General features: G+C 43.0%; 2 protein-coding genes across 3 annotated transcripts in view; both read left to right on the forward strand.

Moving 5' to 3' along the window:
• Positions 1 to 664: 664 nt before the first annotated feature.
• On the forward strand, positions 665 to 212,932 carry DMXL1 (Dmx like 1). Of its 2 annotated transcripts, XM_040343979.1 has the most exons (44): positions 665 to 998; positions 51,684 to 51,809; positions 60,667 to 60,744; positions 63,041 to 63,119; positions 69,962 to 70,094; positions 70,573 to 70,639; positions 71,180 to 71,358; positions 74,661 to 74,847; positions 77,870 to 78,038; positions 80,128 to 80,340; positions 82,995 to 83,251; positions 83,377 to 84,055; positions 85,369 to 85,490; positions 88,748 to 88,837; positions 88,908 to 89,010; positions 92,166 to 92,285; positions 93,456 to 93,674; positions 95,369 to 97,063; positions 105,463 to 105,573; positions 110,976 to 111,145; positions 116,339 to 116,436; positions 119,962 to 120,127; positions 120,600 to 120,855; positions 128,369 to 129,435; positions 139,149 to 139,334; positions 140,787 to 140,863; positions 141,233 to 141,363; positions 147,046 to 147,294; positions 148,896 to 149,009; positions 161,060 to 161,241; positions 164,701 to 164,834; positions 170,735 to 170,820; positions 171,609 to 171,810; positions 174,708 to 174,825; positions 175,079 to 175,165; positions 176,674 to 176,795; positions 185,788 to 185,929; positions 191,210 to 191,270; positions 193,678 to 193,805; positions 199,169 to 199,261; positions 199,350 to 199,441; positions 203,612 to 203,664; positions 205,452 to 205,669; positions 210,739 to 212,932. In XM_040343979.1, exons 1-44 carry the CDS (start codon positions 912 to 914, stop codon positions 210,961 to 210,963), a joined length of 9,171 nt encoding a protein of 3,056 aa, XP_040199913.1. In that variant the 5' UTR covers positions 665 to 911; the 3' UTR covers positions 210,964 to 212,932. The 2 variants fall into 2 exon arrangements, with proteins under 2 accessions (XP_040199913.1, XP_040199921.1); XM_040343987.1 differs by lacking the exon at positions 148,896 to 149,009 and having other exon boundaries at positions 666 to 998.
• Positions 212,933 to 250,018: 37,086 nt separating this feature from the next.
• TNFAIP8 (TNF alpha induced protein 8) overlaps positions 250,019 to 288,358 on the forward strand; it is a 141,197-nt gene continuing 102,857 nt past the window's right edge. Inside the window, exon 1 of the mRNA XM_040343998.1 lies at positions 250,019 to 250,236. Coding sequence (XP_040199932.1) covers positions 250,056 to 250,236 — 181 coding nt within the window. The 5' untranslated portion in view covers positions 250,019 to 250,055. The remainder of the gene's footprint in view (positions 250,237 to 288,358) is intronic.

Raw genomic sequence — 288,358 nt, forward strand, 5'->3', positions numbered from 1 at the left:
CCTTTTGTTACCTAATCTGACGGGTCGCTGATTCTGATGGAACACCAGCACAAGCGGCACGTTGTTTACTTTATCCAGCCCCATAGCACAAGTTGTGTACCTCTGTATGGACACAGCAGCCTGTACAATCCACCGGGGACGCACTGACACATTGCAATACTCTGCAAGCTTCAATGCAAAAATAAAATAAATGCACATGACTTTTATTTTAGTACTGTATTTATTTATTTTTGCAATATAAAAAAGTGAACTCTGCCTTAAATGCCCTAGAAAGAATTGCGTCTTGGGGCCCACAGCCATTAATTGAATCCAATCCCTCAGGTTCTCACTCTTACATTGGCAACAACGAAGGCTGTGTGGGAAAACTTTCCTTCAGCTGATCTAGCACAATAAACTGTCACCGTGAACTATGTGTACAACATCCGCAACTGGATCTTCCTGTTCCACATACTGTTGACTAAACATGTGACTATCGCGTGGCTGCACATGCGTACACTGTCTGCGACAGTTCTAACGTGAGCATGAAACCCCTCCCCTTGTAGCAGTTCGTCCAACCTATGTTCGCCATCTGGGGCACGCCCTCATTTTCCCTAGCTGCGCCTATAGCTTGTCAATGAGGAAGAAGTGGGCGGGGCTAGCAGTAGTGCGGTTCGCACTCTGATGACGGCAGCGAAAGGTTGGCACATGCGCAGTGTGGGTTGAGTGGGTTACCTCAGTGGCCGGAGTCTGCTCTGTACCAGTGCGCGTCACTCTCTGCTCTGTTTTTCCTTCACCCCGTCCTCTGCCAACCGGCAAGTGTCCCCCTCCCGCTGTTACCGCACTCACCCCGGACCGGCTGATCTGTCATCCTAATGTCACCCTGAGAGATTGTCACCCCCGCCTTGTGCCGGGCTCTATGCTCCTGCTGGACCATGAATCTGCACCAGGTGCTGCCCGGAGCCGTCAACCCGGGGGATCATTGCTTCTCTGTGGGGAGCCTGCTGGAGCAGCCCATTACGGTAAGAGCCTGACACCCGGGCCTGTGTAGACACTCCATAATCTAATCTATGTACTCTACACCCCATATTGTGTGTGCACCTCATAATCTGTATACTCTACACCCCATATTGTGTGTGCACCTCAAAATCTGTATACTCTACACCCCATATTGTGTGTGCACCTCAAAATCTGTATACTCTACACCCCATATAGTGTGTGCACCCCATAATCTGTATACACTACACCCCATATAGTGTGTGCACCCCATAATCTGTATACACTACACCCCATATAGTGTGTGCACCCCATAATCTGTATACACTACACCCCATATAGTGTGTGCACCCCATAATCTGTATACACTACACCCCATATAGTGTGTGCACCCCATAATCTGTATACACTACACCCCATATAGTGTGTGCACCCCATAATCTGTATACACTACACCCCATATAGTGTGTGCACCCCATAATCTGTATACACTACACCCCATATTGTCTGTGTGCACCCCATAATCTGTATACACTACACCCCATATAGTGTGTGCACCCCATAATCTGTATACTCTACACCCCATATTGTCTGTGCACCTCATAATCTGTATACTCTACACCCCATATTGTGTGTGCACCTCATAATCTGTATACTCTACACCCCATATTGTGTGTGCACCTCAAAATCTGTATACTCTACACCCCATATAGTGTGTGCACCTCATAATCTGTATACGCTACACCCCATATAGTGTGTGCACCTCATAATCTGTATACGCTACACCCCATATAGTGTGTGCACCTCATAATCTGTATACGCTACACCCCATATAGTGTGTGCACCCCATAATCTGTATACACTACACCCCATATTGTGTGTGCACCCCATAATCTGTATACTCTACACCCCATATTGTGTGTGCACCCCATAATCTGTATACACTACACCCCATATAGTGTGTGCACCTCATAATCTGTATACTCTACACCCCATATTGTGTTTGCACCCCATAATCTGTATACTCTGCACCCCATAATCTGTATACTCTACACCCCATATTGTGTGTGTGTGTGTGCACCCCATAATCTGTGTATACCCTATAGTCTGTATATATTATATACCCCTATAGTTTGTATATACTGTGCACCCCATAATTATATACGGTACACCCCATTAGCTGTGTTATAGCCTGTAGATGCTAGTCTATGATCATTATACACCTGTACATCCCAAATACAGAGTACACGTGCACAGCCTGTATATTCCTGTACACCAGATGCGTGTCCTGCTGCATGGAATGTATGCAGACTTTCCACTCTGACTCCAATTGTATTTCTACACACTGTGTTATATTTTATAAGAAAACAGAAGTGTGGACGTCCTTGCTGTGAGTAATATCTCCACCTTAGTCCAGTTCTGAGTGTCTGTGGGCTGTGTACTCTACAAACAGAGAGTCGTGTTGGTTTTACTCTGTATGACTACTGTAAGGTGTGGATGCATCCAGTGTTCTCCTCCCAGGGGAAGAATACTGTGTATACAGATGGACTTCATCCATTTATAAAGACGCTGATAACACCCCCTGCACAGAGCAGATAAATGTACAATCTCTGTGTGCCTGCGGCTGGGGAAGTTATCTCCATCTGCTTTCAGTCTTTGCAGGTATAGAGGGCTCTGTCAGGACCTTGCTTCATGTCGGCACTTTAACACACATGGCCTCTGACACTCCTACAAGTGTCAGAGGGACTTTCATTAGAAAGGTTTTGTTTCTGCACAGCATCAAATGGCGAAATAACGAAACAGTGACTTACTAGTGTGCAAGTAAAGGTACCTACCTGTTATGTCTAGCCTGATGTGCTGCCTGTCGCTGGGTGCAGTCTACCTTCATCTGGGTTATGGCATTTCTAAACACTGCATTAATCTTCAGTACCTAGCAACTCCAGATTAAATTATTACTGAGCAGTGTGCATTTACCTTTGCTTGGGTTTAGATACCACTGGGCACCTCTATACAATGTTGGGAACCCCCTTATTCTGGATAAACCGCAGAGCCCAGCAGCCAACGCATCTCATCACTACTGAGACCTATGATCACGTGTCTTCCTGGTCATTTAAAGTATTTTATTGCTTTCTAGGATTGTCTCAGTGTGTTAATTGCTCTGTCTTTATGTTTTCATCAGTTAAACGATATCAATAAACAAGGAATTTTCCTTGTTTGATGTAAAATTACCCAGAATGATGGCTTGTTACCCAGCAAGCTCCTCAGCTTACTGTGTGAACGAGGAAGGTTTTTTTTCTTTAGTGTGGTAGCTGGAATCCATTAAGCCGATTAAAAAAAAAAATGGAATTAAGAAGAATGGGGCTGTTGGCCAAAGCAACCCTTTATGCTGCGTACAGACTGTCGTTTTTTGTGATGAAAAAAAAAAACGTTTAAAATCATGAAATAAAACGTTTTTGAAACTTCATTTTCAAAAACGACGTTGCCTACACACCATCGTTTTTCCAAAATGCTCTAGCAAAGCGAGGTTACGTTCACCACTCTTTTCCATTGAAGCTCGCTTCAAAACTAGTTTCTGAGCATGCGCGGGTTTAAAAACGTCATTTTAAACGTCGTTTTGCTCACACACGGTCATTTTTTGTGAAACAAAAAACGACGTTTTGAATAACGACACCAAAAATTTGAGCATGTTCGAATTTTTTTTTTGTCGTTTTTCAGAAGACATAAAACCACGTTTTCCTCACACACGGTCATTTTAAATTACGTTTTCAAAAACGTCTTTTTTTTTTTTTCAGCACAAAAAACGACCGTCTGTACGCGGCATTACATTCTTCTTCAGTTTTCATGTGAAGTAAAATGAGACTTATTGCTTTGCTATGGATGACCGATCCATTTTTCTTTGCAGTTTTTTGTTTGCTGGTTCCATGTGTAAAAAGACTTGTATTTTACAAGCTGCATAGACTATATACCGTACTTTAGGATATTGGTATTTTACCAGCCACGGTGCATGTCACCTTCACTGTGACCCGGGTCTGATCATTTATTTCTGGTTGTCTGGACTTATTATGGTTAAAAAAAACGTGTTTGAATAACAAATCAGTGTTTTGATGAATAGTGTGTTCCTTTTTATTTTTGGCTTTACAATATACTTTAATATTTAGGCTCCATGCACATTGAAGCTGATAAACTGCAGTTTATTGGCGTTTTTTTTTTAAAAGCCCATAAACTGCACTCTATGTTAGTCTATGTGTCCATGCACACAGAAGCTAAAAAACACCAGTAGCTTTTCAGGGAGCCTTTCAACATTTTTTAGCATTTTTGCAATAGCGTTTTTCAGTAAAGTGTGTTTGTTTTTTTTGTTTTTTTTTTCAATGGATAATTAAAACACCAAAAAAAGCTGGCGCCGGAGTTTTTGAGCGTTTTTTTTTGTGTTTTTTTTCCCGCCGAAAAACTGCACTTTGATGCAAATTTTGGGCGTTCAGGAAAAAGCCAATAAACTCCAAAGCTCATTAACACTTAAAAAATGCCCATGTGTGCATGGGCACATAGGCTAACATAGAGTTCAGTTTGTGGGCTTTTGAAAAAACGCCCAAAACGCCAATAAACTGCAGTTTATCAGCTCCAGTGTGCATGGAGCCTTAGTGTTAATGAGCAGTGGAGATTATGGGCTTTTTTTGCAGCAGATCTTAATAAACCAGCTCTCCTTTGTAGATCTTTTAGGCCCCTTTAACACGGATGGATAGAATGGTGATTTTAGCTGTGGATTTTCTAGTTTTCTACTGTAGCTAGAAGCACACAATGCTTACTCATGGCCCCATTCACACACAGCGTTTAGCTGCGATTTCGTTACATGCGGCTTGGTGCAGATAGAAAAAATAGAATTGAATGCGTCCAGGTGCGATTTAGCGCAGCTATACAGGAACATGGGTAGATTCAAGGGACTTAAAAATAAAAAGGGTTTCTATGGGAATGACTACCGCAGCTAAACGCGCCTGCATGTAACCGCACATAAACGCAGATAATCGCAGTGACTGGAGCCTTGAATTTCACTGAACATTTACATGCTTTTAACTGCGGCAAAACAGCCGTCCGTGTGAAAGGGGCCTTATTGTGTATAAAGTTATTAATGTATAAAGGCAGGGAACATCACACTTTAATAAACCTACACCTCAAGATGTAAAAAACAAAAAATGTATGTATTACAGCAGGGTTTGACAAATTTGCTTGGAATCTAGGAGCCAGCTAAAAAAGTTAGGATCCAGAAAACACGCCCCGTCCCACCAAGCTTGCACGCAGAAGCGAACGCATTCGTGAGTAGCGCCCGCAAATGTAAACGGTATTTAAACCACACATGTGAGGTATCGCCGCGATTGATAGAGCGAGAGCAATAATTCTAGCCCTAGACCTCCTCTGTAACTCAAAACATGCAACCTGTAGAATTCTTTAAACGTCACCTATGGAGATTTTAAAGGGTAAAAGTTTGTCGCCATTCCACGAGCGAACACAATTTTAAAGCGTGACATGTTGGGTATCAATTTACTCGGCGTAACATTATCTTTTTTTTTTTTTAATTCAATACTTTTTTTTATTGTTTCCATACATATATAGCAGAGAAGGAGAAAATACAAATCCATATTCTATACTCAGTGCATTATATGTGCATACAAAAAATTAGTTGCATAGTTTAAAAATTTCCTTCAATCCCATTCCCAACCCTCCCTCCCTCCTATCTTACTTTTAAAGTGCATACACGTTTTTTGGTTCTGTTCTTTTCCTTAACTTATTCTTTACCTATCGTTCCCTAACTAAAGTGAGCGGCCTATTTTACATAACCAGTGCTCCCATATTGCATTAAATTTTTTGATGTTACCACGTCTGATCCATGTTCCCCTTTCCTTCCCAATTGTGCTGTTCATTACGTTAAACCATTCCTCTACTGTGGGTGGATTTTGTGCTTGCCATTTTAGTGCGATCAATTTCCTCGCCTGAAACAGGCATCTTATAACTGCTACTAATATATCCCTCTGCCCCATTCTCTCTTCAATGCATCCTAATAGACAAACCCTGGCTTCAAGTTTCAGAGTGATTCCAAAGGTTGCATTTATAATGTCCAGAATCTTAGCCCAATATCTATGCAGTTTTGGGCATTTCCACATCATGTGGATGAGGTCCCCTGTATTTTGACATCTGGGACATTTGTCATCTGACTTCCATCCAAATCCATATAATTTCTTGGGGGTATAGTAGACCCTGTGGAGGAGAAACAAATGAGAAACCCGTTGTGAGGGGGCTAATGAAACCACTGTCCCTAGTTCCAGTATCCTGTCCCATTGGTCATTTGTTATGAGTCCAATATCCTCCTCCCACCTCTGTTTATTCTTGCTCAGCTTCTCTTTTCCTATTAACTGATCCGTTCGTACAATTCTGAGATAAGACCTTTCAAGACCCCCGTCTTGATTAGTCTTTGGAGATGCGTGAGCTTTTGCCATCTTACCGGCTGTAATTTAAATTGGGCTTGTAGTGCGTGTCTAACCTGCAAATAGGCAAAAAACATAGAATTTGGGATGCCATATTCCCGACTTAGCTCTGAGAAGGGTTTTAATGTGCAGTCTGTATAGAGTTGTGCCACTCTGGTTATCCCACGTTTATCCCATTCTTTTAATTTTCCCATGGCCAAAATTTCTTTTAAGTTATTATTTTCCCATAGTGGGGAGTATTCTGTTAATCATTTATAGCCCAAGGCAAGTTTTCCCACTTGCCATATTCTTACCATCATCTTTACTGTTGGACTTTTTACCGAGAAAGAGTTGGCCTCTAAGGTCTCTATTACCGATCTATGAGGAGACCCTCTTAGTATCATTTTCCCACTTGCATTGCCTCCCCCCTCTATGCTACACCCCCCCAAATGCTGCAACTGCGCCGCCAAAAAATAGCTATACGGATGCGGGACCGATAGCCCTCCTCTATCTGTTGGCAGTTGCAGTGTTCGGAGACTGATCCTTGCCTTTCCCTTTTTCCAGATTAGGGTCCTAAAGAGGGTCTCTATCTTTTTAAACCATCGGTTATCAATCCACACTGGGGCGTTGTGAAGTATATACAGCAATTGTGGCATCCAGATCATTTTAATAAGGTTGCTACGTCCGGCCACCGACAGTGGCAAGTGTCCCCATACATCCGCTTTGCGTTTAAGTTTGCCCAAAAGTGGCACTAAATTATTATTTATAAATTGTTACGTGTTACCACGATGCACAAATACTTCATCTTCTCCCCAATTTTTAATTGCGGGATTCCTATCCCATCCATATTGCTTACCGGATCCACTGGTAAGAGTGTAGATTTTTCCCAGTTTATCACTAGGCCGGAGAATCGTCCAAACGCTTCTACTGTTTGAACTGCGGTTTTAAGGGAGGTTGTAGAGTTGCCCAAGAAAAGGAGGATATCGTCCGCATACAGCGCGACTTTTTCCTCCTCTGCTCCTCTCTGGAACCCCTGTATTTCCTGTCTAGCTCTAATAGCAGTCGCCAAGGGCTCAATTGCCAGGGCGAAAAGGAGAGGGGACAATGGACATCCCTGTCTCGTTCCCCTCTCCAATTCAAACGACTGTGAAACTTCATTATTTATTTTTATTTTAGCCCTTGGGGAATTATACAGTAGCTTTATCCATTTAATAAAGGATGGGCCAAACCCAAACTTCTCCAGAGTGTACCAGAGATAGTCCCACTCCAGACTATCAAAGGCCTTGGTGGCATCTAATGATAGGATAGATCTATCTCCCGCATTCTCCGTCGGGGTCTGTAGGTTTAGGTACAGCCTTCTTATGTTTATACTTGTGGACCGATTTGGAATAAATCCAGACTGGTCTGGGTGTATTAATTTCTGAATGAATTTGTTTATTCTCGTTGCCAGTACCTTAGCCAAGATTTTTACATCTGAGCAAAGCAAAGATATCGGTCTATAAGATGATGTATCTAGTTGGTCCTTTCCTTCCTTCTGGAGCACTATAATAGTTGCTTCTAGCATTGAGGTGGGTAGCCTTCCTCCTTCTATCGCCCAGTTCAGCGTTTTTAGCAATTCCGGGAGCAGCACCTCACCGTATTGTTAATAAATCTCTGCTGGCGTAACATTATTTTTAACAATATAAAAAAAAACTGGGCTGACTTTACTGTTGTCTTATTTTTTAATTTAAAAAAGTGTATTTTTTTCCCCCAAAAAAAGTGTGCTTGTAGGACCGCTGCGCAAATATGGTGTGACAAAGTATTGCAACGACCGCCTTTTTATTCTCTAGGGTGTTAGAATAAAAAATATATATAATGTTTGGGGGCTCTATTTAGAGGGAAGGAGATGGCAGTGAAAACACAGTGAAAAACGCACTAGAATTGCTGGATTGGTGTTTTACTTGTAATGCCAACGGCCACCACAAGATGGCGCCAGATCACAGAAAGAAGCTTAGGCCAGCAGAAGGCCGCAAAGCCGCGGCCTCAATTACCGGCCGGCGCGGGCCCGCTGCGATCGTTTCGGCGGGGGAGGTGGCGCACGGAGACACAGAATCCTGTGTCTCCATGCGCCCCCGCCGCGCCGACCAGTAATTGAGGCTGCGGCCTTCTGCAGGCCTTACGATTCCCCGGGCGCCAGGTCACTATTTCTTGTCGCAATGGCGACCGGATTTTGTCGAGCCCTGTATTACAGTTTATCAATTCTTTAAAGTGATTGTAAAGCTTTGTTTTTATTTTTTAATAACTAACATGTCATAGTTATCTGCTCTGTGCAAGGTATTTGCACAGTTTGGCACTGATCCTCCTTTTCTAGGGTCCACCAGCGGTGCCATTGACACAGACAGCAGGACTCAGCCCCGCCCCCCAGCTCACGTCACAGAATTTGATTGACCGCAACGGGAGCCAATGGCTCCTGCTGCTATCAATTTATACAATGAGGACTGGGGCTGCTGTGCTCGTCCCTGTAACGATCAGGCTCAGGTAAGAAAACGGGGGGGGGGGGGGTTCTCTGAAAAGCGAACAACAGCGGAATGTCTTTAGAAGGGCGACAGTGTACCTTATTGTTCATCAGTGTTGCGGGCATCAAGCTGTGTCTAAACCTTTCAGTGTTAAGTTGTATTTATATTACTGAAAAATAATGTACTACAATGTACTTTTTAATAAGTGTTGCATTGTGCATTCTGATATTTTGTAGCCATTGTACAGTAAATAAGTTATATCTGTTCATTTACCGATGCATCTAAATCTTACAGAAATTTTTCTGTTGCGTTTTTTTTTTGTGGGCTTGTCTGTGTATTATCCTCAGGGTGACCTGCTATAGTACCTGATTCAACCAACAAGAATACTGGTAGACTGGCACAGCACTGCATTATCTTCTGGGCAGCTTGCACTGATCGCTCCCATGGCTAAAAAGCTGAAAGAAGCTTGTTCTTTCCCCTAACTTGGTGACCCAAGATGGCGCGCGGACACAGCTCTCGTCAAAAGACAAGTACAAGGAGGCCACAAATATTTTTTTTTTTTTTAGGTCCTTCCTGAGGGAACCACATGCCTCTTACATCTCAGGCGCTCAATCTGAGGCAAATGACACAGTGCCGCTGGAGGATCAGACCGGCCTGCTGGCAGAGTGGGACACAGTAAGTGCACAGACTATCTCCCCTACTGTGCCATCCCTATCCCCAGGGGAAAGCCTGGAGCAGCTCACTCTTAGAGACATCATGGTGGCGGTTACTAATTACACCACCTCCATTACCGTTCTAACAGTTGAGATAAAGGGGGTAAGAGAGGAAGCATCTTTGATCAGGCATGATGTCCAAAAACTGTGGGAAAGAATATCAAACCTGGAGGGATGGGTCAGTACAGTGGAGGATGACTTGGAGCCATTAATGTGTGATTTAAAAAAAGTGATATGACTGTCCCTTCTCGCTCGCCTGGATGATTTGGAGAACAGAATGAGGCTCAATAATGTGCAGGCTATCGGTATACCGAGAGAGCAGAGGGGAAAAATCACATTGCCTTTATTGATTCTTGGCTGATCAGTGTTTGGAAAGGAGTCATTTACTCCTATGTTCTTTGTAGAGAGGGCACACAGAGTGCCCATGTGCCCCCTACCTCCGGGCCACCAAACCTCTCACCTTCCTGTTTAAACTATTAAATTACAAAGACAGAGATGTGATTCTGGCTAAGGCACGAGGTATGATTGGTGCATTGGCTATGGATAATAATAAAATCTCCTTATTCCCTGATTACTCTGCAAAAGTGCAGAAGCAGAGGGCGAAATTTACGGATGTTAAATGACGCCTCAGAGACCTCAATCTTCAATACTCCATGTTCTACCCAGCTAAACTGCGAGTGGTGGCCAATGGGGAGGCACATTTCTTTGAAAAACCTTCTGCTGCAACACAGTGGCTTGACAGGGAAGAATGATCATTTCGTGGACGTACACCTCTGAGGCCTGTTGTTCCTTGATGCATTTTTGAGTGCTTTTCTTTTGATGAATAAGATGAGGTCACCTCTCCAACACCTGTATGTTCTTCTATAACATCTTTGACCTTCCACTGCCCCCCCCCCCCATGGAAGTCTCAAGCGGACAGTTGGATTCGCAAGTTTTGTTTTGGTGGTCTAGGTTGGATCACTTGGTTTTCTGATGTTCATATATATATATTTTTTGCTGACCTTTTTATACGCTTGCCCTCCTGGTTTATATTTACCCTCCTGAATGCCTATACCTCTGCCTTCCCTTTCATGACCAATTGTCACTTCCGGTATTGGTGTGTGAGGGCCATAATAGTGACAATTCAGATGACTTCACCACTGGTCGTATACAAGGAAAACTCCTATGCTACAAGCCTGTCTGATAGCTGCCTATTGCTTGTTTTCTTATTTTATGGCTAATACCATACACATCTTGTCCTGGAATATTCAAGGCCTCTGTAATGTTTGGCTGTCTATCGAACGGTTGAATGTCTGAAGGAGGACATTGTGTGCCTTCAAGAAACTCATTTGTCACCTGATACAACTCCTTGTCTGTCACCACGGTTGTCTAGTTGCCATGATCATGCAACTTATTCGATCATTTCTAGAGGTGTAAGCATATTTGTTTGGCAAGGGACTTAATTTTGCATGAAATCAAGTGCTCACTGACCCCAATGGTTGTTATGTGTTTATTTTATGCAAGCTGCATGGGGTGTCTTGTATAATCGCAGGTGTCTACATCCCTCCACTGTTTTCGGCTGAGGTTCTAAAAACATTGGCGTGTTTTATGGCCCGTTATTCTGATGCACCACTGCTAGCAGTTGGAGACTACAACAATTTGCTAGATTGGGATAAATTATCCCCTACTACTCAAAATTCCTCCTCTACTGGGAGACCCACTACCCTTTCTCGCCTGGTGGGAGAGCTTGGTCTGATAGACAAGTGGATGCTGCAACACCCAGATACTAAAATGTTCTCATGTAACTCTGCTACTTATGGTGGATAATCTAGGATAAATCTGGGCCTAGGCAATCGCTCTATTCTCTCTTCTAGCTGCCTCCCAATATGAACCCAGGCATATTTCGGATCACTCCCTTTTTGGGTGGAACTAGTGCTCTCTACAGTCCCGTGGCACTTTAGCTGGAAAATAAATCCATTGTGGTTAACTGTTTCCTGATCCAGACCCTATCCCTGAATTAACATCTTTCATCTTTCTTCCACTCTAATATGGATTCAGCAGATATTGGGGTGGTGTGGTATACAGCTAGGGCCTTTTTAAGAGGTCAATTCATATACCATATTAAAACTTCTACAAAAGCTTGGGACACATTTATTTTGGCGGAAGCAGGGAGAGAGGACGACGCCGCCCATGTTGACAATCCCTCGGGTGACACTAAGCGGGCTTGGCTGGCTGCACAGTCAACGTTGAGACAGGTAGAACTTCAGTTAGCGGAGAATGCTAGGGGTATTGAAAGTGTTGGGCACATTGATGCATCACGATGCTGCCCTTCACGATTCGGCATTGATGCGGTTTCCAGCATAATCAATTGAGCATGATGTCATTCCGGCTCCTCCTCATCCCCCCCCTGCACAGCAGCGTTGTCTGGAAAGACAAGCCGCTGAGCGGGATTTGTAAATCTGGACAGTGACACCTGTCATCTCCCCAATGGGTGGGTGCAGAATCGCACAGAGCTGTGACACATGGATCATTGCAGCTCTCTTAAAATACGTGGGATGAGGCATGGAGTTGGCTTCAGAAAACAAGCTGAGATGGGTTGTAGGATTGCTCCAGAGGTGAGAGATCAGCCTGTCATGCTTGATATATGTGCGGGGTGAGTGTATAGAAGTGGCACATTCCCCACTTGCTGCACCTATCCAGCGTGTGTGTACTGTGTGCCTAACACATTGGGGGCTGTCTAATTTCTTCCTGAGATTTCCCTATTATCTCTTCCCTCTGGAAACATCCACTGATCTGCAAGCAGTACATTTCTTGCTGATTGGAATGTCTTCCTTTTTTATTTTTGTAGTGATGTTTGACCTGTTTGCTATCCAAGTTGCTGCCAAAAGACTCAATGATTTGTTAAAGTGATATTAAAGGGTATTTTTTTTCTTTAAAATATAAAAAGATACACTTGCCTGCTGGACCCTCTCCTGTATCGCGTGCGCAGTCTCTGACCCTCTCCTGTATCGCGTGCACAGTCTCTGACCCTCTCCTGTATCGCGTGCGCAGTCTCTGACCCTCTCCTCTAGTATTTTGGGGCAGGGCCTGGAGCTCTTGTCTGCTGTGTTTAGACTTTTCTACATGCAGAGAGCTGTGTGTGTGTGTGGTGTTTTTTTTTTTAATGTGCACTTGCTCTGTAATCATGATGCACTGTGGAATAGAGTTGAATCATTGACATAATCGTAATCGAATCGTGAAGATGCGTATCTCTAGAGAACAAAATTTTTTATATATATATATAACATTTTTTTTTTTTTTTTTTCTACAACAAAAGCATTATGATTAGGGAGAAAACACAGGACATATGCTAGCGATGTTGATTACGTACGTATCAGCAATGTTCAACACCTATTGATAAATTGCACGTTTCTCAGGGCCGTCTTAGGAATTCAACACAAGACATTTTGCAGTTGTTTTGTTCATTGTAAAATAATCTATAGTACTCGTCCTAAAGTACACCCTTCTGGGAGCGAAATAGCCTCTTTCTTGGACGAATGTTCCCTAATTTTCCTTTCAGCCCAGGAGGAATCTGACTATTTTTCTTTTGCTCATTTAAAGGAAGGCTTCCTTCATCTGTCATCACATCTTTAGACAGTTACTCTACTAAAAACTTTGTGGAAATATACCCAGACTAATTTGAATGTGAATGGCTTTCTGTCATGTACCCCACTTTAGTGTAATTCCCAAGACAGGGAGATATTGACGTTGGAAGGGTTTTGTGAATGGGTGAGCTTGGGGATTAAATGTTACTGAAATGTATCGGGGGACTACATTTAAAGCCTTTATAGAGATACAGCAGGATTACAATTTCCCTACAAAACAATTTTATAAATATCTGAGACATGCCTTGAATGCCCAAGCTCGGTCCTCAAGACTCAAATTGACAGACAACCCTATCGTAGAGGAGGTATTCATGCTTTCAAACAAGAAGGGCATGATTTCACTGGTTTATTCCATGCTCCTAAGTGCATTACAGGAGGCCACTGATCTGCCTTGCAGGAGGTGATGGGAGAGAGATGTGAGCACTATAGATGGAGATATATAGGAAGCTTGCCTATCGGCTGCTCCTTTGGTGTCCGTGTCAGCTACGCAGAAACTATTATCTTTCTGCTTCACAGAGCATATAGGACACCTTGACAACTGCATAGATGGGGTTGTGGAGGTACTCCTCTGTGTCCGAAGTGCGAACAAGAACATGGGGACCTCATACACATGTTGTGGCAATGCCCCAAGCTTTTTCATCATTGGGCAGAGGTTATATCCATGATATCCCAGGTTTACAACTACAAAATAAAGAGTGGCCCTGTTGCCTGTCTGTTGGGCTCTCTGGAGGAGGGTAAACTAACTCCAAATGAATATGTGGCAATATTACTTTTTTATTTTACGTTGTGCGCAAATTAATTGCTAGGTTTTGGATCTCTCCCAGGATGCCCACCAGGAGACAATGGATATAACAGGTCAATTCAATGATTATTGGAGATAAAATAACATACCTACATAGAAAAGCTCCTAGAAAAAAAAAAAAGGTCTTGATCCACATCAATTAGTGCAGAACAGATTATTGGGGGGTTGAGGTATATATGGCAAGGAATTATCCAGATAGCGAGAGGTTAGTACGTGAAGATGTTTCCCAATCTTTCAAATGTTATTTTGTTAGCTTTAGATGTTTGTTTGTAGAGATTTATTTTTTCAATTAATAACTTTATACAGCTGCAAGATATGTCTTGAGGATAAGCATGTATGTTTGTTTCTTTTATGCTGCATCCAAAAAGCATAGTTTCACTTATGGTTCAAAGTCATTTAGGCTACTTTCACACTGAGGCGCTTTACAGGCGTTTTTAGCGCTAAAAATTGCATCTTTGAATGTGGCAGATTTTCCCCATTCAGAGTTCATGTTACTTGCAGTATAGAATATGCACTGGCTTTTTTGAATAGATGAGCAGGGAAGAGGGGATTGGACCTTATCTGGTCAGGGTCCCCGATGGGAGCGTCTTCTAGCGAGTTTGGCTCGGAAAACCAGACCAGTGCCAGGAAGAGCATTTCCACAGGATCTAGCAGCCTGAATGAAGGACATCCTTTCTTAAAAGGTAAAATAGGTCACTTAGACTAGATTCACACCTATGCAGGTTGCAGTTGATGCATTTTTCTAGTGCAGTTTTTGTTTTGCGTTTTTGGGATGTGTTAATGTTGCTTGGGGGAGATTGTCATGTAGAAAACGCACATACATGCGTTTCCATTGACACCTATGCCAGGGTTTGACAAATTTGCTTGGAATCTTGGAGCCAGCTAAAAAAGTTAGGAGCCAGAAACCCACACATGTGAGGTATCGCCATGATTGGTAGAGCGAGAGCAATATTTCTAGCCCTAGACCTCCTCTGTAACTCAAAACATGCAACCTGTAGAATTTTTTAAACGTTGCGTATGGAGATTTTAAAGGGTAAAAGTTTGTCGCCATTCCACGAGCGGACGCAATTTTGAAGCGTGACATGTTGGGTATAAATTTACTCGGCGTAATATTATCTTTCACAATATAAAAAAAAATTGGGCTCACTTTACTGTTTTATTTTTTTTAATTTAAAAAAGCTGTCCCCCCCCCCCCCCCAAAAAAAAAGTGTGTTTCTATGACCGCTGCGCAAATACGGTGGGACAGAAAGTATTGCAACCACCGCCATTTTATGCACTAGGGTGTTGGAATAAAAAATATATATAATGTTTGGGGTTTCTAATTAGAGGGAAGGAGATGGCAGTAAAACAAGGGAAAAAAGCATTAGAACTGCTTTTACTTGTAATGCCAACGGCCACCACAAGATGGCGCCAGATCACAGAAGGAAGCTTAGGCCTGCAGAAGGCCGCAAAGCCGCGGCCTCAATTGCCCGCGCCGGCCGGTAATTGAGGCCGCGGCTTTTCGGCCTTCTGCAGGCCTAAGCTTCATTCTGTGAAGGCCGTAAAGTTGCGACCTTAACCACTTGCTTACTGGGCACTTAAACCACCTTCGTTCCCGGAGCAATTTTCAGCTTTCAGCACTCTCACACTTTGAATGTTAATTACTCAGTCATACAACATTGTATCCAAATGAATTTTTTGTCCTTTTTTTCATAGAAACAGAGCTTTCTTTTGGTGGTATTTGATCACCTCTGGACTTTTTATTTTTTGCGCTATAAATGAAAAAAGGCGGAAAATTTTGAAAAAAAATGAATTTTTCTTAGTTTATGCGATAAAATTTAGCAAAATATTAATTTTTCTTCATAAATTTTGGCCACAATTTATACTGCTACATGTCTTTGGTAAAAATAACCCAAATTAGTGGATATTATTTGCTCTTTGTGAAAGTTAGAGTCTACAAGCTATGGTGCAAATCATAAAAAAAATATCACACCTGTTGTACCGGTGCCTATCTCATTTCTTGGGGCCCTGAACACGCCAGGAAAGTACAAATACCCCCCAAATGACCCCTTTTTAGAAAGTAGACATTCCAAGGTATTTAGTAAGATGCATGATGAGGTTTTTGATGTTGTAATTTTTTCCCACAATTCTTTGCAAAATGAATATTTTTTTTATTTATTTTTCTCCCCCTCACAAAATTGTCATTGTAATAGGTTATTTCTCTCACATGGCATGTGTATACCACAAATGACACCCAAAAATACATTCTGCTACTCCTCCTGAGTATGGCGATACCACATGTGTGAGACTTTTTTACAGCCTGACCACATACAGAGCCCCAATATGCAGGGAGCACCATCAGGTGTTCTAGGAGCATAAATTACACATCTAACTTGTTGACTACCTATTACACTTTTGAAGGCCCTGGAGCACCTGGACAATGGAAATGCCCACAAAGTGACCCCATTTTGGAAAGCTAACACCCCAACGTATAATCTATGAGGCATAATGAGTCTTTTGAACGATTCATTTTTTTCCAAACGTTTTTGGAAAATGTGGGAAAAAAATGAAAACGCATTTTTTTTACGCAAAGTTGTCCATTTATAAGATATTGCCAACACATAGCCTGTACATAGCAAAAATTACACCCCAAAATACATTCTGCTACTCCTCCTGAGTATGGCGATACCACATGTGTGGGACTTTTTCACAGCCTGACCACATACAGAGGCCCAACATGCAAGGAAGACCAACCGGTGTTCTAGGGACACATAGCATACACATGACAAGAATTACACACCAAAATACATTATGCTAAGCAAAGGGTAAACAAAAAATGTACCTGTGGTTTTAGTAGCGCAGTTGTCCACGGGACGATAGCACTGGTCCAGGCAGCAGGCAGGGACTTGGTCAGCAAAAGAAAATGCAATTGTCCAGGCAACAGGCATGATGGCATAGGTCCTACAGGCAGCAGGCAGAAGTAGGGCCTCGTTCAGGACAGAATGGGGACAGGGGTAGAGGCTTCTCCCACCCAATTCTCTTTGAAGCCTCCGGGCAACCAGACCCTAATCTAAAATGAGAAAACAAAAACAATAGTTTTCTTCATCCAGAAAAACAATTCTGGAGCCCCTCACATGTGAGACCCCTGTGCTTTGAATCCCACTAGTCCACTGGCAGGGTAAAAGATCAGTCCAAGAGGCAGGCAAAAAGAATGGTCAAACGGTCCAGGGTCAGTTCCAGATCAGGCAGAGGTATAAACAGAATCGGTAGGCATAAGCGTGGTCAAATAACAGTCCAGGGTCAGTTCCATATCAGGCAGAGGTATAAACAAAATCGGTAGGCAGAATCGTGGTCAAATAACAAGCCAGGGTCAAATACAGAGCAAGCAGAGGCATAAGGGGTGTAAAGGTAAATGGCAGGAAGTGACTAATAATTTAGTAAGGAATGATAACGGCGGAAACAGCCGTCTATGCAGAGGCCTGGTTGGGAAGGGCATTGGGCACAATAAAAACGGGTGTCTCTTCTCACTCCATCTTTGGAGCACACCCGGCATTTTTTTGGGGAATTTCGGCCTGTTGGTCCGGGAGGGATTTTATCTGGGAAGTGGCGCTCGTAGAGTCGGCTTACCACATCGGATCGAATGGTTGCTGGTGTATAAAAGGGCAGTGGTGATTTCCTCCTGGAAGTAAAGGTAGGATTTGGGTCTTGGAGTGGATTTTCGATATAATACGTACGTGTTGTATATGGCCAAATTGAATAAGTAAATTGAAACTTTTTTATACCACTGGTATGATCGTCTTGTGGAAAGGTAGGGCTCGATCATTTGATCATTGAAATCGACCCCCCCCATGAACTTATTGTATTCGTGGATACATTTAGGTTTCTGGATTTGCCCATTCCTCCTTCTGATGGTAACGCATGTATTGTTGTGGATGGTAGAAAGCACGTACACATCCCTTTTGTCCCTCCATTTCACGGCCAGAACTTCCTCATTGCGTGCACTCGCCGTCTCCCCTTTTCTTAGCTTCTTGGTGACGAGGCTTTGAGGAAAGCCCTTCCGGTTCGACCGTACGGTGCCGCATGCGGGTGTCTTCTTTCTATACAGGTTTCGGAAAAGGGGCAAACTTGTGTAGAAATTGTCCACATACAAGTGGTAGCCTTTCTCCATGAGCGGGTTTAGGAGTTGCCAAACAATTTTCCCGCTGGTTCCTATGTAGTCTGGGCAATTAGGGGGGTGTAGCTGGCTGTCCTTTCCTTCATATATGTTGAAGGCATAGGTATATCCGGTGGCACGGTCACATAATTTGTAGAGCTTCACTCCATAGCGGGCCCTTTTGGAGGGCATAAATTGCTTTATGCCGAGCCTGCCAGAAAATTTGACAAGTGACTCGTCAACACAGATGTTTTGGTCCGGGGTAAACAACTGGGGGAAAATTTGGGAAAAATAATCTAGTAGTGGCCGAATCTTATAAAGTTTGTCAAAATTTGGGTCATCTCGGGGAGGGCACTGGGTATTGTCACTATAGTGTAGGAATCGCATGATCATTTGATATCTGGACCTGGGCATTTTTGAGGAAAAGACGGGCATGTGGTATATGGGGCGTTTTGACCAATATGAACGTACTTCGTTTTTGTGGTTTAGTCCCATACAGAATACGAGGCCCAAAAATGTTTTAAACTCTTCCACTGTAAGGGGTCTCCATTGGAAGGGACGGGCATAATAGGATGTGGGGTGACTGGAAATAAATTGTTGGGCATAGAGATTGGACTGGGAAACAATTGAGGAAAGCAAGTCCTCAGTAAAAATTAAACTGAAAAAATCTATTGGGGCAAAATTTTCTGTGTCAACTTGGACTCCTGGCTGGGCAGTGAAAGGGGGAATGTTGGCTTCTCCTGAATTAGGAGGAAGCCACAAGGGGTACTGAAGGGAATAGGGAAGGCTGGCATGGGACCTACTGGTACGTGACCTTGCTTGACGAGGTGTTGCGGTTCTGGTGGATGGCACAGCGGTGCTGGTGGATGGCACAGCAGTGCTGGTGGATGGCACAGCAGTGCTGGTGGATGGCACAGCAGTGCTGGTGGATGGCACAGCAGTGCTGGTGGATGGCACTGCCTCCTTAGCAATACGCCTTCGTCTGGCGGGCGGACCCTCTTCCTCCTCTTCTTCCTCTTCTTCCTCTTCTTCCTCTTCTTCCTCTTCTTCCTCTTTCTCCTCTTCTTCCTCTTCTTCCTCCTCTTCCTCATCTTCCCCCTCTTCCCCCTCTTCCTCATCTTCCCCCTCTTCCTCCTCTTCCTCCTCTTCCTCTTCACTGCTAACTATCGGCTCATAGTCAACATCAGATCCGGCGTCTGACCTTGCGGAGGAATCCGAATCGCAGAGCTCCCCGTTGCTCTCGTCGGCCGCAATAATTTCGTATGCCTCCGTAAGTGAAAAAGATCTTTTAGCCATGACAAAAGATGGCACGTGGCACTGATGACACTGACAGGTGGCACTGACGGCAAATGGGACTGGCAGATGGCACGGGCAGATGGCAGATGGCACTGATGGCAGGTGGCACTGATGGCAGGTGGCACTGATGGCACTGATGGCAGATGGCACGGGCAGATGGCACGGGCAGATGGCACGGGCAGATGGCACTGATGGCAGGTGGCACTGATGGCAGGTGGCACTGATGGCAGGTGGCACTGATGGCAGGTGGCACTGATGGCACGGGCAGATGGCACGGGCAGATGGCACGGGCAGATGGCACGGGCAGGTGGCACGGGCGGCTGACGGCACAGATGGCACGGGCAGGTGGCACGGGCAGGTGGCACTGGCAGGTGGCACTGGCAGGTGGCACTGGCAGGTGGCACTTTTGGCAGATTGCACTTTTGGCAGATTGCACTTTTGTCAGATTGCACTTTTGGCAGGTGGCACTGATGGCAGGGGCAGGTGGCACTGATGGCAGGTGGCACTGATGGCAGGGGCAGGTGGCACTGATGGCAGGTGGCACTGATGGCAGGGGCAGGTGGCACTGATGGCAGGGGCAGGTGGCTCTGATAAATGCACTGGCTGGTGGCACTGGAAGGTGGCACTGGAAGGTGGCACTGGAAGGTGGCACTGGCAGGGACTGTGGGTAGTGTTTGTGTCACTCACTGTTTTTTTTTTTTTTTGACTGTAACGATGGATGCACTGTAAAAGGCTTTCTCTCCTCACACGCGGTCTGTGTGTAAGGAGAGAAAGCCGGCGATGAGAGATGATCTCATTTGTTTACATTCGAGATCATCTCTCATTGGACGGCTAGATCGAATGCTGAATGGCCGCTGTGATTGGCCATTCAGCACGATCTGTGATTGGCTGTGTCCGAGGGACACGGCCAACACAGTTTTCTGCAGAAGCGCGCTCGCGGGGACGCGCTTCCAGCAGAGAAACGACAGGCCGTTTAAAAACGGCCACTTGGCACTTCAGGTCCGCGCTGCAGACGTATTTTTACTATAGCGCGGATCTGAAGTGGTTAATTACAGGATCCTGTGTCTCCGTGTGACCCCCACCTCCCCCGCCCGCCGGTAATTGAGGCCGCGGCCTTCTGCAGGCCTAAGCTTCCCCGGGCGCCAGGTCACAATTTCTTGTCGCAATTACGATCGGGCGCCCGGCTTTTGTTGAGCCCTGACCTATGCAACCAAAAGCAATCTGCTACTAGCAAATAAGTCCTTTTGCCTAGGCTTATGACATCATGCACAGCTCTCAACCGCTCTCCTGAGAGTTTGTCAGGAAGGGAGGGGGGATGTGTCATAAGAGGACTAATGAGAGCTGCAGAGCTGGAGCTCCTGTGTGTCTGTAAATCTAAGAAGTGACCAGGCAGCAGCATTGCTCGATCCTTGTTCGGACCGCGGTCCACCATTTGATGACGGCTGCTTTATAAGAATAGCTGGAGTTTTACTTTGAAGAAATTTCCTTTGGCTATTGATATAATCTTGTGAATGAATGACTTGTATAGCGCTACATATGCGAACTGAATCGCCTCTAGGTGCTTTTTCCAGCCAGTGTCTGCTTGGCTGGTGCGGTCATTTTACCCCCTAGGATCTCGACATGCTTGGGACACACAGTCATACACACAGATGTCCTGGGCCAATTTGGACAAGTTCCAATTTACCTACCAGCATGTCTTTGGAGTGTGGGAGGAAACCGGAGTACCCGTAGGAAACCCACGCAGGCACTGGGAGAACATGCAAACTCCAGGCAGATGGTGTCGTGGTCGGGATTCGAACCAGCGACCCTTTTGCTGCTAGGTGAAAGTGCTACTCACTGCACCAATGTGCTGTATGCTGGAATATTAGTACTTTTAAAGGTTGAGGTATCTTCAGTTTTTCTAATGTAGCTAAAAATCTTCAAAACCCTGAGGGCTTTGAATGTTGTAGGGAAGAGACCTACCCCTTCTAATTTGCATTACAAAAATCTGAAAACTGGCAAGATCCAAAGCTGAACTTATTTGAAGTACAATTTATCAGCAGGCTATGTTTTATGACTTCCTTAAAGGGGTGTTCCACTCATCTTTAATGTTTATTAAAAGTCAGCAGCTACAAAAAGTGTAGCTGCTGGCTTTTAATAAACATACACTCACCTGCTCCACGTTCCAGCGACGCGCCAGCGAGGGGGTCCGCTCCTCTCCCCCCCTCTCCGGCTGGCGTCTTCATTCTAAGTGTGGGCACCCGGCCGTGACAGCTTTCGGCTTCACCGCCGGGCACCCACTGCGCATGCGCGAGCGGCGCTGCGCCATCCGATTGGACAGGCGATCGCCTGGGACACGTGATCGCCTACAGGGAGGGGCTGCCAAAAGGCGATTAGATTATTCGCCTTTGCAGCCCCTCGGCGGAAGAAGGAAGTGGGACAGGAAGTCCCACTCCTCCTGAAGCCCCCACCCCCCCCCCCCCTAAAAAAATGACATGCCAATTGTGGCATGTAAGGGGCAAGGAGTGGATTAAGCGGAAGTTCAATTTTTGGGTGGAACTCTGCTTTATAACTAGGTCTTTGTAAAAGAACGCTCAGTCTATACCTAAGAAATACTTTTATAATATAAAGATTACATTGAAAGCTGATTTGTATATGTTTAAATGGAACATCTGCTGCCTAGCATTGACGTTGTTACCTTCCTGTTGGTAAATTGTATTTTGCAAATTGCATTTTCTCTTGAGCGAAATGGTTCCCCACTTTACTTTGCAGGCGTTGAGAAGCTTCCTGGATTGCCGTTTGACATTTGCTTTTGTACAATAGCACTAATGAAATTATTTCAAAGTAACCCGAGGTGTGAGGCTAGAACAAATGCTATTCAGATTGATTTAAAGCTGTCTATTTAAAGGAGAATCTAATATTCTGACTAGAATGCATTCTTCTTCCTTTGCCACAGGTATAATATGGTTTGTTATGGAATAGCAGGAGGTGCCAACATGGCAGCCATCAACTTTCCCTGCCTTAGGATTCTCACATAATGACATTTTTATTGCTTACTGTATTTGAACAGAACCAAAATGCAGAAGTGTACCTACCTGCTGTATGTCTGAATGTCTGTGCTACAGTGTTGTATGCTCACAAAATAAAGTGTTATTAAATTGCCTCCTGCAACAGGAAATTATTTAACATATCATCTCGCGTATCACTAACTGATATATCAGTCTGGATGTCGCACCACTACTTCAAACTCAATCTATCCAAAACCGAACTTGTAATTTTTCCTCCACCACCTAGTTCCCTTTCCCCCGATCTCTGTCAAAATCGATGGCACAACTAGAAGCCCATCCCCGCATGCCAAGGTTCTAGGTGTAGTCCTATGCCATGTACACACAAGTTGAATTTCAGACTGAAAAAGTCAGATGGAAGCTTTTCTGGATATTCCGTCCGTGTGTACGCACCATCTGTCTTTTTCCGTCAGAATTTGATAGAGAACATGTTCTCAAATTTTCCGATGAGAAAAATTTCTATCGGAATTTCCGTTCGTCTGGATGCAATTTCCAACGAACTAAAAACCATGCATGCTCAGAAGCATTGAACTTCATTTTTCTTGGCTCGTGGTAGTGTTGTACGTCTAAATAAACATTTAATACGGGGAGCAATAGTGTGATAGGAGTTGCAGAAACACTACGAGGTTGTTTTACTAAAGGCAAATAAGCTGTTTCCTTTTCAAGGGAAGATGCACTTTGCAGGGAGGTTTCCTCAGAGAATACCCAATCATGTGCAAGGTGAGGAGGGAAAAAAGGCACATGATCGGATAATGGAAGTTGGAGAGCTTCACCTCGTGTACTAAGCTCTGGGGAACATTTCTGTCAAAGTGCAGCTTCCATTACAAAGTTAATAGTCTATTTGCCACTCGTTATCTCTAGCATGGTCCTATAGGGACAGGAGAGGGGAGAGAAGTCACTCTTGTGACCAGTTTTTCATATAAATTTAGCTATAGATATTGAGCCCTGTAAGGGCCTTATTTTTTATTTATTTTTTATCTAGCAGAGTAGATAGTGGCAATTAGCCTTGTAAACCGTTAACTGGAGTCTGTTGAATGAATTATGGAGAGAATACAAAATATGTAATAGTTACCTGACTTTTCTTGTCAATTAAATTTCTAAGTATTTGTAATACCATTTAGTCTGATCTGTTGTACACTGTAACGCACTACTATGCGCTGTGGTCACTTGTGAATGGCCAAAAAAAGCAAGCGTGTGACTATGAGATGCTTAATTTAAGGCTATTTTATTCCGATATTCTGAGAGGAGATTGATTTCATTAAGTGTTGTAGCTAAGGCAGCTCATACATACCAGGGAGCCTTGGGGATCACCCTGGGAAAAATTCAGATGTTTAGAAACAAAGTAAGGCTTCATGTACACGGGAAGTTTTTACAACCTCTCCTGAACGATTTAACTTGACAGATAGTAACTCGCGTTTAAAACGTCTCTTTAGTGCCACACCAATTGTAGAGCCAAAAAATATTTACATTTAAGTTTATATTAGTCCTTAAAGCTAAGGGGGCGACTCGGTAAGGCGTCCTGAAGACGACTTCAGAGGCGACTTGCAAAATGACTTCTGTATAGAAGTCAATGCAAGTCTCCCCCCAAAGTCGTACAAGAACGTTTTCTTGCGTCGCTCCTATTAGAACGGTTCTATTGAATAGAATGGGACCTGTCTTGTCAGGCGGCTGAGTTGCCTGACGAGTCGCCCCAGTGTGAACTGGCTCTAAGCCTCTAAACCTGTAGTCCTGATTCTCAAACTTAAACAGATTTTAAAACCCTGATGAAGCGGGACTTTAGCAACCGATAAAAGCATTGGCTGTAACATCTTGTAATCCCAACCAAAAACTGGTCCATTTGAATTTCTGGGCTCTACAACAATTTGCGAGACCCTTACTTTGTGTTTCTGAATATTTAAGGTAAAAAGGATCAGGCCTGATTTACAGTGTGTTGGGGTAAGTTAAATACTAATGGGCTGCCTTTAAGGCAAAAATTTACCTTTTTAGGGAAAAACAAAATAGATTCACATATTTTTGCAGAAGAATGTGCATTTATATTTTACTGAAGGAGCCTGGAAAGAATTGCACTCATGATCAGGGGTGTGCAATGTCAGGATCCTGCTAGCAAGCCCATACCTTTGCATGGGCTGTCAGTTTGAAAGCTGCAGGGCTTGTGTATGAAGTACAAATGCACAGTGGCAGACAGGACTCGTTCTCTCATTCCCAGATTCCTGCATATGAACGAATGAACAAAGTAGCTCTGTGGGGGAAGCCCCTCACAACCAGGGCTGTGGAGTCGGAGTCGGAGTCGGGGGAAATTTTGGGTACCTGGAGTCGGCAAACAATGCACCGACTCCGACTCTGACTCCTACTAAATTTAGATTGGAATTAAAAAAGCAAGTTTAAATGTCCCAATTCACAAAAAGTTATAATTAATGACTTCTCTACTGTAAGAATAAAGACCAATGCATGCAGTGCCTCACGTAACCGTCGCATAAGCGTTAGAGAACCAGTAAGTGTCCAAATAAAAAAATTCCAACAGGAGTTTTATAAAGCACTAAAAGAAGTTGAAAAGTATGATCGCTCATCAAAACTTACTGTTGAAGAAGCCATCCTTGTTTATCCAGAGATCGTTAGTGATGTGGCCAGAATAGTTACTGCAATGCCACCCACCCAAGTCAGTGTCGAAAGATTTTTTTCAGCCCTAAAAATAATAAAGTCTGACTTAAGAGCCTCTATGAAAGAGGATCTGGCAGAGGCAATTCTCTTCCTTAGAACTCTACATTGAATTGATTTGCATTTGCTAAGCCTAGAACTACATTTCAAGATTAATATAAACCATTTCTAGGTTTTACAGATTTTGTTTTTGGTTCATTATAGATAAGCTTTGTTTTTGTTCTAAAACAACCAAATAATGTGGTTTGTATTTTTGAACTGGTAAAGATCCTGGGCCAAATCTTCAAAGGAGATACGCAGGCGGAACTGCTGTTCAGCCTGCGTATCCCTGTGGCTATCTTTGGAAACGATCCTCGGAAGGATTTTTTCAAAGATAGTCAGTCAGAAGATCCAACATCTGTAAGACACTTACACTGTCGGATCTTAGGATGCAGTACCGCATCCGCCGCTGGGGGCATTTCGAGTCAAAATGCCGGCTAGCGTATGCAAATGAGTACTTAAGCAGATCAAAAAAGCTTTTAAGCTTTGTGTTTTCTGCGTAAGTTACGATTTGCACGCGTTAAATTAGGGCTGGTTTTACAATGTGTAAAGTTAGTGTACACCATGTAAAACCAGACCTTTTTTTCGATCTCCGCGATTTTTTTTTAAATTTGAATTTTTTTTCCCGGCGCGTATTTTTTTTTTCACCCGTCGCAACTTTATTGTCCCGTCGCAATCCACAAAGCCCGGCGTAAATTACGTTCGCGTGCTGCACGTCGGGAAAAATGACGTCACACGCATGCGCAGTACGTCCGGCGCGGGAGCGCGCCTCATTTGAATAGGAATCGCCCCCTCGAGGAGACGACCGCCTTGCGACGGAGGCACTTGGGTTACACGGCGTGTAATTTCTAGGTAAGTGCTTTTTGGATCGGGCACTTAGGTAGAAATTTAACGCCTGTGTAACTTAACTGCTGAAAGTTAAGTTAGGCAGCGTTTTTGAGAATTTGGCCCCCTGTTCCTGATGTTTATGCCTGCTGCTACTATCCAGCCACTTGATTGTTTTCATTGTGTTTACTGTATTGCACAGTTTAAGCAAAAGACAGACTGTTGGCTTCCCAGCCAGTAGTCCTGTGGTAGGTTGCGTTTCTTTCCCTCAAGGAATGTATAAAATACATTCGCATATTAATACAGAGGAGTCGGAGTCGGGGAGTCGGAGTCGGAAGTTCATAAAACTGAGGAGTCGGAACATTTATCTACCGACTCCACAGCCCTGCTCACAGCCATGCTGTTTTCAAAATGTGACAACAGGGGCAGGGATCGGATTCTTTTGCCCATTCATATGGAGTGAGGAGGATGTTCTGGAGCATGTTACCTTAACCACTTAATGACCGGACCAATATGCTGCTAAATGACCCAAGGGGTTTTTACAATTCGGCACTGCGCCGCTTTAACAGACAATTGCGCGGTCGTGCGACGTGGCTCCCAAACAAAATTGGCGTCCTTTTTTTCCCACAAATAGAGCTTTCTTTTGGTGGTATTTGATCACCTCTGCGGTTTTTATTTTTTGCGCTATAAACAAAAATAGAGCGAATTTTGAAAAAAATTCAATATTTTTTACTTTTTGCTATAATAAATATCCCCCAAAAACATATATACATTTTTTTTTTCCCTCAGTTTAGGCCGATACGTATTCTTCCTATTTTTGGTAAAAAAAAATTGCAATAAGCGTTTATCGATTTGTTTGCGCAAAATTTATAGCGTTTACAAAACAGGGGATAGTTTTTATTTTTTTTACTACTAATGGCGGTGATCAGTGATTTTTTTTTTTTTTCGTGACTGCGACATTATGGCGGACACTTCGGACAATTTTGACACATTTTTGGGACCATTGTGATTTTCACAGCAAAAAATGCATTTAAATTGCATTGTTTATTGTGAAAATGACAGTTGCAGTTTGGGAGTTACCCACAGGGGGCGCTGTAGGAGTTAGGGTTCACCTAGTGTGTGTTTACAACTGTAGGGGGGTGTGGCTGTAGGTCTGTCGTCATCGATCGAGTCTCCCTATAAAAGGGATCACTCGAAAGATGCAGCCGCCATAGTGAAGCACGGGGAAGCTGTGTTTTACATACGGCTCTCCCCGTTCTTCAGCTCCGGGGAGCGATCGCGAGGGGGCGGCTAGAAACGAATAGCAACGCCCTCGTCCCGAATCGCTCCCCGCGGGAATCCGACCGCCACATGTAGCGGGGGGGGTCCCGATCGGACCCCCGACCCATGTCTAGGCAGGGACGTACAGGTACGCCAATGTGCCTGTACGTGCCGTTCTGCCGATGTACATATACATGCGGCGGTCCGGAAGTGGTTAAAGCGTAGCTCCATCTACAACATTTTCATGTCCTTATATTAAGGTTTCTTTCACACTTGGGTGGTGCCGGTGTTGGCAGTATAGCTCCACTAGTTTTAGCGGCGCTTCACCGCTGTTATAGTGGTGCTTTTCGTGCACTAGCGGAGCGCTGTTAACTCCCGCTAGCGGCCGAAACGCTTTTGCTGACGCTTCAGCAGCGCTGCCCATTTATTTCAATGGGCAGGGCGTTTTGTAAACGGTGTATACACCGCTCCCGTACCTCCCCATAGATGCTACTTGCAGGGCTTTTTTTTCCTGTCCCCTGCAAGTGCACTGCCCCAGAGTAAAAGGGCTTTCACACTGGGGAGGCATGAGGCTCTTTTCAGGCAAGGGGTCTAAAAGTCATCAGTATTTGTATCTGCTGACTTTATTTTTTATTTTTGTTTATTACATTTTTGTAACAAACTGGAGCTCCTCTTTATGTATGCGTGTAACATGCTCCAGAAGGTGAACTTATTCTTTAACACAACACGTTATAGCACACAATCTCTGCCTATATTGTAAACATTCTTTCTCTGGAATTTCACTCCTTGGTTCTAAAAGGATTTAATGCTAACCTTAGCATTTGATCGAAGCTAAATTTTATGTTAACGTGAAGGTATTTAAAAAAAAAAAAAAATTTTAATCCAACAAAGAGTTGTTTTTTATTGAACACCCTGCATCAAACATTGCCAATAGACATAACTGCTTAGATTATGGAGCCGATTATCTTCAGAAATGTCTTTTGATTTGACCTCTTCTAGACTAGTTGACCTAGCAGAACCAGTTGTAGCAGTGGACCAAACAAAACAGCCTATACCAGTGGGGAAGATTTACTAAAATGTGTGCACACAGAATCTGGTGCAGCTGTGCATAGTAACCAGTCAGCTTCTAACTTCAGCTTGTTCAATTAAGCTTTAACAAAAAGCCCTCGTTCACAGTGAACACAGCTTTGAAACTGAACTTGCACAAATTTCAAAAGCTGTATTTCAGTCCGACTTTGGGGGCGACTTGAAAGACATCTGTGCGTGGTAATGCACAGATGTCTATTGAAATCGCCCCTGAAGTCACCATAAGTAGTGTAGGAGCTACTTTTGGAAATCTGTGTGGCGTCGCAAAGTCTGCGTCCCACCCATTGGGACGCTCCTTGTGCCATCAATGGGCTTTGATTAAATTGCGCCGATGTGAACCAGGGCTAAAACCTAGAAGCTGATTAGTTACTATGCACAGCTGTACAAGAGTCCGTGTGTACCAGTTTTAGTAAATCTTCCCCCCAGTATGACCTTGTGAATTCTTCTTCTGATTTTAGACTAAGGCAAAGCCCTACATGGGTTGAATTTCGAAAGAATTTTATTTAGAAAATCTTATCTAAGAATTTTCGTTTGAATTTTGCACCACTAGTGGGCTGCAGCAACAGCCAATTTTCGTGCGGCAATGGAATTTGAGTAATCGGGCATGTTGGGAAATTTTTTGAAAAACAAACGATTTTGTAATTGAATCGTGCAAAAAGTGTAATTAAAAAAGAAATGTGCAAGAAAAGAAAATTCCCAGAAAGAAAAGCAGATTCCAAGCTTCGAAAATTCTTTCCTGTAGCAACGGGAGGTGGAATTGAAGGCTTGGTTGGCCGAATTTCAAAATCAATGATGGCATCATCGGACCACAAAACGCACATCATTTCTGTTTTTCAAAAGAAAATTCTTGAAATTCGACCATGTATGGCCAGCCTTGGTGACTGTATCATGACTTGATGACAATACTGGCTCCACTCTGGCAAATGCTGTGCAAACAGCTGTTTGGTGTAACATTGCAAGAGACAGGACCACACTAGAAGGAGGGTAGCACATTACTACAAATCCTGATCCATTATAAAAAAACTTTTCCATCCAGTTATGTAATATATTTACCCACAGCTTTAAACAAAGAAAACCAGAAACATTTTCATGGCCTTCCAAGCCACAAGAGACCGATGTGTTTCTTTTCAAGGAGAGGACAAAACGCTTGTCCAGAGAGCTAACCTTTAAACGCCCAAGTTGAGACATCCTTGGTGGTTGGTGTTAGCAGGGATCAGGCCCGACTCTAACACTGCAGTTTTGTGTGCTGTGTTTGTAAAGTGGAAGTTAACTACTAATCTTGCAATTTGAGTGGGCTGGGTGGAGGGGCTAAACGCAGGTGTCTGGGCTGATCCTGCTAATGCCGCATTTTTGGAAACGCTATACTACTGGAGACACTAGTATAAATATATTGATCCATTCAGACACTACAGCTGTCTCTTCTGCCCACCCCTAGTGCCGGCCCTGCTTGGGTGGGCTAAAGTCATAAAATGTAGCTGATTTTTCTTAAAGTGATTATTTGTTTATAAAAAAAAAAAAATAGACATGTTATACTTGCCTGCTCTGTTGCAGTGGATTTGCACAGAGCAGCCCGGGTCCTCTTCTCGGGTCCCTCTTCTGTGCTCCTGGCCCCTGTCTTCTGTTGAGTCCCCCACAGCAAGCAGCTTGCTATGTCAAGTCAGTTCCCTGTGTCCATTCAGACATAGAGCTGCGGTTTGGCCCCGTGCCCACCCTCTCCTGATTGGCTGACTGACTTTGATTAACAGCAGCGGTAGCCAATGGCACTGCTGCTGTTTCTCAGCCAATCAGGAGGGAGAGTCTCAGACGGCCGAGACACTCGTGGCTATTGTTGGACAGAGATAAGGCTCAGGTAAGTATGAGGGGAGACTGCAGCACACAGAAGGCTTTTTATCTTAATGCATTAAGCTAAAAAAAATAATATACTGTACAACCCTTTTAACGCTTTTTTTTATTTTTTTTTATTTTTTTTTTTACCATAACTTATTGCCATTTGAAATCGAAATTCTTAAATAGACCGAGAAAACAATTCTAACTGAATACCCCTTGCTACCATGTAAATTATAATTTTCGTAGCATTCTTTAACAAGTTGGCCTTTCAGAATGGATGTTTCTATTCATAAATAAAATTGTTTAAACCCATAACAAGCCTAAAATATTTTGACAGGCTTAAAATAGCATGGAGAAGTAAAGAAGGGCAATTTGTTCCACACAGAGGTTTTGTATGGCTTTACCTGGTACACTGACTCATTAAAGGTCTGACTGTGCTGGAACAGGAAGTCCAGGTCCTGCTGGAGACTTTTGTGTACTGTATACAGTATGAACTGACAGGGGACTATTGTCAGAAAATAACTCTTCATCTGCGTGACTTTCCTCTGTTTACAATTACAGAAACAAACTCTGGACTATGTGCCCGTTTTATTCACTGATTTTAGTCTAACCTTTTTATAAAATTACAATTGGTTAACGGATATCCATCCAAAAAATTCACTTCTCAATGCTGTTGCTAAAAATAAACCTTGAACAGTTTTTATGGACTATATTTTCTACAGATATTAATGTAGAAAATTTGAAGCATAAAGGTGTTCACAAATTACAGTCTGTGCATTGCTGCTGCAGGCATTTACAGTGAGTGAAAATATTTTGATCCACTGCTGATTTTAAACGTTTGCCCGCTGACAAATTAACCAATTGTAATTTTAATGTTGGAGTTATTTTAACAGCAAGAGATGGAATCGCAACAAAAATATCCAGAAAAACACTTTTTTCAAAAAATGTATAAATTGATTTGCATTTTAATGAGCAAAATAAGTATTTGATCCCCAATCAGCAGGATTTCTGTCTCGCAGGTGTCTTCTATACAGGTACCGAGCTGAGATTAGGAGCACTCCCTTAAAGGGTGTGCTCCTAATCTCAGCTTGTTGCCTGTATAAATAAGACACCTGTTCACAGAAGCAATCAATCAATTTAGATTTCAATCTCTCTACCATGGCCAAGACCAAAGAGCTGTCCAAGGATGTCAGGGACAAGATTGTAGACCTACACAAGACTTGAATGGGCTACAAGACCATCGCCAAGCAGCTTGGTGAAATGTTGACAACAGTCAGTGTGATTATTTGCAAATGGGGGAAAAAACCCCAAATAACTGTCAATCTCCCTTGTTGTGGCTGGGGCTCCATGCAAGATCTCGCCTCGTGGAGTTTAAATGATCATGAGAACGGTGTGGAATCAGCCCAGAACTACACGGGAGAATCTTGTCAATGGTCTCAAGGCAGCTGGGACCATAGTCACCAAGAAAACAATTGGTAACGCACTACGCCGTGAAGGACTGAAGTCCTGCAGCGCCCACAAGGCCCTCCTGCTTAAAGCGGTGGTTCCCCCTTAAAAACAACTTTTCTTTATCGTACATCACGGGACACAGAGCGGCATATTCATTACTATATGGGTTATATGGAGTACCTTCAGGTGATGGACACTGGCAATCTCAAAAACAGGAAGTGCCCCTCCCTATATAACCCCCTCCCATAGGAGGAGTACCTCAGTTTTTACGCCAGTGTCTTAGGTGTTGGTCATGGTTTAGCTTGCCTCCACATCCTTGGGATTAAGGTGGGCTAACCGGTTCTGTCCAAAGGCCTCAGTGCTAAAGTGGTCAGCAACCGGACCCCAAACCATTGGGGTATAGCCCATAATGCTTTCTGTCACAGAGAGCTGGACTCTGGGCCCAGAACTTAGAAACCTTTGGGGGCCTAATGTTTCTGTTGCCAGGGTGCTATATGGGCCCAGGACAGTGGATCCTTCATAGGAACCCAGGGCCTGAAGGTCTAGACGCCCCACGGAGATGGGGGAAGATTGGACCTCTTGCTGTGCAAAGTCCTGCGGCATGGAGCAGGTAAGTGAAGGGGAAACTTGCGGAACTTGGTTCGCAGCAGGTATTTTCTGGGGGAAGGTCACAGTGGGACATGCCTATGGTTTATGCGCTGCATCTGGCAAGGTGAGTCACATATCTTAGGATAGGACGACTCTATATGTGTATATTCCCCATAATTGTGACCTCCCTGGTAGTATTGCAACTGGTGCTAGTAGCATTGAAAAGGGCCTGTGTGTATAGTGACAATTCTCTTTAAGAGAAGCCCCTGGGAATCTATTGAGGTTTCTTATGTAGAGAGTGAATGCTCTTACCTGCAAGCCTGCTCAGAGAGGTCCAGGCGGTTGCTGCAGAGAAATAAATGCCGCTCTGTGGATCCTGGCCTGGACGGCAGGATCAGCCTCTGACCTCCTCGTGTGGGCCTCTGCCCCCCCCCCCCCGCCGGCGGGCGCGCGCGTCCCCGTGATATCGGCGCAATTTTGCGCCGTTTTTCTGAAGGGGAAGGGCGGGCCCGTAGGTAAAAGGAAGGGGCGGCCCTTCCAAAAAGTTCCCAGCTCAGTGATGTGTTGGAACTGAGAGAGGAAGACCAGAGCGGCAGAGTGGGGCGCCGAGGACACACAGTGGCCAAAGAAGAGTATTACAGTCTTCAAAAAGACTGTCTTTCACCCTAAAGATAGGGTTTCTTTTTCTTTTCAGCAGTTTTTATTGGCAAATACTACTAAAGGGGGACAGAATGGTTTTTCTTTCTTTGGTTTAAAAAAAAAAAAAAAAAAGAAACAAACCAAGATTAATAAGGAAAGGCATTTTTTTTCCCCAGAAAGGGTTTTTGGGCAACAACTATTTATTTTCCCAAACACCATTAAGTAGCGGGCGTACCTCGGTATTGTACCATGGCATCTGGTTCGGAGGGTACAAAAGGTGGGGATTCCCCCAGAGGGTCCGGGGTCTCGGACAAAGTCTTACCGCTACTTTCCCCAGAAGGAGCCTTGGTGAGACCATCGGGATCTGGGGCTGGAGCTGGCACGGGTCAGTCCAACCCTAGGGTGGTCACGGACGAGGTACTGTCCACCTCTCTAAAGGAGATGGAAAAAAGAATGGAAAAAATGATAGCCAAGGCTATGCGGGGCAGAAAACGGAATAGATCTCCGTCGCCCGAGCGTGAACCCTCAGATGAGGAGGTCCCTTCCGCAGAGGAGTGGGAAGACCTCTTGGACAAGGACCAAGTAGGTTCAGGGATCGAGGATCCGGGTACGGAGGAGTCTGGCGCAGCCTCCCAAGGGGAGAGCTGGTGGGTTCAAGTTTTAACAGACTTGGTCCATAGGACGTTCAACTTGCCAGTACCAGATCTCCAAGTATCAACGGTCTCAGCTTTGGGCTCACTAAGAGCGCCTCAAACCAATGCGGTTTTTCCGATCCATCCTCTACTAGAGGAAGTTATGTTCCAAGATTGGGCCAAGCCAGATAGAATCTTTGTACCACCAAAGAGATTCTCTGCCTTATATCCTATGGAAGAGAAATTTTCCAAGAGATGGGCAGCCCCGGCTGTAGACGCAGCCATCTCATGTGTTAACAAATCTTTAACATGCCCTGTAGAAAACATACAGGTGTTCAAGGATCCGGTTGATAAACGCTTGGAAACGCTACTTAAAACCTCCTTCACTACTGCAAGGGCAGTAGTGCAGCCAGCTGTGGCTGCAATTGGGGTTGCGCAAGCATTATCGGATCAAGCTAAGCAGATGCTTAAACTTATTCCTGCCCAGCAGGCAGAAGAATTTTCGGACGTCCCTAGGGCCATACGATTTACGGTAGATGCGATTAAGGATTCGATCCAGCAAGCGTCACGCCTATCATTATCCCTTATCCATATGAGAAGACTCTTATGGTTAAAGAGCTGGGAGGCAGAGCCCCCATACAAGAAGCTCCTGGTAGGGTTTCCCTTCCATGGAGGACGACTCTTCGGAGAAGACCTGGACAAATACATCCAGACCATTTCAAGCGGAAAAAGTACTCTTTTGCCCACCAAGAGGAAGTTTCGGGGGCCTGCGTTTAAACGACAGTACTCCCCTGGGCAGGGGCCCTCCAATACCAAACAGTATCGACGGCCTCCTGCGAAAGCAAATTTTAACAAGTCGCAGGGACAGGCCGGCGCAGGCAAGAAGCAGTGGTTTCGCAAGCCAGCAAAGCCAGCCCCCAAGCCGGCCTTATGAAGGGGCGCCCCCACCCTCGAAGGTGGGGGGAAGACTGCGTCTCTTTACAGAGGTTTGGGAGGCCAGCATTCCCGACAAATGGGTACGGTCCTCCGTGGCTACAGGCTACAAACTAGACTTCCTAAAGTTTCCTCCTCCTCATTTTCAGGAGTCAAGAGTACCAAACGATCCGAAGAAGGGAGCCGCATTAATAGCGGCATTGAATCATCTACTCTCTCAGGAGGTAATAGTAGAGGTACCAGTCCAAGAACAGGGGCTAGGTTTCTACTCCAACCTATTCATTATCCCAAAGCTCAACGGCGATGTCAGGCCAATTTTGGACTTAAAAATGGTAAATGCATACCTAAAGGTCCGCTCATTTCGGATGGAATCCGTGCGGTCAACAGTTGCCGCACTTCAGAAGGACGATTTTATGGCATCCATAGACATAAAGGATGCTTACCTTCATGTTCCAGTTTACCAGCCACATCAAAGATTTCTACGCTTCTCGGTGGCTCTACGTCATTTCCAATTCATGGCGCTTCCCTTCGGGTTGGCTACGGCCCCCCGGGTGTTCACGAAGGTCCTAGCTCCAATCCTAGCCAATCTAAGGATTCAAGGGGTCACAATCCTAGCATACCTGGACGACCTCCTAGTCATAGATCACTCGTCTCCTGGCTTGAAACAAGCAGTGGCCCTCACAGTTCAGTACCTCGAGAGGTTCGGCTGGGTCCTAAATCGAGAAAAATCAGCATTCCAGCCCACAAGGCAGTTGGAATATCTCGGCATGAGATTAGACACAGAACAACAGAGGGTGTTTCTGCCTCTGATAAAAGTCAAAGCCATCAAGGAATTAATTCTACTGGTTCTAAGCAAGAAGGAACCAACTGTTCGCCTATGTATGCGGTTACTAGGCAAGATGGTGGCCACATTCGAGGCGGTACCGTACGCCCAGAGCCACACTCGCATCCTCCAGGCAGCCATCCTGTCAGCCTGGAGCAGGAGGCCACAGGCCTTAGATATCCCTTTGCCGCTCTCATCAAGAGTCCGACAAAGTCTGTGTTGGTGGTTAGACCCTCAGAATCTACTGAAGGGGAAGTCTTTCAGCCCAGTGGCTTGGAAGATAGTAACCACAGATGCCAGCCTAACAGGCTGGGGAGCAATTTTGGATGGTTGCACTAGCCAAGGCACTTGGGCAAAGCCAGAGAAGCAATTGCCCATCAACATGTTGGAGCTCAGAGCTGCTCGACTAGCCCTCAGGGCTTGGACGTCCAAGTTGCAGGGGTTCCCGGTGAGAATTCAATCGGACAATGCCACGGCAGTGGCATACATAAATCACCAAGGGGGAACCAAGAGTCAAGCCGCTCAGAGAGGTGAGCTTGATTCTCCTATGGGCAGAAGCTCATGTGCCCTGCATATCGGCGATATTCATTCCAGGAGTGGACAACCTTCAGGCGGACTTTTTAAGTCGCCAGACTCTGTTGCCGGGGGAATGGTCTCTACATCCACAGGTCTTTCAGACACTCTGCCAGAGATGGGGAGTGCCGGACGTGGACGTCATGGCATCAAGACTCAACAAGAAACTAGACAGGTTCATATCCCGCTCAAGGGATCCGATGGCCTGCGGAACCGATGCGCTGGTTTGCCCTTGGCATCAGTTCAGACTACTTTATGTATTTCCCCCGCTCCAGTTACTACCCCGCCTGCTGCGCAGGATCAGGGTGGAGCACATACCAGTCATCCTGGTAGCTCCAGCATGGCCCAGAAGGGCATGGTATTCACTAATCCTAAAGATGGTAGTGGGAGACCCTTGGACTCTTCCTCTACGGCCAGACCTGCTATCGCAAGGTCCGATCCTCCACCCTGCCTTACGGCATCTAAATTTGACGGCCTGGAAGCTGAATCCCTGATTCTCAGGGGTAGAGGTCTGTCTCAAAGTAATCTACCCTAATCAGAGCCAGGAAACCGGTCTCTAGGGTGATTTATTACAGGGTCTGGAAGGCCTATGTAGGCTGGTGTGAGTCCAAGCGATGGCTTTCTCGCAAGTTTACCATCGATAGAGTATTACGTTTTCTCCAGCTAGGAGTGGATAAAGGACTGGCATTAAGCACAATCAAAGGACAGATTTCAGCTTTGTCAGTGTGGTTTCAGCGGCCGCTGGCCACCCACTCGCTAGTTAAGACCTTCCTTCAAGGGGTCTTACGTATTAATCCTCCAGTTAAATCCCCGCTTTGTCCGTGGGATCTAAATATTGTTCTGTCAAGTTTACAGAAACAACCTTTTGAGCCGTTGGCTGAAATTCCTTTGGTTTTACTGACAAGGAAGTTAGTATTTTTGGTCGCCATAGTTTCCGCCAGAAGAGTATCGGAACTGGCAGCCTTATCCTGTAAGGAACCATATCTTATTTTGCATAAGGACAGGGTCGTTCTCCGCCCTCATCCTTCCTTCCTACCGAAGGTTATATCCAGTTTTCATCTAAACCAGGATTTGGTATTACCATCCTTCTTTCCTAAACCTACTTCCAGAAAGGAAGGGTTGCTGCATACCTTGGATATTGTCAGGGCCATGAAGGCCTATCTTAAAGCTACAGAGAAGATCCGGAAAACAGATGTGGTGTTCATTTTACCGGATGGGCCCAAGAAGGGGCAGGCAGCTGCAAAGTCCACCATCTCGAGGTGGATTAAACAGTTAATCACTCAGGCCTACGGCTTGAAAGGGTTGCCTCCTCCGTTATCATTAAAGGCTCATTCTACTAGGGCCGTGGGCGCCTCCTGGGCAGCACACCACCAGATCTCTATGGCTCAAGTTTGCAAGGCGGCAACCTGGTCTTCTGTCCACACGTTTACAAAATTCTACCAGTTGGACGTAAGAAGGAATACGGATACAGCCTTTGGGCAGGCAGTGCTGCAGGCTGCAGTTTGAGACCCTCGGATTCCGGGGGGCTCCCTTTTGAGTTAAATTAAAAAAAAAAAAATTCTCAACTAAGTTGGATTTATTATGATTTGAGTATATCTCTAAATTAAATCCTTTTGTCTTAGGAAGATGTTCTCCCTCCCCTCATTGTAAGCATTGCTTTGGGACATCCCATATAGTAATGAATATGCCGCTCTGTGTCCCGTGATGTACGATAAAGAAAAAAGAGATTTTTAATACAGCTTACCTGTAAAATCTTTTTCTTGGAGTACATCACGGGACACAGAGCTCCCACCCCTCTTTTGGGGACCATTTTGGGAGGCATACTGCTTGCTACAAAACTGAGGTACTCCTCCTATGGGAGGGGGTTATATAGGGAGGGGCACTTCCTGTTTTTGAGATTGCCAGTGTCCATCACCTGAAGGTACTCCATATAACCCATATAGTAATGAATATGCCGCTCTGTGTCCCGTGATGTACTCCAAAAAAAGATTTTACAGGTAAGCTGTATTAAAAATCTCTTTTTTCTTATTCCACTGCCCCCCCACATTCCATCACGATTAAGGCTCTTATTTTTTTCCTGCTGTACATACCTTAGTACAGCATATTCACCCGTGCATCCGGGTTGCGAGTCCCGCGGGAGTGGGCGTTCCTCACATGCTGTTGATTGACGTTTTGCCCAAAAACGAGCTCACCCCCCCGTCGCGTAAGCCGCGTCACGATTGGCGAAAGGAGCCGAACGGCGATGCGCATGCGCAGTATAGCGCCGACTCGCCGTTCGGCTCCTTTCGCCAACCGTGACGCGGCTTACGCGACAGGGGGGAGCTCGTTTTTAAGAGCCTTAATCGTGATGGAATGTGGGGGGGCAGTGGAATAAGAAAAAGTCGTTTTTAAGGGGGAACCACCGCTTTAAGTAAGCACATGTACAGGCCCGTCTGAAGTTTCCTAATGGACATCTTAATGATTTAGAGAAGAACTGGGTGAAAGTGTTGTGGTCGGATGAGATCTTTGGCATAAACTCAATTCGCCGTGTTTGGAGGAGGAATGCTGCCTTATAACCCCAAGAACACCATCAAACACAGAGGTGGAAACATGCTTGTGGGGTGTTTTTTCTGCCAAGGGGACAAGACGACTTAACTACACATCAAAGGGACGATGGAAGGGGCCATGTGCAGTCAAATCCTGGATGAAAACCTCCTTCCCTCAGCCAGCCGCTGCAAAAATTAAAAGACAGAAGCTACACATACCGCAGCGGCTGGCTTTTAATAGGCCACTAACCTGTCCTGGAGTCCAGCAATGTCGGCATCGCAGCTGATGTTTCCATGGCGGAAACACTGCTCTGCTCCTCTCTCCTACTGGCCCGTCGACCAGGAGAAAAGGAGGGAGCCGAGTGGTGACGTCACTATCCGCAGCTGTGGCTCCCAGAAGTGGGAACAGGATACCTGTCAAAGTGGCCTAGCCAGTCTCCAGACTTTAATCCCATAAAAATATGTGGTTGGAGCTGAAGGTTCGAGTTGCCAAACGCCAGCCTCAACCTTTAATGACTTGGAGAGGATCTGCAAAGAGGAGTGGGACAAAATCCCTCCCGAGATGTGTGCAAACCTGGCAAACATGACCTCTGATTTCCAACAAGGGTTTTGCCACCAAATATTAAAGCGGAGCTCCACCCTAAAGTGGAACTCCCGCTGATCGGAACCCTCCCCCCCTCCGGTGTCGCATTTAAAAACTTTTCAGGGGGAGGGGGGTGCAGATACCTGTCTAAAGACAGGTATTTGCACCCACTTCCGGCCACACAGTCTTGGGTAAACTGCGGGCATGACGTCACTTCCCCCCCCCCCCCCCCCCCCCGCTGTGTTCTGGTAACACTCGGCTCCCAGTACACAGTGGGAGCCCATCGGCAGGTGTAGCGCGACTCGCGCATGAGCCGTATGGAACTGGGCAGTGAAGCCGGAGTGCTTCACTTCTTGGTTCCCTCACCGAGGATGGTGGGGGGAGCAGCAGAGAGACGAGCGATCGCTCATCCTCTGCTGCGGACGGCGCTGGACTCCAGGACAGGTAAGTGTCCTAATATTAAAAGTCAGCAGCTGCAGTATTTGTAGCTGCTGGCTTTTAATGTTTTTTTTTTCAGCGGACATCCGCTTTAAGTCATGTTTTGTGAAGGGGTCAAATACTTATTTCACTCATAACTTTTTTTAAATCTGTTTTTCCATTTTTTTTTTTTTTTTTTTGTTCCTCACTGTTAAAATAAACCTACCATTAAAATTTATAGACTGATCATTTTTTTTGTCAGTGGGCAAACTTACAAAATCAGCAGGGGATCAAATACTTTTTCCCCCTCACTATGTGACCCATGTCCTGTTATCTTGAATGGAGGCTGCATGAGCTGTACGCGTTCATGTGGTGCTAAATGCTGCCTACACTAGTAAATTTCATGACCTATTTTTAGTATACTCGGCACGTGGTATCGCATAAAACTGTAGGGCTAATAAAAATCATTAGGATGTCATTCACAAAATGCCACATAGAAAATCTATTTCAGTGCTACTGTACAGAGAAGGTTTAAAGATCTGTGGAGTTCATTTTAATTTAATTGTCATTCAAGTTCTTTGATTAATTTTCTATTACTTTTTTTTTGTTTTGTTTTTTTAAGTATTTTAAAGTTCACTTTAAAAAAAAAAAAAAAAATGCTTATTTTTGTGCAGGTAAAAAAATGTGCATTTATTATTTTTTGTTGCAGGAGCCTATAAAGCATTGCACTGGTAATCGGCAGATCGCCTTTGCCATGCAGATCTGTCAGTGTACCTGCTTGCTTGTACCTTGTAAGAGGAAGCCGATGCGTTCCGACAGGAAGAATCGATGAACTACCACAGAACTCGCAGCGCCGTGGTAATTTGTTGAAAACTACAAGCTGACAGCCGCAAAGGATGTTGGGACTTGTAGTTCATTCATACACAGAGCTCTGTCGCTTTCAAAAAGCGACCAAGTACTTCACTCGTACTGCTGTCGCAGGAAGAAAGAGCAGTGGGCGGCCTTAAAAACTCCCAAAGGTGAACTTCTCCTCTAAAGAGCCCCCATAGTGTGTAACCTGAAAGGTGTGAAGTCACAACTGCCTCCATCAGTGTGTCTTATGATTTTTTTTTTTTTTGCATTTTTTTTTTCTGATGGATTAAAAACCACTGCAATGATGATAATTTTGGTTTATAAACACTTTTGAACGTTTTTCAGCAAAGCATTTGCTGAGCAGCTTCCTTGAAGTCCTTAAAGTGGTTGTAAAGCTCAGTCATGATATCCGAACGAAGGACATTTTTATCTGTAATGTTTGTCTCTCTCCAAAGCTTTGAGTGTCACCCCACCAGAGATAAAATGGAATAGCTTGTCTGTTCACAACACCGATCTGCATCGTAAATTTTGTTCCTGTGCCGCGTTGGAAGGGTCGGGGGTTTACCTTTCCTCCAATCGGCTCTCACACACTGTACAAGAGCTCTAACTTCAGCTCCCCGCAACCTCCTCTGTGCTCCTGACAGACGGAGGAGTTTATCTAAATTAGCAAATTTTAAAGGTATGTAAGAGAGAAACTGCAGATAAACAAGTAAACCTTATGTGGGCGGATTTATTTCATTTTTCTGTATCATCTATCAGGCTTTTCACTTCACTGGGTATATGAGTGTTTACAACCACTTTAAAGCACCCTTTGACTTAATTCTGAGAGCATCAATACAGATCTGTATGAGAAAGAGAGTCACCGCTCCAGGTGGGTTTACTATATGGTCACACGTGTAGAACAGGATACCAAGGGTGCTGGCAGTGCACTAGGCAAGCATAAAAGGTAGATGAAAGATGGATAGTCAAACTCTAAAAAAAACGTCCAGGTTGTCTTTTATTCAAATAAACAGCAAATACATCACCAAATCATAAAAACAGGAAAAGGGGAACAGCCGACGTTTGGCACAAGGTCAGTGCTTATTCATGGCTTTGGCCATAAGGTGTTCAAATTGTCTAAACATGGCAAGTAGTGACAAATCATTACCGGTGTTGAGAGGCAACGAAGCTTGAACTCCCGCTCTGAATGGGTTCTCTGCTGAGGTTTTCAAAGTCCTGCTAAAACCCTGTTCCGATGTGATCGGTGTGAGTATGCTGTTATCCACGAAAGACTGGTAATCCTGAAGAAAGCACTGACCTTGTGCCAAACGTCGGCTGTTCCCCTGTTCCTGTTTTTATGATTTGGTGATGTATTTGCTGTTTATTTGAATAAAAGACAACCTGGACGTTTTTTTTGGAGTGCGACTATCCATCTTTCATCTACCTTTTATACAGATCTGTATGAATTGCTGGCTGCCTCCTTATCATACTTGTTCAGTGTAGTTTAGCAGGGAATGATTGTTTAGGCTCTTCCTTTTTATTCTTTTTACTTTCTTTTAAACGTTGCACAAAATATTACGCAGATTACATGCACGGGCGCGCGGCGATCGGTGATGCGGGGTGTCGGTCTGACACCCTGCATCTTCGATTTCGGTAAAGAGCCTCCAGCGAGGCTCTTTACCACGTGATCCGCCGTGTCTAATCACGGCTGATCGCGATGTAAACGGGAAGAGCCATTGATCGGCTCTCCTGACGGGGGGTTCGCACTGATTGTTTATCAGCGTAGCCCCCCCCCCCCCTCGGATGCCCACACTGGACCACCAGGGAGTGCCCCCCGTGCTCAATAGAGATAAATAGGCAAAACAAAATCACACAATCGATGCCAATCAGTGCCCACAAATGGGCACTGACTGGCAACATGGGCACTGACTGAAATGATGCCCAGCAATGCCATTAGTGTCCATCAGTGCCCATCTATGCCCAGTGCCCATCTGTGCCGCCCATGAGTGCCCATCTGTGCCGCCCATGAGTGCCCATCTGTGCCGCCCATGAGTGCCCATCTGTGCCGCCCATGAGTGCAGCATACCAGTGCGCCCATGAGTGCAGCATACCAGTGCCGCCCATGAGTGCAGCATACCAGTGCCGCCCATGAGTGCAGCATACCAGTGCCGCCCATGAGTGCAGCATACCAGTGCCGCCCATGAGTGCAGCATACCAGTGCCGCCCATGAGTGCAGCATACCAGTGCCGCCCATGAGTGCAGCATACCAGTGCCGCCTATCGGTGCCCGTAATTGAAGAAGAAAACGTACTTATTTACAAAAACAATTAACAGAAAACAATTAACAGAAAAAAATCAAAACTTTAATTTTTTTTTTTTTTAATTTCTGTCTATTTTAAGTAGTTGCACAAAAAATAAAAATCGCAGAGGTGATCAAATACCACCAAAAGAAAGCTCTTTGTGGGAACAAAATGTAAAAATTTCATTTGGGTACAGTGTAGCATGACCGCGCAATTGTCATTCAAATAGCGACAGCGCTGAAAGCTGAAAATTGGCTCGGGCAGGAAGGTGCGTAAGTGCCTGGTATGGAAGTGGTTAAAGCTTGGAAATAGCAGTAGCTTGATTTTCTGCTTTGATCAAAAACAGGGCGCCCAGGTGGCTTTCATAACATTATAATTTCCACATGTTAATGTAGTGCCATCATTACCATGCCCTATAATTTTGATCATGTATGCTCTGGTAGTAATTGTACTAGAATCAACTCTTCGCAGATTTGAAATCCTAGTTTTGTCTCATTTGTGGCTATTGTAATCCCTAATGAGACACACGGCTTTAAAACATTTGGCTGACCACAGGAGCTGCAACCAAAAACAAAGAATAAAAATTACACAAATTCTTTTTCCCCACAGCAATTGTTTAAGGGCAGCAAAAAGATCAGGTAAATCCTTGTCGGGGTGCATTTGGCTGGTTCTGTCTCCTCTGCTGGAGGTTTATGTATAAATGCACTCAAAGGAATTATTTAGCCAACATTCTAAGAAAGAAGTGGCAGAAGAATGTTTGTTTGTGGCACAGCTAATAGCTGGTTTAAAAATATTTTTTTCCATCCTCATACTTTGATAAATAAGATAAAGTTCACAATGGAACATCTCTCTTTTTTTCTTTCTATAATGGTAGCAAGGCTAAATCTGGTTGTTGTGGCCAGCAAAAAAAAAAAAAAAAAAAAAATCAGATCTTGAAAGTATTGGACTCCAAAAACAAAAATGTATTGTATTATATTGCAACTTACCATTTCTTAGATGTGGTGGATGCATTTGCTTTACTTTAAATTTTAAAGATTTTTATTGAATTTTTCAAAAGTAAAACAAGAATATTCAGGAGTTCACCCGAATTTTTTTTTTTTTTTTAACATTAGATTGGGCCTAATTACGGGAAGCAGAATCAGGTGTTTTGTTTAAAATCAATGCAGTACTTACCGTTTTACAGATAGATGTTCTCTGCCGCTTCCGGGTATGGTCTTCGGGACTGGGCGTTCCTACTTGATTGACAGCCTTCTGACGGTTGCATACAGCGCGCCACGAGTTGCCGAACGTCGGTGCGGCTCTATACGGCGCCTGCGCACCGACGTTCGGCTACTTTCGGAAACTGACGCGCTGTATGCGACGGTCGGAAGGCTGTCAATCAAATAGGAACGCCCAGTCCCGCAGCCCATACCCGTAAGCCACAGAGAACATCTATCTGTAAAACGGTAAGTACTGCATTGATTTTAAACAAAACACCCGATTCTGCTTCCCATAATTAGGCCCAATCTAATGTTACAAATTGATTTTTTTTGGGTGAACCTCCACTTTAACATATTAAAACGTTGTTGTCATAGATATGCCTAGGTAGGCTTTCAAAATAACACATTGCTTAAAGTAAATTACTATAAAATAATATAGTCAAACTAAAAACTAAAAAAAGTTGTTTAAACATTTATATAATCCCTGTTTGCCCCAACGGGATCCAACTGTAAACAAGGTATTGTGGCTTAGGCTCCATTCACACCTGAGCGTAGCGTTTTTGAGCGCGTATTCGCACATTTGCATACAGCGTTGTCCAACGTTTTTGAACTTCGTTGTTTTTTTGTTTGCCAATAGGAAAAATAATCATCTTTTTCATCATTTGTTGCTATGTTTGTAGATTTTTTTTTTTATCTTCTTCCTGGGTGAATATTCTATTTCACAGAACAGATTAAAGCGACAAAACGCCCGTAGAAACGCTTGTTGTCGTGCTAGACGCTTGAATCGAGCGTTTCCATGGGAATACAAACGTTTAAAAACGCCCAAATTGGCCCAATTCGAGCAACAAAAAGGGTCGAGAACTTATTTGAGCTTCAGGCGTTTTGGAGTGGAGATTCGAACCATCTCCATTGAGAATAATGGATTTTTTCCCCTCTAGCGTTTTGTAGCTTCAGGCTACAAAACACTCAGGTGTGAATGGGCCCTTAGTGTAGTAAGGGAAGGTATGAAAAAAAAAAAAAAAGTATGGTTGGAAGTTACCTTTATTCAATAGCATGCCTTAGAGAAGATAGTGGTTCAGACACACGTTTTAGTAATTCATAGAATTTTTCAGAAACTTTGAAGCCCTAGGATTTTTGATCCATTCTTTCCAGTTTTCAAGGAATTTAGCTGTGGAAAGTTAACATTATTTCATAATGAGCCTTAAAATAACATCTGATAGTTTAGGTGCTATGGTAGATTTCCATAGTTTGTTTTCAACATTTGTTTTCTTTTTACCAGCTCAAGCTGTCCAGCAAGTACCTGAAACAAGCCATTTAACACTGACTGACAGGGGGGCTTACAATGGTCAACTTTTATTCATTTATGTAAAACCTTTATCCCAAAAAGGATTTTTTTTTTTTGTAAATTTAAGACCATCCAAATCTGCCAGTGGATCTAATGCTATCCCATCCCTGTACTGACAATGCTACTGTCTAATAGTGTTTCTGTTGCTCTTCCATCCAGAGATGACAGTATAAAACAGCAGGCGTGTTACTGGTTGGGTCACATCACATTTAAGGATTAGAAAGCTGCAATACCGTGTTTCCCCGAACATAAGCCTGGGTCTTATTAATTTTGGCAACAAAAGACCAAGTAGGGCTAATTTTCGGGGTAGGTCTTAACATATTCAGGAATCCCCAGTTTGAACAAACTTAAAATGCCCAAATCCTTTCTTTTACAGTAGCACAACATACAGAATGTGTGTGCCCCTGCAATTTAACAGTGCCAAACACCTCAGCTCTCCTTCACCTCTCCCAGCCACCAGCGAGGGGCCCTGGCCCCCCTCTCTCTGCAATGCTCGAAGCACACCAGCATGTGAAGAAAACTAATCTGTAAATACCTTGTGGAGTAGCCATGCTGCATACCGCACCCAGTACTGTATGGAATGTTGATTGCAGAGGCTCTCCACTGTACCTTCAGGGATCCCCCACAGACAGGCGGGAGAAGAGGAGACCAGGGGGGAAATTAGCTGAGTACCTCCTGTAGTTTAGAAGGCAGGCTCTGTGAATTCTGTGGCACAGCATTTCCAATACATGGGGCATATTAAATTCAAGTTGCAGGATTCAAGAAAGTAAATGTGTGGGGATACTCTCAAAACATTTTTTATTTTAATGTAGTCCCTATAAGGCCTAATGCACACTGGCTGTTATAAAAAAAGAAAAAAAAGCCAGTAGCGTTTGCTTTTCATAGAGAAGGTAAGTATAACATGCTTTTTATTTTAAGAAAGAAATGTGCCTTTAGAACCAGTAGTAGTGGGCTAGAAACAATTGAAATACAATGAGGAAATAAAGTGATTTAAATGTGCATTAACAAACGTTGCTGCAGATTCTTATCTTTTTAAAGCCGTAGTCTTTTGTTCTTCTCTCTCAAATATTCTTACAATTATGCTATGTTAAGGGTTACGCTGATGGGCACATTTCATTGAGGATTTATAAAATGAGCACATCAGCAGGCCCCTTATTTTATGTTAAAGGGGTTGTTAAAGGTACAATTTTTTTTCTCCTAAAAAATTGCTTCCTTTACCTTAGTGCTGTCCTCATCACTTACCTCATTCTTTTGATTTTGTTTTTAAATGTCCTTATTTCTTCTATAAAATCCTCACTTCCTGATCTTCTGTCTGTAACTCCACACAGTAATGCAAGGCCAGGGAGGTGTGGAGTGTTGTGCTCGCCCCCTCCTTTGGACTACATGAGAGTCAGGACGCCCACTAGCACACAGCTCCTTTTCTCTGTCTGCAACATAGAGAGCGTCCTAACTCTCCTGTAGTCCAAGGGAGGGGGCGAGCACTCCACACCAGGGAGAAAGCCTTGCATTACTGTGTGGAGTTAGACAGAAGAACAGGAAGTGAGGATTTCTCAGAAGAAATAAGGACATTTTAAAAGCAAAATAAAAGGATGAGGTAAGTGAAGGAGGACTGCACTAAGGTAAAGGAAGCTATTTAGGAAAGAAAAAAAATTGTACTATTTACATCCCTCTCTCCCTCTCCCTCTCCCTCTCCCTCTCTCTCCCCCCCCTCCCCTGCCGGTCACAAGCTTTGGCACGCCCGCTATTCCACTTAAGGGGACCGACGTAAAGCTACGACGGTTTGCCGGATCCTTCAGTCGTATAACCACTTGCCAGCTGCCGTCAAGTGCTTAAGGGTGCACTCTGATGGGGACAACGGTGGCAACTGATTTATGGGGGTAGTCTGATGGGGGCACCTACATAAATAAATACTCTGGTAGGGACTACTGATGTAAGGGGGAAAACTATTGGGGAAATTTATATTGAAATTTACCAGAGTACATGGAGGAAACGGTAAGAAAATTGCGCCAAAAAAAAGGAAAGTAGACACATACAATCGTTCATGGCACAGAGTTGTAAATCGTATGAACTTCGTAAAATGTATTTTTTTTAGTTACCGGACCTCCTTGAATTTTAATTCATTACCCCTGACATATAGGTTCTCTTAAAGTACAATGCTCCTACATGGCTATCAATGTCTGATAAGTATCAATGAACGCAATCATTAAAATGTCTTTGGAGTCTTGTCAGTTCTTCCATTCAAGAATGGAAGTTTTATAATTGACACTCATGCAGTAAAGAAAAGCAAGAAAATAAAAATGTAATAAAACAACAATAATACAATAGGAAAGAAACAAACAACTCCCTAACGAGTTTCAGGTAGCAATATAGTGTACATTGAAGTACCACATCAGAGTGTACCTTGGATTGTTCTCACAATTTTTATGCAGCAATGAGTTCGTTATTATAGAAAGTCAGACATTGTTATGATTAAAGCTAATGGCATCAGTCTTTAATCTCCTAGTAATAGTACATCCAGCCCGCCCATACATCTCTGAATTGCTCTTGTTTGTTTTTGAATGTGCAAATCCCCCTCTCAACTTCTGTGATGTTCTTGACCTCCTCCTTCTTTTTTTTTTTTTTTTTATCTAAAATACGTGGTATTGGGCTTGAGAACAAACAGGCAGTCCCAGAGTTAAAAACATCTGACTTGCATACAACTCGTACTTGCACAGAGGGAGACCATAGGAAATTGGAAAAATAATCTATCCCTAAAAAGGGAAATTCACTCCTGTAACATGGGGGTAAAAAATTGTCTCCACTGTTTTATCGGCAATCCTTGTTTTCACAATAACCCCACATTTTCAAAAATCCAATTGTCATAGGGACAGAAAGTGAGGTGAAATCTTCTGAACAGGGACACAGACAGCAAAACAAGCATTAGAGTTGTTAACTCTTCCCTATGCTATCCAAAAAAACACTTAAAAATGCATGTTTTGGCTGGAGTTATATCTGTTCCAACTTGCATAAAAATTCAACTTAAGAACAAACCTACAATACCTATTTTGATTGTAAGCCGTGGACCGCCTGTACTTTTATGATTGTCGAAAAAAAAAAAAGAAGCTAACCTTTTGTTTTATACTGTATGCACTTTATGGGTCTTTCCAGTATCTTAAAAGTTCCTTACTTATTTTTTTTATTTTTTTCTCCTATATAGGTGTCCGTTTATGAAGCAGTGAAGAGCGGTTATCCCAAGGATCACCACTGATCACAGCCCATACACAGTTTATGAAACAGAGATAATCGGGGGGAGAAGTGTTTGAATTTGTTCTCCCGCCGATTATCTCTACACACAGAGAATCCTCATAGACTGACACAGAAACGGCCAGTTTATGAAGCTGTGATCTGAGCTCTTCACTGGTGATCTGAGTCAGAATTCAAACTACCCAATTCACCAGCTCAGAGGTGGTGAAGCGGAGAGGGAATCCCAGGGGGTTCTGAGGAGGAAGGAGGAAGATTTTTAACTTCCTTCTACCTCGTTCTGACCCCCCAACACTGTAACCATGTCCCCCTGTATTTATGTGTGTGTATATATATATATATATATATATATATATATATATATATATATATATATATATATATATATATATATATATATATATATATATATATATATATACATATATATAATGTGTGTGTGTGTGTGTGTGTGTGTGTGTGTGTGTATATATATACATGTATATATAATGTGTGTGTGTGTGTATACATATATTATGCAGAGGGACTCGTTATTTTAATTACATTAACCACGCCGTCTTTCAGTGAACTGAGCGGTGATAATTTATCACTGCTAAATAAACTGACATCTCCGTATTTCTGTGAATTTCTGGCCCGTTCTTCAATGTTTGAAGCGTTGGTAGATCACTTCACTCCTCCAAGGGTGAAGCGATCTTCTCGGCTTCATAAACAGGCACACAGAGGAGAAAAATCTTCACTGTGAAAGCCAGAGAAAGAAGCAGTGAATAGATTTCACTGCTTCATAAACGGACATTATATTGTTTATACTTGTTGGTACCACTAAACACATTGAATAATCCCAGGTCCATATACACTGTTTTTGGTCAAACAGTGCAAAAATGTGAGTGTACCCAAAAGTCCTCAAATATACTGTAAGTTGCCAAACTGCCAAATATAAGTTATTAAGGCTGATCAACTCCGCCCGTAGGGTACCTTGGCTCAAGACTTTGGCAGCATATAACTCATCAAAGAGCTGTCGTTGCTGTATACCATTTGATGGTAAGCTTTTGTTTGAAGCAGAGCTACGAATACTAAAAGGAAGGAAGCAGTTTACTTTTTAAGATGACGACGACGACGACGACGACGACGACGACGACGACGACGACGACGACGACGACGACGACGACGACGACGACGACGACGACGACGACGACGACGACGACGACGACGACGACGACGACGACGACGACGACGACGACGACGACGACGACGACGACGACGACGACGACGACGACGACGACGACGACGACGACGACGACGACGACGACGACTTGAAAAAACCCGAACAGCAAAATAAAATAATGATAGCCTCAAGATTGGAGGGGAAAAGCTAGAAATGCCATAGATGATTCAAAAAGGGTAATGAACACTTTGCCAAATGGTAGGATAATATTAACTACGCAAGTTTAATATAATGTATGGTCTCATCAGTTAAACAGACAGTTGGTCGATAACAGCAGTACTAAAACCCTGTATACACGAGCTGAATGCCGGACGATATTGGCCGGTTTAATCAAAACAGACCAGCATTTGGCCCGTGTGTATGCCAGCTGGTCCGACAGAAGCAAGGTGGCATCCGCATGTCAGAACACAACAGCTCAGCGGGGGAGATTGCTGTACCAATGCCAGATCTATAGCAACTCTGACCGCGGGGTTGAACTCAGGGTGGATTTGATTTAAATCATAATTTTTAAAGGTCAACTATCATCCCTGTCCCGCAGCAGCTCCTCCTCTGACCCGCTGTTGAATCACCGACATGGCACGGTTGGTAATTCGGCAGTGACGCAACAGGGGGAGGGACGTGGCAGCAGCATGTGAGTAGATGCCCGCACTAACAGGCGCTGCCATGGTGGATCTGAAATGACAGGTGCTATTTGAATGTAAGGACTTATTCTTGCTGGTAGTTAGAATCTTCAATATTTGCAAACAAAATGAAGGTTTCCCATTTAGAGTAATAGGCTGTCAGATTAGTAAAACTGCGATATCTGAACCGATTCAATCAAGCAAAACAATGGGATAAAGGAATATTCCTGAACTTTTGTTTTATATCTTGGTGACTGCGAAATTGTGTGAATGCATCAATGCAGTGCATGTCAGTTTGCAGAGCTTGAATTCGTTGAATGAGTTTACGAAAAATGTAAATATTGCAGAATATACAGCCTCGTGCTACATAACTAAGCTCCATTTCATACTGAATAAACTCAATTAATAAGGTATATTTAATTCAAAACGATCTCTTAGATTTTTACTCAAATCTTTAAGTTCATTTTTTATCAAATGTATTTTATTTTTTTTAATTTTTTTATCAAAAAAATCTTTTTTTTTATTTTTTATTTTTTTTATATTATTGATTTATATCCACGCTGGTTGAACAGAAAAAGCTGCCTACAAAATGGGGCTCTAAAAGGTCTAATTTAAAGTAGAAACTGTGGCGTTATCAGTATATCTAGATCAATTGCACCCATTCATTAAATGCTTTTTTTTATACTGTTGTCCAGGATTAGGCCATGTAATATTGCTTCAGTTCCACCATGTTATTTGTTTACAGTTTTATTAGCCCCTAATGAAGTTTACCTTGTTTGGCTTCTTGGAGAAGTTTCACTACAATTCCTCACATTGGCTTCCTTGGTGGGTATTGTTACGGGAAGGTGTGTTTTAAACCCTTTTTAATCCTGTTCCCAGACACCATCTTGCAAGCAGCCAACTGTTTTAGCTCCCACACCTTACCAGGGCAGGTTCCTTGCCCTATAATACTTGTTTGCTGTGCAGGTCTTTTGGTACATCTTTGATAACTGAGGGGCTGGAATCACTGAGTGAAGGGGGGGGGGGGCAATTTCTCTGCATCTGTGCTTTCTGATGTTGGATCAAGCTTCTCTCTCATGTGACTGTTCTGGAGGATTCTGGGAAACTGCTACCATGTACTATCTCGGATATACTCAAAGGTAAAATGCCAAATGCAGAAGCCAACACTTATTCTTGGCTGTACAGTCTTTATTGAATCACAGGATAATGTCCTCAAACAGGACAGTGTCTTATGCATCCTTCACTTCCTCTTTGAGAATGTTGGCACAAATAATAATGGACATAATCCTGGTTGTCAAAGAGTTGGTGCCAGGCTTCAAAACGTTCTCAGCACATGTCGAATAGTCCTAAACTTGCTGAAACATTAGCTTGTGTAACGCGATGGCCAGCACTCCTATCCACTGGCTCTAGGAAACGTGCTTTGCAAATGCTTAGCAGCATCTTGCTGTGCACACTAACCTTGAAAGCAATGTATGCCAACTCGCTAAAAAAACAAATGGCTTAATTAAATTTGTGAAATAAAATGTATTTATCTTCTCCACAGGCTTACGCATCTGGATGTGATGTGGTGATTCTGGGAAGTGATTTTGAAAGGCTACAAGTGATCCCTGGAGTTCAACATGGAAATGTTCTGGTTGGCTGCGTGGACTGTTCTATGCAACAGGGCAGGGTAGGAATGATTCATATTGGTGTTTGTCTGTTGCTTGACTTTTTATTTATTTTTACGTTCTTTAACACAATTGGGTCAATTCAGGCTATGCCACATCGCAGAAGCAGTAACTAGTATTCTTTGTGGAAAAGGATAAACTAATTGGTACAGTCTGTTTTGGAATAGTAGATCATTTTGAGTAGGTGTGTTTATTTACTACTACCGATGCTGTTTCTGCATATTTTGAAAAAGGTAGAGCGATTGGACTGCTGAGGATTGGTGCAAAGTAATTTTCTCTGATGAATCCCCATTTCAATTGGGGCATCTGGAATAAGACCCCTTTAACACTGAGGCGCTTGAAAACTGCCTATAGAACGGTAAGCACTTTTCAGGAGCTTTTGAGGAGTTAGCGGTGCGCTTTTTCAAAAGTCGCGTGACAAACTGCTGCAAGAACCATTTTGAGGTGCTCCTAAAGAGCTTTTCAGGTGTTTCTCATTGATATCAATGCAGAGGGGCACTTTTGAGGTGCTTTTTTTATTAGCTCTTCAAACATGCTTCAAAGATGCTGCTTGCAGAAGTTTTTTTTCACCTCCCCGCCAGTGCACGGCCCCAGTGTGAAAGCATCCATTGATTTTAATGGAAAGCAGTTTTCGTGAGCTTTTCAAGTGCTTTTTTAATGCAAAAGCACTTAAAAAAAACTCCTCAGTGTAAAAGGGGTCTAAACCTTGTCCGGAGAAGAAAAGGTGAGCGCCACCATCAGCCCTGTGTCATGCCAACAGTAAAACATCCTGAGACCATTTATGTGTGGGGGTGACTTCTTAGCCAAGGGAGTGTGCTCACTCCATTTTGCCTAATGCTGCGTACACACGATCGGAAATTCCGACAAGAAAACCGTGGATTTTTTTTCGACAGAATGTTGGCACAATCTTGTGTTGCATACACACGGTCACAGAACGCCGTGACGAGAAAAATGAAGTTCAATGATTCCGAGCATGCGTGTTTTTTTCCCGTGTCGGAATTGCATACAGACAAATTTTTGACAAGAACTTTTTGTCGGAAAAATTGAGAACCAGCTCAAATTTTTTTTGTTGTAAATTCCAACAGAAAAAGTCACATGGAGTCTACACACGGTTGGAATTTCTGACCAAAAGCTCATATAGAACTTTTCTTGACGGAAATTCCGACTGTGTGTACGCGGCATTGGAACACAGCCATGAATAAAGAATGGTACAAAAGCATCCTCCAAGAGCAGCTTCTTTCAACCATCCCCATATGCACACTCCCCAGACGTTAATCCCATTGAGAAGTGAGACTTTGTAGTGGGTGAACAAAAAACCCCCCACAAATTCCGACAAACTCCAAGCATTAATAATGCAAGAATGGGCTGCCTTTAATCAGGATGTGGCCCAGAAGTTGATTGACCACATGCCAGGGGGAAATTGCTGAGGTCTGGAAAAGGAAAAGTCAACACTGCAAATATTTACTCTTTTACAAAAACTTCATGTAATTGTCAAAAGCCTTTGACACTTGGAGCCGGTTCACACAGGGGCGACCTGGGATCAGACTTCAGGCTCCCCAAGTCGCGCTGCATGAAGAAATTAATGTAAGTGAATGGAGCCGTCTTAATGTACGCTACTGCAGTCGCTCCGACTTGAAAAAAGGTTCCTGTACTACTTCAATCCGACTTGTAGGCAACTTGTACCCATTGATTTCAATGAAAGTCGCCTCTAAGTCGGATCCCCGTTCACAGCGAGGCAACTTTACAGAAAGTCGCCCCAGTGTGAACCTGTTCTAAGGCAAGCCCCTCCCTCCCACAGGGTATCTCCACGCCAAATTTTATAAATAAAAAAAACGGCGTGGGTTCCCCCCTTCAAGGACATAACAGGCCCTTAGGTCTGGTATGTATTTCAAGGGGAACCCCCTACGCCAAAAAAAGCGGTGTGGCCCCCCCCAAATCCATACCAGACCCTTATCCGAACACGCAGACTGGCCAGTCAGGAAAGGGGACAAGCTAAGCCCCCCCCCCTGAACCGTACCAGGCAGCATGCCATCCCGCCACCCCAAAGCACCTTGCCCCCATGTTTATGGGGACGAGGGCCTCTTCCCGACAACCCTGGCCGTTAGTTGTCGGGGGTCTGCAGGCGGGGGGGCTCATTGGAATCTGGGAGCCCTCCCAACCTATGTGAATGAGTATGGGGTACATTGTACCCCTACAATTCACCTGGTGGAAGAAAAATGTCAATAAAAAAACACTACACAGGTTTTAAAAGTAGTTCATTAGGCAGCTCCGGGGGTCTTCTTCTGACTTCGGGGGTCTTCTAAATTCTCCCTTCTGCCGGGCACCACAGCTGTCTTCTTTCAGCTCTTTTACCTGCGGGGGTCCGGTCGTCTTCCGACTTCGGGGGGGGGGGGTCTTCTTCCGACTTCGGGGGGGGGGTCTTCTTCCGACTTCGGGGGGGGGGTCTTCTTCCGACTTCGGGGGGGGGGGGGTCTTCTTCCGACTTCGGGGGGGGGGGTCGTCTTCCGACTTCGGGGGGGGGGGTCGTCTTCCGACTTCAGGGGGGGTCTTCTTCCGACTTCGGGGGGGGGGGTCTTCTGACTTCGGGGGGTGGGGGGGTCTTCCGACTTCGGGGGGTCATCTTCCAACTTCGGGGGAGGTCTTCTCCTGCTCTGTTTCCTTTTCTGTTCTGCCGGGCACCACCGCTGTCGTCTTTTAGCTCTTTTACCAGCGGGGGCCTGGTCTTCTGCGTCACCTTATTCTCTTCTTCGATGTTGGCTCGACGCTCCCTTCCACTGTAATGCCGGGTGTGGGGTGCGCTGCGATTTCATATAGGCCTCTTATGACGTCACAGTCCCAGCATGCTCTGGGTGGTGACGACATAAGGGGGCGGGGTAATTATGTCGTTACCAGCCGGTGCATGCTGGCACTGTGACGTCATAAGAGGCCTATATAAATCGCTGTACACCCCACACCCGGCATTACAGCGGGAGGGAGCGTTGAGTCAACATCGAAGAAGAGAAGACGACCGGGCCCTGCTGGTGAATGAAGACAGCGGTGGTGCCCGGCAGAAGGGGAGAAGTCGAAAGACCCCTGAAGTCGGAAGAAGACCCCCGGAGCTGCCTAATAAACTACTTTTAAAACCTGTGTAGTGTTTTTTTATTGACATTTCTCTTCCACCAGGTGAATGGGTAGGGGTACGGTGTACCCCATACTCATTCACACAGGGTGGGGGGCCGGGATCTGGGGGCCCCCTTATTAAAGGGGGCTCCCCGATTCCGATAAGCCCCCCCACCCGCAGACCCCGACAACCAACGGTCAGGGTTGTCGGGAAGAGGCCCTTGTCCCCATCAACATGGGGGCAAGGTGCTTTGGAGTGGGGGGGGGGCCGCAAAGCACCCATCCCCCCATGTTAAGGGCATGCCGCCTGTTGCGGTTCAGGAGGAGGGGGCGCTCGCTCGTCCCCACCCCTTTCCTGACCAGCCGGTCTGTGTTTGGGTAAGGGTCTGGTATGGATTTTGGTGGGGGGGGGGGGACCCACGCTGTTTTTTTTTTCGACGTAGGGGGTTCCCCTTGGAATCCATACCAGACCGAAGGGCCTGGTATGCCCCTGGAGGGGGAACCCATGCCGTTTTTTTATTTATAATTTGGCATCGAGTTCCTCTTCCTGGAGGCAACTTCAAGTCCTGTGTAAGTCGCTTTGTGATTCATACTCAAGTCTTGTTCAAGTTGCCTCCCAAAGTCGCGCTGAAAGTCATGTTGCCCCTGTGTGAACCGGCTCTAATGAAATGCTTGTGATAATACTTCAGTATACCATAGTAACATCTGCCAAAAATATTTAAAAACCCTGAAGCAGCAGACTGTGAAAATTATCCACTTAAGGACCAGGCCTATTTCTGACATTTTGTTGTTGGCAAGTTAAAATCAGTATTTTTAGCTCAAACTATTTGGAAGCCGTATGAGCTACATGTTTGACATGTAGCTCATACGGCTTGGTTGGATCTGCATAGGCCAGGACTGGAGCAGTTGTTAGGCTCCACTACACACTGAGTAGTCCACTATTCCTGAATGGACTCTCAAGGTTTTCTGGGCCCCCCTGCTGGTCTGACAGGCTTGGCTAGATCTGGCTTGTCTTCTTCGCTTTTCATTAGCTCATTTAGTGGCCGAGCTTTTTTAGTGAATCCCTCGACTAATCTTCGTGTTATAGAAACAGAATCCCAGAAATTATTTGAGCTTGGTCACATTGGTAGGCCTAAACCAGGAGGTGACGGCTTTTAGATTCTGGGGGTCTGTGGCCACTCGGTTGGCAGACACAATGTGACTAAGGTAGTTGATTGACTGAAGGTTGATAAAACTGGCACTTCTCCAGAGACAATTTCCCTTATCATGGAGTCTCTTCAGAACCTTCTCCAAACACTCTTTGTCTTCTTCCAAGGTCCTGCCATAGATGATGTCGTCTAGGTACACCAACACCTCGATCTGGTTCATATCATCCACTGTCTTATCCATTGGCCTTCGGAAGGTGGCTGGGGTGCCAGACAGGCCCTGAGGCATGCAGTAGAATTCAAAAGAACCTCACTGTGGTAATAAAAGAGGTCTTCTCTCGATCCTCAGGATGCATGGAGATTTGGTAGTATCCGCTCTTCAAGTCCAGCACGCTGAACCATTTTGCTACTGACAGGCTCTGCAAGGCATCTTCTCTCCTTGGGGTGGTATTTTGGTCAGGAATGGTCCTTTGGTTCAGCGTCTGGTCGTCGATGCACAGCCTCAGCGACCCGTTCTTCTTTCGTAGCACCACTATTGGAGAAACGTATGGCCCATAAGACTCTCGGATGATGCCTGCCCACGCAGGTCTTCCAAGTCCCCTAAAGGAGTTAGTCGGACTCGTTCTCTGAACGTCTTCTCTTCTTGGAGACGGATCCTGTGTTGGCCATTTTGTGCAAAACCCACATCGAACTCTTCGATAATGCAGCCTGCCATCTCAGGAGCTGAGTCTTGGCCCTTTCTTTCCATTCAGGCGAGCAAGGAGTATTCTTCAGATATAAATATTTGACTTCGATCCCATCCTTTGCTCCTCCCACCAAATCACATGGTGATTCTGGGGTCGATTGACTTTTCCCACAACATCCGAGCCGGCATTGTCTCTGCTGAGGAGGTTATGTTGCAGACATTAACCGGGATCTTCCTGTGACGTCTTTGCAACGCTTTGGTTGAAACTACGCAAATACCATGCAAGATAAAGTTTCATTGACCACCATTGTATTCTCTAGGGTCTTTGCTAAAAAAATTATATAGTGTTTGGGGGTTCTATGTAATTTTCAAGCAAACAAATTATGATTTTTACATGTAGGAGCGAAGTGTCGGAATTGGCTCGTGCCTGAAGTGGTAAATATATTTGAAGAATTTTTGGGGTGGTATTTTGGTCAGGAATGGTCCTTTGGTTCAGCGTCTGGTCGTCGATGCACAGCCTCAGCGACCCGTTCTTCTTTCGTAGCACCACTATTGGAGAAACGTATGGCCCATAAGACTCTCGGATGATGCCTGCCCACGCAGGTCTTCCAAGTCCCCTAAAGGAGTTAGTCGGACTCGTTCTCTGAAGAATTTTTGGGGGTTTGTCCTACCATCTCTTGCAATCTGTCGTTCGTTTTGAGTTTTTACATCCTTGATATCCTTTTTACATATCCTGTTATATTCTTTGTAACATTTATACGACACTAGTGTTCCTTCATTTTTATATTTTATAAAAGCTCTTTTCTTATAGTTTTTATAGCTTTTTTAACTTTGGCCATGAGGTTTTATTTTTAGCCTTTTAAACTTATTGTTCATGGGAATATACTTTGCAGTCTTTTTGAAGAATTCCCATTTCTGTTCTATGCCCATTGATGTCAATATTCTCTCCCAGTCCTGGAGAGCAGCCCTCATCCTTGAAAAATTTGCTCTCTTGAAATTAAGTGTTTTTTTATCTTTCCCGTATGTGGTTTTTGCTTATAACGAACATCCAATGAAATCATGTTTTGATCACTGCTACCCAGGTGTTCCTTTATCTGAACATTAGTAATACGCTCTGCATGGTTTGAGATTACCAGGTCCAAGCATCATCATTGAGCATCATTCCTAGTTGGGGCCTCAATAAACTGGACCATAGAGTAGGTTTTTAAATGTTTGCCCTTTAACTGTTCCAGCAGTGCCATTACTCAAGTAAATTTCTAGGTAGTTAAAATCCCCCATTATTATCACCGTCCCAGCCCTTGCACCCTTTTCCATCTGTGCAAGGAGCTGACTCTCCACCTCCTCATTAACATTGGGTGGTCTATAACAAACTCCAATGATTAACTTTAAACTACGCACATCTGTATGCAGTACCACCCATAATGCTTGAGACTCGTCACACTCTCCATCCACCGTGTCCTCTTTCACACTCGCTTGAGATCACTTCTCACATAGAGGCAGACCCCTCCACCTTTCCTTTTTACCCTGTCTTTCCGAAAGAGTGCATAGCCAGGAATATTAGTAGCACAGTCATGTGAGGAATGAAGCCAAGTTTCAGCAATACCGATTTACATCATGGCTCTCCTAATGCACCAGAGCTTCCAACTCAACTATTTTGCTTGGCAGACTTCTGGCATGGGCGAACAAACACTTTAATGCATTAATATATTTTGACTAGCCACATACTATCCTCTTGGGTGTTCCTGAGATTGCAACTAGGACTTGCTACTATACTTACTTTGGGTTTAAGTGCTTTGGTTACCCTATCACTAATACTACCCTCTGGAATATGTTCTATGCTGACTATCTCTATCTCTGGACCCTCCCCCCGTTGCCTAGTTTAAAAACCCCTCTAACTCTTTGGCCATCCTTATTCCCAGCTGATCTGCACCCTCCTCATTTAGGTGCAGTCTGTTCCTTCTATAGTACTGGTTATCGAATGAGAAGTCGGAACAGTCCTCCAAGAACCCAAACCCCTCCTTACTACACCAGCTCTTCAGCCACTTGTTTACTTCCCTAATCTCCCTCTGCCTTTCTGGTGTGGCTCGATGTTCCGGTCATATTCCTGAGAATACTACCTTGGAGGTCCTTTTCCTCAATTTAGCTCCCAAGTCCCTAAAATCGTTGTTTGGGACACTCCATCTGCCTCTGACTTTGTCATTGGTGCCAACGTGCACCATGACATCTGGGTCTTCCGCCAACCCCTCCCAGTAATCTGTCCACCAGATCCATGATGTGCCGAACCTGAGTGCCCGGTAGACAACATACAGTTCGGCGATTCAGGTCTTTGTTAGATTGCCCTCTGTATTTCTAAGAAATGATTCCCCTACCACCAGAATCTGTCTCCCCCCCCCCCCCCCTCTCACTGGAGGAGTTCTTCACCCAGCAGCTAGGAGAGTCCCTCAGCTCCAGCAGTGCAGGTCCCTGACTGGTTTCACCAATGTCACTCAATGGAGCATACTTATTGGGATGCTCCAGCCCTGGATCGGCCTCCCTGGCACTTTCCCCTCTACCCTTCCTGACTGTCACCCATCTACTATTTCTAGTGCCTGTAACTCTTTGTCTCCGCCCACCTCTGTGCTAGCCCCTGCCATCACCTGCTGGGTACCTTTCCGGCTCTCCTTTAGTGTGGAGGGTCTTCCCAGTGCTGACAGCTGCTTCCCCAGATTCAGAACCTGGGCTTCCAGGGAAACAATGTGCTTTCATTTTGCACAGCAGTAATCGCCTTCGATCAGATCAAGGAACGCATACATGCCGCAAGATGTACACCGAGTCACCTCACCCGCCAGGCATCCTACCTATTAATTTAATGAGGATTAATTACCTAACAACTAGCTTCCTGACACTACTACTCAACAAGACAATACATAGGCGCTCGCAGACCAGCGGGCCAGCGTGCACCCAAAATACACACGTACTAATGATCCACACACTACTCGGACAACACTCAGGTACTCAAACTACACCGGTACTATGACCCCTGTTTTTTAACCTCCTGTTTTCAACTCTTGATTTTAACTCGCCACATAATCCAGTTCCATTCGGAGTTCCAGCAAACTCAAGATGAGCAGATTTAAAATTAGTTCTGCAGAAATGTATATAGGCCTCAAGCACCTGTGACCAATTAACCACTCCCCTTAATTAGTAGGCTGAAGGAAAAAAGGAAATAAAAGTGCCAGAAAAAGGTGTTAAAAAACTGCAAGGAAAAAGACCCAAAAAGAACCTAAAATGCAACCCAGCTGTCAAAAGCAAAACTTGTTCACACTCTCCACTCAAGGTCTCCACTGTCTAGCCTCTAACCAACAAGACTGGCCATTTCATATAAAAAAAAAAAAAAAGTTTAATATTCTCCCCTTATTTGTGTTTGGTTTGCCATGGCATGCACAATGCTGCATGTGACCTTCTGGAACTAATGCGTTTTGGGTTTTCCACTATTGTCCGACCTGAGCATAACATGCATTAAAAATCTACATTCCTATGCTTACAGTAAGAAGATACATGTGGAAGAAAATCTTATGTAAACTGGCGTGTTTTGTTTAGCTAATAAAACCACTGTAAGCTAGCCATAGACAATTCTAAATTCTGCCAGTTCAGCAGGGATAATCCGTATGTGGGCCATCCCTGCTCAACAGAAGTCGATCAGACTACACTACATGATAGAAAACTTTTGTTGATGATTGGCTGCAGCCGCTGATCAATGTATTCTGACAGCATTGAGACCCACTGTCAGAGTAATATGTCCCAGTAGGGGCAAATCCTCCATCCACCATAGGTATTGTTTTCTGATCAGATTTTTCTATCTATGGCCAGCTTAACAGAAAAATTGTCTGTCTTGTTAAATGTTAACCGAAAACACTTGAGTGACCACGTACTGGCTTTTTTTTTTTCTAGATTGCGGCTTCGTATGGCAATGTGATTTGCATCTTTGAACCTGTGAATCTGTTAAAACAAAAAAGTTCACCGTCACAAGTAAGCATTTCTTACTCCTTGTTTCTGAATTGATTGTCTTTATGATCTTGTAAATGAATATCAATATTTCTGATTATTCCAGAAGCGATCCCCTTTTACATAGGTAGAACAACAATAGTACTACTACTACTACAGGGAAAGTAGTTTTGTTAAGTGATATGCTATAAGCGAGTAATAACTGCTCTTGCAGTGGGTGTATATGATTAACCAACTTAAAGTGGTTGTAAAATCAGAAGGTTATTTATCCTAATGCATGAAAGAGGCGCTGCAGTCTGCTCACATAATTTGTAATAAAAACAACTTTGCCATTCTGAAGCTTTCCTCCAACTACTTTGCATATTATTTATATATACTGTGACCCTGTACTTGCCAAATATGCTGCAGATATCTCCCTCCACCGAGTCTGGCTGCAACCATTTTAACTTTGGGCAGATGAAGCTGCTATCTGTTCGCTTGCTGGATTTACACTGACACACAGAGGCACACCTCCAGCTCTGCAGCTCTCATTGGCCCTCCTTATGACTAATCCCCCCCCCCCATTGTTCCTGCCAAACTCTCACAAGAGTTGGAGAGAGAACTGTGCATAATGTCATAATGTTCTATGCCTAGGCTAATGACCAGAAACCAGAAGTGGGCTGTATAAGGTATTTACTGGCATAAAAAATATGTTTTACTAGACAAAGTTAAAACAACAAGGGCAGAGAAAAACATTTTATGTGCAGAAGCCCCACCCCTCTAATATTTACCTGAGCCCCATCTTTATCCAGCGATGTTGCATGAGTGTCTCTGCTGTCCGGGACGCCCCTCCTGATTTGCTGAGACACAGCAGTGGAGCCATTGGCTCCTGCTGCTGTCAATCGATCTCAGTTGGCCAATAAGGAGAGAGGTAACAGGGCCGAACCACAGCTCCGTGTCTGAATATATATACAGAGCTGCAGCTCGGCTCGGGTACCCCCATAGAAAGCTGCTTGCTGTGGGGGCACTCGACAGGGGGAAGGTACCCGAGAAGAGGAGAATCTGGGCTGCCCTGTGCAAAACCACTTCTCAGGGCAGGCAGGTGTAACATATTTGTTATTTTAATACATATATATATATATATATATATATATATATATATATATATATATATATATATATATATATATATATATATATATATATATATATATATATATATATATATAATATATATATACGAACAGAAGCAGGCGGTTTTTACGTAGTTTACGTTGGACGTGTGTCTGGATGGGCGTAGATTACGTTCATGGTGTAGGCAGTGATCCGGCGTATGTTAGGTAGTTGTTCCGACGTGGTTATGAGCATGCGCACGGAGATGCGTCCACGACACGACCCATGCGCAGTTCGTTCAACGTACTTGTCTGGCTCCCAAACCATCATTTGCATGGGGTCACGCCTCCTTTGCATGGCTCACGCCCACTTCCACCTACGCTGACTTGTGCCTTCGAAACCCAACGCAGTTTAGGCAGCATTGGCTTTGTGAATTCCATGCATGCCTCTCTGCGCTGCGTCGGTGTAGCGTACAGGAGATACGCTACGACGGCATAAATGTGCGCCGCTGTCTGTGAATCTGGGCCATAATGATCATCATTTCAAAGCAGGGAGAGCATGTAGGGAATTTTAGCAGGGAATTTTAGCACTTCTTTTATGTTTTTATGTTCTATTATGTTAATGGAAACATGTAACAAACATAAAGTGTTATACCAATTTGGCTGCAAAAGTGGAATTTTAGTTTTAAACTTTTCAAATTGCAAATGCAAAAGTCCTACGGTGCAAAGTCCTATTGTGTGTACAGGAATCCATCGGACTTTAGTCCGAAGTACAAACACGCATTCCCAGAACCAATGTTAAAATCAACCAACAATAGCAGAAGTTGACCAAAGGGTGGTGGTAAAGTGCAGAAAAGAGCAGAAAAAACACGTGATGTTGGGAAAGTTTGCAGAAAAGTCCTGCCGTGTGTATGCTATGGGTGTGCCCGGCCAACGCCCTTCAAACAAAAATCCACAGAAACGTTTGTTTGAAGTTCGATTGTGTGTATGAGGCTTTAGACCGCTTTGACACTGATGAAAGGCACTAGAGAGCGGGTCTGTTTACTGACTAACATAAATGAAAAATCTGAAGTGCAACATCTGCCATATTCTTTGTTCTTTTTCCTACTTTCCTGAAATTACAGAGCTTTTTGATGGGTGCTCCACTGCAGATACAAAGAAATGGGCAAGATACCTGTTTGTTTTTACTTTGTGTTACAGCCTTAATAAATCTACATTTACTCTTTTAGGGAAGTCGTACACAGTGGCAGAAGAGTGGCCACATAGTATTGGATTCTGTTGCACATGATTTAACTTGGGACCCAACAGGTAAATAACAATATTTTCTAGCTTTGCTTGCCTACCATATAAAGGACCAGGGATGGACTGGCCATTGGGACTACAGGGAGTTTCCCGGTGGGCCAATGGCTCAGCGGGCCGGCTTCAGTGACAGCGGACCGCCGCCCCCCTCCGCTCCTCTGTCTCACCCTTCCCGCAGCACTCACCTCCTCTCCCTCAACGCAGCGCTCACCTGGGGGGAACAAAGAAGCAGGGGGGGACCAGAGGAGCAGGGGGTACGACAGAGGAGCATGGGGGAGGGGACAGACAGCTGACTCAACAGATACGGCCTGGGAGTTTCTCACTTCTGCCTAATCTTGTCCCATAGGGGGGCACCGAACCGATTCTTTGCCCCGGGTGAAATAATGTCTAGCTTCCCCACTGGTACTGCCTATAAGAGGACCAGTACCAGCCGTTCTACTCTAATAAAGTAGAATGGCTAGTGAAGTGGGAGAGGGGGCTTGGGTGGCCGGGGGGGGGGGGGGTATGGCTTGCGGGAGTCCGGCCGCCATGGGAGAGACCTGTCAAGGTGGGCCAGTCTGGATGAATTCCAGGGCCAAATTTCTGTCCCAGTCCAGCCCTGTAAAGGACTCTGTAATTGCATTATTGCTTGCTTTATAGCGGTAACCTCTTTTAGTTTGTGCTCATGATTGGTAATTGTAGAAACTTTTGTAATTGTGTTAGTACTGTTGAAACCCTTTTTAATTCTGTAATATTTAATGTATTTATTAAATGATGTTGGCATTTCCAAAGGTTACTCCTGTGTTAAAAAAAAATTGTCTCAACTAAGATACTGTACTGTTCATGATGCATGTATGGCAGTATACAGTATAGTGCACCTAGCTTTGAATACACATCTATGTATATTCTAGTTATTCAGTATACACCTGAAACCTGTGTTTTGCCCTGGTCACTACGCAGCTTAGATTACAGGCTACCATTGGGAAACATTAAAGTGGAAGTCCACCCTAACTAAAATTAAAACTTAAATTCTCCCCTGCAATCATTAATGTGAGATAAGTTCAGCCTTATGTCTCAAAATGGGGAAAAAAATCCCAGTTTTTCTACTTATTTCGCAGAATACAGTGCCGTCACATGACTTCGAATCTACTTCCTTCTGAGGCTAAAATCATCCAGTAGGTGTGGTTCCTGAAAGCTAGTGACCGACATCACTTCCTGGGAGGGACACTGTTCTGTGTAGCCAGTGGGCGTATACAGGATGGGAGGAGCTGATCATAGGTTCCTGCCCAGTCTTCTCTCATTGTACATCTTAATTCAAGAGAAAATTAGGAAATAAAAAGCCTCATCCACACAGGACGGGGGGTTGCAGGGTACATATACAGTATTGCTGTGCACAGGAGAAGGGAGGTGGACGGGAGGCTCTCAGTTTAGCTGGAAGTGCTGTGGGGTAGCAGGCAACCACACTAAAGCTATGTTTTCCACTAGTGCCACTTGTAATGCGACTTTGGACACATAAAGTCACATAAAAAGTCACATCCCGTTGATTTAAAGGTCACCGTTCCCATCTATTTGATCCCTAGAGTGTAAAGTTGCAATAAAACTGCATCAAAGTCACACTCCAAAGTCACACTTCTTTAGTCAATTATTTATGCCATTAAATAGTTTTGTTATACTACGTTAGTGTGAACCTAGGCTTGGTGCTACTTTGTCTGGATACCTTCATCTGCTAAGTTAAGTTGAAAAATTAAGACTTCTGGCCTGATCACCAGGTGAAAAAAATGAAAATGAATGCAGCGACCATATCTAAGACGCTATATCAATTTTTAGGATTGTTTTCATTGTTACTCAAACCAAAAATAGTTGAGCTTTCTTTTTCATAAACATGTACTGTGAAAATATAGAGGCTACTATTCCTAATCTCTTCATAAAAATGATCTGCTGTCATATAGAGTGAGTGGCTATGTACCTGGAAGGAGGAAGAAGAGGAAATCTTTGTCATGCAATAATATTTAGCAGCACAATTGTACTCTGAATAATGGCAAAAAAAACTGGCCATGAGCTGAGCGAGTTTTAGACAGTTATGCTCAATTGGTGGTCCAGTCAGGTGGAGAAGAGAGCTGGGTGTACACTGCTCCAGGTGGGCTTAAGTCGCCAAGATAATGTGCTGCTGTATCTCTGGGTGCCAGCATGGTCTATAGTATATGGGGGTAGGGGTATACGTGAGAGGATTATAACTGTACGGAGTCACCATCCCTGCAGAATATAAACATTCAAAAAAGTACCATGGGACTTTAAATGTGACTCGGTGGGGTTTAAGACACATGAATGAGCTTTACCATAGTTTAAAACAATGTAGAAAAAAAGTTTATTTACCATCCTTGGATGGAAATCTTTTTTACAATTTGAAACAAGTTAGTGTTACCATTTCTTTGGTCCAGAGTGTGTAGATCCTGGTCAGAAATATCAAAAGTATTTCTTCCGCGTTTCAGGGGTGACCCCGCTTCGTCAGGGCCTTTTTAAAGTAGCACTCGAAGAAAACAGCACTTGAGATAGTGTTAGTGTTAGAACCAAGTTTTGAAAATACATTACTAGCGTTACCATATCGTTTAAACCAATTATGCGCAGCTACATAAAGTTTTGTATGGTGTGTGTGTGTGTGTGTGTGTGTGTGTGTGTGTGTGTGTGTGTGTGTGTGTATATATATATATAGTACAGACCAAAAGTTTGGACACACCTTCTCATTCAAAGAGTTTTCTTTATTTTCATGACTATGAAAATTGTAGATTCCCACTGAAGGCATCAAAACTATGAATTAACACATGTGGAATTATACATAACAAAAAAGTGTGAAACAACTGAAAATATATTTCATATTCTAGGTTCTTCAAAGTAGCCACCTTTTGCAGCAGACACATCTCTAGAACTGCTAAGATGAGACTGTGTGAATCAGGTCTTCATGGTAGAATATCTGCTAGGAAACCACTGCTAAAGAAAGGCAACAAGCAGAAGAGACTTGTTTGGGCTAAAGAACACAAGGAATGGACATTAGACCAGTGGAAATCTGTGCTTTGGTCTGATGAGTCCAAACTTGAGATCTTTGATTCCAACCCCTGTGTCTTTGTGCGACGCAGAAAAGGTGAACAGATGGACTCTACTTGTCTGGTTCCCACCGGGAAGCATGGAGGAGGAGGTGTGATGGTGTGGGGGTGCTTTGCTGGTGACACTGTTGGGGATTTATTCAAAATTGAAGGCATACTGAACCAGCATGGCTACCACAGCATCTTGCAGCGCCATGCTATTCCATCCGGTTTGCGTTTAGTTGGACCATCATTTATTTTTCAACAGGACAATGACCCCAAACACACCTCCAGGCTGTGTAAGGGCTATTTGACCACGAAGGAGAGTGATGGGGTGCTGCGCCAGGTGACTACCTCTTGAATCTCATCAAGAGAATGCCAAGAGTGTGCAAAGCAGTAATCAAAGCAAAAGGTGGCTACTTTGAAGATCCTAGAATATGAAATATATTTTCAGTTTTTACACTTTTTTGTTATGTATAATTCCACATGTGTTAGTTCATAGTTTTGATGCCTTCAGTGTGAATCTGCAACTTTCATAGTCATGAAAATAAAGAAAACTCTTTGAATGACAAGGTGTGTCCAAACTTTTGGTCTGTTCTATCTATCTATCTATCTATCTATCTATCTATCTATCTATCTATCTATCTATCTATCTATCTTTATCTTCATCTCAGCGTCTAAGCCATTCAAGGAAATGTAATCGTTTTTTATCTTAAAATTGTGCGGTTAAAGTTCCGGTCCAGGAGGAACGGAGGAAGCCCGGGGTTGGGGTTGGACTTTCGGGTCTTCTCATCCCTGGTGCTCAGTGATCTGCCGTCTTGGAACGCAGCATACCTGACGCACAACCAATGTGTGTTCACGCCCCCTCTCCTCTCCCCTCCTCCCTCCCCATTTGCTTGAATTGGCTGGGGGATCGAGGCGGGCCGTCTTCCCCACATGATCGGGCTCTGTGGGATCAGGGAATGGAGCTCAGGGCTGCACACGTAGGATTCCCCGCGTGTGCTTCCCTGTGGATCATCAGTAGATAGATGAGCCCGCCCCCATCCCTCCGTTTCCTTTGGATCCATTCTGGATTCACGACCTGGGCGACGCACAACTCCTCTCATGGAAACAATGGGGCACAATTTTTTACCAATGACCCCAATGATGGAGCAGAGTTCCTGCCAATGACACCAACAATGAGGCCCTAGGACACCAAGGATGGGGCATTTACTACTCCCAATGCCCCCTACAGTCTGAAGGACAGTAAACCCTTTTGTTTTGAAAGTTTGGAGACTGCTGGGATGTAGTAACAAAAAGACGATCATAGCTTCAACTGGAAAACCATTGACTTGTTTTGCGCATTCAGTGCTTTGTCATACCAGTTACTTTTGTGTGAAATATGTCAACAATTTTCCTGATGGAGCGGTGTTGGTGTCTTTTTGTTACTATATCCAATAAAGCATTCAAGATTTTTACTGCTGAACAGGACCAGTGCTTCCTCTTCTATTTCTGGTGGTCCTGTCAGCCCAGGACATTACACAAAAGTTAATTGGGCTTGCTGAAAATTTTGGACCACACAGTGGTTGCATACAGTCAAATGCCGCCACTGCTTGGGAATTCTGACAGCCCCCACTGGCAGCTGTCAGAATACAATAGCCTATCATAGGGATTCGTTCATCCGCACTGTTTAGAGAAAAAAAATCTGACCATGTACAGCGTTCAAAGGCCAACTCAATATTGGTATCGTTGCTATGGCAGTAGAATCAGGCATTCGTCTGTGTATTGTCTGTAAACAGCAAATGGATTGGGTTTGCCTCAAACTCATGTTTGGCCTAAACCTTGTCCCTGTTTGCCGACTTGAGATATGGCTTTTTCATTTAAACTATCCCTCTAAGGCCAAGTTGTCTTTTATTGCTTTCTTTTTTCAATGTTTGCCACATTCTGTTTTAGTCATTCATTCCGTATAAACCAAAAGCTTGTCTCATTCTGATCTCTTCAAAATATAGTATCTCTCTTGTTTTTTTTTTTAAACTTTAGTTTCTATGCTTTTTTTTTTTTTTTTTTTTTTTTTTTTTTCTAGCAACACCAAACGTGCGTTGTGTATTCCTTTGTATTGGAAACACAATTATATGGGCTGTCTTAACTAAAGATGAGCTCAAGCGTGTTCGCAGCTCCACTTGCCTGAGCCCACCAGGAAACATTACACTGCGCGGCTCTAATCACAGGCAGTGAGACTTTTCCCGATCCGCGGCTGCACAGCTGCGAACACACCTGAGCCCATCCTTAGTCTTAACGCAGTGCAAATTAATGCAACACACTGCAATGGAGAACTGTTAACCCAGTCCAGGTCACCCAACAAGCTCCTGTGGTTTAACCTGTTGCTGAAAGGATTAAATCTGTTTAAAGGTGTTGTAAAGGAAACATTTTTTTCCCTAAATAGCTTCCTTTACCTTGGTACAGTCCTCCTTCACTTACCTCATTCTTCGATTTTGCTTTTAAATGCCCTTATTTCTTCTGAGAAATCCTCACTTCCTGTTCTTCTGTCTGTAACTCCACACAGTAATGCAAGGCTCTCTCCCTGGTGTGGAGAAAGCCTCTTGAGGTGGCGAGCAGGAGTGTCAGGACGCTCACTAACACACAGCTCCTTTCTCTATCTGCAAAGTAGAGAGTGTCCTGACCCTCCTGCTTGCCCCCTCCCCCCTCAAGAGGCTTTCTCCACACCAGGGAGAAAGTCTTGCATTACTGTGTGGAGTTACAGACAGAAGAACAGGAAGTGAGGATTTCTCAGAAGAAATAAGGACATTTAAAAGCAAAATAGAAGGATGGGGTAAGTGAAGGAAGACTGCACTAAGGTAAAGGAAGCTATTTAGGGATTTTTTTGTTTTTTTGTTTTATCTTTACAACCCCTTTAAGTACTATCATGTATGGTATGCTCATGATGTATGTTTGGTTGTTTAGCAGTGGCACCTATGAATCCTTTCTACAATTACAGCATGGCTTTGTAGTATTGCTCACCGTGCACTAGATATCTAAGATTGTGGCACACATTTTGAACTTCGTTAAAGTGATTGTAAACCTTTTATTTATTTTTATTATTAAAATAAAACAAGATTAAGACTAAACTTACCTGCTCTGTGCTCCTATTCTGGGGTTCCCCCCCCCCCCCCATTCCCTCTGCTCCTTCGCTTTTGCGTTTCCTCCCATAGCAAGCCACTTGATATGGGGGCACATGTGCAGGAGTGCTCCCGAGCCAGGCTGTGTGCATCCATAGGATTGGCCATGCCCCATTCTCCCTCCTCTCAGCATTTGATTGACAGCAGCAAGAGTCAATGGCTCTCACTGCTATCGGTGCAGCCTGTGAGAGCAAGGTGAGGGGGCGATGAGAACTGCAGCCGCGCACAACACTGGGGATACATGAAGTACATGAAAATAAAGTTGGCTTTTTTATTTGCACTTTACTAGACTCATGAAATAGCTCAAGCACTGATCAGCAGTTTGTTAAGCCTAATTAATATTTTCAGGTATTTCAAAAAGATGTACATTGATTGTACCTTGCCAAGGTATGGTGTTTCCAATTGCAAGATTTTTTATTTATTTTTTGTAACAGGAATTGTGATGTTGTTCATTGAGACGTAGGATGTACACAATTGTACACTGCCAGGTATTTTCTACCTCGGCAACATCATCACTCTTAACTAGTTTGCAGTGAGGCGATCTGGGGAGTAGTAATTCTGAACACAAAAACAGATTACTGATTTATCTTTTTTTCCGCCTAAGTACAGTGTATATATAATCGTTTCACTATTATTTTAGGTACACGCCTACTAACTGGATCAAGCAGCCTACAGCTATGGTCTAGTACTTCTTTGGACAAACGATCCAATGAGGACGGTCAGGAAAACACAGATGCAGACTTTGCAAACTGGAAATGTGTCTGGCAGTGCAGGTAAAATGTAATAAGTTTTTAGTATAACCTGCATGTGTGTTATGTACAGTGGAGCATCCCATGAAATTGCTATTGCTGATTTTTGCCAATTGTTATTTGTGCATGCCTCTTTTCTCAGCTGGACCACTTGAATCAGTATTGCTAGGTGGCTTATAAGTAAATACAGTATGTATTCTCATCCAAATGATGAAGTTACATTGTGACAGAATGTACCAACAAATATGAACATGTAGATGTTTACCAACCTAGCTGGTTAATAGCTACATATTGCCGGTCTCGTATTTAGTTGAGTGTTTTTTTCATTGCTAACATGTACTCTTCTCCAGTTTGGTCGTAGAATTGTCTTTGGCTCTGTATGTCAATTTGTTTGATTACTTGTTCTGAACTGATGGGTTTGCTCCAGGGATATAATATTAAAACACAATTGGTAGGTTTACATTTGTCACATACTTAATCTTTTCAACATTTCGCCTTTCAGAACAGCGTTTTCTGTGCATTTAATGAAATTTTCCCCTGATGGAGAATTTTTTGCTACTGCTGGCAAGGTAATTGGCTCATTATGTGCTTTTCTATTTATTTTTAAAAAATTTTTAAGGAGGTATACTTGTCCTGTTTACTATGTAAGAAGAGTAAACCACTCCACTTTTATATTGTACTTTTTATTTGCCCACTAAATCCACAAGTTGGCTCAGTTACAAAAATGTTTTTTCTTTTCAGCCAATTAAATCTTATTTTGTCATGCTAGTATTGTATCACTACAGCTATCAGTAGAATACTAGTCACTATGCACTGATCAGATTTTTTGGACACTGCTCATAAGGCATCATGCGCACAGGGCATGTGCCCATCTCTCTCTTCCTTCTGGCAACGGTGTTTTGGCAGAAGAAAGGTTTGACTCTCCTCTAAATGCCTATGTGTGCATGGATACATTGGCTAACATGCAGGGGCATTTAGAGGCAGAATAAAAAAAAAAACACCAGATGCCCCTAGGGGCAGTGTAAAAGAACGCCCAGTGTGCATGTGGCCTAAGTCTCAATATTTTTTCTTTTCTTCACCTGCACGCTGTTCTCAATTTCTTCCTACAGGATGACTGCCTGGTTAAGGTTTGGTACAATACCGAAAGCTGGCATTCTGCAGTTACATCTCCTCTTACAAGTCCAGAGAAAGAAGGTCAAGGAGAAGTAGACTTTTCTTTCATCTATCTTGCTCACCCTAGAGCAGTAAATGGATTTTCTTGGCGAAAAACAAGTAAATTCATGCCTCGGTCAGTATATTCTGTAAAGCATATTTTTTGGTTAATATATCTGAATTTTACCGTGTATCATCTGGATTGTGTATCGGTCTAGCTGTAGGGTAGATAATTATGAGATTGTAATAGCCCCATCAGAATTCCACTGCAAAAAAGTGTCAAAAAGTGTAATTAGATGATGACCATACTTTATTTATCTTAAAGTGGTTGGGCAAAAGTTTTCATCTTGTTGCATTATCTTCATTAAGATAAACCCCCCCCCCCCCCCAACACTTATGAGGTCCCTCTCTATCCACAAGTGTATTTGCCGTCTGAGCTAATCCCTCCTGGTTGGCTGAGAAACAGCAGTGGTGCCATTGGCTCCCGCTGCTGTAAAAGTCGGCTAGCCAATCAGGAAAGAGAGGGGATGGGGCCTGGTCAGGTCTCCTTGTTTGAATGGACACAGGAAACTTTGACTCAGCTTGGGTGCCCCCCATAGCAAGCCGCTTGCTGTGGGGGCACTCAACAGGAGGGTGGGGCCCGTATCACAGAAGAGGGACCCGAGAAGAGGAGGATACGGGCTACTATGTGTAAATCCACTACAACGGAGCAGGCAAGTATAACATTTTAGTTGTTTTTAAAGGGGGGGGGGGGGAACGAGACTTTACTTTTCGATATTAGTGGACCTTTTCTGAAATGGCATTTTGGATTCCAGCATTTATGACTGTATAACTAGATACATATTTCCACAGATAACAATACTATGAAAAAGTGTTCATCCTCCCAGAAATTTTCCACATTTTGTCATGTTACAACCAAAAATGTAAATGTATTTTTTTTTTATTTTTTTTTATGATGGACCAATACAAAGTGGCACATAATTATGAAGTAGAAGGAAAATGATAAATGTTTTTACAAATAAATATCTGAATAGTGTGGCGTACATTTGTATTTGGCCCCCTTTACTCCGATACTCCTAATGAAAATCTAGTGGAACCAATTGCCTTCAGAAGTCACATAATTAGTAAATAGAGTTGACGTGTGTAATTAAATCTCAGTATAAATGCAGCTGTTCTGTGAAGCCCTCAGATGTTTGCTAGAGAACCTTGGTGAACAAACAGCATTGTGAAAACCAAGAAACACACCAGACAGGTCAGGGATAAATCTGTGGAGAAGTTTAAAGCGGGGTTAGGTTATTAAAAAAAAAATCCCAAGCTTTGAACATCTCCCGGAGCACTGTTCAATCCATCATCCGAAAATGGAAAGAGTATGGCACAACTTCAAACCTACCAAGACATGGCCGTCCACCTAAACTGACAGGCTGAGGAAGGACAGCATTAACCGGAGAAGCCGCCAAGAGGACCATGGTAACTCTGGAAGAGCTGCAGAGATCCACATCTCAGGTGGGAGAATCTGTCCACAGGACAACGATTGGTTGTGAGCTCCACAAATCTGGCCTTTTATGGCAAAGGCAAAGAACACACACACGCACGCACTATTTTAACAAAAATATTGTGACGCCTGCCTTTACGCGCACATGAACTTTTAATGACGTTCAAGTCCATGGCGTTCAATATTGAGTTGGCCCATCCTTTGCAGCTATAACAGCTTCAAGTCTTCTGGGAAGGCTGTCCACAAGGTTCTGGAGTGTGTCTATGGGAATGTTTGATCATTCTTCCAGAAGCGCATTTGTGAGGTCAGGCACTGATGTGGACGAGAAGGCCTGGCTCGCAGTCTCTGCTCTTATTCATCCCAAAGGCATTCTGTTGGGTTGAGGTCAGGACTCTTTACAGGCCAGTCAAGTTCCTCCACCCCAAACTCGCTCATACATGTCTTTATGGACAAAGACTGGGATGCTATTAAAGTTCATGTACGTCTAAAGGCAGATATCCCAATACTTTTGGTAATATAGTGTATTTTATAGCAGAAAGTAAACAATATTAGTGACCCTGTCAGCAAAGAGTTGAGTTTGTATGTAAAAGAATACCTGTATAAGAGGAGAGAAAATTGTATACTTGCCTTTCAGATGGCTTGTTGGGATATGCTGCCTCTTCACTGTTCCCCCTACCAGTCATTTGTATGGAATACCTACTCCCTATACTGTGTTTTCTCATCCACAACTTTTACATCACTACAAGGATGCATGAGGAGCTGGGAGGAACCATAGTGTTTGGCAGGGGAAACAGGTATGACTAATCAATTGTTTACTGCAGCTGGGGAGCAGTGAAGTGGTCTTTTGACAAAACTGCTGCTGGAAAGGCAAGTTTATTCCCTCTGTTTTTGCAAATATGTTTTTTACAGTCATGTGACCGGTGCACACAGGATCAGTGAAGGCTGAACTGGGCAGTAAATGATCATCCGGGCAATGATCAAAGCTTTTACTCTTCTTTCATATATTCCTTCCAGCACTTATGATGTTAGTTTGTTAATGTTTTGTTGGCTTTGGGTTCAGAAATTAATTAATTAAATTGGCTTTACAGCACAATAGTACTTTTTGTTCTGACTGTAATAGAACACAAGTAAGTAAAAGTATAACAAAGTAATGGTGCAAATCCGGTTTATTACAAGTGCTCATTAGTAAATAAGCATGTCACTTTGTTATAATCATAGATATTTTTCTATAGAAATCTACCGTATTTATCGGCGTATAACGCGCACTTTTTTCCCCTGAAAATAGGGGGAAAATCACGGGTGCGCACTATACGCCGATAGCATACCTCGGAGTGGAAGGAGGGGGACGAGCGCCCGCCGGAAATCACCGAGCCATCATCTCCTCTCGGCTGTCACGTCACATACGCATTGAACCAGTGTTCTGTCTGTCACAGGAGATGGTTCAATGCCGATGGCGGAGGCGTGTGCGTGTGTGACGTGAGAGCCGAGTGGAGATGGCGGCTCTGTGATTTCTGGCAGTGTTTTCCGGCGGGCGCTCGTTCCCCTCCGAGGTATGCCATAGGTACGCGCTACAGTCTCGGACAGTGCTACAGTCTCGGCCAGCGCTGCTGCTCTGCCTGCGTTTAGGTTTCCTCACCCTCCCCTTCACCACAGAATGAGAATGCTGAAGCCCCAAGCCGCGCTACAGGTGTCGGGTAAAATAAATTCTGCTTATTTTTTGTGACATCATGAAAGTCTAGAGGGGAGGATAAGAAGTAATTTTAAGAATTCATAAAAAGTTTGTGATTATAAATAACTGTAGTTTTTCCAGAAAATTCCCTCCTAAAATTGGGGTGCGCGTTATACGCCGATAAACACTGTAATAATACTTGATTTGTACTGCAGTGCTTGGTTAATGTGTTTTTTTTTTTTTTTGTTTTGTTTTGTGTTAATTTTTTATTATACAGAGGATCTGTGTGTAACGTTCTTCTGACATGCTGCAAGGACAACATTTGCCGTTTGTGGACAGAGACACTACTGCCCAATGATAGCCTGTTATGTGGAGATGGGTTCAATCAAAAGGTTGAGCCAGATGGCTTAAATAATTTCAAAAGAAACCCTTCAAATAAAGAGCGAGTACAGAGTGCAATAGAGGTATGCACATTAAGGAACTTCTTATTTTAAGTATTCAAGTGACTGAGTGTATAAGTCTAAGGATGCACACTGAGCCTGTGGGTGTGCCCCTATAGCAAGTGGCTTGGAATTTCTGTACAATACCATTGCACAGAGCAGGAACAAATAACAACATGTTTATTATTTTATTAAAACAAAATGTATCCTTTACAACTGCTTTAAATGACACCAACAAAATGTATAAAAATAATACAGTGCTAATTATCTGTAAGCATTATAATGCTTACAGATATCTCTTTAAACTAAAGTGCTATAATTAGTGCTCATAAGGTTTCCTAAAACATCTTGTATACATACATATAATAATGTACAAATACCAACAGTCCTGTGCAAAATACAATAAATATTTTTGTGTAAAATTGTTGATGCAAAACTCTGCCGACACCAAATCCTTAACACATAGAAATATGCAAATACAAATAATTCTTTGAAAAATACAAAATATCTTTGTGCAAAACTCCTTGGTGCAAAACTCTGTTGGAAGCAGTGCATACACCAACAGTCAATGCATTGCTAGGTACAATTCTCCAGTGCAATCTTCAGTCACCTCAAAAGTTCAACCTTCAACAACGTCCCAGCATACCACCTTCAATCCATCTTGTGTAAATCCTTCCCCAATTCTCAGAGAACTCACCCTGAACCACTTCAATGTCAGGCACTTACACCCCCTTCCTGCCCAAGCCAATTTTCAGCTTTCAGCGCTGTCGCGGTTTAAATTACAATTGCGTGGTCATGCTACACTGTACCCAAACCAATTTATCATTTTGTGCCAACAAATAGAGCTTTAAAAAAAATAAAAAAAGACCAAAAATGTTGAAAAACATTTTTTGCCTTTTTTTTCGATTATAACATTTTTGTAAATAAGTATGTTTTCTCCTTTGCTGACAGGCACTCATAAGGCGTCACCAATGAGGTGGCACTGAAATGCAGCACTGGGCATTGATAGGTGGCACTGAAAGGCTGCAATGATGGGTACTTATGGATGGCACTGATAGGCACTTATGGGCATTGATACTGGGCACTGATATACATCCCCGGTGGCACTGGTAGGAATTTTTGGTGGGCACTGGTTGGCAGCTGCCTTGGCACAGATTGACATTTCGCTGGTGGTCTAGGGGGCATACCTGGTGGTCCAGTGTGGATGCCCATCCCTGGTGGTCCTGGGCGGCATACTGGTGGTCCTGGGCGGGCATCCGAGGGGGGGCTGCGCTGATGAACTATCGGCACAGACGGGCATCCGAGGGGGGGCTGCGCTGATGAACTATCGGCACAGACGGGCATCCGAGGGGGGGCTGCGCTGATGAACTATCGGCACAGACCCCCCCATCAGGAGAGTTGCCGATCTACTCTACGTTATTCACGTCTGTCAGACGTGAGTGAGGAGAAGCCGATCAACAGCTCTTCCTGTTTACATTATGATCAGCCGTGATTGGACACACTTGATCATGTGGTAAAGAGCCTCCATCGGGGGCTCTTTACCGAGATTGGTGTAGCGGTGTGTCAGACTGACACACGGCACCACCGATAGCCGCGATGCGTGCTCCCACAGGCGTGCGGCGGCTGTTATCCTGCTGGACGTCATGTGACGTCCAGTCAGGATAACTGAACCACCACCCGGCCGTTATTTGGCTATAGGCCTGGCAGGAAGTGGTTAAAGAAGAACTGCCCCATGCAGTGCTAGATTTCTTCTTTTAAGACTTATGGATCATACTTGCTTGTGAATATCCAGTTCTCCAAAACCATAATTTGCCCATATGTACTATACATGAAATCAAGAAAAGATGAAGGGAAAACATTGTAAAATGTTGATTATTCAAATATATTAAAAGCAGATAAAACCAATCCATTCAAATTTGGCAGTGCTGTTCCAGAACCAACATTTACAGTTTAAGTGATTTTATAAGAACACGGCTCCATCGGCACTCTTCTGTGTATGAGTGACACTTCTCAATGTGGGTTTAGCTATGAGACATGATTATAGCACTTTTGTTTAAAAAAGAGAGTGTACATTATAATGCTTACACATATTTAATTCGCACTGCACTGTTTTAGATTTTCTACAAAAAATCAGGGGATATTTATTGATACAGCAGCTGGGGTTTGTTATTGAAAGAGAAGTATGGGGTTGGGAAAAACAATCCGATACTGCAGCTGTGCCCCGCTGGCTCTACACCAAGAACTAAGCAATCAAAGACCTCTCATTGCTCAGTTCTCAAACTTTAGTGAGCAGAGAGTTGGTGACAATCAGTCACTGGCTTTCTGCTCTGCCCCTCCAGAGTTCACTGGAATGCGGGGCTATGAAGGGGACAGGGGCAGATGTCTCCCTCTCCCAGAGGCTGAGCCTACTGCCGAGCCAGATATCTGGTTGGACCCCTACTGAAGTTGGGATCGATCCAGAACCTGGACCGGCTGAGTGACGTCGTCCAACGATCTTTTAGCCTGCTGAAGACAGGTCACATAAGTGCTGAACTAAGTGCACTTCTGTGATCAATAGGAGAAGTAGAGCCAAAATAGCTTCTGCCCTACTTCTCCTTTTAAAGGTGTCGCACAGACATAATGCACCTAAAATGCACATGTGCCTTAAATATGTGCACAAAACAAGCTCTCCCTAACCTAAGTCCATCATGTTTCAGTTGGTTTATAACCGCTTAGAAACCTGCCCTGCTGTTACATTAGAGGGCTGGCAGGCTGCAAAGATTCTGCTGATTCTCCGATTTGAGTGTCCCTTTTGTAAAAACAAATTTTTCAATACCTATGGCTATAGAGGTGAATAAGGGCTTGTTTTGGAGTGCTTTTAGTGCTTGTTTAAAATATGCAAATATAAATGCAAGTCGTGGTTCAGGTTTACGCAAACAATCCAAATACTGTAGCACATCTTATTTCTGTAATCAATACAGAACATGCCTTTGCCCTTTCCCTATATTTTTTTTAAATCCACTGCATTTTTGAAGTATTAGTGAGCCATATTTTGTTTTCCAAACAGTTGAACTTGAGGCATTTTCGTAGAGGCAGGAAGAGATCATTATGCTTGGTGGCACACACAGGATATCCACCTCATCAACATGACGCTCACGATGTACATCGGAACACCCCCCATAATGGCAACGCACTTTGTCACTTTCACATTGCAGCTAGCATCAACCCTGCTACAGGTGAGGCAAAATTGTACCCTAACAGAAGAAAATTTGTGCTAGACAAGAGCTGTAGGAAACCTGTGGCCTCTTATGTTTTATGGTTGCAAACTCTTTAGGGCAGTTAATATCTGTGCTTTTCTAGAAGATATGTCTTTACCTTAAATCTATTAATGTTTTTGCATAGTTACGTTGGTCCAGCTTTGACCAATGCAAATATGCATATGCTGTACCTAAGGCGCTGCTTAGAAGCAGATAATCCCTGTAATAGTCTTTCCTACTTCAGTGATCGCCACTGTCTTTTGGGCCCAGTGCCAAGCAGCTGCCTAGTGTAAACAGGGAGTCATACGCCAGTGCCAGACTGTCTTAAGCTGGGATGCAGTAAGAAATGTCGGGGGGGTGGGCAGAAGTTGGGAGCTCAGCAGCGCAGTGTACAAAGGATCAGTAAGGCATAGAATGAGGTTAGCAGTTTGTATGGTAGTGTACAGAGGCTGTTTGTTTGCAGGGCAGTGTAGAGGGGGTCAGCAGGACGAAGGATGGGATGTCAGCAGGAGAGTGTACAGTAATTGATAGGGAAGAAGACAGGGGTCAAAAGTGTGAAAGACAGGGGTCACTGCTAGCAGGGTACTCTGCAGAGCTTTTTCCATATGGGCACAGCAGCTGGGTTGGAGGGGAGAGGTGAGGAAAGGGGCGCTTTGGCTTCTACAAATGTCAGTGGGGAAGAGCAGGCAAGATCACAACTATACCAATACACGGGGGTGGCAGGACCAGTATGGGCAGCGGTCTTAGAAATGTCAGTGATCTTTACCAAAAGTGACCCTGTGCCAAAAAATGCATCAGCATTTTGGGGGGGGGGGCTGAGGGCTGAGATGAGGGACAGGTATGTACAGTTTTCTAGTCTCTAAAAATATGGCAGAAGAAAGTGCAGAGGACTTTTAATGGAGTTAAATGGGGCAGAACCGCCTCAGAAAAAGTGAAACCTTGAGGTGGAGTGTGGCAGTTCAGCAGCATATGCAGGAAAGTGGCATTGATAGTTCTTCACCTGGGCTGTTCAGCTCAGGAGAGCCGGATGAGTCCGGAGAGCAGGCCAGATGTGCCGGCAGCTAAAGCGATTGGGTGAGAGCAAGGAATATTCGCTGGACCTTGCTGGAGAGCACACAGCTGTGAGAGGGAGAGGATTTCCTAACGGAACACCAGTGAATATCCAACAAAGAGATGGCAGAGACTGTTTCCTTGCAGAGTTTGCAAATTAGATATCTACTCCATTGGGGGGGGGGGAGTTTCGGGGGCCTCAACTGAAATCGGGGGGTGGGGGTGGACTTGGCCCACCCGAGCACCCCCCTAGATCCGGCCATTTCGTATGCTCGGCATAGTCGGCATTCACAGAATTACCTGCATTTTTCTCAATAAATGAAAGCCATTCTTTGATTGTACCCTTGTGATCATTGAGAAAAATGCAAGGTGGTCTGTGAAGTGTGTCTGTGCCCAACAGGCAGCCCACTGTGGTTACTATGCAGCAGGGAAGCTGATCAGCCCCAGACCCAGCAGATGGCAGCAATCACTGTAGAATCAGAGATTGCTAGAGTGATTCTCCGCTTTCACAGTGGTCCCTTGGGTATGGCATGTGCATACTTACATTGGTCCAAGCTGGACCAATGTAACTATGCAATAAAAATCCTGTCAGGTTTTTCTTGGGCAACAATTCCTATCTTATAGCCACAACAGAAAGTGAGAGGGAAATCCATGGTAGTCATTAGAACTAGTGTCCCCCATTGGTTGATTTCCCTTTTATTCCCATTCTGCTGACCAACTTGTACATTTTAAATTCCCCTTTTGTGATAATGGTCAACAAGACAAATATAGGGAAAATCTCCCTAACAGCAACACAGACGGCTATAAAACCCTGACGGGGTGTTGTAATCCCTCTCCATTCTCTCTAAAATAAAAAATAAAGTTTTGCCTGTAGTTTATATTACGTTAAGTAAAATTTAGCTTCATGAAAAGTGCTCAGGAGATTTTTATTTCATTTTATAGCTGTGTGGTGTTTTTTTTTTTTCTTTGTTCTGTTTTATATTAGTTTGGAATCATTTTTCCTGTATATCCCCTTTAGACATTCCTCTTCTTCCATCTATTTCATCAATGAGCCTCAGTGAGACAGAAGAAAAAAGTGGACCATTCGTAGTGCATTGGCTGAATAACAAAGAGTTACATTTTTCTCTGTCTATGGAGGTCTTTCTTCAGCAGCTCAGGAAGAGTTGGGAACAGCAGTCGTCAGAGGCTTGTATAGATGAAGCAAACCAGGAAGAAGGGAACTCAGAAGAAGGTGTGTAGCCTTATCACATAAAACACTGGGCATAAATATGATAAGCATATTTACTTGACATAGTCGGGTTAATTCATTATATGCTTTGATTCAGGTCACATAAACAGATAATACATGTTTTCTCTTTCCCTCCTTAGAAACAGCCTTGTCTTATTGAATCTACGTTTTCTGAATTAAAATGAGCATGTACAGATTAGGGTTGCGCCAATACTGGTATCGGTGCCGATACGAGCATTTTCACGAGTACTTGTACTCGTGCAAATGCGCCAACGCTTGACCCGATACCTGGGTAGTCAGGGATAATCAGTGCGGCGGTGGGGGGAGTCACAAGCACCGATCTCCCTGACAGCCGCTTATCCTCCTTTTCGGCTGCTTTATTTAATCTTGTAACTCGCCGCACCAATCATCCCTGATTGCCCTCTGGCCCTCCTCTCTGGCCCCCCCTCTGGCCCTCTCTCCCCTTCCTCGTCGTCCTCTGGCCCTCTCTCCCCTTCCTCTGGCCCTCTCTCCCCTTCCTCGTCCTCCTCTGGCCCTCTATCCCCTTCCTCGTCCGGCCCTCTCTCCCCTTCCTCGTCCTCCTCTGGCCCTCTCTCCCCTCCCTCCCGTCCCCCCCGTCCCCCTCTTGTCCTCCCCCCCCCCCCTCTGGTCCTCTTCCCCCCTCTGGCCCTCCCCCGTCCCCCTCTTGCCCACTCCCCCGTCCCCCTCTGGCCCTCGCCCCCCCCCCCCCCCCGGCACCTTCCTTTTCTGAATGCACAGAGTCTGTGATCTCTGACTCTGTCTATTCATAACTGAGCATTGTAAACTGTGTTTATGATGCCTTAAGCCCCATACACACGACCGGTTTTCCTGCCAGGAAAACTGCCAAGAGAGCTTTTGGCCGGGAAAACCGGACGTGTGTATGCTCCCTCGCCCTTTTGCCGGGAATCCTGGCAGAAAAATGGAGAACCTGCTCTCTATTTTCCCGTCGGGATTCCCGTCGGTTTTAAACCCGGCAGTTTTTTTTTATGGGGAAACACTGCAAGGGAGCATACACACGGCCGAGATTCCCGGACAAAGCTCTCTCCGCAGTTTTCCAGACGGGAAAACCTCCTGTGTGTACACGGGGAAAGTAACCGAGCAGGACTTTAAACCGCCCGGAATCCCGGTCGTGTGTACAGGGCTTCAGTTTATGAATGAACGGGAGCCTCTGTTTCCTGTCCATTCATCTTCGGTGCAGCTGAGGCGGCAGAAAAAGGAGCTAGGGAATGTGTGTCCTCGGTCCCTTTTTCTGTCTCAAAGGGGAGATGTCAGACAGACCCCATAATTATCACCAAAGCCCCCCCCCCCCCCCCAACAGGGCTAATAAAAAAAAGATATAATACGTTTTCAAAGGTTAAAATTGTAAAAAAAAATTGAATTGCAATAAAAATTAAAAACTGACGCAGTCCACGCATCATCAGTGCTGCATGTTGGTGCCACTGTCACATGACATTAAAAAAAAGTGTCAGTAATTGGTATCGGGAGGTACAGGCGGTCCCCAGGTTACAAACTATATGGGGTCTGTAGGTTCATTCTTAAAGGGGTGGTTCACCCTAAAAACTACTTTTTTCTTATTCCACTGCCCCCCCACATTACAATCCGATTAAGGCTCTTATTATTTTTTTCATGCTGTGCATACCTTAGTACAGCATATTCACCCGTGCATCCGGGTTGCGAGTTCCGCGGGAGTGGGCGTTCCTCACATGCTGGTGATTGACGTTTTGCCCAAAAACGAGCTCCCCCCCCGTCGCGTAAGCCACGTCACGGTTGGCGAAAGGAGCCGAACGGCGAGTCGGGGCTATACTGCGCATGCGCATCGCCGTTCGGCTCCTTTCGCCAATCGTGACGCCGCTTACGCGACGGGGGGGAGCTCGTTTTTGGGCAAAACGTCAATCACACACATGTGAGGAACGCCCACTCCCGCGGGACTCGCAACCCGGATGCACGGGTGAATATGCTGTACTAAGGTATGTACAGCATGAAAAAAATAAGAGCCTTAATCGGATTGTAATGTGGGGGGGCAGTGGAATAAGAAAAAGTAGTTTTTAGGGTGAACCACCGCTTTAAGTTTGTTCGTAAGTCGCAACAGGTACATCATTTTTTTTTTTTTTTTTTTTTTTTATCTCTAACTTTATCTGTAAAAAATATTTTATATATTTTTTTTTTGGATAGCATAGGGAAGGCTTTACACCCCCTGTAACATTTGTTTTGCTGTCTGTTCCCCTGTTTTGAAGATTTCACCTCACTTTCTGTCCCTATGACAATTGAATGCAGCTCTGTACCTGAAAAAAACATTTGTCCTGGCTTTGCAGGAACACAACTGAACTCTGCTTTGTTTACAAATCCCCATCAAGTGCCCGGCACCCACAGATTAGCTTCTGCTATGAAAAATCACAGCAGAAGCTGCCCATCGCTGGCCCACGCCCACCCCTGCAGGCAAACGTGCAGAATGACGTAGATAAAACGTGATACGTGGCAGAGCTGCCACCCTGTAGTAGTAAAACTACTATAGGCTGGCCAGCAAGTGGTTAAATAGACTTTGCCTTGAAAATATGTACTGCCATTGTTTCAAGAAAGGTTGCACATCCATACTGGCATGTATAAATGCTAATAGTTGATAATTTTTTTTTTTTTAGATGAAGATAATGAAGAAGCCGATTCAAAATTGCCAAATGAGAAAAAGGAAGTGAATGGGGTAAAACCTGTTGTACATTCTTCCAGTAGTGTGTCCTTCCCATCATCTGTTATTGATCATGAAATTGAAATCTTGCTTTCTGAATGGAACAAGAATCCAGACATGCTTTTTAGTATCCATCCTGTGGATGGCTCTTTGCTTGTATGGCATGTTGACTGGTTGGATGAGTATCAGCCTGGAATGTTTCGCCAAGTGCAGGTAATTATTGCCAAGCAAAACCAGAAGCTAAGTTTTGGAGCCCAAGTTATTATTTTTTTTTAAATAAAAAAATATTCAAAGAGCATATTATTTGGTGGTTCATTAGCATTTGTTTTATTTTTCAGGTATCCTTTTCCTGTAGAATTCCTGTAGCATTTCCTACCGGAGACGCAAACTCCCTCTGTCGAAGTATTGTGATGTACGCAAGCACTAAAAATGTAGATTTAGCTATTCAGCAGGGCAAACAAAAGCCTGCATCTATGGCACGATCCACCTCTATGCTCATTTCTGCTGGGCAAAGTAAATCGAGCAGTCTAAAGCTGAGCATCTTTACTCCCAATGTGTTAATGATATCCAAGCATGCAGATGGTTCCCTGAATCAGTGGCAGGTGAGCTTTGCTGAAGAATCTGCCTTTTCCACTGTGCTCAGCATTTCCCACAAGTCTCGGTACTGTGGCCATCGTTTTCACCTGAATAACCTTGCCTGCCATTCTGTTCTACCACTACTGCTGACTACTTCTCGTCACAATGCACTGCACTTGACAAAGGTAAATGGCGATACTGGGACACCTAACTCTTTACAAGATGGAGATAGTTCTATAAACGACAATGGAGAGGAAGCATCAGAAAGTTACCAGGATCCTAATGCAGTGTACAGTGAATTAATCCTTTGGCGCGTTGATCCTGTTGGACCGCTTTCTTTTTCTGGTGGAGTTTCTGAGCTGGCTCGTATCAATTCCCTTCATGGTTCTGCCTTCTCCAATGTAGCTTGGTTACCCACACTTATACCAAGTTATTGTTTAGGTAAGTCTGTGTCTAGGCGTGTCTTTATTTCTTTAAGTATCCATGTGTAACAGTGGTCCACAACCAGTAGATCGTAAACCTTATGTAACTCGCTTCCTTTTTATGATGCTCAGGGCAGACGCAAAGCATGTTCTGAGTCCCTTTCTTACTGTATTTTCTTTTTATTCCATTATAATGAAGTTGAGTACTATTGTCCAATTTATATTTATAGCCTTTATTAACCATTTTTAATATCCAATTTGAAATTGGTTCAAGATCACTGACAATAGTAAATGTAACACTTGGCACATCTCCTGATCATTTTAAACTGTAATGTCTTTTTTTCTTTCTTTTTTTTTTCTAACATTCCACAATAGATGGCCATCATGAGCATTTTAAAAGGGTTTGAGGATTGTCTTAACATGGGCACTACATTAAACTAAAGGCAAAACGTTTTTTTTTTTTTCTTAGTTTTGGACAGAGTGGTGATGGATTAGAACGCCTGTCCTTTTTTATTGCCGTTTGTGCCCCCATTGGAGAGATTCACCTTTTCTATTTGTCCAGTTTACTATAGTCATTGAAAGTAAATGAAAATCCCCAATTTTGGGTTGTCCCCAGAAAAGTAATACAGGGGATATCTTCCAATGGGGACACTAGTTCTGGTGACCTGGGGGTCCCAAAGATATTCCCTTAATTTGCAGGGATTTCCTCTCGCTTCCTGTTGTGGATATGGGACAGGAACTGAAGGGCAATCTCCCCAATGGGACGCAGATGGCAAAAAAATAACACCTAGGGTTATGACCTTACTTACTTTATCCAAAATGAATAAAAATCTGCCTTTAGTTTTACTTTACTTTTTTTGTAAAGTGGAGAGGGATTAGAACATTTTGTCAGATTTTATTGCTGTCTGTGCCACATTAGAGGGAATCACCCTCTTTATTTGTCCTATCTGCTTTAATAGTCAAGAGTAAAAGTAAAAGACAATCCCAAGTTTTAGGTTGTCCCCAGAACAGTAATAGTTCTGGTGATAGAAATATTCTCTCCTTTTCATGTTTTGGTTATGGGACAGAAAGTGAAGAGAATTGTCCCCAATGGGACAAATATGGCGAAAAAACTGGTAAGGGTTATAACCTTCCCATAATCATATACAAAATGAAAAATAGTTTTGCCCATATTTTTGCTTTAAAATTGCTGTTATATGCCAAAGAAATAAATCTTACCATAGCCACCTACTTAAATGTTATATTTTTTATTGTGAATATTTTTGTTTGTCTTTGTAGTGTTTTTTCAGGGCACTTTCTTGATAGGTAACTGAACTATTTGTACTTTTACAGGTACATACTGCAATTCTCCAAGTGCATGTTTTGTTGCCAGCAATGGGCAGAATTTAAGGCTGTATCAGGCTGTAATAGATGCTAAAAAGCTCTTGTGTGAGCTGTCCAATCCTGATATATCAGTAAGTGTGTTTTTATTTCTGCCTGTATACCCACAATGAAATCATTCATTCAAACGTGTGGTTTATATGTTGGACAGGATTTTTAAATCTGCCTTTCAAAAAAATGAATGCTTTATTTCAGTAGGGCACATTTTATCATTATTATTTTAAAGTTCAGTTGCATTATTATTATTAAAAAAAAAAAATATTTTGAGTGGAAACGAATTGGAACCTTTTTTTTCTTTACTGCTCTTACATCTGTTTAACCACTTTCTTCTCAGGTATGTACATACGGTAGGTAGGTGCATGCCTCATCCTGGTATTGATCTTTTCAGCTGGCGATTCTGGCTAAGACAGGTGATCTGAGTGGCTAATCAATTCTACGGTTGGTGGAAGGGGGTCCCACCTCTCCGATGCTTCCAGCAGTGATGGCTGCCCAGTACAGAGAGAAAGGAACTGATGTTGTTCCCCTTTTTCTGTAACCCTGTAAAGCGGGAGCGACGAGTATTTCGTCACTTCCGATTACGCACCTTTTGTTAACCTGGCCATCAGCGGCCAGGGACACAGCTGATCGGACCGATCTGTGTCTGATCGGCTGCATGGGGGGCCAGAGGAGAGATCTTGGGTCTAATAGAGCCCAGATCTCTCCATAAAGTGGACCTGTCACAACCCATTCTGTCACAAGGCTTGTTATAGCAATAAAGTACAAAAAAAAACGAAAAATTAAAGCTCCCCGTCCCACCGTGCTAGCGCGTAAATGCAAACGCATAAGTTACTCCCGCACGCATATGTAAACTGTGAACGCCCCACACGTGAGGTATTGTCATGAACGTCAGGGCGAGAGCAATAGTTTTAGCGACTTGAAATAGTAACCTGTAGAGGGGTTTAAATTGGTAACCTGTAGAGATGCAATTTTAAAGCGTGACATGGTATCTATTTACTCGGTGTAACATCATCTTTCATATTATACACAAAAATTGGGATAACTTCAATGTGTTTGTACAGTCACTACTTTACATTGTAGCAAAGTGTAATTTCTTCAGTGTTGTCACATGAAAAGATATAATAAAATATTTACACAAATGTGAGAGGTGGACTCACTTTTGTAAGATAATGTCCATTATAAATGAGCAAAAAAATACATGATTGTAGAAGACAGGCAGGATATTGTTTTTGATAAGCAAATAATGTGCTTTTGTTGAAAAACTTATGCAAACCACAATTCACCATAATTAAAACATGGCAGTGTCAATACCACTTTAACTTTTAATAAATGTAATCCTATAATAATGCCTCATTCTCTAGTATGTGGACGGATACGTTATTTTCTACCCTAAGGCACATCTGTGAAATTGGAGTTACAATGTCCAGTTGACATGGGGCATTATAATAAGCTTTTCCATTGATGGGCAGATTTAATTACACAAACCGTGTCCATAGTAAACCCTGTACAGTCATGTAAGGCTGTTTGTAATATTGCAGATCATTCAAAGTAAATTTGTATCCTAGTATATCTTCAGCCAGTATAGAAGGCTTAACATGGAACTGAACTCAAAAGTGAGGATTTGCTTTGGTATAGGGAACTTTTAGAAAATGTAGGGGTGCCTTAGTAACCTGAAAATGTGCACTTTCTGGTATGTCAATGTGCCTGCGCACTATTCTGTTTACAGTGGCAGGCTCTGACATGAGGAAGCAAAGTCCGGCCTCCGACAAGGTGTCCTCCTCCATACTAAAACCATGTGCACGGCATATCGGTAGTTGGAAAGAGATCAATTGCAGAAAGACCATAGGCAGTAGTGTTTGTTAGCCTTTTTTTTACTGCTTGTGTTTTTTTGTGCATATTCTTAGCATTTAGTTGCACATTAAGGCCTAAAAAATGCTTGTTTAAAGTGGTTGTTAAGCCACTGCTATAAAATCCTCCCATCCAGTCTGTAACATAACAATATGTGTCCCTGTGCCATAGAAAAAAGATGCCGATCTGCACCTATATCAGAGCAGCTTCCGGCGCTCATGTGACTCCTAGTCTCTCTCCTCTGCCCAGCTGACAACTCCAGCGTGCAGGGCCAAGCACTCCTGATGACGTCAGCTGGGGAGGGGAGAGAGAGAGATTGGGAGCCGCTCTGATATAGGTACAGATCAGCATCTTTTTTATATAACGCAGGCACAGGGGCACATATCGTTATGTTACAGAGGGGATGGGAGGTTTTTATAGTAATTATGAGAGCAGCAGGAGGGGCGGGCACTGTCACAAGTAGACAGGCAGGGAGGGGGAGAGAAGAGAGGACAGAACAGGGCTGAGGATAATGGAGGCACCACGTGTTAGGCTCAGCAGCCAAGATAACCCATGGTCTGCTTACAGGGTGGAGGGTATAGCCAGGCAGGAACGAAACATTAAAAAAAAAATATATATATACAGCACAAGCACTCTGCTGCATAACATGCATTAAGTGAACAGAATCATTTTTTTTAGGTCAACAAACACTTTAAAGGATAAGTTCACTTTGGGAAAATGTAACATCAGTGTTTCTCAACTCCAGTCCTCAAGGCACCCCAACAGGTCATGTTTTCAGGCTTTCTATTATTTTGCACAGGTGATTTGATCAGTTTCACTGCCTTGGTAATTACCACAGCTGTTTCATCCAAGGGAAATCCTGAGAACATGACCTGTTGGGGCACCTTGAGGACTGGAGTTGAGAAACGCTGCATTACATGTTCCACCCGGTTTTAGGGTTGAACATGTTACTTACTTTTTCCCAATGCTGCAGCCACTGCCCTATTCGAACAGCCGTGGTAGTTCATTGATTCTTCCCATCAGTGTATCTGCTTGCTTGTACAGGATGTACTGGCACACATACAGTGACAGATCTTCAGAAGACCTGCCTGGCACCAGCAATCTGCTGATCACTGGTGCAATGTTTTACATGCTCCAAAAAAAATGGGTTTGAATCCCAACCATGACACTACCTGCCTGGAGTCTGCATGTTCTCCCTGTCCCTGCGTGGGTTTCCTTCCACACTCCAAAGACATGCCGGTAGGTTAATTGGATCCTGTCTAAATTGGCCTTAGTATGTGAATGTATAACTGTGAGTCAGGAAACTTGGATTGTAAGCTCCTTCAGGGTAGAGACTGATGTGAATGTACGATGTATATGTAAAGCGCTGCGTAAATTGACAACACTATACAATTACCTGAAATAAATAAAAATAATGAAATACTGCATTAACAATAGTTGTCATGTGGCTCTTTCATTAAAAAGTAATGTTTGCATTCATTTACAGACATACGTTGGGGAAGTTTTTAACATTATTAGTCAGCAGTCCACTGCTAGACCAGGATGTATTATAGAACTGGATGCCATTACTAACCTGGTAAGTATCAGTGTTGTCTTCAGATGTGTGCCTGCACTTCCTTGTACTAATCACGTTGTCTTGTGTTCAGGATGGCAGAAAAACACAACTGTTGCATGTCTTTCAAGAAGACTTTATAATGGCAAACCAGGAGAATGAAACAACAGGAACCAGCGGCATTTCGTCTAATTCTGGCAAGGCTTTTTTTACTTTAATTTTGAGTTCCCTTTTGATCAGTTTTTTCAAGCATTCACTTACATTCTTAAAACTTCATATGATTTTCGTTTATAACATTTCAAGGTCTTGCAAGTAAAGTACCTTTGGAACATTTGCCCTATTAATCACATGCAGGTTACAAACACAAATTCAGGGTGTCTGGTAACACTTATTAAAATGTGATTTGTCTTTGGGTCCTCCAAGATGTTGTCAGCTGACCACTGTCAGTAGGTTAAATTGACCCCTTACCTCCTCTTCTGGAGTCCCCCGCTGACACCCTTCGCTCCTCCTCATCTGCATGTGCTCCCAAGCCACACACATTGCGGCTCAGTCTGTCCTCCATTTTCTCATTCACAGGATTTGAATGGCAGCAGCAGCAGCCGGATAGGTCAGCTCTAACTTAATAGTAATAAGTAGAAGGCTGCTTGCCTTCTAAATATAACAGTAATAAAGGTGCAGCACCTTAATATAGCAGCAGCAAATGAAACATCCTCAATAAATTGTGTGTAAAAACTTGAAGCTCAGACAAAAATAATGCATAAATAAACAAAAAAGTTCTTAACTCCCGCGTATTTCTTCCACCATCCAAATCTCCCTCAATGGTTGGCTGCTGCTGCTAAGTCAGAGGACCTCCGATCTATGAATGGAGCTGGATGTCCATAGAGTAGAAGCAGAGATTGTCAATTCCCAGTGTGTGACTGAGCTATTGAGTGTGGTGTCACTTTTTTGGATGGTGGAATCAATACAAAGACATTTCTGAAGTTAAATTACTTTTTTCTTCGGTGTTTTTTTTTTGTGCGTAGTTTTCACTTTCACGTTTCTATGCACATTATTTATCGTTTGTTTTATTTGCTGCTGCTTTATTATTAAGGCACTGCCCCTTTTATTATTGGTGGCAGCAAGAGCCAATGGCTTTCACTGATATTGGTGAATCCTGTGAGAAGAGGGGAGAGTGAGATCTGTAGATGGGCACAGTGCTTTATTGATGGAGGACTCGGGTAAGTGTTTGGGCGGGGGGTGTTATGAGGAGCAGCTATTAAATGTGTGTTTTTTTTTGTTTTTTTTTTGTGGTAAAAAAAAAAAAAAATTTAACTTTAAAACCTCTTTAAAGAGAAATTAAATAAATGAATTAAACTATAGTTTGTCATTTCAATCACAGGAAAGTGAAAATACCAGAACTCAAAACTGTGTAAATTGTCTGGGTGGGTGACATGACAATAAAAGGCAGCTACTGTCTGGACATTGAGATCGTGAAATTGTATAGAGGTCTGTGTCTGCAAACCACAGCAATGGTTTAATCTATAAAACAGTGTGTGAAAACCATTAGATAAGCCGGGCATGTGACACACTTGTGGGGGAAAAAAAAGAGCATGTGATAAACACTTGAAAGACAGTTATTTTAGTGATTTTCCCCCCCCCCCCCCCCCAAGGACTGATTTTGGGCTTCGGGAAGACCTTTTTTAAAGCTGAACTTCAGGGAAAACATTTCGTCAGTGCCCCCCCTCCCCCTCACCACATTGCAAAGGTTTATTGATCGTGTTTAGGGCACCAGTAAAAGTTTTTCTTTTAAGTAATCTCTTTGCTCTTTTGGCAGGTGTTGCTTAACATTTCCCCTCCTGCTCTGGGATGTGGATGGCCCTTCAGCATCCTCACATACAGTGCATAACCCTCAAAGTGCTAGGGGAACACCACTGCGAGTTCAGCTTTAAAGCGGTATTGAACCCAACACAAAAAATGAAATGTATTGCAGCTTACCAATCATTAGATGTGGTGGCTTATATTCGTTTTTTGTTTTTTTCCGGCATTTTACCCTCTGTTTTAATCTAGTAATCTGGCCAATAACACTGAATTAGCGTGCCCCAACTCTGAACGAGGGAGCAGAGCAGACAACAGCAATGTCAGTTTGGGGTGAGGGGAGTTCTAGATGTATTACCAGATTCAGATACACAAACAAATTAATGCCAAACTTCAGCTCATGCTGCAGTTGCACAACTAATTACAGCAACAGTTTTTTTAATTACATTTTTTTATTTTGGGTTAAAGTTTTTACATGAATGAAATGAAATAAAACATAATCATTGTGGCACCCCTGTCAGTGGTAATTGTTTTGTCTCAACACTCGAAGAGATACATTTGCAGGAGAGCTTGTTTTGTTGAAAAAACATCCGACTTAGGCAATCCATAGATTATGCAAGTTAAATTGCTAGATTCCCTCCTGGAGAACTATTGTGTTCTGCTAGCTGGGAGCCTTCCTTGCCAGCAGAACACAATGATTATTGTTGCCAGCTATAGCCAGCGGCACTAATCGTTGGAGAATAATCTCAAGCTTTTTGTACACAAGTCAATCAATAGATAGACTTGTGTACAACTAGGGAAGCACATACATGAATCAAAATGTCCCTGCTGGACTGGCTGAATTTTGGCCAAATTTCAATCTATGTATGACTGGCTTTACTGGCTGGATCACCAGGTGAAAATAAAAGAAGGGAAGCTTAAAAAAATAAACAAATGCAGTCACCACATCTAAAAATTCGTAACCTGCAATATAATGTATCAAACTCTGCTCTTTTGATGTCAAGAGACAGGAACAACAAGCGCCCAGAGGCGATTCAGTTCGCATGTGCCGCGCTATATAAGTTTTTCATTCATTCATTCATTCAATGTTTGCTTTTGGGTTTAATACCACTTACAAGCCCTGTTCACACAGGCCTTTGCCAGTTTAATAAAAAAACGTCCAATATTCGGCCCATGTGTATGGCAGCCATTCAGCCAGCTTCTTTTGGACACACACACAGTGTGTGTGTGTGTGTCCCTGCGCATCCCACTACCAGAACACAACAGCTTAGCGTCCACTCTTTAGTACAGCGGCTCCAACCGAAGGGAAAAAAACTGTGTGTACCAGGCTTACGTCTGCCTTTTTTTCTTACTTTGAATACTAAAATTAGATATTCACCATTTGAGAAGACTGGTGCCCAGCAAAAAAAAATGTAAGTGAACTTTTCACAGTTAAATCAAGGAATTCAACTAGTAGCAACTTTGTTTTGCTCAGTATTCTTTTTTCAAGATTTCATGTTTTTGCCTTTTGAGACAAATTGGTGGCAGGAGACTAACAACTTTGACTTTTTCCCAATAGAACGCTCCCACAATGATTTTTCTGAGAAATTTTTCCTGGTGGTAATTGAATGTACCAAAGAAAAACGTTCAATCTTACACATGTGGAAGTTACATCTAAAGTCTGTTCCTGTCTCCGTGGGTATGGTTTTGTATATTGCTATGCATGGGCATCATTTCATGTGAATCATTCCTTATGCTTTTTTTATTACATTGTCATCAGCTGGCGTAGTGTGAGGTATACTATTGTAGTATAAAAGCTATTTCAGGGTTCAGTGCTTCCCAATCAATAGGAATCAGTTCTTGCATGTCATATGAAACAGAGTAAGGCTGGGTTCACACTAATGCGGCCACGGGTCCCAGCAAGGGGTCTGTGCATCCTTGTACACTGATTCAAGTGCGAATCAGGTCAGAATTTTTGCCTGAATTCGTACCTGAAACCGAGCCAAAGACTCGCAGGACCCTTTTTTCGTGCAGACCACAGCCGCCCCGGAGCTGTGTGAACCTGTTCCATTGAAAGCCTGTCAGTCTCCTGTCATGCGAATTGCATGTGGAGAAAACGGCAATTCAATTTGCAGTGTGAACCAAGCCTAAAAGTTTGCGGTTTTGGATTAGTTAATTTAAAGAGTTTGCATAAATGCATTTTAGCAGTATTTGCCACCCATGTATGCATTATTATGGGTGCCTGTGTTTCTGTGGCTTTTGCACATATGCTTGTGTCGCTTTGCAATATTGACAACATCACTGACCACCAAAGGCAAAGCACGTTGTGCAAAGTCACTATGACACGACTGAGAAAAACATACATCTGTACTTGAACAATAATTGTACTCTTGTTCAATAATGAGAAAGAAGCTGTGTGTTAGTAGGCATCCTGACACTTCTGCTCGCCCCCTCCCCCCTCAAGAGGCTTTCTCCACACCAGGAAGAAAGCCTTGCATTACGGTGTGTAGTTACAGACAGAAGAACAGGAAGTGAGGATTTCTCAGAAGAAATAAGGACATTTTAAAAGCAAAATGGAAGGATGAGGTAAGTGAAGGAGGACTGCACTAAGGTAAAGGAAGCTATTTAGGGGGAAAAAAAAATTCCTTTACAACCCCTTCAGCTCTATTTATAAAATCCCATTACATTCAGGGCATGTCATGTCTGATGACTGTCATGGTTGCTTGTGCTCTCGACAGCACTGTCAAGCTATTAAATGGCTGGTGTCATAACTTATTATACATGTGTAGCACCATGCAATTGCAGATCAAATAAAGTCTAAGATTGCAGCTTCTTTGTTTTACTGAAACTTCATCCTTTCTTATTACAGAGGATAGGTCCAACACATCTGATAATGTTCCACCCAAAGAAGACTCCTTTAGTTCTGCTTCAGGAGAGAAGGTGCAGTCACCTCTTACACAAAGATATCAAACATGTAAAGCAAATCTTCAGAGTACCAGCAAGATGACCCTTTCATCAGAGCTTGTATACAGCCAAGAGTTGAGTTTGCCGGATGCTGTTGAAGTCATTAGTGTTAAACCATCTGCAGGTAACAGTTGTTTTTTGTTTGCAAAGAATCATCTAACTGTGTTCACACTGATGCAGTCTCGAAGCTGGTTTCAAATTAATAATGGGTAGACGTGCAACCAAACAAGTGGATGGTAGGCATGTACAGGAAATTTCTTCTGCAAGGGTAGTGGGCCTAGTGGTTTGCAGAGTAGTTATTAAACTGAAGTAATTGTTGAATGTATGAAAGAATTGGAACCTTTTAGACTTAAACATTTATACATCTTTGCTAGGAAAGCTTATAGAATTAGCTTTACCTCCTTGTTTAGCTTTATTTACTTTCTATTACGATGACTCGAAGGCCGGCCATAGATGATGCAATTTAAGAAAATTGCGTGATTCCTCTAACAACCGTCAATGTTGATGGGGGGGGGGGGGGGGATCCCTTCAATTGAGCCATTTTGTTCTCCTGTTAGGGGGGTGTGGGGGGGCCGTCCCTGCCGGGAGAATACGGTTATTCCTAATGGCTATAGCCACTGGCAATAATAGCATGCTAAAAATCCAACATGCTGGTTGTACCCAAGTTGACTTGGGTACAATCGGTCTGCCAATAGCTGGATCAAATCTCAGCTGGTCCTTGTTGAACTGGCTGATATTCAGTCATCTATGGCCAGCTTAAGATTGAAAGGTATGAAGTTCTCTGTTGTATGTGCAGTTGCTGCCCACTCAACTCCATGTATTCATGCTGATGAGGTATTTTGTACACCATTGTGTCCTAAAAATGAATTTCTAATACTTTTTACTTTTTTTTTTTTGTGCACTGCGTTAAAATTTAACACAAAGCATGATGCATTTGTTCTGCTTTTTTCCTGTGCCAGTCCTGCCCCCCCCCCTCTGCACTGGCCATGCCCCTACCACTTGGCTCTGTTTTTTGTGTACTCTGGGTGATGTACTTCTCATCCTCTGGCTCCACTGCAGGCGGCTACTGGGTGACTGATCTGCCTAGTGAGTAGTGTGTCCTGCACTGAGTCAGGCTTTGCTTCCCCCCTCCATCTCAGTTGCTGCAGAACTTCTTGGAGAGGAGGGCAGGTCTGCCGGGTGTTGAAGTGCAGAGATTGGCAGCTGTATGGTTCCCAAATAACCCCCTTCCCCTCCCCCCTCCCTTCCTGCATATATGAACGACAACCCCCTCCCCATCCTAAACGACAACCCCCCTCCTCAACTCTCCAACCTAAATAATCCACCTCTCCACCAAAAAAAGTTAAATGTACAGTGTTTAAATATAAAAAAAAATGGTAATTTGTATCGGTGAGTATTTCAGGAAAAGTATTTGTACTTGTACTCGGTCTTAAACTGGTATCAGTGCAACCCTAATGTCAAACCTTTGTCCCAAAAGGAATAAAACAGTTTGATGTAACTGCTTGTAAAGTGTTATATAGAGTTTGACTTCAATTTTTTTGGTGTGTCTAAATCTGTTAGTACATCAAACACTAACCCCCCAATAGACTGCCACTGCTGCTGTCCAAAGGTGTCATTGTGCTCCTTCATCCAGAGTGGAGGCACTCTAATATAGGAGGTGTGTTCCTGCAGGGTTTGACAAATTTTCTTTGAATCTAGGAGCCAGCTAGAAAAGTTAGGAGACAGTATTTTTTTTTTTTTTCAGTGTATAGGATTTACTTAAAGACCCTAACCACAGTAGTTTGTTTTTGTCTTAATTGGTCTTTATTTCTTTCTTAGGTCACCTGAGTAGTTCTTCCCTTTACCCAGTGAGTAATGCACCCTATCTACTAGCAACTTCTTGCTCTGATGATAAAGTCAGGTTTTGGAGGTGCCGAGTGGAATCGGAGCTTTCACTTTCTCCCACTGACATAGAGAATTGTGTAGCATATATTTGGGAGGAATGGCCTTTATTGATTGAAGATGGTCTGCAAAATGGAGCTGTGAGTGTTCCAGGTAGGCCCATAGAAGTCAGCTGTGCCCATACGAACTGTCTGGCTGTAGCATTCAAACAAGCACCAAGTAAACACAACGCTTCTCAAGAATTTTTAATGCATGTTAGCATCTTTGAATGTGAATCTACTGGTGGCTCCTGTTGGATTCTGGAACAAACCATTCACTTGGATGAACTAAGCACAATGTTGGAGCCTGGCATTAGCGTTGACAATAATCTCGTAGCTTACAATAAACAGGATTTGTTCTCATCTTCCAACAAACAACTCCAACATAGTACAAAACATTTGGTCCATTTGGACTGGATGTCCAGGGAGGATGGCTCTCATATGTTGACAATAGGGATTGGTACAAAGCTTCTTATGTATGGGCAGGTTGCTAGAAAAGCCCAAGAATCCTCATGTAAAGAGAGTTTTGCCTTGCAGCTCTGGGATACTGCCAAAACCACAGCTCAGCCAAGGTTTGTATTGCTTCGATGTGTGGATCTTGTGTCTTCTGTGGAAGGCTCTCTTCCTTTACCAGTGTCTTTATCTTGGGTTCGGGATGGGATTCTCGTTGTTGGAATGGACTGTGAAATGCATGTCTACTCTCAATGGCAGCCTTTTTCTAAACAAGACTCTGCAAGCACAGAGTCCTACAATGGAAGCACCCCATCCCTCACAAACTTGGTTAAGCAGAGCCATTCAGTTCCATCTGGTCTGAATCCACCAAAGAAAACTATGACAAGGTCAATGACTAGCTTAGCTCAAAAGCTTATGGGGAAGAAAACCGCATTTGATCTTCCTGTGGAGATGGAGGACTATGGACTTTTTGAAGCTGCTCATGCTTTATTTCCAACTTTGCCACAATATCATCCGTTGCAACTGATGGAATTGATGGATCTAGGAAAAGTACGCAGAGCAAAGGCTATATTATCTCATCTTGTAAAATGTATTGCAGGAGAGGTTGTTGCAATTAATGATAATGAACCCAACCATGAACGCAGGCTCCGTTCACTTTCAATCAGTGCCAGTGGAAGTACTTCTCGAGACCCCAAAACTTTCAGCAAACCAGAAAGCGCTGACTACACAGAAATTGATTCTGTGCCTCCTCTACCATTGTATGCACTTCTTGCTGCAGATGAGGATACATCTTTCGTTTCCACAGTGGAAATGACCAGCAATCAAAACAATTCCAACAAACAAAGAGACAACAGTAAAAATGCAGAAAACTATGATGAGCTTTTCCAAGTTCCAACAATTGGCTCCGAAGAGCTAACAACTTTAGAGTCTGAAGAAGATAACACAAAACCACAAGTTATAGACTTGTCACAGTACAGCCCCACTTATTTTGGTCCTGAACATTCAAAAGTGCTATCTAAGCATTTGCTTCATTCTAGCTTACCTGGCATGACCCGCATAGAACAGATGTCTTTGATGGCTTTGGCCGATACAATCGCCACAACTAGTACAGATATTGGTGAAAGCAGAGATCGCAGCCAAGGTAAATAAGCTTTTTTTATATAGTATATTCATTTTTTTTTTATTATTTCTATTAAGCTTTGCTTTCTTTTCTAAAACAACGTATATGTTGGTATTCTAGTAAAAATTTATTCCAGTCTGATAACTACAGTTGAAATTCATATGTTCTGTGTCTTGCCGTGAAATATTTAATTCTCTTTAACAAGCCTTGTAACATCCCTTTCTCTTGGTTTAAATTCTTAGCCAATATTATCGCCATTTAAAGCGGAGGTCCACCCTGAACAAAAAAAAAAAAAGTTGTCAAAAAGGCTCCAAAAAATTATGTGTTCTCCTCCTCTCATTGTCTTCTGGGACATTTGGATACAATGTCTTCTGGGACCTATGTGTCCTAGAAGACAGCCGGCCATTCACAAAGCGCTGTGCGACTCGCGCATGCGCAGTAAGAAACGGGCAGTGAAGCCGCAAGGCTCCACTGCCAGTTTCCCTTACTTCAAATGGCTGCGCCGGGACCCAACTCGATCGACTGATCGGCCGACATCGCGGGCCGGGCACCCTGGTCAGGTACGTGTGCTTATTAAAAGTCAGCAGCTACAGTGTTTAATCTTTAATCTACTGATTGCACTTTTTTTTCTGGTGTAAGCAGAGGTGTTCCAGTAAGCTATAAAGCAGAGCCAGGAAATAGTTAAGTGTTGGCTGTGCAGTGTGGTAGAGGTTTGTAAATTAGAAGGTAAAATGGTTAAAGGATAAGTTCACCTTAAAGTTGATGTTACACGTTTCACCGTATTCTCAGGAATTCGCTGCCTCTGTGTGACAGCAATATGAAGTGAAGTTCTTTGTAGCAGCTGTCCCTTTTTTGAAGAGTGTGGTCATGTAGGCCTCCGCCCACACGGCATGGTCATTCAATCACAGATTGAATGGACTACAAGTGCTGACAGCCTGTGCGGCTTTCGGCTTGTAGTTCTCAAACTACCATGGCACTGTTAAGCTCTATGGTAGTTAATTTAGTCTTCATGTTAATGTGAAACTGCCTGCCTATGTGATGTATGGGCAGACGGCTTACACTAACAGTCTGCAGGAGTCCTGCATTGCACCTGTGATCTGCTGATTGCTGGTTCAATGCTTTCCAGGATCCTAAAAAAAATGGTAAAAAAGCAGATTTTTTTTTTAAGGTGAACTTATACTTTAACATACATTTTCTCTTGCGTTCATTGCGAGGCACAGCTCTTCTGATTCATGACTATTAGGGTTTTATAGCACCACCTACAAGAGTAGGACACTAGGCAGAAAATAACTCTGCACTTTCTATGAGCAGTCCTCTGGTATAAAATCTACTCTCTGCTATAGGTAAGCCAATTTTTCTGCCTAGTGTTAAGGATTTAAGACCCTGGTTCCTTCCTGGGACTTATTTTCAGTTTTTTTCCTGCAGAGATCTTCTATCAACAACCAGGCTGGGCTATCTAGATCCAGTGGTCTTCTCAGTCTGGCCAATGAGCTCACATGGGCCTTTAGCTATGTGCTGGGTCGGCTGTGATAGCTCCATCCTGGATCAAGGTGGCTAGCAAGTTAAAACGTATCACGGCGACGCACATGACCCGGCGCCCTCAGTCCGTGTTGGTGTTACCCTGGCCGACAGCCCCCACTTTGATGGCGAAGAAGATCTGTCTTGGGAGACTTACCTGGTGTTCTTGGCGGCCATGTTCCGGGAGATTTGCTGCTATTTGCAGTGGACCTTCACTATGTACTGTATGGGAGCCGGCTAGGTATGTTCCTGGCGGCCATTTTTCTGTTTCGATACGGCGGCAGCCATCTTGTTTTTCCTCTAAGACAGCTTCTAGGGCAGCTTTTGGGACTCTTTGGCGTGCTTTTCTTAGGCACAGCTATCGGCAGGAGCACATTGGGTGACATCCAGCTTCCTTTTGGCAGTCACCTGAATTGGGTAATTTCCATGAAACCTCAGGAGCATGCTTCCCTCCGAATCACCACCTGGAGGCGACTGGTCCCTTGTTCCCTTCTGTCCCTCTAGACTCATGGTCTGTGGTCCTGGAGTCATTAGTCTTCCAGGTGGTGGTGGCGTTTAGGCGCAAAGCAAACCAGAAGCGCCCTCCCTCCATTGCCCTTGTACTCAGACGCTTCTGAGCCTGAGTTAGGCTCCACCGCTGCAGGCTCTGTGCATTCTAAGGGTCCCGATGACGGATCCCTTGAGTCCTTAGATAGTGAGGACAAGTTCTCTGCTTTTGTAGCCACCCAGGAGAAGGAGCTAGTCACCACAGTGATTACTTCTTGATGCTTAAAATTAAGTAGTCCACTGGGGCAGCTGATGTGTTGCCTGTTACATTTGTACGCACAAATAGCTAGATCTATTAAGGTTCTCCCTTACCCTGCACACTTAGACACATTGTGGTGGCAAAATAGGCCGTACGCAGAGCACAGCACCATTTTGCCCTGTGCTATTAAGCACAGAATCCATCTTAATGAAATGATGCATATTTAAACTAAATAGATTCACTCACCATCATTCTCTGCCATTCATACAAAGAGACACCATCACCAGCCTGTTCTCATATCATTCTGCCAGCATCACTGCCCCAAAGGCTCAGCCAAGCACCTTTTATTTACCCAAAACAGGAAGTGCTCACTGCACCCATTAAACACCTCCCTCATGGGAGTGGTTAACACATGATGTTCCACTGACACAGCTAACACCATATAAGGACGTTCCTTCTAACAGGAAGTCCCATAGAATACATGAATAGAATATAATACAATGGATACAATACAACGCATAGAAATAAATACAATACTGCTAAAGGCTTATGGGCGTGGCAGGGAGTGCCCCCCCTGCCTCTAACCGATCATAAGCTCTCATATTAATCGCCTGATAGAATTCTGAAACTGCGCCATTCCATAGAATAATGCATATCCAGATTATACCCTTATTAAGGTGGAAAGGAAGCTATCTACAGGCGTACGCTACGAATCCCAAGCCCTGCTGATCAGACAAGACCCAGATAAGAGCGCACATCTGTCCATAACCACTAGTGTGCTTGCGAAGTGAGCGCATCCCCTCCCCAACGATCGTCTGTGCTAAATGCACAGAGGGCCCCTTGTGGGGGCGGACATATGCCCACGCCGCAAACATCACATTCCAACCTCAAGACATTTTCTACTACCAGACGAGATTCAACCAGCCTCAGACTGCCCCAGTCAGTTCTATTTAGAGCGGGTTGTGGCAGTACTAAAACTGGGTGCCATTATGACAATACATATTAAATACATCTTCAAATTTCCACCACAACATTTATTTACAATGATTGGAAATGTCAGAAGTGGCCTTTTGTGATTCCTAAATGCTTTGCTGTATGTGGCGACAATGAAAGGGCCTACCAGGTCTATCTTCCAAGGCCCTTTGGAAGAAGCAGACTCTCCTACTTTTGGTAACCCCCCCCCCCCCCCCGTTTTTAGGCTAAGCAAAGCCACCATGATACTGGTAGAGGAGTCCCCCTCTTTTAAGGATCCTGAAAACCACAGGACAGAATCGGTGATAAAAAATCACTGCGTCATCACCTCAGCTGGAGATATAGAGGAGACTATCCTATAAGGGATCTGATGCCTCAAACTCGATCTCATAAACCATCGCTCCGTACAAAGTTAAATTCCCCCCGTACAGTTAATGGTAGCGGAGTGGATGGTAGCATGATTCTCTTGATTAGGGGCCTCAAACTGGTGGCCCTCCAGCTGTTGCGTAACTACAAGTCCCATCATGCCTCTGCCTGTGGGAGTCATGCTTGTAACATTCAGCCTTGCAATGACTCGTGGGTAGTTTGGCAACAGCTGGAGAGCCGCCAGTTTGAGACCCTTGCTCTAGATATATACGCATATATTTAAGGAGGACTAAAGGTCCACAAAAATCTTCAATGATGATCAACCGGTCAATTTTAAGCCGCTTTATTAAGGTATGTTGGATAAAGATAAAAAATGAAAAATTGCAAAAACCTCCGACATAACAAAAAGTTAAAATGACAATGTTGTCAAAACCAAACAAGAAAACGGCTGCAGACAGCCACACACTGATTCCATCCGATGGTTTAATGAGAAAGGCACTAGTGCAAATGGCTGCAGATGGTGTATAATGTGATTTTTAACCCCAGTTGGCCAGCCTATCACTTCAAAGGTAGTACAGGGCCAGACGTGATGTGGGGTATACAAGGGATAGATGGATGGTTGGATCTGCTGAAACATTGTCAATCCTTGGTGCATTTGCATAATTCAGCCATAGGTGCAGGTAAGGCCTGAATGGTGTCTACTCACCAATGTACTGAATCGTAGCCCAACAGCTTAACCTGGCTGTGTAAAGCTGGGCTGTAAACAGGTGGACGGGTGCAGATAGGAGTGGTGTGCGTGTGGTATCTTGTTAGGAAGCCGGCTACTTGTGGGTGAGTCGGTGTCCTATGGACAGTATACACACAGTAAGTCTGTGCGATCTCGCCACTCCCCAGCCGTGCTGATGGCTCTTGGTGCCTCATAGACAAAATCCACCAAGGGGTAGTCCACCAAAGCAGTCTTCGTTCATGCTGCTCCGTGTGTGCTGTATCGATCCAAGGGTTGATGACATGGGTGTGGGGGTCTGCAGGGTCTGGTGTAGGAATAGACGTCACAAGGGTAATGACGCCGTGCTGACATGTTTTGCTTGTAAACACAAACTTCTTCAGCACGTGGGGGGTAGGGTGCCCATGTGTCCCGGATTGCCCGGGACTGTCCCTTAATTGGCATCTGTGTCCCTGTTCCCGGGTGCCTTCATTGTGGGACAATACAGTGTCCCGGAATGAAGCACTGGGTAAAGTCATGATGAATTCAGCAGAGTCTGAGCCGCGGTAGCGCTGTCTGCGGCATGCAGAACCACCTCCACCTGACTTTCATTGTGCTCACTGGTTGCTAGAGCCGCTTGGCGTGTAGCAACCAGTGACATCACGGCTGCAGTGCACCCCCTCTGTGTTCTGCTCTGCCTCCTGGGACCCAAAGCAGCTGAGCTCCGAGGCTGCCCCTTGACATACCAGAGAGGGACAGTTTCACAGCATCTGATGTGAGAGGGAGAGCAGCAGCAGCATCTGAGAACAACAGAGAGTGGCGGCCCCGGGGAGCAGCAGGAGGCTGACTGGAAGGAACAGCGCGAGAGGGAGTGAGAGAAGACCTGACCTGAGCAGCAGTGACATCCTCCCAGTCCCATAGCCTGCACACCTTCCCCCAACGTCTGCTCCAGCTGTGCCTGTCATCAAGAAGAAACATAGGCTGACAGAGAGGACAGAGGACAAGGATGGTCTGGAGGTAAGTGCATCACACACACCTACCCACAGACCAGGGCTGGGACAAGGGTGTACAGGAAGGACAGCAGGCCAGCTTAGGGGGTCAATTTCACTCACCCCCCCCCCCCTCTCTCTCCCATCCCCCTCTCTCTCCCATCCCTCTCCCACCCCCCTCTCTCTCCCACCCCCCTCTCTCTCCCACCCCCCCCCTCTCTCTCTCTCTCTCTCTCTCTCTCTCTCTCTCTCTCTCTCTCTCTCTCTCTCTCTCTCTCAGCAAGTGAGAGTTAGTGATCCCATCCCTTCCCAAGCACTGCCACTTAACCCATGCCCCCAGCACTGCCAGTCTGCCACTGACCTCATCCTCCTAATGGACTACAGGTCCCAGCATTAGTCCCTTAGAGCTGAGGATCTGACATGCTCCCCCAATGGACGGGGTAGGAATCGGGTAGGTCAGTGTAATGATCAGGTAGGTCAGTGTATGAATCAGGTTAGTATAGTGGTCAGGTATTTCAATGCAGCAATCAATTAGGTCAGTGTAGGGATCAGGAAGGTCAGTGTAGTGGTCAGGTAGGTCAGTGTAGGGATCAGGTACAGTAGGTCAGTGTAGTAGTCGGGTAGGTCAGTGTATGTGCAGTTTTTACCCCAGATCCCTTTTGTGGTATAAAGTACAGGGTTTTATATACAACTTTAGTGCCTTGGATATAAACAGCATTTGTTTCATGTATGTTAGCCCAACATCGCAAGAACAATTACACTCTGTGAATCTAAGTGGCTGCCTGCAGCTGCAATGTTGGGCTTCCATACATGAAACAAATGCTTAAATAGGTAAGGGGCGGGGCCTCTCGGCCACGTCATATGACGGCACTGCCTCCTTGTGATGTCACCGACCGCTGCTTGCTGGGGGGGGCTTTTGCTTGGTGTCCCTGAATGGCTGTATGGAAATGTGGTCACCCTAGTGGGGGGGGGGTTCAGCTGAGAGGCCTTTAAATAGGATAATTAGTAGTTGCACCATTAAATTTTCAACAGTAGGGGTCCTCAGCGAGCACTCATCCATCCATTCATCCATCCAGCATTCATTACAACAAATATGTAAAGGGAAGCCCTGAGTGCACCATTAAACAGCATATTTTTTTTAACACAAAAACAACAAACTACTTTCTTGGAGGGGATAGATCAATGTAGGAGAGACAGGAAGCCCTGAGTGTAAAATTCATCCGAATATTTTTTTAATAAAAATGGCAGTAATCGGAAGACCTCTTTTTAGGAGGAAATGGCTAAGTATGCAAGAGAACCGATAACTGGAGGAGACACTTTAAAGTACATATAGTGTCTGTTGGTACTATAGAAAAGTCATAGTAAGCAACTGCCTTTCACATAGCTGAAAGTACACTGTGTGGCTGTCTGAAGCTGCTTTCTTGTTTGGTTCTGACAGCATTGTAATTATAACTTTTTTTTATATGGGAGGCATAATGAGCTAGTATGAATAGCATACTAGCTCATTATGTAATACTCACCTGAGATCGAAGCCCCCGCTGTTGTACCTGTACACAGCACTGGCCAGTGACATCGCTCCCGGAGTTACTTCCAGGTATGGCAGGCTCCGGCGCTGTGATTGGCTGGAGCTGCAATTATGTCACTCGCGCGCATTTGCGCAGGAGCCGCCGGTAATGGTGCACAGACTGAAGCAACGGTATGCGCTATTGCTTCAGTGCGCATGTGCCGATGATATCGGCAGATGGAGATACACGGGGATATTTCCTAAACGGTGCAGGTTTAGGAGATATGCAAGGTAGATACAGGCAAGCCTTATTATAGGCTTACCTATAGCAAAAAGTGGATTGTAAAGCAACAAGCGCTCTTGTTAATCCCTTATGTATACGCCAAAGGCCGCCTCCTTTAGGAAATGGATTCCCTTTTTGTGCTTCCTGAAGGTTTTTGTAAAGGTTCTTTGCCTCTCACTCTACTTCTGCAGAGTGCACCAGACACGTTATCATTAATAGTCTTAGGGATAGGGTTCCCCCCTTCCCTTTTATGGAAAATTGTACCAGATCTGTTAGTACTTCATGGGCATTTCAGCATCCGTTTCTGAGGCTGCCATCTGAGCTTTTTGTTAACATGTTTAAGTTCTACCAGGTGGATGTTCAAGCTTCCTCTAATGCAAGTTTCAGGCATAAGGTGCTACAAGTTTCTCTCTGAATCAGCTGAGCCCTTTTTGACCTGTTAGGGCTTTTTGACCTTGTTTGCTGTGTTGCCCACTTTTCAGTTGGCCAACTTTTAGACATACCAGCTGTAATGATATGCTGTAAATAAGTCTGTGTTCTGTAGTGTGTGATCAGGAAAATAAGATATTTGACTTGCCAGTAAAAATTGGTTTCCTGGAGACCAGTACAGGACCCATCCTCTGGTTCTTATGTTCTCCCTGTTGCTTGCTTCAAAACTAAGACCCCTTTCACACTGGGGTGCTTTGCAGGCGCTATAACACTAAAAATAGCGGCTGCAAAGCGCCCTGAAACAACCGCTGCTGTCTCTTTAGCCCTCTGGGCTTTCACACTGGAGCGGTGCGCTAGCAGGATGGTAAAAAAAAGTCCTGCTAGCAGCATCTTTTAAACGGTGTCTTTACCGCTCCTGCTTATTGAAAAAAAGCAATGGGCACCTCAGCTATACCACCTGCAAAGCGACTCTGCAGAGGCACTTTGCGGTGGTTTTAAACCTTTCTCGGCCGCTAGCAGGGGGTGAAAGCGAGCGCCCTGCTAGCGGCCGAATAGCTCTGCGAAATTAACGTAAATCGCTGCTAAAAATAGTGGCGCTTTACCGCCGACGCACCCACCGCCCCAGTTTGAAAGGGGCCTTGGGCTGAGTGGGAGAGGGTATATAGAGGAATGTCCCTGTAGCTTTTTTTTGTGCCAGTGTCCAATCACGTGAAGGTAGCTATACATTACCCAGTTGTAATAATCTAAAGAACACTGTCTTGTACTTTGCTTCTGTACTCCAGGAAACTTTTTTGGCAAGTCAACAATCCTATTTTACCTTTTTATTGGTTTAATAATGCCTGATAAAATAGTTTAATGACGGTCATAATGTTTTACACATTTCAAGCTGTTTTTTTTTCTTTTTTTAATAGGTGGCGAGACCCTTGATGAATGTGGACTGAAGTTCTTCCTAGCTGTTCGACTTCATACCTTTCTCGCTACATCCCTTCCACCAGCATATCGAATTCAGCTTTCTCATCAAGGTAACTAAGCTCTGTAGTTTAAGCATGATTTAAATGACTCATTGTTTATGATCTTTGATTTCGAGGCACTGAATCTGGCTAACAAAGGCTGATGCAATATCACTGGAGAAAAGATAATAAGGGTTTGCTGGTAACATCTAGCCAGTATTGATAAATGCACTCTAAGGTGTTTGGTATAAACCTCCCTCTGCAGTTTTCGACCAGACTGGATTAGGTAACCTTGAATGCTGGGTTCTTAATAATTTGAGAGTAAATTGTCTTTGTGTGTGTCCTATGCCATTCAGTCTGCTGATGTTGTGTTTATGTCCAAAAAAAAAAAATGCAGTGGTTTTTGATTCTTTATTGGTAAGTCGGCACACTGTGCTTAAAAGGTTGTCTACCCCTGCTTTAGAGAATCTGATGTGTAGCAAGTAACATAATAATGAGAAGCGTTCTATTATTAGTCTTGAAGCTCACCTAATCAGTCACCAACAATAGTATAAGGCCTAAACGGACGTTGGGCATTTTTATCAACTGCTCCTGAACTCTCCTCTGTTATCTTATTAGTACAGGTAGTTTCTAGGCAGTTGAGTTTTTAGAGGCTTTTTTTGGAAAGCAAAAAAATGTGTTCAGATGCTAAGTTTAGAGGCATTTCAAGCGCCAAACGCTTTTTTTTTATTATTATTATTTGTTTATTTTTTTAGAAATGCTACTAAAGGCAAATGCATCAAAACGCCGCTAAACGGGGCATGTAAACGTGACAAAACTGACGTTTTAAACATGGGTTACTATCTGTCAAGTTAACTGGTTCAGGAGAGGTTGTAAAAACGTCCCGTGTACATTAAGCCTTACAGTATGTCATAGTTTAACCTAGACAGAGGATTTCTCAGTTGCTGCGAAGGATAAGAGAGAGGAGAAAAGGAGAGAGATAAAAATAAGTAATTATATGGAAATCCCCAAAAATCCCCAAAACAAGGCGAAAACTAGGACAAAGATGTAGACCTCTTAGGAGGAGATAAGCTTGGTGTCTGCATAGTAACTGGGGTTAAGGACAAAGGTACGGTATATATATGATGCCCAAGTTCATTCAAATAGAGCACTTTAGTCATTCATAATACTAGCAATTTTTTCATGCATCATAGTTCATAATATTTTGTCATCTAAAAGATATTAAAGGTGTCCTCCATTCTCCCACTATAGTGATTTTCGCCTCGAGTAAATCAGACGTTTCAATGGACGCGGCCAATTGGTAGGCAAAACATTAAGCAGGGCACGGGTTAAATTTAATGGTGCCCTCCCTAAACCCTTAAGTGGATGGGTGTGCTGCTACTCCATCGTTCAATCACAAGATGGGCAAGTTGGTGACCTAGCTGCATTGCTTAAGATAGTTGTAAATGCTTACCCTTTAAAAATACATTCAGGTTGACTTCAATCCAAGGCATGATGCATTAAATAATTCTGGAAACTTTTTTTTTTTTTTTTATCAGAGTACAGAACACAGGTTTCCTTTTTAAATTGATGCTAAGCTCTAATCTAGTATGTATGTATGTATTTTTTTTTTCTATATTCAAACAATCTTTATTTGAGATATTTTCAGTTTACAATTCGGCATAGTGACAAACAGGTACACACATCTATCAGAGTTCGAACCATGTGGAAAAGACAAAAACCAGGAGCCATAATCTGTGACTCTGACCAATACAAAACTAATATCAAGTTTTCTGGCAGTGACATGCGTAACCAGCAAAGAAACTGAAGTATATGTGGTAACATATATTTTGAGAGCAATATCTGAGCTGAATGAAGTGGTGCAGGAGATTGAGGGAGTAGACTGGCAGAGTTTTTTCCCCGGACAGGGAAGGTGGCGGAGGGTTCGATGTAATTTTATTCCATACATTTCAAAAGTCACACAAAGGCCAAAGTGTCCTAATTTAGTGATCTGTTTCAGCTAGTATGTATTCCTAACACCTTCTAATGTACTCTAAGGCTGGTTCCAACAGTCTATACCAAATGCACGACACACAATACTGGACTAATCCTATCAGATTCCTCTATGTTCAGGTTGGCGTTCTCCCTATGCCTTCCCAATTCAACACCAATGTGGATAAGTTCATGGCTAGGATCAGGATTCATAAGCCTAAATGGCCATACACACGGGCTGAATATTGGGTGACATCGGCCAGTTTAATAGAAACTGGGCAAAATTTGGCCCTAGTGTACAGCAGCCTGTCTAGCTTCTATCAAAGAGGCATGATCGAAAAAGAGCACTGACCAATGATGTGTTCTCTGTTATAACACAATAGCTCAGCAGAGAGATCGCTGTACTAACATTGCATAGTTAGTATAGCGGCTCCTCCTGAGCGCTTCTTTATTTTATTTTTGGAAGGCATCCTGGTGATCTTGGTGAGCCAAGCTGGCACACCCAAAAGAGCCAAAGAGAACTCTGATGACAGAATAGACTTTAGGAGCAAAAGGCAACAGCTATTTAGTCTGCACCATCAGGACTACACTGCAAGCAGCCCTGGAGCAGTTAGTAGGTTGTAGCTGGGGGCACCCATTATATTATATTGGGTATAGTTGTATTATACAAAATCTCAAAGGGTATAGTAGGCACTCTCAGATTTTCCACAAGAGTATAATAGTCCAGATCTGATGTGTGTGTGTGTGTGTGTGTGTGTGTGTGTGTGTGTGTGTGTGTGTGTGTGTGTGTGTGTGTGTGTGTATATATACGTACACACACATGCATATTATTTTCATCTGCTTTAAAAATGTGGCATTTTGTATGAAAGAACCTTTTGTTAAAACTAACTTAAATTTCTTATTGTAAATGTCAATTTGTTCATGCTGATCCAGTCGGAAAACTGTTTGCTGGCAAGTTTATTTTGGTGTACACATGGAATAACCATGTGCTATATTTGTGTGGTAGTGTGGTAGTGTGTGTGTGTGTGTGTGTGTACTAGATTTTAAATTTTTATGTTTTCTTTATGTTAATGCCCTGAAAATAAGAATTATCTTGCATTACCATAACACAACTTTTGAATTGGTTGTGTTTTATTTTACTCGAATATATACAGGCTTATTTAATATACCAAAATGTAAAAAACTATAGCAGCTAAGCAGATTTTTTTTATAAAGTTATATCTGGTGGCCGTTACTGTACTTTGCACATAGTTTTAAACCTTTGTGCTTTTTTTTATTGAATAAACCCAATAGTCTGTATATATTATATAGACAGTTCTCAGAAATCAGGCTGCCACTATGTCCAATAGGTCTTGGGGAACCCCATACTTTCATTAATTTCCATTGATGAAAATGGATGCTCAAGTTGCCTAGTTCATAGATATTGTAGTTTGCTTTGAGTTTGGCAGGCTCCTGAATTCTGCAAAATCTGTGTTTTGAAGTATGTGTGTGTGTTTATGTGTATACAATCATGGAATCTGTTATCCTGCACCATGCATTTCATGTTTTCCTAAATTTTGTTTCAGTATTGTACTCATAATTGTGCAACGGTGCTCTGTACAGTGTCCTGAAGGAAAGTGCCGGGTTCTATTGACAGGCCACCACCTTCACCACCCACCGTCTGATACTTCTACTCTACATCAGTAACCTTGTTCTTATTCCTGCGTAAGGTCCCAGTCAGTCAGTGTCAGAGCTTGCACATTTAAAGTGTAACTAAAGGCAATAAAAATGTTTTTCTCCATTTTGGATAGAGTAACAGTTGTCCAAGGAAGAATCGTATGATTTTCGCATCGTGTGTAACTACTTTTAAGAGCCGATCACGACACTTCATCCGATATTATTCGATCGGACAAGCACGAAAATTTTCCTCGTACGATACCAGATCGTGCGATTTTCATTTAGTCAGTGTAGTTGTAAATCGAAAATACAATACAAATACATTTCAACACATGACATCATCTGTTTTCTGTTGTACGAGAATTATCGTGACTTTATTACCCTATTCAATTTCTACTTGCGACTATTAAGCGAAAAAAGTCATACGATCTGGATCTGTCATACTATATTCAGATCGTGTGTACGGTCCATAAGAGAGCCTTACTCTAAGCCCCGTCAGTTTTTTAAAATTTATTTTTCGCTTCCTGTCCCATAGCCAAAACAGGAAGTTGGGGAGAAAAAGTGAGGGAATCTATTGTCCCCATTGGAAGATTTCCCTTCTATTAGCATTTTGATGTCAACCCAAAATTTGGAATTTTCTTTTGCTTTCACCTTTTGATAATGGTAAACAAAACAAATCGAGAAAGTGACTCTCCGTAACTGAGGCACAGACAGTGATAAAGACTTGACAGGCGTTCTAATCTCTCTCCGTTCTATACAAAACTTGCAAAAGAAAAAGTTACACTTTAATGGCCTAGCAATTGTCAGTTCAAGCCCAAGCGCTGCATCCTGAGTAGGGCTCCATTCACACATGACCGATAGCGGAATCGCCATAATTTCACCCAGAATATCAAATGGCTGCAAAATGCGGGATGCGTTTGCGATGTCATTACATCTAATGGCACCCCAATCGCTCTGTTTATAATGCTGCACAAACAAATTGGGGGATGCGTGTCGCCCAAAAGAAGTTTCAGAACCTCTTTGGGGTGACGCGCGTCCCATGATTTTCTTTACGTGATTTTGCTGCCATTTGTCTTGCGTCAAAATCGCACTGTGATTGGGGTGCCATAAGAAGTAATGGCATCACAAACGCTGCCCACATTCTGCAGCCATTTGACATTGTTTGGCCGAATCCCAGCGATTTCCCCCTGCGATCATGTGTGAATGGAGCCTTAGGGGACACACACACTTCAATACCTGAAAGTACTGCTGCACATGAGCGACGTAATGGGGATGATCATTGGGGAGGGGTGGTGGCCTGTCTAGAGGACTAGTCACTTGCCCTGACAAAATAATAGCACTGTGACTAAATCCCATGTAATTTCTGGATAGCATAGTTTTGGACAAAAGTGTTTTTATGGAAAATTATGGTTCTGGATAAAAGATCTTATATGTGTATACTTATGTAGTGTGTTCAAGCATTATAGAAGTGATGTATTGTTTCATACTTCATTCCTATTTTTTTTTTTTTTTTTTTTTTGGTCGGAGCTGTGCTGATCTCTAAAAAAAAAAAAAAAAAAAAAAATTAAATTCCTGAGTAAGAGTGCATTATTCCTTATAATGCTTGCTTAATTTGAACAGATATGGAATCCTGTGTGAAATTATCCTTATATTGTGATGTAGGTCACATTCAAGAGCAGTTATGAATTCCATCTTGGAACAGGCTTGCAAATATGTAACTGTGACACATGACAGTATGCTACACCAATGATAAGGATTGGCTTGTTGCATGTTATAGATATATTATCCTGTTTCCTTTTACCAAGTGAGTGGATTTGTTTTCCAACCTTCTGCTCTGTTCTTTAAAGGCCTGTCTACTAGCCATTTCGCTTGGGCCTTTCATTCTGTGGCAGAGGAAGAGCTGCTTGCCACACTGCCTCCTATGCAGAAAGGAGACCCCTCTTGGGCAGAGTTGAGAGCGATGGGAGTGGGCTGGTGGGTAAGAAACGCAAACAGCTTGCGCAAATGTATTGAGAAGGTAAGTTGCTGTTGTATTTGATGACATTTTAAAGGGTTTGTTTCTGAGACCCATGCTTTAGTTTGTAATATCAGTGTAGTGTTTTAATATGAGACATTAATGTGGAAAATGTTACTGCTAGCTAGACTGTATAGTAAAGCAAAACAAGCTAGAACCCATGGTTCACTTCAAGATGAGTCGTTTTACCACCCCAATTCCAAAAAAGTTGGGACACTGTAAAATCTACATTAAAACAGAATGCAATGATTTGCAAATCTCATAAACCCATAGTTTATTTATAATAAAAAATAGAAAACATATCAAATGTTTAAACTGGGAAAATTTACCATTTTTAAGAAAATGGGTAATTTTCTCAGTTTAACTTCTTCCCACCCGGCCACTGCACATAAACGTCTGCAGCCGCAGTGAAATTGGGCTGTCAGTACATCAGAATTGATACATTTTCAATGATGCGTAGCATAGTTCATAGACTTTTTTTTTTACCAAAGACATGTAGCAGAATACATTCTGGTCGAACTAAATTTTAATGCCGAAACTTGATATTTTTAACCACTTGTTGACAGCCACACACAGATGTACGTTGACACACTGGCACGGGCAGGCACATTGGCGTACCTGTACGTCCCTTTTAAATTTGCCGCCCACGGGTCCCTGGAATTCGATGTTCCGGGGCGACCCGTGATTGCGGTCGGCAAAGGCAGAACAGGGGGATACCTTTGTAAACAAGGCATTCCCCTATTCTGCCTAGTGACACTGTCATTGATGGCTGTTCCCCCGTGATCGGGAGCGGTCATCAGTGATGCGTCACGTGTAGCTACGCCCCCTAACAGTAAAAATCGCTCACTAGTACTGACTTAACCCCTGCAGCGCTACCTAGTGGTTAACCCCTTCACTGCCAGTGTAATTTTTACAGTAATCGGTGCAATTTTTGAGCAAACCAATCAATTAACGCTTATTGCGATTTATTTATTTTTTTTATAGACACAAAATATGTAGAGGAATACGTATCCGTCTAAACTGAGGGGGGGGGGGGGGGGGGGAACCTTTTTTTTATATATTTTTGGCAGGATATTTATTATAGCTAAAAGTAAAAAATATAGAATTTTTTTGTAAATTGTGGCTTTATTTTTGTTTATAGCGCAAAAAATAACCACAGAGGTAAACAAATACCACAAAAAGAAAGCTCTTTTTATGGGAAAAAAAGGATGTCAATTTTGTTTGGGAGCCACGCAATTGTCTGTTAAAGCGACGCCTGCGCCGAATTGCAAAAAGTTTCCTGGTCTTTGACCAACAACATGGTCCGGGCTGAAGTGGTTAAAAAAGGGAATAAATATTGTCTTTTTTCAAAATGTTTACTCTTTTCTTTGCTTATATTGCTAAAATAAAAAAAATAAAACTGTGCTGAATAATTACCACCAAAAGAGAGCTGTATTTGTGTAAACTAAATGATAAAAATTTAATTTGGGTACAATTTAGCATGACTGAGTAATTGTCATTTAAAGAGCACTGAAAGCTAAAAATTGGTCGGCGCAGGAAGGAGGTGAAAGTGGCCAGCATTGAGGTGGTTAAACATTTAATGTTTTTTATTGTGCGTGAAATTTTTATTTATTAGATTTGCAAATTATAGCTTTCTGTTTTTATGTGGATTTTACATCCCAACTCTTTTGCAATTGGGGCTGTAAAAACGTAAGGAGTATTTTATAGTTTTTATCATGTGTTGTCCCTTGTAACCAATCGAATCGCTTAAAAAAATAAATAAATAAGTTTTCAGAGTTATGCATCAAACTTCCTATAGTTCTGCGCTTTTAACTTGGATACAGCGAGTAAAATAAGTATTGAGCATGTCACCATTTTTCTAGGTAAATATATTTCTAAATGTGCTATTGACATTTTCACCACATTTTTGTAACTACCCATGCAATCAATACATACAAAGAAACCAAAATGTATATGTTCAGAAATAGTTATGTGTAATAAAATGGAATGACACAGGGAAAAAGTATTGAACACACTAACTAAAATGTATTTAATACTTGGTACACAATCCTTTGGGCCAGATCCACAAAGCAGTTACGCTGGCGTATCTATTGATACGCCGCGTAACTTCTAGGTTGCTCCGGCGTATCTTTTGTTTTGTATCCACAAAACAAGATACGCCTGAAGCTGGGCTAGATCCGACTGGCGTACGTCTTAGTACGCCGTCGGATCTAAGGTGCATATTTACGCTGGCCGCTAGGTGGCGCTTCCGTCGATTTCCGCGTTGAGTATGCAAATTAGCTAGATACGCCAATCCACAAACGTACGTCCGGCCGGCGCATTTTTTTACATTGTTTCCGTAAGCCTTTTTCCAGCGTAAAGTTACCCCTGCTATATGAGGCGTAGCCAATGTTAAGTATGAGCGTCGGGCCAGCGTTAAATTTTCCGTCGTTTGCGTAAAACGCTTGCGAATAGGGCTTTGCGTGGAATTGCGTTCACGTCGAAAGCATTGGCTTGTTGCGGGTTAATTTGGAACATGCACACTGTGATACCCCCACAGACGGCGCATGCGCCGTTAACAAAAAAACGTCATTTACGTGGGGTCAGGACGTATTACCATTAAACCCGCCCACAACTTAGTGATTTTAATAGCGCGCCTTCACGCCGACACAGTTACACTACGCCGCCGTAACTTACGGCGCAAATTCTTTGTGGATACGGGAAATACGCTGTAAGTTACGACGACGTAGTGTATCTGATATACACTACGCCGGACTTACAAATGCGCTGCGCTACGTGGATCTGGTCCTTTGTTGATAATGACATCTTCAAGATGCCTCCCTTAAGGAGAAACTAGTTGCATGCATTGCTCAGGTGGGCTTTTGGCCCATTCTTCCTTGATCTTCAAATCCTTGAAGGTTCTGTGGACCTCTTCTCTCAACTCTGATCTTTTAGTTCTTTCTTTAGATTTTCTATTGCATTCAAGTCAGGGGATTGGCTGGGCCAATCATTCTAGCAGCTCTATTTTCTTTCTTTGAAACCACTTGAGAGTTTCCTTGGCTTTGTGTTTGGGATCATTGTCTTGCTGAAATGTCCACCCTCGTCTCATCTTCATCATCCTGGTAGATGGCAGCAGATTTTGTATCAAGAATTTCTTGGTACATTTCTTCATTTATCCTTCCTGCAAAGAACAGAAGTTTGCCAGTACCGTATGCTGAAAAACAGCCCCACACCATGATGTTCCCACCTCCAAACTTCACTTTTAGTATGGTGTTTTTGGGTGATGTGCAATTTGACCTCTAAACATGGTGTATATTATGGCATCCAAAGTATTTCACAGGCTTGTCTAAATGTTGTGCAGAAAACTTTAAACAAGCTTCAACATGCTTTTTCTTCAGCAATGGAGTCTTGTGTGGTGAGTGTGTATACAGGCAATGGCGATTGAGTGCATTATTTTCTTTGAAGAAATTGTACCTGCTAATTCCAGGTCTTCCTGAAGCTCTCCACAAGTGGTCCTTGGCTCTTGGACAACTCTTCTGATGATAATTTTCACTTCTCTGAAATCTTGCGAGAAGCACCTGGTCGTAGCCAGTTTATGGTGAAATTATGTTATTTCCACTTCCTGGATTATGGCCCCAACAGTGCTCACTGAAACATTCAGAAGTTTAAAAATCCTTCTGTAACCAATGCCATCAGTATAGAAAAAAAAAATCTGTAACCTTCTGTAAACCATCAGTATGTTTTGCAACCATGGGTTTGCAAGGGTCTTGAGAGAGCTCTTTGATTTTACCCATCATAAGATATTTCTTGTGTGACACCTTGGTATGGAGACACATTTTTTATAGGCCATCAGTTGAGACTGAACCAGCTGATATTAATTTGCACTCACAAGGAGCAGGATTGCCTTCTCATAACTTACAGATTTTAGCTAGTGTCCTGGTTTTTCATGCCTTTTGTTTTTTGTACCTCCCTTTTTTCATGTGTTCAATACTTTTTCCCTATGTGATTCTATTTTATTACACGGAGCTTAATTTCTTTGGTTTGTATGGGTTGTTACCGACATATTGTGAACATTTCATGTAAATTGCACCTCTAGAAATATATTTACCTAGAAAAAAGGTAATGTGTTTAATACTTATTTTATGTATGTTTGCTTTTAACTTCCGCTGTGAAAGCTGGGCTACAGAGAATGTGCAAGAAGGAGAATAGCAAATGTCCACAGCTGAGCTTAATAATAATGTTGGCTTTGCTGTGTTTAATCGCTTGCCGACCAGCCGCTGTCATTATACTGCGGCAGGTTGGCTCCCCTGCACAAATTGATCACTTTAAGAGCAATAGTGTGTGTGTGCGCGATGCCGGAGCTGATGCCCGTGGCCGCGATGTGTAAACAAACAGACAGACAGATCCCCGTTCTGACAGGGGAGTAGAGAGATCTGCTGTTCCTAGTGACCAGGAACAGTGATCTTTCTCCTCCAGTCCGTACACTGTTAGAAACACCTCCCTAGGGAACACTTAACCCCTTGCTCGCCCTTTTGTGTTAATCACTTTTCTGCCAGTGACATTTATACAGTAATCCGTGGCTATTTTTTTAGCTCCGATCGCTGTATAAATGTCACTGGTCCCCAAAAAGTGTCAGATCTGTGTGTTGCTACGTCGCAGTCCTGCCAAAAATACAGATTGCTGCCATTACTAGTAAAAAAAATAATAATATTGCCATAATTCTATCCCCTATTTTGTAGACGCCATAACTTTTACGCAAACCAATATATACTATTATTGAGGTTTTTTTTTTTTTTTACCGAATATATGTAGAAGAATACATATTGGCCTAAACTTATGAAACTTATGAAGAAATTTGTTTTTATAATTTTTTTGAGATATTTATTATTATTTATTGTTTTTCAAAATTGCCTTTTTTTTTTTTATATATAAAAAAATAAAAATGGCCAAAGTGATCTCCTCCAAAAAAAAAAAAGAAAGCTTCTATTTGTGGGGGAGGGGATGTTTTGTTTGGGTACAATGTCGAATGACAGCGCAGTTGTCCGTTAAAGTGAGGGGGCAAATCCTTACGGTCCTTAAGTGGTTAAAGAACACACAGCACTTTTAGTATGTGTTTTAAAGCCAGTAAATGTCACTTCTAGGTCTATGTAGTGTCATGAAAATTGTAATGAAAGTACTAGATGGAGAAACCTTATTGTGTGATTGTTGCCTTTCCAGGTTGCAAAGGCTGCTTTTCAGCGAAATAATGATCCCTTAGATGCAGCAATTTATTACTTGGCAATGAAGAAGAAAGCTGTAATATGGGGGTTGTATAGGTGAGAAATGTATGATTTCTTTTTTATTAATAGTGGTACTAGCTTTTCAGCATCTTCTATCTGATATTGCTGTGTTTTTTGTTTTCTGATATCCTCCTTGTAGTAGAATAACACTGTACGTTGGCATTTATTAGATATTATTTTGTACTTTTACTAATGTAGCCTAAAGCATAGTTACATAGTCAGTAACGTTGAATAAAGACCACCAGTCTTCCAGCAGTTTGCTTTTAAAGTGGTTGTAAATGTTCTGTTTAAAAATAAAATAAAAATAACAAACATGTCATACTTGCCTCCGCTGGGCAGTTGGTTTTACACAGAGTGGCCCCAATCCTCCTATTCTGGGGTCCCTCCGGCGCTCCTGGCTCCTTCGCTTCTCAAGTTCCCTTTCGCAGAATGGCTCTCCTTCCTGGACAACCATGCGGGCATGCTCCCGTGTCCTGCTGCTGTGTCCTTAGACATAGACAGCAGGACTCGGCTCTGCCCCCCGACACCCGCGTCATTGGATTTGATTGACAGCAGCGGGAGCCAATGACTGTGTTTCCATCAATCTATCCAATCAGGACACGAGACACTGGCCACAGCTGGTGTGCTCGTTCCTGTCGTGAGAATTACAGGGCTCAGGGGCGCTGCTGCAGCACAGGAGGTTTTTCACCTTAATGCACTTTACCTGCTCAAACCCTCCAGCACCATGCATGTCTGCAGCTCTTTTCCCTCACTTCCTGGTCTCGCTGGCTTTGCTGCGCCATTGGCTCCCTGTGTTGTGAATCGAAGCCAATGGAGAAGGTGCGAACCCGCACCAGGGCCCTCTTTTGAGTATGAGAGGAAGGTTACACAGCATAATTTGTGTACATGTACCCTAGAACATGGTTTGACAAACCCCGGGCGCCAGGTCGCAGTTGCAACTAGAATTAGCGACCTGGGGGGGCACAACTGGGGTATCCTGTGTCTCTGTGCTCCCCCGCCGCGTGATTGCTTTGGGTCGCACTGGTAATTGAGGCTGCGGCTTTGCAGCCTTCTGCAGGCCTATGCTTTCTTCTGTGATCTGGCGCCATCTTGTGAGTGAGTGAGTGAGTAACTTGTATAGCGCAACAAATGCGAACTTAATCGCCTCAAGGCGCTTGGCATCCAGTGTCGTACAGGTCTTTCAGAAGAGGTGGGTCTTTAGTTTTTTCCTAAAAACCCGATGGTTTTCTTCCAAGCGGATGGTCGTGGGTAGAGCATTCCAGAGCCGTTGTCATTGGACCGAAAATCTACCTTCTCCCTTCGATTTGTAGCGAGATTTGGGGATTTGGAGAAGGTTTTGGTTGGTTGACCGGAGCACGTGCTCGGTGACGTATTGGGGAGCGTTACCCTGTATACATTTGTGGGTGAGGCAGAGTGTCTTGAATGTCACCCGGTCCTGTACGGGCAGCCAGTGGAGGGACCTCAAGACCGGGGAGATTGGTTCCCACGGCTTTTTACCAGTTACCAGTCTGGCTGCCGTGTTCTGGACGACTTGTAGACGTGAAATCTGGTATTTTGGTAGTCCTAAGTAGAGGGAGTTTGCGTAGTCGAGTCGTGAGTTGATGATCGTTCCCACCACTACTGCTGTGTCCTCTTCTGGGATGAAGGGGATGAGTCTATGTAGCATGCATCTTCACAATAAAGTGAATGCTCTTAAGAGTCGGGGACATCTGTTAGTTTGTCTCACTTTGGGTCACAAACAGCCCAGGCTTGTGGGTTCCATCATGGATTCTTAGATTTACAAAATGCCATGAATGCCCTTTTGTTCCAAGCAGTCATTTTGACAGTACCTCCATGCCAGACAGATTCAAAGGATCCTACTAAAACCCATTCACGGTACAAAGCCCAACAGGGGTAGTCATACTATTCTAGATTTAAAATACATCAACACATTCCTGTGGATTCCAAAATTTTGCACGGAATCTGCAAGGTTAGTGTTTGACTCTCTGTAATGCGTGGATAGCCAAGATGTCTCTGCAAATTCCTATTTACCCACCTCATCAATGTTTTCTGTGCCAATTCCAGTTTATCGCACTGCTCTTTGGCCTATCGACTGTTCCCAGAGTGCTTTGCGGTAGCAGAAAACCAATTTCAGTTTGCCGCACTGCCCTTTTGCCTATCCTCTGCACCCAGAGTACTTACAAAGGCACCTCTACTTGCCCTTCTCAAGGCTTCTTGTCACATGATATCTAGACAACCTTCATCCCAATGACTCTTCCTCCTTGCAGCTATCTGAAAATGTCCACAGGGCAATTAAGATGCTCACATCCTTTGGGTGATTAATTTCAATAAATCTGCTCTCCCGCCTTCCCTTCACCTGGAGTACTTGGGTGTGGTTCTGGACATATTCCAAGCTGAAAAAGATCTTTCTCAAAGAGCACATGCTTGAGAATTGATATCCAGAAGACATCCCTTATTGAGATTTGTTGAGCCAAAGCGTTTTTGTTCAAACTTCAGTTGTGGGTCACAGGAGTCCACTTATTTGTGTACTTATTTGACCCAGAGTCAGCTGATAGTGGGCCTGTTATCGGCTAAAGTCACAGAGCTGCTTCAGGCTGTGGAAGGAACTCAACCATATTGTCGGGGACCCACCGAGCTGCCTGATTGACAGCCAGCTGCACCAGCACCTCCTCCTGCCCAGGTGTTCGAGTGAGCACTGAAAGGGCACAGTGCAGAGCAATGGCTGACAGTCGCTGCTCTCCAACCCGAGTAGGTCTTAGAGCCGGTGTGGGACAGCTGCAGCATCACATCGATGCTGCGGATAAGAGATGAATTTGAAGGTTTGTTCTTTTCTATACCTCAAACTTCTCCTTTAATCTTATGTTTTAACAGTGTGAAATGTAAGCAAGCTGTGCTTGGTGGTAATAAGATTCTCTCCCTCTTTATATTGTGGAATCATTGTTTCCTGGAAATTCCTGATATTTTTCATAAACCCTCAGTACACCACAAGCATTCATTGTTTTCTTATAGTCCAATATATTTTCATGCTCGCCAACTGCATTATATTCATATGTCTGACAAGTCTACTAGCAAAATGTTAAACATTTACATGTCCGTAGTGTATATAAATGGACATATAGGGGGAGATTTACTAAAACTGGTGCAGCTGTGCATATCGGTTTCTAACTTGAGCTTGTTCAATTAAGCTTTGAAAATGAAACCTGGAAGCTGATTGGTCTTTGTGCAGAGCTGCACCAGCTTTTGCACTGTCCAGTTTTAGTAAATAACCCCCATAGTGACAGTATGGGGTAAATTGAGATGGTTAGATGAGAGCTATAGAAGCAGGGTGGTTGCTGATTTGCTTTATACACCAGAGCTTGGAAAGGGTCTGTACTTTAATCCAGGAACTGGCCATAGCTTTGCATGTGTTAGGATATTTATGCTGTGACTGTCCCTCAAGAAACCGATTTAAGGTTTCTTCTCTTGTAATGCCTTTTTTTTATATTCAAGACACATTGGGATACTTTATTTACTTGGGATTTCTAATTACATTTCTTTGTTCTGTGTCTATTTTTGTTAAAGATCTCAAAAAGATACTAAGATGACTCAGTTTTTTGGGCATAACTTTAGTGAAGAAAGATGGAGGACAGCAGCCCTGAAGAATGCTTTTTCTCTACTTGGAAAACAGCGTTTTGTGCATTCCGCAGCATTTTTCCTTCTAGCTGGATCTCTGAAGGATGCAGTGGAGGTATGAGCAGTCTGTACATTTTCATCCATAACTCTATATGTCTAAGGTGTGTTAGAATGGAGTTTAGTATGTATTGCTCTTCTTTATAAGAGACACACACAATGCATATAATTTTCCAGTTGGAGATGGTGTGGATTCAAAACCACATTAGGTACAAATGTTTCATAATTACCAAAATATGTTATGCCAGCCTGTACTGCAAGCCCTTGGACTGCCTTAGGATATCTAGTATTTCTGTAAAGGCTTTGGGGGTTAAGAGCAGTACTATGTTTAATGAGTTACTTCTGCCATTTCATGATGTCTGAGTTTGTTGTCTTGTGAATGTTTTATATTATTGGGGACCCAATCCTATTCCTTCTGTGCATTCCAGTCCAGAGATGGCTACAGGCATGTCAAGGAAAAGTCAAAAGGAATAAAAATGCAAAGGAAGCAATGGTGTTTTTATTTTATGTTCTAAATCATTATATTGCAGGTTTGCCTTGAAAAGCTACATGACATTCAGCTTGCACTGGTGATATCAAGGCTGTATGAGTCTGAATTTGAAAAATCTTCAACATATAAATCTATTCTTCAAAAAAGAGTGTTGGGAATAGCGTCACATGGCCGAGAACCAAGTCTCTCCAACATGCACGCAGACCCTTTTGTGAGGAGTATGGCTTACTGGATCCTGGAGGAATACAAGCACGCTTTGGATACCTTACTTAAGCAGCTAGTTAGGAATAAAGAAGGTAAGCACAATATTAACAGCAGAGCATATTATTTGGTGTTTATGTTTTCATAAAAAAAAAAATCCATAGTCCTTAAAAATTGCAAATGAACCGTACAGAATAGACGTAGGCATTATGAAAAATAATATAGACGTTATGTTCTTTAAGGGAAACCTGAATGTCAATATAAATTAAGAATGCAGTAAATTACCCTTTAGCAACCAGTTGAGTTTCAGGAGTGTAGTTAGACTAAGGGCTTGTTCACACAAGCAAATATTTTATTGCTTCATTGGAACGTTCCTTGTTTATCCATGGAAAACAAGGCAGTGCTTTGTCCTGTCAGCGGGGATGTGCTGGATTTTGTTTCCCTGTAAAGCAGGGGATAAAATCCAGCACATCCCTTAGTAAAAGCACCACGTGAGTTAGGCACACATTTAACTCTTTATTTATTTTATTTATAAAAATGCTTATTGGGAGCGCAGTCATTACCCAAAGGCCTCGATGCGCTCATAGAACCGACATATACAAATACAACCAAAATCTCTTATTACTGTACGATAATGATATAAAACCACATACTAAACATTTAAAAACTGAAGTACTAATATCTTACCCTAATTAGGGCCATACACTTGAGAAAATAAAAAAGTTTTTAAAAACTTCCTAAATTTTAATAAATCCTTCTCACATCTTATGTATAGAGGTAGAGAATTCCAAAATATTGATCCCTGCGCATCCAGTGTCCTCCCCCCACATCTAGTTCTTCTAAACCTGGGGACAGTCAAATTAGCCTGATTAGCAGATCTCAACACTGGGAACATAACGGGTACATTTTTCTTGTAGATACCCTGGGCCTATCTTATGGATAGCTTTGATCTTCCTAGATGTTTAACCCCTTTCCAGCCAGTGTCGGTACAGTGACAGTGCATATTTTTAGCACTGATCACTGTATTGGCGTCGCTGGTTCCCCTCAAAGTGTTAGGTTTTCCACCGCAATATGCAGTACCACTACAAGTCGCTAATCGCTGCCATTACTAGTATAAAAAAAATTACAGTATACAGTACCTCACAAAAGTTAGTACACACCTCACATTTTTGTAAATATTTTATTATATATTTTCATGTGACAACACTGAAGAAATTACTTTGCTGCAATATAAAGAAGTGTAGAGCTTTTATAACAGTGTAAATTTGCTGTCCACTCAAAATAACTCAACACACAGCCATTAATATCTAAACCGCTGGCAACAAGTGAGTACACCCCTAAGTGAAAATTGGTGTCAGCGGGGGGAGTATGGATATTTTTAAGTTTCTTGGATGTGCATCTTAAACAACACAACATACAGGGATATGGGAAATGATTATAGACACTGACACACATCCACCGACGCAGGTTGAACTGGATGGACTATTGTCTTTATTCAATCTTACCTACTATGTAACTATGGTTGTTAAGGATGCCGACAGCTGCTGTTTTCTTAAATATTTAATGATGGGACCACTACTTTATTTACCAAAAAATATTTTAAAAGTCGATGCTAAACACTTAAAAGAGCCACTAGCGAAGAAAGGTAATATACTCTCCCTTAATTTCAGATAATTATACAAATTGCAGCGCTCTATATAATAGAAATTTCTGTGATAAATTACTTAAATAAAAATGTCAAAGTTAATGACCTGAGTATTCAAAACCATGATTGTATTATGTGTAGATCCGATTGATTACATACAAACACATTCAACCAGCAAAATGTAGTGAATAAATGAAATACAATACAAGAAAGTTCATGAAGATTGCTAACTTTAAGTGCAGCATAAACACATGTAGGATATTGGCACTGGAGACAACTTCCACTGATTCAAACCAGTTGCATAATCCAAAAGTTTCTTGGGAGCTGGAACGCAGGAAAACAGCACATGTGATACTGCTAAATAATATCAACTTAAAAGGTAGCTACGTGAATGACGTGCCACTCTGTGCAAACAAGTGTTAAAACACCAGCCTTCACCTGCAGGCAATGCACGCTCACTGCCGTTATTGCTGCAAAATCAATTTGCAGCAGAAGTAGCCTAAATGATGGTAATAAATGCAGACATCAATCTGAGGAAATATCCGGTATCTTATCTACATCCTCCAGGGGGCAGTACTAATAAAGTTGCTCGATATACACCATAGGCAATAAACGGAGAAAGTGCCATATAGTCTAGTATTACTTTAACAAGGAACAGCAGCAAGAGTATAACATATAAAATCCAGATACATCCAGACACACAAAAGCATGAAAAAATTGAGCCATTGACCCATCAATTGTTGCCACACGAAGCTCAGATGTGGTTGTGTGATGTCCCTCTACAAGCTCCACCCGATGCTTTCGCCCCTGAAAAAATGCTTCTTATAATAAATAGCTTGGACTATCTATTTTCCAAAAAGGGGTTATTTGGGGCATATTTGTATTTTCCTGGCATTGTGGGGCATCTAGAAATGACATACATCAGGATTGATCAGTTTCAAATACATACCTTATGGAATATCTGTGTTTTTTTATTTTGAAAAAAAAACAGTGGTGATCAAATACCACCAAAAGGAAGCGCTATTTGTCTAAAAAAAATTATTTAAATTTAATTTACGTACAGTGTTGCATGACCACGTAATTACCAGTTAACCACGCTCCGGACCATTTTGTTGCTTAATGACCAGGTCACTTTTTGCGATTTGGCACTCCGTCGCTTTAACTGACAATTGCGCTCCCAAACAAAATTGATCTTTTTTTTCCCCACAAATGGAGCTTTCTTTTGGTGGTATTTTATCACATCTGCGGTTTTAATTTTTTGCACTATAAACAAAAATAGAGCGATAATAGATATCCCCCAAAAAGATATTAAAAAAACGTTTTTTTCCCCTCAGTTTAGGCCCATACGTATTATTCTACATATTGTAAAAAAAACGCAATAAGCGTTTATTGATCGATTTGCGCAAAAGTTATAGTGTCTACAAAATAGGGGATGGTTGTATAGCATTTTAATTAATATATTTTGTTTTACTAGTAATGGGGGCGATCTGCGATTTTTGTCGTGACTGTGACATTATGGCGAACACATCGGACACTTTTGACACATTTTTGGGACCATTGTCATTTTTACAGCGATCAGTGCTAAAAAATGCACTGGTTACTGTGAAAATTACACTGGCAGTGAAGGGGTTAACCACTAGGTGGTGCTGTAGGGGTTAAGTGTCCCCTTAGGTGTGATTCTTAATGTAGGGGGTGTGGCTTGCTGTGACACGTCACTGATCGTGTTCCCGATGACCATGATCAGTGACAGTGTCACTAGGCAGAACGGGGAGATGTTGTGTTTACACTTACATCTCCCCGTTCTATCTCTCTGTGAGACAATCGCGGGTATGCCCGCGGTGATTAAGTCACTCACGAAGACTCCCTCACGGAGATCGCAGCAGGCGCGCGCGGCTGCAATAACTGCTTCTTAAAGGGGACAAACAGGTACGTCCTTTTTACCTGCCTGTGCCATGCTGCAGACGTATATATGCGTGCGGCAAGCGGTTAAAGAGGAAGTAAACCCTGATGGGTTTTACTTCCTTTTTGTGTCACTGCAAAGGTAAAGCATAATGGGCTACTATGCATCGCATAGTAGCCCATTATGTGACACTTCCCTGGAGGAGAAGCCTGCAATGTCCCCGTCTTCCTCACTAGCAGTGAGCGTCCATTCTTCACCCCTCTTCATTCCGTTAACTGCACATGGTCCCCCGAGGGGGGGGGGGGGTTCTTTACTGTGACGCACACATGGATGATCCCCTAGTTAACATTCGGTCAGTGCTTGCAGCTGTCTCTCCCACTGCACCGATTATCCCCCACTGTCCCTGTGTGCTCCACCTTCCCTTCTCTCCTTTTCCGCCGGCTGTTGTGGGGGATGTGTCAGGATGGAGAGCAGAGGAAGCGGCTGGTAAATATGTAATTTACTGACCCCATCTTTTTCTGAATTGGACACAGTGAGCGATCGGTACCGAACGCTCTTGTGTCCTTTGAAAACTGAGCATAGTAAACTGTTTACTCTGCTTCAGTTTATGAATGAACAGGAGCCTCTGTCTCCTGTTCATTCATCTGCAATGTTGAGACTGCTGAGAAAAGGACTGTGGAGTCTCTGTCCTCAGTCCCTTTCTCTGTCTCAAAGGGGATGTGTAAGGGGTCTGTTTAGGCCACTGATATCTCGCCAAAGCCCACCAATAGAGCTATTTAAAAAATAAAATAAAAAAGACTACTGACACCATTTCCCTATGCCCTACCTGTCCACTGCCCCCCCTCCCCTAAAAAATGAAGAACGAATTAAGTTGTAAAAAAAAATGCGTAAGACTAAAAAACTATTGACACCATCCACTGCCCCATAACCCCCCACCCTCTATCAGGGACTGTACTTAACGAGGCCGAGATGCTGAGGACAGCTCACCTTTGCGACCCCCCTTGCAGTCCGCCCTCTGGAGTTGAGACAGAGGGGGGAAGGCACAAGGGGGCACCGGTGCCGGAAGCGGGGTGGTAGACTTGGTGCGTTGGTGGTAGCTGAGCAGACGTGGTACACTGATGACAGCTGAGGGTCAGGCAACTACTGACAGGAAGTTCAGGGTTTGTAAACAGGAACCAAAGACAAGTCCAGGGCACAGGCCGTGGGTCAAGGGCTGGAGAAGGCAGGGAAAGTCCGAAGATACAGGCCAGGGTCAAAAGGCAGGAGACAGCAGCAATCCAAGGTACGTAAGCCAAAGGGTCAGAAGTTCTGGGTGAGAGGAGAGTGGTCAGGAAGTCCGGGTCAAGACAAGGAGATGTGGCAACAGGTAAACACACTTAAGCTGATACAAACCAGCAACCTGTCCAGGGGAAGCTGCTGGTTTAAATAGGGGCGTCAGGCCTCTGATTGGCTCCAGGGCTGCCGCCCCTGGGGCAATTCGCGCACAGGCATGTGCCGTAGCGCAATTCTACCGTGCATGTGCGCGAATCTGTTTGAAGTAGAACTGGTACCCTGACACCCTCTTCCCCAAAAGCACTGTGAAATAAAATATAAAAAAAAAAAAAATTGTGAAAAATAGATCTCCCTACTGACACCATCCACTGCCCTATTGACACCATTCACCAGCCCCCAAAAAGCATTTAAAAAAAAAAAAAAAAATTACATTCTAAAAACATAATTAAATAAAAATGTAATTATAAAAATAAAGAACCACTGACACCATCCACTTCCCTACTGACACCATCCTGCACATACTACGCACTGCTGTACACTCCGCATTCCTCACTCCTCACCTGCACATACTACGCACAGCCATACACTCCTCACCTGCACATACTACGCACAGCCATACACTCCTCACCTGCACATACTACGCACAGCCATACACTCCTCACCTGCACATACTACGCACAGCCATACACTCCTCACCTGCACATACTACGCACAGCCATACACTCCTCACCTGCACATACTACGCACAGCCATACTCTCCTCACTTGCACATACTACGCACAGCCATACTCTCCTCACCTGCACATACTACGCACAGCCATACACTCCTCACCTGCACATACTACGCACAGCCATACACTCCCAGTGGCGTCTCCAGCTTTCATATTTAGGGGGGGCACATGGGGGGACAGGGACAAAAGTAGGGCGGCCAACTATAAAATGCAATTATATATATATATATATATATATATATATATATATATATATATATATATATATATATATATATATATATATATCTCCTGGGGCCCTTTACTACGATCCCACTATGGTCCCTTTCACATGTTCTGCAGTGAGCTCCCTTCCTACTATACTGGGGCCCCCCAGGGTGGCAGAAAACAAGAGAGATGTCACCAGCGCACCAAGAAAATATAAGGGCCCAAAGCAGTGGGAGAACTATCAGGGTTGCAAAGGTTGTCTTGCCACCGGGCCCTGGTGTTCTGTCACTCTAGGGTTCCCCAGCTGTCCTGTCCCTGCTATTTACAGAGCTGGTCTGGCGTCTGTCTCCTTGGCAGCGGCGGCAGTCTATTAGGATCTAGTGCTGGTGACATTATGGGTGCATGCAGGGGAAGGCTGGCACTATTGGTTATAGAGAGCCGAGCCCCCAGCTGGTCACCTAGCAGCAGTAATGCTGTATAACCTTCTCTGTTGACATGCTGATTGGCATGTGATCCAGGTGATGCTCCCAGTCAGATCTAATAAACACAGTATTTATTAGCATCAAGAGTACAGCCACATAAATATAATCAACCGTATGATCAGCAGCCATGTGGGCTCTATGCCTGTAAAGTGTGGGCTTTGATCAATAAAATCACTGATATTTATGACTAGGATTTGACTAAGAGCATCACCTGGATTGCATCCCGATCAGCATGTCAGAGAAGGGTCCACTGCTGCTAAGCAACCTGCAGGGAGCTCAACTGTCTACAACCAATAGAGATGGGCTCGGGTGTGTTTGAAATCCCACATGCCCAATCCCGCCAGAAAGCCGACACTCCACAGTGCTAATCAATGTATGGGCTGCCTAAGAGCTAAGACCAGCCATAGACAGTTTAAATCTCAGCTGGTTCAGCAGAAACTGGCTGAGATTTGAACCATTAATGAGCAGATTCTCTTATAATTATCACTAGTGGTTGCTGTATAGCCACTGGTGATAATCACTGTTTGTCGGGAGAATATAATTGCTGGGCAGGAGAGATATTCCCCTGTCACCAGTCTGTTGATGGGGGAATCATGCAAGTTTCTTTGCTGCAATCTGTGGATGCAGGAAAGAAATTTGCACCGTATATTATCTGCCTAACTGAAAGTGAAAGTAAATTGTGAATGTTTTGAAAGAACAGAAGAGGGGGAGGGAGACAGATCGGGGGGGACAGAAGGGATGGAGATAATGTAGTTCAGTGATTACAGTGTACTGCAGTCTGCAGTGCACACACTTAAACACGGCCCAGGCCTAGAATATCTGGTTGTGTGAGCGCTCGCATACAATACAATACAAAAATTGCAAAAAAAAAATAATTTTTTTTTTTTTTTTGGGGGGGCACATGGTGGGGCACAGCATGATGTTGGGGGGGTCAGGGCCCCCTCTGGCCCCCCCCCTAGGGACGCCTCTGTACACTCCTCAGCTGCACATACTACGCACAGCCATACACTCCTCACCTGCACATACTACGCACAGCCATACACTCCACACTATTAAACCACGCCTACATTTAGTCACTGCACTTCTTTTTCATTTTTTTGACATGCCTAGGGTCCACTTTTGATTTTGCACACAGGACCACTCATTTCATGATACACACCTGGGTTTACTATTTGCCAAAATGAACACCGCATCCCATTCGTTGGGAGTTAAGGTGAAGTATGTGTTTATACTTGGGATTCAGGCTATCATAAGAAAGATGTTTCTAATAATTTTGTATAATGTACATATAATTGTATGGTATTGGTACCATATTGCTAGGCACAATTACATTTGCTTACAATGTTCCTATCAACATTATTTGTCTTGCAGACGATTCTTGGAGCCTGTCTTCAAGTTGTGATCCATCAGTCTTCAATTTCTATAATTTTTTAAGAACGCATCCCATGTTATTGAGACATAATTTTGGTTCTTCAGAATCGCCCTCTACCAAAGTGTGCCTATCTATGGAAAATGCTTTGGCTGACAAAATTAACCTAAGTGAAAGAAGGTTATTTTTCACCACTGCCCATGCTCATTTAAAAGCTGGATGTCCAATGCTAGCCCTCGAGGTATTATCCAAAATGCCTAAAGTGGTGAAAAAATCAAAGCCTCTACTTCGAACATCAAGTCTGGCAGATACTAGTAAAGTATCCACTCCTGTATCTCCCTTACATGAAGAAAAGAAAGACTCCGCTTGTGACTTTGACTGGTCAAGCTCCATGGTCAATGGTTTATCTGACTTATCCTCTACGAAGCAAACACATTCTGTCAGTTCATTAGATTGGAGCCAACCATCAATAATAATCGAAGATGAGCCCTTAGAATTAGAGTGGGATAGTGAGACAGAATCTGAGGCATCTGGATTATCAATGAAGCATGTAAAACCTTCACAAAGCACAGAAAGCAATAAACAAGTAATGACTGGTGAAAGTTACTCGGATTCCTGTAGCATTGATGAGAATGATTTTCTTAGTCCCACAGAAGATGTGATCGCTGCCCAGCTTAAGTTTAGAGCTTGCCTAAAGATTCTTACTGGGGAGCTGCGTACATTATCCACGGGTTATGAAGTTGATGGTGGAAAACTGAGATATCAGCTGTATAGCTGGCTGGAAAGAGCAGTTGTTGCTCTTCAAAAGATTTGTAAATATTGTGTTAATGTGGATGATCTGAGTTCTGTGGGAGCTGATGAATATTCTTACAATGATAGCTTGGATGACTCTTTGGATCAAGCAACATCAAAGCAGAGAAAAGAACTCCTTGAGAGACGTCAGTGGCTGTTAAAATTTCAATCACTGTTAAGAATGTTCCTGAGTTTTTGTGTACTTCATGGCTCTCATGGTGGTGGTTTGGCCTCTGTACGTATGGAATTAATACTACTTTTGCAGGAGTCACAGCAGGTATTTTCCTTCTGATTTTATGCATGTTCAACCTCCTCATTCTTTATTTCCATATAGTTGATTTTGTCCTTTTGTGTAGCAAATCCATTTCTAGAACACAAATATCAAATTTCAGGTTCATAAGCTACTGTAAAATCCCGTGTTGAGGCGTTGGCTTAAAAGAAAATTGCAATACCCAAAATACAAAAAACAAAACTTGGAAAAACAAAATGTCCATCAAATCTGTGCATAAAATAAATAACCAAAAAGTCCTAAGATTGATTACACAAATACAGACTTCCAATCGATAAGACTAATAATTTTTATCTGATTACATCACAGCAGAGACTGAAAAAGAAGGCTCTCCCTCTGATAGTAGCAACAGCAACTCAATATTATGATACCTTCTACTCTTTATTCAGTAATTCCAGCACTAGCTGATGAGGACCTGTATCATGTCAGCCCATGCTTTGGCACCAAGGCCATATGTTCTCATAAAGGACACAGACGAGTGCATTACCATATGACTTGCAATGGTTTTCTGAAATGTAAATCCCATGAATGGCCCATTCTTACATGTGCACTCTGCTGTATTGCATTAACACCGGCATGCTGGCGAGTGCTGTGTTAAAGAAGTTCATACTGTATACTGTATTTTCAATGCAACATAGCAAACAAAATAAACTCTGCACCCTTTTATTTAAATGCAGCACACCACAACACAGTTATGTCGTAACATGCACTGATGCAAAGGTGCGTTTTGCAGGTGTTTTGAAGTACTATTTAAATTGAATGACAACACAATGCACCACCTGAAATACCACAGTGCAGTGCTGTGAATACAGGCCTAATTAGGTTGAAGTCATGGTAAATTTGGATGGACAGGAAACATAATTAAAATATATCTGAACCTTAGAACAAAAATGCAATACGTTGTAAATTACTAATATGTAGATGTGGTGGATGCACGCTAAGTATATTTTCTGCAACAACCGAAAAATAAACGTTAATCCTGCCACATTAATCCAATGACTTCCTGTGCTCTGAACTTAAAGGGTTTGTAAAGGTACAATTATTTTTTTTTTTTCTAAATAGCTTTCTTTACCTTAGTGCAGTTCTCCTTTACTTACCCCATCCTTCGATTTTGCTTTTAAATGTCCTTATTTCTTCTGAGAAATCCTCACTTCCTGTTCTGTCTGTAACTCTACACAGTAATGCAAGGCTTTCTCCCTGGTGTGGAGTGTCGTGCTCGCCCCCCTCCCTTGGACTACAGGAGAGTCAGGACGTCCACTAACACACAGCTCCTTTCTCTATCTGCAACGTAGAGAGCGTCCTAACTCTCCTGTAGTCCAAGTGAAGGGGCGAGCACGAAACTCCACACCAGGGAGAAAGTGTTGCATTACTGTGTTGAGTTACAGAAGAACCGGAAGCGAGGATTTCTCAGAAGAAATGAGGACATTTAACAGCAAAATGGAAGGATGAGGTAAGGGAAGGAGGACTGCACTAAGGTAAAGGAAGCCATTTAGGAAAAATAGATTGTACTTTTACAACCCCTTTAAATCTCCAACAATGTTATTAGATTTTCCATCTGTGTTTTACAAACTACAGATTACTTCCAGCCTATGTTATTGAAATGAGTAGGGGAGGTGTTTCTAGTTAAAATTAGAAGAGCATTGTTATTGCCTTAGACATGTGTTACCAGCAGGATCGCCAAGTCAGAATAAAGGAAAATAAAGCACCCACCACTTCTAGTGTGGGAGAAGTGTGGCACACACAGGTGTGCATTCTGAATATTTTATTGTGATTTCTGAGTTGTTGCATGGTGACGCACAGTTTTACCACTTCTACAAGAACTTTTGAAGCTGGTTTATTTTTTTATAATATATATATTGCAATGCCCTAAATTTCTTGAACACACGAATATTTTAATGGGTTGCGCCTTTGTAATTGCTTTTACTAAATTACTTTATTTGTATTTTATATTAAGAAAATAATAATGTGGCACTTACTCAAATTAGTGTGATAAATCTACAAATATTAGAAATGTATCACCTAAAATACTATAAGTGAACAAATAAAGTATAAATTATCCTTCATAAGCAATACTGTGCACTAATCCAAAAACGATACTTGAAGACAACGGGGTAGAAATAACAATAATAAAATGTGATAAACTTTTCCTTCAATAATATAGTGCAATAATTCCAAAGTGACAGTACAGTGAATCAATGTGTACGTTCCTCATCATAAAGTTCATATAAAGTGCTTGTGCAAAATGGCAAGGAAATCCAATTTGTCCAAATGCTTCCATCATCCGCTGTGCGCTAGTGGTTTGCCCAAGCCTCTCAGCTTGGACATAGACCCCTACAAGTCGAGTCAAGCCTCTGTATAAATGTAACTCCTGGTTTCACGGTGGTCTAATTCTTTTTCAAGGGACACCCAGCCAGATGGATTACAACGGCTTGCACTAGCGATGTAAATTCCTTTTGCAAGCTCTTCTTTCCCATCATATGCAGTTTACATGCAATAAAAAAGAGGTCTCCATGGTGTAGTATTCAAATAAACTTTATTACAACGTAGTAACTTACAGTGAAAATTGGTGCTGTTCAGTTTCACAAACAATGGAATTTCCGGAAGTGACATCACCTGGATCTTCCCAACGCGTTGTCACTGATCACGTGACTTCATCATGGGCATGGAGTCGGGTGTCCGATGTCGGTCTTATATAACACAATCCTCTGTCATGGTAACCACAACGGTCTAAACGGCTCCTATTCTGACATATATTCTAAAGCTTGACACAGCGTAGTATGGATATAATGAAAAATCTAACACAAATTTCACATAATAGTAAAAAAGATACCTAATAATAAAAAGTTGGTGACATTCCTATATATTGCAATAGTCTAGTCAATGGGTGGCGCTGCTTCATTAACAAACATAAAATAACACCCATCAGATAAAATAAACCCATAAATTGAATGAGTAGCCGCATCTAGTGGATAATTAGGAGAAGACCATGAAATCTAGAAGAAATATCTACAAAAATCTATAAAATCAGAAAATATAATTAATTTGATGTAAAACCATTAGATCAAATGCTACATTATGTCCTAAATGTGTCAATGTGAGTAACTCGTGGATCCACCTAGTTTCAGACTGACTTAATTTAATAATTTTGTTATCACCACTCCAGTGTGGTTTGTATTTCTCTTCCGTTTATAGACGGACACAGCCTTCTTTGACATTAGGGTTATATCCGCTTTCACTAGGAGAGTTTAGGCAGAAAAAAGAACTTAAAGTGTTAACAAACACAAACCTCAGTGCAGCTCCTCCCAGGGGGCGTGGCCCCCCCGGGTATAACCCACACCCTGCTCTAGCAGCCTCAGTTTTTTCCTGCCTAACGACAGGAGACAGGAGAGTCAGGCACTCTGGTGATTTTCTCGCTTTTTATTATTTTGTTCCTGCATTTTTGAATCCTGTGATTCTTCTATCAACAGCCGACTGGGTGACAGGCTGGGTCCTCGACTCTTGTAGTCCCCCCATGTTCGGTCATCGAGCGTGTGCCAGCCCTCAGCTCAGCTTTGGGACGTCCCCGACAGGCTTCGTTGCTCCAGGGGCGGCCGGGGAACATTTTGTTCTAGGGCACACATATGACCGGTCTTTTATGGCTTTGTCACAGTGTGTCTGGCCGACAGCCATGCCGTTTAGCGGACGTTGGATCTGTCTGGGATACCTCCAGCCGGTGGTCGCAGGACGGGTAAGTTTTGGCCTCTTGCTCAGGTAAGTGGTCTGGCTGGAATTTTCCCCTGGGGAGGTCGACTGAGGGTTTGCCCTGCTTTCCTATCTCCCTTTTTTCCTCTCCCTCCTTCCAGTTTCTGGGTGATGGCCGTGAGGTGGGGGGTCCGCTTGGGGGGCTCAGTCTGACCTGGGGGCTGCTACTGCTGTGGGTGCTGTGTTTTTCTGTGCTGCCATATGTGCGGGGGGGGGGGGGGGGTCCTGTGGGCCTATATACTGCGTGTGTCACTGGGGCTTAGCTGTGTGTTTTTTTGAAAAAAAACACAGTTTTCGGGCGCCATTTTGCCGCTGACGGCGGTGTTATATGGTGCAGTTGTATTTGCGAAGGCCATTTTCTCGGAGCCCGCAGACAAGTCGGCGGCCATCTTGATACAGCTCTTGTGCCTAGGATGACGGCGCGTACGGCTCTGCACATTTTCCTTTGGATGGCGCGGCACAGGCATCGTTTTTGGCTCTCGGCAGCGGCGGTCTGGTCGCACGGTGAGTCCTCTGGGGGGGGGGTTTCCCTGTTCTCTGTAGCGGCTGGGGGGATGTCCTGTGGAGCCTGCCAGTACTAGGGGATGTTAACCCTTGGTGTCCCTATTCCTGCGGCCTCCAGGGATGCTGTGCTGGCAGTCCCTGAGGCGTTTGGGTCAGGATGGGAGTGTTGGAGGAATGTGGGGACTTGCTATTTGTTCCCCCCTCTGCCTCCCTCTGGGATGTTATTATTTTATTATTTATTTTTTCTGACTGGGAATCAGGCCTCGCTGAGGCGTCAGGCTCTGGTTCTGTTTTTTTTGTCAGTAGCTTCTGGCTGAAGTCCACACGGACTGTGAGGATGGCCCTGTTTCAGGGTCAGCACTTGATGGTGCTGTTGTTGGGGCTCTTGACACTGCGGTGCGGTTTACCATAGCTATGGTGGATTCGGCGGTGGCATCAGTGGTGTCAGTCCCTTTTGGGTTCCGTGCCGCCACGCACTGCAATATGTGTTTTCCTTGTGTTCCATGTCTGGAATATGTTGTGCAAGGATTGGGATCAGTCGCAGGGTACAAAATACTTTGCGGTCTGTCCCCTCTTTTTTGTGGATGATTCCTGTATCAGGGTGTGTCCCCCCCCCCCCCTGTGTTCAGCTGGGTAGCTTGTTTTGGAACAAGGCTGCCACATTACCTGTGGAAGGGGCTCCTGCTTTTGGGGACTCCGCTGATAGGGGTGCTGTGGATGTGGTCGCTCCATATTCACAGCGGGGGGGGGGGGGGGGGGGGTGAGTCCGGTTTTGGCCGGGACTCGGGTGTCGCAGACATTTCCCGGACGGGGAGCTGGAGGCGCAGAATGCTTCTGTGACCTGCGTGGTCCTGACCGACCAGTTGGTACTAGGTCAGATATTTGTCTGCGTGTCGACCCTGGATATGCTCCCCTTGCTCTCCAGGGCCTCCGCCTGCGTGGTGTTTTCTGCCCTGCCATGTATGGCTAGGGGTTGGTCTGCGGACGGTCTTTTCAGTAGTCCCTGGTGGTATTACCCTGTGGGGGTGTACGGCTTTTTGGGGTGTCTCTGAATGTCATCATAAAAGATGCCACGGGCGGTGTGAGCACTCTGCTCCCGCAATCTAAAAAAGGGTAGGTGCCTCACTGTAGTCAAGGGCCCTCATTTACTATTCCCCATGCGGTTTTGTTTTCGCCCACCAAGTGCGGCAGGAAAACGTTTTCAGGGGGCTAGGACGTCCACTGAGGCCACAGACGCCCCTGGTGCCGCAAGCCCAGCAAGCCTGTTTCCGCTTGGAGGTTTGCCTCTGCTCATATCTCGGGTGGGGGGCTGGCTCCGCGGATTCGCGGCTCGGTGGAGGTCTCTCCTCTCCGACCGTTGGTGTTGCGAAGTAGTTTCCTTGGGGTACGAGATCGGATTTCTCTCTTGTCTACCAAACAGGTTTTTTCCCTCCATCCTCTGGCTTCCTCCGGCTCGCCGGTTGGCTCTGTCAGGGGCTGTCCAGGATCTTCTGGTCAGGGCAGTGATTGTGCCAGTTCCCTCGGAACAGGCTCAGGGGTTTTTCTCCAATCTGTTTGTAGTCCCCAAAGGAGGACGGGGTCTGTCCAATCCTGGGCCTCAAGGCCCTTGTTTGTTTTTTGTCAATGTGCAAAATTTCAGGATGGGGATTTTCTGGCGTCCTTGGATGTCATGAACGCGTACCTGCATGTTCCCATATGCTCAAAGCACCAGAGATTCTGGGCTTTGCGGTCAGGGAGGACCATTTTCTTTTTGTGGCCCTCCCGCTCGGCTTGGTGTCGACACCACAGGTTTTCACCGAGGTGCTCATCCCGATACTGGCCCGGCTGTGACGGCGGGGGTTTGTTATCGTGGGATGTCTGGACGACATTCTCCTACAAGCTTCTTCTAGCTCTGAATTAGTGGAGCCGTGTCTATCACGTGTCAGACTCTCCAAGAGTTTGGCTGGCTTCTGTATTGTCCAGAAGTCAGTGTTGATTCCGTCTCAGGGACTGGAATTCCTGGGACTAGTCCTGGATTCCGCCGGGGCGGGAGTTTTTTTCTCCTAACGGAAAAGATTCAGACTCTGCAATCTGCTGGACAGCAGTTGTCGACCTAGTAGTGGTCATCTCTGCGATTCTGCATGAGGGTTCTGGGTCTGACGGTGGCCTCTTTCGAGGCGGTTCCGTATGCCCAATTCCACGCCAGGGTGCTACAGAGGGCACTGCTGTCACGTTGGGACAAGCTTCCATCATCTCTGGATTCCCAGATTCAGTTGAGTCAACTGGTCCCTGGTGTGGTGGCTGACGTTTCCGGTGCTTCGGGCCGGGAAGTCGTTTCTGCCATGTCACTGGACAGTGGTCGCGACGGATGCCAGCCTCTCCGGTTGGGGAGGGGCTTTTGGGGCACCCAGTCAGCCCAGGGGCGCTGGACTCGGGTGGAGTCCCACCTACCGATCGATGTTCTGGATCAAGCTTTGCCTTGCCTGGTGGTCCCTGGATCTACAGGGCCGACCGGTCAGGACCCTGTCCGACAACGCCGTGGCGTACGTCGATCATCAGGGAGGCACACGGAGTTCTGTTGCAGCGACGAGGGTCGCGCACATCTTTCGGTGGGCCGAAAGGTTCGTTCCGGCTCTATCGGCCGTGTACATTCCGGGAGTATGGAATTGGCGAGCCGACTCTTAAGTTGGACTGCGCTAGACCAAGGAGAGTGGTCTCTCTACCCGCAGGGGTTTCAGTGTCTGTGCCGAAAGTGGGGCACTCCAGGCGTGGACCTTCTAGCGTCCCGCCTCAACCGTAAGGTGCCATGATTGTGGCCAGGTCAAGGGACCCGCGGGCAGACACGTCAGGCGCGTTGGTGGCTCCTTGGGGTCACTATGGCCTAATTTACACCTTCCCTCCTCGGTAGCTTCTTCCTCGCCTGCTGCGCAGAGTGGAAGCCGAAGGGATTCTATCAATCCTGATTGCCCCAGATTGGCTGCGTCTCTCCTGGTACACGGACCTGGTGCGTCTGGTGGCAGACGCCCCCTAGCGTCTTCCCCTGGGTGTTGATCTTCTGTTACAGGGTCCGATCTTCCACCCTGTTTTACAGCCACTGGCTTTAGCAGCGTGGCTGTTGAGAGCCTGGGGCTGAAGGTCCGAGGCCTATTGGGCTCGGTGGTCTCTACCATGCTGCTTGCACGGAAGTCTACCTCACGTAGGATTTACATCGTACGTGGAAGGCCTGCATCTCTGTGTGTGAGGAGATGAAATGGCACCCTCGTACATACGTGGTGTCCAGGATTCTGCTGTTTTTTACAGCAGGGAGTGGATCAGGCTCTCGCCTTAAGTACAGTTAGGAGTCAGTTTTCTGCTCTGGCTGTTACTTTCAATGAGCCTTGGCGTCGCACTCCTTGGTGCGTACGTCTGTTCTGGGGGTCTGGCATGTGGCCCCTCCAGTGCGCCCTCCACTACCCCCATGGGACTTGAATTTAGTCCTTTCGGTTCTTCTGGATGCTCCCTTTGAGGACATTCGGGAGGTTTTTTTGTTGACTGTCACAAAAGGTGATTTTTTTCTGGTAGCAATTACCTCGATCAGACGAGTGTTTGTCTGAACTGGTGGCCTTGTCTTGCAAGGCTCCCTACTTGGTCATCCATAAGGATGAGGTGGTGCTGCGGCCGCAGCCGTCTTTTCTCCCCAAGGTCGTTTCGGCTTTTCACGTTGATGTGGACATTGTTCTTCCATCCTTATGTCCTCGGCCGAAATGCAAGGAAGCGGCCACTTTACATCATGGATGTGATTCGTGCCCTACGAGTGTACTTATCTGCTACGATTCCATTCCGGAAGTCGGACTTACTGTTCGTGTCGGTGACTGGTCCTACAAGGGGGCCTGGTAGTCTCGTCGGCCACCATTTCTGGGTGGATCCGGCGGATTGTGCTTCAGGCCTATGCCCTGAAGGGGCAGGCGCCTCCCTTTCGGGTTACGGCGCATTCGACCAGGGCGATCGGTGCCTCTTGTGCTTTCTGGCAGCATGCCTCTGTGTTACAGGGGTGTTAGGCTGCGACCTGGTCGTCGATCCACACTTTTTCAAAGTCTTACAAGGTGGATGTGTGTGCATCTTCTGATGCCTCCTTCGGCCGCAGATGTTACAGGCGGCGGTTTATGGTTGGAGTTCCTCCGTTGAGCAACTCCGGTTTTGTTTGGGGTGTAACCTGTTTTGCTGTGTTATTTTCCCACCCCTCAAATTTTTTGACACTGCTTTGGGACGTCCCTAATGTCTATGAACGGAAGAGAAAATAGGATTTTTGTACTCGCCGTAAAATCCATTTCTCTGAGTTCATAGACGGACACAGCACCCACCCCTCTCTTGTTTGTACTGCTTGTTACGAACTGAGGCTGCTAGAGCAGGGTGTGGGTTATACCCGGGGGGGCCACGCCCCCTGGGAGGAGCTGCACTGAGGTTTGTGTTAACACTTTAAGTGCTTTTTTCTGCCTAAACTCTCCTAGTGAAAGCGGATATAACCCTAATGTCAAAGAAGGCTGTGTCCGTCTATGAACTCAGAGAAATGGATTTTACGGTGAGTACAAAAATCCTATTTTTTCTATACCACATACCACTTTTTAATATTTTGTGTATGTTCTGTTAATCTTTTCCATAGTGGTCTTTTGGTCATTCGTACATATTGGATCCGACAAGGGCATTCTAAAAGCGAGACAACCCCCCTCAGTCCTACATTATATAAAATCCTCAAATACTCTTTAGCATTTACTGTAGATTTAAAATTGAATGTCGTTTTTTATTTTTTTCTTATGTATGTTTGAATGTAAGCAAATTTTACATGGATAATACCCTTTCCCCTCAAAGAAGGAACAATGATTTCTAGATGGAGGATTCAGCACATTTTTGGAGAGGGATTTATACAAAAGGGCTAGCAACATGGATTTATGCAACAGAAGATACAAGAGGTAACACAAATGGACAGAGAAATTTGATTCAAGACTCAATTAAAAATACTGAACAAAAAACAACATTCCATTGGTGATGGATTATAATATTCAGCATAAACAGATTGAGAGAATATGCAAGAAATATTGGAACATCATAAGGGCAAATTGACATCTGGGAACAATTCTGCCTGTGAAACCTAAATTCACATACTGAAGAGCACTTGAGATCACATTGATAAAAATGTGCTGGATCCTCCATCTAGAAATATTTTTTTTTTCTATCGCATTTTATTATTATTTGCACTGCATTGTCTTCAAGTATCGTTTTTGGATTATTGCACAGTATTGCTTATGAAGGATTATGTATACTTTTATTTGTTCACTTATCTTGGGTGATACATTTTAATTAGCACTGTGTGAGAACACCATTGATGTTGGCAGCTACTTAGCTGTTTATTTGCACATTAGTACTTATATTTCTTATATTCTATATTGCTTGTGATTTTGCACTATTATCATTTACTCAATTTTGTTTCCTTTCTTATTTAGGATAGCTCACTCCTTTCCAATCCTCAGACAGAGCAGACTTCAATTCCACTTCTTTTTGCTTGCACAGCAAGTGCCAAAACTGTTGTAGCCAATCCTTTGCAACACCTGAGCAACTTAACTCATGATATCTTACATGCCATAATAAATCTTGATTCACCGCCTCATCCGGATATACAAAACAACAAGGTATGTATTATATATTTTTTTTAATTGAGCTATTTTTATTGGGAATAGTTGTAATTTCTTAACAAACATAAAAAGGTGCAAAAAATATCCTTTTGATCCCACCCACTCAACATTTTCCCACACAGTTTGTAAAGAATACAATATATAATATTACAGTTGGTACAGATATGCAGTACACTTGGTTTAAAGGGGTTGTAAAGGTAATGTTTTTTCACCTTAATGCATCCTATGTACCGCCCCCCGAACCCACGTTTTACTTACCTGACCCCTCGTAAGTCCCTCGTGCGTCTACGTGATCCTCTTCGGTTCCCAGCCTGGCCGTTGATTGGCTAGGCTGGACAGATTGATAGTAGCGCAGCCATTGGCTGGTGCTGCTGTCAATCACAGCGGATGGCCCGCCGCTGTATCAAGGGAGCGCGCTCGCAAAAGCTTTCCACCATGCGAGCTCGCTCGCATTAAGGTGGAAAGCTTTTGCGAGGAGGAGCCGAGACAGCCGCCGAGGGACCCCAGAAGACCGGGTTAGGGGACACTCTGTGCAAAAACGATTTTCACAGTGGAGGTGAGTATAACATGTTTGTTATTTAAAAAAAAAAAAAAGTTTGCCTTTAGTGACCCTTTAATATTGCACAGCCTTTTACAAAATATAATTTACAACACAAGAGGCTAATGAGGGTCCTGCTCTTGAAAACTTGCAAATTAATAGTTAAAGGGGTTGTAAAGGTTCGTTTTTTATTTTCTAAATATGTTACTTTAAGCTAGTGCATTGTTGGTTCACTTACCTTTTCCTTCGATTTCCCTTCTAAATGTTTTTTTTTCTTTGTTTTCTTTGTCTGCATTTCTCACTTCCTGTTCCTCCTCAGTAAGCTGTTCTAAATGACTTTCCATCGCTCGGATGATGGTGGAAAGCTTACTGAGGAGAACAGGAAGTGATAAATTCAAACAAAGAAAAAAAACATTTAGAAGAGAAATCGAAGGAAAAGGTAAGTGAACCAACAATGCACTAGCTTAAAGGAACCAATTTTGAAAATAAAAGACGAACCTTTACAACCCTTATAAGTAATGTAGATTACCTTTTGTTTCTTTGGCTGCAAAGTAAGTAGAGTAGTACAATTTTTACAGTGTCTGGTCATTACTCTTTTTATAATAAGGTAATGTTTGAAATTCTTCTGTAACCATTTCTTCTGGTTGAATACCTAGTCCTAGAATACATACTTTGGTGTCTAAAGGTACTATGATAAATAAAGTTAATTCATCGTTTTAAATATTGAGTCCTAGTGCTTGAAACTTTTTGAGCACCTCCATAACACATGCAATTCCCAGCCTACATCTTGCAAGGTACTCATCAATGTATTATTTAGTACCTGTATAAACTGCTATTTATTTTTTGATGAAAGAGTTTTACATTTTATCTAGAGAATATTTACAGACATGTTTTTATTTTTTGTTCTCCAGATTTATGTAATGCATACTCTAGCTGCATCCCTTTCTGCCTGCATATATCAGTGCCTTTGTGGAGGACAAGCCAACAGGTACAGTAGATTTATATTTCTGCTTATGTTGTATAAGCCAACATGCATTTTAAAACAAAGGCCCTGGAAATGGGATATATTCAGTAACTCGAGAGCAAAATTTTAAAATAGAAGTTGGTTACTGTCACTTCAAACATCCTCTAAAATACATGTATATGCGTGGGCATACACAGGCATTGTTGTGCTTTTGGGTGTGTTCAGTGCTGTGCAAACTAAAGTGAATGGGGTTTATTGAGCTCTGTAAGCTGCAACCTTGGTTCTGCAATATACAAGTCAGACCAGGAGGTTTCGGCTGCACAATGCTAATGTAACATATGTGAAACCCTGTGTTAGATTAAAAACATCAGCAATATGTCTTTTTTATTTCAGTGCCTCCATGCAGACCAATCCATTCACAGGTATGGCGTATCAGAGTGTTCTGCTTATTCACAGACAACCAATAAGAACAACAAGTCTGGATGAAGCAGTGATACCAAACACATCTCCCACTCATTGGCCAGGTACTCTAAGCAAAACTTTGAATGGTTTCTAAGAGCTGTAAAGATTTCTATTAATAACCTGTTAATAATTGTGACTCAGTTGTGCTTCATTTGAAGCTGGAAGGGCTGCCCTTATGCAGCTTGGCAGATCTCGTAAATCCGACACCTAGAATAATATATCTGTTATCTCTATGATCCATGCTGGCTACACAGCTGTTAACACTTTTTCTCTTAACACATTTTATCTGCCACGTTTGTCCATAGGGGACTTTTTTTTTTTTTAACTAAAAATTGTGTTTTGTGGATTTTACACTGTGACTGTGTCATGAGTTAATATGTGTATCCTGCTTGGCACCCCTTTTCATTCATTATGATACACATCGGTCTTAAGACATGTACTACATCCCACAGAAAGTGTTTGAAAACTTAATTACGCAGGACTGTTATTCATAGATCATGGGGTTGCGTACTGCTACATTTAGGTGATTCGATCCTAGCATTTGGTAAGGCTGATCCTTGAGCATACCCATATTAAAAAAGGGGGGAACGAATGCGCATTCCAAAGGGAAATAATCTAAAACCTAAAATAAATAGCAGCAGCCACCTAAAAATGTTTGCACATAAATAATAATATTAAAAAGAAGGTAGGGGGCACTTGCTGACTGAAAAACTATGTAACTAAATGGGTGAACAGAAGGATAATTGATGAGATAAAAACCGATTAGTTAATAAAATGTCCAAACAAATCCAAAACATGCAATTCCAGTGCAAAAATAAACCCCACTGCATGGCTTCGTTCACTATACAGTTTAGTGGGCAGAGGATTTTGGGAAGTGGTTAATTTATGGTGCACTCCATGCCATTTTATCCCTAATGCTTTTCAGCAAGTAATTTTAACATTTCCATTTTTTTTGTCTCCTATCTGGACATAGTCTAAGAAGGAACGGGTTACTGCATCACACTTCCCAGATGACATTTTTTCACCAGACTTGCTGCATTCCAGTGGCTGTCTTCTACAGAAACAAAGCCACAAGAACTTGATCAGTGCCTGGTTACTGCACCTTCTACAAACATGCAAAACCCCATCCATTCCACACTCCTCATGGTGAGGACCCCACTGGGAATCCTATCACTAATGGTGGATTACAGGTGCAAGGAAACACAGAATATTGCTCAGGTTGATATCTTTTCCCTTTCCCTGGGAGACCAAGCAGATTTCTATGCCACTATGTCTGCATTCTTTGATAAACTTTATGCTTCTAGAACCTCCCCTGAAGCTTATGAGGTACCCTGGTTTTGTGCCATTGCTGTCCACTTTGGACAAGTGAAGCAGTTCGCTGTCTAACCACACTTGATTTTCCTCAACCAAAACAGATCCCTATGCGTAGTAACACTGTCAGAATTTTTATACTGAAATAATAAAATAGTATTGTATTTATGGAAATATGCAAATCTTTGATTTGGGAGATTTACACATTTCTTACAATACAAACAAGAAATTTAAGTTTATCGGTGCTATTTTGAAGACAAGTGATACAAATGTTTATACTACTTTAAAATATATACCATATTTATCGGCGTATAACACGCACCCAATTTAAGAGGGAAGTTTCAGGAATTTTTTTTTTTTTTTTTTTAAATGAACCACTTGGAAGCAAAATAATGGTATCTGAGCATCAATGCAGCCAGATCTGTGCTCATCTGCAGAATTGATCTTCAATGCAGTTTGATTAGTGCCCATCTGCAGCCTATACATTTATCAAAATGCTCTCCCTGTTCAGTGCCAATGTGCAGTTTTTACCTTTCAGCGTCAGATCATCTCTGTTGTCACCGAGGGTAGAGGGGGAGCGAGATCGCCGCTGAATTACATCTGAGGGAAGGGGAGCGAGCGCCGCTAAATTACATAGAGCCGAGATCTTCTTCCTGTGTATCCAGCGCTCCGTCACTCACAGCCACACCTCCTGTCCCTGCTCATATGATAGACAGTACACTAGTCCAATGCAGGGCCAGGAGGCATGGCTGTGTGTGACGGAGCGCTGGATTCACAGGAAGAAGATCTCGGCTCTATGTAATTTAGCGGCGCTCGCTCCTCTTCCCTCAGACAGCGGGGATCGGCGTATAAAACGCACCTACGATTTCCCCCTGATTTTAAGGGGGGAAAAAAGTGTGTGTTATACGCCGACGGTATTTATTAAAGATACAGTGCAAATTAAAATCAGCTATAGTTTGTGATAACACAAATAATTAGATATACTTCTATATATCAGGGATAAATGGTGATTAATGTTCAGATAATATGCAAGCTCTATTACAAGATATATTCACAGTTCAATACTTAAATGATACTTGTATATTTTAGACCTGGTAACTTGTAAAATAACCTTCCGTGACTTCACGGACTTAGGTAAACACATTTTGTTTACTTTAGTACGGTGATATGATCTCTGCTCAAAACAAACGGACCTTCTCACTTACACTCCTAAATGCATAAACAAAAATCTTATATTATGCACAGCTTGATAATTTGATCAAAGCTTATGTTAAATTTAGACCTCTGGACTAATGCCACCACTCACTTGTCTAGGGCATGGACCTCAGCACTCGCAGGTAATTACTGAGGGTATTTAACTAGGGCATTCCCCCATGGGCTCATCATCCATCGTAGACTCTGAATCGGTCCCTAGGTGCCAGACTTTTTCATATTTTTTGGGGCATCCTCTGGACAAATATGTTGCTTTGTAGAGAGGGGTATCATTGTATTCATTTTTTTCCATGATGGCAGGGGGATTTGCCGACTTCATCTTGGTACTATGGTTTTCCTTGCGTAAAATAGGATGCTTATTAGAGTGCGGGTTTCTTTAGCTAACGCCAATTGTTCCACAAGGCCAAGGAGACGGACTCTGATTGTAAGAGGAATAGGTATGGTAGTTAACCCATGGATACATTGAGTTACCTCCCTCCAATAATCTTGAGCCTGTGGGCAATCTCAGAATATATGTAGGAAGCCTGCAGGGGTATCAGAGTATCTCCAGCAAGCAGGTGATGAGGTTGGGTATATGTGGTAATGGCGTTGGCGTTGGGGCATCTAGTATATACTGTGCAGGATTTTGAATTGGATTAACTTGTCCCTAGTTGCAACTAGTTGCAACTAGCGGGTAATCTCGCATATCTTCACTGTCCAGCTTCTGCACTTCCGTTTGCCACAGATCACACAACCCATCCATTCCAACCTGAATGGATGGCAGCAGTGCTTGGTATATTTGAGATGATGGCTTTGAGAGTTCAGCATCTTTTAGCAGAGTTTAGAGATCGTCATTCTCCATCCGGAGCTGAACCGATTTAAATTGTGAGTCAAAGGCGTGACTGAGCTGCTGGAACCTGAAGAAGAAAGAATTCGTACATTGTAATTTTTTTTTCAATCTGTGAAATGTGAACAACCCAGAACCATCGCAGATTTCCTTCAAGTATTTGATGCCCCTGCCGCCCCAAAGTCTGTATATACATTGTATATATTTATTTTTCATTCTAACACCCTAGAGAATAAAATGGCGGTCATTGCAATAATTTCTGTCGCACTGTATTTGCGCAGCGATCTTGCAAGCACACTTTTTTTGGGAAAAAATACACTTTTTTTAATAAAAAAATAAGACAACAGTAAAGTTAGCCCAATTTTTTTTTTTTTTATATATTGTGAAAGATAATGCACGCCGAGTAAATTGATACCCAACTTGCTTCGAAATTGCGTCCGCTCGTGGAATGGCGACAAACTTTTACCCTTTAAAATCTCCATAGGCGACATTTAAAATATTCTACAGGTTGCATGTTTTGAGTTAGAGAAGGTCTAGGGCTAGAATTATTGCTCTCGCTCTACCAATCGCGGCGATACCTCACAAGTGTGGTTTGGACATTGTTTACATATACGGCACTACTCACGTATGCGTTCGCTTCTGCGCGCAAGCTCGGCGGGACGGGCGCGTTTTCTGGCTCCTAACTTTTTTTTTTAGCTGGCTCCTAGATTCCAAACAAATTTGTCACTTTTGGTCCAGCCATGCAACCAGTAATTGCTGCTATGTCCATTTGCCAGTCTATCACTAACTGGTCAAGACACATGAACAGAGGCTAACAGTATGTCGTTGAAAGCCCTGCTCTTCTGATGCCTTCAGCCCTATTGTTTTGTCGTGATGCTCTTTGAGAATAGCATTTAATCAGTGTCAATCTCTCATGCACAGGATTTTGTGGCTAAAAGCTTGGTCTGCTGAACATGCTTGTAAGATTTTACTTCTATGCATGCCTTTTGATACCTTAGCTCTGCACTTTTTTTTTTTCTAATAGGCCCTTCACAGGCTGTTAGAGCTGGTACCAGGCTCACGGCAGCAGCTGTGTGTGTGCTTTAACCACTTGCTACATGCCGTTTATAGACTTACCTTGGTGGATAGCTGGTTAAGGCTTTTTTTTTTTTTTTTGTCATGTTACAGGGAAAAAATCAAGTGCCATATGAGATCATATTTTGTTTTAAATACAGTATTGCTGGGACAGTACATTTTAGTTTTATAATTTTAGAAAGTAATTGTCCCGGTTAATCTTACTAAAGTTTACCAGACTGAAGATTTTCTGAGACTAAATCACAAGTATATTTGGCCATGTAGACAAGAAATACTATTTATTAGAATTCATCTGGTAGAAACTGTATATAAATCGCTTGTGTTCTAGTTTTGTTTGCCTATGTTGTTGCATCCTATTTTACTAAGGCTCTATTCACACCGCATGACAAGGTAAAATGCCTCGTCTCCTGTGTGTGCGATTCACACCACTGCATTGCGGTTTTGTGCGGGCACAGTGTGCTGAAAAATACTAGTGCATGGACTACGTTTTTCACCGCACAGCAGCACAACTTTATGAAATTTCTGTGTGACATTTCAATAAAGTTTTGTTTAAAAAAAAAAAAATATGCTGGCTTGTGTGAATAGACCCTAATTTTCATTTTGTACTAGCAGGTATATTGTCTATTTTTAGATAATGTTTTTCTTCTTTTGAAAGGGTATGTATTGTTTTGTTACATTGTAGCAGACCCTAAAATAGTTTTAATCCTTAGACATAATACTGTATATGAACAAGGCATATCTCTCTAAAGTGTGTACTCGAACCCGTAAGGAAGACCGGGGGAAGATGGAGGCCTTAGAACAAAGCCACCACTGGAGGGCTTTGTTCTTACGTAGGTCTTTCATAATATGTTAGTATGTGGTATGTACTTGCACATACTAGCACAAACCTTGCAGGCTTTGTTTTTGCTTTTTAAATGTTTTTACTACCGATTTAAACTATTTTAAACCATTGTTCTATGTATAAAAAATCAATAGGTGACAAAGTATAAGCACAGCCAAATCGGCCTTCTTGGTTTCATGGGTCTCATGGAAATGGACTAAACTGTGTGTGTAAATTTGCTGCTTGAGTTGTTGATCTCTGTAAACAGGCTATTCCCAGCAGATAGTAAATTTGAAGAGAAGTGAAGGGGAGCCTAAAGCTCCACCTGCTGACTATGCAGAAGGCAACATAATATTTATATGCCGTATACTGTATTTCATATTTGCCTGACTATATATTTGTGTTGTGTCCCTCATAAAAGATAATCTGTAAAAAGAAAAAATACATGCATTCCCTTTATAATGAATGCTGAAAATAAATTGTGTTTGCTCACATTTTTAGGAATTACTTCATTAATTCGCTTGCTGAATTCTGCTGGAGAGGAAGCTCAACCAGGGCTCACTATTCTGCTTTGTGAAATTCTGACTGCTGTCTACTTGAGTTTGTTCAGTCATGGACTAGCCACTCACTCCAGCCAGGAATTATTCTGTGTCGTTGCTCATCCTCTGAATGACAAGATGTGGTCTGCGGTCTATGGAGGAGGAGCACGAATCCCATGCAGGGGGCAGATGCCTGTTAAACCTGTCACAGGTTGGTCTTCTTTTAAATTCATCTGTTTATCATTGTGTCAGAAATGTTTAATGAAGAATGTCTTCTGTCTTTCTTATTGTGTATTTATGCACATCAGTATTAACTAGCATAATAACCTACTTGCTTCCTTTTCCTTAATAAATGTAATCTCTCTCTTCTAACCCCTTTAGTAAACCCTTTGAGGTTTACATATGTAAGGAGGATTTTGCTAGAATTTTTTAATCAAAAAGCACAATCCAGTTTTATTAATTATCTCCAATCTAATAATTATTTTGAGGGTAAATGTACTTAGTGTTTGAAATCATATGCCGTAAAAGATTTTGCTCCATTAAAACACTTTGGGGATAATATGATTGGCTGTAGGATTTAACAGGGAACCTGTCGGGACAGCTGTTAAATTGTATTATATCTGAAGCTTCCTTCAAAACCTAGAGTCTCCCATTGCCCGAGATTGGTGTTTGTTCATGGCATAGCTTGTGTAACAACTTGTCTATTAACCTGTCCACCTCAGATTTAGCATTTCCAGGATTCCGCAGTGGGAGGCATGCCTATAATAAATAATGACCGGTTCCCTTTTATAATACAATTAAGATAAAATCAGAAGTGTGATATACAGATCTGGACTTGTAAAAGTTAGCTTGGCCAAGTCTTTACTCATATCACAAACATTTCAAAGAACCAACAGGGATACTGACTGGGGAAGCCAATCTCAACTTTTGTTACAGATTTATGGCAAAGCCCTTCCACTGTGAAATGCATGTTTGAATCACCTAAAATTAGCTTTTGTTCACAATGAACTTTCTAAACAGTGCAAGTACAGCAATCCTCACACTTTCCTGCATAGATCATCATACACTTTGTTGGATCACCCAGGGCTTTCTGTTGTAGGAATTTTTAAACCCGCTTCTGTGGTTGAGAGCATGGGTCTGTCCGCTCTTATTTTCTGTACCTCACTATCCGCCCATAACTGTGTGCGTTTGTGCGGTAGATGAGGGCTATTCAGAGCATTTGACTACTGGAGTTGAATGAATTGTGTGTAATAGAGCAATCCTGGGGGGCTCCGCAAAATGTGTGATTATTAAAGCAAGCCCTTCTGGGCGCTGCTCTGAGTCTGCTTACCAGGTAAACACTCATTCACTATATTCTTGCGCTTAAAATGATTAAGAACGAGAGCGAACAGTTTTTAAATTATGGTTATTTAACAGATATTTTGCCTAAACTAAGGTTGAGCTTTCAGTACATGTATAATATAAATGTATACAGCTTAGTACATTGAGAATATGGGTTTAGGAGTACCTTAGTTATTTACGCACAAAGCAACTGAATGGAGGCCTTCATCTTTATTCTGCAGTGTTCTACTGAGTGATGCAGCTTCCTGGTAGTCTGAATATCATTTTTCTAAAGTATGAAGATGCGTTAGTGTATTGTGACAAATTAACTGGTTGGTATCAAGGGTAGCAAACCAACAACTTTATTAAAATGAGGTGGTCAGACTGAATACCCAGACTTCTTATAAGTACCACTCCCTAATGTGTTTTGTTAGAACCCTTGATAGCCCATCACATGCTCTGAACTCTTTTCTCTCTTTTTTGTTTTGGCAGGGAAATACTTTTCTATTCCCAGCCCTCATCAGGTAGTTGTGTTCTCCATGGAATGTGTTGGCTTTACCAAAGCCCTTACTGCCATCAGTACTCATAGTCCTCCCAGCCCTGCAGGCAAGGACTTAGATTTTAGCTGGGGCCTTAACCTGATTTTGCTTACTAAGAAAACAGACCAGCATTGGAGTGGTTTTACATTATATTTTACGTTTTTTTACTTTTTTTTTTTTTTTTTATTTGTCATAAGGCTGCATTTTTGTAATCTTTCCATGGATTTCTAATTGTTGATTTAAACTAAGTGCCTTCAGTTGTGATATTGAATAATGTTGGGTACTCAATACCAGTGTGGCTTAGTAAGTTTATTTTACATTTTATACTGTATTTCGTTGTTAAAATCCAAGTTAATCTTACTATGTATACCTCAGCTGGACTTTCCTGAGGTTGAAACAGAAATTTATTTGTTGAGTACTAAAAGAGATTAGTGTTCAGTAATTCTATACATTAAAACGTATTTGGCAGAAACTGTTAGAAATCCATGGACTCTTGCTTGATGTGCTCTTTATTAAATCCTTTTTTACTAACATTCAGTTTGAAAAGCTTTATGCTTGGGATATTGTGTGTATTTTTGATATTGCATTTTTTTTTCTTAAGTGTAAGTTTTGCTTGGAGTTGCAGTATGACAGAGCTTCTCCCTCCTCTAAAAGTGTTCTTGCTAATGTCTTTGTCCTAATTTTAGTACAGATAATAGAAATTATATGGACATAAATCACTGGCTTTCTGCTGAGGCCTCAGGGTTTATTGACCCACTCGCTGATCTGAACATGTTGCATACATAAGCAGTAGTGTACAACATACATCAACAGAATATTCATACTAGCATTGGTATTGGTGTACCTGCTGTAGTTGTACTAAATTTAGTTTTCATTTATTTTACAATATTAAACACATATGCAAACATTCAAAAGTGAAGGAATTCGAGATTCTGTAATGTGTAAAGTTTGGTGGGAAGAATATTTCAAAAGTAGTTTAGCCAACTAGGGTGCAATGATAACTAGTTTCAGATGGTCTGGCCATTTTGTGAAACCAGTGTAGGAATGAAAGAAAATGTTGGTACAGTAAGTTTCTTAAATGTTCTTTGAAAATCCAAGTAATACCATTTAAGAAAATGAATGTGTAACTGATGCGAAGAGCCTGACTCAAAGGCTCTAATCCAGAGGTGTCTTTACTCAAGCTGATTTTTCAATCGGCTGTTGGTCTTGCGTTTTCTCAGCCAGTTCCCTACTGCGCAAAGCGTGCTGCGTTCTCTGATTAGGTTGATTGTGGGGGAAGGAGGAGGGGTGTTGAACTGTCAAAACCAGGGTTACCGGCTCCCCTCTGCCCACCAAAAGGTGCAAATGTGGAGGGGGGGAGGAGGCAGACAAGCAGAGCTTCCTCTTTTGCGTAAAGCTTTGCTTTAAGTTATAAAATGCTGTCAACTTAAACCTAAACTAAAGTTATAGTCTAAAATCGGCACACCTACCCTAATTTCTATTTTAAAAGCTGAAACCTAAAGTATGAGGAGTACTGCTACTGATACTCTGTCACATGTTGTGTAGTTGTATGACATTTGCAGGAAATTTGTGCTGGCAAATATTCTTTAGGCACGATAGATTACGTTTCTGTACTGTCAGTTTCTATGGGTAGGGGGCATACATTTCACTTGCAAAACCACAGTGGCACCAGAGGTGAAACAATTACTGCCAAGTTATTGTGTGGTGCTGTCACTACAGCACATATGAACAGTTACCTAGTTTGAGGCAAGGTTTACCACTTAATTATATCAGTAATTCTGCATTCCTAGCAATAATGCGAAATGAGAGGGTTAGGGTTTCTACAGCTGAACATTTTGCATTGACTTTCACTTTTCACTTAAAGTGTGAAATAAGTTCAAGTGATGTGCACTCCTGGGATTCAACAACATGAACATCTACTTTGTATTTATGTTCAACACTGTAGGACATTCACATTTTAAACTGGTGAAGAATGGAAAGGTAATATCTTGTAAACATAGATAAATCATGAGGAAAATTTATCATTTAAGGCAAAACCCCTTTCTCAAGGTAACAGCACAGACTAATTAAAATCACATAAATATATACACTTCCTTTTTAGCTAAAATTCACAGTGTCTGTGCATTTTGAGAGTCACATGCTTCAAACAATAGTAACCAACATATGGATACCACATACCTGTTGTATAGCCAAAACACACATACCATTGCAGCAGAGACCTGTATGCTGGATGCCAGTCAAGTAGGACACTGTTGTGAAGGTGTGCATTTCAGAAGTTGAAGCCGTCCTGGGCTCCAAGAACAGAAAGTCTGCACCACCCCTTGTGATCTGACCGGTGAATCGACCTAGTGCATTACAAAGATAACAATTAGGAATATGAAAGCAATGTATTCTACTTACAAACTTCATATTCCTAATAAATTGTTACTTGGTAATGCACTAGGTCGGTGCACGCTCTTTTTTTTTTTTTTTTTTTTTTGTTATAGTACAGAACACCCATGGTCCTGTGAGGGCAGCAAGACCATCGGCACTATTTCTACTTAGCCAGCCAAGCAGAAAAGTGTTACACATTGCCATCACCACACACACCTGAGTGCAGGAGGTTATTACTACAATTTAAACATTTCCACTCAGCCGGGCCTCTTATGTCATAGGAACATGCTGGCAAACCTGGCGAAATATGTTCAAGTAATATATGGGGCAAAATAGTGCTTTTTAGTGCATATAGTTTCTCATATTGGCCAGAAACATTGGTATATTATGTCAGGGCTCAAAATTTCAAGCCCTGAGCTAATAGCCAGGCCTCAAGAGTTACTCGCCACCAGTTGTCCCACCTAATTCATACATTGCTCCACGCCTAATTGCGCCCCTAAACACGCCCTCGTAGATTATCTCATGGAATGTCACTGTTAAATGTTTTATGCAGAATCAAGTTACACAATTTAATATTACCAAAAACGACTTTAACAAAATGGGACAGGGCACTGGGGGCAGACCAGAGGGACAGGGCACTGGGGGCAGACCAGAGGGACAGGGCACTGGGGGCAGACCAGAGGGACAGGGCACTAGAACTGGATCTCTTCCCCATTCTCTTGCTGTCTCCTCTGCAACTCCCATCCATCCATCCTCTCTCTCCCTCTCCTATTCATCTCATCATCGGGAGCCTGTGTGTGCGGCTCCACGCTTGCATGTCCCCACATCCCCCTTTTATTCAGGCTGGCAGTGAGAAGAGGAACTGCAGCACAGTGGGAGGGAGTACAATCCAGCGCCGAGATCCACACAACTGCACAGCCGTTGACACCATAGCACAGCGCACACTGACAGCGCACAGCACACATTGAGACCAGTCTGTTCACAGTGCTCAGGCTGAACTCCTGGACACTTACATAGAGCACAAGGAGAAGAAAACTGCACAAACTAGAAGGCTGCCGCTTTCATGTCAGGGTAACTTTCAGTGAGCGCTGCACTGCCTACCTGGGACACCCAGAGTGGTAATTTTCGCAATCCTCCACCGGACTCATTAATTCCTGCTCCCTACTCTCTTCTCTCCAGCTACATTGGTCGGGGGGGAGGGGGGCAGGCTCAGAGAGGTCATACTGTTAGGTCCCATGGCTTAATGAGAATTGTAAGGAGAGCACCTGTGTACTGCTCTGCCTGTGTGCGGCTCACCAGACTACTTTTCCCAAGCATGCACCTTTCCTCTTCGACCGCCAATCGCATCGGGGCTCTAAGTGTAGGCACAGATTGAAGGGACATTGGTCATGCAGCCCTGTCATCACTCGCCCCCAGCTTAAATCCACTCGCCAAATGCTAGCAGGCGAGTGGAAATTTTGAGGGCTGTATTATGTGGTAGATGGGTTGAGAGCTGTATGTGCACCCTTTATGGAGATTCACCCTCTCTATATTTCCTGCTTGCTGTTATCAGAAGCAAAAGGGCCCATTCACACCGGAGCGTTTTCAGCTCGGGAAAACGCTCATCTCAAAAGTTCCAAAACGCCCAACAAGCAAAATTCCATTCATTTAAATGAACCCTGTTCACATCTGAGCGTTCTGTCACATGAAGCAAAACACCTGAAGCTCAAAAAAAGCACATGAGCTTCTTTTTACATTGGTGACCTTTTGATCTGTACGAAATCGCAGCAAAAATTGCATGACTTTCCGCCTGAAATGATGCACTCAGGTGTGAATGCAGCCTAAGTAAAAAAGAGAAAAAAATCCCTAATTTTGGGTTGTACAAAGAACAGTGATAAAGGGGAATGGGGCACTAGTTCTGGTGACAACCAGGGATTCCCTCCCTTTTGGAGGGATTTCGTCTCGCTTCCTATTTTGGCTATACCCAATGGGACACAGATGGCAAAACAACTGATAGTGGTAAGAGTGGTATAAACCTTTTACTCATCCAAACTATCCAAAATGGAAACAACTTTTTTGCCTATAGTTCTACTTTAACCACTTGCTGTCTCTGTTATTTTTTTTTATATTTCACATAATGTTAAAATCCGCATTTTATGCTAGAAAATTACTTGGGACCATCAAACAATACATATTTGTCTTTTCGTTCATGGACGGGGACAGCTCCTTAAATCTTGACATTTGGGTTATGTTTTTGTTTATAGGAGAGCACTAGGCAGAACATGTTGGTTATCTTAAAACATGTAACTTTAACAGAGTTGAACAGCCCCGCTCAGGGGGCAGTCCCTCTGGTCATAACCCCTCACCCTGCAGCTCAGTTTTTTTCTGCCTAGTAGAGGAGATGGACCTGGCTCCCCCTTAGGCCCAGAGTCCTACAGAAATTTTTGCTTTTTTTTTTATTTTTTGATCCTGAGATCTTCTATCAAGTGCCGGCTGGGTGACAAGCTGGATATTATAGATCCTGGTAGTCTCCCCAGTCCGGCCTTCGAGCGTGAGCTGACCTTAGCCGAGCGCTGGGTCGGCCACAACATGCCCCGTTTGCTCCAGGGGTGGCCGGTGAGTTTTTTACTCCGGGGCCCACATATGACTGACCTACTTGGGGTTCAGTCACAGTGGGCCATGGCCGGTAGCCACTCCGTATGTCCGGCGGTGAGTCTGTCTAGAACGCACCAGCAATGTCCACGCATGAACGGGCAAGTACAGTTCCTCCTGTTTTGTCAGTTTGGAACAACTGGGCTTCCTGGGGGGTCATTAGGGGGTCCCCTGTCCCCCTTCCCTCTCTGTCTCCCCCCCCCTCTTTTCTCCTCCCCATGGCAGGGCCTGCTGTGTAGGCGGGTTGTACCTGTAAGGGTCTCTGTATCCCGGTTGGGGGCTGTGGAGGTGTCGGGGTCCGCTCTCTTTGGTGCTCGGCGTCCCTGCAGCCTTCTCGTCCACCTCAGTGTGCTCGGGTGCCATTTTCTAGTCGTTTTTTCTGCAGGTCTTCATTGTGGGCGGCCATTTTCCTGTAGCACGCGTCTTTTTTTTTTTTTTTTTTTTTTTTTTTTTTTACTATATGGCTTGGCCTCTAGCGCTGGAAGCTTCCTGAACAGCACGAATAGCACTAATCACCTCACAGAAAACCTCAGTCATACACTGTGTGTGAGGCAGAGCGGACAACGGTGCTGGGCAGTCTCTGGCTGGTGGTGAGTCCCTGGGTAATCCCCACCCCCCCAGTCAGCGCAGCTAGGAGAGTGGACATTTTTTGTCACAAGTGTCTTGACTTAGTCCCTAGGGACTGTCAGTGGGTTGGAATGTAGTCTGAAGCTGGTATTTTTTCCCAAGACATTTCAGAGGCAGCAGCTGGTGCCCCTGCACCTGCGGTTACCATGGCCATTTGTCGGCAGTCCTGGAGTCATTTGTTGCCAGGTTGTAAGTGGCATGCAGGCATAAGGGGGGTAAAAAGCGCCCCTCCTCCCGCCATCTCCTGGCAAATGCTCCGACTCTGACTCCGGCCTGGCTTCAACACAGGACCCCTGTTCTGAGGTGTCGGAGGATGCAGACCAGGACCGTCGGGGCACTGAGGACTCCTCGTCCAGGTCAGTGCAGGACAGAGCACCTGTGGGAGCACTTATCAATGCAGTAAGGGACACCCTTAAGCTTGAAGATACTGCTGGGACATCCACTGGGCTGTCGGTCCCTTTTGGGTTGCACAAACCGACCTGCTCTGTATAGGTTTTTCCTTATGTTGATTTCTTTGACAGATTCATAGATAAGGAATGGGAACGGCCACAGAGGTTCTTTTGTGGTCCCTCACCGTATGGCGGTCCATTACCCCTTTGAAGAGAGCCTTTTGAAAAAATGAGCTTCTCCTCCCCCTGTAGTTGACCCCCCGGTATCAAGGTTGAACAAGGTAACCACTATCCCGGTAGAGGGGACCCCTGCTTTTAAGGACCCTACTGATGGGAGATCCGAAGCGGTTACTCGAACCGTGTTTGCCATGCTGGGGTCAGCGTTGCAGTTGTTAGTGGCTGCGACTTTGGTATCTTAGACGCTCACTGAATGGGCTAAACTTTTGCACCAGGCAGTGGAGGAGCATCAGCTTCCACAAGAAATTGGGACACTGGCCGACCAGCAGGGTTTGGTGTACGTATTTGATGCAATCCTGGATGTGACCCCTTTAATCTCCAGGGCCTCTGTATCAGTGGTGGTCTTGCGCTGCCTGATGTGGCTAAAATGCTGGTCCGCTGACCAAGCTTCTAAGAAAGCTCTGACAGATTTGCCTTTCAAAGGTGGGAGGCTCTTTAGTGCCTCACTGGACGACATTATTAAGGATGTCACTGGTGGTATGGGCACACTTCTACCTCAGTCCACCAAGGGTAAAGGGCCGCCCCGTAAGCCGGGGGCCTTCCTTTCCCGCACAAAAGCGATATTTTCGTTCGTCAGGACCTGCTAGCAGACCCTCCCAAGCCGATAAAGGCCCAACTGGGGAACAGAAGCGTCCCTGGGTGCGTAAGCAATCCAAGCCCGCAAACAAATCTGCTTCCGCATGAAGTTTTGCCCCCACCCGATACTTGGGTGGGGGGACGTCTTGCAGGTTCACAGCTCGCTGGACCTCCCTGCTTTCTGACCAGTGGGTTTGCGAAGTGGTCTCTTCAGGGTACAAGATCGAGTTTGTTTCTTGTCCACCAAACAGATTCTTTCCCTCAAATCTTCCTCTCCTACCGTCTCGTCGGACTGCCCTGACTGGGGCAGTTCAAGACTTGTTGAGGTGCGGGGTAATCATACCCATACCACCGCAGGACAGGTTTCAGGGATTCTACTTGAATCTGTTCGTGGTCCCAAAGAAGGACGAAGTTTGTCCAATCCTAGACCTCAAGGACCTCGATGCCTTTGTAAAGGTTCGGACATTCAGGATGGAATCGATTCGCTCGGTGGTAGCTGCGCTCCATCCCGGGGACTTTCTGAGATCCCTGGACATCAAGGACGCTAATTGCATGTCCCCATATGCGACAGGCACCAGAGGTTCTTGCGTTTCGCAGTTGGGGAGGACCACTATCAATTTGTGGCTCTCCCCTTTGGCCTAGCGTCAGCACCAAGAGTTTTCACCAAGGTGCTCGCCCCGATTCTAGCTTTGCTGAGACAGCGAGGCATTGCCGTCGTAGGTTACTTAGACGATCTTCTTCTGAGCGCTGCTTCCAGCTCAGAATTAGAGAAGGACGTGTCTATAGCCAGTCAGACTCTCCAAGACTTTGGATGGATTCTGAACCTCCAGAAGTCTGTGTTCCGACTCGGAGCCTAGAATACCTGGGGCTGATTCGAGACGCAAGTTTTTCTCCCTCCGGAGAAGTTGCAGGCGCTCCAGGCTGCAGTGAGGTCGTTGACATCCCGCAAATGGTCATCTCTCCGTTTCTGTATGAGAGTCCTGGGCCTAATGGTAGCCTCCTTTGAGGCAGTACTGTATGCCCAATCCCATACTCAGGTGCTGCAGAGGGAGATTCTGTCCAAATGGAACACATCCCCATTGTCTCTGGATCGTTCGATTCAGGTAAGTCGCCTAGTCAGAGCCTCTCTGACTTGGTGGCTGACATCCCCGGCACTTCACTCCGGGAAGTCTTTCCTTCCTTTCCACTGGACTGTGATCACAACGGACGCTAGCCTGACCGGTTGGGGGGAGTCTGGGGGGTTCAGTCAGCCCAGGGCCGCTGGACTTTGGAAGAATCTCTCCTACCAATAAATGTCCTCGAACTTTGAGCGATCAGACTGTGCCTCTCCAAGTGGTCGCAGAAACTTCAGAGGCATCCGGTCATGATCCAGTCGAACAAAACCACAGCAGTTCCTTATGTCAACCATCAGGAGAGGAACAAGGAGCTCGGCCGCAGCGTCGGAGTTCGCTCACATCCTAAGATGGGCTGAAAGGAACGTGCCGGCTCTATCGGCTTTTTACATTCCGGGCATAGAAAACTGGCAGGCAGACTATCTGAGTTTCCAGATGCTGGACCAAGGGGAATGGTCGTTGCGCCCAGAGGTTTTTCAACTCCTTTGTCGGAAATGGGGCACACCAGATGTGGACAAAGGTGTCGGTTTGTGGCCAGGTCCAGGGATCCTTGGGGTCAGTATCTGCTAATTTATGCCCTTCCCCCAATGAAATTGCTTCCTCGTCTACTCCGCAGACTGGAGGCCGAGGGGATTCCGGTTATTCTAATCGCCCCAGACTAGCCCCGGCGTCCCTGGTATGCCGACCTCATGAGGCTGGTAGCAGATGCTCCCTGGCGTCTGCCAATGCGGCAGGACCTTCTGTCTCAAGGTCCCATACTTCATCCTGCTTTACAGTCGATGGCTTTAACGGCATTGCTATTGAAACCAGGTACTAAGGGACCGTGGTCTGTTGGATTCAGTAATCTTCACCATGTTGAGGGCCCAGAAATCTTCTTCCCGGAATATCGGGTATCGTACCTGGAAGATATACATCTCTGTGTGAAGAGATGGCTTGGCGCATATGGGACGATTTGGTTTCTCGGATCCTGCTGTTATTACAGCGCGGAGTTGATCCGAAACTTGCCTAAAGTACTTTTAAAAGGCAGATTTCAGCCTTGGCTGTCTTCTTCCAACGGCCCCTGGTGGCTCACTTACTGGCAAGTACGTTTGTACAGGGGGTCCGAAGCGTGATTCCCCCGATTAGACCACTGCTTCCTCCGTGGGACTCTCGGTGCTTCAGGAACCTCCCTTTGAGAATATCAGGGAGATTCCCCTCAACTCTTTCTTAGAAAGTTGCTTTTCTAGTTGCCATTGCATCGGTCAGAAGGGTTTCTGAATTGGCAGCCCTCTCTTGCAAGTCTCCTTACTTAGTCCTCTAAGGATAAAGCGGTATTGCGTCCGCAGCCCTTTTTCCTTCCTAAGGTAGTTTTGGCTTTTCACCTAAACTAGGACATTGTTCTTCCATCCTTGAGTCCTCGGCCATTGCATCACAAGGAGGTTGCGCTACATACTTTGGACGTGGTACGTGCCCTACGGGTGTACCTGTCTGCTACGGCTCCGTTCCGGAGATCTGACTGTTCGTGTCGGTGTGTGGTCCACAGAAGGGCCTGGTGGTCTTGTCAGCCACCATTTCTAGGTGGATCCCTTTCCTGTTGCGGCGCATTCGACCAGGACAATTGGTGCCTCCTGGGCTTTCCGACATCAAGCATCTGTCTCTCAGGTGTGTAAGGCGGCGACATGGTCGTCTGTTAAAACTTTTTCTCAAAGTTTTACAAGGTTGATGTGAGTGTATCTTCGGATGCTTTCTGTGGCCGCAAGTTTTTGCATGCGGCTGTTTGAGGTTGCAACTCCTCCGCTAAGGAGCTGTTTGTTTGGGATGAAGTTAAGTCTAATTTGATTGCTGTTCCCACCCCTCATTCATTTTTTTTCTGACACTGCTTGGGGACGTCCCACATGTCAATATTTAAGGAGCTGTGTCCGTCCATGGACCAAACGAGAAAATATGATTTTTTTTTTTTGTACTCACCGTAAAATCCCTTTCTCTGTCATCCATGGACAGTTTGTACTGCTTTTTGATTAACTGAGCTGCATGCTGCAGGGTGAGGGGTTATTCCCGACCCCTGGGCGGGGCTGTTTAACTCTTAAAGTTTTACATGTTTTACGATCACTACCATGTTCTGCCTAGTCCTCACCCACATGTCAAGATTTAAGGAGCTGTGTCCGTCCATGGACGACAGAGAAAAGGATTTTACGTTGAGTACAAAAAATCCTATTTTTTCTGAAAGCCAAGGCCCTGGAGAATGAAATGGTCACTGTTTTTATGTTGCACAATACTTGACCGTTCAAGAAATGTAACTTTTAAGGAAAAATATCCTAAATTTAATTTTAGTGCATGCAAACTTAATGTAATACAATTTTTTTGGAAATAAACAAAAGATGACATTGCGTCAAGTAAATGGACTCAAAATGTGCACATGCTCGTGGAATGGCAACAAACTACAATATCCCAAATTTTTCATAGTTAAAGTGGATGTAAATGAGAACCTCTGACATGTTCTCCGACACACAAGATAAAAGCAGCTGGAAATTGTTTCAGGGAGGGAACTTGACGTGTCTTTCTGTGATAGGATATTTACACTAATAATCAGGGCACTACTAATCAGGGTTACTTCTTACTCCTAACTAGGACAGCAGCTTCCTTGTTGGTATTAATGAGGTGTTAATATACAGATACTCTATCTACCGTACTGGTAACGTGAAAAAACAGGGCTTTATGTGGTGGTATGTGCACATTACCAATATTGTACAATCATATGTTTACCATGAAAACAACATACAAATGCATAATGATTCTTAATATGGAGACTTCTGCATGTCCTGAACACAGAACTCCCTGAAACATATACATTTCTTTTGGTCACCATGTAAGAAACAAGATGTGTCTGTATGAAGGTATAATGTATGTGCATGTTAATGTACATGTACACTCATATTTTGTTTTTTTCTTATACCTCCAGAGCCATGCAGATGATTAGATTCCAACCAGAGCTTTTTATTTTTTATTTGTAATTATGTTTGTAGTTCATTAAATTTACAAGTGTATGTGCCTTTACCATTAATTTACATTACTCAATATTTTGTTTACTTTTGCTGATTTAATGAAAATTTAAGATGAACTCCGGGCAGAAATAAAAACACTTTGCAAATTTCTGCAGTTTAATAAAAAAGAAGTACTTTTTAAATACACCTAGTATAAGTAAGTAAACGTGTCTTGATATCCATATCCACCAGGTGCATATTTTTAAATATGTAGACTGGAGCAGAGGGACGTTTTGTTTTTTTCCTGAGTAAGGTAGGGGTGTGTCAGAGTCCTTCCACAGTGTAGATTCACAACTAGCTGTGCTGTCCAGAGTAATGAAGGGTTAAACCCTGGCAGTTTTATTTTATTTTTGGTGATCTGTGTGCCACGGAGTTGATTTCCCTTAACTTTCTGTCCTGAAGACATAACAGAAAATTAAGGGAAACCTCACCAGTGAGGTAAGTTCTCATTGGGTGATTTGCCCTCACCTCTTGCTCTGGTGACCACCTAAAATTTATTTTGGTTATTATGTCAAATGGAGAGGACGAATCTTCACAGCAGCAATAGACCGCAATAAAACCTGACCGAGGGTCTAAATCAAGTTTTGCCTTTACATACATTTTAGTATCTTTCTTACCAAGGTTGTCTTCAAAGTAATAACACTTTTCTGTTTTGAATATGTATGTCAAGGAATTGCTTACATTTTATTTAATCTATTTAACAGGTCAGCCTGCACTCTACAGCACACACCATCACAGTTTCATCTGTAGTCTGTGACTTATAATAGCATAACATAGATGTTTTGGCGTTTTTTACCTTTATTATAGTTAATGACTTTAACTGACCGAAACACGTTTTACGTTTGGCATGTGCATGCAGTTTGCGCATGTTTTAAATTGATTTTAAAGTTATTTAAATGCAAAATCTGTTTTGTATGTGTTCACCAAGGTGAGTTGCTTCCAGTTGGCATATTTCAAATGGAACATTGATCAAGACTGTGTTTTGCAGTGTGTTTTTTGTTGTCCTTTTGTATTCTTATCTAATTAATTTGAAACACAATTCTTAAATATCAGATACACAGCCTTTAGGCAATGTTTGTTTGCTGTTCTGAGTGTTGTCAGTTTTATTATAGCATTTGCTTCCCATATCCATATATGTCTCATTCATTGCAGTTGTGGTATCCCCTTCTATAGAAGAAAGTGACCAGATTAAGCGCATCAAATCTTCTACAATACTTCAGTCCAAAGAAAGTCCATCTACCTTTGCTTCACCGGTGTTGGAGCAGGGGTCGTCTATTTTCCGGGAAAAATTCATCCCTCCTGAGCTCAGCATCTGGGATTACTTTATAGCCAAGGTACCTGTAAAGAAGGTGGTGGTCCAATAATGTTTTGTGTAATTTCAGTGTTTTAGTAGAGGCATTTGCCACCAGAGCACCCAGGACAAAAAATAAGCCAGTGTTTATTTGCACTTGGCCTTTATTTTGGTTTTGTGAAAAGTACTGTCCGCTATCTAGTACATCCTAGAATGAAATGGGGAAACATGTTAAAAAAAAAAAAAAAAAAGAAAAATGGTGTACACAAATTTTTTACTATTTTGCATCTGAGCATAAATATGTCTGCCACTTTTCAAAAAGTCAAAGGTTGGCTCCTGCTTTTTGTACAGAATTATATACCCCTTTGAATGCTGGCACTGTTAATTTGGTGGTGGAACACTGTCTTTTTATAGCCTGCCAACTCGGCACAATCATGCCTTGCTTCATAGAAAATTAATAGGGCTGTTACTGATCAAAGTTTCTGTTCGATTAATCGTTTTTTTTTTAAAATCGATTAATCGACTAATTTCGATTAATTAGAACGCACATACAGATCCAACTACTTTTAGCTGATCTCCTTGGAGATAAAATCGATGTAGCTACATAAACTGTAAAAATGGTGCGAGTAATACCAAACGGTACCAAATCAGTCATAAAAACATGTAGCCAAGTATGATACTGGTATAAAAATGTGTACAACGATTCCACTGCTGAATCCAGATGAGGAGAGGTTAACATCAGTCCTTCGGCATGTAGATGTCCCATGAAGGGAACTATCACAACTCCCAGGGGATGGTTGTAGAATCCCAGGTTGATAGAGGGAAGTGATGGAGGGAAGTGTAACAGCCCTTGTGTGTGGCAGATAGTAAGGTCCCGCCGGCATGCAGATATGAAGGCACAGCAAAGGAGCCCTTCAGATGGACACCGCAAGCCCCGCCGGTGTCCGTGACATCACCGGATCTCCGACGGAACTCCCTGAAGGCCCAGAAGCCGGCGGAGAGGTGAGTACCAATCAAAAGAATTTTAATCGATTAAAAAAATTCAAGATTAATCGATTAATTAAAAGTTAATTTGTACAGCCCTAAAAATTAACATACATGTGAGCTTCAGCATCTCTGTGCGGTTACTTCAGTCTTCATTCATATCCTTTGTCTTCAATGGCAACTAAAAAATCAAGTCTTATAGGAAGCTACAATGTTTTTGATCAACATTTTAAAGTGTTTGTAAAAGCAGAACAGAAGTTTTTATCTTAATGCATTTTATGCAGCAGCCCCCCTAATACTTACCTGAACCCCATCCAATTTCAACGATGTTGAACGAGAGGCTCAGCTGTCCATGACTCCCCCTCCTCTCATTGGCTGAGACGGCAGCATAGCGCCATTGGCTCCTGCTGCTGTCAAAGTGAGCCAATAAGGAGAGAGGGGCCGTGGCTTTGTGTCTGAATTGACACAGGGAGCTTCAGCTTGGTTCAAATGCCCCGTAGCAAGCTGCTTGCTGTGGGGGCACTCAACAGGAGGAAGGGCCAGGAGCACCAAAGAGGGACCCAAGAAGAGGAGGATCTGGGCTGCTCGGCAAAACCACTGCACAGAGCCGGTAAGTATAACATGTTTGTTTTTTTGAACTAAAAATAAATGAGACTTTAATATCATGTCATAAAGATATTAGTGCAATGGTGTGTCAATCACAAATTTTCAGTAAAACCTATACCACAGTTAATTTTAGGACATGCAGGTGCAATAAATGACCCAATTTTTATGTAAAATATGAAAGATATTTTTTTGCATCGCATACAAGGAAATTTTGTGAAGCCTTCCATCTCCGCACTCTAACTTGTGAAGGGGCTTCCATTTTCACACAGTCTTCCTTCTGGGTTTGCAGACTCCAGCTGTATGGTTGGTCGGAGCCGCAATGACGCCACTCCCACGCATGCATGTGGGAGCCGCCGTTTACAGCACAGGACTCTGAAGAGCGCATGTGCCATTGACATCACTGGCTGCATGTACAGTAAATATCTCCTAAACAGTGCACGTTTAGGAGATATTCAAAGTACCTATAGGTAAGCCTTATCTCATAGGCTTACCTACAGGTAAAAATTGTGCATGGGAGTTTGCTCCCACTTTAAAATTGTGCATGCCCGTGAAACAATGACTAACTTTGATAGCCAAAATTTTCCATAGGCAACACTTTAAAAGCACATACAGGTCATTTGTTTAGAGTTGGCAGTGATTGATAGCCCTACAATTCTTGCTGTCACTCCGGCATGGGTAGTGATATGTAACATGTTAAGAACAATCAACCTAATAATTCAAAACACCTAAAATGTATGAAAACCCCAATCATTAAAAACTCATGTATGTTTTATTGTTGGTGGAAAAAACTTTTGAATTTAAAATAATTTTAAAATCTGCAGCTTTACCTAAAATATATATATAAATATATATTAAACCTGCTATGAAGATCTTTATTCAGGCACTGAACTTGTTATAGGGCTTTAGATGAAGAAATTAAGATTTTTTTTTTTCGCAGGCATAGTCCATGCATGCATAAAGACAAGTAGTGGCTTCAAACAAAGCTATACATGGGCAACATAGAGAATTTTTTTTTGATGTTTTTGATACACCAAGATTTAGCAAACTAAATGTTATTTAGTTAGGATTTGCATCAACTTTAAAGTTGGAGTAAGTTTTTACCACTAAAATGTAACCCTTTACACATTACCTGTTCAAAATGATACTGTATAACCTTAAGTTATAAACTCCTAACACATAGCTCTAATAATTGGGCTCTATCCCTAACCTTGGCCCTTAAATAGCCAGATTTACTTTTATCAGGCGTCAAAAGTAAAAATGCCACATTTATGCAGCGCTGCACTTTTAAGCTACATACACACTGGCAATTTAGGCTGGTGTAGTGGCAGGAATCTGAACAAAATGCGCCCACCAGCAATCACTGTAGGTAATTACTGGATGTGCAGGAATAGCTGTGGCTGCTGACGAACTGTCATAGTGAATTGGGCTGGTGGCTGCATTTCGCCAGTCGGAGCAGGAATCAGAGGTTTCCTGCCGCTACAATTCACACTGGACTAAATCAGCATTGTGAATGTTGTCTTGTGTGGTGAAAATATACATAGAATCAAGTTTGCATTTGCACATATTTATAAGACTTTTACTAAGCTCATCTTTCGCTTGTATACAAAAAACGAGTTCCCATTTTTGTGGTGCCAGATGTGCATTATCAAAGTTCTGCCGCCTTCGATGGTATTTTCAGTGTGAACAATTGTAGTTCTTGCTGCCATATTCTGTGTTGTTTCTCCTCAGAGTGAATATCAGGTGTGTATTGCTGGTTGTGATATATATATATATATATATATATATATATATATATATATTTCTGTAAACCAATTGATATACACTGACTGTAACATAGTATTTCAATGTTTAAAAAAATTTGAATAACAATTGTACAGACTGTTTATAATTTTTTTTTTTTTTCCCCTTTTAGCCTTTTATTCCTCTTTTACAAAACAGGCTTGAGTACGATTCAGAGGATAGTCAAGGAAGCAATGATGAGGATGATGATGATGTCTCATTATCAGAAGTCCAGGTCCAGGAACACTCCAATCCTAACTCATATAGGTATACCACGGCAATGCAAGGTGGTGATCAGAAATGCAACAGTGTATTTCTTTATCGTACATCATGGGCCTTAAGTATTTACTTAATGGGTAATAGGCCACCTCCAGGTGTTGAAACCCTAATTATGGAATTTTACTCCCTATATAACCCCTCCTCCTTCCAGGAGCACATCAGTTTTTTTGCCAGTGTTTAAAGGTGTTGGTCACGAGTGAAGAAGTGCTCTGAAGAGCTCCAGGAGGTATCCATGCTGGATTACATTTTTTTCCTTACAAAGGGGGACCTCGTATACGAAGCACAAAATTTTGCCTGTAATGCCTCTTTGTAGGGCTGGACCCCATAATTCCAGGGTTTAGGTCTTTGTAAAATTACCTAAAACTCCTGAGGGGGTGCTATACATGGCCCAAGGTCCCGTCCTTGAAGGTTTGGCTAAACACGGCCCACGGTGATGAGTGAAAACTGGATTTTTTTTTCTGTTAATTCAGTAAAATCCTGCGGCGACAATAAGGTAAGCAAGAGACTTGGTTATTTTTAAATGTCTATGTATTTCTTCCCTTAAAAAGGAAGTTCACCCTATAAAAAATTTCTAACACTACATCCAGCACAGTGCTGCATATAAAATGACACTGACCTTTTTTTTCGCCGTAGATATCGTTTACCCATGGAATTCACCACGGCTTCCGGGTAGGGAATCCCGCGAGAGTGGGCGTTCCTATTGTCATGCCAATGAAATGCCAAGTGCACAGGCGCCGAATAGAGCCGACCCGAGCTTCCTTCGGGAAGTCGTGACGCGCTGTGTGCGCCGTCGTTTAGCACGTCAATCAATTGGCATGACAATAGGAACGCCCACTCCCGCGGGTTTCCCTACCCGGAAGCCGCGGTGAATTCCACGGGTAAACGATATCTACGGCAAAAATAAATAAAGGTCAGTGTCATTTTATATGCAGCACGGTGCTGGATGTAGTGTTAGAAATTTTTTATAGGGTGAACCTCCACTTTAAGGAAAAGAGATTGTCATGCCTTAAAATCTCCACTAGAGGGAGTCTATGCACTTACCATGCTCTGTCGTCTTTACCAGAGCTCAGTCCGTACTTGGCTTGTACAGCAGGTGGAGAAGAGATTCTTACAAGGTAAAAATATCCTTGAAAAAAGGTATTTTTTTTCTCTCCCTCTGATGGGAGCAACCACCCCACCCCCCTCCGCCGTGGGGGACACGGAGGTCCCGCTTTGTACCGCTGCTATGATTGACTGGCTGTTTGTTTTTTCTCTGTGCCTCACTGCAGTCTCTGCTCTCCTCCCCCCCCCCTTTATGTTCTGGTCTGGAACACTTTAAAAAAAAAGGGACTGGGTTTTCCAGAGGGGGCAGGGCCTAAACGCAATGCAACGAAAACGTCCATGAGACACACGCAGGCTGGAAACAAACAAAAGGAAAGGGACACGTATGGGTTGCACTGGCATTCCTGATTCAGGAAGGACACTCTTTTCCAGCACTAGGCTCAATTGTATAACGACTTGATATAGGTCATGACTATTTCAGCGATTTAGTGCAAATTGTATAGCACCTCAAAAACCAAGAAGGCTAAAATTTCACCCCCAGGCATTGGGATCTCAAGCTGTATTTCCACGCTATCATCCTCGCCTGAATCACCAAGTATGGCAACTCAGGGTGAGCTATTGGAACAAATTGATGGTGCAGCTGCCCCTCACATATCAGCACCTGTATACATGACTGAAGATGCAGTTTCCTCCTCCCTCCAGGGTTTGGAAGAAAGATTAGCAGCTTTAATCGCATTCTCTATTCCAGTGTTTCCCAACTCCAGTCCTCAAGGCACACCAACAGGTCATGTTTTCAGGCTTTCCATTATTTTGCACAGGTGATTTGATCAGTTTCACTGCCTTAGTAATTACCACAGCCGTTTCATCTGAGGGAAATCCTGAAAACATGACCTGTTGGTGTGCCTTGAGGACTGGAGTTGGGCAACACTGCTCTATTCAGATTAAACGTACTAGGTCCCCGTCCCCCACTCCAGCTTTGCTAGGGGAACAGTGGACTCACAATGAGGTGTTAGCCTCAATCGATCAGGAAGAAAAACAAACCGATGATTCCTCAATAGAGGAGACAACGGTAGATGAACCTTTTTCCGCATTCCCAAACTGAGAAATTGCTGATACAATCTCTTACAGAAATTGTTTGTTCCACCTTCATGCTTCCTCGAACAGAGACTCATGAAAACCCAGCCTCTTCCTTAGGTTCTTTAAAACCTTCCCACGCTTTGCATGCGTTTCCAGCACATGCATTGCTAGAACAGCTTGTATTTCAGGAAATAGGATCATCCGGATAAGCACTTTCTCCCTCCTAAGAGATTAGTAAATTGCTATCTTCTGGAGGAAAAATTCTCCAAAAGATAGAAAGTACCAGCAATTGACGCTGCGATTTCCAATGTGAATAATAACTTAACTTGTCCTGTAGACAATGCACAGATGCTTAAGGATCCAACAGATAAGAAGTTGGAATTCCTGCTAAAATCTGCCATTTTCATAGCAGGTGCCGTCACTCAGCTCGCAGTCGCCACGATAGGCACCTGCCAATCCCTAAAGGACCAATTTAAATTGGCCCTTAGAGAACTCCCTACACAACCAAGCTCAGGGTTTGGCTGAACTACCAAAGACATTATGTTTTTCCATAGATGCCATTAAAGATTCTATTCACCAGGCATCCCGCCTTACGCTTATGCTTGTACATACGCGCAGGATCCTGTAGCTAAAAAATTGGTCAGCTGAAACACCATGTAAGAACCTCCTAACTGGGTTCCCCTTCCATTGGGAGCGACTTTTCGGACAAGACTTGGATAAATATATCAAGACAATTTCTAGTGGGAAAAGCACTCTTTTAACCGTCAAAAAAATTACAAACGCCCTGCATTTAAACTGGCTCTTTCCCCGGTGCCAAGGGCTTCCGCCTCTAAGCAGGGGCAATGGCCTCCGCCATCAGACTCTAGAGGAAGACCTCAGGGTCAAACCCAGGCTCAAAAGAAGCCCTGGGGTAGGAAATCTGCAAAACAGAAGCCTAAAGCCTCGTCATGAAGAGGCAACCCCCCTCACCAAGGTGGGGGAAGACTTCTGCACTTTTCAGAAGTCTGGAAAAAGGAAATTCAGGACACATGGGTCATCTCCACGGTAACGCTGGGATACAAGCTGGAATTCCAGAACTCCAAGAACTTTCCACCGTCTCGTTTCCTAAGATCAAGCATGCCCAAAGTTCCAGAGAAAAGACCATCTCTGCCAATGCGGATGTCCCCAAGAGTGGCCCAAAGCCTCACTTGGTGGTTACTAACCCAGAATCTGCTGAAAGGATAACCCTTCAGACCAGTTATCTGGAAAGTGGTAATGACGGATACCAGGTTCTCAGACTGGGGAACAGTACTAGAAGGGACAACCATCCAAGGACAATGGTCAAGAACTGAAAGAAGCTTGCCCATCAATATCCTAGAGATTTGGGCAGTACGTCTGGCTCTAAAGACCTGGACCTCCAGGCTACAGAATTGCCCTGTCAGGATTCAATCTGACAATGCCACAGCTGTGGCCTATATCAATCACCAAGGGGGCACCAAGAGTCTCTCAGCACAGAGAGAGGTGAACCATATTCTAACTTGGGCAGAAAGGAATGTTTCTGGTCTTTCTGCAATCTTCATTCCAGGAGTAGAGAATTGGCAGGCGGACTACTTAAGTCGCCAGCAGTCGCTTCACCCCGACATATTTTGGGCTGTTTGCCAAAGATTGGGGATTCCGGATGTAAATCTCCTAGCATCCATATTTAACACGAAGTTGGTCAACTTTGTGGCCAGAACAAGGGATCCACTCGCATGTGGAACGGATGCGTTGGTGACCCCATGGGATCAGTTCTCACTGATATATGCATTTCCCCCCATCCAGTTGCTGCCTCCTTGCAGAATCAAGCTGGAAAGGAAGCCGATAATTTTGGTGGCACCAGCATGGCCCAGAAGGTCATGGTATGCAGAAATCATAAAGATGGTAGTGGAGGGCCCATGGTCCCTCCCACTACGGCCAGATCTGCTCTTTCAGGGACCGATATTCCATCCTTCCGGTCTCTAAATTTAACGGATTGGCTATTGAAACCCACATTCTAAAGAAACATTGGCTTTCCGGGTCAGTTATTTCCACCCTGATCCATGCCAGAAAACCAGCTTCCAGATCTATATATTGTTTCCTGGTGTGAATCCAAGGGTTGGCACCCTCGGAGATGTATCATAGGCAGAATTCTTGTCTTTCTACAATTGGGGGAAGAGATGAAGTTGGCCTTAAGTACTATTAAAGGCCAAGTCTCTGCTTTATCGGTCTAATTTCAAAGACCACTTGCTACTCATTCTTTAGTCCGAGGCTTTATACAAGGGGTAATGCGGCTTAATCCGCCCGTCAAACCTCTTGTATCCTTGGGACTTAAACTTAGTTTTGTCTGTGTTACAAAAACAGCCATTTGAACCGATACAACATATTCCTCTAGTCCTGCTGACAATGAAGTTGGTATTTTTGGTTGCTATATCCTCAGCAAGGAGGGTTTCAGAGTTGGCTGCTCTTTCTTGTAAAGAGCCGTATTTAATTTTTCGTGAGGACAGAGTGGTGCTGCGCCCTCGTCCAGGATTTTTGCCAAAAGTAATTTCAGGCATACATTCACAAAATGTTATCAGGTGGATGTAAGGAGGTATGAGGATATCGCCTTTGGGTGCAGTGTGCTGCAAGCAGCTGTATAGATCCTCAAGTCTGGGTGTACCTTGCGGGTTATTTCTCCCACCCCTCAAGTGGCATTGCTATGGGACGTCCCATTAAGTAAATTCTTAAGCCTCTGTGTCCCATGATGTACGATGAAGAAAATATGATTTTTATTACAGCTTACCTGTAAAATCCTTTTCTTGGAGTACATCATGCGACAGAGGTCCTTCCCCTCTTTTGGGATTTAGACATATTACTTTGCTACAAAAACTGATGTGCTCCTGGAAGGAGGAGGGGTTATATAGGGAGTAAACTTCCTTAATTAGGGTTTACTAGTGTCAACACCTGAAGGTGGCCTATTACCCATGATGTACTCCAATAAAAGGATTTTACAGGTAAGCTGTAATAAAAATCCTCTTTTGCACGACCCTTTCAGCATAATTTACATTATAAACCGACTAATGTTTAGAATAGCAACTAAGATTTCTTGTAGTGGTGTTGACCTTAAACCAGTTAAGGATTAGGGACACCTTAAGATTTGGCTGAACTCAGTAGTTTAACATCTGGGCTAAGCTGAGGCCACATGTGATACTACTGAGACCTGCTGTCAGCCTAGGTCTCAACCCATCAAGCCGTTAATTGTAATTTGAGTGTGCGTTTGGGGAAAAAAAAATGGTATTGGCATATAACACTCACTTTTTTACCCTAAATATAGGAAGGCAAACTGTGCCTGCGTGTTATACGCAGGGGGTTGTGGAAAGTTTTTTTTTCCCCTGAAACTTCTCTCATAAAGTTAGGGTGCGTGTTATATGCCTGTGCGTGTTATACGCCGATAAATACGGTGTGTGTATGTATGTGTATGTATATGTATATATACTGTGTGTGTGTGTGTGTGTGTGTGTGTATATAATTGTTTTATTTTTGTATTCTTGGTTGATTTTTAAAGGCCATTTCATTTATAAATAATTTGTGTATCAGAAATGTGGTGTTTCGTGCCATCTCACTCATGGGGTGTCTGGGGTTATTAAAATTTGTAACTCTTAAAACCGTTCAATAAGCATTCTGATGTATAATGCCTCATAAATGGACATTAGCAAGTTTATTGCTCCGCTTGTGGCCCATACCATATTGTGAACAATTAACATTTTTACATTTGTATATGTTTTACCTTCTAGCTGGGCTCTGATGCGTCTTGCAATGGTACAATTTGTCCTTCAGAATTTGAAAGGCTTTTACCCATTGGCTGGACATGACCTTTCAGGTAATTTTAAGAAATAATGTACTACATTAAAATGAAACTATCAGTGTGTGTTCCTGCTCGGCCATAATAGGAAATGTTATATTGTTTTTATCTTAGTGTGTAATTGGTAAGTGATGGTTAGCCTGTTGATGAGTTTAGTTGTTGGAATCTTCTTACTGTTGACTATCATTCAAATACTTTAAAAAGTGTTAGCCTTTTTTTTTTGTATGTTGTACAGATACCAAGGTTCTTAAGGAAATCTGTTTTGCTAAAGGTTCATCGGCCATGTTAAGAGTATGTACTACCTGTGATTCTCATAGACTTTATAGGCACTATTGTAGCAGAAGGAAGGTTCAGCTTTTGAGTTTCAGATCCGTGATAAAGCATAAAAAAGAAGCAAGGCCATATCTCCAGGCACACTCAAAAAGCTGGCAGCTCAGTGAACTCTTCATTGTAGCATCTTTATTGGCTACATATCGATGCACAGTGTCTAAAAGCCTAATGCATTTCGGCCACAACAGCCTACCTCATAGCATAGACTTTTTTTTCATGCTATGAAAAAGACTGTTGTAGAAACGCCTTGGCATTTTAGATACTGTATGGATTGATATTTAGGTAATAAAGATTCTGCAATGAACAGTTCACTGAACTACCGACTTCTTCTTGAGTGTGAATATGCCATATTGGGGGGTGGAACTTGCCAGCCTAAGTACTGGTTACAGCCACTAAAGTCTGATTAAACCGTTGAGGTAGGGTATGCGATTTTTCAAGTCATTTTTAAAGCCTGAATTTCCTTTTGATTCTTACAGATCTTCCTGTAGCCTCACCCCTCTGTCATGCCACTCTTAAGACTTTGCAGAGGTGGGAACAGGTGCTCCTGCGAAGACTTGAAATATATGGAGGTCCACCACAGGATTTTATTACCATGCCAAGCACAGACGAGGTTCCGTCTGCTGGACCTGCAATCTTGAGGCACAAAGCATTGTTGGAGCCAACAAATTCACCTTTTAAGTTGGTATTTTTGCAGCTAATGCAAATTTTCCTAATTTTCTGTAAAATGCAAAAACTTAGTGATAGGTAAATGATTGGCATACAACTGTTGAAAATCCTTACTGATATATTGCATACATCATAATTTGAATAATGTTTAATTATTTTATTGTATATATGTAAAAGAAAAAAAACATTCAGGCCTTAAACTGTTCTTAAACCCAAAACCGAAAATGTCATATATTTATTGGACCTTACCAGTCAGTTGTGGTGACAACATTATTTTTATTTTTTTAGGGGTTTTCCCTCTATTTTCACTTGGTGATCTGACCAGTAACACACTACCTGTATTGGAGTAATTCAACTCTGGATGAAGGAGTTGGACAGCAGCATTGTTAATCTGGAGTAGAGCTGTGTTGGATGTACTAGCAGGTTTAGATTCACTAACAAATTGAAGCCAGACTCCAGCTAACACTTTATATACAGTCACAGCAAACCCTTTTTTTTTTTTTTTTTTTTTTTTGGGGGGGGGGGGGGGGTAGGCTTTATATAAATAAAAAGCTGGTCATTGTAGTAAATGGTTTGTCTCAACTCTGTAACTGCTGCATCTGTGGGACAACTTGTTGTTTTGCTGAAAAACAGCAGCTTTTTCTGGCAAGATGACCAGGTGAAAATAAAGGAAAGAGAGCCTAAAAAAGAAAACTGATGCAGCTATCACATCTAAGAATTGGTAAGTGGCAGTATAATGTTTGCTTTGGGGTTTATTGCCACTTTAACTGGGTTATCTAGTTCCACATGAAGGCTGTATTTTGGAGAAAGGCATATACTTGCACAAACCTGATGTATACCCTAGATCAGTAGTTCTCAACCACGAGGCCTCGGTAGATAGTTACATATTCAGGTTGAAAAAAGACACAAGTCCATCCAGTTCAACCACAAAAAATAAAAAAAACAAAATAAAAAACACAGTAAAATCCTATACACCCAACTCCATACCCACAGTTGATCCAGAGGAAGGCAAAAAACCCCAGCAGAGCATGATCCAATTTGCTACAGCAGGGGAAAAAATTCCTTCCTGATCCCCCGAGAGGCAATCGGATTTACCCTGGATCAACTTTACCTACAAATCTTAGTACTCAGTTATATTATGTACATTTAGGAAAGAATCCAGGCCTTTCTTAAAGCAATCTACTGAGCTTACCAGAACCACGTCTGGAGGGAGTCTGTTCCACATTTTCACAGCTCTTACTGTGAAAAAACCTTTCCGTATTTGGAGGTGAAATCTCTTTTCCTCTAGACGTAAAGAGTGCCCCCTTGTCCTCAGTGTTGACCGTAAAGTGAATGATCAAGTCTTTTGTATTTTTTCTACACCTTAGTATAAAAATCATTTTAATTTGGCTTTTTAGAATCCATTCACACTTTTTTTCAGTGAGGTGCGTTGAATTAACGTGCGTTGGCAGTTTGTGAAGCCATTTGTTTTTAATGGCACCCCAGCACAGCTCCAACACTTTTGCATTACAGTGCACAGCATTGCAACCATTGTGTATTTTGGTGTGGTGTGTTGCGTTGCCAAAAATTTAGCTTTTTTTGGTGCATTCAGAGCACATTTACATTAACGTGAAAAAACACTTTAATGCAACTCACCAAGGCATCAAGTTCCGAATGGGCCCCCGAATACACAGCATGCAACTTTCCACTAGCTAGTTAAAGGGGTTGTAAAGCTTTGTGTTTTTTTTCACCTTAATGCATCTATGCATTAAAGTGGAGGTTCCGTAGTCCAACCTTTTTTTTTTCAGATAACTTGGTTTTCGCGATTAAAACCATCCCCCGTTTGTTTTAGTTTAAAAGATTGACTTTTAAAAAACGATCCTGGCATGTTCCATTTTGCATGTGGGCATTCTGAAGCCCACAAGCACGGACTTCCGGGAAGCTGTGAATGCTCGTCTCCCGGCATTCACCTCTCTATCTCACGCATGGGCAGTGTTGACGGCGAGCAGCGCCGTCAACACTTCCTGGTTGCCATCACAACGGGCGGCGTCATTTAAAGTACATGCCCTGTCGTGACGGCGTTCACCTTTGTGCCCTTATTTAAAATGGCGGAAATAGAACCCTTCTCATCACGTGACCGGCTTGATGAGTCACGCGACGAGTGAAAGCTTGAAAGATTTCGATGGACGGCGTTCAGCATTGTCTCCTGGGAAGCATGACACTGTGCTCCCAGGAGACATTGCGGAGACATCCCAGCAAACAATGCGGTGCCGGGGAAAAGAAGAGATACGCCTACTCCCGCGAGAGGAATACCCGGAAAGTCCACCTTTACAGAGATTATTAAAGGTATATAAATCATCACAAAAAAAAAACATTAGGCATATGTGTATGGTGCACTGATCAGGATAAGCTAATGTTAATATTATGGGTGAACCTCCGCTTTAAGGTGAAAAACACCTTGCACTCTCGGGCCCCCCCAACCCCCCGTTTTATGTACCTGAGCCACGAAACTCCGTGGGCACGACCCTGCGATGGTTTCCCCTAGCTTGAGGCGCTCTTCATTGGAGATTAATAGCAGTGCAGCCATTGGTTACTGCTGCTGTCAATCAAATCAATGACGCGGTGCGCCGGGGTGGGGTTGAGTGATACAATTGGTGGCTATGGCCGCCACTGTATCACACGGGAGCGCGCCCGCAAGCTTAACCCCCTTGGAAGAGCGCTTCCCAGAAGGCGGTTAGCTCTTGTGGGGATAAGCCAAGACAGCCGCTGAGGGACCCCGGAAGATGAGGATTGTACAAAATGAACTGCACAGTGGAGGTACGTATGGTAGTTTTTTTTTTTAAAAATACCTTTACAACCGTGTTGGTAACACCTTACTTTAACATTTTAAGTCTTTTTAATTACATATTTTCTGCCATTTCGCTGTTTAGATCCAAGCACTCAAGTACCTTGCCAGTAAAGAGGCTTTGGCAATATCTAGTAAAACAAGAGGGAATCCAGGAAACCTTTATAAGGAATATTTTTACAAAGAAAAGATCTTTGAATGAGGTATGTCTTTAAGCTTTTGTAAAATATTTATTTTATAAATAACAAACATGTTCTACTTACCTGCTCTGTGCAGTGATTTTTGCACCGAGCAGCCCCAACCCTCTGCTTCTCCGGTCCTCCTGCCGGCCTTCTGGCTCCTCTTCTCAGGGTACCGCTATAGGAAGCCACTTATGGTGTCACACCTTCAGAATAGAGACAGACAACGAGGCTATTCTGGTTATTTTCATATGGCTTTCAAATTTCTAATTTTCAGACGGAAACAGATCAGGGTTCTTCAGGCGGAAGAGCAAGAATAATCCACAAAGAGTCTGACATAATTACTGCATTTTCAGTAAATAAGGTATGTTCAGTGCATTAATCTTCTCTTCTTGACAATGTTATTAACTATTTGCTAATCTATTTTTTTAAATTTAACACTTTTTTTCTTTTTGTGCGCTGCAAAGAATATTGGTATAATGAGTAAAAAAAATAATAATATATAATTGTACATTACAGGACAGACTATGGCTTATGCAGGCTGTCTGAATCACATCCAGGTGATTTGACACTGGCAAAGTTGTAAAGATAGCCTTAATATAACTCTGTGCCCACTCCCAGCAAGCTTCAGTTTTTTTGCTAGTGTTCTTGGTTGAGTGGACATCGTGTCTCTTTTCCGAGAGAAGCAAACCATTTCCTTTTAATAGTTTTATTTTTCCATTATTATTTTTTTCATCAAAACTCTTCTAGCAAGTTTACTAGCTGCTATTGCTGCTGTTTTTCACATTACACCTTTCCAGATCGGTTGACTTCCCTGCTGCGTTTTGTGGAATCGTACTTGGGGCCCCTCCTAGCGGAAGATGCAGGGTCTGCCTGTAAAGTTGCACAGGCACTGAATCCTATTTTAGTCAGTCCCAGTTTACACCTGTGCGATTTGTTGCGCTTCGGCCATCATGTGAAAATGCACGACAAGAGGAATCATATTATAGTCTATGGAGCATATTCCCACGTTACTCATTTAATTTTAGCCCTGTAGACTTCAATGGGAGTGCATAAAAAAAGCATGAGAAAAATTCAGAAAAAAAAGCAGAAAAAATGCATTAAGCACACTCGCTCCGATCCACCAAAGTGTGACGGATGGAAACCCTATTTTCCATCCGTCTATCGGATCGGATGAAAAAGGACTCTACTGTCTTCATCTGATCCCCCATAGGGGAGAGCGGCGCTCTGACAGGTCAGTCCCTGTACAGTGTTCAGAGACAGACCTGTTATCTGCCTGTTCAGCAGGGATCGACGGAGCGTTCCCTGCTGAGCAAAACAGAGCCCGTACATGGGCATGTCTGTATGAAAGGGCCCTTTGGCTGTGTCCTGTAGGGTACAATTAAGATGGCCTATTTTTTTTTGTATGTCGTTTGCATTTCTTTGATAGGCTTAGGCAAATATTAAGATTAAGGTCGAGGCAAAAGTGTCTCAATTAGCTAGACTTTTTGTAGTACTTGCCTTTAGCTGCCTGCATAAATAACTAGATCTGTTTTATAGCGCCTGAAATTTGAGGTCCTCCATTATGCAAAAATGGGCTTCCTGCTACTAAGTTGCCACTTTGACCCATTTTTTTATTTTTAAGGTGCTGGAGGGGTAAATCGCAGTAGTTTTCCTCTGTGCTAGTGCTGTCTGAACTCTCCATGAAGTTTAAGTCTAATATTTGATTATGCACATAAGTAAAAATGTTTAACAAAAAAAATTAAATGTGATTTATCCATTTTCAGGTGTATTTCTATTGTGCTCATGTTTCCTGAGCTATAATACATTTGTTTCCTGGAATGAGCAGTTTACTTCTTAATCTTAACATGTGTGCAATTTCTTTACTTCAAGGCCAACAGAAACTGCATTGCTATTGCTTCTAGCCATGATATCCAGGAACTTGATGTCTCTGCAATTCTGGCTACCCAGATTTACTCCTGGATTGATGAGGACTTTGAAACTGAAAATAAAGGGTATACATTTCTTAATTTTTTATATTGGTCTTCTGAATTGCTGCAAGTTGTTAAAGTGGTTGTAAAGGTACAATTTTCCCCCCCCCCCTAAATAGCTTCCTTTACCTTAGTGCAGTCCTCCTTCACTTACATCATCCTTCAATTTTGCTTTTAAATGTCCTTATTTCTTCTTAGAAATCATCACTTCCTGTTCTTCTGTCTGTAACTACATACAGTAATGCAAGGCTTTCTCCCTGGTGTGGAGTGTCGTGCTCGCCTCCTCCTTTGGACTACAGGAGAGTCAGGACGCCCCACTAACGCACATCTCCTTTCTCTATCTGCAACGTAGAGAGCGTCCTGACTCTCCTGTAGTCCAGGGGGGGCGCACGACACGCCACACCAGGGAGAAAGCCTTGCATTACTGTGTGGAGTTAGACAGAAGAACAGAAAGAAATGATTTCTCAGAAGAAATAAGGACATTTAAAAGCAAAATCGAAGTATGAGTTAAGTGAAAGAGGACTGCACTAAGGTAAAGAAAGCTATTTAGGAAAAAAAAATTGTACCTTTAAAACCCCTTTAAAGTGTTAGTAAAGTCCACTTTTTAACTTGTACCTACAGATAAGCCTATGTTGAGGCCTATCTGTAGGTACAGTGAATATCTCCTAAACTTGTACTGTTTAGGAGATATTTACACAGCATGCAGCCAGTGACGTCACCGGCGCATGCCATTCATACAGCCTGAGTCTGCAAACTCAGAAGAAAGACAGGTGAAGATGAAACCTGCACGGGGACACAATTTTTTTTTTTATTTATTTTTTACGGTTTACTACCGCTTTAAGTACATATGATTGATTTGTATAGTGTTTGTACCTGACACATAATAAAGCAGGAATAACCATTACTTTAATTGCAAAACACTATGCACCAGTCTAGGGTTGGCACAACTGTAGTCATATTTATATATGTAAAACAAAGTATCAAGCTAGTAGAACCAATGTCCAATTGATAAAACAGCGCTAGTTATTGGATGAAGTCCAACTCCTCATAAAATAGAAGTCCAGAAAAACAGGTACAGTTCTAATGTGATATGTGCTTCTAGGATAGGCTTTGTAGTGCACCCTACACCAATTCCCAGTCTTCACCTCGAAAGTGGGTCACACTCCCCTTCTGGGGTTCACACTCACCAGAAGGTATATAAATTATAGCCTTGTATACCAATTTCTCTTAATCAGTCTTCCATCATCTCTCCAGGGTCAGCAGGGGTTAATGTCATTCAGGGCACATAAAAAACAAAGGCACTATATAGTGTAATCCCATTTTAATAAATGCCCCCCTGCAAACACAGCCCTGCGTCCAATATACGTACAATGTAAACACTTGTAATGAACATTAAAAAGAGAATGAAAAGGGTTCACCGCTGTCCTCTGAACACAGGGGCCGTGCGTGTGCTAGAAAACACTGTGCTGATGAGACCTTTCCTGGTTAGTCTGGTTGGCGGTGGAACGTACTTCTCTTCCTGGTTACGCCGCTGTAGCCACAACTTGACGCGTTTCGTCACGTCCGACTTCAACAGAGGGCGTGGCTACTCCACGCTAACACTGTCTATTTATTATCTCTCCTCCACGGCCATTGGGTAAGACAGACCTGCCTACCTGATCCTGATTGGTGCATCATGGGACGGAAGTAGAGCAGGGCGTCGGCTGTGTCAAGTCACTGGGATATCGAAACATTGTGATATATAAACTGCACGAGAATAAGTATAAAAAAGTTTAAAAAATGCAGTACGTCCGCAAAGTGTGACACGTGATCATAGATTAATCATGTCTAGCTGACATAATTTCTGTTTTTATGCAATAAAATTTAACAATGTAACCTAACTATAAAAGTCACGTATTTTATTAAAAGATGCAACTCTTCACGGCTACTCGAAGCAGCTGTTAATAGGGAGGTACAGATCGATATGTAAAGGAATATATATATATGTATAGGTACAGAAAAAGTGTAGCGCTTATACAATATAAATCATGACCATAAACATTGTATATGTGATATATGATGAATCACTGAATATACAATAAAGTGCAACACAATAATATATATGAATAAAGTCCATGTAAATGGATTCCACCAAGTGAATGATGAATTAATGAAAACATGGAATAAATGACAAGTGCAACACAATAAAGTCCAGGATGGATGGATTCCACCAAGTGAATGAATGAAAGTTGATCAAAACATGGAATGCTGATTTCCTCCTTATGTGATAACGACCACCAGTAGAAATGAAGGCTTACCGGAGCTGGTAGACTTATGGTGACATATGTCGCCAGAAGTCTAATCAGGCTTGTAAATTATGTTTCTCAATCATGGAAGCAGAAAGTATGTTGATATACACATCCTGTTCTCTGATGGATATTGCTTCAAAGGATAGGAAGGTATACGGTGGAAGGAATGTTCCTGAATAATATCTCTCCAATGGTATCGGTGGTAAAAAGAGATAGGAGAGAAAAGTGGCCACATAGCGTAATCTTGTTTAGTTCAAAAAATAATTTATTAAAACAGCTGGTACACTCACATGTAGGCTGTAAAATCACGTGTGTATACACAGGTAAGGCGGCAGTGTGGGTCGTCTCTATCTCTTTTTACCACCGATACCATTGGAGAGATATTATTCAGGAACATTCCTTCCACCGTATACCTTCCTATCCTTTGAAGCAATATCCATCAGAGAACAGGATGTGTACATGGACTTTATTGTGTTGCACTTGTCATTTATTCCATGTTTTGATTAATTCATCATTCACTTGGTGGAATGCATTTACATGGACTTTATTCATATATATTATTGTGTTGCACTTTATTTTATATTCAGTGATTCATCATATATCACATATACAATGTTTATGGTCATGATTTATATTGTATAAGCGCTACACTTTTTCTGTACATTTTTGCTTTGTTATTCATAAATAGCCGTGTTAGCAGCTGCATTCTTATTGGCAGCGCAGTGTTTACCACATTTTCCACTTTCCTTTATATGTATAGGTAAAAAAGGCTATATGATAGCTGAACATAAATATTAATCGCTGAAAATAGGTAAATTAATTAAATGAACCCAATAACAGTGTGAGTAAATTGCAATAGTCAAAGGTCAATTAAATTGAATAAAAATTCATAAAATATTCTTAGAGATATAGAATATGAAATATAGCCAGACCATGATTAAACCTATACAGAAATTAGAATTAATAATAAATGTAACATTTCAGAGTTAAGAGACAAGAGGAGGTCACATATGTATGTAAAATATCTAAATACCTAAAATGATATATATATATATATATATATATATATATATAAATACATAATATAAATATGAGTACATGTATGTGGGATGAGAGTAAAATTATGGGATGAGAATACAATTAAAAGCAAAAATAAATGAGTTCAGACTGATAGTAAAATGGGGGAGGATAATCAGTAATCACTAATGAAGCAGTTAATGTCAAGATCTACGTTCAATCCTTTCGGCAATAAAGTATCAGTTGTATATATCCACTGTGTTTCAAGTTTGGATAGTTCTCTAACACAGTTGAATCCTCTCCATGTTGGTTTTATGTGATCAACCCCCCAAAATTTGAGGCCTGCAGGGTTGCGGTCATGAAATAACTTGAAGTGTAGTGATACGTTGTGATCTTTGTAACCTAGTTTGATATTGGCAACATGTTCTGCTATCCTCACTTTGAATACTCTTTTTGTACGGCCCATGTACATGAGTTTGCAAGGGCATTCAAGAATGTATACTACAAAGGAAGTATTGCAAGTTATGAATTCCTTTATAAGGAACTCGATCCCATTAGATGTAGATGTAGAGGTAAAGGTTTCATCAGCTTTCATTGGTCTATTAGCTTCCCTGCATGGGAGACATTTCCGACCGGGTAAGAAGCCATCTTTGTCCCAGATGGACGGGAGTTTTTTAGGGGGATCTTTTTAACAATTTTGTTTCCATAGTTGGGAGCTTTCCTATAAATGAAGCCTGGTTTGGCCGGAATGACTGTTTTAAGTATTCTATCCAAGAAAGGAATATGCCAATGAAGATCTTCTCCACTTCTTTATATTGACTGTGGTAGCCTGAAATAAAGCTCCATTCGTGCATATTTCTATTTTGGAGGTGTTTTATTCTAGGTACTTCTAGAAGGTCTTCTATGATCTTCACGAGGCGATCTTCTTGGCAACCTTTCTCCTTAAATTTCTCTTTAAGTATCAGAGCTTGTAACTTAAAGTCTTCATCATTAGAGCAATTACGCCTAACGTGCATCAGTTGACCCATCGGAATGTTTCTCAGCCACATCGGGTGATGTCCACTTTGCATAGGGAGGTAGCTGTTGGAATCCGTTGGTTTAAAATAAACTCTTGTACCTAATTTGTTACCATTCCTATAGATGTTCAAATCCAGAAAGTGTATACTTTGTTGGTTATACTCACTTGTTGGGTGAATATTGCATGTGTTAATATTTAGCTCTTCTAGGAATTTTTCCAGAGACAGTAGAGACCCTGCCCATATAAAAACCTTAATCGTCTATGTACCTCCGATATAAAACCAATTCATTTCTCTTAACATTAAAAATAGTTTTATCTTCCCATTCAGCCATAAAAAGGTTAGCTATGCTTGGGGCAAATTTAGCTCCCATTGCTAAACCTTTCTTTTGAGAGTAAAAACATCCATCGTACCAAAAATAATTGTGCCCCAAACAGAAATCTAAGGCGTTTCGTAAAAACACTTTTTGAGCATATGTGATATCATTCCTCTGAGACAATGCCCAATTGAGGGCAAGCAGAGCGTCATTGTGTTGGATTACTGTATAAAGGGACGCTACATCTGCTGTTACTAAGAAAACATCACTTCTTCCGGTTAGGTCAATGTCTTATAACAGGATAAGTAGGTCTTTTGTATCCTTTAGATATGCTCGTGTTTGGGTGACACTTTTTTGTAGATAGTGGTCCAGGAACTGTCCTAGGCGAGATGTAATAGAGCCTATCCCATTTACTATGAGTCTTGCTGGATTTTGGGAAGAGTATAGATTGTAGGTATCCTACTGCTGCTTGGTACTAGGTATTTCCTCTCTTTATTGGAAATGGCTCTTGTTCGATACCCTGTTTCAACTAAAACCTTCAGGTTTTCTTCATACTGTGAAGTGGGATCTTTATTCAGCTTGGAGTAGGTATCTACGTCTATCAACATATCCATCATCTGTGATAGAATTCTTTCGTTAAAATGACCACTCCACCTCCTTTATCTGCCGTCCTTATTACAATGTCTTTTCTTTTTTCCAGTAGTTCTATACCCTCTCTTATGTGTCTTGGATTAACATTTTTTTTAGGTTTCAAGTGTTCTAGATCACGGAGCACCAGACCTTTAAAAACATCAAGAGGTTGGTTTGTTCCTAAAAGTTAAAAATAGATTTGTTCCTCAGACCACTGTCTGTAGGAACTAAGGGCGCACTGGCCACTGGATTTTAGTTCAAAAAATATTTTTTCATGTTCAGCTTCCTAATGTATTTGTGAACATCAATGAACACATTGAACTTATTTATCGGGCGATGTGTAGCAATGGGGGCTAAAGTTAGCTAAATTTGCCCCAAGCATAGCTAACCTTTTTATGGCTGAATGGGAGGATAAAACTATTTTTAATGTTAATGTTAAGAGAAATGAATTGGTTTTATATCGGAGGTACATAGACGATTTATTTTTTATATGTGCAGGGTCTCTACTGTCTTTGGAAATAGTCCTAAAAGAGCTAAATATTAACACATGCAATATTCACCTAACAAGCGAGCATAACCAACAAAGTATACACTTCCTGGATTTGAACATCCTATAGGAATGGTAACAAATTGGGTACAAGAGTTTATTTTAAACCAACGGATTCCAACAGCTACCTCCCTATGCAAAGTGGACATCACCCGATGTGGCTGAGAAACATTCCGAAGGGTCAACTGATGCGCGTTAGGCGTAATTGCTCTAATGATGAAGACTTTAAGTTACAAGCTCTGATACTTAAAGAGAAATTTATGGAGAAAGGTTACCAAGAAGATCGCCTCGTGAAGATCATAGAAGACCTTCTAGAATCTATACCTAGAATAAATTGCTTAGAAGAGCCCGTACACCTCCAAAATAGAAATATGCACGAATGGAGCTTTATTTCAGGCTACCACAGTCAATATAAAGAAGTGGTGAAGATCTTCATTGGCATATTCTTTTCTTGGATAGAATACTTAAAACAGTCATTCCGACCAAACCAGGCTTCATTTATAGGAAAGCTCCCAACTATGGAGACAAAATTGTTAAAAAAATAGTTCTAGATCCCCCTAAAAAACTCCCATCCATCTGGGACAAAGATGGCTTCTTCCCCTGTCGGAAATGTCTCCCATGCAGGGAAGCTAATAGACCAATGAAAGCTGTTGAAACCTTTACTTCTACATCTAATGGGATCGAGTTCCCTATAAAGGAATTCATAACTTGCAATACTTTATTTGTAGTATACATTCTTGAATGCCCTTGCAAACTCATGTACATGGGCCGTACAAAAAGAGTATTAAAAGTGAGGATAGCAGAACATGTTGCTAATATCAAACTTGGTTAGAAAGATCACAATGTATCACTACACTTCAAGTTATTTCATGACCTCAAATTTTGGGGGGTTGATCACATAAAACCAACATGGAGAGGATCCAACTGTGTTACAGAACTATCCAGACTTGAAACACAGTGGATATATACAACTGATACTTTATTGCCGAAAGGATTGAACGTAGATCTTGAAATCAACTGCTTCATTAGTGATTACTGATTATCCTCCCCCATTTTACTATCAGTCTGATCTCATTTATCTTTGCTTTTAATTTTATTCTCATCCCATAATTTTACTTTCATCCCATATATGTACTCATATTTATATTATGTATGTGTATATGTGTGTATATATATATATATATATATATATATATATATATATATATATATATATATATATATATATATATATATATATATATATATATATATATATATATATATATATATATATTTTAGGTATTTAGATATTTTACATACATATGTGACATCCTCTTGTCTCTCTTTTAACTCTGAAATGTTACATTTATTATTAATTCTAATTTCTGTATAAGTTTAATCATGGTCTGGCTATATTTCATATTCTATATCTCTTTAAGAATATTTTATGAATTTTTATTCAATTTAATTGACTATTGCTATTTACTCACACTATTATTGGGTTCATTTACCTATTTTCAATGATTAATATTTATGTTCAGCTATCATATAGCCTTATTTACCTATACATATAGATCTATATTCCTTTACATATCGATCTGTACCTCCCTATTAACAGCTGCTTCGAGTAGCTGTGATGAGTCACGTCTTTTTAATAAAAAGACGTCTCCTTTTATAGTTGGGTTACATCGTTACATTTTATTGCATAAAAACAGAAATTATGTCAGCTAGACATGATTAATCTATGATCATGTGTCACACTTTGCGGACGTACTGTATTTTTTAAACTTTTTTATACTTATTCCCATGCAGTTTATATATCACAATGTTTCAATATCCCAGTGACATGACACGGCTGACGTCCTGCTCTACTTCCGTCCCATGATGCACCAACCCGGATCAGGTAGGCAGGTCTGTCTTACCCAATGGCCGTGGAGGAGGGATAATAGACAGTGTTAGCGCCGAGTAGCCACGCCCTCTGTTGAAGTCGGAAGTAACGAAACGCGTCAGGGCGTGGCTACAACGGCGTATCCAGGAAGAGAAGTGCTTTCCACCGCCAACCGGACTGTAACCAGGAAAGGTCTTATCAGCACAGTGCTTTCTAGCAAACACGCGGCCCATGTGTTCGGAGGACAGCGGTGAACCCTTTTCATTTTCTTTTTAATGTTCATTACAAGTGTTTACATTGTACGTATTTTGGAAGCGGGGCTGTGTTTGCAGGGGGGCATTTATTAAATCGGGATTACACTATATAGTGCCTTTTTGTTATTTATGTGCCCTGAATGACATTAACCCCTGCTGACCCTGGAGAGGTGATGGAAGACTGATTAAGAGAAATTGGTATACAAGGCTATAATTTATATACCTTCTGGTGAGTGTGACCCACTTTCGAGGTGAAGACTGGGAATTGGTGTAGAGTGCACTACAAAGCCTATCCTAGAAGCACATATCACCTTAGAACTGTACCTGTTTTTCTGGACTTCTATTTTATGAGGAGTTGGACTTAATCCAATAACTAGCACTGTTTTATCAATTGGACTTTGGTTCTACTAGTTTGATACTTTGTTTTATGTTTTATAAATGTTTTTTCATTTATTTTAAACAGCTGCTGCTATAGGTAAATTCACTTCATCTTGAGGATTTATCTATTGAGTATTTACTCAATTTATTCATCTTTTTAATTCGCTGTGTGATATTTTCCTACCAGTTGTCACTCAGACAGTTGATACATATTTTCCTTGGCGCCGGGAAGTGCACTGTGGGTCCCCTTTTTGTGCACCTCTGTCTGATATTTATATATGTGTAGTAAGTTTGATTTCAGGCAGGGGTCAAAATGAGACATTTGACCATTCAGAACAGTGTTACTGCACACATCAGAACAGCAGAATGGCAAAAACTAACAGATCTGTGGTGTTTAACCAAATCATTCCGCTCAGTTTGATATGCTATAGAAGAACGCCATGACATGACACCCTTCTCACTGCTGCAAAAAAGTATGAACTCCATATGAGCTCCTAACGGATAAGGCAGTCTCAGAGACATTTGGCATAAGATAAAAATTATTGTAGGTTTCAGTTATATAAAAAAATTTGATTTTGTTCATTAGACTTTTTTTTTTTTTTTTTTTAAGTAAACCTATTCTTGTGTTCAAGAATACTTCATGCCAAGACTGGCTGCTTGATTTTCATTCATTGTACTATCTGCTGTTGTCTTTTTACAGATCAGATGACTTCTTGGTTGTACACACACGTGATGATATCTCACCTGCGCAGGCATCCACTCCTTACACCCACAGTAACCCAGGCACCCCTATAAACATGCCTTGGCTAGGAGGATTTCAGACTGGAAGGGGTGCGTCTGTGGTAAGTATCGATGTCCTTTTTACTGCATGCAAATACAATATTAAATTAGTACTTTTAAATATAATAGAAGAGTTGGGTACCAGAGGTCTGGTTTTGTACATCAAAAAAGGCAGCATCATAAATGCATTGTGTTTATATGAGTCTTTTGACTAATGATCCATTTTTTACTGCAGTCAGGAAATATATTGGTTCATCTAAAGCTTCCTGTAATTTCTTGTACTAGCTAAAAAGAAGTGCAGTGTCACTGTTGGTATGACTGCACATCATTAAAATTAAGTGTACAGTTTAAACCTATACAATGATACAATAAAATGTTATTGTAACTACAGTATGTTCAAGGTTCTTTTTCAATACCCTGTCATGAATTGTCTTCTGTAATATTGCATAGTTGTAATTATTACCATCTCTTGGTGGATATATGCAGTAACCCTGTTGGCTATTTAACCACTTAAGGACCAGGCCTATTTTTCAAACTTGTTGTTTACAAGTTAAAATCCGATTTTTATTTTTTTATTTTTTTATTTTTATATATATAATGCCCCCATGCTTTGGCATATATGCTCTTTTTTTAACTGTGGTGGTGAAATCACCTCCTACAGCACTGGAGTCGCGGCTTTATATATCGTGGGAGCAAACGCTGTTGCTAAGATAAATAAGTCCGCGCAACAGCTGAATGGCGTACCTGAAAACAGTAAAGTAAATTACATACCTGAAAAGCAAGCATGAAAAAAACATAACAATAAAGCTTTGCAGAATAGAATATAGTACAAAAGAGCAGAACAATAGAGAGGGAGAGCACAATAAAACGACAACTATTTTTGTTTTTTTTATTTTATATTTTTTTGTTTTTTTATTTTTTACTTTTTTTTTTTTTAACACTTTTTTTGTAACTGTAACTTCAACTTTTCGGTTCCAGGTTTGGGTCTCTCAAAATGCGATGGCATCTTGGGAGACCCTGTGTAAGTGTGCCTAGCCTGTGAAATGTTTTACCCTACACTAATAATTAACTCGTGTGTGGAAGCGTTCAAAACATTCACCAATACAAAGACCAGGATCGGCAGGACATTGGGGACAAAAATAATGGGTGTCATGCCTAAATCCGCGCTTGGTACAGACATGACATCTTCTTTGGGGGGCTCATTGGGTAGGGGTACTCCTGAGGACATAAGAAAAATGCCTCTCATGCAGTCGGCTTACTGCATTTGGTAGGGGATGGTGAGGTACAGAACCGCCTGGATACAGGAGTTCTGTGATGATATCCCTCTGGAATTGAAGGAAGGATCCATTCCGTCCTGAAGCTTTGTATAAGACAAAAGCATTCAGTAAAGTCAATTGAAATAAATGTAGACACTTTTTTGTACCAGCGTCTCGTCTTACGGGCAATATGATACGGCGCCATCAACTGGTCGTTGAGGTCCACCCCTCCCATATTTTGGTTATATTCGTGGACACAGAGGGGTTTCTCCACAACACCAGTCGCCGTATGAATTTGTACTGTCGTGTCTGCGTGAAGGGTGGCAAGAACGAAAACATTCCTATTGTCCCGCCACTTCACAGCGAGCAAATGTTTACATCTGCAGCAGGCTCTCGCCCCTAGCCTAAGACGGGCATCTACAAGCCGCTGGGGAAAGCCCTGGCAATTAGGTCGCACGGTGCCACATGCTCCAATCTGATGATCAAACAAGTGACTAAAAAGTGGCACGCTGCTGTAAAAATTGTCCACATACAAGTGGTACCCCTTTCCGAATAAGGGTGACACCAAGTCCCAAACGATCTTGCCAGCGCTCCCCATGTAATCTGGGCATCCTTCCGGCTCTACCTCACTATCTTTGCCCTCATAAACCCTAAAGCTCCATGTGTAGCCTGTTGCCCTGTCACAGCGCTTATAGAGATGCTTGACCCCGTATCTGGCACGCTTGCTGGGAAGGTACTGCTTGAAAGACAAGTGGCCAGAAAATTTAATTAGGGACTCGTCAACGCAGACAACTTGCTGGGGATTAAACAAGGCTGCAAAACGTTTGTTGAAATGGTTTGAGGGGCCGAATTTTGTAGAGCCGGTCAAATTCAGGGTCTCCATGTGGACGACAAAGTGCATGGTCACTGAAATGCAGGATCGCCTCGTATCGTTTCCTGGCCATGTGAGCAGAGAATATGGGCATATGGTCAATTGGATGTGTGGACCAATACATCCGCAATTCCGGAAATTGGTGTATGCCCATGTTGAGGGTAAGGCCCAGAAAGGTCATAAAATCGGAAACCTCAAGAGGTTTCCATTCTTTGGCAAGGAGGGTCTGGGGATTAGCAGCGATGTAGGTACCAGCATATAAATTACTCTGGTCCACAATAGATCTATAGAGATCTTCCGTGAAATACAGCGAATAAAAATCAAGTGGCATAAAATTCGCTGTATCCACCTGAATACCGGTTTGGGCAGTGAATGGGGGAAGTATGGGTGTTGCAGAAGTGGTGGGGACCCAATCAGGATAGGCGAATTCTGCAGGAAGGGCACTATGGGCACGACGGGCCTGTCTTTGTCTTCTTCTTGGTGGCAGCGGGACACTACTTGTGCTTGCCACCTCGCCAGCTTGAACTGCACTTATGGGACTCGCCACGTCACCACGTCTTACTGCAGTGCTGGATGAACGACCGGGGTGTACTAGGCCGCTGGTGCTTGCCAATCCACCAGAAGGAATAGCGGCGCTAGTACTTCTCTGCTCCATACAAGGGTCCTGCGGTTCTTGCTGCTCAACAACATCAGAACGGGTCGGGTACGCCTGGCCTTGGCAGGAACCACAACTCCGTCGTCAGAGCTATCTGACATGGAGCCGCTGTCGTAAACAGGTTCGTTTTCTGAGCCAGATTCTGACAGATGAGTGACCTCCTCTTCACTATCTGTCATGCTCATGAACAAGTAGGCCTCGTCATCAGTGTACGATTTTGGACTCTAAATTTTGTCGTACACTGGTGATGATTCACAGGTAAAAAAAGCACCTGACTATAGAAAGGAAAATGTAGAAAACGCTTCCAAAAAAAACTGTTAGCGATCGCAGGGATCAGGCCTGTCTCTGCGAACGCTGCAGTTATGTGTGTTGTGTTTTTGAAGTGACAGTGATCGATCGATACTGCCTTGGGTGGGTTGGGCTGGGCTGGGCAGAGGGGGAAAATGCAGGTGCTAGCAGGTATCTGGGCTGATTCCGCTAACAATGCGTTTTTGGGTACCCTAATCTGCTGGGTACGCTAGTATAGATCTGATCAGGTATCGATCCGTTCAGATCCTATACCACTAAGGGGGGTGTATGCTTTGCGAGTGGGTGTAAGCGTTACTGGCACTAACCTAACGCTGCCTGGGGCGACGCAGACCCTGACTGACGCTAAAATGTTATTGATATCACCCGCCGGGCGATCAGGGGGTTAAACTTTTATTGGGTTATATACGACGGGTGCCCTGATGCTATAAACAGCAAACTAACCAGCGTCAACCGTAACACTTATACGGTGATCACTGGTGAAAGGGTTAACTAGGGGGCAATCAGGGGGTTAAAACCTTTATTAGGTAATATATGGGGGTACCTGACGCTTTCTAAAAACCTGGCGGCGAACCTAAAATAACTAAATAACTAACTGGCTAACCCGCGTCACCAGTGACACTTATACGGTGATCACTGGTGAAAGGGTTAACTCTAGGGGCAATCAGTGGTTAAAACTAGGGTTGTCCCGATACCACTTTTTTAGGACCGAGTACAAGTACCGATACTTTTTTTCATGTAGTCGCCGATACCGAATACCGATACTTTTTTTAAATGTCATGTGACAGTTTTCAAACCACAATACAGACTAAGGATATTTTCTTTAGAATTATGAAGAACTCTAACTCAAGACATTATAAAAGAATAAAAATGAGTAAAAATGAATAAAAATGTTTTATTTGCTTGTCACGCAGTAGTAAAAAACTCAAAGAATTTTCATAGAACATGTTGATAAATACAAAAAAAGTATTCTATTTAGGTATCGGGAGAATTTGCGCGAGTACGAGTACTCCCGCAAATACTCGGTATCGGTCTCGATAACGATACTAGTATCGGTATCTGGACAACCCTAGTTAAAACCTTTATTTATGGGGGTACCTAACGCTATAGAACCTGGCGGCGAACCTCAAAAAAAACTAGCTACCTAGCGGCAACAGTGACACTAATACAGCGATCAGAAAAACGATCGCTTAGTGACACTGGCAATAGGGGGTGAAAGGGTTAACTAGGGCGGTGATCAAGGGGTTAAACCTTTATTAGGGGAGGTAGGGGGCTACCCTGGACCTAAAGGGGCCTAAGACTAACTGCCCTAACACTTTTTTCTGTCACACTGACACTAAATGCAGTGATCAGAAAATAAATGATCACTGCATTCAGTGACACACTGTGACAGGGGACTGGGGGGGGGGGGGGAGTGATTGGCGGTGACTGGGGGGGGGGGTAAGTGTGCCTATGTGTACCTGTGTCAGTGTACTGTTGGTGCAACTTACTGTGTGATTTCTTCTCTCCTCAGCGTCGGACGAAAAGACCGACACGAGGAGAGAGCACATCACTTCCCTCTTCCTGTGTTTACACTTGGCACAGGAAGAGGCGGGGGGGCGCGTGCATTGGCTCAGAGCGATTGCGAGGGGGTGGCTGAAAACGAATAGCCGCCCCCTCATCCCGGATCGCTTCTGCAGCCTTCGGAACCGCCGCTTGAACCGGGGGGGGGGGTCCCGATCGGACCCCCGACCCACGTCTAGGCAGGCACGTACAGGTACTTTGATGTGCCTGTCCGTGCCATTCTGCCGACGTATATCTACATGCGGCGGTCCGGAAGTGGTTAATGTTGTTTTAACATAAGTATTCTGCAAGGAACACCAAATACCAATTAAATTCCAGGTCAAAACCTACCCTGCCCCATTTAGACAAAGACATGTAATGTAAAATCAGAAGATTTTAATTTGATCCCCCCAAAAGGAAACCGTTAAAATTTGAACACAAACTGAGGGCTTGAATTTCCATAATCACAGAATACTTAACCCCTTTCTCCAGAGCGTACGCACTTATTCTTTCTCACAGAAGTGAATCTTTATCCGTATGGTTTCATATATGGCAACATGTGTTTGTGCTGAGAGTGCTGGAAAATGTTCATCCAGATATCTCCTACACACAAACTCATCTAAAAATTATGCAAAGGGGAAATATTTTTATGACCATAAATGTGTGCATTTTATACAAATTCATCACTGAAGTATCCCTTTTTCCCCAACAGTTGATAAAGAGAACAATCAAAGATGTTCGAAGAATGGCATCACATCCAACACTGCCTTACTGTAAGTTCATAGTGTCTTTGTGAGAATATTAGAAAGGAAACTAGTTTATTTTCATGTTTTAAGTTATTGTAAACTTTATGCCAATTTTTATGATGCAAGCTTCACATTTTTTGTGTAGTAGCTGATCCGTCAGGAAGTTACTTCATTAGTCTGATATAAAGATAACAACCACAACCACAAATATAATCTATAAATCTATATATGAACCATCACCTTTGCTCAATGACTGTTAGGATGCGGCCATTTAGGTAGCGTTGCATAGTATAGTATTTCTGTCTTTCTTAATATGGAGCTCATCATAGGTGTTTAATAGAAAATCATGGAAGCACCATATACATTTATTAACCCCTTGCTTACTGGGCACATGTACCCCCCTCCTGCCCAGGTGAAATATCAGCGTCGTGCGATGTGGCTCCCAAACAAAATTGACATCCTTTTTTCCCCCACAAATAGAGATTTCTTTTGGTGGTATTTGATCACCTCTGCGGTTTTTATTTTTTGCGCTATAAACAAAAATAGAGCGACAATTTTGAAAAAAATTCAATATTTTTTACTTGTTGCTATAATAAAAAGCCCAATTTTTTTTAAAAAACATTTTTTTTTTTCAGTCTAGGCCGATACGTATTCTTCTACATATTTTTGGTAAAAAAAAAAAAATCGCAATTAGACTGGTTTGCGCAAAGGTTATAGCGCCTACAAAATAGGGGACATAATTATTATTATTTTTTTACTAGTAATGGTGGCGATCTTTGATTTTTATTGGGACTGCGACATTATGCGGACACATCGGACACTTTTGACACATTTTTGCCACCATTACACACACGGATCCACGTCCTTGTCTGTGTAACCGCCGATCGCGGGTGCCGGGCGGACATCGTGGCCGCCAGGCACGCACATCGGCATCTCAGTGATGCGGCGGGCACGCGCGCGCCCCCAAGTGGCTGGAGGCAGTATATAGTATATATATGTGGGATCCACATTGCGGCCGTACAAAGTCGTACGGCCGGCAGCAAGTGGTTAAAATTGTTAGGCATATGAGGTTTGCCTAAAACACCTTTCTAAGATAATTTATTTGGTATAACTTAAAAACTTTAAAAAGATCCTTTTTTTTTAAATGATCAGTCAACTCAGACGTTAATAATTAAGTTTTTAGCAGATCCTGTAGAGTTACAGACTCTGTAACAACAAATAGCAAAGGCCCTGGTAACTGTAAAAAAATACTTAATACTGTTTGAGTTCTCGAGTGTTGCTCTTCTAGGTCCTCCGCATCTTTCCCAAATTTCTCCTGCTGACCTCTTTGTCACTGTAGGATGCAGATGTGATGTAGAGGTCAGGAAGAGGAACTATTGAGAGCTGCGTGGCACCTAGGAGATTGACAACCTCAGGAGTGTCAGTTTCCCAGTGGACTTTGGGCTACTGAAACCAGAAATAGGAGTGGTGTTTGATGGCACGGTTACTGAGAAAGATTACAGCTGACTACTACAGGTAACAGTGGTTTAACGATTTGTCACAACAGGGTTGCTTGAAAAAAATGCATTAAATCTCTCTAGGGAATCGGGGACATATAAGTTCTTGGGACACCAAACATACTCTGGCCATTATGAGGACCTCCCTCACTCCCTGTTAACATGTTTCTCTATTACATAAAATAAAATCTAAGAGACTGAGTTGGAAATAAAGACAGTGGGATCTTGTCATTAAAGTGTCCATAACATATAAGAAGCCAAGGACAGACTCTGCCCCTCAGGCTCCACCGTGAAGTAAAATGTAACTTTTTGATGGACTGGCACTTTAAGAAAAATTCTGTTATTCTGAATTTTCAATCGAATGGATTCTCAATTTTTGCTGGGCAAACTTTTTTAAACAATGTTGGCTTTCATAGTTTCCCTAAGTGAATACTGTGCACATAATTTAAGTGTTACTAAACCCACAACAGTAAAATCAGTCTTGTTATACTCACTGTGGAACTTAAAGGCCCCTTTCACGCAGGGTCGGCAGTAAAGCTCTGCTATTTTTAGCTGCGCTTTACCGTCAATTTTGCGGCACTATTCGGTCACTAGCGGGGCAGTTGTTTTTTTCTTGGGAGGGTGCATGTGATCGTCACAGTGCCAATCAGCACTGTCCAGACAGAGGGTCAGGGGTCGTGCAGCCCCATAGGACAGTCAGAGGAGAATGAAAACTCCTTTTACAAGCTTTAACCAGACACTGATAGAAGTCACAAGACTGCTATATACTGCCGATTAGAAAAGGTATTTAGCAGTTTATATTTACTAAAATAATTGCATTTTCATGTTCTGTGTACTGTGGGGGACCAGCTGCAGTGAATACAGAGTCCTGGGTTTAGTAACGCTTTAAGTTTACATGTTTGTGATCCTTCTTATTTACTTTATTTTGTTTGCATTAGATCTTACTGGTGCTCAAGATGGCAGTGTAAGAATGTTTGAATGGGGTCATGCTCAACAGATAACATGCTTCCGGGCAGGTGGGAATTCCAGGGTAACACGGATAAAGTTTAACCATCAAGGGAACAAGGTAGGTACCATCTTCTGTGTATCTGTAAAAACAAAAGATATCAGAGGCCACGGGCAGATAGCTATTGCACTTCCAGACTGAAATTGCTTCTTTATAAATAAACTCATAGGGTGGGCTACAGCTGTCGACATAAAAATAAGACATGTGTTTTTCCTAGTAATTTTTCTGGCAAAAAAAGCATCTCTATTAGAAATAATAAACCTGATACAGTATGTTTAGAGTTTTGCTGTAAATATACTGCAAACTTTACTACTTCTAAAAAAAACAGCACAATGGCATTTCGCCAATTATGATTCCCTCACTGAATTCACATGGCACAGGGAGGACACTCCCTTGTGCTGTAATAGGTTAAACAAAGTTGAAAACAACTGTTTTAAATGTATGTATTTACTGCCTGGATTAACTGGATAGTAACTTAACATAAACACATTTGCATTGTTTGTAAAAGAAAGTACTATTTTTTCAAGTGTTTTTATCATGAATTGATATGAAATCATAGTTCTTACAAGTATAAAGCAACCTAAAATCACAGGTTTGGTTGCATTCAAAATGGTTATTCACCTGCAGAGCCTTGGAGGACAATACTCGGACTTTGCCGGATGGAAGTGGGGTTGACCTTTAGTTTAGTATGATTTTTTTTTTCTAAAGAGTTGGATTAGGATGTCATGCTTATAACTGGGATTGCATCCAAACTTGATCTCCACTCTAGTCCCAGCATATCCCTTTGGTCGATCCGCCCGCTTTTCGAATTTTGTAATTAATTTTCCCTAAGGGATGTACATCTGTCCCTTATAAATGCCCTTTTTAAACCTGGATTAATTGTATGCTTTGATGCCCTTTTTTTGTTTGACTGGCAACCTCATTGACCAAATCCAGCGTGCTGTCTATATTTGAATTCTTTTAAAACCATATCCAATGAAATATTGATCCTTTGCTACATTTATAATACATGAACTGCATGTCCTTCTCTACACACCCCTAAAGAAGGTTATTTTAAAAAGGCGTCGGGTGTAAAGAAGGTTCTTCTTGTATTTGCCTGTATGTTGACATTTATTGGAACTATAGATTTTAAATTCAATATACATTTTTTGACAACTATGTTTAATTGTGAATAAAAACTTTTTTACTTCAATATCCTGTATATTTGAAATCCATACCACTAGTGCCTAAAAAGTCCACCCAGGGGAACCCTTCCTTCCTTTTTCTTTTTTATCAAACTTGAGTATACAAGACCTTTAGTAGGGGATCCCTTAAATTGCCTAAACCAGCTAAGACTTTCCCAGTCCACTCACTTGTAGAGCCAGTCCTGTAGAAGGAGATGATTTTTTTTTTCTCCTCCAAAATGCTTTGCTCAGATTCCTATTTAGGAAATTGTTCTGCATAAGTGGGTAGTTTCTGTGGTAGATCCTGCAATTTCCTGTTTCAACAAGGCTTCTACAACCCCTCTGAAGTAAGGACCTTATATTACATTTTGGTAAATCTAAAGATGCTTTTACAAACATTATCTCCTTGCCAATAAATGTGGCCAACATTAAGCGAAAGTCCTTCACCCCCGCCCCATACGTCGTCCCATACAATATATATGTACTAAAGACCAACAAAAAATTCCTAACTCAAAGGGCATTCTAGACGCCTTCCGGCGTTATTATTCCGATCTCTATAACCTACCCTCGCAAACCCCACTGACCCAATCAAGGGACTCTAATCTACCCGATATGAAAACATATATTTCAGAAACGGCCCTACCTCAGATAACTGCTGAACAGGCTGCGGCTTTAGATAACCCCCTAACAGTCAAAGAATTCCTCACCGCTATTAAAGGCTTAAAATCTGGCAAATGCCCAGGCCCAGATGGGTTTTCTCCTAGGTTCTACAAATCACTGAACCAATCCCTGGCCCCTTTAATGTCCGCTGCATTTAACTTTATTGACGACAATCACCTCCCCTCCAGCAATCTCCTAACTGCCAACATTTCGCTCATACCCAAACCTAACAAAGATCCGTCACAGTGCAGTAGCTACCGACCCATTTCACTTCTTAACATAGACATTAAACTATACACCAAAGTTCTAGCCAACCGCCTCTCCCCCCTATTACCCTCCAATTATCCATAAAGACCAAGTGGGCTTTGTCCCTGGTCGTGAGACCAGGGACAACACAACTAAAACCATTCACCTGATTTCCTACATTCAACGCCGTGATTTGAAGGCCTGTTTGTTGTCCTTCGATGCGGAGAAGGCCTTTGACCGGGTCAATTGGCAGCTTTTGCGTCTTTCTTTACAGCAACTAGGCTTAGGCCCTGCTTTCATATCCAAGACTATGGGCCTGTATTCTCGCCCCTCTGCTTCTGGTCAATGGTTCTTCTTCCGCATTCTTTCGGATAACAAACGGTACACGTCAAGGCTGCCCCTTGTTACCTCTACTCTTTGTCCTAGTGATTGAGCACTTGGCTCAGGCCATCAGACGGAATATGTCCATATCTGGAATCCGGACGCCCTCTGCTGAACACAAAATTTCCCTATATGCGGACGACCTGCTGGTCTACATTCAACATCCTCATACATCTCTCCCCTCATTATTACATGAATTTCGTAGGTTCGTCAATTTTAGTAATTTTAAATTGAATATGTCCAAGACTGAAGCCCTGAACATATCCCTTCCGCATACAACCCTCACTAGATTACAAACAAATTTCTCCTTCCGATGGAACACTAAGGGCATCTCCTATTTGGGTGTAACAATCCCCTCAAATCTATCGTAACTTTATACCCTCAATTATCTTCCTCTTTTTGCCCAACTTCGGAGGGAATTGGAAGCCTGGAACTCTTCAATAATACCTTGGTTTGGTCGTATCAATACATTGAAAATGGACACACTTCCTAAATTACTCTATTTATTCCAAACCATACCCATTTTTTTCTCCTCTCTACGCTCCATGTCCATATGTTTTATTTGGCATTATAGCAAGTCCCGCATCCGTCACACTCTACTCACGTACCCCAAGACTCGAGGAGGGGTGGGTTTACCCGACTTTGAATTATACCATAAAGCTGCATTGTTATCTAGGATGTTGGAATGGTTCCCTTGTCCCTTCCTTAAAGCATCCGCCATGATAGAACAGGACTTATCCATTTTTGATCTACAAGCTTTACTTTGGGGTTATGAACATCACCTACAGTTGCTTTCACATGCTTCTCCATTAACAATAGCTGCCCTACAACTATGGTACAAGAAGGGACTACTTTCCTTACTGTCCACTGATCCATCACCACTTACATCCCTCTTCGACCACCCCGGGCTACCTCTAGGACTATGTTCTTATACAGCGGGTCCATACTCCCGTCCTGCCTGGCCCATAGCGAGCTCATTTATACATCCTGTTTCCGTCTCCCCTGTACTACCTACGGACCATCGTAATTGGCTCATGACTCTACACTTATCCTCTTTTTGTTCTGACCTATTCTCCTCATCCCAGACTCACAGACCCCTAACGGGTTTCGAGAAGCTGTGCTCTCTCTCAGAAACACCAAGTCACTTACTCTCCTCTATGTACACTCTGCTACACACACTGATACATGATCAACCTCCCTCCTACACAAGGAAGTGGTCCACGGACCTGGGAAAGGAACTTCATGCAACGGATTGGCAGAAATCGTACTACTTCACGCACAAGTCCTCTGTCTCCTGTTACTCTCAGGAGAAAAACTTTAAACTCCTCTCTCGATGGTATAGGGACCCTCTCTATTTACATAAAATATTTCTGTCTATACCCCCGATATGTTGGAAATGCGGCTCAATAGATGGTAGCTACCTCCATATTTGGTGGACATGTTCGGCCATTCAGCCCCTTTTGTCTCAGGTCTTTACCATATATAGTAAGCTCTATAATCGACCCCTAGCACCCTCACCTGAAATAGCCTTACTGTCCATGTTACCTGGTTCCATAGCATCACAGAAGAGTACCTTGCTACGTTTCTTTCTATCAGCCGCACGACCGCTTATCCCCTTGTTCTGGAAATCTACCTCTACCCCTCCATTATCCATATGGGTTTCTTTAGTTAATGATATCATGCGAATGGAGGAGATGTTAGCCCTAGATTCTGACACATTCGATAAATTCAAGACTTTGTGGCTCTTATGGACTGATTACTCTTCCTCTGATTCATTAAAGACATTACTGATGCCCCAAATTCAGCCATGATGCTCTATCCACATTCCCTTTACACAACTGGGACGTAGTTGGCCCGCTCGGTTCTCAGGTTCTTCTTTCCCTCCCCCCCCACCCGTCTTTTCTCTCCTCTTTTTCTCTTCTTCCTTACTTTTTCTTCTATCTTTTATAATGATCAGCTGTAGTTCTTCTACTTTGCATTATCTCAGTTCTCCTTGTCTCTACATGTCACACGATGTTAACCACCCGACATGGACGAACTCGATAGACTCATGTTGAATTTACGTTTTGTTGAATCTCAGACAATGTGTATCAACATGTTTAATCCTATACTATAGACACCTGATAATTTTATGTATTATATCTCTATACTAAAAATATAATAAACACATATTTGCCTCTAAAGATGCTTTTACTTCGATTATATGGTCAGATTGTAACGTGTATGGTCCAAAATCTTCCCTGGACCATCTCACTGATTGGAGGCCCTGTCCATAATATTCCTGCCTGTGGAGTGTTTTTCTGTGATTGTCTATGTACTAAATTGGCCTAGGAAGATATGGTACTTGGACTCCTTGCAGACTCTTCATGGGTCAGTCTGGTTCGTCTGGATCTTGTGCCCCAAGGGCCAGTGTTTCATCCTTCTTAATTGATAACATTAATGGCATAGCTATTGACAGGGGCCTGTTGGACCTCTTAAACCCTAGTTTTTAATAGGAATTACAGCAGTATACCTCAGCACTTACTCTGCCCGGTTTTCAGTTCTCATGGTGGCTTCTCTTTTGTGAGCTCCAACATTAAGACCTTATCTGTGTTGATGTGCGCAAGCATCCAAATGGGACTAGATAGAATGCATTAACGGTGTCCCTTGGAATTATAGGAAGTTTAACTGAAGTTGTGCATGCACACTCCTGACTAGATGTTCAGGGATGCAACATAAAACAAACTGGAAGCCGGGCTTGCAAACAGACATGTCTTAAGTGTGCTGGACTTTTTTCTAAAACAAACATTTAATGTTTTTAAGCTCACCTGGCCTATGCAGATCTAATTCTAATACTTTAACCGTTTGTTTACTGGTAAAAATTACTTTAGTCTTTGAATTTTATATTTGTATTTTATGTGACTAAAACAGTTTTTAGCAATGTGAGAAAGTAACGGTTTGGTTATCTCCCCTTTTTTTTTTTGCCATGTGTAGTTTGGAGTTGTTGATGCTGATGGGTTTATCAGTCTGTATCAGACCAACTGGAAGTATAGTGCTGCTAGCGGAAGCCTGGCTAAGCCTTATTTGGTAAGGGTTTTTGTTATATTTTGTTACTGTTTGCTATGTGTAAATATCAGTATATGATTCTTTCTATGCATTTTCCTCTGCTTTACAGACCTGGCAGTGCCATAACAAAACCACCAATGACTTTGTGTTTGTAAGTTCCTCTTCCCTAATAGCTACAGCTGGACAGTCAAGTGATAACAGGTAATTAATATATATATATAAAATCCACATAGCAACACATTCAAATTAAAGGTTTGTTACTTTTAACTATTGTTTCATTGTCACTACAGTGTGAAGTACATGCTTCCAATCTGTCACATGCTTATTCTGATACTCTGCAACCATGATTTTGCAGACCTATAACTAAAAGGTGTATAAAGTTCTCTGCCAGTAGGGCGTAGGGGAGCCGTCCCTGCCAGGAGAACACTGTGATTATTGCTAGCCGCTGGCTGTAATCGCATGTTGGAAATCCAACATGTTGGTTGTACCCAAGACAATTGATGGATCTAATTGGGTACCATTAGCCTGCCCATACATGGATTGAATCTCGGCCACTCCCAGCTGAACTGGCCAAGATTCAAACCGTCTTTACATTCAAGCCGGCTTTACATAGTTGGTAAGGTTGAATCAAGATTCCAGTATATCTTGTTCAACCCGCGTGTGTGTTTATGTTGGTACCATTTTCTATTTCCCTGTATGTTGTGTTTGCCGAGAAACACATCTAAAAGTTTGTATTGTACTTACATTCCCTCCTGACATCACTAACTGTAGAAGGGAGTCCCACATCCTCACTACGCTAACAGTGAAGAACCCCTTACACAGTTTAAAAATGAACAACCGCTTATCCAACTTCATTATATGGCTGCATGTCTTCTCTACAGACCTTACATTTAATAGCTTCCTCCTAATAATACAGTCGCTATTTAAAGATTTATATATTACAATCATATTCCCTTTTTTATACGTCTCTTCTCCAGTAAAATCAAAATGTTTGTAGTTCCTCATAACTGAAGTCCCTCAGCCCCTTATTAGTTTAGTTTCTCTTCTCTGGACACTCTCCAGTTCAAGCACACTCTTCCTGAGAATTGGTGACCAAAACTAGACAACATACTCTAGATGTGGCCGACCCCGAGTTTTGTAAAGTGGTAGAATTATAGTTTTATCTGTTGGGTAAATACACGATAATAGTCTGCTAGCCTAGCTTGCTGTAGCTTGGCATTGCATGCTATTGCTGAGCCTCTGATATACTAGGCTTCCCAGATCCTTTTGCATCCTCAATTTATATTGAGGATGCAACAAATATTTTAGCTCCCAAGTACATTACCTAAAATTTGCAATATTATACCATCTGCCATATAGCATCCCACTCTATTTATCTAGGTCAGGGGTGCCCAAACGCTGTGGCTCGCAGCGCCCTCTGATGTGGCCTGCCACGTCTTGCTCTGAGATGGCGGGTCGGCAAGCTCAGATCGCAGGTTCCCGACCCGCCATCTCCGAGCTTTAGCGCGAAAAACGGACCCGCCGCTAAAGGAAGCAGAGCCGATACTGCCTGTATAGCGCCAGCTCCTTCACAGGCTGAGTGATACGATATGTACTCCGTCTGGGACAGAAAGCTCTGCTCTCCACTGCAGGTGCTGCATGCTTCTGTCACACTGATCTCGGGGATGGCGTGACGGGACCCCTCGTTCTAGGACAGCAGTACCAGTATCGGTACCAGTCATCAGTGCCAGCAGTAACCGTACCAGCCAGCAGTACCAGTACCAGCCATACCTGCCAGCAGTACCGGTACGCAATTACAGTACCCGCCAGCAGTAGCAGTAAGCAATTACAGTACTAGCCAGCAGTACCCGCCAGTAATACCAGTACTAGCCACCAGTACCAGTCCGCAGTACTAGTACCATCAGTACCGGCCAGCAGAACTCGCCAGCAGTACCAGTACCCACCAGCAGTACCAGCCCTAGCCACCTGGAGGACAGCAGCAGCCAGCTGCAGGAATCCTGAGGAAGAAGTGAAGATTGAGGTCAGTTGAGATGCAGGTAAACCGCTGTGCATAAGTGTGAAAGCAGCCTTACACTTTCACACGATCGGTCCGTTCGGGTCTGCCTGTCTGTTTTTCAGGTAGACTCAAACAGACTCTCCATTCACCTCCTATAGAGCGGCAGATGTAAACGTACTTGTGTCTGTTTACACTCGCCTATCTGCAATCCGATCTTCTTAAAAAAACAGAAGGGGGTCTTTCCCCTTCTGTCTGGGCGGATCGGAGGGCCCTTAGGGTAGAGCGGGCTGCATCCGTGTCTGCTCTACATATGCAGAGTGGACACAGGCCTGCCATCCGCCCTTTACGATCATTGTGGCCCGCGACCAGTTACCAAGTCGCTAAAGTGGCCCTCGCTCCTCAAAAGGTTGGGCACCCCTGACCTAGGTCTTCGTGTAAAGTTGCTAAATACTGTTGTGAAATTCTTGCTCAGCTTAGCTAGGTATCATTGACAAACACTGAGATTGAACTATTCATTCCAACTTCTTTATTTTCTATTAAGTTAAAAAGAAGCCCAGATCCCTATGGCACTCCGCACAACATTGTAAACCAGTGTTTCTCATCCTTTTTTCAGTCAAGGCACCTTTTAAATTATGCACAATCCCATGGCACCCCATTCTAAAATTTAAAAAACTAAACTAATTTGGTTTTCATATTGCAGCAGCATCCACACACATGGACCACCCACCATTTCAAGGTGATTTCTACCTCACCCTTTACAAACTGGTACTGGCTAGTATTCTAGCATTTCTCTTCTCCCTGTGTTTTTCTCCCTCTCCCAGCTAATGTGACTCCAGTGCTGACAGAGTGGCAGGGGAGGGTGCTGTGCAGGCGCCTGGTGTTCTCCTAATTATCCGATTATTTCATTGGTGGTTAGGATGGAAGTGGCTGGCCTTCACAGTGCCCAAGTTTGCAATTCTGCACAATAAAAACCTGCAGCTTTATGTAACAAAAAGGGCAGGCATGATTCACTTGCTGGCTTGTTGACAGTTTTTGTCCAATTTGTGTCAATTATTAGGCATTTATAGAAAAAAGGGGTCCCCCCTAAAGGGTTGGGATTTTAAGGGCAACAAACTGTAGGTACGAAACCAAAGGGATTTTCTTATAATTTATTAAACATGATATAAGAAGTCAAAGATGTAGACAACTTTAAAAATAAGTTAATAAAAAAACAATGTCATAATAACAATATGAGTAACAATGATGAAATTGACACCGATATTGTCTCCAAAATGGAAATTGAACATCTGACGCATTTCAGGATATTATCCTTTCGTCAGGGGCATTTCCTTGTGGAGGATGCGTGTATCTATAACAAAGAAATACAGTACCGTTGGTAACATAAAAACCGAGAACAATCAAGGAGCATCGTGGAAGACAGGGAGGCATAACCAGACAAAACGCAATAAAGGAAAGTGCCTGTGTCAGTTTCATCATTGTAACTCAAATTGTTATTATGACATTGTTTTTATATTAACTTATTTTTAAATTTGTCTACATCTTTGACTTCTTATATCATGTTTAATATAATTTGTTGCCCTTAAAATCCCAACCCTTTCGGGGGGACCCCTTTTTTCTATATATTCATATATGGGATGGTGGCAACATTATATTATTGGTGAAACATTCCTCTAAATTATTGGGTATTTTACCAATTGCAAGACATCCCTGAAGAACCCAGAATGCACCATGGTTAAAGACTGCCCCTAAACCATTCAGAAAATGTCATTAGGTGCTACTTCTCCGGACTTGCTCCTGTAGCCAGATTTCTATGCTTATATATACAATATCAATGCAGAAAGACCTTAATTTGAAATGGTGTTTTAAGGAGACTTTAGGAAATACCTTGTAAAATCTAGATTTACTACAACCACAAGCCTTCCTTTATCCAAATTACAGCTCACCTCATATTAAAAGGTTGGTCTGGCAAGAACGGTCAGTCCGTTCTCCAGTCTCCTCAACTGCTGCTCAAGTGATCCCTTGAGATGGCTCCTATTTTGTGGCTTCTGCCTCCACTGTCCACATTATGCAAATTCCTTCACTAAGCCACTCCCCTCCTCGTGGAATGGTAAAGGGTTGGTTTGGCAAGAACAGTCTTTCATAAATCCATGCTGGTTACTATGGATGATACAATTTCATTGGCAAATAGATACAATAAATGGGGCACAGAAAATAAATACACAAGTTTTGTATCTTGTTTCCAGAAACTGATTTTATTTTATAGGTTTAATTTTCTAATTTTATATTGCTCATAAGAGCAGTTTATGATGGCCTTTTTATTTGTAAAATTATCTGTTTCAAAATTTTAAAGGTTTTTCTTTGATTCACTTTTATAGAAATGTCTGTATGTGGGATACCCTGGTAGCACCTGCCAACAGTTTAGTTCATGGTAAGTTAGTTTACTATTTCTGTTAACATCTATAAATACACATATCTGGGAGTCTGATTTCAAGAATATCATTTTATGCATAGCTTGTCTTTTCACATTTTAAAATACTGTACATCCAACATATGAATAAGAATAACTTCTCTTCTTTTTTGAGGTGTATATAATGTCTGACACCAGATCATTTTGGCTAAATCCTTTTTGTTATAATGAATTTTGAATGGCTGTTAAGATTTCATTGTGTTGTAGATTATCCCGAGACCTGACTTAAAAACACATAAATATTCATTATTTTTTTGGCTCACGTTTCCTGATCTTCACACTTTTATACCTGTTTACCTATAACCTGGTTTATGCAAAGCATTACATAATAAAGCACTCAAACAAAACCAGACACACTTGGGCTCTTGCAGGAAATTTCAATATTTTAATATTTTTTTACAATTGTGCAGGCTTACCTTTTAGCTTTCTTTGTCTAAGGCTGATAATGTGGCTTTGTGCAGGATGTTCTTGTAGAAATGTGTGCCTCTGCTTCCCCGCCACAAAGACTTCACTGAGGATGTTGCATTTTTGAAGTCAGATGCTCCATATATCCACAAAAGGGCATGACACCATCAGCAGGCTTTGTGATGACTGTAGCAGTTGGACAGGGCTGCAAATTCTTGTAGAAATGTTGTCACTGGAGTCCTTGACAGATAAAAAGAAGCTAATATGTCATTCAAATTGTCAGTAACCCAGCAATACTAACATTTTGATTATATGTGGAGTTAGCCTAAATGAATGTTAGTTTAGTTGTACTATTGAGTAGAGCTACACGATTAATCGTTAAAAAAATTGTGATCTTGATTTAACCCCCTCACGATCTTAATACAGAATTTCCACGATTCATGTTAAACAAGTGCAGAGCCGTTCTTGGCTCAAAGTTATCAAAAAAAAAAAAACAGCCAGCAAATGTTTATCGACAGTGCTGAAATAAAGAGAAACCATGCATCACATGGTTCTTTTAGATCAGGGATCCTCAAACTACGGCCCTCCAGCTGTCGCGGAACTACACATCCCATGAGGCATTGTAAAACTCTGACATGACTTGGCATGATGGGAATTGGTTCCTGTACAACTGGAGGGCCATAGTTTGAAGACCCATGTTTTAGATCAAAGGGATGAACTTAGGTCTACAAATGAGAGCAGTTTTACCACTTAAAGGCTAAACCTTTTTTGACACTTTTTGCTTACAATTTCAAACATTATAGAAATTTTTTTTTTAGCAGAGACCCTAGAGAATAAAATGGCGGTGGTTGCAATATTTTATTTCACACTGTATTTGTGCAGCAGTCTTTTAAAAAGCATTTTTTAAAGAAAAAAATACACAATGAATAAAAAAAAAAAAACGTACAGTTAGCCCAATATTTTTTGTATATTGTGAAAGATGTTATGCTGACAATCGTGATCTTTTTTTGAAGCAAAAGAACTGTGCTTCTCCTTTTATCCAGAATTGTACAGTTCTAGTATTGAGCTACAACTAGTAAATGATGCAGGATGAGAACCCTGTATCAGTTCAACCCTACAGGGTGCCAAAATGATATACGTTTTATTATATTCATGTTTTATATGAAAATAAATTGTACGTAGACAGCACACAGCCATTGGTATTATATTTCCCATATATAGTTGCAGCAGTATAGGTACTGTTAAACTGGTATTTTAAGTGGGACAGTGGGGAGCATCCCCATTTCTTTGGGTACTTCTCAGTTGAAAAAAACATTCATCATCTTTTTCATCTTGATTTGCAGCCTTTACTTGCCATGACAGTGGAGCAACTGTGGTTGCTTATGCACCAAAAAATCAGCTGCTAATATCTGGAGGCAGGAAAGGATTCACATGTTTGTTTGACTTGCGTCAGAGACAACAGAGGCATGTTTTCCAGAGCCATGATTCTGCCGTGAAGGCCATTGCTATAGACCCAACAGAAGAATATTTCATTACAGGATCTGCAGAAGGAAACATTAAGGTAAGTGTCGGTTTCTTTAAGGTTTTTAATATCTACAAAATCTTTCTTGATCCTAAAGAAGTACCAGGCATCACTCACATTTTTCTGTTGAGGCCAAAAGCATAAAAATGTAATTTGCCCATAACAAAATACAATTTTCTCCTTGTCTTTCAGCAACCATTCCATTTTTTTATTTATTTATTTACCTTTGCACTCCAAAAATTACACTGTGCCAATTGGTTGCTATGGACTTTCTAATGTAAGCCCACTCATGTCCAAAGGGTTTTTTCTGTAGTATCAAAACTTATAATTGCACCAAGAATATAAATGATGTGGCGCTTAACCATATCACAGCAATAAAACAATAAAAACAAATTACAAATTGGATGTGGGCAAATATTTGACTATGTATGGTACCACTATTGGAGTTACATTTTTACATTATTGGAGTTACATTTGAGCGCTATTGATTTGATTTAGAGGTCTAAGTATCAGGTGAGCATATAAATGCGAAGGGCACTGAGGAGTGGGTTTTTGCACGTTGGACGAAAAATTGTGTTGAGCACAAGAAATCTGAAGGAAGAGGATTTAGGTGGTGGAATTTTGTATATTCACAATGGTTTATTATATGAGACATATTTGAATATTTAAGACTAACTGACTGGATAAAAAGTTTTTTTTTTTTTTTTTAAAGAGTCTCTGTTTTTTCTTGACAAGTTTAAAGAGACTACTTTCTCAATTTGTTGGCTTTACTAACTAATGGACCAATTTTATGGTATTTATTGTTTTATTGATGTGATATGGTTAAGCACTGTACAATTTGTATTCTTGGTGATATTTTAGCTGTGAGTGAAAGGTAGAGTGTGCGATCGTGCTGACACATATTTTGATTATTTAAAAACGAAATATCCCCACTCTACCTCAAAATGACCTCCAACACCAACAAAATGCTGCTAAACACCCCTGTGTAATCGCCAACACAAAAATACAAAAAAGTAATTGGTACAGCACTTTTTAAAACCCCAAATGCAAAAAGATAGTGCATAATAAAATAAATGAATAACAAAAAACATACAGGCCCGGATTCAGAAAAGATATACGACGGCGTATCTCCTGATACGCCGTCGTATCTGAGTGTGGTCGGTCGTATCTATCCGCCTGATTCAGAGAATCAGTTACGCATAGATATCCCTAAGATCCGACAGGTGTAAGTGTCTTACACCGTCGTATCTTAGGCTGCAATTTCAGGCTGGCCGCTAGGTGTCGCTTCCGTATTTTTATGCGAGGAACATGCAAATTAGTATTTACGCCGATTCAGGAACAACCGCCCGGGGTTTTTTTTACGTCGTTTGCATTCGGCTTTTTCCGGCGTATAGTTACCCCTGCTATATGAGGCGTAGCTAATGTTAAGTATGGCCGTCGTTCCCGCGCCGAGTTTTGAATTTTTTACGTCGTTTGCGTAAGTCGTTAGCGAATAGGGCTGGACGGAATTTACATTCACATCAAAAGCATGACGATTTACCGATGTCATTTGGAGCATGTGCACTGGGATACGTCCACGGACGGCGCATGCGCCGTTCGTTAAAAGCGTCAAAAACGTGCGGTCACTACTATTTTACATAGTACACGCCCCCAACCAGCCTATTTTGAATTAGGCGGGCTTACGCCGGCCCAGTTACACTGCGTCGCCGTAAGTTCTATGTGAATACACAACTTACGGCGGCGTAGTGTATCTGAGATACGCTACGCCCGCCTAAAGATAGGCAAAGCTATCTGAATCCGGGCCACAGTGTGTATAGAAAAGAATCATACTTTGTTGTTTTGCAGCCTGAAATGAAGACAAACTGATTTTTTTTTGTGTGTGGCTATATCTGAATGATGCCTGCAGCTACAGGCATCATTCAGATATTGCCTTTTTTTAGCCGACAATTCCCTACACCGTAAGAATGATCATAGCGACTGTTATGCCGCTTGATCATTTTTACGGGTGGCGAGAGGGGACGTCCGCCGCCCTCCCGTACTTCTACTGACTTAGCTGAGGGATCGGCGAGTCGGAGAACAGATCCACCGGCCCCGGTTCTTGACCATAGAGATTTCCAGGGGACCAGATTGTCGCCGGAGTCTCTATGATCGTCGGAGGTGGGCGCAATGTTATGACATCACAAGCCCAGCCTCTGCAATCTGTAAAGAGGTCCGATCATGTCATATTCCTATTACAAGGGATGTTTACATTCCTTGTAATAGGAATCAAAGTGTTTAAAAAAAATACTTTAAAAGTGTCAAAAAAATTTAAGTAAAATTAACAATACATTTTTTTTCTTTTAAAGTGCCTCTGTCCCCGTGTGTTTGCACGCCGAAGCAAACGCATACGCAAGTCCCGCCCAACTAATAAAAACTGTGTTCAAACCACACATGTGTGGTGTCGCAGCGAACGTTAGAGCGAGAGCAATCATTTTAGCCCTAGACCTCCTCTGTAACTCAAAACATGTAACCAGTACAAAATTTTAAAACGTCGCCTATGGGGATTTTTAAGTACCGAAGTTTGGCGCCATTCCACGAGCGTGTGCAATTTTGAAGCGTGACATGTTGGCTATCTATTTACTCAGTGTAACTTCATCTTTCACATCACTGTTTGTTTTTTTGTTTTTTTTAAGCATGAAAGTTTTTTTCCCTCAAAAAAACACTTTTGAAAAATTGCTGCACAAATACCGTGCGAGATAAAGTTACAATGATCGCCATTGTATTCTCTAGGGTCTCTGCAAAAAAAACATATAGAATGTTTGGGGTTTCTGTGTAATTTTCTAGCAAAAACATTATGATTTTTACATGTAGGAGCGAAGTGTCAGAATTGGCCTGGTTGGCAAGTAGTTAATCTCCCAAAGATCCCCTAAATTCTAGTACAACCATCTGGCTTTTTAAGTCACTTACATGTGTGGCACTCTTTTGAGTGCAATTACTGTTGCATGATTCACTCCACCTCTGCTACTGTGTTGGTGCACTGTGCTCCCTTTGAATGGTTCCCATCACACATCCAGAATACACCTGAATTGCAATATGCCACTGCACACCACAATGCATAATGTGCATTGCGGTGTGCTGTGCTGCAAAACAATGTAGCAGGACCTAAATTATTTAAGGTGCATTACAAGCCCATTCATTTGTAATGAGCTGGCTAATGTAGCAAGCTGCAATATATCTCAACACACCTGAACACAAACCCTCCATTGTGACCAGGCTTAAAGGTTCAGAGCACTGTTAAAGCGATTGTAACCCCCCAAAAGAAAAAAAATCTTCTGTTTCTTTAAAGCATGATAAATACCACAGTACTTCTGCAGTGTCATTTGTCAAATTCTATGTTGTAAAATATCTGGTTGATCCTGCATGTTCCTGTATCCCCCTCTGTGTACCGACCATGGTAATCATTGCTGCTGATCCATGATACCGTGGTCAGTTTATGTGCCTCTGTGCTCAGTCTCTCCTCCTTTCTCTCCTTATTGCCTATCATTTATTTGTGTAAGATCCAATCTCCTACCCACCCCTTCCCTCTACTCCTGCCACTATTCCCTGTGGCTGTAAGGCATGTTGTATGAATATATAAAGTACTGTCAGTTTTTCTAAAATGTATAATACTAAATACCTTCTTGCACAGGACCTCAATGCGGTCACATGATCTCCCTCTACTGGCGTGCTGACGTCAGAAGGGAATCTCAGCCTCTCCCGCTGGTCTCGGATCGGGGAAGGCGATCAGAGGGAGGTCACGTGACAGCAGAGTGGAATTGTACAAAAAGGTATTTAGGATTTTATTTTTGGAATAACTGACAAACAGTACGTTATATCATTCAACAGACAGGATTCCAGTTATTTGTAAATCTGACTTTACAACCACTTTAAATCCATTATTACAACGTTGAAGTCATTATGACATGGCTAACTTGAGCAGGCCTTTCACAAAATCTAAGAGAGATGCCCTTCTAGGTGAGGAGGGTGTTGGTGAGAAAAGCAGTTAGGAGGCCAGTGATAACTCTGAGGCCCCGTACACACGACCGAGGAACTCGACGTGCCAAACACATCGAGTTCCTCGTCGAGTTCAGTGTGGAAGCCGCCGAGGAGCTCGGCGGGCCGACTTTCCTCATTGAACAACGCGGAAATAGAGAACATGTTCTCTTTTCGGCCCGACGGGTTCCTCGCTGAAAAGTGTACACACGACCGAGTTTCTCGCCAGAATCCAGCTCCGACCGAGTTTCTGGCTGAATTCTGCCGAGAAACTCTGTCGTGTGTACGGGGCCTAAGACAACTATAACCCAACTTTATCACAAATCCTGAATTTATAAAAGAGTGAAAATAAATTCAACTTTAACAGTGAGTTTGCCATAAAGGTATTTGAAAATGGTAAACCTGTAAAAACAACACTCTGGACTCACTTTTTAAACTCATCGTAAAATGCTATGCTGACACTGCCCATCACCCGAGAACAGAATCCCATATTGGTAGCATCATGTTATAAGGGTGCTTTCTATTGGCATGTAGAAAACTAGTCAAGTTTGAGGGCAAGATAAATAGACACAAATGGAGGCCAATTTTAGAGGCCTTTAGGCTGCCATTTTTGACCATCTTCTAAAAACGCTTTGTGTCTATATAAAATGTTATGTATGTTGTGTAAATCGCATGTTAAAAAATCCTTTTAAATGCTTTTCATTTTCATGTTTTAACACTATAAATGTGAAAAACTACAAGGAGAGGTGAATATTTTTGTAAACTTTACCTAGTAAAAAAAACTTTTGTAAACTTACCTAGTAAAAAAAAAACATAAATACAATGTGATAATTGTAACACGTTTGAAAATAATGTAGCTTACTTTAAATCAAAATAAGTGCACCCTTCTAATTTTTGCAGCCAGACACTGCCTCCCCACAGGCTTAGTTGGATTTTACTGACTTGTGATAGTAACTTTTGAGTATAAGACTGTTGACATCACTCTAGCTTTTTGGCTAGAGCAAATATTTTACAGTGACATGGAGAATCATCCATTCTTTTCAAATTTGGGTTTTGGCTGGAAGTGTTTTCTAAACTATATTTTGTTTTCTTTGTAGGTCTGGAGCCTTTCAAATTTCACGTTGTTGCACACTTTTCTCAATGAGCATGCACGACAGTCCCTCTTCAGAAATATTGGAACAGGGGTGATGCAGATAGAGACTGGACCAGCCAACTACATCTTTTCATGTGGCGCTGATGGCACTGTCAAAATGAGAACATTACCAGATCGTTTTAGCACAGTAAACGACCCCCTAAGAAACCATGTCAAATTTTTTCTTTGAATAACCATCTTGTATTGTTTAACCCCTGTGAACATTTGAGTGGTTTTACAATGCTTTGTCCTGCACTAGCACTGAAAGTGGATTAAACTTTATGTATGAAAGTGAGAGGTGGCCGACGGGTGAATTGTGCAATGCTTTACAGATGTGCCACTAAGATGATGCTTTATGTAGTTTGTATTTATTTTTGTGATTTTTTTTTTTTTCTTTTGCCCTTGAAGCACTGATGCCTTAAATATGATTAACATGATCATTCATCTATTGAATGCTATGTTGCCTAAAATAGGAAAATTGATAAATATGTAAAATATGATATATACATATATTCCTACATACTTCTACCGCTGCTGTTTTCTTTATTTTTTATTTTTTTTCTAACTTTTTTCCCCCATTTTAAAATTTCTTGAAAAATCTGCACACTTGGAAAATATTTTATTGGTATGTGTATAAAATCTGAAATTTATGATTTAGTTCGCATAATGTTATATATACTTAAATGAAGATAAATTATATTTTAGAACAGTTTAAAGGTCATATAAAAGAGTAGATTTAGGTAAAGATTTACCTATGTTAGAGTGAGTTCTGGTATAAAAACAAATGGCTTTTTTTGCATATGGTCTTTGAAGCACTAAACTATGGTAAAGTAAAGCAGCTTTACAGGTTATACTTTCATATTGTGAAGTTTATAGACTTCAGATAAAGTTAATTTTTTTTGCCAAACTGTAGATTCAGTAATGATTATGACCAAATACTAAAAGCACAAGAAACCTAAACTTTTTATTGCCTCATTTGTTTGTTTTTTAATTTAACATGTATATTCCTTACTACACGTTAAATACTAAATTCAACGTTTGTCATCCTACTTCCTGATATGTTATAGCTAAAAGCTTAGATTGACCCTTGGAATCAATGGTTACTGGCTAATGTAAAATAAAATGCACATCAAAGGAATTTTATAGATTTTACCACTTTGTCTCTTGGAAATGTCCTCACACAGCAAGTGTTTTATGAGAGAGGAAATAGTAGGTAGCCACTGACTTTTGAGGCTTACGAATCTCTGCTGAGATAGAAATGTATTTGGATGGAAAACGAAGGCTGCATCAGAGTCTGTATGCAATTCTCCTTCCAACATGCTAAGGAAATTGGGTATTCTTTCACTTTTAGTGACTGTAGCTTCTACACTTTGTCTGTCCTTGAAATGTTTGTAGACCTGTTATGACGTGTCAGAGATCTTGTTTAATGCGGTTGGAAGTTGATTTCTACCCTTCTATTCCCCGGAATAGCAGCTGTACCTTGTTGGGGACCGTTCAGTCTGCAAGAATGGGAGAAAGTTGTTCTTCAGAGGAAATCTGTTACAGCACCATTCACACATACCACATGCCCAATAAGCTAACGTCCCTGCAAAGCTTTTTGTAAATAAGCTAAAAACAGCTTGTTGATGTATTTATTTTCATTAGCCAAGTATGGACATGACGTGTGTCATGACTTTAGCAATAACATATACTGTATATAGCTACAATAGGACGACTGATGTTGAAGATACATTTGAAGGCAAATGAATGCTAATAGGTGACTTTTATAACATTCTCAGGACTTGGGATTTTTTTTTTTTTTTTTTTTATTCCACTAAGGATGATTTTGTAAATTGTATTTTCATTGTTTGAAATACTTTGACAGCCACAAAATCCCGAATTTAAGTCTCTCTAAAGAGGTGCAATAACTTGAATAGCAGTTAATGTCTTACAGTAGAGGATAGCATTAAGTGTAGTTGTAACGCTACAAAACAACTGACCTTAACTGTGTTAACTGACTTTTAAGCCTACAAGTTTGAATATAGATTACCACAATTATTACTAAACAATGGGAACAATCATGTGTTTTTGTTTTCAGAGTTTCTAATGAACCATAAAAAATGATGTGATTTGTCATGTACTAAGTAAAACATATTTTCAATAAAAGTAGAGACCATACAGTTTGGCTTTGATGTTGCCTTTGGATTCTGATGTGACATTTTACCCGTAATCCCCAGTGCGTGACAAAAAATATTTTAGTGTGGAAAGTGTTGGAGCCTCTGTCAATTGTTTTTCCCTATCGGAGAGGTTTCCACTTGCTCTTTCGACAGGAAGTTACGAGTAGCCTTACCAACCAGGGCATAGACTTAAACCAAAAACAGATTTAGAACTTTTGGCCATGTTTTTATTGCGGTCTGTGCTTTTCTGTCCTGATGACAACTACTTCCCCCTCTTTACTGCCCTTGTATTACAGAGACAGCAATTGAGGGAAAACAACTTCCCAGTGGGGGGGGGGGGGGGGTGACAGGCTGAAATGACTATCAAAAAAATTATCTTCCATACACTATGGAAAAATATGGTGATGGAGGAAGTTAACCGCTTGCCACCCAAGCCAGTTCTGGCATTTCTCTCCTGCGTATAAAAATACTTTTTTTTTTTTTTTTTGCTAGAACATTACTTACAACCCCCAAACATTATACATATTTTTTCAGCAGAGACACTAGGGAATAAAAGGGCAGTCATAATTGTTTATGTCACATGGTATTTCCCCAGCAGTTTTTCAAATGCAATTTTGTGGGGAAAATACACTTTAATTTTAATGCAAGAAAGCACAATAGATAACTAATTTAACCTGTTCCCTACCAAATCATAGTAAAATGACGTCGGCGGGAACCCTCCGTCCTTCAGACTGCACATCATATGACGTCCTAGCCTTCTCGGACGGCTAGGGGGCGTGTGCGCCCCGCCGCATTCCTCGGGACCCGGTGCGCGTGCCCGGCGGCCACGATGTCCGCCGGGCACCTGCGATTGCCCGCAATCATGGCTGGACCATGGATCTGTGTGTGTAAACACACAGATCCATGTCCTGTCCGCGGTGAGGAGACAGATGTGTGTTCCCAGTACAGAGGAACACACATCGATCTTTTCCCCTTGTGAGTCCCCCTCCCCCTACAGTTGGAACACACATTAGGGAACATATTTAACCCGTTCAGCGCCCCCTAGTGTTAACCCCTTCCCTGCCAGTCACATTTACACAGTAATCAGTGCTGTTTTATAGCACTAATCGCTGTGTAAATTTGAATGGTCCCAAAAACATGTCAAAGGTGTCCGATGTGTCCTCCGCAATGTCATGGTCACAATAAAAAAAAAATCGCCGATCGCCGCCATTACTAGTAAAAAAAAAAAAATGCCATCATTCTATTCCCTATTTTGTAGATGCTATAACTATGCACAAACCGATCAACTACGCTTATTGCAATTTTTATTTTATTTTTTGCCAAAAATATGTAGAATACAAATGGGCCTAAACTGAGGAAAATTTGTATTTATTTTTTTAATTATGATATTTATTAAATCAAAAAGTAAAAGATATTGTGTTTTTTTCAAAATTGTCGCTCTTTTGTTTATAGCACAAAAAATAAAAACCGCAGAGATGATCAAATACCACCAAAAGAAAGCTCTATTTGTGGGGAAAAAAGGGAGTCAATGTTGTTTGGGAGCCACGTTGCAGGACCGCGCAATTGTCATTCAAAGTGTGACGGTGCTGAAAACTAAAAATTGGTCTGGGCAGGAAGGGGGTGAAAGTGCCCTGTATGGAAGTGGTTAAAAGATATTACTCAGCGTAAATAGATACCAAACATGTCATGCTTTAAAATTGTGCCCGCTCATGGAATGGTGCCAAACTACAGTACCTAAAACATCTCCATAGGCGACTCTTTAACATTTTTTACAGGTTACCAGTTTAGAGTAAGGAGGTATAGCATTAGAAATATTGCTCTCGCTCTAATGATCGCAGCAATACCGCACATGTGTGGTTTGAACGCTGTTTACATGTGTGAGCACAACCTACATATGCTCTTGCTTCACAAGGGGATGGGGGCTCTTTACATTTTTTTTGGTGTTTTTTTTTTTATTTTATTTTTTTAACTATCAATTTTATTTTTTAATCACTTTTATTCCTATTACAAGGAATGTAAACAACTCTTGTAATAGGGCATGACAGATCGTCCTTATGGCGTCTAAGTGTCCACATCTCTCCTCTATGCTGGAAAGCTTGAGTTTAAAAAAGAAAACCGATCTCCGGCTCCAAAAAAAAAATGTCAGTCTTTACATCTGCCAGAGACGGAAGTTGCATCTGTTCCACAGCCAGCGCTATGTTAAATAGCCCACACCGGTGGATTGATTCTCTGGTGCCCTGATTGCACTGGAGATACCGGAGAAGCTTCACTGCTGCTTTCTCTTACCATGAATGGCTGGGGTGCTGACATCGCAGGCTCCTGATATCCTTTTATATTAAAAGTCGGCAGCTACAGTATTTTTTTTCCCCAAACGGTACTCCACTTTAAGTCTGGACTTTGACTGGGCCATTCTAACCCATGAATATGCTTTGATTTAAAACATTCCATTGTAGCTCTGGCTGTATGTTTAGGGTTGTTGCCCTGCTGGAAAGTGAACCTCTGCCCCAGTCTCGTCTTTTGCAGACTCTAACAGGTTTTCTTCTAAGATTGCCCAGTATTTGGCTCCATCTTCCCATCAACTCTGACCAGCTTCCCTGTCCTTGCTGAAGAAAAGCATCCGCCACCATGTTTCATGGTGGGGACGATATGTTCAGGTTGATGTGCAGTGTTAGTTTTCCGCCACACATAGCATTTTGCTTTTATGCCAAAAAGTTAAATTTTGGTCTCATCTGACCGGAGCACCTTCTTCCACATATTTGCTGTGTCCCCCACATGGCTTATTGCAAACTGCAAGTGGGACAACTTATGGCTTTCTTTCTACAATGGCTTTCTTCTTGCCACTCTTCCATAAAGGCCAGATTTGTGCATGACTAATAGTTTTCCTGTGGACAGATTCTCCTACTGAGCTGTGGATGTCTGCAGCTCCTCCAGAGTTATCATGGGCCTCTTGGCTGCTTATCTGATTAATGCTTTCCTTGCCCGGCCTGTCAGTTTAGGTGGACGGCAATGTCTTGGAAGGTTTGGAGGTTTGGAGTTGTGCCATATTCTTTTGATTTTTGGATGATGGATTGAACAGTGCTCTGGGAGATGTTCAAAGCTTGGGATATTTTTTTTATAACTTATATGGTCTGATCATGTTAACTTACATGTCAGTTTATGCCATGGGCACTCAGGGCGCACACACACCCCACATTTCAAGCTGGGTGATTTGGGTTCTGCATTTCATTTTTTTATTTTGTTTGGTATGTTTCTAAGGCTACTTTTTACACAGGCGCTATAGAGCTAAAAAGAGAGCCTGCAAAGCGCCCTGAAAGAGCCTCTTCTCTCACTCCAATGTGAAAGCCCGAGGGCTTTCACACTGGAGCAGTGCACTGGCAGGACGCTCCAAAAAGTCCTGTCCATCTTTAAGGTGCTGTAGGAGCGGTGTATACACCGCTCCTAAAGCACCCCTGCCCCTTGAAATCAATGGGCAGCACCGTCGACAAAGCACCACTGCAGCAGTGGTTTTAACCCTTTTTCCGCCGCAAAAACGACTGTAAAGCGCCACTAAAAATAGCGTTGCTTTACTAACGCCTCAGTGTGAAAGTAGCTCAACAGTTCTATAAGGGAAAAACTTGTGCGCTACTATGTTCTAATTTTTAAGTAAATAACTATAAACCATCAACCTCCAGTGAAAATAAACTCAGAATATATATATATATATATATATATATATATATATATATATATATATATATATAACATGTATAGTGACCGTGAATTAGCTGCAACCAACTCAAATAGCACTGCGTAATACATTTTTATTCTTTTACAGCCAAACAGTTCGGCATCCAGTTATGCATTCCCTGCTAGCAGAAACTGAAGTCATATACAAGGGTACTTCCAGTTTGTGCTTCACACATGTGACCACATTGGATTGTGAGCATAGAGGGGGGGATTCCTCCCCCCACTTTACCTGTATAGACGAGGAATCTGTTTTTTTTAACCGTCTATGCCCAGCTGAGGGCTTATATTTTTTTCATTATTCCTAAGACCCCTTTCACACTGGAGGCGTTTTTCAGGCGCTTCAGCGCTAAAAATAGCACCTGTAAAGCTCCTGAAAAAAGCTTCACCTGCAATCCTAGTGTGTGAAAGCACGAGTGCTTTCACACTGAGGCGCTGCGCTGACAGGGCGTCAAAGTCCTGCCAGCAGCTTCTTTGCAGTGCTTTCGGAGCAGGGAATACACTGCTCCTAAACCACCACTGCCCATTGAAATCACTAAAGCACTAAAAATAGCGCCGCTTTACCGCCCTCTTAGGGCTAAATCATGCACCCCCACGCTACAGGCAGGGTAAAAGTGCAGCATACATGATAAAGATCAAGATTTCTTTTTGCCCTAGATGTTTTACACATGTTTTACATAACAGATTGTTTTACATGCTGATAGTATAAATGAATAAAAGTGGTTTAATCTTGCGGCCTTGATGACTCCAGAGGGAATCTCTTTGGAGCTGTGAGGTCCTCAGGATGAAAAAGAAACTTTCATTCATTAAGTGGCTCCAGCTTGCAGCTTCTGTATTGTCATTGTAAAGCTTTTCAGGGGCAGGTATGCAGGTATGTTTTAGCTTCAAAGTCTCTCTGCATGTACACAGCTCTGGGGAGACACTCTGCAAAGTTGCATACTGAGAATCATTGTACAAAAGTGATAGGCAGGGGACCCTTGTTAGTATGAATTAACCTTTATTTCCTCCTGTGGCCCTGACAGCTCTGAAGACACTCACTACGGAGTTGTCAGGGCAGCAGGATGAAAACATTTTAATCCATTCAAACTATTAGTAAGCAGCAGAAGCACTGTCAATATGAGCTACGGCAGCTCTGTGGGTATCTGGAAGCTAGTAGCATCTGACACTCCTAGAAGTTTGAGATTCCTATTCATTTTCTAAAGATTATTATTAAAAGAAAAGGCTATCAATATAAAATGGAACACATGTATCTATTTTTCTTCATGTTTTCATAAAAGCATTTAAATAAAATATAAAAACTTGATCTTGTGACAGGGTCTCTTTAAAGCATATTTGGTAGGTGCAGGCTCAGGTTCTACTTAAAGTAAAACTATAGGCAAAGCCTTTTTTTGGGGGATAGAGCAAGGGAGGGTTATAACCCCTGTCTGTTTTATTTATTTTTTCCACCATCTGTGTCCAATTTTGGAGATTTTCCTTTACTTCCTGTCCATAACCAAACAGGGAGTAAGGGGAAATCCCTGCAAATTAAGGGAATTCCTTGGGGGACCCCCAGGTCACAAGAACCAGTGTCCCTGTTTGAAGATTTCCCCTTTTACTTTTCTGGGGGCAACCCAAAGTTGGGGATTTTCTTTTACTTTCACGTTCAATGATAATGGTAAACAGGATACATAGGGTGAATCTCCCTAGTGTGGACATAGAGAGAAATTTAAAACTGCCAGGTTTTCTAATCCATCTATACTCTATCCAAAACGAAAAAAAAGTGCCTTTAGTTATACTTTAACCACTTGCCAACCAGCCGTCATCGTTCTTTTGGTGGCAGATCGACATGTTCCGCAAATCGCGTCTGTGTAAGTTGGCTCCTTTAAGGTGCCATAGCAGGTTTGCCCACTGTGTGGCCGGCAGCTGCGATTTCCGCTGGCCACCCGTGATCGCTGGAACGAGAGCCCGAACGAGGATCTGACAATGTAAACAGACAGATCCCCATTCTAATAGGGGAGTTAGACAGATCTGCTGTTCCTAGTGATTAGGAACAGCAATCTCTCTCCTCCTCCAGTTAGCCTAGCCCCCATCCAGTTAGAAACGCTACCAGGGAACACAATTAACCCCTTAATCGGCCCCTAGTGTTAACCCCTTTCCTGCCAGTGACATTTAAAAAGTAATTGGTGGCAATTTTTTTTTTTTTTTGAGCTCTGATCACTTTACTAATGTCATGGTCCCAAAAAAAGTGTTAAAAGTGTCCGACCTGTTCACCGCTAAAAATCATAGATCACCGCCATTACTAGTAAAAATAAAAATGCCATAAATATATCTCGTATTTTGTGTACGCTATAACTTTTGCACAAACCTATCAATATACGCTTATTGCAATTTATTTTTATTTTTTTTACCAAAAATATGTAGAAGGATACATATTGGCCGAAACCAATGAAGGGTATTTTATTATAGCAAAAAGAAAAAAATATAGCTTTTTTTCAAAATTGTCGCTCTTTCTTTGGTTATAGTGCAAAAAAGAAAAACCGAAGAGGTGATCAAATACTACCAAAAGACAGCTCTATTCGTTTGGGTACAGCGTTGCACGACCGTGCAATTGTCAGTTAAAGCGACGCAGTGCCGAATCGCAAAACAATTGCCTGGTTCTGTAAGTGGGTAACTATACCTATTTAAGCTCCTCCCATTGTCATGGCAGTGCGATCACATCCAAATGCAATGTTCCCCACGTACACATTCAAGAAAATTGGCTGTTCAGTGATGCTGTGTGCTGTATTGGCCATAGGCTGGATAATCAAAGTGAAGAAATGTCGTCAGCACACCAATGATTTCTCGAAAGGTTCCAAAGCTTTATTCCGTGGTCACATGATAAATATATATGCTTTATATTTATCATGTGACCATTGAATAAAGCTTTGGACCCTGTTAAGGAATCCTTTGTCTGCTAATAAAATTTCTTCACACCCACTGTACGTCACATCATGCTTCTGGTTTCACTGCACAGGGGTGCCCAAGGTCATTCACAATCTTAGCTACTCTCTTGATTCAACCGCAATAAAAATCTGTGTTTTTATAGTTTGAAAAAGTACAGGAGCACAGTATAATATACTCATCCATAAAAAAAAAGTGTGACGTAATAATAGGCCATTTTCTGAGCTGTCAATCAGTGCCTTTGCCTCACACCGAACCCACCATGGGCTGGAACTTCACATAGAGAAATTGCAGCCCATGGTGGGTTCGGTGTGAGGCAAAGGCACTGATTGACAGCTCAGAAAATGGCTTATCCATAAAAAAGTGTGACGTAATAATAAGTATTTTATACTGTGCTCCTGTACTTTTTCAAACTATAAAAACACTGATCTAAAAAAAAAAGATTTTAAATGACTTTTAGGGCTGGTTCCCACTGCTGTGATGTCAAGACATTGCATGTGATTGTGATTTGCACCGCACTGCTGTGCCAATCACATGCGATGTCCATGTGATGCAAATTTAGTCATACAGATAGTATGGATGAATTCGCATCACATTCGGACCAAACCTTTTTTTTTTTTTTTTGTCCGTACCATCATCGGATCACATGGGTGTTCACACCCATGTGATCCGATTCCTGTCCGAATTGACAGTTCGCACTGCAATCTGCGAATCGATCTGTGGGTGTCATTAACTTTGTATTGACATTTCCAGCGGTTTGCATAGGGCAGTGTGAACTGCCTGCGGGAGACATGCGATGCTGGAACCCGTACTGGATTTGCAGGGTTCCCGCATTGCTGCAGTGTAGATATCAGAACTAAAATTTCATTCGACGAACGATCTGCCGATTTTCAGATCGTTAGTATTGTGCTTTTGACAGCCGATTACGATTTTTTCATCTGACAAAATCAATTTTTGTTGGATGTGAACACAATGTCCGATTTTTTTTTTTTTTTTTTTTTTTTTTATAATTAGTGCGGTTTTTGTCCGGGAAATAAAAAAATCTTGAGAGCAAGACTGTGCATGCTCAGAAAAGAAAGAACACATACAAAACTATTCACACACATTACGTCAACTCTGAAGTTGAATTCTGTCGTACGAGAATTTTTGTGTGGTGAGTAATCAACTCTTTTGACATGAGACAAGCATGCAACAAAAAACGGATGACCGTTCGTCCGAAAATCTGATTGTATGTACAAGGCTTTCGAGATTCTTTATGAATCATTGTTTTAGAATAATTTGGGTAGATTAAAACTGGTGCGCTCAGAATCTGGTGCAACTGTGCATGGTAGCCAATCAGCTTCTAACTTCAGCTTGTTCAATTAAGCTTTGTCAATAAAACCTGGAAGGTGATTGGTTTATATGCAGAGCTGCACCAGATTTGCAGTCTCCAGTTTTAGTAAATCTCCCCTCATTGTTTCTGTGCAGTGTTTCCAAATATATAAGTATATGGGGACAGACAAATTTTCTCAGTACATTTGCAGGCTCAGCTTTCTGTTCCATGCAGTAATTAAAGATATTAATTATTGTTGTGCCCGTACCCCTAAGGCTTCGTTCACATCACAGTGTTTTCCGAATGGCAGAATAGCAGCAAATCGCGGGATGCCCTGCGCTCCCGGCGCATTGCCCGTTGATTTAAAAAACCCCCTTTAAACTAGGTGCGATTCGTTGGGTGACAATCGCGGTAAAAACGCACAAACAGAATCGGGTATATGACCTTCTTTTTGGCGAGGGGTGTCCCGTGACTGTATTTGCACGATTTTACCGCGAATGCCACCCCCGTACGCCTAGATGTGGATGGAGCCTAATATTAAGTGTGCATAAAATAAATCCCTATGTCATCTTCAAATTATAAAATTCCATTATATCCTATAGATACATAATCCTGTGCTGTTATAACAAACAATTGATAAACAATATTCCTTAAAGCTATCCTAAAGTCAATAAAATTGCAATGAATCTGTGAACAAGTATGTTCCTCTTTAAAAGTTCTAGTGCTTCAATTCCAATAAATGTATCCCATGCAAAAAAGTTCTAGTGCCTCAAATTCCTCAGTATAAAAACATCCCACCTTAAAAGTGCTACAGTGACTCCAATGTACAATTTTGCTCATAAGTTTACATACCCTGGCAGAATTTATGATTTCTTGGCCATTTTTCAGAGAATATGAATAACACAAAAACTTTTCTTTCACTCATGGTTAGTGTTTGGTTGAAGCCATTTATTATCATTCAACTGTGTTTACTCTTTTTAAATCACAATGACAACAGAAACTATCCAAATGACCCTGATCAAAAGCGTACATATCCTGGTGATTTTGGCCTGATAAAATGCACACAAGTTGACACAAAGGGGTTTGAATGGCTATTAAAGGTAACTATCCTCCCCTGTGATCTGTTTGCTTGTAATTAGTGTGTGTGTTTGAGGTTGGGTTCACACTGGTCTGACAAACGCTCCCACATTGGGAGCTCATGACGTGTGAAAAATTAATGTTTCCCTATGAGAGCCGTCTTAGCTGGTCTGACTTTGGATATGCTCCCTGTACTACTTTGGTCTGACTTTGATCCTACTTCAGGCCAATGAATATCATTGAAGCCGGATCAAAGTAGGATCCGTGTCCTAACCATCAGACTTTTGACATCCGACATGGTGATTATAGCGGCAGTAAAAGGAATTTATCTCACACTGGGATTGTTTTGATTGGTCAAATGACAAGTCAGACTATCACAAAGTAGTATTCTGTTCATTCAAGTCGGATGGATGTAGGACTGATGTCGCAGTGCAATGTAGGATGAAAGTCGTATGACTGTCGTGTAGTATCAGTGTGAACCCAGCCTAAAAGTTCTTGTGCTTCAACTCCAATAAATGTATTCCATGCAAAAAGTTCTAGTGCCTCAGTATAAAAAACATCCCACCTTAAAAGTGCTAGTGCTTCAGTGACTCCAATGTACAGTTGTGTTCATAAGTTTACATACCCTAGCAGAATTTATGATTTTTTGGCCATTTTTCAGAGAATATGAATAACACAAAAACATTTCTTTCACTCATGGTTAGTGTTTGGCTGAAGCCATTTATTATCAATCAACTGTGTTTACTCTTTTTAAATCATAATGACAACAGAAACCACCCAAATGACCCTGATCAAAAGTTTACATACCCTGGTGGATGTGGCCTGATAAAATGCACACAAGTTTACACAAAGGGGTTTGAATGGTTATTAAAGATAACCATCCTCACCTGTGATCTGTTGTCTTGTAATTTGTGTGTGTGTGTGTGTATGAGGTTGAGTTCACGCTGGTCCGACAAGCGCTCCGACATTGGGAGCTCATGTCGCAAGACGTGTGAAAATTAATGTTTCCCTATGAGAACAGTCTTGGCTGGTCCGATACAAGTCGGTCCGACTTTGGATATGCTCCCTGTACTACTTTGGTCTGACTTTGATCCTACTTTAGCCCATTGAATATCATTGAAGTCAGATCAAAGTAGGAGCCTTGTCCTCCGACTTTTGACATCCGACATATGATTACAGCAGCAGTAAAAGGAATTTATCTCACTCTGGGATTGTTTTGATTGGTCAAAGAACAAGTCAGACTATCACAAAGTCTGATTAAAGTAGTATCCTGTTCATTCAAGTCGGATGGATGTAGGACTGATGTGGCAGAGCAAAGTAGGATGAAAGTCGTGTTGTATCGGTGTGAACCCGGACTAAAAGGTCGATGAGTTTCTGGACTCCTGACAGACCCTTGCCTCTTTCATCCTGTGCTGCACTGACGTTTCTGGATTTTAAGTCATGGGGAAAGCAAAAGAATTCTCAAAGGATCAGCTGGAAAATGTAGTTGAACTTTATAAAACAGGAAAGGGATATAAACAGATATCCAAGGAATTGACCGTGCCAATCAGCAGTGTTCAATCTCTAATCATGAAGTGGAAAATTAAGGGTTCTGTTGAAATCAAACCACGGTCAGGTAGGCCAACTAAATTATTCGGGATGCAAAGAAAAACCCACAAATAACTTCAGGTGAAATACAGGACTCTCTGAAAACATGTGGTGGGGCTGTTTCAAGATGCACAATAAGGAGGCACTTAAGGAATAATGGGCTGCATGGTCGAGTCACCAGAAGAAGGCCATTACTATGTAAATCCCACAAAGTATCCCACTTACAATACGCCAAACAGCACAGACAAGCCTCAAACCTTCTGGCACAAAGTCATTTGGAGTGATGAGACCAAAATTGAACTTTTAGGCCAAATCCATAAACGCAACATTTTGAGAGGAGTCATAAGGCTTATTATGAAAGGTACACCATTCCTACTGTGAAACACGGAGGTGGATCGCTGATGTTTTGGGGAGGAAAGGCACAGGAAATTTAGTCAAAATTTATGGCAAGATTAATGCAGTATGTTATCAAAAAAATACTTAAGGAACATTTGCATTCATCAGCCAGGAAGCTGCGCATTGGACGTATATGGACATTCCAACATGACTATGATCCAAAACACAAGGCCAAGTCGACCTGTCATTGGATACAGCAGAATAAAGTGAAGGTTCTGGAGTGGCCAGCTCAGTCTCCTGACCTCAATTTCATTGAGCCACTCTGGGGAGATCTCAAACGTGCAGTTCATGCAAGATAGCCCAAAAATTTACAGGAACTGGAGGCTTTTTCCAAGAGGAAAATGTAGAGAGCCTTATCCACAAATACCACAAAAGACTTCAAGCTGTAATTGATGTTAAAGGGGGCAATACATGGTATTAAGAACTGGGGTATGTAAACTTTTGATCAGGATCATTTGGGTAGTTTCTTTGTCATTATGATTTAAAAAGTGTAAACACAGTTGATTGATAAAAAATGGCTTCAGCCAAACACTAACCATAAGTGAAAGAAAAGTTTTTGTGTTATCATTCATATTCTCTGAAAAATGCAAAGAAATCATAAATTCTGCCCAGATGTATAAACTTATGAGCAGTACTGTAAGTGTTATCCACAAAAAATGTACAGACCCACCACCTTCCACATTATGCGCTCAGCTCTATTATTGACCTCTCATACCACGCTTTCCCCTGAATTGGGGCATATAAGGTAGGGGTCCTTTATATTCCTTCTCCTCCTTCTTAGTTCCACTCGCTATCCATCTTTAGGTTGTATGACCCTGTAGAATCGAGGTACCTTTGTGCAGTGGCTCATACAAAAATGGGTTACCTCATAGTGTAGTAGTTATGTAGAAAAAGTTTTTAAAACAAGTAGTAACATTTAAAACAGGATCATTCAGCATGAAAATCTGACAGCGGTGCTCGGAGGCTCCCGTGTCACTTCTGGTGTCGGCAGCATCACACGGCTGCACTGCACGCTTATCATCATGGTCACAAGGGGCTGGCTCTCCAGGTGATGTTATCGAATGACCACGCCCCATGGCTATATAAGAGATGTCAGACAGCGGGGGGCGGGTCACAACAGAGGAAGACAACCTCAGGACAAGATCGTCCTTTTTTGTTTTTAGCGAGTACCCAGCGGTGAGGTAGAAGACAGCTGCATGGGAGAAGACAGGTCGGAGCTATTTTTTTTAATAAAGGACTTATCAAAAAGCAGGTCTTGTTTTTCTTTACATATCACAGTTTTTTTGGTAAATGGGTAGGGGTACGATGTACCCGATACCCATTCACATAGGGGGGGGGGCTGGCATCAGGGGGTCCCCTTGTTAAAGGGGGCTTCCAGATTCCAATAAGCTTCCCGTCTGCAGACCCTGACAACCACCTCTCAGGGTTGTCGGGATAAGGCCATTGTCCCCAATAACATGGGGGCAAGGTGCTTTGGGGCAGCCTGCCTTAAAGCACCCACCTCCATGATGAGGGCATGCGGCCTGGTATGTTTCAGGAGGAGGGGGGCAATTGCTCATTCCCTCCCTTTCCCGACCTGCCGAGCTGCATGCTCAGATGAGGGTCTGGTATGGATTTTAGGGAGGACCCCATGCCATTTTTTTAAAGTTTTGGCATAGGGGTTCTCTCCTAATTGGTATGGTCATTGGAGGGAACCCCACGCTGTTTTTTTCATGATTTTTTTTTTTGCATTCAGCTATCAGCAGGGATGCTACCATGACAGCTGATGACTCATCGGTTGTTAAGGACATGGCGGCCGGCTTCCCAACTCGCTTCTTAGCAACCAGCTATATACAGTGAATGTAAAAAAAATACGTGCGTTTTAGGATGAGGGTCCATTGAAGTCTATTACATGCAAAACGCTGCATTTTGCGGGAAAAAAATCTCCGACCCTTTCCAAAAACGCAGAGGCACAAAAATGCATTAATGTGAATGTGCTCTATAGGAACCCATGTTAAAAAAATTCCTTGCATGTCTGCAAAATGCAAAAACTTATTAGTGTGAATCGAGCCTTAGGCCTCATGCACACAGGATATTCTGCAAAGCCTTCTAGAAGTCTTTCTTCCTGGCAGCAGCGTTTTGGTATAAAAACACCCGATGCTTGTAAAATTGTGTAACGTAACTGTGTAACTGTGTTTTTAGGTGTGTCTACGGGCTTCGAGCAGCTTGGGTGTTAATTCATTTGATTGGCCAGAATAATAATTTATTCTGCCCATTGAAATAAAATATCGCTTAAATGAACGGACTACTGTGCCCGTGCAAACATGACAAAAGATGTGCACCTAGGCTAAAGCTGCTCAGTTTCCCTATTTTTTTTTTAACAGAATTAGCAAGTAGAAAAAGTGTTCTCCTATACATCTTTAAATAAAAGGACACATGCAATAATTACACAATATAACGAGCAACCAGTGAAGCAAATCAGTAAATTCCCGTTGTGATAAAATATTTAGCCTACAGTCTATAACTCACTACAGTACCTGAAGCAGCTAAACTATGTACTAAGCAAGTATATTAATTCTATATTTACAATCCAGTGAGAAACATGGACCGCTGTGTGACTGAAATAGCAGGTGGACACCTGCAATAGGACTCAAAATAGTAATATTACTAAGAAAACATACCACAGAGTAATGTACCAAAACTAGGCAGAACAATAAATGACATTAAGAAATAAACTCAGAAAAAAATATTTGCATGTTTAACAGGATGTCACAGTTCATTACCAGTTATCATTCACTGCCGTTGATGGTTACGTTAGTTTCTTGTGGCTTGTGGGTCCTGAACACAGGCATGGTTTCAGTGCATTTACGGGTAGTGATGACTCGTAGGGGGCCACTGGGAATAATTTTTCTTATCTGTCCTGTGGCTACCTACCCTGTATCTTAACCCATTAGCTCACTGCTACCCAATCAAGCTCAAGTCACTTGGGTCTTTTTACCACCTATTGCAGTACTCAGAACTAGAGAAGGGTTCAAGGGTGCAGAATACCCAAAGAAAACATCCAATACCCAAACCAGGAGTGCAGGATACCTAAAATATAAGGATTGGAAAACCGGATTAACAGTTTGTTCCTATGGGAGAAACCATTGAAAAATTAGATGATAGACAGAGGGCAGTCAGATAAATCTGGGACCCTTAGAGCAATCACAGTGTTTCCATGTATGTGTATGTGGCTTCTGTCCCTTGGTATAGAGATAAAAACACCAGAGCCTTTGGGCAAAATCCTTCCTGTAATGTCCAGTTGGCAGTTCTACCCAACTACTCTGCGATATTCTTCAGCAAAAAAATCTCTTTCCACTCTGTTCACTTCAGGTATGCACTCAGCTTAGGGCCAGATTCACGGAGCAAGTACGCCGGCGTATCTACTGATACTCTGGCGTACTTTCAAATTTGCTGCGTCGTATCTTTAGTTTGAATCCTCAAACCAAGATACGACGGCTTCTGGCTTCGATCCGACAGGCGTACGGCTTCGTACGCCTTCGGATCGTAGGTGCAATGCATTCGGCGCCCGCTGGGTGGAGTTCGCGTCGTTTTCCGCGTCGGGTATGCTTATTAGCTTTTTCCGTCGATCCACAAACGTACGCGCGGCCGTCGCATTCTCTTACGTCGTCGCTAGTCGGCTTTTCCCGGCGTATAGTTAAAGCTGCTATTTTGTGGCATATAGATAGACTTGCCATGTTAAAGTATAGCCGTCGTTCCAGCGTCGAATTTAAAAAATTTTTGCGTAAGTCGTCCGTGAATAGGAAAGGACGTAACTCACGTCTAAGTTCAAAAAATGACGTCGGTGCGACGTCATTTCGCGCAAAGCACAGCGGGAAATTTCAAAACTGAGCATGCACAGTTCATTCGGCGCGGGGACGCGCTTCATTTAAATGAATCACGCCCCCAACCTGCCCAATTTCAAATACGCCGCCAGAAAAACACTACGCCGCCGTAACTTATGGCGCAAAATCGATGTGGATTTGAAATTCCACCATGTAAGATACGGCGGTGTAGCGTATTACTGATACGCGGCGCAAGTGCAAATGTCTGTGAATCTGGCCCCTAGTTTCTCGGGCCCTTAATTTTTTCTCGGGCCCGTATTTTATGTTTCATACATAATTTATCAACATTAGACACTACACTGATAAAAATGATTCTGTTGGCTTGTAATTTTAACATAAACATTTTATAATTTTCAACATAAAAATAAATGTTAATTGACTTTGATATTTTAAGTACCTTACTCAATTTTCATTAGTTCTTAAAGCACACCTTTTACATTTATGAAAATAATGTATAATATTGAGTAGGGTTGTCCCGATACCACTTTTTTAAGACAGAGTACAAGTACAGATACTTTTTTTCAAGTACTCGCCGATACCGATTACCGATACTTTTTTTAATGTCATGTGACAGTGACGCATTGAAACCTGTTGTGTCTACATGAATAAGGCGATTGCCTGATCCTATACCTGGGAGAGAGAGGCAGAGTGTAATGCCTGTGAAGGGGAATAATTTATGTTTACTCTAAGATTTGTGAGAGAATTGGGGTGTGACACCTTTAAACAAATGGAGATATACACAAATTTAGCAATTTGTAATGTCATTACCACAACCATTACATTCAGGGAATAACCTATTGCCTATGGAGAGATTATATACTGTAGTGAATTAGAGGAAATGGAACACTATACCTCTCAAATTTACAGTGTATTGGTAAGAGAGACAGAGCATAAAATACCATGGTATTTAGGTAAAGTGGGGCAAGAACTGAGCACATTAGAGTGTGATTATTAGAAGTTAAAGATATTAAGGCTGGCAAGCTTTTCCTCAGTTAAAGTGTCAATAGGATAATATAATATGTTACAGAATACCATGTTAAACTAAATTACATTAATAAGGCGATTGCCTGGTCCGATACCTGGGAGAGAGAGAAGCATCGTAAAATGCCTGTGTCCCTGTATAATCCTCAGACGGCAGCCATCCAGTGTACAAAAGCCGCGCCTCCTCCTCGTCCGTGATAGGTGAACTCAGTTTCCCAGCAGTGAGTTAGTGTTCCGCCTATCACGGACATCCTCTCATCCTCGTCCATGGGATGAGGATGAGAGGGTGTCCGTGATAGGCAGAACACTGACTCATTTGCTGGGAGTGTTCCCCTATCACAGACGAGGAGGAGGAGGCGTAGCTTTTATACACTGGATGGCTGCCGTCTGAGGATTATACAGGGACACAGGCATTTTACGCTGCTTCTTTCTCTCCCAGGTATTGGGAGCATTTGCGCGAGTACGAGTACTCGCGCAAATGCTCTGTATCGGTCCCGATACTAGTATCGGTATCGGGACAACCCTAATATTGAGTAATCTAGACAAAACTTTTAAGGTATGTGCATTTCCATATTCTAATTGAGTTACATTTACTTAAAAATTATCTTTTCATTTGACTGAAATTGCGGGATGCATGTTTAAAACGTCTTTTGGAACTTTGAAAACCCGCACAGTTCCCATACGTTTGAGGCCCATCAGGACAAAAGAGCGCCACCAGTGGCAAGAATTTTTCCATATCACTACAAAGTAAGGATGAACAATGAACAAATTGTCGTTCACTTGCTTTAAATGTTGCTTAACCACTTACCGACCAGCTAACGCAGATATACGTCGGCAGAATAGCACGGCTGTGCTAAGCAACGTACAGGTACGTTGCTTTGAACCTTCTGTGCATGTGTCCGCTCGCTGATCTTAGGTACTGAATGGGGGGGGTTGCACTGAGGGGGGGCCTGCACTGGGGGGTTTGCACTGGGGGGTTTGCATTAAGGAGTTTTTTTTACTGGGGGACTGCACTGGGGGGGGGGGGTTGCACTGGGGGGGGTTTGCACTGAGGGGGGTCTGCACTGATAAGGGTTTGCACTGAGGAGTTTTTGCACTGGGGGATCTGCACTGAATGGGGTGTGAACTGACGGGGAGTCTGCACTGAAGGGGTTCTGTGTAACATGCAGGGGGTCCAGAGCTGTGGGGGGCTGTGTAATGTAAAAGGGTCCAGAGCTGTGGGGGGGGCTGTATAATGTAAAGGGGTTCAGAGGTGCAGGGTGCTGTGTAATGTAAAGGGATGCAGGGTGCTGTGTAATGTAAAGGGGTCCATAGGTGCAGGGAGCTGTGTAATGTAAAGGGATACAGGAGGTGCAAGGGGCTGTGTAATGTAAAGGGGCCCAGAGGTTCAGTTGTGGAGAGTGGGTACACAGTAGTAACAAAGAGATATTGAAGGATGCAGAGGTATGCAGGAGGCACAGTGGGGTTTCTTTACATTTTAACGTGGGGGGGATATTGGATCCGCCCCGGGTGCCAAATGCTCTAGGTACGCCCTTGCTTTAGCTGTGTTCTTGAATCCTGCTCTGATTTTGTGTGTCCTCCCAGTATTTAGACCCAGCTTGTGTTCTGTTCCTGTACTGTTGCCCATCTCTGACTCAGGTCCATTCCTGGCTCTGTCTATGATTTGGTACCTCACTGCCCGCCTGCTGACAAACCTGGCTATCCCTGAGACCTTTCTCCTGTCTATGTTCCTGGTTGTTGTTAACTGTCGGTTACCTGCCTGGCTGTTTCCTTTTCCTGCTCAGCTCATCACAGTCTACTCCAGGCTGCTGAACCCTGCCAATCTGTTCTCCGGGACCTCCTGCTCCAGGCACTCGTGTCCCTCTTGTCCTTCGGCTTCCTCTGTCTCACCTTCAGCGGAGCCAGGACAGGAGATATGAGAGGCTGACCTCATCAAATCAGTCTCCCATCCGATCCCTGACAGTATGTTTGTGCTGCGTTTGTGCTGATTTGTACAAAAAGAAACGTACTGTTTGTTCGGTTTTTGAGATATTGGACACCCACCCACTTTGCATCATGTTATTACATTTCAAAAACAAATATATAATATTTATGCTGCATTGTCAGGAAAAACAAGCATATTGGTATAATGTATTTTTTTTTTTATATAGCACTCTTATTTTGTATCAGAAACAATGAATATGGGACTAATTTATGCTTTTAGCCTGAGCTATGCTAAAAACCTAAAATATATTTTTGAAGTTTTTCAGAAGATCTTTTTCGAGCTAGATGTGGAGAATCGATCTTCAAAAGTTCACACTAACCGCTTGCTGACCAGCCACCGCCATTATACTGCGGCAGGTCGGCTCTCCTGCGCAAACCGCCGTAGGTGTACGTTTGTCTTTGCACAGGAGATAACGTGCCCGTGCCTGCCGCGCACCGTGGGAGCGTGCCCACGTGCGCATGAAGGTGTTGAGTCCTTCGTGTGGGGCCGAGACAGCCGCTGAGGGACCCCAGAAGACCAGGTTCGGGGCCACTCTGTGCAAAACGAGCTGCACAGTGGAGGTAAGTATAACATGTTTGTTATTTAAAAAAAATATATATATATATCTTTAGTGATCCTTTAACCACTTAAGGACCCCTTCACGCGATATACGTCGGCAGAATGGCACGGCTGGGCACATCGTGGGGTCGCAGGCGCGTGCACGCGACCCGGTCCGAAGCTCCGTGACCGTGGACCCGATCGCCGCTGGAGTCCCGTGATCAGTCCCCGGAGCTGAAGAACGGGGAGAGCTGTGTGTAAACACAGCTTCCCCGTTCTTCACTGTGGCGCCGTCATCGATCGTGTGTTCCCTTATAAAGGGAATCACAATCGATGACATCACACCTACAGCCACACCCCCCTACAGTTAGAAACACAGATGAGGTCATACATAACCCCATCAGCGCCCCCTTGTGGTAAACTCCCAAACTGCAATTGTAATTTTCACAGTAAACAATGCATTTTAAATGCGTTTTTTCCTGTGAAAATGACAATGGTCCCAAAAATGTGTCAAAATTGTCCAAAGTGTCCGCCATAATATCGCAGTCATGAAAAAAATCGCTGATCGCGGCCATTAGTAGTAAAAAAAAAAAAAATTTATAAAAATGCAATAAAACTATCCCCTATTTTGTAAACGCTATAAATTTTGCGCAAACCAACCCATAAGCGCTTATTGCGATTTTTTTTACCAAAAATAGGTAGAAGAATACGTATCGGCCTAAACTGAGGAAAACTTTTTTTTATATATTTTTAGGGGGATATTTATTATAGCAAAAAGTAAAAAATATTGATTTTTTTCAAAATTGTCGCTCTATTCTTGTTTATAGCGCAAAAAATAAAAACCGCAGAGGTGATCAAATACCACCAAAAGAAAGCTCTATTTGTGGGGGAAAAAAGGACGCCAATTTTGTTTGGGAGCCACATCGCACGACCGCGCAATTGTCAGTTAAATCGACGCAGTGCCGAATCGCAAAAACTGGCCGGGTCCTTTAGCTGCCTAAAGGTCAGGTTCTTAAGTGGTTAAGAAGCACCTTATATGTTTGCATCTTTTCAATCAAATCATGATTGGTTAATGATTGTGGCACTGTATGTATTGCATTTTTTCACATGGAATTGTGGTTGTTTAATGAGGTAAAAGTGTATCGCATACATAATCGCTGTGTACTTATAAAATGCTTAAACATTGTTGTTGTTGAACGCAGCAGCTCCGGATTTATATAATATTTGGCGCGGGTGTATACGGTATACACAGGAGACAGAGGGAAACATGAAAAGGAGCATAGAGCTCTACCTGCAAGCTGCATAGAAGACTGCATAAACTATATAAAACATATAATCACCCCCCAAAATGTTTTATTATATTTTTTAATCCTGACTATCGAAAGGTATACAATCCCTCTTCATTCCCTTATGCGCCATGCACACGAGCGGAATTTCCGCCAGCAAAAGTCTGATGGGAGCTTTTCATCATGCGTATGCTCCATCAGACTTTTGCTGGTGGAATTTCTGCCAGCAAAAGTTTGATGCCGCGTACACACGATCATTTTTCGGCATGAAAAAAACGTCGTTTTTAAAAAATGTCATTTAAAATGATCGTGTGTGAGCTTCACATCATTTTTCAGGTTCTGAAAAACGACAAAAAAAAATTCGAACATGCTGCATTTTTTAACGACGTTTTAAACTATGTAGTTTTTCAGGTTGTAAAAAATTATCGTGTGTGGGCTAAAGTTACGTTAAAAACCTGCGCATGCTCAGAAGCAAGTTATGAGACGGGAGCGCTCGTTCTGGTAAAACTACCGTTCGTAATGGAGTAAGCACATTCATCACGCTGTAACAGACAGAAAAGCGTGAATCGTCTTTTACTAACACGGAATCAGCAAAAGCAGGCCCAAGGGTGGCGTCATCCGCATGGAACTTCCCCTTTAGAGTGCCGTCGTACGTGTTGTACGTCACCACGCTTTGCTAGAGCATTTTTTTAAAACGATGGTGTGTGGGCAACGTCGTTTTAATGATAAAGTTGGAAAAACGTTTTTTCTACATGCTGAAAAACATAGTTTTTTTTCATGCCGAAAAATGATCGTGTGTACGCGGCATGTGAGCTGGTTCTTAATTTTTCAGACGGAAAAAATTCCTATCGGAAAATCCGTTCGTCTGTATGGAATTCCAACGGGAAAAAAAAGCATGCATGCTCGGAAACAATTCGACGCATACTCGGAAGCATTGAACTTCTTTTTCTCGCCTTGTCGTAGTGTTATACGTCACTGTGTTCTTAATGCCCGTGTGTATGCAAGCCAAACTTGAGCGGAATTCCGTCAGAAAAACCATCCAACTTTTTTCCGACGCAAAATCCGCTCGTGTGTACAGGGCATTATACATATTTAGAATGTATAGGAGTGTTGCCTATTCTGCATGGACTTTGTGGCCCAGATTATTGTACAATGGGCGTGTTTCTGCGGCAGCGTAACGTATCCGATTTATGTTATGCCGCCGCAAGTTTTTCAGGCAAGTGCTTCATTCACAAAGCACTTGCCTGTAAAGTTGCGGCGGCGTAGCGTAAATCACCCGGCGGAATTCAAATTCGGCGGGTAGGGGGCGTGTATCATTTAAATGGAGCGCGTCCCCGCGCCGAACGAACGGCGCATGCGCCGTTCGTAAAATATCCCAGTGTGCATTGCTCCAAATTACGTCGCAAGGACGTCATTGGTTTCGACGTGAACGTAAATGACGTCCAGCCCCATTCACGGACGACTTACGCAAACGACGTAACTTTTTAAAATTTCGACTCGGGAACGACGGCCATACTTAACATTGGCTGCGCCTCATATAGCAGGGGCAACTTTACGCCGGGAAAAGCCTAACGTAAACGTCGTAACTTTACTGCGTCGGCCGCGCGTATGTTCGGGAATTCGCGTATCTAGCTAATTTGCATACTCGAAGCGGAAATCGACGGAATCGCCACCTAGCGGGCAAAAAAAAAATTGCAGTTTAGATCCGACGGTGTAAGAGACTTACGCCTGTCGGATCTAATGGATATCTATGCGTAACTTATTCTAAGAATCAGTCGCATAGATACGACGGGCCAGATTATGACTTACGACGGCGTACATGGCGCTGCGCCGTTGTAAGTCCTTTGAGAATCTGGGCCTGTGTTCTTCTGATGAAGAGAGCCTATACTGTTGTAAACTGTTTTGCTGACCTTCATCTGAAAATTCCACTTGCCCACCTGTCTTTGGCGTCAATCACTCTTGCGGAAAAAACATGCGGACACCAAATTTAGATTGTGAAGTCAAAACCTCTAATATACATTCTTGTTCCTGGTCAGTAAATTTAGAAACTACGGAAGACATTGTAAACTTCATGACATCCAGTGAGATAGCATTTTCAAAAGAAAAGATAGGGAATGGCAGCCTACAAGTTTCCTTAAGTGTCTGTTGCTATTTCAAGAAAGTAAAACAAGGCCCTCTGCAAAGAATGCAATTGATCCTCACCTGTCCTGCTGCCTGCACAGATATATTTTAAAGTGATAAAACCAAAACCAAAAATGTAATACATTGCAGCTTACCAATAATTAGATGTGGTGGCTGCATTAGTTTTTTTTTTTTTTTTTTTTATCTTTTTCCCCTCTGTTTTCACCTGGCGATCTGGCCAGTAACACACCTCCTGTATTAGTGAGACACACCTCTGGATGAATGAGCACAGGAGACACAGTAGGCAGCAGCATTGTTAGTTGGGAGGGGTAGTGTTAAATGTATTAGTATATGTAAATACAATAACAAATAAAGCCAAACTCCAGCTCACACTTTATAATCATACAGCAACAGTTTATTTCTTTCCTTATAAGATAAAGGTTTTACATGAATAAACTAAAGCTGACCACTCACCTGCCAGTGGTAAATGGTTTGTCTCGTCCATGTTAAATAATACATTCAGCTGGAGAGTTTGTGCTTCTGAAAAACAATGGATCACCAGATGAAAATAGAAGAAGAAAAGCCTAAAAAAGGAACCCAATGCAGCCATCACATCTAAGAATTGGTAATCTGCAATATTATGAAAGAATGAGTTTGTTTTCTTTTAAAGTAGTGTCAGTGTTCTTTCTTAACCGCTTCAGCCCGGACCATTTCGCTGGCCAAAGACCAGGCCACTTTTTGCGATTCGGCACTGCGTCACTTTAACTGACAATTGCGCAGTCGTGCGATGTGGCTCCCAAACAAAATTGACGTCCTTTTTTTCCCACAAATAGAGCTTTCTTTTGGTGGTATTTGGTCACCTCTGTGTTTTTCATTTTTTGCGCTATAAACAAAAATAGAGTGACAGTTTTGAAAAAAATCCAATATTTTTTGCTATAATAAATATCCCCAAAAAATATATAAAAAACATTTTATTCCTCAGTTTAGGCCGATACGTATTTTTCTACATATTTTTGGTAAAAAAATAGCAATAAGCGTTTATTGAATGGTTTGCGCAAAAGTTTTGGTAGCTACAAAATAGGGGGTAGTTTTATGGCATTTTTATTAATATATTTTTTTTACTAGTGATGGCGGCGATCTGCAATTTTTATTGAGACTGCGACTTTATGGCGGACACATCAGACACTTTTGACACATTTTTTGGGCCCATTGTCATTTTAACAGTAATCAGTGCTATAAAAATGCCCTGATTACTGTAAAAATTTCACTGGCAGTGAAGGGGTTAACCACTAGGTCAGGGATATGCAATTAGCGGACCTCCAGCTGTTGCAAAACTACAAATCCCATCATGCCTCTGCCTCTGGGTGTCATGCTTGTGGCTGTCAGAGTCTTGCTATGCCTCATGGGACTTGTAGTTCTACAACAGCTGGAGGTCCGCTAATTGCATATCCCTGCACTAGGTGATGCTGGAGGGGGTAAGTCAGTACTAGGGAGTGATTCTTAAAGAGGTTGTAAAGGAAAAAAAATATTTTCATAATAAGCATCCTTTACCTGCAGACATTCCTCTTTTCACTTCCTCATTGTTCGTTTTTGCTCAGAAGTTGCTCTATTTCTTCTCTGTTCTATTCACTTCCTGCATGTCTCATTTTACTGACCACCGTGAAGGGAGGCTTTACTACGGTGGTCAGTGACGTGCTCGCCCCCTACTGGGAATTACATCTGTGTGGCAGGACACTCTCTACATGTTAGAGACTTCAAGGAGGTGTGAATTACTGGGTGTGCGGCAATTCATACTGGGAAATGTAGTTCTTACATGAACGAGCGATGCAAACCAGGAAATGAATGAGAGAACAGAAACTAGAATGCCGGAGGTGATATAGATGAAGGAATTTAATTACTTGTTTTTTAACAGAATCATTACACTATTCTGTCTGTCTACCTTGCAGACATTATTTTATGCAAAACATTTTTTTCCTTTAGTGACCCTTTAATGTTAGGGGGGGTGGCTACGAGTGAAACGTCACTGATTACTGTTCCCGATCATGGGGAACAGCCATCAGTGACATGTCACTAGGCAGAATAGGGGAATGCCTTGTTTACAAAGGCATCCCCCTGTTCTGCCTTTCCCGACCGCAATCGTGGGCCGCCCGGGAACATCGAGTTCTGGGACCCGTGAACACGCTCACGAGGCACGCGTCCAGCAAATTTTAAGGGACTTACAGGTAAGCCCATTTGCCTGCCCGTGCCATTGTGTCAACGTACATCTGCGTGCGGCGGTCGGCAAGTGGTTACAGTAGAACTTCACCCAAAAGAGGCAGCCCTGCTTGTCTGCCTCCTCCCCCCTCTTCATTAAGTTTTGCCAATCTATTTTCTTGGGGGGTACCTGCTTCCACTTCCAGTCAGATCAAATCTGAGCAGAATTATTATTAGAATTATTATTCTGGTCAATGAAAATAATTAACGTTAAAGCGTTTGATGCCTGTGTAGCTCCCTCTAGTGTGTGCTAATTGTGTTGAGAGTAGGTAAAAGCATTTTCTAGCCAGCAATAACCTGAGTCATTGAATTGGGTCAGGGTTACTAGAGGCCAGGGCTGGATGACTCCTCCTGGCAGCTCTCTGGTGTCACCTCCTGGTGTCTGGCAGGTTGGAGAACCTTCTTAGAACTAGAGGGTGGGGGTTAAGAGGAGCTGCCATTAATATTTATGGAGCTTCAGCCAATCCCCAGAGGCGTACTGGCAGGGGGATGAGACAACCCCATAAAAAGACATGGGCCATTCTAGCAGGGGAGTCAGGTGGAAGATTGAGAAGCTGTAGATGGCCTTTGGGGGGGGGGGGGGGGTTATATTCAGCACGGGTGCTTAGGAAAGCTGGCCTGGAAGGATCCTAACACAGGAGGCAGTGAAAGGATTCATGCCAAAGAGGCAGCGGGAAGGAGTAAGAAGAGACAACGAGTAGATCAGCAAGGTGAAAGTACAGACAAGTGGAGAGACTGCCATCTATAGCAGGCATCTTTTGAAGACCACATAGTGCCAAGTCTTCATCTAACCTTTCCCTGGGAGGTCTCAATGTTATGAGCCAGTCGAGCAGGACTAGGGGAAAGAGTAGGACTAGGAGGAAGATCAGCCAGACATGGCTGGTGGCAGCCAGCTGGGGTAGCATTTTCTGAAGTGGAGCTGGGATCAGTGGCCACAGGGAAGCAGAAGGAGGAATGTCATGCTGTTCACTCACATTGCACTACTTTGTCAAGGGACTGAGAGTTCCTACCTATAATGGGCTTTTGCTAAACCTAAAAGTATTATCCTGCTAGTTTTTTTTTTTAAAGGTGTTTATTTTGGATTTTGTAAAGAAAGGTACAGATTAACAATAAGCCAGTACAGGCTGCCATTACAACACAAGAGTAAACGGCAATATCCGTACACATTATTGAACTGAAATAACAGCAGTCTATACATAGGGAAAAAACCCCCACAGACATTCGAACACTCAACCATACAGCCATACACACACACCCACACACATACAAGCAAGAAAGGCAACACCAGCAACCGCATAATAGTAGTGTACCAGAGGCGCACATAAAAGGAAAAGCATTGCATAAAGAACAAACATTGCTCAGATAGGGCCGAAAAGAGGGGGAGGAGGAAAAGGACCGCCCGGGAGGGATCATCCGACAACATCACCAATTCAGTGGGAGAGTTGTGAGGAAAGGACCCCCCCCAGAAGCTCTCCGAGACATCCAACCACGGCTGCCACACTTTTCGAAATTTCTTAGGGCACGCCCTACTTTTATACACCAATTTAAATTTGGGGAGGAGACTTTGAACAATATTAAAAAATAAACAAATGGAGAGGGGACCCACATCCTTCCAATGAAGCAGTATAGTTTTTCTTGCATAAAATAACAGAATACGTAACAAAGTCCTGGGGTGAGATCAGGGAATGTGTTCGTTCAGCACGCCCAAGAGTCCAACTTCCGGAATATGAGGCACTCGTAAGTGTAACTTGTCAGCAAAAAAGGCGAATATATCCTTCCAGAGTATCGAAAGTCCTGGGCACGTCCAGAACATATGAAACCAGTCAGCAGCCACTGTGCCACATCTACTACAGGCTGTATCCCGTCCCAGACCCATTTTAACCAACCGAGCAGGCGTATAATGTAAGTGATGCACATACTTAAATTGTATCAACAAATCCGCAGTACTAATAATATCCTGAAAACACACCTCCGTGGCCTCCTCCCAATCTTCTTCAGAAAGCTCAGGCATAGACACCAGCCATTTGTGATGAGAGTTCTGAAAGGGATTGGCCCCCACCCTTTGAAGGCAGCCATAAAAGGTCGTCACCAACTTGGCAATGTCAGGAGCTGACGTTAGGTTTTCAATGGAAGTTTCCGAAAGCTCTATGGTCAGGGACCCAAACTGTGTCCTGAGGGCATGTCTCAATAATAGATATTTAAAGAAAAATTTGTTGTCCAGTCCATAATTAAGTCTGAGTGTCTCAAAGGACACCAACGTATCCTCCACCACAATATGAGATAGATGCGTTATTCCGAAACGGACCCATAATGCTGAATCCGGGTGACCAAAGAGCTCCGGAATATTCCGGTTCCGCCATAAAGGAGTCCGCGGTGACATGCCAGATGTGGTCGGCGACAGAAGCTTCCCACTCTCCCTCCAGGCCATAAAACAGACCTCGACGGGAGAGAGCCTGGAGCCACCAGACCTCTGAAACCTATGCAATTCATCTCACAAGAAGGTAGGAGGTACAAACAAGGATAACAAAAGAGCCGTAGCCGGAGTTTGCGGGTCAGAGTGTAGCCAAACATGGACATAGGCGAGCTGGGAGGCGAGAAAATAGAGTCAAGAGTTAAGCTGCGCTGCATGTGAAATTCCTAAGATATAAAATTACTAAATAGGAATATGCTTAAACAACCATGCAATGAAGCCAAGGTTAGTCCTTACACAATACCGTTAAGTGCAATAAAGTGTATACATGGAATAGAAGGTGCAAACAAAATAAATAAATAAGTGAATCAAAAGTCCATATAATCATAACATCCACAGATGAATATCCAATAAATGTCCCATAGATGTTGCAGGTAAACCAAAAGAGTGTTGAAAAAGCAATCACAATCCAGGAAGGTAGTGTTAGGAGAAAAAGCACCTCCACCTTTGATATCAAATCTCCTTACCGACTTCCATGGATCTCTATGTTTGAGATCATATGCACTTATGGCTCCTTAAGCCGAGCCAGGCTGGTTCTCAGTGCTCCTCTGTAACCTTTCCTGCCCAAATGATATCGCTTGACTGCAATCTCCAGGTCTCACCACACAGATCGTACCCAGAAGTGAAAAATAGCCAACATAGAGCAGTATAGCCAAAAAAAGCAGTTTATTAACATAAAAGTAGTGCACTCACATGTCCAATGAACATAAGTAGCGTTTGTGTGTAGTATAAGCCGGCCGGCTTGAATAATCCGCCTGTCCTTCTGGATGGTCGTTGGTGAACAGTGGTGACGTCAGCACGCCGCTCCTCCCTACGCCGTTTCGTCAAAAAGATGAACATAAAGATAAACATATAACTATATACAGTGACAAGTTCAAAGCCCAATTGGGCAACAATTCCCCTGCCCAGCTCCAAAAAGGAGGAGAGGGCCTATACCCAAAACTGGTACCACGCAATGGGCACATGGCCTGCAATAGGAGGCAAAAAAAGAAAAAAAAGGCAGATCCAACAGAAAAATTAAAAATAGTCAGTAGTTAGCAAAAGTGTTCCATAAGAGCAAAAACATGTGGAGGGGGGAACCCCCTCCAAGGCAGCTAGGCCTCAGTCAGCGACCGAGGACAGGTACTCTCCCCCAGGAGAGCAGTTAGATCATCCACTGCCAGCAGTATCAGAGCAACAAAATAAAAGAGTCAATAGCAAAAAAGGCATGGAAAAAAGAAAACAACATAAAAGATGGAATGATGAGGGAACGACGGCTACAACCACGGTAACTTCAAAACTGTGAGGGTCAGCATCAGACAGGAGGCTTTGGCGGATGAGGCAGTGACTCCCACCAGGACAGGGAATCTTGCAGGGACTGAAAGAAATAAACCCTCCCCTGGTAAGCAACTCGGAGGGTGGCAGGGAACAGCATGGAGTATTGGACATCTTGTTCCTGGAGCTTCTGCTTAACGCGTTGATAGCTGGCTCTGCGGTTGCGGACCGACACAGAGTAGTCAGGAAAAAGGGACACCGCAGCATTATTGATTCGGAGACTACCCTTCCGTCTGGCGGCCCCCAGGATGAAGTCTCGATCTCTATAGTTCAGGAGCCGGATCACCATCGTGCGTGGAGGGTGTCCTTCAGGGAGGGGGCGCCCAGGAACTCGGTGGGCCCTTTCAATCACAAAGCAAGGAGAGAGCTGCTCGCGGCCAAATTCCTGTTCAAGCCAGCTTTCTAGAAAGGCAACAGGATCAGAGCCCTCCACCCTCTCAGGCAACCCAACCAGGCACAGGTTGTTCTGGCGCAAACGGTTCTCGAGGTCATCAACCTTATCCTCCAACGTGGCAATCTTCCCCCCATTGGAGTTAAGTTTAGGTAGGATGGAGGTAACCGCGTCCACCTGGTCACTGACGAGTGACCCGACCACGCAGTTTGTGCATGTCTTGCCGCATGATATTTAAGTCCAACTTCAGAGTTGGCAGAGGAGGTGGGGTGGAGGGACCCTTGGAGGGCTAGACACCCTGGGGACAAACAATTTTCATGTTTTTCTAAAAGTTATTCATCCCTGTCTAGGATAGACCTATGTTTATGTTTACATGCTGCTAAGAGGTATGTCTCTGAGGTGGTGTATGGTCTGAGAAGTGTTTCGGACCATTCCCCGCTCATAGTATCCTTGGAGGTGCGTCCCCCTTCTACGGTGGCCAAGGCCCCGTGGAAGATGAACGCCTTCTGGTTGAGCCTTTTCCCGTCACACGAGCACATTGAGGCCCGCATCGAGGAATACTGGCGTATACACAATGACACCGACAACATATCGGTCACTTGGGAGGCCTTCAAGGCCGTCCTGAGGGGCTTGTTTATTACAGAGATTCAGGCCATCAAGGGAAAGACAAATGCACAAAGAGAGGGGGTAGAAAGGATGGCGGGGAACCTTGAGGCCACATTCATTGCTGACCCCTCAGACACAAATAGGGAGGCGTGGCTGTCGGCGCAGGATGCTCTGTACCGGGTCACGACTTCGGGGGCAGAGAGGAAACACTTTTTTCAGAAGGCAGCTTTCTATGAGGAGGGTGAACACACGGGCCGCATGTTGGCCTCCATTGCCCACGCCCAGCAGTTGTCTCCCTCCATAGGCGCGCTCCCCTGACCAGGTCCTGGCCGAGTTGGTCGGGTTTTACTCTTCCCTCTATGACTCCAGGGGCACATACTCTCTGGACTCACTGGGGGAATATCTGGACCCAGTTCAATTGCCACAACTGTCGGCCTCCAATAGGAAGATGTTAGAGGCCCCCCTGACCCTGGGTGAATTGCAAACAGCGACTAGCCTGTTTCCTAATTCGAAGGCCCCTGGAGACGACGGTCTCCCTGCGGAAATTTACAAACAGTACGGGGAACTGATACTGCCACATCTCTTGAAGGTGTTTAATGCCGCAAGGGAGGTGGGTACTCTACCTATTTCTATGACCAGGGCGAACATTGTCCTGATTTTGAAACCAGATAAAGACCCGCTTGACCCGGGATCCTACAGACCAATTTCCCTGTTACAGAATGATGTAAAGATTCTCGCCAAGGTCCTGGCGGTCAGGTTGAATGGGGCCATTTCCACTATCATTCATTCTGACCAATCAGGGTTTATGCCGCAGAAATCGACGGCTATAAACTTGAGGAGACTCTTTCTCAACATGCAATCTCAGGCGGACAACATGGGGGACAGAGCTCTGCTGTCTCTCGACGCACACAAGGCGTTTGACAGCGTCGAATGGGAGTATCTCTGGGCGGTAATGCGGAAATTTGGGTTTGGAGAGGGATTAATTTCTTGGGTCCAGCTCCTATACTCGTCCCTGGTAGCGGCGATCAGGGAGGGCGGCAGGGTGTCACGCACTTTTAATTTGCACAGGGGCACGAGACAGGGATGCCCGTTGTCGCCCCTTCTCTTCGCCCTGGCCATTGAGCCTCTCGAGGCCTTGATTCGGACGGATCCTCTGATCCAGGGATTCCATTTTGGGGACCTGCACGAAAAAATCATGTTGTACGCGGACGACACCATGTTGCTTCTTGGGGACACGGCTGCGTCGCTGACAGAGGCCATGAATGTGGTCCGACGGTTCGGCGTATACTCGGGTCTGACCATTAATTGGACTAAGTCCTCTCTGCTTCTGCTTGATCGACGGCCTCTTCCGCCCATAGGCATTATACAGGACATCCCAGTCTCTGAATCCTTTAAATACCTTGGTATTCAGGTTACCGCATGCCCGCTAGACTATGTCAGACTAAACCTCACCCCCCTGATCAATCGCTGTAGGGACCGGGTCAAGGTGTGGAGCAAGCTTAAATTGTCACCGGTAGGGAGGGTAAACTTGATAAAGATGATTCTCATGCCTCAATTATTGTACATATTGCATAACTCCCCGATGGTCAGCCCTCTGAAAAAATTTAGAATCATTAATTCTATTTTCCGCTCTCTAATTTGGCTAACGAAATCCCCCAGGGTTAAACTTGAGCAACTGCAGTGGCCAAAAGAGGCCGGCGGATTGGCATTGCCCAATCCCTGGCTCTACTATTTGGCCTCTCAGGCGCAGCATATTGCGAGGGTGGTAGGTCCTCAACAGGATCTCCAGCTGAACCTGAGGGATTCCTCGGCTCGGCTGCTCAGATTCACGACCGGGGGGGAAGTGATGGAGGGACTAGAGGCCTTGCGGTACGCAAAATCCAATAAACGGTTCCCCACATATGTACTTATGCAGAAGGTCTGGAACAAGGTCAGGATGATGCAGGGGGTGACAGGATTTACTAAATACAGCCCCATATGGGACAACTTATACTACCGGGAAATAGCAAAACTACCGTATGGTCTGAAGTGGAAACAGTATGGGGTATCCCTCTTATCGCACATAGTTAGAGCGGGTCGGTTGAGGCCCTTTGCAGAGCTCAGGGCTGACTTTCAACTTCCAGCGTCCATGCACTTTTACTACCTGCAACTCAAACATGCATTTGATGCTCAGAGGGAGGAGGATATATGGTCCATGGACGCGGCGCCACTCTTTAACTATTTGTTCGAAGTGTCCACCTACAAGGGGTTCATATCCAGTTGTTACGCTATGCTGTTAAACCTCTTCCTACCGGGTGCCCCTCTCAAGGCGGTGGCGCGATGGGAACGGGACGTAGGAGCATTCGAGGATGAGCAGTGGGAAGAGGCCTTGCAGGCGATTCCCGCATGCTCCCTGAATGTGGCACACAGACTCTCGCAACTCTACATCCTCTTACGGGTTCATTATACGCCGGCCAGGCTGGCACGGATGGGACTGGGGGTAGACCCCTGCTGCACTAGGTGCTGCAGGGATCACGGTGACCTCATCCACCTTCTGTGGAGGTGCCCGAAGCTTCATCTATATTGGACGGGGGTGGTTGACACGATTAACGGGGCCTTTCAGACCCAGGTTCCCTTGGAGCCCAAGGTGTGTCTCCTGGGGATCACTGAGGGTCTCCTGGCGGAGGACATTCCCAGACAGGCTATAGGCAGGGCCCTGTTCCAGGCACGCCTGGTGATACTGAGACACTGGAAGGACACTGAACCACCTACAGTGCAGGAATGGATTAAACAAATGGGGGTCACTTTGAGGTTGGAAAAGGTGGTGTATCAGAGACGGGGGACAAGCGGCAAATATGAGAAGTTATGGGCCCAGTGGCTTGATGTTCCGGGGCTTGCCCCGATAGATCTAGTGTACGACAGGTTATTCTAGGTTTGCGCCCAGCCGGATTAAGCACACTCGTGCATGCCCTGGAGGGGGGAGGGAGGGGGATGGTTGCAGGGAAACCTACCATGTTGCGGGGATGTGAATGAAGTGTAATGTTTTGCTACAAATGTACTCTCCCATGGGATTTTAAATGTGACTATGCTCTGGAAAGTGTAAACTGTTTTCTTTTTTACATATGCTCAATAAAAACCTTTGTTTGAGAGAAAAAAAAAAGTCCAACTTCAGCCCATCCTCCTTCCCCACAAGGTCCACATGGTTTACCTTAATGGTGGCCAGGACTTCCGCCAGGGTGGGTTCCTTCGCGTCCGCTGCGACCACCGGGTCAGGAGCTGCTTGAGGGGGTACTACAGCGGGGTCCTGGTATGCCAGGGAGGGTGGTGTGGACCCGTCCTGACTATCTCCAAAGAGACCTGGAGTGGAGGCTGAGGACACACTAGGCCCGAGAACGGTGCTGCGGCGGCCATCTTGACAGAAGCGCGTGGTGATGCTCATCTTCGGCGGAGGTTGCTTCTTCCCACGACGCTTTCCTATACACCAAAACACCCTCCAGAGATGCAGGAGACACACTCCGAGGTATCGGGGCAAACAGGAATCGTCCGCCGGCGATGGGTGATGAGGATGGAGCAGGATAGTGTGGGGAGAGAACGGAGCTGCTCAGGAACACGTCTGTTCACATCCCGCGCTAGGCCACGCCCCATTATCCTGCTAGTTTCTACAGGAGTGAGCAGCAGGTGCTGTGAAAACCAAGTTTGTGCAGAAGCAGGGCCGCCATCAGGGGGGTACAGGCAGTACACCTGTAAGGGGCCCGGAGGTCCCCAGGGCCCCAGATGGCAATCCCCCTTTTTTTTTTTTTATTAAAAAAAAATATATATATATTTTTATTTTATTTTTTATTAAAGGGCCCCAGGGCCCCGGATGACAACCCCCCTTTTTTTATATATATAAAAAAAAAAATGTATATATTTTTTTTATTTTTATATATATATAATTATTATTATTATTATTATTATTATTATTATTATTATTAATAAAGGGCCTAGAGGTCCCCAGGGCCCCGGATGGCAACCCCCCTTTTTTTTTTATAAAAACATTTTTTTTATATATTATTTTATTTCTTTTTATTTCTTTTATATATATATATATATATATATATATATATTTTTTTTTTTTTTTTTTTTATTAAAGGACTCAGAGGTCCCCAGGGCCCCATGTTATTTATTTTTTTTATAAATGTTTATTTTTTTTATTTTTTTTATTTTATTTTTTTTATTAAGGGCCCAGAGGTCCCCAGGGCCCCAGATGGCAACCCCCCTTTTAAAATATATATATATATATATATATATATATATATATATATATATATATATTTTTTTTTTTATATATATATGTTTTATTCCTTTTTTTTTTCTTTTTATTAAAGGGCTCAGAGGTCCCCAGGGCCCCAGATGGCTACCCCCCTTTTTTTATATATATTTTTCTTTATTTCTTCTTTCTTTGTAAAGGCCCCCCCCCCCCGCCTCTCAATTCGCGGCAGCCCCCCCGCTTTTCAATTTCAGGTGGCAGCACCCCCCCCCCCCCCGGGTTCTCTGCTCCAGGGGGCCCATGCCTGAAACAGTCTAAGGGGCCCCATAATTCCTGATGGCGGCCCTGTGCAGGAGGAAGGAAAAGTGGACTTTTTGTAATTAGTGTCCCTTTGTTCATAGTTTTGGACATTTTTCAGATTGGGCATCCCAGGAACACTGAAAATTTCTCTTCTGTGGTCTTTTTATAATTTTTGATGTATAAAAAAGAATTGCAACATGAAAGTCCTATAAGGCAAAGCCAAACTGGGTAGCACAGGCAATTGCAAAATGTACAGCCCACCTACTGTATGTGTTCATGAACAAAGTTTACCTTACCTAGGGATTGTGGTAAGAGTTGACTTTCCTGAATTATTCACTTTTTTTTACAAGTTCAGAGAGAGGCACATTGCAGGGAATTAAAAAATCATTTATGGAAAGAAAAACACTGCTAGTAAGTATTGTAAATACTTGTTTTTTCTGGGTTTTACCTGCATTTTTTACAGTCTGTCCGAACTATGTTAGCTTACATAGATTTAGGTCGCATTCACACTTTGGTCGGTTTTACAGGCATTTTCATTGAGCATTTATACAGGTGGGTTTTCTTTTTGTTTTTACGTTTTTACTTGAGTGTTTTTTTTTTTATTCGTTTTAGCCAATGAGAAGCTAGTTACTAGAGAAAAAACACATTTTAGGGCATTTGTGGAATTTTTTCAGATGTTCACATTGAAGTCTATTGTGGCAAAAACACTTGGGGCCAGATCCACAAACAAATTACGCCGCGTAATTTTTAAAATGCCCCGTCGTATCTTTGTTTTGTATCCACAAAACAAGATACGACTGAATCTGGGCTCGATCCGACTGGCGTACGTCTTAGTACGCCGTCGGATCGTAGGTGCATATTTACGCTGGCCGCTAGGTGGCGTTTCCGTCTAATTCCACGTCGGGTATGCAAATTAGCTAGATACGGCGATCCACGAACGTACGTCCGGCCGGCGCATTTTTTACGTCGTTTCCGTAAGGCTTTTTTCGGCGTATAGTTACCCCTGCTATATGACGCGTATCCTATGTTAAAGCGGAGGTTCACCCATAGCTTACACATTTTCCCCTTAGCTTCATGCTCGTTTTGTCTAGGGGAATCGGCTAATTGTTTTAAAATATGATCCGTACTTACCCGTTTACGAGATGCATCTTCTCCGCGGCTTCCGGGTATGGGCTGCGGGACTGGGCGTTCCTTCTTGATTGACAGTCTTCCGAGAGGCTTCCGACGGTCGCATCCATCGCGTCACGATTTTCCGAAAGAAGCCGAACGTCGGTGCGCATGCGCAGTATAGAGCCGCACCGACGTTCGGCTTCTTTCGGCTACGAGTGACGCGATGGATGCGACCGTCGGAAGCCTCTCGGAAGACTGTCAATCAAGAAGGAACGCCCAGTCCCGCAGCCCATACCCGTGAGGCGCTGACTGAGGTGTCTTATAGTACATGAAGAGGTGAGGCGCTGACTGAGGTGTCTTATAGTACATGAAGAGGTGAGGCGCTGACTGAGGTGTCTTATAGTACATGAAGAGGTGAGGCGCTGACTGAGGTGTCTTATAGTACACGAAGAGGTGAGGCGCTGACTGAGATGTCTTATAGTACATGAAGAGGTGAGCCGCTGACTGAGGTGTCTTATAGTTATAGTACATGAAGAGGTGAGGCGCTGACTGAGGTGTCTTATAGTACATGAAGAGGTGAGGCACTGACTGAGGTGTCTTATAGTACACGAAGAGGTGAGGCGCTGACTGAGATGTCTTATAGTCAGGGCAGGACTTAGGGTGGTGGGGGCCCCTGGGCTTGAGTGTTGAAGGGGCCCCCTGGAGCCGAGAATTGGGGGGGATCGAAGTTGTTGAGCGGGGGGGGGGGGCGAATTGAAGTTGTTGAGCGGGGGGGAGCGCATTAAAGTTGTTGAGCGGGGGGGGGATTTTGCAGTTGTTGAGGGGGGGGAGTGCCTCTCACCTGTGCCAACAGCCGGGGCCACAGACTGTCATTAGCCCGGCCGTCGGCTTTCTTCCCTTCAGCAGCCACAGTCCTCCACACACCACTCTGGTTCCTCCTGCTTCCGTGCTGCCTCCTCTTGCAGTGCGGGAAAATTAACCCTTTTGCGGGACTGCGGGAAGAAGCTGTCTGTGCGGGAAAGTCCCACAGAATCCGTGCGTGTTGGGAGGTATGCGCAGGGCCGCCATCAGGAATTTTGGGGCCCCTTGCACAGCTTAAGGCATGGGCCCCCTGAAGCAGAGAACCTAGGGGGGGTGGGGGTGCTGCCGCCTGAAATTGAGAAGCGTGGGGGCTGCCGCAAATTGAGAAGCGGGGGGGGGCCTTTACAAAAAAAAGAAGAAATAAAGAAGAAAACAAATATATATAAATATATGTAGCCTTTTAATAAAAAGAAAAAATAAACCTCTGGGCCCTTTAATAATAAAAAAAAAAAAACATTTATAAAAAATACATAAAAAAAGGGAGGTTGCCAAACCCGGGGGCCCTGGGGACCTCTGGGCCCCTGGGAACCTCTGGGCCTTTTAATAAAAAATAAACAAAAATAAAAAAATAAAATAAAAAAAGGGGGGGTTGCCACATGGGACCCCCCTTTAATAAAAAAAAAAATATATATATATATATATATATATATATATATATATATATATATATATATATATATATATATATATAAAAAAAATGTAATTTTTTTTATAAAAAAATAAAAAAGGTGGGTTGCCATCCGGGGGCCCTGGAGACCCCTGGGCCCTTTAATAATAATAATAATAAAAAAAAAAAAAATATATATATATATATATATATATATATATAATATATATAAAAATAAATATATACAATTTTTTTTTTTTTACAAAAAATAAATAAAAAAAAGGGAGGTTGCCGTCCGGGGCCCTGGAGACCCCTGGGCCCTTTAATAATAATAAAATATATATATATATATATATATATATATATATATATATATATATATATATATATATATATATAATATTATATATATAAAAATAAAAAATATATAAAAAAAACATTTTTTTACAAAAAATAAATAAAAAAAAGGGGGGTTGCCGTCCGGGGCCCTGGGGGCCTCCGGGCCCCTGGGGACCTCCGGACCCCTAAAAAAAAAGGGGGGCCCCTATTGGGTGGGGCCCCTGGGCTTGAGCCCAGTCAAGGCCAATGGTAAGTCCGGCCCTGCTTATAGTACATGAAGAGGTGAGGCGCTGACTGAGGTATCTTATAGTACACGAAGAGGTGAGGCGCTGACTGAGGTGTCTTATAGTACATGAAGAGGTGAGGCACTGACTGAGGTGTCTTAGTACATGAAAAGGTGAGGCACTGACTGAGGTGTCTTATAGTACACGAAGAGGTGAGGCGCTGACTGAGATGTCTTATAGTTATAGTACATGAAGAGGTGAGGCGCTGACTGAGGTGTCTTATAGTTATAGTACATGAAGAGGTGAGGCGCTGACTGAGGTGTCTTATAGTACATGAAGAGGTGAGGCGCTGACTGAGGTGTCTTATAGTACATGAAGAGGTGAGGCGCTGACTGAGGTGTCTTATAGTACATGAAGAGGTGAGGCGCTGACTGAGGTATCTTATAGTTATAGTACATGAAGAGGTGAGGCACTGACTGAGGTATCTTATAGTACATGAAGAGGTGAGGCGGTGTACAGTTCAGACTTGTAGTGTGTGGTGAGAAGCCCCTCAGACATGCCTGTCCCATGTACACAACAGGCTCTGTACAGACACGCCCCTCACATAGCACACAGGTTTCCTCAGGCAGGAGACTACATGCAGCGCTATGGGCGAGGCCCCTCCCCCTCTGCTCTTAGGCTCCTCCCCCCGGAGCAGCAAGCTGTCCGATACTCCGCTCCGCTGTACAGTGCCATAAGTTCCCCGGACGGAGCCCGCAGTGTGCCCGGTACTTGGAGCTGTTACCCCGCCGTGTCCCCTCTGTGGAGCCTCACACCAAGTAAGTGTCCCCGGATAGAAGGGAGTGGGGGGGGGTCCGCCTCACTGTGTGTCCTGGGATAGCTGAGCCCTCATTCTATAACTTCCCTCCGCACACAGACATGACACGGAGCGGGGTTTGGGGGGTCCCATCCTAATGGGGTCCGTCTGTGGCAAGCGGACGGCATTTTTTCCTGATACGTTTCAATGCATGGCAGGACTTTGGAGGACTAAACTGTAAATAGCGTCAGAAAATAGAAAACGCACCATGACGCATCACACAATGTGCACACGGGGCGGAGATATGTGGTGACCCCGCCCCCTCTCAGGAGTCGGCTAGCTTGGGGCTCATTCACTCAGAGAATCTAGCAGGAAAAGTCCATGTATGAATGATCTGTACCGCGTACATGTGATTGGTCGCTCATCTCAGCGCTTACTTGTGATTGGAGGTTGTGAGTGACCCCGGTGTACTCCCAGACTGGGCACAGCGCATCTTCTAGTTTGTATACATTCATAGTACAGGGCATGGCTGTGCCCAGATGTGGGGCGCAGTGCCATCCTGTGCTATATAAATCCTGTATAATAATAATTACTGCTGTGAATGGCCCCCTGTGGGGTTAATTCACCTTTTCAGATGGGAGATTAATGCAGTCCTACGTGTGCAGCCAGGCTGGGCATTTAGATCCATTCCCCCGCTCCGGTCTGTCAAACTTTGGCATGAGATTGTGCCAGTACCTGTGTAGCATGTGCCTCCACCTCTATGGTTTCTAAGGCCCCTTTCACACATGCTGTTCAATCAGATCCACCTGTCAGAATTTTCAGACCTGATCGGACACTCCATTCACTCCTATGGGGCAGCGGATGTCAGCGCTGATGTGTCCGCTGGCATCCGCTGCTGTCCGATCCTTTCCGCCAGATTCAGACAGATGGCGGTCCTATTTACCATCCGCTGCTGTCCGATCCTTTCCGCCAGATTCAGACAGATGGTGGTCCTATTTACCATCCGTCGATAGGATGAAAATGGACAGGTGGTCCGTTTTTCATCCGATCTCCTCATGGAGGAGAGTAGGTCACTTACAGGTCTGGCTCTGCATAGCGGATCAGAGTTCATCAAACAGATCCGCTCTGCACTTCGCTCCTACATGTAAAAATCATCATTTATTTAATTTTTTTTCTAGAAAATTACACAGAACTCCCAAACATTATACATATATGTGTGTATATATATATATTTTTAGCAGACACCCTAGGGAATAAAATGGCAGTTGTTGCAACTTTTTATGTCACACGGTATTTGCGCAGCGTTTTTTTTTTTTTTCATGATGATACGCAGAGTAAATATACTTTTATTATTTTATTTTTACACTTTCTCTTCACTTTGTTTTTTACACTTTTTTTTTTTTTCCTATAAGAGCCGGTTCACACACGGGCGGCACGACTTTGGGGGCGACTCGGCAAGGCGATCTCGAGACGACTTGAGAGGCAACTTGCAAAATGACTTCTGTATTGAAGTCAATGCAAGTCGCCCCCAAAGTCGTGCAGGAACCTTTTTCTAAGTCGGAGTGACTTGCGTCGCTCCTATTAGAACGGTTCCATTAAACAGAGCGGACCATGACATGTCAGGCGGCTGAGTCGCCTGACAGGTCGCCCCTGTGTGAACCGGCTCTTACAAAGAATGTAAACATTCCTTGTAATAGAAATAGTGCATGACAGGTCCTCTTTCCTTCCGGCTGGAAAATCAGAGATAAAAAAAAATTAAATAAGTTGTCTTGGCCTTTCCAGCCGTGTCCCTGCCATTGTTTACTTCTGCCGGCCCAGACATCATAATGTTGGGCCCGAGCCTCCGAAGGTCCTAGAGATGACTGGGGATCTCTATGCTTCACAATTGGCGGCAACCAATTAGTTCTCCGGCTCGCCGATCGCACAGGCGAGCTGATGGAAGCAGCAGAGGGCGGCGGAAGGGGGGGACGTCCACACCTGCCACCTGTAAGAACGACCAAGTGGCTGAACTGCCACTATGAGTGTACTTAAAGCGGGGGTTCACCTAATTTTTATTTTATTTTTAAAAGCCAGCAGCTACAAATACAACAGCTGCTGACTTTTAAAAAAATTAACACTTACCTGTCCAGTTCACCCACGACGTCGGCAGCTGAAGCTGCCGCCATCCTCGGTAAGGGAATCGGGGAAGTAAAGCGCTGCGGCTTCACTGCCCGGTTCCCTACTGCGCATGCGCGAGTCGCGCTGTGCAGTTCCCACTGGTCCCCACTGTGTTCTGGGAGCCAAGTGTTTCCCAGAACACAACAGGGGGGTGACACGGAGGGGCCTATACGGGAAGTCTATACCTGGAAGTGGTGCAAATACCTGTTTTATACAGGTATCTGCACCCCCCTCCCCCTGAAAGGTGTCAAATGTGACACCGGAGGGGGGGAGGGTTCTGAAAAGTGAGGTTCACTTTTGGGTGAACCTCCCCTTTAAGGTGCACAGAATCGCTAGCTGAAAAATATGGTATCTGAATGATGCCTGTAGCATATGACTTACCTTGGGCGGGAAGTGGGTAAAGTACGTCTAAATCAAAAACTATTTATTTTTATTTCATATAGAGTAGGGAAGGGTTAACCACTTTAAGACCAGGCCTTTTTCAGACATTTGTTGTTTACAAGTAAAAATCTGTATTTTGTGCTAGAAAATCACTTGGAACCCCCAAACATTTTATACGGTATATATTTTATAGCAGAGACCCTGGAGCAGTGATGGCGAACCTTGGCACCCAGATGTTTTGGAACTACATTTCCCATGATGCTCATGCACTCTGCAGTGTAGGTGAGCATCATGGGAAATTTAGTACCAAAATATCTGGGATGCCAAAGCTTGCCATCGCTGTCCTAGAGAATAAAATGGTGGTAGTTGCAATATTTTATGTCACACTTTTTTTGCGCAGCAGCCTTTCAAACACAATTTTTTTTTTTTTTGGGGGGGGGGGGGGGGGGGGGGGGGGAATACTTTATGAATGAAAAAACCCCCACTAAAGTTAGGCCAATTTCTTTGTATAATGTGAAAGATAATGTTGCGCTGCTTTTCAGAGCTGAGAGATTATGTGTAAGGGGAAACATGGCTGCAGATCAACAGGTATAACTTATATAGGAGGATTTGTTTCATATATGCTAGATTGTAAGCTCTAACGAGCAGGGCCCTCTGATCCCTCCTGTATTGAATTGTATTGTGACTGTACTGTCTTCCCTGATGTAAAGTGCTGCGCAAAATGTTGGCGCTATATAAATCCTGTATAATAATAATAATAATAATATCTGTAGCACCTGAACGCAGCTTACATGACGTTCTACAATACCCTGCGATGGATTGGAAAGGTGTTTGTGGATTTTTTATTGGAGCGCAATACATGTTATGTGTGGAGTGAACGAATCCAAGTTAACCCTTGCCATCCTTTCCACCTGGTCAGCCCCTCCCTGGCGTTGTGTAGGGAACGGAATGCACAGTTACTGCTGTCCAAGTCTTAAAAAAGTTTATAGAAGTGATAAAACACATGGTTGAGCTGCAGCTCTCATTTCCCTCCCATGTCAGGGGAGTGCTGAGTTCATGAGGTTGTTCAGTTATGTTAGATTATCACATCCAATGCACAGCATTGCTTATGAAGATATGAGAAATGGTGACTGTGGGGTTCGTTTACTAAAACTGGAGAGTGCAAAATCTGGTGCAGCTCTGCATAGAAACCAATCGGCTTCCCGGTTGATTTGTCAAAGCTTAACTGAACAAGCTGAAAGTGATTGTAAAGTCGGAAGGTCTTCATGTGTTCTATGCCGTAAAGCAGTTGTATACCCCAAAAAACATAAAAAAAACCCCCTGCAAGACAAAGGCATAATGAACTAGTATGGCTAGCATACTAGCTCATTATGAATTACTTACCTTAGATCGAAGCCCCCGCAGCGACCCTCGTTCCTCTCCTCCGCCGCCATGATACCCGGAGTGACTTTGGGTATCGTCGCTCCGGCGATGTGACTGGAGCGGTGACGATCCCCGCACATGCGCGCATTTCCGGCACTTTCCCATTGAAGACCCAGCACGCTCAGTGCGCCTGCGCCGCTGTCTATGGCACGTAATGCGCCGTTGACATCGCTGCCTGATTTTCTGCTAATATCTCCTTAACCATGTCCCTGCATAGCCGGACAAAATTGGATCCATCTATGGAAACCTTTGCTGGTTCCTGGTGAGCCAGCCAAAATTGATGCTGTGGGTAACCCTGTTGACCCCCCCCCCCCCCCTCTTGCCTGACATTCCTCAATTGGGGAAAAAAAAATCTAAGGCGACAAGCAAAAAGTTGTTGGCTGAACAGCGTCTGCAGTCACAATTGAGTATTCTAACAGTCGCAGGTGTCAGATCAGAATACAATCACCAACAAGAGATGTGTTTAGTGTGAATAGGAAAACCTTCCACTAAATGGCCGACTTTAAATGGTATTTTATATTTGTACAATGTGTTAATGCAACGCATGTGCAGTAACGTGGTTGTAAATCTCAGACATGAAATATGAACAAAGCATATCCATCTATACTGTGTACTTATCTTAATCCAGAGCACCAAGTGTCATTTCTGTCTGCTGCTATCAGCATGAATCGCTTCTGACAAGTTTTCCTGACACCAAGAGAAAAAAAGGTGACGGGAGCTCTGTTGCTATGTGAAGGGGGTCAGTCCCTTCCCTTCAATCAGCTCTCGGCTCCCCTCATTGAGCACCGCTTAGTGTAACTTCAGCTCCCTGCCCCTTTTTTTGACAACTCAGACAAGCTTTATCAATTCTAGACTTTGAACAGATGTAGAGAAGAGAAAACTGCAGATAAACTGGTAAAACTTTATGTAGGAGGATTTGTTCCATCTATGTGTATCGCCTGAGGCCAGTCACTTCACTGAGTATATGTAAGGGTTTACAACCATGCAATATGTGGATTAGCAGGGTTATGGCTGAAGTTATCAGCCATAACCCCAGAATTTAAAAAAAAAAATTTCAGCTAGTAGCTGGCTTTCTCTTCAAAGTGTCCCGAGCAGCTCATGAAGTGGCGGAGAGATTTGGGGTCTTTGACCCCAGATCTCTCCATAAAGAGGACCTGTCATCCTTATTTCTATTACGAGGGATGTATCCTGTGATGCATAGATATAAATTCACCCCTGTAATTAAAATAAAATGATTAAAAAAAAAAAAAATTAAAGGGACAGTGTAAGATTTTTTTTTTTAAAGCACCTCCATCCCTCTGTGCTTACGCACACAGAAACAAACGCCATGCATGCATATGTAAGTGGTGTTTGCATCACGCATGTAAGGTATCGCCACAAACAACGTCCGAGCGAGAGCAATAATTCTAGCACTATACCTTCTCTGTATCTTGAAACTGGTAACCGATAAAGGTGTTTAAAGCGTCTCCTATGGAGATTTTTAGGTATCGTAGTTTGTCGCTATTCCATGAGCATGCTCAATTTTAAAGTGTGACATGTTGGGTATCTATTCTTGGGGTATATATTGTGGGTTTTTTTACTTATATTTTTCATTCAATTGTGTTTTTTGCAAAAAAGAATTGCATTTGAAAAAAATGCTGTGCAAATACCATGTGACATAAATTGCAACAATTGAACCTTTATTCCCTAGGGTGTTTGCTAAATAAAATATATAATGTTTGGGGGTTCTAAGTAATTTTCTAGCAAAAAATACAGATTTAAACTTGTAAACAAAAAAGTGTAAGTGCGCTTGGTCTTCAAGTGGTTAAGGCAGTCTATTGAAATCAACGGGATTCCAACACACTAAACCGGCCCAACGACCAGAAATAGTGCAAATGTTTTTCTTATACACTGCAGGATGATACAACACAATTGTGCTGCCTAAGGCTGCATTCACACCTAAGCGACAGCCGCGTACGCGTGTAGCGGCAGATTTGCCGCGATTACAAATGTTTCTTTTTTTTTTTCTAAAGTATTCCCATTGCTGTCTATGGGAAAACGCGCCTGTCGCGTGAAAAAAAGGGTCCGGGACTTTTTGACAGGTGTTGCGCGTCTATGAGATGTGAACCATCTCCATAGACGGCAATGGGAATTCTCCCCTCAAGCGACAGAAGCGTCCCGCGTCGGGCGTTTTGTCGCTTAGGTGTGAATGGGGCCTTAGTGTATTGGGGGGCTGTTTAAAATGAATGGCACTGCAATGTGTCAGTGCATTAAACATGTTGCTTTGCATTGCAGTAACGCATGTATTCCTGTGATACTTGGATATAAATTCACCCCTGAATCTTTTACGGAATTAAGCAGGCTGTTTTACTATGCTCTAAATTGGTGCCTTTCATGTCCGTGTCCAGGAAACCAAGTGATCAGACCAGATCTTTAGGATGTCTTTGGTTGGCTGCCTGCCAGTGTAGCTGATAGGGTTGCCCTAGTGACCTGAGAGTCGGTTATTCCACATTGTTGTATGAGACTATGTACTTCCGATTGTTATTAAACTTAGCTTTGATTCGCACCAGTGTGATTTGTCATGTCATTTGAACGTTCAATATCGCACCCCATTGCCGACAATGGAAGCATTGCAACTCAAATCAAGTTTGTGCACTTTTTTTTTTTTTTGCAGTTTCATTGCGACTTGCATTGACTTTTGTTAAATGAATTTGCAAGCAGCAATGAAATGGCAAATTAAAATCGCAATGATTGGGTGGCTTTGAAATCACGCTGAAGTAGTGCGACTTCAAATCTGCACTGGTGTGGACCAGGGCTAAAGGCTGGAGTCCAGGACGTCGGCCATACTACAGGTGGGTAGTGGCTGTGATGCTGGGCATATAACTGTGTTGGTAGATGTTCTCCAGCCGACTAGAAAACCAGGGTTCTCATACATGCCATGGTTTCCTCTTCTCTAAGAAATCAGCTGTACTTTAAATGTTTGTGTCAGGATGTTGCAGCTTTGTAGAAAATTATGGTGTGGTTAAGGTTGCTCAGTGATTGCTATGAGGACAGGCACATAGGTTAGCAGAGGTCTGACCATTTATAGTCATAGGGAGCCAAAGTATAATACTTGTGTGAAAAGCTTCAAATGGAAGCTGACGTTCTGACTTCTGCAAAAATTTTTTTTTTATTATAAAATCTAGGACAGTGTTGACCCTTGTGGTGAAGTGGAACTAGATCAACTTCAGAATGAACCCTGTGGTTAGAGATGAACCTCCTCCTGTCTTCTCATTGAAGTATTTTGTTTTGGGGCTGATTGTCTTTATGTAGGCATTGCTCCTATGACAGTTGTATAAGTGATATTCGACTCTTTTAGAGAAAAAAAGGTTTGTGAAGTCTTCACAGCATTGCCAGCCTATGATTTCTTCTGTTGATTTTCTGCATAAAGGGTGTCTCCAGTGTCTCCCTGGTAACCCCTCAACAATCAGCAGGGCCCACCAGCACTTTGCCTGGCCGGTACATACACAGTAAGAGCTGCTGCCTGTCAGTGCTCTGGCACTGTTATCAGCTGGCCAAATGGATGAAGCAGGGATGTGCTTGTCTGCAGGGTGTAAGGTACAGGTTCCTCTCCAGCAAGCAGCACATCGCCAAACTTGTAACGTCTCCAAACAGTGACATCACTGAACTGTAATCCAAATCTTGTAAGGATAACAAGAGGTAACAGTGCCTTAGATCAGTGTTTCTCAGCTCCAGTCCTCAAGGCGCACCAACAGTTCATGTTTTCAGGCTTTCAATTATTTTGCACATGTGATTTGATCAGTTTCACTGCCTTGTGTATACGCCACAGCTGTTTAATTTGAGAGAAATCCTGAAAACATGACCTGTTGGGGCGCCTTGAGGACCGGAGTTGAGAAACACTGCCTTAGATGATCTCATGCTGCAGAATACATAACTTTGACGCAATAGGCACATGTCAGGAATAGTCCTTTTTTATACACCTTATAAGAATACTGTAATTCCTCTCAAAGTTGAACCCAAAAAGGAAGTTCTGCTTTAAGTCTCCCTCCCCTGGCACATTTGGCATGTCATGTTGGGCATTTTTTTTTTTTTTTTTTTTTACACCAGGGACTGCTTTCATGGAAGAAAAATTTTGTCCAGGACTTGGAGGTTGTTTTGGCGGTTGGGGGCGGGTGTTGGATCCCATTATAGTTAATATGGTGTCAGGAGGGTTGAAACACTTTCTTTCTATTCTTACATTGTAAAATATAATTAAATACTCTCAATAATACTGAATGAGTGTCACTTGTCACTGTACTCTGCCATCAGATGCAGTTTGTCACTGTAGCCTGCCACCGCAGCCACCAGATGCAGCTTCTCGCTTTGTAAGGGTTTTGTACAATGAAATAACTTGATAGTAAAGCCTCTGCCCAGTGCTATGGACTCGCAAGGAATCTGGCAGGAGCGGGAAACCAGCACATGCAGTTTTTTTACAGTGTTCCACTCCTATGAGATTTGAGACCCAACAGTGGTGATGTGAGCAATGAGGCTCTGGTCTCTGCTCATCTGCCGTTTACCTCCTTCAGTGCAGCCTGGCTTCAAGTAGGGCACGGCATCGGTTTGTGGCCCAGGGAGGGGACCCTTGCACTAGTCGATCCAAGCAGATTTCCTCCCACCCCCCCTCCCTCCACACAGTCTTTTGGGACACATTACAGGTCTCAGAAGACTGCGGGACCATTTAGAAAACCTAGCATGGCTTACACATGTGCTGGCTGTGAAGTCGAAAGCAGAATAGTCGGCTGCAGGGCTGTGGAGTCGGAGTCGGGGGAAATTTTGGGTACCTGGAGTCGGAGTCGGCAAACAATGCACCGACTCCAACTCCGACTCCTACTAAATTTAGATTGGAATAATAAAAAAAAAAAGCAAGTTTAAATGTCCCAATTCACAAAAAGTTATAATTAATGACTTCTCTACTGTAAGAATAAAGACCAATGCATGCAGTGCCTCACGTAACCGCAAAACGAACACGTTAAGTGACCGTGAAGAAGCATGCTTTTCATGTGCTTCACTATATGGCACGCAACGCACAATTAGGAGCTGCAATACTTATACTTTCCATAGTGTTGTGTTCTGCTTTTACAGGGAACGCAGCGTCCATGTGTAACCTAGCCTCTCACTGATAAGGGATTAAATAAATATGTTTTTTGCAGGACTAGAGAGTGAGACACTTGTATAAGTGAAGGGAATGGAGGGCCAATAGTTCAAGACTGAAGCTGTAAACCAGCCCTCAAAATTTCCACTCGCCTACTAGCATTTGGCGAGTGGATTTAAGCTGGGGGCGAGTGATGACAGGGCTGCATGACCAATCTCCCTCCAATCTGTGCTTACACTTAGAGTCCCGATGAGATTGGCGGCCGAAGAGGAAAGGTGCATGCTCGGGAAAAGTAGTCTGGTGAGCCGCGCACAGGCAGAGCAGTACACAGGTGCTCTCCTTACAATTCTCATTAAGCCATGGGACCCAACAGTATGACCTCTCTGAGCCTGCCCCCCTCCCCCGGGCCCCAACCAATGTAGCTGGAGAGCAGAAAGTAATGAGTGAGGTGGAGGATTGCAAAAATTACCACTCCGGTGCAGCGCTCACTGAAAGTTGCCCTGACATGAGAGCGGCAGCCTTCTAGTTTGTGCCGTTTTCTTCTCCTTGTGCTCTATGTAGGTGTCCAACAGTTTAGCCTGAGCACTGTGAACAGACTGGTCTCAATGTGTGCTGTGCGCTGTCAGTGTGCGCTGTGCTATGGTGTCCATGGCTGTGCAGTTGTGTGGATCTCAACGCTGGATTGTACTCCCTCCCACTGTGCTGCAGCTCCTCTCCTCTCTGCCAGCCTGAATAGAAGGGGGAAGTTGGGCCATGCAAGCGTGGAGCCGCACACACAGGCTCCTGATGATGAGATGAAAGGGAGAGAGAGAGAGGATGGATGGGAGTTGCAGAGGAGACAGCATGAGAATGGGGAAGAGACCCAATTCTAGTGCCCTGTCCCTCTGATCTTTGCCCTGTCCCTCTGGTCTGCCCCCAGTGCCCTGTCCCTCTGGTCTGCCCCCAGTGCCCTGTCCCATTTTGTTAAAGTTGTTGTTGGTAATATTTAATTTTGTAACTTGATTCTGCATAAAACATTGTCATTCCATGAGATAATCTACGAGGGCGTGTTTACAGGTGCAATTAGGCGCAGGGCAGTGTATGAATTAGGTGGGGCAACTGGTGGCGAGTAACTCTTGAGGCCTGGCTAGTAGCTCAGGACTTGAAATTTTGAGCCCTGCTGTAAACCATTGGAAAAACTGCTGTCATTTAGCTAAGGCTATAAAAACTTGTAAACTCTGATTGTTAGCTTAAACTTTAAACATGACTATGGGATTCTCCTAGGAAAATCATGTTTTAGAATAAAAAACTTTGTTTTCATTGTGTTTGTCTTTTGCTTAAACTGTGCAATACAGTAGACTGTTGGCTTCCCAGCCAGTAGTCCTGTGGTAGGTTGCGTTTCTTTCCCTCAAGGAATGTATAAAATACATTCGCATATTAATACAGAGGAGTCGGAGTCGGAAGTACATAAAACTGAGGAGTCGGAGTCGGAAGTACATAAAACTGAGGAGTCGGAGTCGGAACATTTATCTACCGACTCCACAGCCCTGGTCGGCTGCCCACATTGTGGATGCTGGTGCTGGGAGCCCGAAGGTTAGTTAACAACTAGTCTGGGTGAGGATGGTGATGAACCCCTGGACAGGTAAGTGTCATTTTATTAAAAGTCAGCAGCTACCTGAATTAGCTGCTGCCTTTTTTAGATCTTCTCTTTTTTCCCCTCACAGACTGAACCTCCTCTTCACTCTGTGGGGGGGGGGGGGGGGTAAATTAACCACATGACCTCCAGGCTTTTTCTGGCACCTTTTTTTGTTTTCATGTAACAATCTGTATTTTTTGCTAGAAAGTATATATAAAATCTCATACACAGTATCTCTCACAAGTGAATACACCCCTTATATTTTTGTAAATATTTTATTATATCTTTTCATGTGACAACACTGAAGAAATGACACTTTGCAAAGTAGTGAGTGTACAGCTTGTATAACAGTGTAAATTTGCTGTCCCCTCAAAATTACTCAACACACCATTAATTTCTAAACCACTGGCAACAAAAGTGAGTACACCCCTAAGTGTAAATGTCCAAATTGGGCCCAAAGTGTCAATATTTTGTGTGGCCACCATTATTTTCCAGCACTGCCTTAACCCTATTGGGCATGGAGCTCACCAGAGATTCACAGGTTGACACTGGAGTCCTCTTCCACTCCTCCAATGATGACATCACAGAGCTGGTGGATGTTAGAGACCTTTACCCTTAGCTTCTTTAGCAAGGCAGTGGTCAACTTGGAGGTGTGTTTGGGGTCATTATGTAGGAATTCTTCCCTGTGGCATAGTCGCCAAAGGGAGGGGATCATGCTTTGCTTCAGTATGTCACAGTACACGTTGGCATTAGTGGTTCCTTCAATGAACTGTAGCTCCCCAGTGTCGGAAGCACTTGTGCAGCCCCAGACCATGACCCTCCCACCACCATGCTTGACTGTAGGCAAGACACACTTGTACAGCAACATTTTTATTTATTTTTTTCAAATCCTCAGAGTTCCTTACCATGAGGTGCCATGTTGAACTTCCAGTGACCAGTATGAGAGAGTGAGAGCGATAACACCAAATTTAACACACCTGCTCCCATTCAGACCTGAGACTTTGCAACACTAACAAGTAACATGACACCGGGGAGGAAAAATTGCTAATAGGGCCCAATTTGGACATTTTTCACTTAGGGGTGTACTCACTTTTGTTGCCAGTGGTTAAAACATTATTGACTGTGTGTTGAGTTATTTTGAGGGGACAGTAAATTTACACTATTATACAAGCTGTACACTCACTACTTTACATTGTAGCAAAGTGTCATTTCTTTAGTGTTGGCACATGAAAAGATATAAATAAATATTTACAAAAATGTGAGGGTGTACTCACTTTTGTGGGATACTGTGTGTGTGTGTGTATATATATATATATATATATATATATATATATATATATATATATATATATATATATATATATATATATATATATATATATATATTTCTAGCTAGGAGAGGTAAAGTTTTGTTAATGTGTACTCAATCTGGCTTTGTTTCAAGCTGAACTGAAAAGTGTAAATAAAACACAAGCATTTAAAGACTTTTCATCCCTCCTCCAGCATGCTGGCCATAGGACAGGGATATGCAATTAGCGGACCTCCAGCTGTTGCAAAACTACAAGTTCCATCATGCCTCTGCCTCTGGGTGTCATGCTTGTGGCTGTCAGTCTTGCTATGCCTCATGGGACTTGTAGTTCTGCAACAGCTGGAGGTCCGCTAATTGCATATCCCTGCCATAGGATATACTTGCCTACAGAGCTGTTCAGTGGGGCTGCCTGTCCTGCCTGTAATATTTAGAAGACTTCCATACCCTATTGGCACATGTGTTGCAGTCTCTTAACCTCACTGGAAAGCCTGTCCACATCAGGGAACATCCAACAGGCTTTATAGTATATACACTGTATATTATACAGTACTATGGGAAGGAAGGGGACCCGAAAGGAACAGGGCTGTGGAGTCGGTAGATAAATGTTTCGACTCCTAAATGTTCAGACAATCTAAATTTAGTCGGAGTTGGGGGTCGGTGCATTGTTTGCAGACTCCGATTCCGACTCCAGGTACCCAAAATTTCCTCCGACTCCACAGCCCTGGAAAGGAAGAGTGTTCTCTTCAGGTTGGCTTGCTATTATTGTCATGTCTCTTACCTATTTGAGAAATCCAGCTATGGTTTTTCCAGTGTCACTAGAAACAGTGAGAAAACCGTTATAAACAGTGACACATTTGATAAAAAATCTTGCCTGCCCTGAATAGTGGAGAAATGGCTTGTGACCTTTGTATGTACACACCGGTCTCTTGAAGACTGCAAAGCCTTGTTCTGATTTCTTTCCCTTCATTCTTGGATGAATGCCAGATGTATGGGGCACCTAACTGAAAACCTCAATGTGAGGCGAAATGTTCTTAGAGCGGTTCTCCTTCTACCATCCCCGGCTGCTTCGGTTGCTATTTTTTAAGGTTATTCTCATATACTTAATTTTTCTTGTTTCTAAAGCCAGTTAATAAGTTAGGACCTTTTTTTAGCTCGCTCTAACTAAGATTATAATAGTTGTTTTTATTAAAGTAAAATACTCCTGCTGCTCCTTTATGCCTCTCTTTTGAGGATGCAGTCATGGAAACAGCCAGGACTCGATGCCTTTTTTTTTTTTTAGTTTATATTATGCCTGATGCTGCAGCAGGGTTACGATTTTGTGGTGGTGCTGGTGGGAACTACTACATTAAGATGTTGTTTGGTACATAATTACTTTTAGGTGGCAAGGAACCTGCAACCAATCTCTGCACCTTTTATAGGTGGCCAGGAAGCGGCAGCCAATCTCTGCACCTTATAGGTGGCCAGGAAGCGGCAGCCAATCTCTGCACCTAAACTTATGTAGTGTATGACCCGTATTAAAGCAAGCTAATGTCAGACAATCAAATGATCAGTTTACAAATGTTTAGACATTTGCATGATGACTAACATCCAAGGTGTGTTTGCTGTACAGTCTATCTTGGGTGAGCTAGCAATAGGTACTCGTACTTGTGTTTTTTGGAATGGACTGTTTTGTAATATAGGTTTTAAGATTTTATTTTCTTTTTCTTTTACGGTTACCTTGTTTGCCTAAAAAGTCTTCATAAAGACAGGAAGTGGCCCAATTTTCAGTTAGTTTGAACAGTTGTGTAAGATGGTAGCGTGTGTTTATAAATGTCGGCTTGTTCTGTGTTCAGCCACACTGTTCACCTATGTGTAACAATGTTTTTGCTTGTGTTAACATGCCATTGCATACACGTGCAAGTAATTAGTGTTTTCTTGCCTAGGTTCCAACAATGTGTGCTGTGTGATGAGTGAGCATTCCTCTAAATGCAAAAACCCATTTCTTGTCCCCCAGAGAGGGGCTTTTTTACATCATCACCTTTTTTTTGTTTTTTAATTCTTCATTTAATACAATGATTGTTTTAAAATTCTGCTGCACATTTTTATAATTTAGAAGGGGGCATTTATCATTTTATTGGTTATATTGATGTTTTAAACAAACTCAATACCAACAGAACAAAACAAACAATATTATTTACATTACATTTGTAATTCTAGGTCTCCCCCTGTGACCTAATAACTAGTGACTTGTGGTGATCTCTGAGATGTCTTTGTTTTGCTGGGATAATTACGATATTTAAAAAAACACATCACTGCATTTCTGGCTGGCCATAGATGGTGCGATGTTAGTGTTGATGGGGGAAACCCTCCCACAGATCCATTGTGTTCTCCTAGCAGGGACCACTACCCCCGCTGGGAGAACACAGTGATTACTGCTAGTAGCTATATTAGCTTGTTGTTTTTAGTAGAGTAGGGAAGAAATATAAAGTGGGTATAGAAAAGAATCACATTTCCTTTTTTTAAATCACGTTTTGTTGCTTTTGCAGCCTGAAATGAAAACACACTGGGGGTTATTTACTAAAGGCAAATCCAAAGTGCACTTGCAGTGCAAAGTGGATTTGCCTTTTTGTAAAAAAAAAAAAAAATACAGTTTTTGTTTTATCCAGCTGTATTTACTCGCAACTTATAACATCCAAGTGAAAGATCTAACACCAACATGTCATAACATTTTTTAAATGTGATGGAGATTCATTTACCTATTAGGCTTGATAAACAGGAGCTGTTTTATCTGTTGGGGGGTGTGTTTGTTTTTTTTTTTTTGTTTTTTTGTTTTAATGCAGTTCTGTCTAGCTAAGCAGGAGATTGTGTTTTGTTTATATTTATATATATATATATATATATATATATATATATATATATATATATATATATATATATATATATATATATATATATATATATATATATATATATATATATATATATATATAAAAATATAGTGTGTGTGTGGCGTGGTCCAGTTACATTTGTACATGCGTGTTTATATTTCTTTAAAAGCAATGCATTGTGGGATCAGAAGTACCAGGAGATATGGACTCCATTGACATTTAGTAGGAACAGACTACATTTCCCACAATGCCCTGCCTTTTTGGAGCACATGACACCTCCGCACAGCCTTATGGGGGAGGTTACTTAAAGGCAAGGAGGAGCTGACTTCGCTCTCTCGGGACCTGCATCTTCTTTTCTGCCTGTGGTGCTCTCCACAGCTCCGCAATCTATTAGGCCTGAAGCCTGGGCCTGGATCCACTGCAAGACCAAGGGTGTCCAGCTCGTGTTCCAGGAGACCGGAGAAGCTCGCCAGCTGACGATCGTAGCAGTGGAGAGTTCGATACTGGAGACCGTGTGTTGTGGAGCGGTGACTGATTGGCGCGTCTTTGAGAGGGACTCGGGCGGACCGGGCCTGCTCGGGTGAGAGGGCACATGCCGAAGTTTCAATACCACTTCAGCTTATAACTTAACGCTGCATCATAAACCGGAGCCACGTTTTGTGTTGATCTCTGAATCAGAGAGGCCTAACAAGTTGAGAGTTGTACCAGCAGAGTTGACTGACGCTGACTGGAGATCGTCTCATCAGCATTAGTGTTCATCATACCTTTTTGACTGAGTTTATTCCCTTTTTTACCCTTTGGATTACAATTTAAAAGTGCACCAACGGTGGCAACGTAGACTTTGTCCTTCGGAGACATTTGGGAGCTGATTGAGCCAGGCCTGGCAAAGGTTTTCTGCATTAGCTGTTCTGCAGAACTGCCAGCTAGTGGGAGCTTGCGAGCATAGACTGCATATAATAACTTATACTTAACAATATTACCCTTTTAGTTTGGGTGTCATTTTCTTTGTTTTTGTTGACTCTTCAAAGGGCCCTTGCAGAGTAATTTTTTTATGCTAATACCTGTGTATATTTAACCTGTTATTCAAACCCTTTTATCCTCTTTACCATACGCAAAGTAAAGCTATTCTTTTGGTTTGACTATATTAGGGCTGCATTCACACCTGAGCGTCGGTCGGGCGTTTTTTTTCGGTGTCTTATCGCGCGTATTCATGCTTATTTGCGCGTTTGCATACAGCGTGCTCCGACGTTTTTGTGCTCCGACGTTTTTGTGCTCCGACGTTTTTGTGCTCCGACGTTTTTGTGCTCCGACGTTTTTGTGCTCCGACGTTTTTGTGCTCCGACGTTTTTGTGCTCCGACGTTTTTTATTTTAGCCAATAGGAAAAATTATCATCTTTTCATCACTTGTTGCTATGTTGGTAGATTTTTTTTTTTAATCTTCTGCCTGGGTGAAAAGTTCTATTGATAAAGCGACGAAACGCCTGTAGCAAACGCTCATTGTCGCGCAAGTCGCTTGAATCGAGCGTTTCCATTACTTTCTATGGGAAATGGAAACACTCAAATACGCCCAAACTGCCCGATACGCGCGACAAAAAAGGGTCCGGAACTTGTTTGAGCTTCAGTCGTTCGGCGTCAGGCGTATCGGCGTGCAGATGTGAACCATCTCCATAGGGTATAATGTATTTTTTCCCCTCTAGCGTATTTGAGCGTCGCGCTTCAGGCGACAAAACGCTCAGGTGTGAATGCAGCCTAATTGTGTGAGGTGTGTTTACTCATAGGAGCCGCCAACTGGAGAAGGTAACATTATATATATATATATATATAATTATTATTACATTTACAGGTTTTGCACTACAGTCCATTTAACATGGTTTCCGATGGAACATGTTCTGTAGTTCAAATCTGCAACATGCAAAAAGCACTAAAAATGCAAAGGTGTGAACCAGGCCGGTATACACACCTTCGAGGTGGCCGCAGTTCGCACTGGAAAAGGGTTCAGTGTGTCTTTGCCTCTGTTTTCAGGTCTGAATTCAGGCAAAAAGTTTAAATTCTAGGTGTGCCTGTTCTCGCCACTGTCCTTTTGTTTCACCCCCGGGTGCTGTCCTAGGAATATGATTGTGAATTCTATTCAGGACTACGTGGCTAGTTCTCATATATGAGCTGCAGTTTAGGAAACCGGACATATATCATTTGCGTATTTATATACATTAAACATGCTCATTGGATTAAATGCATGTTAAATATTAACCACTTGACCACTTGGGCACTTTAACCCACTTAATAACCAGACCAATTTTCAGCTTTCGGTGCTCTCACATTTTGAATGCTAATTACTCAGTCATACAACACTGTACCCAAATGATCACCTCTGCGTTTTTTATTTCTTTCGCTATGAATGAAAAAAGAAGAAAATTTTGTAAAAAAATGAATTTTTCTTCATTTCTATTATACAATTTTGCAAAAAAGTAATTTTTCTTCATAATAGGTGGCACTGATGTGGGTACAGGCGGCACTGATGTGGCGCAGATGGGCACTGGTGGGGCACTATTGGGCACTAAAACTTCATGTCCTGCAGATGAATGGCTCACACATAAGGAATTTCCCCTACTCGGCTCAGTGTCTGGCTCACTTCCACAATCATTAACGCAGCACAATTGTGTGTACATTTGTGATCGCGCCGTCATTGGACGGCGCGATCATGTGGTAAAGAGCCGTATTCATTGGCCCTTTACCTTGATCCTTGTTGCTGCGTGTCCCGTGGACCCGGCGAGCACAGGTGTGCGCGCCCGAGGGGGCGCGCGGGAACGATTCTCTGGGAGGACATTTATGGACGTCCAATTGGCTCCAATTCTAAACGGCCTGCTGCACTTTGAATACCCTGAATACTGGGTAAAAGAAACAAAACCGTTGTGCTATCACTTTAAATAAATTCACACTATCAAAACATGTGCATGTCCCAAACAGGACAATAACTATTAAATGTGTAACGTTAATGAACTGAATCAACCTTGACTTTTAAATGCATGAGACGCATATTCTCAACACATCATTATTGAATGTTTGCCTAATGCATGAAAGGCTATCTATTCTGGCTTTGATAGTTGCTTCTATTTTGAACAATTAACTGTTTTCTTGTGGCTGAAGTTTATTTTTAATTTCTAGGAATCTTCTATTTTTTGGCAGAAAAATGGCAATGTGAATAAAAACAAATGAAATCAGCGTCTCATAGACGGAGTTTAACTGTTTATTAAAGCCATGTGCCTGTAGAAAACACTCCGACTCCAAACTTTCAGGAAACTTTAAAATACACAGGAGCTTGTTAAGGCTTCAGTTTTGCATTTCCTTCCAAGACAGAAGTGGTAGTTTGTTTTCATTTGGTTGTCTGTCTGTGTGATTAGTTATTGCTTTTATTACATCTCGGATAGTTTTTGTAATGCTGTTGCTGTCCTGGTGTGTGGTTTATGTACACAGCCGTAACGAGCATTTGTGTTCATTGCAGACACTGCTGCATTGTAAAGTTAGGCAAATTAAGTTATGCAAGGAAAAAAAAATGTCAACAGTTAGTTGTAAAAGCCTTGCTAGCATTTTATTTAATCAGTATGGTCATTTGTACAAAGCAACGGTTTTCCAGCCAGGCAATAAATGACTCAATACTTCTGGCATGATGAAAGACCTCTTCATCTCCCTCTTGCACAGAGTATGGATTGTATTGTTTCCTCTTACCATCTAAACATTTACACATGTAACCTAACATGGGAAACTTAATGGTGACTAAGTGCACAAAGCTGTCATGTGGGGAATTCCCTTTCAGTGCCAGGTGTCATTCTATATAACATATTCTTCTTGTGTGCTAGTTGTTAAACTGAGCTGCATTGTTCTTGAAATATCAGGTTGATACCTTTTCGTTGTGACTTTTACTCACACCATGGTTGTTGACTTTTCTCAATTTCAAAAGCAAACTTGGTTTTTAACACAATGAATCCACTTGTTAAAAGCAAAAAAAATATCTTAACCACTTAAGCCCCGGACCAATATGCAGCCTAAAGACCCAAGGTGTTTTTACAGTTCGGGACTGCGTCGCTTTAACAGACAATTGCGCGGTCGTGCGACGTGGCTCCCAAACAAAATTGGCGTCCTTTTTTCCCTACAAATAGAGCTTTCTTTTGGTGGTATTTGATCACATCTGCGGTTTTTAGTTTTTGCGCTATAAACAAAAATAGAGCGACAATTTTGAAAAAAAAGCAATATTTTTTACTTTTTGCTGTAATAAATATCCCCCAAAAACATATATAAAAACATTTTTTTTCCTCAGTTTAGGCCGATACGTATTCTTCTACCTATTTTTAGTAAAAAAAATCGCAATAAGCGTTTATCGATTGGTTTGCGCAAAATTTATAGTGTTTACAAAATAGGGGATAGTTTTATTGCATTTTTATTAATTTTTTTTTTTTTACTACTAATGGCGGCGATCAGCAATTTTTTTCGTGACTGCGACATTATGGCGGACACTTCGGACAATTTTGACACATTTTTGGGACCATTGTCATTTTCACAGCAAAAAATGCATTTAAATTGCATTCTTTATTGTGAAAATGACAGTTGCAGTTTGGGAGTTAACCACAGGTGGCGCTGTAGGAGTTAGGGTGCACCTAGTATGTGTTTACAACTGTTTGGGGGTGTGGCTGTAGGAATGACGTCATCGATCGTGTCTTCCCTATAAAGGGAATGACGCGATCGATGCGCCGCCATAGTGAAGGACGGGGAAGCCGTGTTTACACACGGCTCTCCCCGTTCTTCAGCTCCGGGGAGCGATCGCGACGGAGCGGCTATAAACAAATAGCCGCGCCGTGGTCCCGGATCGCTCCCCGAGCGTACCCGACCTCCGCATGTAGCGGGGGGGGTCCCGATCGGACCCCCCACCCGCTAATAGGCGAGGACGTACGTGTACGCCCATGTGCCTGTACGTGCCATATTGTGGACGTATATGTACATGCGGGGGTCGGGAACTGGTTAAAGTGGAGTGCCACCCATTTTTTTTATGTTTGTCTGTGCTGCATGCTCTAATCTCATAGTGTTCAGAATGGACAATTTTTATTTAATTTGTTGCTTGTAAATACCTTTATGTTGTAGTCCTTCATTACTTCCTCCTCCTTATTTGCCTAGGCTATTTGCAAGGGTTTCTGGGATAGGCATCATGTTTCCCAGTAGTCCTTGCAAACCTGACTGAAACCTATTACATTGCTTGTGCACTGAGCATGTGCGAGATATGCAAAGCTGAAATCCAGGAAGTCATACTTCATGATGCCCACGCTTAAGATGGCCACGGTCTATTTCTAGATTATAAACTATCTAAATGCTGTAACAACCTAACAAAACGGACCTTAGTTTACAGACTAACTTTACTAGAATACATTAATACTTCTACATTAATTACTAGAATACATTAAGCTTGTGTATTACAGGGGTATTTATATTTAAAAAGTGAAATTGTGGGTGGAACTCCCCTTTAAACTGGTTTCTTTTTATACAGCAATGCTATTTTATGTGTTGTAAAAAAAGAAAAGCCAGAATGAACAGGCTGCATGCAATGATTGTAAGGTAAAGCAATCATTTTGGCTCCTTTTTGCATTTGTTGCGTAAGATACTAATATCTATCGAAAATGAAAAATGTGGTTAACCCACCTGAAAGCTTCCAAATATTTAAAAAAATCCTTACTTTAATAATCTTCCTATAGTCTGAAGAATAACAGTATAAAATACTGAATCTTTGGTAGAGATAATGACTAATGGCAGCCTTAATTTCAGTTTTCGCCTCCCTCCCCCCTCCTTTATTTGTATTTACTTTAGCTGTATAGGTGTACCACTGATCATCTTGGTGACCTCCCAGTCCTACGGTTTGTACCCAATTGGGGTAGGCTGGCCTAGGTCGGCAAGTACCGTATTCTTTTTCTGTTAAATGTTTGCCTGTACAAGGTGATTATACTAAAGTTGTATATTGAATGCAACTACCTCAAGTGTTGTAAATTGATAAACCCAATAAAAATGTATTGATTAAAAAAAAAAAAAAAGATACTATATCTATCTCCTATAATTTCTTATATGGGTAGTGACATCTTTTGTCCTGGAGTTTAGCGCATTCCTAAAATATAGGATGGATTTGATTTTTAAAAGTTCATGTGGGTTAAAGCGGAGTTCCACCAATATAAAAGTCAGCAGCTACATAAAGTGTAGCTGCTGACTTTTATTATTGGACACTCGCCTGTCCCAGGTTCCAGCGATGCAGATGTACGAAAGCCCCCCCCCCCCCTCTTTGGCCCCGGCATATTGACTGTGGGCGCCCGGCTGTGGCTTCGCAGCCAGGCGGGCCATGATTGGCTGGGCAATCATCTGGAACCTGTGACATGTTGCAGATGATTGCCGAGAGGGAGGGAGAGATGAACTTTGTTCCGGAGCCCTGGGAGGAAGTGGGAGCTGGAACCCCTTAAAAAGGCGAGTTGATAACGAATGCATGTCATCCAAAAAGTCATTATTTTCAATGAGGGTCGTTCACATCTCTGCGTTGCAATTCCTCTACAGATGCAATAATAAAAAGGGTATTTTGCGAGTACAGCGTTGCGAATTTAGTCTCCATAGACATCAATGTAAATCGTTCTGGAATTGCACTGTTGGTTCAGATTCCACCACACTACTCTCCACACAAACCAGGCAGTACACAGAAAGTTAAAGCGGGAGTTCACCCATTTGTAAAAAAAAAAAAAATCTCCCCTTAGCTTCCTGCTCGTTCGGTCTAGGGGAATCGGCTATTTGTATTAAAATATGAGCAGTACTTACCCGTTTTCGAGCTGCATCTTCTTCCGTCGCTTCCGGGTATGGGTCTTCGGGAGCGGGCGTTCCTTCTTGATTGACAGTCTTCCGAAAGGCTTCCGACGGTCGCATCCATCGCGTCACTCGTAGCCGAAAGAAGCCGAACGTCGGTGCGGCTCTATAATGCGCCTGCGCACCGACGTTCGGCTTCTTTCGGAAAATCGTGACGCGATGGATGCGACCGTCGGAAGACTGTCAATCAAGAAGGAACGCCCATTCCCGAAGCCCATACCCGGAAGCGACGGAGAGGATGCATCTCGTAAACGGGTAAGTACTGCACATATTTTAAAACAAATTGCCGATTCCCCTAGTAAAAACGAGCAGGAATCTAAGGGGGAAAAGTGCCCTCTAAGGGTGAACCCCCGCTTTAACACTTTTTTTTTTTGTTTTGTTTTTGTTTACATTAGACATTAACATGATTCCATTGGCTAGAACAGTGGTTTTCAACCTTCTAGTGCCGTGACCCCTTCATAAAATTTCCCAAGTTGTGGGGACCCCTAACAGTAAAATTATTTTCGTAGCGTGGGTTGTCAGCACCCAAGGCAAGACAAGTAATTTGCACGCCCAAACCCACGGACATTTTGCACTCCCTGAATCACTTCCACTCATACAGTATTAAAACCCAGTGGTACATTTTAGGATGTACAACTCTTTCTCTTTGTTCTCCTTTCTTTCTCTTATCTCCCTTTATTCGAATTTCTTTTTTCTTTTTTTTCCCCCCATCCTTCTCCAGCCGTCTTTCTTGTTCTTTTTCTTTCTTTCATTCCGCTCTTTTCCTCTCTATTCCATGTATTCTCTATTTTTATTACTTCTCTTTCTCCTTGGTGGGGGGGGGGGGATGGGATGAGTGGCAGTGATGGCGGGGAATTGGGATGAGTGACAATGCTGGGGAGAGTTCTGATCAGTCAAAAAGGCCGGGAGAGCGGTGTGGGCTTCAGGAACAGCCCAGGATGTGGGGACCCCTGGCAAATCATCATTTGACCCCCAGGTTGAGAACCACTGGACTAGAACATCAATTGCAGCTGTGTCCAACTCCTAAAATGTGCATCTCTCCAGCTCAAAACGCAAGGCAAATTTGCATCTCACACAGAACAAAAAAAAAAAAAATTCGCAAAATATCACAGCGCAGCAGTGTGAACCCAGCCTTAGGGCCAGTTCACACCAGATGCAGTTCCATGCTCTTTTTTTCTGCACTAAAAATTCCTGCAGTGTTTTCCATGTATTTCAATGGCTCTAGTTCACACCAATGCAGTCAGATGCAGGTGCAGAAGCTGACTGGAAACTGACTGCATTGGTGTGAACTAGAGCCATTGAAATGCATGGAAAACACTGCATGCATTTTTATGGCCAGTTTACACCACAAAAAATGCACTCCAAATATGTTCCAGATACATTTTTGCTTACAGTTCACATCACATGCCCAATGCGTTTTTGCTATGTTCTAGCACAGTTCTGTGCAGAAAAAATGCAGCATGTTCTACTTTTTTTTTTTATTCATTTTTTTTTTTTTTTTGCACCGGAAACTAGAGCCATTGGAATACATGGAAAATGCTATGCATGCATTTTTAGTGCAGAGAAAAATGCACGGGACTGCATCTGGTGTGAACTAGCATTTGGAGTGCCTCCACTCTGGATGAAGGAGCAACAGAGACACCTTTTGGACGCAGCATTGTCGGTTTGAGGGGAGGGCAGTTTTAGTGCATCCAAATCTGCTAGTTTTTTCTAACAAATTGAAACCAAACTCCGGCTCAAATATTATAGGCAGTTACAGCAAACACTTTTCTTGGGGGGGGAGAGAATAAAGGTTTTACATAAAAGCTGATCATTGTAGGCACCCCTGTCTGTGGTAAACGGTTTGTCTCTCGGCACACTAACTGCTAGATTGCTTGGAGTAGGGGAAAGGTGCAACATTTTTCTCCCTTCCTTAGTAAATAGGATTTTCTCCCCCCTCCCCCCCTTTTTCTTTTTTTTTTTTGTGAGTGATGCAGGTTTGATTTACATGAAACCAGACACAACGCTGTATGCCCTACATTCAAGTACATGCGCTTTTATTTTTCATTTCTTTCCTCCCTATAGAACTGCTCTCCTTTCCTTGCTCAGTCAGGGAAATAAACTCCTGAAGTTTGATACTTGTGCAAGAAGTTCTGTGAAACGCCTGAGAAAAAAGATCACCAGGAATATGCTGAGCTGTGACTGCAGGCTTACATGCAAGTTGGTTTGCCAATTCCTGTATTCATTTGCTCCCATTTTGAGCACAATATTTTTTTTTTTTCTTTGGGTTACATCACCAACCTTCTTGTGGTGGCTCCTGTCAGCTGAGGTGTTTTCTATGGAGCCATCGCCATATGCCTCTTAGAGGAAACATTGCACCTAGAACACTTGCTACGCTTGCCAGTAGACTTCTAAAAATAAAAAGCATTATTTATTTATTTATTTCTGGCAGAATTTAGTAGAAAACAAGCACCTCTAATGTTGTATGTATGTGTATAGGGCATTTTAATGTAATTGCATTCTACTGGCCAAAATGTAAAAAAAAAAAATTCTGGCCAATGAAATATAGTTATGCACATACGCAAGAGTATATGCACATACACACATCTTATCTGATTAAAGTCCCTCTCAGAACGAGCATTTGGTGATTTTTTTTTTCTAAAGGTTGGATCTTTAATAATCCCAATTAAAGGAAAACTAAAATTTTGGGTAAAAATTTGTGTGTTTTTTCCCTCCCCCTCCTCCCCTCCCCCCCCTTTTTCTTCTTTTAGCAAAACTATATTCCCACGAAAGCTTATGCCTCAAAAACCTTTATAAACACAGAATACCTGTATTTCTCAGAGTTAGAGCATTTTTACAGCTGAAAACCTCCTTCAAACCCCCTATTTCTAGGGGCATTTTTTCCTGACAAAAAATGCTGATAAATGCTTGTGTGCACGGACACATTGGATAACCTGGGGAGTTTACCGGCTGCAGAAAAAAACGCCTGAAACCAAAAGCAGCAGCTGTAAAAACGTCCAGTGTGCATGAGGCCGAAATGTGACAAAAGGATCCCGAAAGCACTATAGGTTAGTTAATGAGAAATCTACTTTCCCTTTTAAGAAGTGTTTTGGCTGGCAAGGTCGCTGATCTCTGAAGATCAATTTACTGGAGAAATGAGACCTATCACTGCTCCAGGTGGGTATAATAGTCCACCAAAAAGGAAGGGCAGGGTGCTAGCTTCAGCTCGCAACCATGAACATGTAGACCAAGTGAGGAAAATGAACTGCAAAGTGCACACCAACATCCGTCCAACAGGTTTATTGAAAGACTGCCACCAGGACTAAAACAGACCAAGGGGTGACAACGTTTCACACACACATTGTTCTTCAAAACCCGGGTTTTTGAAGAAGCGCAATGTGTATATGTGAAATTTTGTCACCCCTTGGTTCACTGTTTTAGTCCTGGTGACAGTCTTTCAATAAACCTGTTGGACGGATGTTGGTGTGCAGATCAATTTACTTCCAGTAGTAGACACCCAAAATTGCTTTCTGTGTTCATCTTTAAAGGATTTCTGTGGTCCGGGCATACATTTCCATTTAAAAACGTCAGCATTGTAATTAATAGCAACGTAAATGATAGTTGACAATCCAATGTAAGCTTACCTGAAAACTTCTTTCAGCTTGTGAGTCCTCCTTGTCTGCTGGTCATATCTTTCCATCACAGAATTTTCAGCTTCTCCTCTGCTGTTTATGTTCAATTTGTTAGGACTAAATTTCCCATGGTACCTTGCTGCCTGCCAGCAGTAATTCATGTACTGACTCTGCCTCCTAAGAGGAGGAGTCTTCGAAGTTCAGAAGGCAGGCTCCTTGAATTCTGTGACACAGCAGTGGCTATTCACAGGGCATAGTGTATAGGTGAATTCAAAGTAGTAAAATGTGTGGGGATCTTCACAAAATTAGTTTACATATTGTCCAGATTAACCATTTGCTTACTGGGCACTTAAACCCCCCTCCTGCCCAGACCAATTTTCAGCTTTCAGTGCTGACGCACTTTTAATGACAATTGCACGGTCATACATCACTGTACTCAAATTATTATTTTTTCCCCCACAAATAGAGCTTTATTTTGGAGGTATTTGATCACCTCTGCAGTTTTTTTTATTTTTTGTTACATTTTTTTTTAAATGCTGAATTAAAAAACAAAAATTGCAAAAAAAAAAAAAATATATAGAAAAAACTGGTAATTTTTCTCCTTCATTGATGGGTAATGATAGGCTACACTGATGGGCACCGAAAAGGTGGCACTAAAGGGCATTGATGGGTGAGACTGGTGGGCACTGAGAAGTGGCACTAAAAGGTGATGGACACTGATGGGTAGCACTGATTGGCATCACTTGTGGGCATTAAAAGGTGGCACTTGGCAGGGGGTACTGTGAGGAGGTACTAATGGCACAGAGAAGGCAGGTGTGCCTCCTTCCTCTTCGGGACTGATGTCCCTTTCACATAAGCCGGTGATCGGCTTTTTTTTCTCCTCGCACTATCCGCGTGAGGAGAAAAAAAAAAGATTACCGTCTTTTGTTTACATCACGTGATCAGCTGTCATTGGCTGACAGCTGATCATGTGGTAAGGGGTCGGGACCGTTTCTGTTATCACCCGAGTCTCAGTGACTCCGCGCCCGAAGGGGAGGGTGTCCATTGACGTCCTCCCAGTATTTTGGGTCAAGTGGTTAAAGGGGAAAACTAGAAATAACTGAATATAGTGGAGATTGTCAGAGCCCACTTCAATGCCTTATGGACTGCCTTTTTTGTTCATTGGATATTTGTTCTTTTGGCATCACATGTGCGTTTTACTGAGGGTTGTCTGCATGCAAATGCAATCAGCCTAGGAACAACTACTCCTCCAGACTGACACCCACCCTTAAAGGGTTAGTAAATGATTTTTTTCAATTAAAATAACAAACATGTTATACTTCCACTGTGCAGTTCGTTTTGCACAGAGTGGCCCTGATCCACGTCTTCTGGGGTCCCTCGGCGGCTGTCCCTGGTCCTCCCCGCAATTTCTGACCACAGTCATGCGAGAGCTTGCATGGTAGTGAGTAATTGCAGGCGCGCTCCATAGCCACTCACTGTATTACTCGACCCTGCCCCTCGGCGCGCCGCGTCACTGGATGTGATTGACAGCAGCGCCAGCCAATGGCTGCGCTGCTCTCAATCCATCCGCTTGAGCTAATCAGAGGCCAGGCTGAGCGGCGAAGAGGATCTCGGGACTGAGCAGGACTTTCGAGGGGTCAGGTAAGTATATCGGGGGGGGGGGGGGCAGCATCAAATGTTTTTTCACCTTAATGCATAGATTGCATTAAGGTGAAAAAACATTTTCCTTTACAACTCCTTTAAAGGCATTTTGATATTTATAACTTCTTGCCAGAGACAGCCCCTTGATGTATCAGAATTGAGGGCTGTTGAGTACTGAGGCAGGGTGCTGCAGTGTTTTCAGGAACCTATGTCTACAATCTACCTACATTGCATTGAGATGCACAGAGACCCTGTGTTGATGTAGAGTATAAAAGAAGGTATGTAATTAAAAGGGAAAAGTTTTGTTTGAACATGCGGTTAATATGTTGATTGAGAGCAAAACAAGGAACCAGGGAAGGCAAAATATAAGCATTCTATATTTCAGCCTTATTTACTGTAGTTTTGCTTTTGAGAGAAAAAAAAAATATAGGCATTGTAAATCTTCTTAAAAAAAAAAATATTTAGTTTTTTTTTACCTACATGAGATATGCATTGATTATGTAGTTTAATGGTGTCATTGGTTGCCCTGTACACACAGCCTATAGTGGAGTTAAATCTTCACATTCTGTTGTCAGAGGCTTGTTTTGTGCTCATGGCATTGCAAAGGTTAAAGGGGTTGTAAAGGTTCATGTTCTTTTACCTTAATGCATCCTATGCATTAAGGTGAAAAAACATCTTACGATTAGCGGCCCCCAGCCCCCCCCCCCGTTTTACTTGCTTTGGAAGTCCTGCGCCGTGAGCGCACTCTGCCTCTGCCCGGTCTCCTTGGCTCCTCATTGGATAGATTGATAGCAGCGCAGCCATTGGCTTGCGCTGCTGTCAATCAAATCCAATGACATGGGCGCCGGGGGGCAGGGCAGAGTCCTGCATTTGCGACTATGGACGCCAAATACAGGACTCGAGGAAATGGGAATGCGTGGATTGTGACCCAGAACTAACAAATAAGAACCAGCTAGGTAAATGAATACATGGACATGGGGAATCAATCAGCAATAACACTATAAACTGCAACCACATCATGTGAGCTCATCATTACAAGGTAAGGCAATCAAACACAGAATATAACTACACTAATATCTAGTTAAAACATTAAAAACATTTTGAAAGTTACAGTGCCTTTGTAATACATCACAGCCATTAAGCTGTCATCTTTCATTGATCTGACTGCCTGAATCTGATGGAGGATTAACGAAGATAGGTTGGCATCTCTTACTGCATTCTACACATACATGTGTGCACTTGTTTTAGACCAAAGAGCTGCTATTTCTGTGTGACAAAAGAATGAACTAAGCTAAACGGACCTCTCTCTTGAATGACACTGCTGACTTTTGCTCTTTAGCTATGTGTTGTCAGCAAAATGGGGGGAATCCACTTTCTATAGAAAATTGCAATCTATTAGGTAATTGTCGTTTGCTTAAAGGACCAGTAAATGTATTCTACAAATAAGTTTCATGTTTAAATATTTACCAAATTAGTGGTAATTAATGTACCCACAAAAATATATGTAAAATCTGCACCTTTCTGGAAAATGCAAAATAGTTTTCGTTTACACGACTGGTGTAAATATTTTTTTCATAAAATTATAAAAAAAAAGTGAGTTCCACACAAAAAATTTACTTTCTGCTTATCCGTTCCCCCCCCCCCCCCTTTCAGTGTCTCATTTGGCATTTTTCAGGGGGGAAGCAGATACCTTTCTTATACAGGTATTTTCTTTCAGTGATGGATTGCTGCAGAATATGCAGCGATCTACGCCATTTTTGGCCCCTACTCCGTCCTCCCGCTGTCTTCTGGGAGACACGCTGGGACCAGTCAGGAAGCGCAACGCGACTCATGCATGCGCAGTATGGAACAAGACTGTGAAGCCGCAAGGCTTCACTTCCTGATTCCCTTACCGAAGATGCCAGCACCTGCACCCAGGAGCCGAGGGACAGATCAGCTTCGGGTGAAGATATCCCCGGTGCCCTGGACAAATAAGTGTCCATATTTAAATAAGTATGCAATATATCTTGCCTCACAAACGTGTGCTTGTAAAATGGACTATAAAGTGTGTGTGTGTGTGTGTGTGTGTTTATTTATTTTTAGTGTGTAGTCATTACAGGTCAGGGACACAGAACCCCCTAATATGCTCGATACTTGGTCACTGGGATACTGCACTTTTCAACCCAAAGTTCTCAGTTGAGCATTTCTGGGTTCATTGATCGCAAGGAAAATTGATAATTGGGAGTTCACCAACTTTTTTGCCATCTTCAATCTCAATACAGTGGTCCTGGGATCCCAGAGGTAAAAGGTAATTCCTATAAGTGGGTTCTGTAGAAGCTGGTGGAGTTCTAAAAACAGCCACAAGGGGTGCCCAGTTAAAATTTCCTGGGGAGGGGGGTTTCGGTGGAGAGAAACGCAGTGATGGGTAGAAACTTGCTGAACAACCCGTTTTAATTTACAATCCTGTCATTCAACATCCCCCTCTCCACCTTGTGTGGTATATTGATCAAATGGGTTGGTGACCATTAATCGATTTTATATAGCAGATGTAAAAAAAAAACCTGACCATTTAATGAAGCGCACATGACCACCATAAGACCATTTGACACACCTTTCACAACAAAATTTCCAAGCTGAAGATTTTTAGGGAATATTACGGCCATAAGAATGCAGGAACATGCCTAAATGCGCTAGCGTTAATGCATGTTTATGAGCATTTGCCATTTTTCCACCCAAGTACTCCTCCTGAATGTAATGGTGGTGCAGTTCTTTTTCTGGCTCAAAACGCTCCTGCCTAAATACTAGGGGTGCAACGGATCGTCATTGATCCGAACGGGTCAACGTCCGCGGATCGGCACACCACGCGTTCTGCGAATTTAGCCCATAGGAAAGGCCGTGGCTCCGGAGTGGCGGCCATCTTGGTACACCCGGCGGCAGCCTAGGTGAACTTCCCAGAGCGGCGCTGACTGGGGAGATGTGGACATTACAGTGGGGGGGGAGATGTGGACATTACAGTGGGGGGGGAGATGTGGACATTACAGTGGGGGGGAGATGTGGACATTACAGTGGGGGGGGAGATGTGGACATTACAGTGGGGGGGGAGATGTGGACATTACAGTGGGGGGGGAGATGTGGACATTACAGTGGGGGGGGAGATGTGGACATTACAGTGGGGGGGGAGATGTGGACATTACAGTGGGGGGGAGATGTGGACATTACAGTGGGGGGGGAGATGTGGACATTACAGCTGGGGGCGGGGAGATGTGGACATTACAGCTGGGGGCGGGGAGATGTGGACATTACAGCTGGGGGCGGGGAGATGTGGACATTACAGTGGGTGGGGGGGAGATGTGGACATTACAGTGGGTGGGGGGGAGATGTGGACATTACAGTGGGTGGGGGGGAGATGTGGACATTACAGTGGGTGGGGGGGAGATGTGGACATTACAGTGGGTGGGGGGGAGATGTGGACATTACAGTGGGGGGGGGAGATGTGGACATTACAGTGGGGGGGGGAGAGATGTGGACATTACAGTGGGGGCGGGGGGAGATGTGGACATTACAGTGGGGGCGGGGGGAGATGTGGACATTACAGTGGGGGCGGGGGGAGATGTGGACATTACAGTGGGGGCGGGGGGAGATGTGGACATTACAGTGGGGGCGGGGGGAGATGTGGACATTACAGTGGGGGCGGGGGGAGATGTGGACATTACAGTGGGGGCGGGGGGAGATGTGGACATTACAGTGGGGGCGGGGGGAGATGTGGACATTACAGTGGGGGCGGGGGGAGATGTGGACATTACAGTGGGGGCGGGGGGAGATGTGGACATTACAGTGGGGGGGGGGGAGATGTGGACATTACAGTGGGGGGGGGGGGAGATGTGGACATTACAGTGGGGGGGGGGGAGATGTGGACATTACAGTGGGGGGGGAGAGATGTGGACATTACAGTGGGGGCGGGGGGAGATGTGGACATTACAGTGGGGGCGGGGGGAGATGTGGACATTACAGTGGGGGCGGGGGGAGATGTGGACATTACAGTGGGGGCGGGGGGAGATGTGGACATTACAGTGGGGGGGAGATGTGGACATTACAGTGGGGGGGGGGAGATGTGGACATTGCAGTGGGGGGGGGAGATGTGGACATTGCAGTGGGGGGGGGGGAGATGTGGACATTGCAGTGGGGGGGGGGGGGAGATGTGGACATTGCAGTGGGGGGGGGGGGAGATGTGGACATTGCAGTGGGGGGAGATGACGTGGACATTGCAGTGGGGGGAGATGACGTGGACATTGCAGTGGGGGGAGATGACGTGGACATTGCAGGGGGGGGAGATGACGTGGACATTGCAGTGGGGGAGATGACGTGGACCTTACAGTGGGGACTATATATGGTGGTGGTCCGAAAAATGATCCGATCCGAGGAGCGATCCGAACCGTGAGTTTTTTTGATTTGTTGCATCCCTACTAAATACTTGTAAATGCCTAATATGAGCATGGACCCGTAAAGCTAACATAAATAGGCAGAAAAGTCAAACACCTGTAAAAGCTGCATTTTTGACGTCCTTTGTGTAGGATTTTTTATTTTATTTTGCAGCGTAGTTGTCATTTATCCTTAATATACTTAAGAAAAACGAAGGGGGGTTAAGACCAGTTCAGCATTTATACAAGTGTTTGCAATGTGACTAATGGGATCCGCTGTGTACACCAAGCTCCTTTTTAATAAAAAAAGTCAGTGTGTGGAGGGCGGCAGTGGGCATGCTTACAGAGCGCTCTCTAGCAAGGTTTCCTTAGTGCTGAATCGCTCTAGTGTTTGGGACATGCTACAGCTGTACTTACTAGACAGTGTGTGGAAAGGTCAATGTATCATTTCTAGTATACTTTCAGTGTCACCCGTAGTGGTAGTGAAATCTCTCTGCTGGAAAGTAGATTCTAAACAGTTCATTACTTTGTGCTTGGATTATAGAAAGCATTCCATACATGCTTACATCTAGAGGCACTTTACCAGACAAGTGTGTTTATTACTTGCGTCTAAAATGTACTAAAGCTGAGGTTTAGGTATGGCTGCATTGGTTCGAGTTGGACCAATGTATCTATGCATGTGCCATATCTGGTGAAGTGGTGATGACCGAATTCTGATTGCCCACTGGAAATTGTTATGCTGATGTTTGTTGGGTCTGCTGGGTATCGCAAACAATATAAAACCAAATGAAGGAAAAATAGTCCACAAGCAGAAAATTTTTCACTTCTGATTTTAAATCTAAATTCCAGGTATGGATATTTTTTAATACACCAAGAATTTAAAGTTTTATTAAGTGTCACATCCCTATAACAATGTAAACCTGAGAACTCTTGAAAATGGGACTTTCGAGGCACAATCTTTTTCACAAAATTATATTTTTTACTATTAATGCAGCATATATAGACAATTCCACTTCCGTTCTTCCTTGTGTAGCGCCTGTGTACTTTTCAGTACAGGTGCTCGGTCAAATTTAGTGGGATGAGAGAGTTATTTGCTCTCATCCATGTTGATTTGTCTAAATTCGGCTGTTGCCAGCCCTGTATTGTCCTGTGGGTCGTCCTGTGCTCCAGAGATGTAGTCCCATCTCTGGATGGCAGGTGGCGCCAGAGGGGTCCAGGCGGAGGCGCCCTTTCTCCAGCAGCCAATTAGAGGAGTGTTTCCCTTGCGGGGCATGCTGGGGGAGGGTATTTCTGTGACGGACGCCATTTTTCGGGGTTCTTCGCGGGTTCCTGGTTCGGCACCCACATTCAGGGTGTGCGCACATCACGGGCCCTGGCGATATGGCCTACCAGGCCGGGGTGCACGTGCTACGCGGCGTTCCTGACTCTGGGCCCTCATGGCTCGCAGCAACTGATGCTGCCAAGGGGCCCCAGTGACTTACTGGGTCCCCAATCTCTATTAAGAAGATCCCAAGCGAGTTGTGCTGTTCGGTGGAGAGTCGGTCTGAGGTGAACCCAGAGGCAGGTGATCCAATAGGGCTTAGACGAACCATCGGGGATCTGGGTGACTGGACACTGACAGGTTGTATCCTGCAAACTGTCAGTCGGTGGCCCCAAATATAAAAAGTCTACCTGAGGGAGATCCAGTCAAATTATCGACTGGGAGGATTCGCTCTATCATCCATGTTCTCAAGTACTGGGCCTGTGGCAGAGGTCTCATTACAAATCCTAACTTTATTGGAGCCAAGTCGGTGACAGAGACTTGTTCCTTCCCAGAAGTTCTAAGTGACACTCTGGCTGCCAGGCCTGTGAGAGGGACCTGTCCAGGGGCACTTTACCCACCCCGGCTGGAGTGGCGACGAGGAAAGGGTTGCCATTGGAAGCAGGACTGTTTCTGTTTATCCATAGGCCTGAATCTGCAAAGTTTCTCCTTTTCACCAACCTACTTCTATCTACCTCAGATGACTGTTGGACCAGTAATAAAGCATAGAAAATGTCACCCTGCTATCTGGACATTCCGTTATTGCTTCTCACCATCATCATTATCCCTAGACGCATTGCAGAGGTAACATAATTATGCCGATCCCAAATCTAACCAGCGGCCCCTGAGGGGGTAGCGCTACACTTATTTTTGTGTAAAAGTTTCCATTTAATTTGATACCCTAGTATATACATTTCAAATGTACTGCTTTTCTATGGCCCTACGCGTTTCCTGGACATAGTCACAAAGATACTGATGTCTCAGGAAACGCATTGGGCCACAGAAGATCCATACCTTTTGGAATGAATATACTATGATATCAGTCGTTTAATGGTATTTTGTAAAAAAAGTAAATTTTTATATATACTGCATTTGTAATAAAAATTAGCATTTTATGAAAAATGTGTGCCTCAAAAGCCTCATCTTCACAACGTTTCTCAGATATTTTTGAATAGTTACATTTATCCCGGTCATACCTGGCTGATCCCTGTGGAAGCTGTAAAGCATTGTAGTAGGCACCATTCTACTACAGTGATCACCATTAAAGGGGTTGTAAAGACACAAATATTTTCTTCTTAAATTAAAGTCTGTCAGTGGCTGATAAAGTAAAAAGTAATGTTTTGCATTATAACTAGTTTGATACCTGTTGAAATCTAGTTGTTTTATTCACCTCAGTCACTCCTGAATCATTATTCTCACTGACTTCCTGGTTTGCGGTGCGCATTCATTCTTGCTACATCACGGCCTAATGGGAACTACAGTTCCCATTAGGCTTAGCCTCCATGCCTGTGAGGGATAAGAGAGCATCTTCACGCAGGGCTGTAGTCATAGGGAGGGGGATGAGCACATTCTGCTTTCCACCATGCAAAACTGCTCAGATGCTGGTGGAAAGCAAGAGGAGGAGTGACAGGAAATGGCACTTTCAAACCTGGATTACTGTATTTTAGAGGTCAAAAGGAAAAACGAGGTAAGTGATATTTAAATGCTCTAGCTTACAGCAATCAATTGATCTAATAAAAAATGAACCTTTAGTGTTCCTTTTAACTTTCATGTTCTGTCTTGTTGCTTAAAGTGGTTGTATACCCTTTTTCTGTAAGCCTATAATAAAGCTTTCCAGTAGGTAAAATGACTATCTCCTAAACCTGTACCATTTAGGAGATAGTCACTTTGCATGCAGCCGCTGATGTCGGCAGCGCAGACACTTTGCCGGGAAGGAGACTCCTGCTCGGATGCACAGGAGTGGTGTAATCGTGGCTCCGGCTACTTGCAGCGCCGGAGCCACGAACCCGGAACCGCAAAGGGAACATGTTGGCTCCCTCAGGGTGGACCGGGATCAGATGCTGACGCCTCGTTTTAAGGTAAGTATTTCATAATGAGCTAGTATGTGCTACATATTGGCTCATTATGCCTTTTCCATACAGGTGTGTGTGTGTTTTTTTTTTTTTTTTTTTTTATAAAAAAATTCTGTGCGGGTATACAACCGCTTTAAGGAATACAGAAGGTTACTTGCTTGGCACAGGCAACACTTTGCATTTTCGCAATGAATGCAAATCATTCTTTGATTGGATGAGGTGGCACAGTACCATCATGATGTCGAGCGAGCAGACTTAAGTTTTGTGTGTTCGTGGAGCAGCAGGGCAGCCACTGGACCCAAAAGCTAGCAGTGATCACTGTAGTAGATTTCTGCCTACCTACAGTGATTTCCATATTCCATGGGGATTGGCCAGGTATGACACATGCATATAGCATCAGATCAAGCTCAATGAATCAAACTATTCAAAAATATGCTTTCAGCTGTAAATTAGAACTGACAATTTTTCTGCTTGTGGTTTATTCCCCCCCCACTTGGCTTTTTATTGTTTTACATTCCTTTTAGACCCACAGAGCAACATCAATGTGTTGTGTAGACGTAATGACCTTCAACAGCCAATCAGAACTCCCTGGTGCCACTTCACTGACGGATGAATACTGCTTAATCACTATGGTTCAATAATGGTTTTGAACATTGCTTGTTTTGTCTTCCTGAATTAGACTGTTTGGGTATCACTAGAGCCAGTTGTAGAGATGGTTTTATATGCCCTTGAACAGGGTGGATTTGATTTAATTAAAGTCGATTTAAATCCTAAGTTAAATTTGCTTGATTTAATTCGACTTAATTTAAATCATCATTTTTAAAGAGCAACTGTCATCTCTATCCCGCAGAGTCTCCTCCTCTGACCTGCTGTTGACTCACCAACAGTCTCATTCACTTTAATGGAATGGATGGTGACACAACAAGGTGAGGGACGTGGCGACAGCAGGTGAGTGCATGCCCACTAACAGCCGGATCTGGAATGACAGCTGCTCTTTAAATTTAAGGACTTATACTTGCTGGTAGTTAGAATCTTTAATATTTGTTAACCAAATGAAGGTCTCCTATTTACAATAAGCTGTCAGGTTAGTATAACAGCGATTTTAGAACCAATTCAGTCATACAGTTTGTGGTGTACATAGATCAGCAAAACAATATGATTTATCTCATGGTTACTGTAAAATTGTGTGAATGCACCAATGCAGTGCATGTTATCTCAGCTTGCAGCTCTTGGATTCATTGACTGAGTTTACTAAAAATGCTATATAACTAAGCTCCATTTTATGCTGAATAAACAAAATGATTAATGTATCTTAAATAGAAAACTATCTTTAGCTAGTGCGTAGATTTTTACTCAAATCATTTTATTAAAATAAATTTGATAAAGATGTAAAAGATCCAATTTAACCACTTAAGGACCGCCGCACGACGATATACGTCGGCAGAACGGCACGGCTGGGCACAGGGACGTGTGTATATATACACATCCCCTTTAAGAGCCCAGCCGTTGGTCGCGCGCATGCAACCCGGTCCGAAGCTCCGTGACCGTGCCCGCGGGACCCGAACGCCGCCGGAGTCCCGCGATCGGTCACAGGAGCTGAAGAACGGGGAGAGATGTGTGTAAACACACCTTCCCCGTTCTTCACTGTGGCAATGTCAGTGATCGTCTGTTCCCTGATAAAGGGAACGACAATGACTGACGTCACACGGAAAAGCCCCACCCCCCTACAGTTAGAAGCACACATGAGGTCACACTTAACCCTAGTGGTTAACTCCTTCACTGCTTTGTCATTTTAACAGCTTGCAATAAACGGAGAGCCATAATTGGCCAAAGCCAGGGTGGCTTTGGCCAATTATGGCTCAGGAGGTTTAGTACACGCCCCACACTATAAAAGGCCGCCTGCAGGTCAGCCTTGTGTAGTGTGTTGCGGTGGTTAAGAGAGAACAGAGAGAGTGTCATTTTTAGTAGGTAGATAGAGCAGGCAGGCTAGTCAGTTAAAGTTACAGTGCGTAGAGGATATATATGCATCAAAGGCGTGTGTGTGTATATGTATGTATGTATATGTGTGTGTGTGTGTGTGTGTGTGTGTGTGTGTGTATATATATATATATATATATATATATATATATATATATATATATATATATATATACACTGTATAGTTTAGCTAGATCTGCATTTCCTAATTTACTGGCAGGCAGGTGATTGTGCTAGCTGCAGTATTCTCACGTAGTGTGCTGCCTGTGTCCTCTGCAGTGTGCACCTGAAGCTACGTGGTGTGTGTACTGCCTGTGTCCTCTGCAGTGTGCACCTAAAGCTACGTAGTGTGTGTACTGCCTGTGTCCTCTGCAGTGTGCACCTAAAGCTACGTGGTGTGTGTACTGCCTGTGTCCTCTGCAGTGTGCACCTAAAGCTACGTGGTGTGTGTACTGCCTGTGTCCTCTGTAGTTTGCACCTAAAGCTACGTGGTGTGTGTACTGCCTGTGTCCTCTGCAGTGTGCACCTAAAGCTACGTGGTGTGTGTACTGCCTGTGTCCTCTGTAGTTTGCACCTAAAGCTACGTGGTGTGTGTACTGCCTGTGTCCTCTGTAGTTTGCACCTAAAGCTACGTGGTGTGTGTACTGCCTGTGTCCTCTGCAGTGGGCACATAAAGCTACATGGTTTCACTTTAAGCATCATTAAAATCACTGCTCCAGAAAAAACAACAGTTTTTTTAAAACTTTTTTTCCATTGATACAGGTTCCCTGGGGCAAGACCCAGGTTCTCAAAGATGTTTTACAACAATAACTTGCATATTAGGCTTGAAAATTAGCACTTTTGAATTCGAACGTTCGAGTCCCATAGACGTCAATGGGGTTCTAAATGTTCGCACGAACGGTCGGTCTGTTCGAAGGTTCTGGTGCGAACCGAACGGGGGGGGGGGGGGGTGTTCGGCTTATCCCTAGTCAGCAGCTACAAAAAGTGTAGCTGCTGACTTTTAATAAACATACACATACCTGTTCCAGCGATGCAGCCGCTTGGAGCATTGCTCCTCTCTGCCGGCTCCTCCATTGACACTGTGGGCACCCGACCATGACTGCTTTTGGCTTCACGGCTTATGCTTGTTGTGGCAACATGCATGTTACTGTAACTCAGCAATCCACCATGCACACATTAGGGCACTGTGGAGCCATTGGTTTTCAAACTCCAACCAACAAAGGGAATGCATCTGCTTTCAGTAACGCACTACTGTGTATTGTGGTGTGCTGCGGTAGAAAAAATTGTGCATTTTCCATTTGTTGTAGTTTTCTTGGCAGCCCATTCAGATACTGTAAAAATGTGCTTATATAAATGGTCCTTACATTTCATCCGGCTAGGCCCCTTTCATAGGACCGTTCTGATCAGGT

Source organism: Rana temporaria, chromosome 1 (assembly GCF_905171775.1).
Source record: "Rana temporaria chromosome 1, aRanTem1.1, whole genome shotgun sequence".
NCBI classification, from domain to species: domain Eukaryota; kingdom Metazoa; phylum Chordata; class Amphibia; order Anura; family Ranidae; genus Rana; species Rana temporaria.

Excerpts from the sequence above, each read along its gene's own strand:
- DMXL1 (XM_040343979.1), top strand. The coding sequence starts at position 912 with ATGAATCTGCACCAGGTGCTGCCCGGAGCCGTCAACCCGGGGGATCAT. Across the intron at positions 74,848-77,869 it reads GAGTACAGAGTGCAATAGAG|TTGAACTTGAGGCATTTTCG; the intron begins GTATGCACATTA and ends TTTTCCAAACAG. Across the intron at positions 171,811-174,707 it reads CCAACAAATTCACCTTTTAA|ATCCAAGCACTCAAGTACCT; the intron begins GTTGGTATTTTT and ends TTCGCTGTTTAG.